This window comes from Urocitellus parryii, chromosome 4 (assembly GCF_045843805.1).
Source record: "Urocitellus parryii isolate mUroPar1 chromosome 4, mUroPar1.hap1, whole genome shotgun sequence".
Taxonomy (NCBI): Eukaryota; Metazoa; Chordata; class Mammalia; order Rodentia; family Sciuridae; genus Urocitellus; species Urocitellus parryii.
Window position 1 is genome coordinate 205,854,140 of NC_135534.1, and position 276,489 is coordinate 206,130,628.

The 276,489-nt window shown below is 59.3% G+C and overlaps 3 protein-coding genes across 3 annotated transcripts; all 3 read left to right on the plus strand.

Annotated features, from left to right (window-relative positions):
• The first annotated feature begins 838 nt into the window (after positions 1-838).
• On the plus strand, positions 839-41,739 carry Ncs1 (neuronal calcium sensor 1). Its single transcript, XM_026386457.2, has 8 exons — positions 839-925; positions 20,651-20,675; positions 29,594-29,732; positions 30,114-30,192; positions 31,169-31,257; positions 31,470-31,547; positions 33,248-33,367; positions 38,838-41,739. Exons 1-7 carry the CDS (start codon positions 862-864, stop codon positions 33,344-33,346), a joined length of 573 nt encoding a protein of 190 aa, XP_026242242.1. The 5' UTR covers positions 839-861; the 3' UTR covers positions 33,347-33,367; positions 38,838-41,739.
• Positions 41,740-60,134: 18,395 nt separating this feature from the next.
• Hmcn2 (hemicentin 2) lies at positions 60,135-183,791 on the plus strand. Its single transcript, XM_026386316.2, has 98 exons — positions 60,135-60,470; positions 71,448-71,518; positions 72,669-72,827; positions 73,166-73,288; positions 81,492-81,663; positions 81,907-82,013; positions 82,844-82,964; positions 84,683-84,946; positions 87,402-87,546; positions 88,038-88,159; positions 89,613-89,885; positions 90,856-90,997; positions 91,390-91,517; positions 91,874-91,987; positions 93,016-93,165; positions 100,081-100,269; positions 100,793-100,888; positions 101,179-101,306; positions 102,628-102,772; positions 104,896-105,008; positions 105,104-105,263; positions 106,221-106,386; positions 113,425-113,552; positions 114,915-115,169; positions 115,848-115,934; positions 118,780-118,974; positions 119,836-119,966; positions 120,182-120,329; positions 120,579-120,705; positions 121,469-121,623; positions 122,406-122,684; positions 123,925-124,206; positions 124,707-124,815; positions 124,929-125,098; positions 126,266-126,420; positions 126,802-126,898; positions 127,383-127,478; positions 128,103-128,279; positions 129,689-129,846; positions 130,191-130,314; positions 131,467-131,642; positions 132,163-132,259; positions 132,394-132,513; positions 134,041-134,202; positions 134,699-134,980; positions 135,881-136,048; positions 137,094-137,207; positions 137,922-138,008; positions 138,797-138,970; positions 139,958-140,131; positions 140,251-140,364; positions 140,817-140,959; positions 141,302-141,452; positions 142,613-142,831; positions 144,326-144,439; positions 144,674-144,861; positions 145,173-145,269; positions 146,098-146,259; positions 146,398-146,511; positions 147,370-147,572; positions 148,166-148,247; positions 149,630-149,761; positions 150,596-150,739; positions 150,824-150,983; positions 151,072-151,196; positions 151,584-151,767; positions 153,696-153,793; positions 154,243-154,509; positions 155,009-155,190; positions 155,629-155,710; positions 155,787-155,923; positions 156,402-156,543; positions 156,620-156,764; positions 157,062-157,189; positions 157,793-157,949; positions 158,668-158,789; positions 159,506-159,670; positions 160,700-160,807; positions 161,091-161,225; positions 161,595-161,729; positions 162,660-162,850; positions 163,677-163,890; positions 164,768-164,902; positions 165,762-165,952; positions 167,195-167,276; positions 171,110-171,379; positions 174,585-174,734; positions 176,036-176,173; positions 176,271-176,392; positions 176,670-176,907; positions 177,872-177,934; positions 178,059-178,175; positions 178,799-178,933; positions 179,859-179,987; positions 180,315-180,635; positions 181,294-181,413; positions 182,117-182,243; positions 183,095-183,791. Exons 1-98 carry the CDS (start codon positions 60,218-60,220, stop codon positions 183,438-183,440), a joined length of 15,192 nt encoding a protein of 5,063 aa, XP_026242101.2. The 5' UTR covers positions 60,135-60,217; the 3' UTR covers positions 183,441-183,791.
• Positions 183,792-194,763: 10,972 nt separating this feature from the next.
• Positions 194,764-239,754, plus strand: Ass1 (argininosuccinate synthase 1). The gene is made up of 16 exons (XM_026386399.2): positions 194,764-194,844; positions 199,406-199,464; positions 201,173-201,279; positions 202,676-202,744; positions 203,669-203,857; positions 208,864-208,920; positions 210,467-210,541; positions 213,552-213,622; positions 214,010-214,040; positions 218,538-218,628; positions 221,348-221,432; positions 222,008-222,072; positions 229,285-229,416; positions 234,376-234,532; positions 238,134-238,199; positions 239,486-239,754. The coding sequence occupies exons 3-16, from the start codon at positions 201,175-201,177 to the stop codon at positions 239,529-239,531; spliced, it is 1,239 nt and encodes a 412-aa protein (XP_026242184.1). The 5' UTR covers positions 194,764-194,844; positions 199,406-199,464; positions 201,173-201,174; the 3' UTR covers positions 239,532-239,754.
• Positions 239,755-276,489: the final 36,735 nt, after the last annotated feature.

A 276,489-nucleotide genomic window follows, 5' to 3' on the forward strand; every position in this document is an offset into this window, starting at 1 on the left:
AGCACAGGGAAGCGGCCCCTCCTCTGGGGTTCGGCCTCCCACCCACCTAGGTTGACTGAACCCCGACTTCCCCAGTCCCTCTCTCCCCGGGGGTTGGAGGTCACCTTCCCCGGGGCGCGGGTAGGTGTCCCCCACTCCTCGCGGACTGCCTGAACTGCAGGGCCGGGCCTGCGAGGGATGGAACCGCGCCTGTCCTGTTGGCCGCCGCGTCCCCAGCGCCTGACAAATCCGTGTCGAACGAATGATTCTCGCCGGGCAGGGACCTGGCCTCACTAGCGTCAGACCTTCCGGGCCCTCCCCGCCGCTCGGCCACGGAGGGGGCCCCTTGGCAGAGCGGGTGGCGGGGCGCCCGTCCGGGACGCGGGGAGCAGAGGGGGCCGCGCCGGGGCCGGGCGGCTGCGGGGGGAGGTGGCGCCGGCGCTGAGTGGCGGCTCCGGGCCCACCCCTGGCGCGCCGGTGCGGGCGGGAGGCGGGAGGCGGGAGGCGGGGAGCGCAGGGCGGCGGCGAGCGGCGGCGCAGCAGCGAGCATGTGCCGCGGAGCCCAGTAACCAGGGACGACCGCGGCTCCAGAGCGCCCGCCGCGGCGCCTAGCCCAGCGCAGCCCCGCGCCGCGGCGCCCGCACCGCCCGGGCCTGCCCAGCGGCCGCCCCGCGCCCCGGGCCCCGCGCCGCGCCGCGCAGCGCGCCCCAGCCCCGCGCCCGGGCCGCGCGGGCACGGCGCAGACAAAGGCGCGGCCCCGGCCCGACCCGGCCCGGCCCGCCGGCCCCCCGCGCGCCCCGCCCCGGCCCGCCCGGGCCCGGCCGCTCCAGCTGGGCGCCCCGACCCGTCCGGCCCGGGGGGCGGGGGCCGCGGCCGCCGAGGATGGGGAAATCCAACAGCAAGTTGAAGCCTGAAGTTGTGGAGGAGCTGACCAGGAAAACCTACTGTGAGTGCGCGCGCCCCTCCCCCGTGCCCCCGGCCTCCCGCGGCCCACCCCGCTCGCGCCCAGACCTCCGCGGGTAGCTCCCCGCCCCGCCTCCGCCCCGGGCCCCTCGGAAGCCCGGGCCGCGCCCCTGCCCCACACCTGGCCCCATTGTTCTGGCCCCCGCCCCCAGCCCTGGCAGTGTGCCGCCTGTCAGCGTGCGCGGGCTGCCGGCAGGCCGGGAGGGAACCCCGGCCCACCCGCGGCCCCCTCCCCGCAGAGCTGTCCGAAGAGGCAGGGGCAGTGCCAGGGCAGGGGGCGGTGGTCCCGGGAGGGGGCGCCCGGGTGCAGCGTGGCTCGGGCTGCGCGGTGCCGACTGGCAGGAGCGCGGCGGGTGGGTGATTCATGCATCACGATGCTGCTGCTGCTGCTGCTGCTGCGAGGTTGGCCTGTCGCCCCCTCCCTGGCCCTGATCGTGTGTGGGGGTGGCGAGACTTGGCAAGCGCTCCTGGCAGTGATGGGGGAGAGGGGCGGGGGAAGGGTCCCTGGCACCCTGTTGGTTGCCGCATTTAGTCTGAATTCTCGGGTCCCATCTTACCTCCCTCCTTGTCTCCTTCACACCGGAAATGAGTTTATACAACTGTAGCTGATTCGGAGGGTTTGATCCTTTAACCGTTTGGGCAGCCCCAAAAGGAAGGTATGTCCCCTGTGGACATCAGTGGATCAGTGCCCGTGTCTCTTTCCACCTGCCCAACTTCACACTCTCCCCTGCTCTCCAGTTTCTCCATACCAGGTTTCCCCTTCCTGCAGCCTCTCTGGAGGTAGCCCAGCTCGCCAGAGGTTAATTGCACCGGTTCCTGATCACCCTGTCTTTTCTGGGGATGAGGAGGGGGATCTTCCCTGGAAGGGCCTATGCCTGAATGTTGGGCTTGGAAGCGGGCAGTGGCCTGCGGATTGGGCTGTAACTCAGCAGATGTACCTGGGCAGCTCCACGGGCTGCACCACCCCTGGAGGCAGCAGATTGACTGCCAATCGCGTGTGTAGAGGAGGCTTCAAACTTGGGAGGAAGCTCTGGTGCATTGCACAGCCTCTCCCCCTCCCCCCACTCCGTCAGTCTTCAGGGCACGTTTGCAGGTTTGGCCAAGCCCCTGCTTCAGCCCCATGCCCCTCGCCCCCATTTGCTTGGAACAAAGGGGACTTTCCCGAAAGTGCTGGTACTGGCTCTTCTCCAGGGGAATTGTGGGCCGGGCGGTCATATCCAGTACCCGCTCCTCAGAGGGCTGAAGCTCCTGGCCCAGGGGCCACTCTCTCTCTTTCCAAGGCAGATGTTGTTTTGTGAAGTTGCTGTCCCCTCCTCGAAGCTCAGTCCTCGGCAGGCAGGCTGCAGGTAGGACCTCCTGTGCCCTGTCCCTGGAAGGCAGAGGGCACCATGGCTTCTCCAGGAATAGTGGTATCTTCTGCACCAGGCCGTCTACAACAGGGTGGGGCAGGGAGCTGAGTGAAGCTGGGGGTCCTACTGATTGAGCACACTATGCATGACATGTGGGTAGCACAGCGACTTGACAGTGGCCTATGTGTGGGTCCTATTGCTGTCACCACCTACAGATGAGGAAACCGAGGCTCAGAGAGGTGAAGGGGCATGCCCAAGGTGTCACAGCTATTTCCAGGCCCTTCTGGGACTTGCACTCAGTCTGCTGCTCCTGCGCTGTGCCCAGGGAGAGACCTTGGGGCCCACGCCAGGAGCTCCCCTGTGCTCCCTGTTAGGTTCTGCCCTGAGCCCGGGAGCGTAGATGCAGGGAGGGAGGGTCCAGCCCTCTCTCTCTGGGGCTGACCTGTCGTCTTTGGGAGAGGTTGGGTCGACAAAGCTTTGTTAGGAGCTGGCACGCTGGTGCTGGGCCGGGCTATTTTTAAAGGTCTTTGGAGACCTGAACAGTTTTGGTGAGGGAGAGAGCCTGGGTTCCTTCCCTCTGGGGGAGCCCTTATTAGGGGTGGGGAAGTGCTGGTGGGCTCACTGCCTCCTCCCTGACCCTTTGTTGATGCCAGGTCCCTCAGGGCAGGCCCCCAGCCATGTGGCTGACAGCTGTCTCCTCTGTGTTGCCACTTAGTAGGTCCACAGATAATTGTGGAATGGAAAGTCTTTGGGCAGGACAAGCAGAGGAAGCCTGCAGCCTGTCAGGCCCCCCCTTGGGCTTCCCCCTGATGCTGTGGAGCCGTCTGCTCTTTGTTCTAGGGGATTCTGGTGTGGGGTCAAGAGAAGAGCTAAGGGGGAAGAACTTGCAAATGTCCGCCAGGAGCGCTAGTGAAGCGCACCCTGGGCCGCCCTTCTAGGTTTCTGAGTCCTTAGTTCTGGCAGAGCGTGCGTGGCCCCCAGAGGGCCATGGGAGGGAGTTTGGACTTTTCCCAAGATGGGTGGGGAGCTCTGGGAGGGAGTGAAATGGGCCCAGGAATTTGCATCCTTGATGAGTGGATCCTTGGTGGGGGATCCCTGGCTGAAGAACCAGCGTTCTGACGTGTGCTGGGGTTCTCGGCTCCTGCGCACAGGTGGCTACAAGGCCAAGTGGGCCCGGGAGCTTCAGGTGTTCACATCTGTGCCAACGCTGGGTGCCCTCGCTGGTGGCCATTCTCCTTCCTGTGGCCTGTGGAAGAGCTCCAGCACGGTGCCTCTCTAGATAGGTCTGGATCCAGCCTGGCAAATCCCTCTGTCTTTCAGGCTTAGCATCTTAGAGCAGGTTTTTTTTTTTCTTCCTTTGCAGATAAGATTATTTAAATCAGTGCCTGGCAAACCACCCTCGACCTTCCTGGGATAGTTCCTGCCCAGGAGGGGGAGGTTAGAGGATGGGGAGGAGCCCCCTCAGCCCTTCTCACCCAGGACTTAGGGAGCAGTGGTCAGCATTGCCAGACTTCTTTGAGGTCTGGCCCACCCTCTTGCCGCCTGTTGTATCCCTGGGTACCCAGGCGGTGGACAGGCCAGCCCCCTTGCTTCAATGACCCTAATCTGCAAAATAGGTGCCTGACTCCCAGGCGAGGGGTGTGAGAAGTCGATGAGATGATAGATGGACAGCTTTGGCCTGCTGGAGGGCAGGTGGTAAGTGGTCAGCAACAGTGAGCCGTCATTATTGATTTTGTTGTTTTCATATACAGTTCAGCTTCATCTTGAACTGGTCTTTGATAAATGTCATTTCTGCACAGAAGAATCTTCCTATAGCCCAGGCCTTAGTGCCTGGCAGAGAAGGCCTAGGAAGGTGGGATTGGGGTCAGGGGCTAGATGCCTTGGGCATAGAGTCTCTCCTCTGGAAAAGGGCTTCTTGGAGGCCTTGGAGCTGGGTGGTGTCTGGGTACTGGAAGGATTTTGCATGGCACCTGGTTCTGAGGGGACCCTTCCAGGCTCCTCTGGCAGCCACTGGTCCCCTGAGGCACGGGTCTCCAGCAGGAGGGGCACAGAGGGTCAGGAGCCATCCTTCCTGTGCAGAGACTGGTGAGGCTGGCCAGGCGGGGGCTGGCAGGGCCACCAAGCCCGGCCTCCTTCTGGAGCCTGGTCCTGTTCTTTCTGCCACCGTAGGCCTCTCTTGTCACACCTGCCACCCGAGGGTCCTCCCCTCTGCTGTGTGAGGTGCCAGTTCTTGCCCTGGGCAAGGCTACGTTGGGTGGACCCAGCTTCCCCTGGGGTTGAGCCCTCCCGGAGTGAGGTGTGGGCCATGGGGATGCTGCTCGTGAGTGGCAGAGCGTGCGTGGCCCCCAGAGGGCCATGGGAGGGAGTTTGGACTCTTCCCAAGATGGGTGGGGAGCTCTGGGAGGGAGTGAAATGGGTTGGAAAAGATCAATCTTGGCCACAGTTCAAAGATTGGATGGGCAGATAGTAGCTGAGACCTGAGGGGGTCGCAGCAATGGACTGGGTGCCACAGGGGATGATACAAAGGACAGATTCCAGATGCACTTAGGAGGAAGGCTCAGGAGGACACGGTGCACGGTTTCCGTTGCTATCTAAATATGTCATTATCTACTTGGTTTCCAAGTTTTAAAATCGGTTGGGAATGTTTATCCACATCATTAACTGTTCTTGTAAAGCATGATTTTTAAAATGGTGCACCATGTGAATGCAACAGATTTTATTTAATCCCCTGTCATTGGACAGCTAGATTGCTTCCACCCCACCCCAAGTATCAATAGTGTTGTGATGGACATTCTGTACTGAATCTCTACATAGGTCTCTCCTTACAGATCAATAGCCAAGAATGGGATTGTAGAGTTAAAGACTAGGAATATTTTTAAAGGCTTTTGATAAAAAATTGCTAAGTTGCTCTCCAGAAAGGATGTTCTAATTGACATTTTCAGCAGAAGTGGATGGGAGAGTGCCCACTTTCCAACATTCTTGCCAGCACTGGGCATTATTGTTTTTCCTAATTATTGCCAATTTCATGGGGAAGACAAGAGGAAGCGCACTGTCCAGTTGATTTCCTGGACTGCAGACATAGAATCCTGGAGTCTTTGAGCTGGAAGAGACTTGAGGTCATTGTGGTCCAATGTCCTTGTTTTACAAATGGGCAAATAGAGGACCAAGAGGTGTATCATCTCCCCTGTGATCACAAACAAGCAGTGGCAGGAATCTAGGACCCTCAACCATCAGGGTACCTCCCACTGTGCCATGGCTGGGTCCAGATCTTGTCCTAAATATCTCTAGAGCTCGGGAAAGAAAACTCTGTGTCCGTTAAAAGGGGTGCCTCCTGAGTGCCGCCAGCAGTGGAAGCAGTCTGCACCCCCTGTGTGAGGTCTGTTTCCTGGGGCAGAGGACATTCTAAATGAGCATGCAGTTTGCAGTTGCTTGGAATTGGGGTCAGATCGTGGCTGAGGGCAGGACAGAAGAGGACTGAGGGCTTCAAGGTCGCCTCTGCCACTTTATGGCTGTGGGATCCGGAAGTCGCCGACTGCTCTGAGCTCCGGGGGCCTCAGGTGTGAGACGGGTGGAGGGCAGTGCCTTCCCACGGGAGCAGGGCCTGGCACGTAGCAGGAGCTCACTAAACGCTGTGCTGGCTGCACCAGGGGACAGGAGTCCTTGGCCACCTGCTGGGCAGTCACAGGGCCAGCTATCCCAGGCCCTCGGCTCAACCAGGATGAGTGTTCATGAATGGCCTCTGCATTTGGACCATCTGGGTTGACAGCTGGATCCTTGTGCCGTGGCCCCTGGCCTGAGGAGCTGCGGTGGGGTGTGGTGGAGAGCAGGCTCCCCAATGCTGGGCTTAGGACCCTTGAGCACATGGGCCGGAACAGGGCAGCCTGCCTGGGCTTCTTCGGTCCCAGAGCCACTGTGGCCAGGACAGTGACTCTGGAGTCACTCATCCCTTCTGGGACTTTCTGATTGCCAGATGGTGAGACTCCATGGGGAAGCTACCGCAGGGCCCTGGTGCCTGATGACCTGGGCCATCTCAGCCCGGGGCACGATTCATGGCTTCAGAGGCCTCAGGGTTCTCACCTGCAAGTGGGGGCCCAGAGTGTCCTTCCAGCACAAGGTGGTGATAGTAGACTTTGGACCTGGTGGCCCCCTTGGGCTCGCCCCTGGCGCATCACAGTGATGGAGACTCCGTAAGTGACACGTCATCAGGGGCCGTGCTGCCTCGGGGTTGGTGCTCAGCCCGGCCTGTGTGACCGACCCCCGTGTCCTGCTCATGGGCTTTTGTCCTTGAGTGTCCTCCGAAGCCCAGTGTGGTCCCTGATTTATAGATGAGCACAGGGAGGCTCAGGGAGGACAGGAATGGCCCGTGGCCACTCTGGTGAGTGGCGTGGCCAGGTTTGAGCCCTGCCTGGACCCCTGGGCCCTGGAGCCGGGCTGTGTTCCACTGGGAGGCGCCAAGAAGCCTCAGGAGGTGTGCGGGTGCGTATGAGCCGGGGTGGGTGCCCGTGTGGGTGTCGCAGGCAAGGTGGGCGCCGTGGGTCACGTGTGCAAGCTCTGACTCACGTGTGCACGCGCCGAGTGTGAGTGACGGGGTCGTGGCATGTGTCAGGAGTGGGTGAGCAGCACATCCGTGCACGCGCGTGCCAGTGTGTGGGGCGGCGCCACTTGGGTTGTAAGTGCAGGTGTGCCGGGGGCGGGGCGACACGGCTGCTCCTGCCCTGGCCACCGTGGCGCTGGGAGCCCAGCTGCCCGCGGGCGTGGCCATCACGGGAGGACCTACGGGAGTTCACCCAGGTGTACTTGTGCCGAGAGTGCCGAGGCGGGTGTCTCCCTGGGGCTGGGCGTAGGGACTCCTGTGCCTCTGTCCAGGGTCCAGGAGGAAACCCTCGTCGGCTCAGGCTGTGGCAAGGCCTTCCAGCGTCAGTAGCCATCTGGGGCTCAGGCTCAGACCTTGGCAGTGCCATGTGCCCACCTCCTGTGGCCTCTGTGGGCTTCCTGCTGAGGGCAGTGAGTGCCCCATCGCTGGAGGCATCCAGGGTCAGATGCTGGCGAGGGGCTTTGTGTCCCCAGGCTGGGTGTGAGGTTGCCCAGTGGATGAGGTCCTTTTTCTGGGGTGCTGGGGATGGAACCCAGGGTGCTCTACTGCCGGGCCACATCCCAGCCTTTTTGATGTTTGAGACGGAGACTCACTAAGTTGCTCAGGCTGGCCTGGAGCTGGGGGTCCTCCTGCTCTTCCTCTTGTACAGCTGGGGCCGCAGGTGTGCGCCACTGGACCTGTCCATGTGGGTAGTGAGCCCAGGGCCCTGCTGGTGCGAGATGTCCTGTCTCCTCTGGGGACGGTGGGGGTGGCTTCTTGGGCCCCTCTGGGAGGGAGCAGAGCTGAGGCTGGTGGAGGCCATCTAGGGGGCTTCGGGGGCTCCAGGGAGCACTGACGAGAGCATCCGGGGACACTTGTTCTCTGTCCCCTGCTCTCCCTGCCTCCCTCCTCCGCCCTCTCAGCTCAGGACTCACAGGGCCCCCTGTCTGAGCTCAGGAGCAGTGACCCCCCCACCCATGGTGTAGGTGCCATCCTGCTCCTTGCAGGGCACCTGCAGGCCTGGGCTGGGGTGGGATCTGGCACAGCCTCGGTGCCTCAAGAAGTGTCTGTCGGACTCAGGAAGAGACCGAGTCTTCACAGGCACAGTGTGGACTCAGATGACCAGGCCCCTGGAGGGCTGGGCCCTGTGGCGGCTTTGGGGGGCTGTGCGGGCCCAGCCTGGAGCTGTCCATGGGGCAGGTCTGTGAACATCGGCTCCATATGAAGAGCTTGCCTGTGTGTCACCTGGGTTGGCCACCTTCTCCCTGCCTGGGGGTACTCCCCAGTGCTGACCACTCCCCCCGAGTGGGTGGTCAGGGAGCTGTGCCTTCAGCTGCCCCACTCAGGACCTTGGGCTCTCCAGCTGTCCCTCTGTGGGAGGGGAGGGCACACTTCTCAGCGCCCCCGGGTGCTCCCTGTCGGGGACCCAGTGGGCCATCCGGGGCAGGCGCAGGGCAGCTGCTGGATCAGGCCCTTCTGAGCGCCAGGAGGCTGGTGGGGCATCCAGGCCCCGCGTTCTGGGCTTGCCGGAGGGGGAGGGGACAGCGGGAGGAATGTGGCTTTGAGGAATGTTTAACCCAAAGCAGAAATAGCTCACTGCTTTTTTTTTTTTTTTTTTCCTGGCTTGGGTTTTCAGCCACGGCTCAGGGTGCCATTCTCTCCCTGTAGCCTAGGGGCCATGTCCACCCTGCTCTCCACAGCTCTGGCCTTCTGGGGACAAAAAGTGGCTTCAACAAAGCAAAACAAAACTGGGAAACACTCTTGGGAACCAGAAAGAGCTCTGTGTTTGGAGCAGCCAGGTTCAAGGCCCTCCATCTCGCTTCCCAGGCCTGTGACCACTTCCCGGGCTGCACTCTGCTCTTTCTTTGTGCGTCTGGGTAGAGGGACGTCGGCCGACATGGCTGGCTGGCTGGTGTCAGAGCTCGGGGACCTGCGGGGCTGGGTTCAAATCCAGCTCTTCTGCTGATGAACGCGGCCCCTGACCAGGGCCCTCCCCAGGAAGCCTGGGCTCCATCTGTAAACCGGGCTGCTGGGGCTGCTCCTTGCAGGGCGGGCGGCGGGGGCGAGCGTGAGGATTCGGTGAAGAGACGGAGCCCGGGCCTTCGAGTCCCTCCGTCGGCCTCTCCTGGCTTCTCAGATCAAGTGGGAGACAGTGCCTCTGGGTGTCCTGCTGGCGGGTGAGCCCGGGCTGTGCTTTGGGGCAGCTGGGAGGCAGTGGACCGTCTGGGCCATCTGTGAGCCTCCTCCTGGGACCTGGTGGTGACAACCTGTTTAAGGCTTCCATTTAGCCAAAGCCCGTGAGCGCGGAGCCTGTGTCCTTGCGTGGTCCACTGCCGTGGTCCTGGCTCCTAGGAGAGCCCTGAGTCTATTTGTCAGAATGAGTCAAGCCACAGACACGTCACTGAGCGAGCTGTGGACGGACGCAGCTTCTCCCTACCCCCCAGCTCCCACTTTCTGCCCTGACGAGCCCCTCCCCCTCCCGGGCTGGCCGGGATCTTCCCTGTGTCTGGGGGCTCCAGGGCTTCGGCAGGCCAGGCCGCGGGTGGACCCCAGGCCCCTCCACCTCCTGGGGTCCCCGCCGCCAGCCAGGCCCCTCCTTCCGGCCTATCTCGCACCTGCCTCTTTGTAGGAACCAAAGATCCCTGTTCAAAGGCAGGAGAGGGGCTATTTTTGGCACCGTGGGGGGAACAGCAAACGCTTTCCTTCTGTTCAAAAATATATGGTGTGTGCTGGCGAGCGAGGCGCTCGGAGCAGAGCCTCAAAGCCCTGCTCGCCCGGCTCCTGTCCCCCGGACGTGGCCCAGCCTCCCTGTGGCTCTGCAGCCCACGGCCACCCGGCACCTATGGTCTCCACGCTGCCTGTGACGTGGCCTGTGCCGGCTGAGTGGACATGATCCTCATCAAGGCCAGCAGCAGCCGTCAGGACCAGCGAGGAGCCTGCTCAGGTGCTGCCCTGGCCCCTGTTTCCTGGTCTGGCTCAGCAGAGCTGGGGCGGCATGGGAAGCGTGCTCCACGCATCCCGGGGAAGGGCTGGGGGTCCTGGGTCCTGAGGGAGGTGAGTCTGGCCATGGGGTCCACAGGCGGCCTCAGCACCCATCTCTCCCTGACAGAAACTGGCTGTGAGCCGCTGCCTCTGGCCCTGCCTCTGTTGCTGGGGCACAGGGCAGGTGGACGGCTGGATTTCTGGGCCTCCTGGCACCCACAGTGGCTGGGGACGCAGACGTGAGGCAGAACCAACAAGGCTTCTCAGGATGTCACGAGCATCCGCCTGGTCTGAGGTGCACCTGGAGGACTTCCTGGAGGCAGTGGCAGTGTCTCGGCTGAGCAGGAGGTGGGGGTGCCGGAACTACCGAGTTCATTCCTGTTTGCCTGGAATTTAACAGGGCGCCCTGGATCTGTGTGGGTTTGCCTTGGCAGCCCTTCCTGAGGGTGGAGGCCTCCTGGAGGCACTCACAGGTTGGGGGTGGTTTGTGTGGGGACAGCAGGTACCGCATCCCCATGTCCTGAGGCATCAAGTATGGCACTCTGAGGACTGGACGGGTGGATACGGTGTGATGGCGGGGAGACAGGGGCTGGCCAGCAGCTGCCCAGTCGGAGGAGAGCTGCTGACCAGAAGCAGAGTGGCTGGCGCCTGGCCCCGTGGGCCCTGGGCCTGGGGGGCCTTGTGCGGGCTGCAGTTTCCTAGTCTGCACTGCAGGGGGCGTGGCTCCTGCTGCAGGAGGGGCCTGCTGAGCAGGGCTGAGGGGCAGGTGCACCTGGTACCGGAAGGACCAGCAGGTGTCAAGGTCACCGTGGTCAAGGTCACAGTCCTGCTTTGGTGACTCCAGCCAGGTGATGGGTGTATCCTGTCCTCTTGGGGCCCACCCTTCTATGGAGCCAGCTCCGGGTCCTCCTGCTCTGTGACAAGCACTGAGATGAGTCACTCCTGTTGTGCCTCCTCCGTGCGGGCAGGTCACAGGCACCTCCGCCCTGGGCTCGGCTGGCAGAGGCCTGAAGCTGCGCCCAGCACCACCTGCTGGTTGGGGCTGCCTGGATCCCAGCCTCTTGGCCAGACGCCCTGGAATTCCTGCCCTAGAACCTTCCGGGTCGCTCCTGGAGCTGATTGTCTAGTGCAGCTCAGGGACAGAATCTCGGTGCCTGCCGTCTCTGGAGCATCCTGGGCAGAGGGGACAGAGGGGGACGTTCTCCTCCAGGCCCCTCCCCCGCTGTCGGCGTCCCTGTCTGTCTAGCTGGCTCTCTCCCTGGGCGTCCCTGTCTGTCCAGCTGGCTCTCTCCCTGGGTGTCCCTGACCTGGCTCTCTCCCTGGGTGGGGGCTCTGCGCCCGTCCCCGGGGCTCTCTGCTCTCTTCTCTGCTCAGTCTGGGGACTCTCCCTGCCCTCTCCCTACTCCTGCTTGGAGGTTTCCTTACTCTCTTGTCGTGACATCACAGACTGCTCTGGCTTCTGCCCCAGCTGTGACGGAGACCAACCTAGCATCCCTGGCCTGCTCCCAGGACTGGACTGAAGGGGGAGGGTGGAGGCTGGAGGCTGGAGGCTGGAGGCTGGGCAGTGGAGGCTGGGCGGTGGGGGAGGCAGTGCCACAGGTGGGGTGGGCAGGAGGGCAGCAGCCTGGCCATGGCTTCCTGTGGTGCCCACCCATCCTGGGTACCCACCTGATTGGCCTGGGTCCTCCTGCCTGGCTGTTGGTGGCCATGACACCTTTATTAATGATAGCAGCAGTGGTTAACGTTTGGGGACACGTGCTGTGTTCTGCCTGGACGGCACCATGTCTCTGGATCAGCAAGATGGGGTGTCCCACGGTGCCTTGAGCCTCACTGTGTTCTGTGTGGTCTGAGTTGGGGACCCTGCGGTCCCTCTTAGAGACCTCTGCCTTCCTCTCTGGGGCGGCTCTCCCCCACTGCCGTCCCCAGGTCTCCAGGGCCTTAAGGAGGCAGATGGGTCCCCCTTCAGGACCACGCCCAGGACTCTCTTGGAAGACCCTGAGTGGTGATCCGAAGGCTCTACCCAGGGCAGTCCTGGGCTCCGTCTTGTTTGAGGAGAGGAGAGAGGAGGGCGGCAGGTGGGCGATGGGCAGGTCATTGACTAGCAGGGGCCACTTTGGGTTTTGGAAAATAAAAGTAGCCACGTCTGCTTTTCAACTCACCCAGCCAACTCGGCCTGAGCGTTCTACAGGAGCACACGCTGAGCGCCTACTGCATGCAGTCACTGCTCTGAAGAGCTGCCCCTCTGGGTGCACAAATCCCGCCCCTGGAAGCTGCGCTAGGACAGAGACACATAAAGGAACTTTGTGTTTAGACTTGGGTCCCCTCCCCAGGACATCTCACTATTTATATGCAAATATTCTAACATTAAAAAAAAATCAGAAGCCCAAACCCTTCTGATCTGAGAAGGTGAGGCTCGGCCTGTGCAGGACTCAGGCCGGAGGGGGAGGACTCAACTCCCAGGACGTGTTTGGGGGGTCTTATCCCCCCCGTCTCTAGTCACACGGACCTGCCTCTGGTCCCAGGGCCAATGCAGGTGCAGTTTGGCCCATGGGCAGGTGGCTTTCCCTCTGGGACCCTCAGTCTCCTTATCTGGGCAGTGGAGGTAATCAGGGTCCTGGTCACACACATCAGGTGGACATTGAGTGAGATCTGTGTCCAGGCTGGGCATGCAGTGAGCACCGCAGGGCAACCTCTTGTCATTATTCCTGGAGACCACAAGGCAAAGCACCTCTTCCTGCAATTTTACATGAAAAAAAATTGGGGGGGGGGTTAACTTACATAGAATTTAAAATCAATATGTACCATAACTTCATTCTTAGAGTAAAACACCCACAAATGTTGGGGGCAGATGCAAAATCTGCAGAAATAATTGAGCCAGAACACAAGATTTGAACTAAACCTTGCTTCCCATGGTTGCTTGAACTGGACTTGAGGACTCTGTGAGGGACATCTTTAGGACTCCCTGCATCACAAGGTCCTCCGCAGGGACAAAGCACATTCACCGACTTGTGAGCTCTTTGGAATGGAGACTTTGATCTTCATCCCCTTTGTCAGATGAGAACATTGAGGTTCAGTCCCCAGGATTCAAACCAGCATTCTCTCCCCCTCCCCCCCCACCTCTCTCTCTCAGTGCTGAGGTTTGAAGCCAGGGCCTCACACATCGGGCGGGTGCTCTACATTGAGCCACGTCCCCTTAAGCTTTGTTTTGGAGGCATCTCAGCAGGGAGCAGGCCGAGGTGCAGCCTGGCTGTCCGGGAAGGGGTGCTTGGATGGGCAGGTGCTGGGTGCTTCCTGCCGGACTGTGCACTCAGGGTGCTCAGCCAGTGCTTGCCAGGGTCTGGGGGGCTTGGCGTGTCCCTCCTTGGGCACAGTCAGCTCTGGGTCCGATGGAGCTGGCCCCATTTCTCTGCACCACTGCTGTTCACGTCGTCTGGGTTGAGCCAAAAGTGCCCTTGGGATCCAGGTGTCTCCGGGTAGCCTCTCACACCTGAGTTCTCTGAAGGACCCGCCTCCTCTCTCTGGGGGCAGCAGGAAGTGACCTATGGTGGCATGCGCTAGCCCTCGGTGGCGTCCCCCACGTGGAAGGCAGTGAGCCCCTGGCATCTTATACTACTGCCCTGCGCAGCCCCGTGCGGCTGCAGCCGCCTCTCTGTGCCCGGTGCTGGCCGTGTGCTGGTCACTCTTGCTACCTGCGTCCTGTGGCCCTTACTGCAGGAGAGGAGAGCACGGCTCAGAGGGCCAGAGCACCATCCTGCAGCCACCAGGTGGACAAGGCCCTTGGTGAGGGAGGGTGCATCCTCTGGGGACCTCAGGCATCCCCCAGCTCGGTGATGAGAACAGGTCCCAAGAGCCAGGGGGCAAAGCTGGCCCAGCCGTGGCCAGGGACCACCCCCACTCACCAGGTCTTATGGTCCAGAGGACCCTGTCCCCCAGATACTCTGATGAGTGTCCCCAGGAGGGCTCAGCCATGTACTGCAGACCCCGGCTGCAGCTCCCAGCATGGAGGCCAGGTGCCGGGAGGGAGGGGAGGAGGCCGGGCTGGGGGTGGGCAGGAGCAGGGCCAGGGCTGGTGGGAGCCGGCCACCTGGTGACCACAGGGGTGCAGCGGCAGCCCGAGCCTCCTGAACTTGCAAGGCGCTGACCAGATCCTGCAGCGGAGGCCAGTGCAGTGGCCCCTGGGTGTGGGCAGCAGGTGGCGTCCCTGGGTTCCCAGCAGGCGGGCGAGCAGCACCAAGGCTGGGTGTGAGGCCCCGCAGGCCGCCTGTCCTTCCTGTTGACTGCTGTGTGCCCAGCGCTGGGCATCTGGCTGGCGCAGCGACTGTGGGTGGAAACAGCTCACGACAAGGAGGCTGGGCCACTGCCACCCTGCAGGGAGCCGGGAGGCTGAGGGGAGCCCTCCTCCTGCATCAGGGCCCGGGCCTGTGGCTTGCCCAGGGCACCTGGGGCTCTCCACTGGGCATCTGTGGGGAGCAGGGGGAGGCTGGGTGGGATGTCTTCCTGGCAGGGCATCCAGCGACACCCGACCTCAGGACTGTGCTGCCTGCTGCCTGCCCAGCACCCCGCCCGTGTCCCCGTGTGCGTCACCTGGGATAGCACTCCTGAGGGCTCCACGTGGAGCTGAGGCTGCCCATGCCTGGGCCTCCTGGTGGCCCACCTTCCTCTCTTCCTGCCCCTCCTGCTGTTCCCAGGACACGGGGCTGTCAGGGCTTTGTCCCCACTGGCGGGAAGCAGCCTGGCCCGTTTCCGTCCTGCACAGGTCACCTTGTGGAGGGGACCAGATCTCTGCTGCGCCTTCCTGGGGCTGGAAGGGTCAGGTGGAGGGGACGGGGGATGGAGGTGGGGGGCTGGGCAGGGGCAGGGGTGGGCTGGGTGGGAGGGGAGGAGGCCAGCTGGCCAGGCCTTCTGGAGCAGGGGCGGAGGGCGTTTTGGTGGCTGGTGCAGGGCAGCTGGGTGGGGCAGGAGAGGGCCTTCTTGGGATGGGGCCTTGGAGGAGGAGGTGGGGGAGACCGCAGGCCAGTGGAGCCAGAGGCCCCTGGGCTGGACGAGGGGCCTGGCCAGAGAGGAGCCTGGAGCGACAGGGCAGGGTGCTGCTCTGTCCCCCGAGAGTGTGAGGAGAGGACCCAGTGGAACCCTGGGGTGTGTCCCCGAGGAAGCAGTCAGTAGGCAAAGGTGTCAGGGTGGAAGGCACCTCTGGGGTCAGTAAGAGGGTCGCTGGTGGCAGCCCAGAGTGTCCCTGCCTTCCCTCTTGGGTCACTCAGCCCCAGGATCCCTGGCTGAGGGGTTTTCCTTCGGCTCCTGGGGGGATGGGGTGGGCAGCTCTGTGTCTGGAGATTGCCCTCCGTCCCTCCTGCCGCAGCCGCGCCCCTGCGGGTCCCCAGCCCCTGCTCTCGGTCCCCCGGCTGTCTGTCCCACCGTGCTTGAGCTGAGCTTCATCCGGGATCGGGGGATTTTGCTTTAGGGAACTGAGACTCAGACTCGATGTTTGTCCTGGCTCCTGGGACGGGCAGACAGGAGCTGCGTGGAAGGGAGCAGAAGCCCAGGAGCTTCGGGAGCTGCCCGGGGGGAGGAGGCCCTGGGCACTGCAGCCTCGCCGCAGCCTGGCATCAGATAGCCTGCCCGCCAGGCTGGCGGACAGCAGGGGCTGGGCCTCCCCTCCCCCTCCCCCCCCCCCCCGCAGCCTTGTTCTCAGCGGGGTCAATGGAAGCGGGGGGAGTGGACACCTCGCCCCCCCGTTCTGGCTTGGGCTGCAGTCCCCTCCCACCTCTGAGAGCCCCTCCCCGTGGCTGTGCCCTTGGGAGTTCATGCCCCGTCCTCGAGGGGAGGACTCCGGCTCCCGAGGACTGTCTGCACCCAGCCTCCGTCCTGGCTTTGCAGGAGCCTGGGCTGCAGGCCTGGGGGCAGGAGCGTGCTGAGGAACACAGCCCCCGAGGCCAAAGCCAGATGCTGGTGCAGGTCCTCAGCGGGTGAGAGGCCAGCTCTGGCTGGGCGCAGGGCTGAGGGCAGCAGGCATCAGCAAGGCTCATGTGTGTCCCTGTGCAGTGTGCTGGGCCGGGCTGGGCAGAGCCAGGAGAAGCACCTTGACCTCTAGGGGCTTAGCGTCCAGCTGGGGAGAGACCAGGTGCTCTACAGGGTCCCCGCCAGGGCTGTACCTCAAGTGCACGCTCCCCCTGTCAGAGACAGCAGGTCGAGGCTGTGTGTCCCCTCTTACAGTGAGCAGACCAGGCTCAGAGGCCAAGGCCACAGGACCAGGAGGGCAGGAGCCCTGGCCAGGGCCATTCCATTCACGGTGGCCCTTTTTCCTCTTGGCCTAGTCCTGCCTTGGTCAGACCTCTGCCCCCTGTTGTGACACATAAGATCCCCTGTGGAGGGGCCCCAGGGAATGGCCGGTCAAGAGGCTTGCTAGGAAAGGCAAGGGGACATGAGAGGGGCTCCCTGGCATCAGAGGGGAGGAGGGAACAGGAGCCGGGCAGGGGCCCCTGGGTTGGGTGTGGGCAGGGGACCCAGGGGGCTGGCATTCCTGTCCAACCAACCCTGAGCCCTGAGCCTTGGGCTTGGACCCAAGGAGGGAGGGGGGTGAGGTCGAGGCTCTGGGAGAGGGGAGGGGCCCAGGCTTGGGGCTGCTGCCCGGAAGGTCACTGTGGTGCCTGGGCAGAGCCGGGAGGTCACTGTGGTGCCTGGACAGAGGGGGAGGTCACTGTGGTGCCTGGACAGAGGGGGGAGGTCACTGTGGTACCTGGACAGAGGGGGAGGTCACTGTGGTGCCTGGGCAGAGGGGGAGGTCACTGTGGTGCCTGGGCAGAGGGGGGAGGTCACTGTGGTACCTGGACAGAGGGGGAGGTCACTGTGGTGCCTGGGCAGAGGGGGAGGTCACTGTGGTGCCTGGGCAGAGGGGGGAGGTCACTGTGGTACCTGGACAGAGGGGGAGGTCACTGTGGTACCTGGACAGAGGGGGAGGTCACTGTGGTGCCTGGGCAGAGGGGGAGGTCACTGTGGTGCCTGGACAGAGGGGGAGGTCACTGTGGTGCCTGGGCAGAGGCCAAGGCCCAGGGAAGCTGGACCTCATGAGGCTTCCCTCCCCCTGTGCCTGTGGGGTCAGAGCTGCGAGGGCAGGACCAGCCCTCGTGGCGTTGTGTGGAGGCGCACGGGTTGACAAACATTTTCCCCCAACTTTTTATTTTGAAATATGATGCAGCAAATCCCTGTGCGTCGGATCCCAGGCTTTATGGCTCTCACCTCCTTGGTAAATTAGCAGAAGCTGCAGACACCCCGTCCTAAACACCAAGGGGCCCGGCAAGAGAAAGGACACTCCCCCATGTATCCTCCCTGCCCTGTCCACCCCTAAACGGTCAACAGGGCCCCGGCTGAGCCTCCTGCAGCCCGCCCGGCCTCCCCACCTCCACCAGCCTCCATTCCCTCCGGGTCCCAGGCCCCACCGGGCATCGGCAGGGCCCTCTGGTTGCCTCCTTGGCTTGGTCTTTTCTGGAACATTCCTCTGGCCCACGTGGCCTTTCATGGCACTGGCTGATTGAAGTGTCCTGGCCAGGTGCCCTGTTGAATGTCCCACATTCTGGCTTTGTCATCTGTCCTCAGGATTAGACTCAGGTAAACAGTTTTGGCAGGAGAACTCAGTGGAGGACACGTCCTTCCAGCGCATGGAGGACAGCCCAGGGTGGCCGGCCACTCTGCTCTTTTCAGCAGTGACATCTTCACTGTGTATTAGAGAATAAATGGCCCAAGTCGCTGGTGATTTTAGAGATATGATTGCTTAGGCAGGAGTGAGATGAAGCAATTGAGTAAAAACTAAGAGGGATGATTTCCAGAAAACTCTGGAGAGGATCCACACTTGGGGACAGGGAGGGATCTTTTTTTTTGGTGCCAGGGATGGAACTCAGGGGCACTCAACCACTGAGCCACATCCCCAGCCCCCTTGGTATTTTATTTAGAGACAGGGACTCACGAGTTGCTTAGGGCCTTGCTTAGTTGCTGAGGCTGCTTTGAACCCCCGATCCTCCTGCCTCAGCCTCCGTGGGATTACAGGCGAGCGCCCAGCCATTTAAGAGGAATCTCAAAGGGGGTGTCGGAATGGCGGGGACTGCGGACCACCTTTTGGCAGGGCCTTGGCCATGTTTCTTTTTTTTTTTTTTTTTTTAATATTTATTATTTTTTTAGTTCTTGGCGGACACAACATCTTTGTTGGTATGTGGTGTTGAGGATCGAACCCGGGCCGCACGCATGCCAGGCGAGCGCGCTACCGCTTGAGCCACATCCCCAGCCCCTTGGCCATGTTTCTCAGGTCCCCTTGGGGTGGGGTGGTGGCTGGTGGGCAGAGGCCTGGGTTGGATGCAGGCCTTCTTGGCCTCTGCAGGGGCTGGGGTGGGTGGCTACGCCCCAGAGAGGTTCCTATCTGTTGCCCTCCAAGGACCTCCAAGGCCCCAGGCGTGAAGCTGCTGGGATCGCTGGCTGTGGCATGGGGCCAGGGGACACTGGAAGCCTCAACTGTCTCCTGAAGGTTAATTAGTTGCTCAAAGTGTGCATAGGGTGCATCTCCCCGGCCAGCTCATGTCCCCGGGGCTTGGCCACCTGCTGATCACCCAGTGTTCTGTGTGGGGGACAGTCCAAGGGGGTGCAGCCAACCATGTCTCAGGGCTGCTGGTGGCTTGATGGGTGAGGAAGAGCAGGGGAGGCTGGAGGGACAGCGGCCCTGGGGGAAAGGCTGCCAGAGACTTCTGAGGTTGGTGGGACTTCTGAGCTGGGGGATCCCTGGGAGTAGCTCTCTGGCCCTATGAGGCCCACACGGGGTCCGGCAGCTCCTTGGCTGACTTGGGGTGGGGTTGGGGACTGTACTGGCCATTCGTTCTGGGCCTGGGAGCATCATCCTGGCCTGCCTCTCCTGGCAGGTGACTCAGGTGCCCTCCAACAGGCAGGCAGACCCCCAGAACTCTGTCTCCTCCCAGGGAGATGGGTCCCACCTCGCTGTGCGATTCTGGTGCTTTCTAACCTAACCTTCCCAACATGCCCACGTGCAGATGAGGAAACCGAGCTTCAGACGGGGAAGCAGTTTCCCCAGGGTCGCACAGCTGGTGAGCTCTGGGGCTGGGTTTGGACGTGGGTTCACTGGCCGGGTTCCAGAGCTGGTGGCCCTCAGCTCTTGGCTGTGCAGTAGTGGGCCACCTGAGTCCCCAGATTCCTGCAGGGGGTAGGTCTAGGGCAGCCTGTCCTGGGTAAGACCAGGGACACCTTCCCTGTGCATCCCAGGCCTTACCCCTCACCTTGTACCTCTGCCAAAATTTTCTCAGGGAAGTTGCATTCTTCCATGCCAGGTCTGGGCTTCCAGGAGAGCGGCATCTCCATCATGGCCTGGCGCGCGCTCGCTCTCTCTCTTTCTCTCTCTCTCTCTCTCTCTCTCTGGTACCAGGGATTGAACTCAGGGGCACTCCGCCACTGAGCCACGTCCCCAGCCCTATTTTGTATTTTATTAGAGACAGGGTCTCACTGAGGTGCTTAGTGTCTCGCCATTGCTGAGGCTGGCTTGGAACTCATGATCCTCCTGCCTCAGCCTCCCGAGCCACTGAGATGACAGGTGTGCACCACCGCGGTGGCCCCTGGGCAGTTCTCATCCCGGGGTCTGATCTGGGCTCAGGAGCGGATGGGAGGCTCTCAGTGCACGCTGGGGTCTGATGCGGGTTCTGAGCCCCACACCTGAGTTTGGATCCTCTTCCTGGCCTTGTGGGCCTCCGTGTCCCCACTTGGAGCTGGGGAAGGCCAATGCTATCTTCCCTCAGGCTGGGGCAGGGCCGCCCTGGGCGCAGGCCTGGTCACAGTGGGCGCTTGGTGTTTGGTGGCTGTCTGAGCAGTTTTCGTGAAGTGACCTCCCCCGGCCTGTGTGGGCAGGGACAGCTCCGGGCCGCCTGGCTCCACCTACCTGGGCGCCTTCTGTCTGCTCACCCCCCTGCTCACTCCTTCACTCCCCGCCCCCCCCCGCCCCCGTGAACTCATGGGAGCTCTCCGCCCCACGTCTGGGGACCCAGGCACTTCTGCCCCTGGTAGGATGGGGTCCTGGGCCAGCGCCGTGTGGCAGGTACCGCTGCCATCGTGCCTGCAAATGGGGAAACCGAGGCACAGGGTGCTCGGGAGCTCTCCCATGTCACATGGGCAAGGAGAGGGGCTTGAGGTCCTTGTTCAGTGACTTGAGAGAGAACCTGGGTTTGGTTCCAGCTTGACAGGTTCAGTACTTTTCAGAAAACCCCCTGTTTGGCTGTTTCATGGTCAGTAAAGTGACTATTCGGGTCAGTGGTTTCTGTGGTTCCTTCCGGCTTTGGGTTCACGCAATGACCACATCTTGCCAGTGGAAGAACCTGGACTGTCCACCAAGGGCCTAGGGGGGCAGGGAGGGAGCTGGCCCTCCTGCTGAGAGTGCCCCCCCCCCACCTGGCCAGGTCCCCAGAGGCAGGCGGGGCAGCCAGGTTGGACAGCCACCCTCCCTGATTGTCCCTGGGGACTGAGAGATGGGAAAGAATGTGCTTGAACGTTGGCTTCCTGGAGAAGTGACCGCGGCGTCCCCAGGTATTTCTGGGGCTCACAGCAGCAGCAGCAGCAGCACAGTGAGCATTGGGAGGAGGGGCCAGTGCTGTCCCCTGCCCAGTACTCGTCACCTAGCCCCGTCACCTCTTCTTGTCCAGAGCAGGTCGGTGCCCTGAGCGGACAGGGAGGCTGTAGGTGGGGTGGACAGGAGGGTGGCCCCAGTGAGCATCGGCGTGTGTGGGGTCACCTGAGCTAACGGCCACTTTTCTGTTTTCTCTTGCAGTCACCGAGAAGGAAGTGCAGCAGTGGTGAGTAGCCCTTTCCCCAAACTCAGGGGTGGGGACGGGGGCTTTGTGCCGATGGGGACAGAGTCCCGGTGCCCAGGACAGCACGCAGGGGCCTCGGAGCATGCCCATCCACGCACCAGCCCTGTCCCTGGCTCAGGTGCGTTCTCAGCTGGCAGTTAGGGCCTGGGGCACCCCCAGGCCCACTAGACCCTAGGGAGGGGTTAGGATGACAGGGCCAGGCCCAGCTTTGTCATTAAATGCTGTGTGGCCTTGACAGGTCTCTTTCCTCTCAGGGGCTCAGGTGAGTCTGCTCACAATGGCTGGGTGCGCTAGGTCGGCCGTGGCGGGTAGATTTCCTCTGGGGCCAGCTCTGGTCAGCCCGCGGTGGCTCGCCTGGAGTGTGTGTTAAGACGGATTCTGAGGTCGCTTGTCCTGGAGCCAATGGAAGGTATTGCAGGGAGGGGTCAGTGAGGTCTGTAATGGTGTAGGGAGCCTGGCCTGGGTGATGCTGTCGGTCACTGTGTGATATGGGGAGCACGGGGGCTCCCGCTGTAAGATGATGGGGGAACAGCTTGGAGGGAGGCCTCCCGGGCTCCTCCCGGGCCACCTCTGACACCCCCATGCCCGAGTTCACACTGTAGAAGGTGCAGAGCCATGTCCTGCGGGCTCTGCTGACCTCCGCAGGGGACCCTGGCCAGGTGGGCAGTGATGGGAGGCTGAGCTGGCCGAGCCAGCAGCGGGCAGGCGAGCGAGCAGCCACCGGGCTCTATCCCAGGACTGACCTCGTTTCCCACTTCCCGACTTCCCCAGGTGGGCGTTCCAGAACATTCCTGCTTCTAGGTCTCTATCCCTGGGCTCCCTTCCTGGGCTCTTCCTCCAAGGTGTAGCCTAGGACCCTCCTCCAGGAAGCCCCCCTGGACTTCGCTCTGGACATGCTCTTCCCTTCCCGCCGGCGGTCAGAGGGGCCGGGTGCAGCCAGACCCTAGGAGGTCAGCCTCCGCTCACTCCCTCGCTGGCCTCGGAGGAGCACTGACACTGAGCGTGGTTATGTGCCGAGTGGCCCCGTGGGGTCCAGCCTGCTGGCTGCCCAGGCGCGTGCCACCCTGCCCTCTGCCAGCCTGACCTGGTGACGTTCCTTGCAGTTAGGGCTCTGTCCTGGCCGCTCCCCCGAGTGGGCCCCCTCCTGGCTCCAGCTCCCCCTCAGCCTCCTTCCCGGGACCCTCCCTGGCCTCTAGCTGGGTTGGGGTCTCTCTGACCCCCACTGACCCGTGCTTCTCTGTGATGGCCTGTGACAGTGGTTAAATGTTTCTGCCCCTGTCTGCATCCCCCAGCTCAAGGCTGGTCACCTTCGCCTGTCCTTGGCTGTGTCCCCAGGGCCTGGCCACGGTGGATGCTCAGCCCCCGAAGGCACCCCTCTCGGTGCCTTGGGAGCACATTCCCGAGTGTGACGTGGCCTGTCACCTCCACGTGGCAGACAAGGAAACGGAGGCTCACAGGGAGTCCCTCGCCCGCACCTGGGGGTGGCAGGGCTGCCATGACAGTGGGCAGCAGGACCCCAGGACCTGGCTCTGGCCCCGCTGAGGGAAGGAGGCTGCACAGGTCTCCTGAACCCCGGGCGGCCCCTATCCTCTGGGGGCCCGGCGGGGGGCCGGGTTAGGGTCCTGGGTGGCCATTAGGAGACAGGCAGGAACACTGTGGCCCCAGCCGTGATGTGGCCCTCCAGTGGGAGAAGGCTTCCCAGACCTTCCTTCCAGGGCAGGAAGAGGGCAAGGCCCGTCCTTGAGAGACGGGGCACTTCCTCAGCACCCGTGGGTGACAGGGGACACTCAAGGCAGCCCCACTTGTTTCCCCTCGCAGTCCCCTGGAGGAGAAGGACCCATCTGCATCTCAGGGAGGAGGACACTGAGGGCCCCCTGAGCTCCCGGGTGCTCCCCTGGCCGCCCAGGAGAGGCAGGTGGCCAGGGTGGGGGCTCGGAGCCGGGCAGCTGGCCGCGCTCTGACTTGCCCACACCTGGGCGAAGCTTCCTGGGGCCTCAGTGTCCCCGTCGGAAGGCGGGTGTGGGAGTCGGGCTTGGCGGACGGCGTCGAGAGCAGATGCTCTACTTGGTGGGGGACGTTGGGAGGGCGCCTGGAGAGCGCGTCCCCGTGGTGTGCTGAGCGGAGCCTCCACTGCTGCCCCACCTTAGCAGCGCTGGGGGGACCCCTCCTCACCGTGTTGATGGGGAACCGAGGCCCGGGTGGGCCAGGGGCAGGTCGCGCCATTCACTCACCCAGCGTTGGTGGGGCAGGGCTGCCCAGGGCCTGTCCCAGACGCAGGGACCCCTGGCGACACAGACCCAGCCCCAGCCCTGGACAGACACATCAACACAAAGCAGCAGCATCTCCGGCTGAGCAGGGTGACAGGCCGGGGTGGGGGCTGGAGGGGCAGGGTCCAGGCAGGCTCTGCCTGCCGGCTGGGCCACTACCTGGAGGAGCACACGACCTCGAGGCAGTGTCAAGCCTGGGAGGGGACCAGCAGGGAGGCCAAGGAGGCTGGCCTGTGCCTGCACACCTGCTCCTCACTGTGTGACACCTTCCCCAGCAAGCTCTAAAGAAAGAAAGTTCCAGAAAGTTCTGTGGACGTCGAATAATTAGGCTTTAGTTCACTTTGGTGGAGCCTCCCAGGGTACAGATAGCTGAACCAGCCCTTTCCTGCCCTCCCAGGTCAGCCCTCCCTCTCCTGTTTCTAGAAAGGCCACCTCTAGAAGTAGAAAACCGGGAGACCAGGATGGTTAAACAGGGGCCCTCAGGCCTCACCCTCCCGTCCTGTGTCCGTGGCAGGCATTGATAATGGATCCCAGACCCCAGTGTTCTGGATCAGTCTCCTCGGTGCAGCTGGTGGATGGACTCCTGTGGCCCCTTCTCCACGCACACAGGGAGAGCTTTGGGTGGGTGGGTGGCTGGCTCTCTTGCTCGAAGCCCCTTTGGGACCTCCCACTGCACCTGGCACGGGCCTCGGCTCCCGGCAGGCCTCAGGGCTCCCATGTTCTCTGGCCTCGCCCTCTCCCGGCTCACCAGCATGGCCGCCCTGGCTGTCCCTCACCCCGGCCAAGCTCTTCCACCTCAGGACCTCCTTCCTTGCTCTTCCGGCCGCTGTTCCTTCCCTCTGCCTGGCTCATTCGTCACCTCCGCAGAGTTGGCCTGTCTTGTTCCCTGCTGACTTTAGGGTTGCTATTCAGGGCTGCGGTGTGATCTCGTCACCTGACCCTGTGTGCAGCCAGTGCAAACGCAGCCTAGATTTGAACTCAGGCCCCAGAAGAGCAATGCCAGGCCAGGCCAGGCGGGCATCCTCCCCTGGCTCCAGCCCCTGGGGACCCCATGGCCTCAGCCCTGCTGGCCCTGGGCACCAGTGTGGGGACATGGCCCCTGGGTGCCTGGACCCCTGCTTCCCGCCCTCTGGTCCCCACTCCCGAGAGCCCAGCTCTGCACCCTGAGAGATCAGGAGCCACAGTGGGCTGTGGAGTAAGAGGCAGCAGCAGGACCCAGGCCCTGGGAGGTGACATGGACATCACTGTCACCTGGGAAGCCACAAGAATGCCCTCATGACAGCAGGGCACACCCAGTTCCATGGAGGGAAACTGCAGGAGGCAAAGGGAGCGAGGAAGGCGGGGGCTGGGCCGTGTTGGTGGCCACGTTGGTGGCCGGATCACGGATGCTTTTTTCCTTCTCCTATTTTCCAAATTCTCTTGTTTTATTATTTTTACAAAAAACAAATATCCCAGCATGTTGTAACAAAAACAGAGGGTGAAGCAGGAGGGATCCTGCAGCCGCCCCGCAGAGCCAGCTGGACCGTCCCACGCACCCCGGGGAGGGCGCAGCTCCCCCAACGTCCCCGCGCTCCCCCGTGGGCAGCACCGTGCCGTGTTAGTGCCTGGTGGCGAGTCCCAGGAGTGGTGTGTCACAGAGCTGGGGCTCGGAGGGCGGAGACCCTGCCCCGTCACAGCTGTGTCCTTCCTCCTTGTGGCCTGGGCTGCAGGGCTCGGGGCTGCTGGCTTTGGCTCTGGGAAGCCCACAGACCTGAAGTCCTGGAGGGAGGGCCCAGAGGGGGGTCCTCCTCACCCGAGCGCCTGGGGCCCCTCCTGGAGCTCCGTCCCAGGGGAGTCTTTGGAAAAGATGACAGGGAAGGGTCTGGGAGGCGGCCCCCAGCTGCGCAGGGTTGTGCTTGGTTATTTATCTCTCTGGCCCCCCAGAGTCCAGCCCTGTCCTTGCACAAGGTGGGGTGAGAAGAGTGCCCAGAGGCGATCATGGGGTGGCCAGGGGCCGGCACCCAGCATCGGGGACACTGACCTGAACCAGGAGGTTGGGTGTTAGGAAGGGCCTCTGGCGTGTGCAGGGGCTCCGGCTGCCCTGGCCCCTCTGGTGCTGAGGAGAGGTCAGGCCCCCCTTTGTGGGGGCAGTTGGGCTCCCCACTGTCCAGGCTCCCGCAGCCCTCAAGGCAGGTACTGGCTTGGTCCCCACCTCACAGACAGGTCACTGAGGCTCAGAGAGGAAGTTGCCTGCCCAGGGTCGCACAAGGTCAAGGGTGAGCCAGGACGGAGCGGTCGGCTTCAGAGGTCAGAGCTGGTCTTCAGTTAAAAAAATATAAAGACACTCCTCTCTAACGCCTCGGAGTCCTTCAGGCTGATGCAGCCTGTGAAACGGGCAGCACAGGGATGAGCCGCTGTGACAGTGACAGTGACGATAGGAAGAGGCCCCTCGGCACTCCTGGCCCCGGGGCATGTCCGTCATCCCTGCCCCTCTGCTGGGTGACCTGCCCCAGTGACGTGAGGACTCCCGTCCCTCCCCCTGGGGTCCAGAGTCCAGCCCGAGGTGTGAGGAAGGCAGATCCCTGGGGCCTGGTCCCCACGGGGGACTCTGGCTGCAGAGGAGCCCACAGGCTGCGGCAGACCTGGCCCCTCTCTCCCATCCCCACTCCACCTGGAGGCTGGCCCCCTGCAGCCACCCCACTGGCCAGCCGAGGACCGGACTCCACACCGACCCAGAACCTGCGGCAGGCCAGCTCCCCGGAGGGTCGGGGGTGAACCGGAATGGCGCCTGCCTCGGGGTGCAGGCCGAGCGGAGGAAGGGGTGGGCCAGGCAGAAGTCCCGGGACCCTGAGCCCGGAGGGCACCCAGTCTGTCCCCTTCCCCTGGGGCTTGTTGGGATCCTGTGTGACCCGCGGGCACTTCTGCGGCAGATCCCCGCCAGCTGGGGTCCCCCAGTCCAGTGGCTGTAAACCCAGTGACGCTGCCCCAGGGTGTGTTTGGCCAGGTCTGGGGACAGGGTGGCAGTCACTGGAGGAGGTGGCGCCTGCCGTCTCCAGTGCCCAGAGCTGCCCAGCATCAGGCGCGGAGGGCGGGAACCCTGCCCGGGGCTGACCAGCCACCTCCCCACAGGGCCGCCGGGTTGTGGGGCAGGGGTTTGTGCAGGGTCCCTCCCAAGGCACGGCAGGTGAGGGCCAGGCCCAGCACAGGCCCGCGTGCCTGGGCACCGGCAGACGCTGGGCTCCACAGGAGAGGGAGGAGGCTGGGACCTGCCGGGACCTGACCCGGGGTGGGTGGGGCTGGTTCAGTCACGTCCCAGCCGTCCTGGGACAGGTTCCTGGGCTTGGTCCTCAGTCCCGGGTGCCCCCTGTGGGGAGGGGCTGGACCCCAGGTTAGGCCTGCAGGAAGTCTGGCTTCAGAGCCTGGCCATCTGAGGCGAATCCGAGGCCCAGGGCAACCAGGTGGCCGGAAAGCTCAGTCTCCCCGGCTCTGCCGCAGCCGAGGCAGATACCTCCTCCACCTTCGGAGGACGAACAATGGGTTACATAATATTTGGGTAGCAGCTGCTTTCCCCTTGCATTTCCCCGGGGGCGGTACAGCCTGGCTTGCAAGTGTGTGGGGGGGTGCCATGAGGTGGGGAGGCTGGGAGGCAGGAGCCCTGAGTCTGAGCCCTAGTTCTGCTGCTAACTTGCTGTGTGACCTTGGGCCAGTCTCTCCCCCTCTCTGGGCCCCCAGAGCCATATCAACACCCAGAAGTAGTCTTCTAACCATCCTCACAGGGCTCTTAGATGCTGACTGGGGTTTCTTGAGGATCCAGTTCCACTGGGCTCAGGACAGAGCGGCAGGACACCTAACTCTTGCCCTGTCTTCCCCTGCTGGGCAGTTTGTGTGTTCATCTGTTCAACTTACCAGACGACATTTGCTGGGCCCGTGTTATGCACCAGGCTGTGAGTGGAGCACCAGGGGTGCCCCCGTGTCAGGGACGGGGCATTGAACTGGAGGTCATCGCCTGGAGGCCGATGTGATGGAGTGTGGTCCAGCGGGCTGGTGCTGGACCAGGGGAGCAGGGGACCCTGCGGCCTCCGTGGGCCCACCTCCTGCAGGACACATCTCCTGGCACCTGGGGAGTGGCGGGTGCCCAGGGACCTCCTGGCAGGACCTGGGAAGTGTGGAGCCTGTCCCGGTCACTCAGAGCCCCCGAGAGGTTCATGGACGAGGGGTTACCAGGGGTGGGGGGCTGCCTCGTCCCCCGACAAGCAAGGGGGCAGCAAGGAGCTTGGTCAGCCGTCCGCTGGCCTGGCAGGAATCTCGCCCAGGACAGGGCCTGCTGAAGAGGACGCAGGTCAAGGCTGCGGGGGGGAGGGGCTCAGGGAGGCCAGCGGTCAGGGTGGCCAGGGCAAGCTGGAGCCGTGGGCTGGCCACCCTCTATGGCACTGCCTCTTGGGGGTGGGCTTTGGGGACCCCTGCTCATGGGGTGGGCCCTGTGGAGCCTCTGTAGGTGTGACAGACAGGCCTTGGAGGCTCCCACCAGGCTGGTGCCCACAGCCGGCCCCTGCAGCTGCCCCCGGCCCTGCCCACCCCGCTGAGCCGTGGCAGGGGGCCGCCTCTGGGCTCCTTTCAACTGCATCGTTGCTGTTTTGAATGACCTCTGGGCAGGAAGAACAGAGGGGTGCAGCCCTCACGGGAGAGGCCATTAGGTCCTGCACCAGGCACGTCCCTCCCCGGCCCAGGGACCCCTCCTGGCTTGGGGACCTGGGGTGGTGGCCTCTTGCTTGTAAACTGTCTGCCTCCTGTCCCCGGAAGGAAGCTGGGAGAGAGCACCAGGGAGGGAGCTGGGGGCCAGTCTGTCCCTCCTGTGACCGGAAGGGCTCAAAGCCACGCTTTGGTATCAGTGTCACGGACTCTGCCCTGCTGTGCTTCCTGGGGGGACGGCTGTGAGTGCCAGGCTCAGAGCAGCCCCGGGGGCTGGCGGGGGCGGGCAGACCCCAGGGCCCCGCAGGACGAGTCGCAGGGCTTCCAGGTGGGCCTGGACATCACATTGAATTGAGGCTGGGTCAGAGGCTGACGGGCAGCGGGGGACAGGAGAAGCAGAGCCGGGCTGACGGCTCGACATGGGCTGTGAGGCCGTGGTTGACCTCTCTGAGCTCAGTGGCTCATCTGTCCAGTGGGATCATTGGACCTACGGCTGTGAGCCGCGGGGTTACATGAGGAACCGTCTTCAGGGCTCAGCATGGAGCCCCTCGCTGGGCTGCTGTCACGGGCAGTGACAGAGGCCCATGGTGACCGCGCCCAGACCTGCCATCCTGAGGGCCCTGAGGGGGAGGGCAGGGAGAGGCCCAGAGGCTCAGCCCACGGGGAGCCTCACGGTGTGCGGCCACTGTGGGGACAGCCCCGGGCCTGCTCCAGTCCAGCTCCAAGGAGGAGGTGCTCCACGCCCTCCACCTGCCCTGGCCCCAGCAGGCGTGGCTGGAGCAAGGGTCCCGCCTCCCTGGACACCTGACGGCCATTCTCAGGCCTCAGAACCCCAGGCTCCCACCGCCAGGTGTCCGGCTATCCTCCCAGGCCCTGGGTGTCCAGCGTCGATCCTGGCCCCTTAAGGCTGGTCAGCAGGGAGGGGACCCTGGCTTCTCCCCACACAGCGCCACAGGAGGCTCACGCTGCTCCAAGGATCCTCTGCTTCGCGGGTGGCGGGCGAGTGGGAGCCTGACGCAGGTCTCGGTGGGACCGCCGGTCAACCATCGGGTTCCTCTGAGCACTGGCCCTTCTCAGAATTCACCGTCCATCCCCCTCAGCTCCAGTCTGGGCCGTGGGGACTCACAGATGGCAGACCGGGTGGAGGTCACAGCTGGTGCCGACCGCGTCCCTCTGACTTCCTGCGGTGGGAGGACTTGTCCCACCTGGGGGTGCTGAGCGACCCGGGAGCCAGTTCGTGAATCAGTTTAACACCTGACACATTTAAGTTCTTAGGCCGCAGGGTGCACTGGTGGGGATCAGGCAGGGATGTTTTTAAAGGTAGGCCCTGGGGGTCCAGGTACCTCTTCACCTGATTCCAACAGGATGGGCGTGAGCCTCAAAGAGGTCAGGCGTCTGTCCCTGGCTGCACAGCAGAGACCTACACTGGGGCTTGGACTGCCACCACATCCTAGTGGCCTGGGTGTCTGGGGGTCCCCTGCTGGGCACTGGGACAAGCCAGGGGCCCCTGGGGCTGCTCCTGGGAGAAGAGGCTGGGGAGGGCTGTGCATGGGGAGCCGGCTGCCCACCCCATATGGTGGCCGTGTGGTATAGGAGGGGAAGGGGGACAGGGGATGGCAGGAGGCCCTTTGTGCAGAAGTGCCATTCCTGGGGGCTTATGGGCGACTCTCCTCATAGCCCCGTGGGGGGGGGGCGTGGCCAGGGCTCTGCGTGCAGTTCTCTGTTGTTCCTGTGCTGATTCTTTTCTGCCTTGTGTGGATAAGGCTCAGAGAGGTGAGGTCGCCTGTCCAAGGCCACACAGCTTGTGGGAGGCAGAGGTGGGAGTGAGCTGAGGCGTCAGGTCTGTGCTCCTCTGACCGTGGGGCACTGTCTCAGGCACGGGCTTTCCTGTGTCCTGGGCAGGAGCTGGTGTGGGTGGGTGAAGCTGGTGTCCCTTTTGCCCTCTCCCGCCGCACTGCTGTCCAGGTACAAGGGCTTCATCAAGGACTGCCCCAGCGGGCAGCTGGACGCAGCAGGCTTCCAGAAGATCTACAAGCAGTTCTTCCCGTTCGGAGACCCCACCAAGTTCGCCACGTTTGTTTTCAACGTCTTTGATGAGAACAAGGTGAGCTGGGCATTGCTGGCGACCAGGTACCCCTCTCCCTGGGCAGCCGGCTCTGCTCCTCCCACACCAGACCCCCCCCCCCCACTGTCCCTGCAAAGGGTCCCTTTCCAAGAAGGGACACACACTCACTCATGCATGGACTCGCAAACACAGGCGAATATGAATACGTGCCCACATGCATGTGCACGCCCTCGTGCCCACACGCATGCACGGATGTGTATGCACACGTGTGTACACACGCAGATGCACATGAATGCAGGGTCTGTGCTCACAGGGGGGCGTCTGGGGCATCTTGTCTCCCGGATGCTCCCTGGTGACGCTGCTGCCGGTACCACCCTCCAAGGTCCGGGTGCTGACTGAGGCCACCCCTTCTCCCCTCAGGATGGGCGGATTGAGTTCTCCGAGTTCATCCAGGCACTGTCGGTGACCTCCAGGGGGACACTGGACGAGAAGCTGCGGTGTAAGTCCCACGCGTCCTGCCCCCAGGATAGAGGGAGGCAGCCCCCGGCCCTCGCCAAGGGGGGCGCCAGACACCGTGGTAGTGACCCAGATGGCGGCCACGCCTGAGCAGCCAGGGCAGCCAGCCCTGGGCAGGTGGGCCTCATATGGCCACTGAGCTGGGCCAGGCCGTCTGCGCTGGGCTGAGGGAGCGGCACTGACACCTGCCCTTCTGGGTCAGAGGAGGGTTCCTGGAGGGACCAGGCAGGAGGAATGGACTCGGGCCTGTGGGACGGGGCTGGCAAGAGCACAGGTGACATCCAGGAAAGCCTGGGCCTGGGTCAGCCGGCAGTGTGGGGCGGGGTCCAGGGACTCCCTGGGCCGCGGTTCTGCCTGCGGATTTCACTCATTCACTTATTCATCCGTCACTCAGCGAGTGAGTGCAGACCCAAGGCCACCCGTCAGGATCCACCAGGCCGGACAGACAGGTCCCGGCTCTCAGGGCCGTCAGTCTAGAGTCCAGGAACCCCTCCCACTGAGGCCCAGAGGGGGGACAGGCCGCACGCCCTTAGCTGGGCCACCATGCAGTGTGGCAAAGGGACTCAGGACTCGACTGGGTCCCGCGGTCCCCGTCAGCGCCGGGAGCACCCCTTTTTAGACATGGAAAAAGATTTCATCCACGCCAAAGCCCCCTTCCCTGCCTGCCTGTCCCCTAACCTGACCACGGGGGGCAGACACCCAGAGGAGGGGGATGGGACGGGGGGCAGCATGAGACACCCCGGGCCAGGTACAGGACTGCGCTCCCCACACACGGCTCCAGCCCCAGCGGCAGCCCGCGCTGGCCGTCCACCTGTTTTAACTCGTTTCACCCCGAGCTGCAGGGGTGCGTCCTGGCTCGGCAGTGGGTCCATGAGTGCCGGCCGTCCCCCCTGGGCTCCGTGTCGAGGAGGGCATGGAGCAGCGGCCTGGCCAGGGTCACAGTGGGCGGTTGGTTGCAGGGGCCTTCAAGCTCTACGACCTGGACAACGATGGCTACATCACCAGGAACGAGATGCTGGACATCGTGGACGCCATCTACCAGATGGTGGTGAGGGGCCGCTGGGGAGGGCGGCTGGAGGGGACTGAGGCTGGGCCTGGCCCCGGGGCAGCCCGCTGGCTGGGCTGCTGGGGACGTCTCTGCGGGGGTGGGGGAGGCGGCCAGGTGGCAGAAAGCGGGATGAGGAGGGAGGTGGAGGCAGAGGCAGACCTCAGCTGGATGCAGCCCAGAGCCCAGGCCCATCCTGCCGTGTCCTGTGGCAGGGGAACACGGTGGAGCTGCCCGAGGAGGAGAACACCCCCGAGAAGAGGGTGGACCGCATCTTCGCCATGATGGACAAGGTGAGGCTGGTCCTCCGCAGGGAGAGCGGGGTGGGCCTGTGGGCGGCATGGGGACCTTGGGCCTGGGCTGGCTCTGCCACTGAGCCCCTGGGGGCTGGTCAGACACGTGGTCAGCCTGGTGCCCTGCCCTCTGAGAGCAGCCACTATGTCCTGACTTTCAGGCAAGTGAGCTCATAGCCAGGTCCTTGACCTCTACTTATTTTTGCCCCGGGCCCCCTGGCATTCTGGAGAAATCCATGGACCCCTCAGCACAACAGCTTCAAGTGCATAAAGTCCACAGGACAGAAAGGGAGCTAGTAATGTGGGAATGCAGTGTCCCAGGAGGGCCTGTACTGGTGTTAAGGGAGCTCGCTATCAACACATCAAATGGTAAAGGGTGGCGCAGCCCTGGGCTGGGGTGCAGCTCGGGGCTAGGTGCAGCTCAGGCTGGGGTGCAGCTCAGGCCTGGGATGTAGCTCGGGCCGGGGTGCAGCTCGGGCCTGGGTGCAGCTCAGGGCTGGGGTGCAGCTTAGGCTGGGGTGCAGCTTGGACTGGGGTGCCGTGACATGTGGGGGGCAGGCTGCAGGCAGAGTCCCAGGCCCTGCTGGCTCTGGTGGAGGTGCTCCAGCTTTGTCACTCAGGGGCAGCGGCCTTTCCTCCAGAGGTCCGAGAAGGAGGACTGACCTTCCCGCCTGTCCACGGCCTGCCCAGTCCCCCAGCCCAGGGGAGGCGCCGTCCGTTCTGTCTGTCTGGAGACCCGAGCAGGCTGGTGTGTGCCATGCGTGCTTTCTACCTCCGAGCTGTTCCTTAGCCCTCCACACTGTTTTTTATTAACTAAAATAACTTTGATTTAAATGGAAATTTGAAATCATGATGGTGAGGAAGCCGTGTCGGGGCCTCCAGTAGAGGAACCCCAGGCGCCCGCCCCCGGAGCTCCCTGATGTCTCTTGCCAAGGCTCTAGTCCCCTGTCTCACCTCCCCTGTTTGGGGAAGCTGTGCAGGCCCTGGAGGCAGCCTGACGTCCCCAGCACCAGCTGTGGGACCCTGGGTAGACGACCCTAGGTCAGTGTTCTCATGGTCAAAGGATAGAATGGCACCGTCCCCTTAGGTAGGCCAGGCACAGTGTGAGCAGGTGTGTAGCTCCAGGGGAAGGGGCTCCAGCCCAAGGAGAATCCAGGTTCCTTTGTGTCTCACTGAGCTCCTGGGCCCTCCTGGCCTCCTGTGGGCCAGTGTCACTGTGTGATTAAGGTCACTTCCAAAAGTGGCCCCAGAGCAACGCCCTGCCCTCGGGACTGGCACATTTGTGTGTAAATGATACAAAGCACAGAGCCGAGGGGGCCTCCAGTTCACCAAGCACAGGAGCTGTCCCCACGTCTCCCCGCCCCCTCCCCAGAGGAGGAAACAGGCCCCGGGGGTGGGTCACAGCCCCAGGTCACGGACCAGTGAGGGCCGGGGTCTGTTGGAGGGTGACTCCCACCCTGGCCACCTGTGTCCCTCTCCACTTCCAAGGGTCTCCTTGGCTAGTTCCCCGGGCCGGTGGACGGGCCGGCGGGCGGGTCGGGGGCCGGTGGGCGGGACCGGGGCTGGTGGGCGGGGTCCTGGCTGGGCGGGACTGGGGCTGGTGGGCGGGGTCCTGGCTGGGCGGGTCCGGGGCCGGTGGGCGGGGCCGGTGGGCGGGGCCGGGCGGGCTGTGCCACCCTGGCCACTTGTGTCCCTCACAGAACGCGGACGGGAAGCTGACGCTGCAGGAGTTCCAGGAAGGGTCCAAGGCCGACCCGTCCATCGTGCAGGCGCTGTCCCTCTACGACGGGCTGGTATAGTGCTGCGGGGCCCGCGCTGGGGTGAGTGGGGCCTCGGGTCGGGCGGGGCAGGGGACAGCCCAGCCTGGCGTGGCCGGGGCTCAGTGTCCAGGCTCCCAGGTGCTTGGTGTCGGGCAGTGTGGGAAGTTCTGGAGGAGGGAGCTGGGGGGGCAGGGCCCCGAGAACCCCGGCCCCTCTGTTTTTGTTTTATTTTGTTTGTTTTTGCACCCTGGATTGAACGGAGGGGTGCTATACCCCCGAGCCCCAGCCCTTTTTATTTTTTATTTTGAGACAGGGTCTCCCCAAGTTTCCCAGGCTGGCCTTGAACTTGCGATCCTCCTGCCTCAGCCTCCCGAGTCATTTTTATATTGCCACTCTTAGTGGTTTGCCTGAAAATATGTGTTTCTGCTCACAGACACCTCGGGAGTCCAGGCCGGCCCAGGAGGCCCAGGAGGTCTCACGCCCTCCCTGAGCGGGCAGGGGCAGGCCTCAGCTCCTGGCTGTCCTGCCCAGTGGCTCGGTGGCTCAGATGTTCACCTTTAATTAATTAATTAATTAATTTTTATGCAGTGCTGAGGATCCAACCCAGTGCCTCACACGGGCCAGGCTCTGCCACTGAACCCCAGCCCCAGCCCTGCTTTGGGTCTTTTTTAGATAGACTTTAGTGGCAGATGCATGTGGGAGTCTCCTTCAGCCCTCTTTTGTATTTTATTAGAGACAGGGTCTCGCTAAGTTGCTGAGGCTGGCTTTGAACTCCTGCCTCCTGAGCCGCTGCGATTACAGGCAGGCACCCCGCGCCCGGCCCTTCTTTATGAGTTTGCAAGGAGGTATTTACTGGAAATAATCATCAATGCTAATGAATTTTATAATTTTTTTCCTACATCTCCTGTTAATGTGAAGAAATCACACAGATGGGTCTCTGGATGGGAGGCCACTTTGCCCTCTTAGAACAGGCTCCGCCGAGCTGGGGCTGCCCTTTTGTGCATTAACAGATCTGATCTGTTGGTGTTTGGGTCAGGAGGCCTCCTCCATTCTGAAGCTTCTGTTGTTATTGCTGTTCACAAAAAATCCTTTTTTAATTGAAGAGACACTGGAAAATGTGCTTAAAGAAAACCTCAATTAAAAATTTATTCTAAAGAGCCCTCCTGTGTGACGGAGACGTGATCATGGGGAACATTTTAGTGTCCACAGTCATTTAAACAGAATCAGCTACAAAACGGAATACTCCTAACTCACATAGGAAGATATAATTAAAATCAATTTGTACTGTGATTTCTTTTTTAGAAACGCTGAGCAAGGTGGCTCAGGCATACAACCCAGCTACTTGGGAAGCTGAGGCAGGAGGATAGCAAGTTTGAGACCCTGTCTCAAAATAAAAAATTAAAAAGGGCTTGGGATGCGGCTCAGTGGTGAGACACCCTGGGTTCAGGTCTTAGTGCCGTGGGTCCTGCAGCGAGCCCTGGCCCTGGTCTAGCTTTCCACAGCTGCTTCTGCAAATCGCCAGGTCATGCTGTTTTCATGACAAAGCCCTTCAGAGTGACAAGGTCCCACATGACACCATCCACCTGTTTCCAGCTCTGCCCAGTGTCCCCCCCTCCCCGCGGCTCTGCTGGCCGCCTGCTGTATACTACTTACATGCAGTCCGCATTGTGTGGTGTCCGTGACTTCTCTCTGTGCTCGGCTCCTGGTCTGTCACTGTTCCTAGGTAAATCAGCTTCATGGAAGTCGCTGGCCTATTCAGGAACAGAAACACGCTTATTTTCTGCATCATTAAATATTGTTGAGATCATTTTATTTTTTGTGCTTCTGGGGACGGAACCCAGGGCCTCACACCTGCGGGACACGTGCTATACCCTGGGCTGCGTCTCCAGCCCCAGAACGTCGGCTTTTAAACATGTTGTTTATTCTAACTGACGATATTGCGCATGCCTGTGGGTACGCCGTGACCTTTTCGTCTGTGTCCCAGCCTGCGGTGATCAGGTCAGGGCAAAATCGGCACATCGTCCCCTCGAGCCTCCGTCATTTCTTTGTGTTGGGGACAGTCACAGTCCCCCTGACCAGCTGCTTTTAGATATATAATGAGGTGGCGTTCACCGAGTTCTCCTGCTGTGCTCTGGAACCTTAGAAATGGTTCCTCCCACCCAGCTGCACCCCACCCCAGCCATCTCCTCTTCATCCCCCTCCTGACACCTTCCCAGCCTCTATGCTCCCTCTCTGCTTCTGTGAGATCGACTTTTAAAATCCTCTGTGGGGCTGGGGATGTGACCCCAGGGCCTTGCCCATGCCAGGCAAGCGCTCACCACTGAACCACACCCCCAGCTTAGGAGATCAACCCTTCAGCTTCCACACAGGGGTAAGAACAGGTGGGGTTTGTCTTCCTCTTCCTGACTTCCCTCCCTTACATAACATCCTGCCATGCATCCACGATGCTGCAAATGACAGAACCTCTTGGTTTGTGGCTGAACACAATTCCACTGTGTCCATGCACCTCACCTTGGTGGACTCCAGGTCCCGGCCACCATGCATGGTGTGCCCTAGTGAATGCAGGAGCACAGGGGTCTCTTCAGGATGCCAGTTTCCTTTTCTTTGGAGGCACACCCAGTCACGGTGGGATTGCAGGATCATGTGGCAATTCTGGTTCTGGGTTTTTGTTTTTTGTTTTTTTAGTTGTAGATAGATGCAATACCTGTAATTAATTAATTATTTTTATGTGGTGCTAAGGATTGAATCCCAGGCTTCACATGTGCTAGGGAGGTGCTTTACCACTGAGCCGTAACCCCAGCCCTCTGATTTTTTTGTTGTTGTTGATGTGTTTTTGTTTTTTTAAGGAGAGCCCACCATTGTCGCAGCTGTGTAGTATTCCATTTGATGACTGGGCCAGACTTTGGTTAGTTCTGTGGCACAGGACACTTGGGTTGTTGGAAATTCTGGGGAGGGCTTTTTTTAATTATTATTATGGGAATAGTCATACAAACTGGTAGAGAGAATAATATAATTCTATGTTCCCATCACCCAAATTGGAATCACAGTTCACAGTTGATCTTATACGGTATCTCCCTGCTCTCGCCGTCCACCTGCCCAACACTGGATTATTTTGGAGCAAATTCAAGACTTCATATGTAAATATTCTAAGTGTTCTAAAGTGTATTTGTGAAAGTCAAAGATTCTTTAAAAAAATCCATATTCTTTTTCTTTTTTGGTACCAGGGATTGAACCCAGGGGATCCTTAACCCCTGAGTCACAGCCCCAGCCCTTGTATTTCTTATTTTTAAAACAGGGTCTCTGTAAGTTGCTTAGGTCCTCGTTAAGTTGCGGAGGCTGACTTTCAGACTCGTGATCCTCCTGCCTCAGCCTCACGAGCGGCTGGGATGACAGGTGCACCCTGGAGGCCCACGTGTGGCCCATGTTCTTTCACATCTTCTAATCTCCAGTCGCTATTGTAGCTTCCGTTATTTCTCCGATGTTTTCCTCTGACTTTGTTTACTGAAATCAGAGTCTGGAGAGTGTGCACGTGACAGTTGGTGGAGCGGACTCTTGAGTTGACCCCACTGTGTTCTCGGTTCCCTGTTCCTTCTTGCTGCTGTAGGTAGACGCCTGGTGGATAACACCCTGTAGCCTTTCCCACCGTCCGGAGCGTGCTGCCGCCCCTCATGGTGCTGTTGTGGTGCCACTGCTCCTGCCCTTCCTCTGAGTGGGCAGACTGGCTTGGGAGCCAGAGTGGCCCATTGCTGGTGGGAGCTGTGTGGGACGGTGGTGTGCACGTCCCCAGGAGGTGGGCCAGGGAGGCCACGGTGCCTTGTTCTGTGCCCCAGTGGTGCAGAGGGCAGGCTCCCTGCTGGCTTCCTCCTTCCCTGCCAGCTGGGTTAATCCTACCCAGGGCGACCTCCCCTCACCACCCACCCGCTTGCCCAGGACTGGATTTTGATAGGAGAGATGGGGGTGCCTGCTTCTTTCTCTTTATTGGTCACTTTTCAGAACGAGCTCTTGTTCTCTGACATCCTCTGGAGGTGGCCGGTGAAGTCCTAGGAGAACACACGGCCATGAGCTTGTGGATTGGGTGCGTCGGATGAGCTTTGTGCTGTGGTTTATCCACCAGCTGACACAGTGGATCCACTGTTGGGCACGCTGGGACATGAGCCACCTCCCAGTCGAAGCCTCTTGAGCTGCCCTGAGCTGTGGCGGGAAGAGTAGGCAGGTCACAGAGCTGCAGGCCACGGAGGCCGAACCTCCAGGGCCTGCAGGCAGCCAGAGGCCAGTGAGCGGACACAGACTCTCCCCCTGGCCTCCTGCTCTGTCCCTTCCCCCTCCCTTGAGCTTCGGTGTACCCCCTTCCTTTATTCCTGGCCACAGTGGCTTCCCATCTCCCAGCCCCAGGGACCCCCTGCAACGAGTCAGGAAGTGGGCTCCCCGTGGGCCAGCCGCCCACAGCTGTCCATCAGGTGGAGCAGGGACGTGGGGTTCAGCACGTCTGCAGATCCGGCCCCAGAGAAGGTGGTGGATGACACAGACCGCCACAGACTTACCATACGCCATGCGACACCTACCATGAGAGTCACCAGGGATTGAACCCAGGGCGCTCCGCTACTGAGCGGAGCCCTTTTTTGTATTTTATTAGAGTCAGGGTCTCACTGAGTTGCTTAGGGCCTTGCTAAGTCTCTGAGGCTGGCTCTGGACTCTCGATCCTCCTGCCTCAGCCTCCCGAGCCCCGGGATGAAGGTGAGATCTGGGGGTGTTTAGCACATTCGCCACATTCTGCAGTCGCCTCCTCTAGCTGGGCCCAAAAGATTCCCATCACTGCATTCCCCATAGGCACCTTGTCCCTACCCCCCTCCCCTGCCCCCAAGTCCCCAGGACACACAGGCTGCTCTCTGTCCCTTTGGATTTACCTGTTCTGTATGTTTCATGTAAAAGGAGTCACGTGACACGTGGGTGTGGCCTGATCTCTTTTGCTCAGTGTGTTTTCAGGGTTTGTCCACACGGCAGCTGGCCCGTGCTTCCGTCCTCCTCGTGGCCGCACGGGGTCCCTTGTGTGGCTCCGCCCCGTGTCACTCATCCCACATCTGTTGGTGGACACAGCGCTGGCTTTCCGGGAAGCCCTGGCTCTCCGGGTAGCCCTGGCTCTCCGGGTGTCTGCTGGGTCGGCTGCTGGCCCTCACTCTTCCCACGGTGGCCTCCCCCAGCACTGTCCCCTCGCTCCCTGCTCCTGGTGGGTGTGGGTTTTGACTTGCATCTTCCTAGTGACGGTGCTGCTGAGTGGCGGTCCCTGCCTTGGCCACCAGGCTGCTCTGCCCGGGTGCTTCCTGATCGGCCACTGAGCTGAGCCCTAGGCTGCCCCTTCCTCCTTTTCTCTTTGCTCTGACAGACGGTCAGTGGTGAGCTTCTTGGGCTTCTCACTTATTTACAGGGACCCACCTGAAGAGCCCAGTGGGTGTGTCAGAGGGCACCAGAGTGCCACCTGCCCTCCGCTGAGCCTCTGCCACCGGTAACCCGCCTCTCCTCCTGTGTCTTCCAGATGCCTGGGGACCAGTCTCCTCCTTCAGGGCCGCGAGGCCGCCAGCCCGACTCCTCCCCGTGCCCCCCACCTTCCTCTGCGCCCGAGCAGCTGGCCACCCTTGAACTTGAGGCCCCGGCTCTCCTTGCCCCCTACCTGCGCCCACCTGCCGAAGCCACCGGCTCCAATCGCCAACCACCTCTGCTTGTCCAGAAAAACAAAAAATGACAAAACGGATCAGAAGCCTCTAGCCCTCTGCAAAACCAAGGACTCGCTGCGGGCGGCAGCCTCGGGCTCCCCCGGTCTCCTGCGCCTGAGCTTCGTTTTTTTATTTCAAACGGACATTTTAAAAGGAAAAAAGAAAAACCCACTACCTTCTGTTCTAGAAGATACTGACCGCTGGGGAGAAGGCCTGGGCTCAGAGAACTCTGCCCCCGCCTGGTCCCTCCGCGGCAGGTGGCCGGGGCTGGCGGCTGCCTGCTTCACGTCCTGTCCTTTAGCAGCAAGAGCCCGTGGGGCCAGGATGGGTCCACGGATGACGACTATTTTCTGTGATGACAGTATTGTGCTTTTCGTGGGGAAAGTGAGATTTTTTTTTTTAATATTCCTATATAACTGATATCCTTTATTTATTGGTCGTAACCGTTGCTGCTGCCTCGTGTCCCAAGTCCCAGGGACGTGGGGCCTCCGTTCACACGTGCCGCCCTCACCCGCCTGCCCGCTCGCCGGGAGCCTGGTGGCCTGCAGCGGCCCAGAAGCCAAAAAAAGTTTTGTTTTTTTTTTTAGATCCTGTGCTTGGTGTTGGGAGCAGGGGACGGTGGAAATTCATCAGCTGAGGCTCCTCCTGGTCCCCTCGCCCTGCGCCTCTCCACCCCTCCTCCGCCCTCTGGGTCCTTAGCGATTTTTTGAGGACAAACAGGGGACATTTTTTTTGGCTTTCCAGCCCTATTTGTGTGTGTGTGTGTGTGTGTGGGCAGCAGCAGGGAAATGGAGAGCCTCGTCCCGAGAGTGGGATCCCACCAGGAGAGGGGCCGAGAGCGGGAGGGGACCACCACCCCCATGCGGACCAGCAGGGTCTCCCCCATCCTGCTGTCCCGCTCCTTCTCCGGGAGACCCGTGGCATTCTTCCCTGCCCGGCTCTTTGCTCAGATGCTGGGTACGGGGGCCCAGGCTACTCCCGAGACAGCCCCGCTCCCCAGCACGTGTCCTCACCAAGGGGGGGCTCTGGTGAGAGCAGCCTCCAGGCTGGGGAGAGCGAGGCCGGGTGTGGGGGCGAGGTTCCCGCTTCTGCTTTGCCTCCTGGAGAGGGGCAGGGCTGGCCCCAGTCCTGCTCTGAACTGCCCTTGGTTTCCACCTGGCTCCCAGGAGGCTGGAGTCTCCCCGCTATGAACCTCAGCAGGCAGCCTCCAGCAGAGGACGATGCCCACTCCTCTGGGCGCACGTGCCCTTTCCTGCTGGCTCCATGCTCATCCACCTTCAGAGATCCCCTCTTGCATGGGAAGACCCTTGGGCTGCACTCTGGCCCACCCTCAGACCCTCAGACCCCCACAGGACAGGGCAGTGGTCAGCTTTCAGAGGCCACTTTGAAGGCTGGCCTCCTGGAGGCCTGTGGGTCAACTTCCTGTTTGGCCACTTGGCCACTGGGCCCAACCACCAATCTCGGCAGTGCCTGGCTCTGGCTGACCCTTGGGCAGGGGTGGGCTTGGGGACTTGGGAGGAGAGGATGGGCCTGAGGCCTTTCCTGGGTAGTTTCTTCTCCTGCCTCTGCCGGAGACTCGACTGGCCTTTGATGGGGGACTGATGGAGACACGGGGGCCCAGTGACTTGTGGCCGAGGACTGTCCAGGGCCAGCCCAGGGCGCCTCCCACTAGGCGTCTACTGAGCCTCTGGGTACCTGGCCTTGCTCCCATTATCTTGGCCTTCTGGTTGGGAGCCACGGGTGTGGCTTTTGGTCCTGGTGGGCAGTTTTCTTAGGGTCACAGCCCAGGGTTCCCATGGGCCCAGGCCTTGGCCACACCTTTGTCTCATGTCCTGAGAGCCCTCAGCTGACAGAGGAGCCACCCTCCTTCCTGGCAGGGTATTGGACGCTGGCCATTTTTGCTCTAGGTTGCCAACAGGAACTGACTTTTGTCCCTTCCGGTCCCCAGGTCTCTAGCTGTGGAGGTACCCTCTGAGTCCTAGGCCCAGCCCCCAGGGCCTCTCCCAGTGACGGTTCCCACCTGAGGCCCCTCCCCACCCGCTGCTGCTCTCTTTGGGTGCAGCCCAGAGGCCAGGCCCTGGTCCCTCCGTGAGCCTCCCTGCAGGGGCCAGAGGCCAGCACCAGCCTTTTTTTCCGTGTCTGCTCCCCACTTTGTGTTGACGGGGACTTAGAGAATGTCACGATTTCCCAATATTTAACCAGGTGACTTTTAAAATAACATCAAGGCAAACGTGTGTGTCCTCTGGTGTGGACCTTTCTTCCCTGAAAGGCTCTGCCGTGGGACAGCTGATTTCCTAGACAGGAGCACCTGGGCTTCAGGGGCACTGTCTCTTTTCTGGGGGAGGGGGTGCAGGATGCTTAGGGACCCCTGGTGTCTGCGTAGAGAAAGTCCTCCCAACCCCCTGCTGCAAAGTCCAAAGCCACCACCTTCCTCCAGTGTCAGCATTTACGGGCTCCAAGGACGAGTGGGAGCGCCCCCTCGTGGTGGTGGGCAGTCAAGGCGTCTGGGGGCTCCGACCTGCCCAACAGGTGTGGAGCAGAGGCTGGAGGCAGGGAGGCTAGGAGGGGGCTGTGACTGCAGAGGCCCTGGGTCCCCAGGCCCATGTTTTTGGCAGCATGCCCCCCAGATGCCCCTCTGCTAGGTCATCGCTGGGGCTAGCAAGTGAAGACACTGAGGAGAAGCTTTGCCCTCCTTCCTTTCTTTCTTTCTTTTTTTTTTTTAAATATCTGCAGAATAAACCCAATGGTTAATTTTTGAATGAATAAAAGGCTTTTGTTGAATAAACAGCGGGTCCATCTTCTGTCTTGGCATCTTGCCCCCAGCACTGGGACAGACCAGGGCCCCCCCTCCCAGCCGGAAGTCCCCATTTTCCCTTTGTCTTCGAAGTGGCCCTGGGAAGGGTCATCTTACTCCCAGCCTCGGTCACCAGCTTCCTCAGGGACTCTGGGCCAGTCCCCTCCGCTCACTGGGTCTCAGTTCCTCCTCCGCCGCTCAGGTGGGAGCTCGGCCGCCTCACAGGGACATTGCGAGGAGTGACCGTGGGCAGAGCCCCCTGCAGGAGCCCAGGCCAGTGCCCCAGGGCTGCGGGTTGTGTCCCACCTGAAGCCTGCGCCTCTGAAAGTGATGTGGGTGACTTGCAAAGACGAGAACAAGACGGGCGACGCGTCCTGGCCGTGGCTGTCTGTGCCCCCGCTTGCCTGCCCAGCTCCGCGGGGTCTCGTGGGGGTGCTGTCTGTCTGTCTCTGGGAGAGGGAAGGGAGGCCCCTGTCTGGTGTGCGGCCTGGGTGAGGCCAGGCAGCCTCCCGTGCTCCCCGCTGTATGTCGTCTGTGTCCTGCCAATTAAACACGCTTCCTGACCTGTCCTGGCCTCCTGTGGGCGCCTGGTGCTTTGTCTGTTTGTTTTCCGTTCCGCTTCCCCTGCCGTCCTCCTCCAGGGACACCCTTGCTCTTGCTTTGGGTGGCACCTTCCTTTCCTCAAGAGAAACCCCGTGCAAAGCGAGGGCCTTGGGCAGGTGACTAAACTGGCAGCTTCCGAGCTGCTGGAGGCCAGCGGGCAGTGGGCCCAGCCGGCCACCTACCACAGGCAGCGTCTCCTTCCTGCCCTTGAGAGGACCCTGCTGTTAAGTGTTCGCACACCGTTGGCCTAGAGCAGGGGCCCTCAGGGTCGTCGTGTCCGAACCCCCCAGGCTGGTGCAAGGCCGGGGTGCCGGCCCTCCCTCCCCCGGAGTCTCTGTGGAGCCCCTTCTGGGCGGGAGCCTGGGGGCTGCACTCCTAATACATTCCCAGGCTGGGCTGGCACTTGGTGTGGGGACTTGGCCAATGATGGCACTGTAGGACGTCCCGCTGGCCTGAGAGGAGTCGGCCTCCACTGGACTCAGCTACTCCTTCAGTCACTTGGGTGAGACTTGGGCACCTGAGCTAGGCCAGGTGCTGAGAGCCCGGGGGTGGACTGCTGACCGCACAGGGCCGCAGTGGTAGATGGTAGGTAGCCCTGCAGGACCCTAAGACATGCGGTCCTCAGCTGGACCCTGGGATCTTGGGGGGGCCTCCTCTTGGCCTCTGGTCAGATCACCTAGTGTCTGCTCAGGGCATGGGCCCTGCCAGGTGGGGAGAGAGGGCTCTGGATGCGACAGGTCTTGCTTTGAAACAGGACCCTGGGGAAGAAGAAAAGGCAACATGGAGTCGAGGGAGTCCTGTCGGGTAGAGGCTGCTGCTCTCCGCCAGAGGCTCTTGAGAGACCCGGGGACCAGAGCAAGAGGCCTGCATTGAGATGAGCCACTGCCTGGGAGCAGGCCACCTTCCAGCAGAGCCACAGAGGTGGGGGGACACACGGAGATGGGGTCTCCTGTGGCCACGCTGGGCCCCAGCACTGTGCCTCGCTGTGCTGAAGAGCCAGACTTCTCCAAGCAGACCCCGTGCCAGCCGGGTTCCTCTTCTTGGCGTCCGCCAGGCGTGTGTTCTCAGGGACAGGCTTTCTGTCCCCCACACCCTGCCACTTGGTTGGATGTTGCAAGGAAAGTCGGTTTAGATCACATTTTGCCAAATGTCCAAGTGTTCACCCACACACCTGTGCCTGCCCGTCAAGGAGGGGCCCTGCCCCACGCAGTGAGTTTCAGCGTTCAGGGACTGTCCCCAGGGGGAAGCCGGAGGTCATCTGCCAGCCCACACAACCCCACTGGTATTTTCTCTGGAAACACCAGGATGTGGCTCAAAGGGTGAAGTTTCCAGTGTATGGGGAACTCACAGGGGGGGCTGCCCGATGCTGGAGGTAGCTCGGGACCTACCTGTGCAGGCAGCCTTGGAAGGATCCAGGGTGACCACAGTTCAGATCTCCTGGATCTGAGGGCTCGTGGCAGGTCATGGCCCCTCGCTGTGCTCTGGGTCAGGCTTTAGCTAACTTGCTCCTGGCCCAGCCCACCCTGGGCAGCTTGCTGTGGGTCGAGGTCCAGCAGGGGCACAAACCCAGGCTCCTCGCCCCCCGGCCCCCTGCCTTCCAAGGATGGCTCAAGTGGCTGCCGTGCCCTGGGTGCAGTAGCAGCAGGGAGCCTTCCAGGATGGTCCCCTGTCTCTTTACCAGGGGTTGTCCATCTTGCCCCCAGGTGCAAACTCACTTCTGCCTGTTAGAAAGTATCCCTCCACTTCCTGCCCAGGAGATGCCCTCCAGCTTCCTGGTCTGGAGCACCTGGTCAGGAAAGTAGGCATGGGGAGGGCTTTGAAGGCTGCCTGACTGTAGGCAAAGTGAGCCCGCGTAGGTATGGCAGAGCCCCTACTTTTTCCCTGCCTCTCTTTTCAGGAGGACACAAACCTTGTGGAACAGAGGACTACATTTCCCAGCCTCCCTTTGGGGCTGGGCGTGGCCATGTGACACAGTTCTGACCAATGGGGTGAGAGCAATGAGTATAGCCCCCCTCCCTCATCCCCTTCCTACTGACTGGACTTGGGGACTCCAAAACAAGTCTTCCTAGACTGGGTCCCCAACTCCACAGAGCCACCACACCAGCCCTGGACCATTTACACTGGGACTATGACAAGGAAGAGAAACTCGCGTCTCTCTTGATTATGCGCCCCAGGTCTCTTTGTCAACAGCCCAATTTATACTCTGCCCGATAGACCGCGTGATCCTCTGGGTCACTTTCAGTGACTTGATGCCACCTGCAAATGTTTGCTCCTGAGGTCTCAGTGTTTGCTAAAGTGACTTAATAAAAACCGTGGTGCAATGTGCCCTGGCACTGCTCCCCACTCCCCCTTCCCCTGCCCGCCAAGCCTCCAGGGACAGAGGGTCCAGCCAGAGGATTCCTGGGGGCGACATTCCAGTTGGCAACATGCCAGCTGGAGACCCACTGTGAGACCAGTGGTCTTTTGCTGAAGGACTTGGGATCCAGAGGCTGTGGATGGCTGGGAGCCCAGGAGGCCTGGGCCAGCTGGGTGAAGCCACAGGGAGGGCGCTGGGCAGGCTGTCTTCACGTGGGGCTCAGGAAGGACTTTGCCAGGGCCCTCGAGACCTAGGGACCAGACCTCAAGTTCTGTTCAATTTCTTGCCTCAGAAACTGTGCTGTTTACCCAGAGACCCCAAATTAGCCACCCACGCAAGCAGATCTTAGAGGTTAAGACAACATGGAGGGGGTAAAACAGCTTTTTTTTCCCTTAGAGAATCAGGAAGAAAGTGGGGTACAGTTACTTTGGTACCATGGTCGTATGCCAGGAGCAGGTCCTAGCTTAACCCTGGGCGGCTGGTCGCCCAGAGGCCAGGGGAGGTCTTTGATATTGTCAAGGACCCACCTTAATCTCCAGGATTCTGAAGCCCTGGTTGGTGTGTGGGGCGTCAGGGGGCCTGTTGGCCTAGGCAGAGTGGGTGTGTGCATCATGGAGGGCCAGAGCTGGGACCTGGGTGAAGCACATGGGCCAGCTGGGAGGAGGGAGAGATGGAGGGAGGCCCCGTCACTGGAAGGGAATCATCGTCAGGGAAAATCTCAGGCCCACCCTCGGATTCCAATCCACCTCAAAGCCCCTGCACTCATCAATTAACACAAGACAGAGTCATCGAGAGATTTCCAGGCACAAGCCAAAGCTAACTAGAGTCCTGCTCTGGCTTCCCCAGGAGTGAATGAGAGCCTGGGAGGCAGGCGTGGGACAGGGGCGATGCCAGGCCCTGGCCATGGCCTTTTGTGCAGGGCAGCCTGGTTCAACAAGCAGGACACACAGAGAAAGGTCCTGAGCACCAGCCACACAAGGGCGATGCCAACTGGAGACCCACCGTAAGACCAGGGGCTGTTCAGGCCACCGCAGCATGAGGGCTTCCAGGGGGCTTCCTGCAGGAGGAGAAGCATCATCTGCTCTTGAGGGATTTCAGGATCCAGATGGGCGAAGAGGAGAAGGAAGGGCATCTCAGGCAGCCAACGGCGGGGGCCAAGGGGCAGAGGCAGGAAAAATGCAGGTGGGGGAAGAGAGGAATGCAGATGGAGCCAAGGGCAGGCACCCATGGCACTGAGACATCAGGTTTCCCTAGAGGGTGAATCCACACAGAAAGACATGAGGTCACTTCTGGGGATGGCTCTGGCTCTGGCACGCCGAGTACATGCCCTAAGTGCTTCTGTTCTGGGCTTCCTGGAAAGCCCAGCAGTGTGGCTCTTCTCTGTGACTCTGCCCATTTTAACAGTTAGCAAAGAGCAACGGCAATGTGCCTGACAATGACAATAGCTGACACCAGACACTCACTGCAGGTAAGATTCCCTTGCATTATCACAATTAAGGCTTACAGCAGCGCCCCCTGGAGACAAGTGTTAGTATTACGCCTCACACTTTGCAGATGAGGCTGCCTAGGTGGAGAGGGAGGGAGGGGCTTGTAGAGTCTCATGGCAGTCTGATCAGAGGCAGGGGTTCCCAGGAGGCTGCTTCTGCTAAGTCCAAGTCTGGGCAGCAGCAGGCTGCCCTGGTCTCTCCCGAAGTCTGTGTGGGGGGAGGCTAGGTCTTTGGGGGAGGTCCCTCCAGGGGGGGCCCTGTGTCTGGAGGGAGCACAGAGGTAGAGGTGGGGTGAGGTGGGGTGCTAGGGCAGGGGCAGGAAAAATGCAGGTGTGGGAAGAGAGGAATGCAGATGGAGGGAGGAGGGTCCTGCTTGCCACTGCTGGACACTGGGGGCACTGAATCCCAAAGATGCCTGAGACTTGGAGTCCCATTCCCAGCTGGGCAGCCACTCAGGTGTGGACAGTGGGTAAGGGGCCTGGGCAGGAATGGGGTGGCAACCCTGCACAGGTAAGGTCCCAGGGCCCCTCCTGGGCTCACCTAGAGCAGCAAATGGGATTGGCCTGAGGACTCGCCTTCCACTGGGAGCCACAGCCCTGGTGCGCAGACGCAGCTGTTGGGGTTGCTCCCGGCACTTACAGCTGGCTCTCAGCCCCTCCTCACCCACAGCCCTGCCACCACTGCACCTGAGTGCTGTCCTCGTATGCCCATGAGGGAGCTACTGTGACTACCCTAATTTTCAGATGAGAAAACAGTCCCAGAGAGGTTCAGTGACTTGTCTGGGGTCACACAGCTAACGAATGACAGAGGCAGGATTTGAGGCCAAGTCTGCTGGACACAAAGCCATGATGTCCACTGTGACTCATCACCTTTGGCCTGATGTCCTCCTTCTTGGGTCGCCCTAAAACCGGCACTTCCCAGACTCTGGAATTTTCCACAAGGCCATGGACTGCGCCTTCATGGGAGGAAATGCAGGACGGATACAGAGGCTCTCAGCTGGGCCCTCGGCTCCCTCAAACCTGTCACCCCTTGTGGCACCAGGGCAGCCGGTGTCCTTTGCTGACTTCCAGTCTCTCCCACCCCTGGCTTGTTTAAGAAGCACAGGAAGGAGAAGAACCAGCCCCTCTCCTGTGAGACTCATGATACCCATGAGGACTCGCCCATCCTCACCCTCCTGGCCAGCCCAGAGACAGGGCAGGGCAGGCAGGGCGGGGTTCCTCCCGCGAGGAGGAATCTGCTGGACTTCCAGGAGCCTGGGGGGCTGCCGTGGCAAGGCAGGCTGGGGCCTGGGAAAGCCCTGGGCGCTCCTGACCGCTTCCAGGCATCTCTGAGCTGCCACTCGGCTGGACCATTTGACTGCCAATTAAATTTGGGGACCCTACGGGGCCATTTGTCCCTTCTCCCAAAGGTTCTCATCTTCCAGCTTAACTGGTGGTTAAGGTTCCTTCTCTGGCTCCAGTCCTGGCTCCGTCCCCGACAGCTGTGGGCTCTGGGGCAATCCTGCGTATGAACCAGTCTGAGCCTGTCTCATCCGTGCTGTGGGGGTAATAGAGGGGCATTTCTCATGGGGCTGTTGGTGAGCCTCAGTGAAATAATGTCTGAGGCCTTTCAAACGCAAAGTAGTGAAAAGCCTCCTTGCCCAATTCTCTCCATCCCAGAGTCGCTGTCCCTTCATTTGGTCCTACTCTGGTCCATCACATGGCTCTTGGCTCTTTCCTGCCATTTGGCCGCTGGTGAGAAGGGCCACAGTCTGTGCTGAATGTCCTGGTCCAAGTCCACAACCATAGAGGAGAAAATCCCCTGAACCGGAAGCTCATCCTGCGCCAGCAGGGAGCAGAGGGAGGATCCCTGGGTTGCCCGGCTGCCCCTGCACCTGCCGAGGGCCTTCTCTGGAGCACCCTCAACACTTGAAGTCCTCAGGGTGCAAAAACGATACTTTGTGCAAATACCAGGGTGAAAGCTCTTGCCTCAGGCGGGCGCAGTCCAGGGAGTTAGGGGGCTCGGTCCTCACACAGGAAGCTACTGGGTGCCTCTTGAGGGAGTGTTTAGAACTGATCTTGCCTCTCCCTCCCTCCACCCTCCTTTCCTGCAGCCAAGAGGACACAGACAGCAAGATCAGCAGAGAAGCGACCCCCAGGGCCCTGCTGTGTGCTGTCTTGTTACCAAGGAGCCTGGAAATTCCCCGACCAGAATGGCAAAGCGTGGGCGGAGCTTTGTTCAGGGCCAGCAGAAATGGAAAAGTTAGGAGACTAGGAGACGCAGGGTGGTAAGATGATGTTCCGCGTGCAGGGAAATGGAATGACTTGTAACTCATTTCTTTACAAGTAAGAGCCGCTTACTTGGGAGGACACTCAATCCTTCCACAGCCCCTGTCCCTGATGTCCATCAGGCCAGCATGTCACCAGCACCTCGTGCTGGTCTCAGCATTAACAAGACCATCCCAGATGGTCCTCAAGCAGGTGACTCTGAACAGTGGAGTCTGGCCTTTAATCTTGTGTGTGCGTGTTGACAACTGAAAGAAAGAGAATGTATTTTACACTGTACTGCAACGAGTGTCATCAGATAGTAAAGACCAAACCATGTCATTTCCGATGGCACAGGCTCTAACCATTTAGCTCAGGAGGAAAGATGGAGTATTCCCAGGAAGCTTGAGTGCATGTCCCGGGCACCGCAATCAGGTGCTGTGCAAATCTGGTAAACTAAGCTGGCCTTGTGCAACATGCTTCCTCCTATTGCGAATCTCTATCTATCTATCTATCTATCTATCTATCTATCTATCTATCTCGTACAGGTAAAAGTCACATAACATAAAGTTAGCCATTGACCTAAAGCACACAAGCAGGGACATTCAGTACATCTACGTGATGCCGAGCCACTGTCTGAAGAGACACCCGTCTGCATTGGAGCACTCACTCCCACCCTCTGTTCTCTGGCAACACTAGGAAACTTGCTACCTGCTCTGATCATTTCCAAGCACGGAATCTGCAGCAGATGGCCATTTGTGCCTGATGTGTGGGCGATTCCTCCATGTTGCCCTGGCCAGGGCTTCCTCCTTCTTATATGTTTAAAATGGGGGTGACCCATGTAGATCTGTGGGAGGGAAGGACACTCCTCTCCATGGGAGTGTGGCTAAGGACAGATCTTCGAGTGGGTCCTGTCTGACCCTAGCAGCCTGGGGTGGGGTGGGGGCAGAGGGGAGGGAGGCCACCCTCCCTGCCTGTGTGCTGAGGAAGAACCCCCAGAAGACTTGCCCCTGCAGGGACAGCGCACTCTGCGAGGCGGGGCACACCATAGGACCTGCCTCCTGGCGGCAGCATGGAGCTCACCAGGAGGATGCATGGGAAGCCCTTGGCCCATGAAAACACTCAATGAAAGACGCCACACCCTTTCTGCCTTCCTGCCTGAGGTCGGCTTCAGGAAGCCCACTTAGTCCAGGGGGGCTCTTGGCAGACTCTTAGGGACTGTTGCCTGCAGGGCCCAGGGATACCCTTGGACTACAGGTTGACATTTCCTGTCCTGGGATTACGCTGGGTGGTCACTGCCCAGGTTTGCTCCAGTCCTGTCTTAATTTCAGATTCCCCCCAGAAGCAGGACCTGGGTCAAAGAGTGAAGGACAAGGGCCTATTTGGGAGGTTATCTTGGGGGACCGACAGCAACAACCTAGGAGATGGGTAGTGTCAATGGGCTTTCTGATGCTGTGACAGAATACCCAAGGTGACCACGGGCCATTGAATATTAACATAACACACACACTGCTATTTAAAGGAGAAAGATAAATACAGATTTGGAAGGGAGAGAAGAACTGAGTGAGGCAGAGGGGAGGAGGTGGGGCACAGCCTGTGACAGCAGAGACCTTGGGGAGCCTCGTTGAAAAGAGACTTCTGGGAAGCCGAGGGGCGTGGCGTGAGGTGCAATTCCTCCTTTGCTAATATTTCCAGAGTCTTCAGTAAAGACCGACCTGTCTCTCTGATCCTGTGGGTCAGACTTTGTTTCTTTTGGTGAGTATCCTCACTGAGCAAGGCCCACAGGTCAGGCAGGGGCCAGGCTGTCATGTCCAATGCATTCATGTGAGGGATGGCCCACAGGAGCCTGGGTGTGGTGGAGGCCTTCTCTCATTCCGGGCCAGGAAGGTGCTCCTCACGCCAGGAGGGGCTTGGCCAGAATACTACAAGTTGAAATTCAAGAAACTCCAATGATTAAAGTACTATATTTAAAGTGGACCACTTCCTCTAAGTGCAGGTCACCAACTCCCTCAGCAAGCAGAGTTTTCTGGCTACATAAAAAAAAATAATATTTTTTTTCCCCTTGAACAAGTTCAGAGAGCTGAGAGGAGCCACTTGGGGTGGAGCCTTACTCATAGCTCTTTGGAAAGAAAGGGGAAAATAACCCATCCCAAATCCTCAACTGCCCCTCTCCTTTGGCTGAGCTGTAAAAGGGAAGGAGCTCTTAGTAGGAGTGACCGTAGCTTTCTCACTCTGCAATTGTTGAGTGCTTGCTGGATGCCAGACCATTTCACTGATGGATGCCATCTGCCTCCTGGCTGAGGTGCTTCGGTGCTCAGCTCAGGGATTTTGTTCTGTTTCACCATCAGTCAGCTGCCATCTGAAGAGAAGGCAGGATCACGTGTCCATCCCTGAATAAAGCACATTTCCCCACTTCATGATATAGGACTTGTGTTACAAACTGCATGTCGCGAGGGGGCAAAATTGTGACATATGCAGCTGAGGGGAGAAATAAAGAATGTTCACACGCTTTTGTCCCTTTCAATGCTTTATTCACTCAAATCACTCAATACAGTTTCACTCCATAGGTTCTTTTTTTTTTTTTAAGGGCCTGAAAACAAAATTTTACCCAATATTTATTTCAACTCTCTGGAATGCCGTTCTTTTTTATGTTTTTTTTTATTAGTGCATTGTAATTATATATAATAATGGGCCCATTGTTCCTACGATATTGACTTCTTAAGGTCTCACTACCTTGGAATCTCTCTATTGATGCCAAACTTAGTGTGGACACCTGATCGGCATAGCGCACTACAGCCCAGAACTCCTGGACTCAAGCGATCCTCCCACTTCAGCCTCCCAAGTAGCTGGGACTACAGGCACACGCCACCGCGCCCAGCACTCCATAGGTTCTTAATCAAGAAAATGCCGATCCTTAATGCTGGGCACTGCAATAGACATGATCAATTCACAGCAAACAACTCTAGATTAATTAATTCACAGCATACAATTCTAGATTAATTCTAAGCACTGCAAACACACTTGATCATGACAGGCTAATGACAGACATTCCCTCTGCATGCTAAGTTCAAAAGTCTCAGGCCATAGGCTTTATGTCCAGCAGATGCACACTCACTCAAACCATGGTGCCCAGGTTCGGAACCAAGGCGGGCTTTTCCTGGTGCGGAGTGGATGACTGGGTGAGGAGAGGGTCATAGGGAGAAGTTGTGGCCTCACTAAAGTTCAGACAGGCGGTAGAGTGTGAGAGAGTGAGGATCACGCAGAGGATCAGGAAAGGATGACAATGATGGGATGTCAGGTCCTCATCAGGCTCTCCAGCTCCAGTGCATCTTTGTTTTGGCTGGCTGAATCCCTGTTCATCAGCTCTATTATTTATACAACTTGGGGGCTTTTTGACCCCCCTTACCATCCTTATCAGCTACCCCCGGATTTCTCCATGACATCATTTACCCTGGGGTCCAAACATCTGGTCTGGTGGTCTCCACCCTGATCTTCTCCCTTTCCCTCTCGTCAGGAGAGGACAGCCTGCCAGGAGCTTCACTGTTTATCAGGGTGAGGGGAAGTCACTTGTTTGAGGCCACACTGGAGGGCTCTGTGGGTGTGCCTGGGGAGACTGCAGGTTTCAAACTGGAGTCTTTATAATGGAGTTGCTTAGGCTCAGGCCTAAGGCCATCCTCACACTGCAGAAATCCAACCAGGACAAGCCACACAAGGAAAGGGAACTCAGCAAGTCACACGGTCACGGCACAAAGTATGGTGGGCACAGGGACTCCAAGGATATCACATTTCTCTCTTCCTCTTTCTGCTTCTCATCTCTTCAGGTTTCCCTCTCCCTGAATGCACATCAGCTCCTTCCTGGGGTGGGGACCGTGGCTGCTGACAGGGACCCTTCATAGCCTTTGAGTCCTATGCCCCCAGGGATAAGAGAGAGACTCTGCTCCTGAGAAATATCCCAGGGAAAGATGTTGATTGGCTGCGTGTGTGTCTCTCGTGACCACCTCTAGACCAATCGCGCTGCAGCTCGTGAGATGGCGCGACCTGATTGGTTCTCCTGGGTCACGTGCAGAGCGGGTTCCGGAATAGCTGTGGGAATCCATCCTTTAAAGTTTTGCTGATTTAAGCAGCACTAGCGGGCGCCTGCCCGGGAGCTGCAGAATCACACTCACGTGGTGCTACCCAGACCGAAGCAAGCCCAGAGGCCATCGCAGCCCTCGTCTGATGGCTAGAGGCGTTGGCTCATTCTATTGTCCCTGCCCTGCCAGGAACTGGACTTTCTGTCTAGCTTTTCTGTGTCTCTGGCCCCAGAACCAGAGGCGAGAATGCTGTATTTGATGGGTGCCCTTGAGTGTCAGTTGCAAAAGAGGATGGGGAGGCGGGTAACGGCATCCGAGCTCCAGAGGCAGGTTCTGCTTTCCACTGAGCCTCCCTCACAAGGAGCAGTCCCACTGATTTTCAGTTGAGCCACACTCACAGCCAGTGTACCCCACGAGGTCTATGATGTCCCTTGTGCAACAGCAAGGAACCGCTTGTTCTTGAGGATTTCATCCCTGCGGCGGAGGCTGGTTTCTACTAAATGTCAGTTGAGCAGTAATCAGATTTCCTTTGGTAACTGAGTCCATCCCATAAATCTTGGCCCTTGGCAAGCAGCTCCTCTTCAGGCATGGAAGGTCATGGCCTGATGTCTGGGCCGGGAAGTGCCATTTTTCTTCTTCAGATTTTCCAAATGCGGATTCTTGGGAAGCAGTCCCAGCATCATCAATCCAAACATCTTTAATCTGGTTCCTTTTGCAATTCTCTGCTTTAATCAAAGGACAGCCATCACGGCTCAGTGGTTAGGGGGGATCTGTTTCCTTGATTGACATCATCTTGGTGACACTGAATTCTCCGGTGAAGACTTCCTGAGGATGAATTGAATTGTCAGGTAATTAAAGCGACTAGCAGTGAGGGGTCTGGAGCAGTCAGAGTTCTGGCTGGGGTACAGAATCCAGCGCCCCACTGCAGGGGCTGGACTCCACATCAGTTGAAGGCAGAGGGAGCCCCAGCTGGCCTCTCCAAGTCTCTTGGTGGGTTGAAATCCCCCTCACTCTGGTTTTCCATCTGCCTTCCCCAAACAGCCACAACCTACCCTTTAAAAAAAAACATTGTGGTGAAATACACAAAACTCACAAAGTTCACTTTTTAAATTATTTTAAAGGGTACAATTTACAGTATTTAGTACATTTACGAGATTGTGCAACTGTCATCACCGAAACTATTAATCTATTTTCTGCCCCTCTGGATTTACCTATTTGGAGATGTTCAGATTCTATTTATATGATTCTGCGAACAGAATCAGACAACATGTGACCTCTGTCTGGCCTGCTTTCCCTCAGCATAATTTTTTGTTTCCTTCAGTACTGGGGATTGAACCTAGGGGCGCTCTATCCCTGAGCTACAGCCACAGCCCTTTTTATTTTTTATTTTGACACAGGCTGTTGCTAAGTTGCTGGGGCTGGCCATGAACTTTCCATCCTCCTGCCTCAGCCTTCTGAGTATCTGGTATCACAGGCATGTGTCACGTTCCACCGCTAAAACACTCAGGGTCACTCCAGGTGAGCTGGATGAATGAAATAATCACACAAGAGACAGAGATACCTTTTTCTTTGGGTCCTGTGATGGCTCCTCTGATATTAGGGGTCCGGGGAAAGAGAGAGAGCACGTGCTGAATCCTTTTACTGGGAAAAAGCCATTCAAATGAGGCAAGGGGTCAGATTTCAGGGGGCAGTCTAGCTTCATGATGTCCACTGTCAGCAGGCTGACTGACATCTAGGGAGGCCCACCCAAAGGCAGAGCAAGAGAAGGGGACACACAAAGGGCGTTTCATCCATTCCAAATAGGGCAAAGGGGTAGGATTACAAAAGAACAGGTGAGTGTAGCTCAACCTCAGGGTGTACCTACTCAGAAGACTGGCCTTGCTATCTGAACTATGGGTGGGTGGGTGGGGACTGAGTCCCAAGTATGGGCACTACCTCACCAGACTGCAGTGATCTTTCAGATCCCCATAGTGCGTCAGGACAGGAAGGCATGGTGACTTGATGTGGCTCCCCACAGGCATGCATCACTGCATCTGGCCGCATGATGTTATCAAGGTTCATCCTCATTGTAGCATGGATCAGTGCTTTGTTCCTGTTATCGCTGATTAATAATCAGTTGTATGGATAATGCCACCTTTTGTTTCTCCATTTGTTCCTTGATGGACATTTGGGTTGTTTCCACTTTTGGGCTATTGTGCGCAGTTCTGCTGTGAACATTGCAAACAAGTTTTTGTTTCAACACCTGTTTTTAATTCTTGGGGTGTCTATCTAGGAGTGGAATCTCTGGGTATTCAGTGATTCCATGTTTAACTTTCTGAATTTTCCCTGTGGCTGCCCCACAGCCCCACCCTTCTCGACCTGGGTCTTGGAGTGATTTTTCTTGGCTCTGGGCTTCCCTTCCATCCCTTGGAGACAGGCTCTCCTCATCTTCTGTTTGACCAGAGCTCATCTGCTGAATGGTCCAAGCTAATGTGCTAGGGCTATTTGGGCTGAGCCAAGTGCAGTGGCACAGGGGCTTCTCAAGTGGACCCCGGCTTTGCTGTTAACACAGAGGAAGTGGTGCTAATGGTGAGCATTTAGGTCAGGTGTGGACCCTGGCGGTGATGGGAGGAATTCTGACTTGGTGGCAGGCCAGGCCTTTTAGATTTGCTGGCTTTAATGACCTTGTCTCCAACCCGGGGATGGTCCAGTTCTGATCACATTCTTCATACACCTGGGAAACTTATTCAAATATTGGGAGAATATAAATTAAGGGAAATTATTAAAGGAATTAGGATACTGCTTATTGATTTGGCTCGTGAGTGTATAAAATAATGAATGAAAATGAAAGGGTTTGGGCTTTTCTGGTTGTATTCACCCATCTGTATGGCACTTATTTATTAAGCCACTTATTCTACTATGTGCCAGATGCTGGGCTTGGGGGTATGAGTGAAATGAGTCAGATGTGGCCTCTCCTTCGGGAACACGCTTGTGAGTCACTTTCTTGCAGTAGACAATCCCAGGATGTCTTAGAACCTGCCCCAGGGAGTTAAAGTACTAAAAAGTCTAGGTTTTGGAAATCTACTGAATTTCAGAAGAAGGTCAGTGTTGAAGGTTTGTTCTTATTTCCTGAATAGAAATTGTTAAGTAAAACTGGACCCCATACGAGGGAAAGTGAACAGGCGTATCTCAGAATGCTTTTGGCTGCAAGTAGCAGAGAACACGATGCAATGAGCTTAACTCTGAAGGAAAATCTATTAGCCACATAACAAGAAGCCACATGGAGGACAGCTCTGAGGCTTCTTCCTCTTTTCGGTGTCTCTGGGCCCTCAGCGTCTTCAGGGTTTCAAGATGGCAGCCCAATTCCTCGGGACCTTTGTAGACATCACGTCATCGTGTGGAAGAGCATGGGCTCCAATTTCTTTCTTCCTTGTGTCTTTTTCCTAGAAGCTTCCTAATTCAGTTTTATGTTTGAGCCTGTGGATCATCTGGTATTAATATTTGTGCATGGCGTGAGGCAGGGAATCAGGTTCACTGTTTTCCCGTATAGTTGCAGTTGTTGAAAAAGACCCCCCTTCCCTGCTGACCGTTGATCACACATGTGTGGACTCATTGCTACACTCTTGATTGCATCTTATTGACTCCTTGCCTGTACCACACCCTCTTAACCACTGTCGATTTAGGTGAAGACTTCAAATCAGGCAGAGGAAGCCTTCCAACCTTGTTCTGGAGATAAGCCAGCACTTGCTCTTTCAGTTCCTGTTGGCCAAAAAAAAAAAAAAAAAAAAAAAAAAGTCCATTCCCTGCCCCATGATGGGCAAGAGGGCCAGAACCACAGGGTGACCTTGGAGACAGGAAAGAGTTTTCAGGTCACATGAAGAAGTGTAGACACCTGAGAAGGCTGAGGGGGGTTGGTGAAGCCAAGCCTTCCACAAAGAAGCAGGAAAAGGGCAGGAGGCCACCAGTGGCCACAAAAATAGACCAGAGAGTTCAGTGGGACGTTCACCTATGAGCAAAGGGAAAGGAAGAAGACAGAAGAAAAGGGCAGCAGCGAGCTCAGCACACTGTGCATCTCTGTGCCAGCCACAGTGACACAGGTGACATCATGGCCACAGTCAGGCTGTCACCACATAGCCTGAACAGTGAGCCAGGATCCCTGCCAATGAGGTGGGCTCCTTCTCCCCTGATGACAGCCATGGGCTCAGCGGCACGCAAGCTCCATCCAGGGGACACAGGCCAGGCTGGCGGCCGGGAGCGAGTCGAGGGTTGGCTGTGGTTTAGCTTTTCGTGTTTGTTCTTGAAAACATGGGGATGAGCCATGGTTCCTGTCTCTTGAGCTGCTCAAGTATTTCTTGGGATGGCCTCAAACTGTTCCTTATGGTACATGTGACTTGGAGGCTGGTCCCATCGGGGGACTGCATTCCACAGTAAATCCTTCAAGTGCCTGGCTGCTGGGAGCCCTCTGCGGCCCTGAGGATCCCTACACCCGCTGCCCAGCCTGTCCTCAGTGGCTGGGTCGTTTGTCAGTTGCTCCCACCTCCTGCTGGTCCTGTCTCCACTGAGTTCCTCGGTTCCTCCTGGGGGGGGCAAGGCTTCCAGTTGGCTGACTTCTCAGTAAAGGGAGGGGTCGGAGGCCTCCCTGCCTCGTTCTCCACGCCTGTTTCTGACTCTCCTTTTTGTCCAGCCATTTTGGTGACATGGCGTGGTGTCTCCACGGCATTTTAAACGTGCAGAATGTTTGAAACTTGAGTCGGGCCAGCAGAGCTGCCGGAGAGGACAGTGCTGTCTGAGAAAGGCACTGCATTCCATGTCAGTCTGCACTCTGCTTGGGGGGGGGGTCCTGTATAAATCATGGCCCCACGTTTCTGTGGCTGTGTGGAATGGGGGGTGGCTCACAGGCTTTTCAGGAAGGCAGGTGTAGGTCCAGGTCAGCCTAGATGCAGAATCCACTTCTCTGAGCCTCAGTTTCCCCGTCCATTACAAGAAGAAAAAATGTTGGCGCACGGGTCTAGTGCTGGTGGGGAGGGCCTTGGTGCATGCTGTCCACTGTGGGGTTTTTACTCATTTAGCAGAAATAGAGCAGACACCTCAGGAGGAGGGCTGGCTGGGGCGAGGGTGGTGCAGACGTCAGACTCACTGGGCGGCTGACATGGCCTGGACCAAGATGGCTCCGGGATTAGGATGTGGCAAGCGTAAAGAAAGGCCCCTGGTAGGGAGCAGTGATTCCTCAACTGGCCCTGACCGTCCCAGGGTCTGATCCCGCCTCTTGCCTGGCCTTGGCTTTCCATGCAGATGCAGGGGACAGGGCCAGTTCCCCCAGGCAGGGAACACCAGTGGACAAGCAGCATGTCAGGGAACAGACAACTCCACTGGGACCGCTCCTTCTGGAAACAGAGGAAACGTGGATTATCTTGAGTTCAAAAATGCAGGCTCCCAGGGGCCTGGAGAGGTCAAGGTGAGGGCTGGAGTTTGGTGAGGGTGGGGTTTTCCCTGGCTGCCGGGCCCCTGTTGTGTACAGCTCTGGTCCCATGACCATAGATACATTCTTGGGAAGCCCTGAGCACCCAAACCCCCCCTGCCACCTGGGCAGGCAGTGGACCAGGACAGACAGCACTTTCCGATGGAGCCACAGCAGGGGGATGGCGGGTGCCTGCCCAAGGCCATGGGAAGATGTCCTCAGACCTTCTCTGGCAAACTTCCTGGGGCTCCAAGGGACCCTGGAGGTGGGGCCACGGTGGCAGGGCAGTGAGAACCCTTGAAGGCTCTACGGGGTGTACCCTGAACGTGTGCTGCTGCGCCCTGTCTCAATGTAACTGAGATGAGGACACTGATATCCTTCACGAGCTCTTCCGAGCCTTTAGGGAAACCCTGAGAGGGGCTGCGCCGAGGCACTGAAGGTCCTTTGTGACCTGCCTCTCACCTCTCCTCTGCTGTCCCCCTCCAGTTCCACTGGGCTACCTGCTGGCAGGTCCCTGGTGTCTCCCGCCCTGGCATATGCTGTTCCCACTCCTCCAATGCCCTCCCCTCTTGCTCTTGAAGACTGCTCAGGCTCACTCTGTGGCCTCCTCTGACCCCTAGGCTCAGGCCCTCCTTCCTGTGGGCTCCCAGGGCTCTGGGAGTCCCTCTATTAGCACTTACCTCATTGACTTAGAATTATTTGTTTACAGTTTTTCTCCCCAGGGTGGGAAGCCTGTCTCCTGCTCATCTTTACTGTCCTCCCTGCCCCATCCCGTCCCAACAGTGCCTTTCGGAGTGAGGGACACACACTTCAGGTGCAGCAAACGTTTGTGGCGTGAATAACCAAAGGACCACTTTGTCCCCAAAGGTCCCTTGCACTGGGTCTAAATGTTACCACTTGGTTCCTGGCTCCTGTCTTTTTTTTTCCTTCCCACAGCTGGGGCCTCTCTTCTCTCTCCAACAGCTGGCCCAGCCCTGCCCAGACTCTGGGGGCAATTGCAGCCTTAGCCCAGGGAGATTTAAAGAGCCAGTGTTCACAAGTGCAGGTGGCCCACTTCCCACTGAGCTGGGTTGTGAGTTTCACTCCCTTGCTGGATCTGGGGACCTGGCTTCTGCCATATCCCATCAGATACATAGCTCCACAGGAGACCCACCTGAGACACCCTCCCCAGGAACCTTGTCCTGGTCTAGAGCTGAGTCTCTGAGGATGTGTGGTGCCAGACCCCCCCACTCCCAACCCCAGCCTTGGTCAAGTCCCCGCTGCCCGGTTTCTGACACCTGCTCTCCCATGCAGGTGGCAAACCTTCATGGGCATGGGGTCTTCCCTGCCACAGAGCTCACTGGGGGTGGAAGGGGCAGACCTCCAGACAGGGCCCTGCTGCACAGCCTGGTGGCAGCTAGGAGGAAGGCTCAAAGAGCAGGCTGTGGGTTGCAGTCAACCTCAGAGGTGGGGCAAGCCTTGAGGAGGGGAAAGGGGGAGGAGGGGGCTTTCCTCCTGGCTGAGTGCTGCACCTACAGGGACCTGGAAAAAAACCCTCAGGGTGCAGTGAGCTTCAAGGAGACGACCTGAAAATGCATAGCGGGTGGGGTTCCGGGCTTAGGGCTGTTGGCTACAATAGTTATAACTGTAGTAAGGGGGGAGCTCTGTGCGCCCGCGGAGGAGGGAGAGGTGGGAGGAGAGAGAAATAGAGCGTGTTTTATGGGGGATGGGGAGGTTGCTGGGTGGAGAAAGTCGCAAAGGCGAGGACCAGCTTTGGCCACGTCTGGGGATGACAGCCGACCGCTTGCCCCCTCCCCTTTCCTCCCCCGCAGCGGGGCCCGCGTGGGCGTGCAGACGGCGGGAGGTGCAGGTGTCCGCAGCTTCCCGCGCACCCCAGTCCCTGGCTGCCTTGGCCTCGGCCCCACTTCCCTTCTGCTAAGCCCCGCGTCCTCCTCTAACCTCGGGTCTGGACTGGCGAGCAGCGGGGCTGGGAAAGTTTGAGTCACGGTGGGGGGAGCGGAGGAGGCGGGGCCGTGACCCTGAACGGGGTGGGCTCTAGGGCCCGCCTCCGGCTCCCAGCAGGGGGACCCCGCCGCGCGCCCCTGTCCCGCGAGCACCCAGAGCGAGGCGCTGCGCGGCAGCCGCGCTTTGGGCGGCCTCTGGTTCACCAGGGTGACCACGCTCGCTGCGACCTGTCACCGCAGTGGCGAACCAGTGGGTCGCGCCCAGCATGATGCCCCGGGCACCGCTCCTGCAGCTGTTGGTGGCAGTCTCCGCCGCCGCGGCGGTGACTGGAGCGCCCGGGACGGTGCTGCCCCCCACCACGGGGGACGCCACTCTGGCCTTCGTCTTCGATGTCACTGGCTCCATGTGGGACGACCTGATGCAGGTGATCGACGGCGCCTCCCGCATTTTGGAGCGGACCCTGAGCAGCCGCAGCCAGGCCATCGCCAACTACGTGCTGGTGCCCTTCCACGACCCAGGTAGCGCCCCGCGTCCCCCGACTGCGCCCAGAGGCGCGCACTCGCCTGCCCCCCCTCCAGCCTCTGCGCCCTGGGCGCAAGTGCCGGCCGAGCGAGGGCGCCGTTTGGGCACGTTCGCGCGCTTCGGGGACCCTGGGCACCAGGAGCAGGCCTCGAAGCGTCCCTCCCCTCCACCGGGAACCTTCTCTACCCGCTTCTCCCGCCCTCCTGGGTTAGGGCTGTCAGGGTAGCGGTAGAGAGCAGGGCCCAGTGCAAGACACCTCGCAAGCGACTTCACTTTCCTGAGCCTCACTTTCCCCAGTTACGAAAGAATCAGCGAAGACTTGCTGAGATGTTGGACTGGGTGCCACTTCTGTTATTTCTTAGAATTCGCTTCAGCTTGGGCTTTGGGGATCACAACAGTTCTCAGAGGCAGGCCTAGGGGCGAAATGGGGTGCAGAGGAACTCATGGTGCTGAGACATTGCCTTTCCTGCCCTTCCTTAGGAATATTCCTGAGGAATACCCAGCTCTGATGGACAACGGGGCGCCCACCTGCTGGTCCTCACTGCGGGGTTCCCGCACCATAGCTCCCCCAGCCCCGCAGGCCACCCCTGCTGACCACAGCCCCCTTCCTTTCAGCTCAGTGTTAGGGGCACCCCTTGAAAGGGCTCCTGAGAGGTCCCCAAGTTCCTTGAGCAGCTGGGTACTGCCGGCTCCCAGCCTTGCAAAGCCAGACACTTTTCCTCTCAACATTTTTGTTTTTTTAGTGGGGGAAAAATTTTTAAAAAGCCCTTCTGACAGAGTAGGGAGAAAACAGTACATTGACCCTGTCTGCCCACCATCTAGATCCTACTGTTTATATCTGCTCTGTTTGCTCTATTGCTTATCTTTCCATCCATCCACCTCTTACCCAGGAGGACAGCTTTAGAGAGAGAGGGAAAGGGGTGGGGAGTGCAGATTCCTGGCAGAATTCCCCCGAGGAGTGGACCAGGGCTGTACGAGTCTGCTGTCCAGGGGCTTGGAGGGCCGCTGCTCTCAGAGCTCTGGGCTTCATGGGGCTCTAGAAAGAAATTCTGGGAACCTGGAAAGGAGGCTTCCACCTGGGACCAGGGGCATGGAGGCCGGGGCTGGTGAGGAGATGGGGTGTGGATTGTCCTGGCTAAGGCTGGAGGCTGGGTCACCCTGTCTGTCCAGCTCTCTCACCTGCTTGGAAGACGGTGCTGGGGTTTCCAGAGACCTCACTCTACGGACCCTGGAGATCACCTGACCCACCCTTTACCTCCCAGTTGGAGAGCTTGAGGCCTGGACACCAAGGAGACTTCCCCAAGGCCACCTGCCAGGGTGACGCCCTCCTGATTCATAGCCCCTGTTTGTTATGCAGGGCAGGACCTCGGCCCTTGGGAGCTGTAGGAGGCTTGGGCCTGGGCTCCTGAGGGCTGTCCTCGCTGCTCCTCTCTGGCCATCAGCTTCAGGAGCCCCTTCCACCCTGAACCCGTGCTCTTCTCTGTGCTGAGCAGGTGTACGGCTCTCCAGCCTCCTCCAGGCTCAGCCTGTCACTGTGTCCTCAGTGAAGCAAAACACAGGTCCTCCTTCCAGTCCCCGATTAGGGTGTCCCTAGAGACACACACAGGTCCCCCTCACTGGAGTGTGGGTGGAGCCCTGTGAGGCTCCCCGTGGAAGTGGGCAGCCTGTGGGGACAGGCTAGGTAGAGTGGAAGGTGACAGGTTCTGGTTCAGGCACCAGCTCCTGGCCCAGGTGGGTCCTCAGGGGAGGGGACCAAGGAGAGGATTCCTGAGGAAGCCACCTGCAGGGTGGCTTGAGGAACAGGAATGAAGGCTAATGGTTTTTGACTGTAGATGCTGGGTGCTGGGGACACAGTTAGGGCAGAGGACGTCCTGGGGTGCTGGAGCTGCTGGGTAGGGGCAGGAAGTCTGAGTGGAGAGGCAGGTGTGCGTGGGAGGAGGAGGAGCCCAGGCCTGGATCAGCCTTGCCTGGCTGAGGGTTTGGAGACCTTGCATTTCCTTCTATGGGCTTGGAGCTTCGGCAGGGCTGGCGCTGGGGGTCAGGGCTGGCTGTGTCTTTGATTCAGCAGACAGAACTCCTTTCGGTGGGAGAAAGCTTGAGAAGTAGGGCTTTTAGCCAACTGGCCCCCAGATCTGCATGCTGGCAGCCCTGGAGGGGTGTCAGGGAGAAGAGCAGTGGTCTTAGACGGCACGGGCTTTGTGGAGAAGGACTGTGCTTTGGAAATGTTCTAAATAAGTTTTTAAATGCAAAAATGGCATGCTCCCTGAGTAGAAAAGGTGGAAACTTGTTCGTTGTTTCATTTGACTGGAAATTTAGATTGTTTTCAGGTTTTCTCTAGTTAAATGTGATAAAAAGCACTCCTGGGTCAAGATCTTGGCATCTTTGGTCTTTCTGTAGGATTAGGTGGAATTCCCAGGCCATTTTAACACAATGAGAGATGGGCGGCCAGTCCAGTTGTCTTCCAGAATGTTCACTAGAAGTGACCGAGGTGGCCTCTCCCAGTTCAGCTGCCGACACTGGGAGTTAGAATAAGACATTTGTTTTCCGAGATGGGCGCGGTGGTGCAGGCCTGTGGTCCCAGTGCCTCCGGAGCTTGAGGCAGGAGGATGGCAAGTTTGAGGGTCAGCAATTTAGCAAGACCCTGTCTCAAAATAAAAAGGGCTGGAGATGTGGCTCAGTGGTAAAGCACCCTGGGTTCAATCCCCAGAGAAAAACAAAACAAAAAACATGTTTTTCCTAATTCCAAAGATGGAGAATGTTCCAGTTTTAATTACTCACAAGGCTCAACAATTCATGAGGGTTTTGTGTGTGACTTTCTTCTCTTGTAAATCGCTGGTTTCTTCGCTGGTATCTCCACGGGGGACCTGGGTGGTTGTTTGGGCGACAGGAGGACCTGATGCTGATGTCGTTAAGTGTTTGGTTGTATGTTGGTGTTTCCCCGGCCTTTGTCTTCCAGTATTATTGATGTTCTGAGGCTTTAAATGTTATGAAATCTATTGATTTTTTTTCTTTTGTGATTTATTTACATGGATGCTTTAGCAAGGTTGGTTTTTATTTTTTGATGACAAAATCAGTTAGATGTTCTAGATTTTTGTGTTTTCTTTCTTGGCATTTAATCCTTTCACCGTGAATTAAAAAAAATATCTGGTGCAAGTTGCGACTAGGAAACGAATGTAGTTCTACGGCAGGATAATTGATTATTTGGGGGCATTTGCTCAAATAACTTTTTGCTCTATCATTTGAACCTTACCCAAGTAGCTTTATCTATTAGGAATCAATCTGGGCTATCTGGTCTGTTCTGTTTTATGGTCATTCTTCTGCCAGGAGCCCATTGTATTAATTTTTAGTCTTTATAATATGTATAAATAGAGTGAATTCTGCCTCATGTTATCTTTTCTTTAAAAAATTTAATAAGCTTTTTATTTTAGAAAAGTTTTAGATTTGTGGCATTATTGTGAGGATAACACAGGAATCACCCAAAACCCAGTTTCTCTGTTATGAACATCTTACATCACTGTAGTCCATCTACACAGTGAGTCAGCCACTATGGTTGTGTTTTCTTTTTTTTTTTTTAATTTTTTGTTTTTTTTCTTTTCACTTTTTGGTTCTTTTTGGTTATACATGGCAGTAGAGTGTATTTGACATATCAACATACATGGAGCCTAACTTGCCCTATTGTGGTTGTCCATGATGTGGAGTTACGGTGGTCATGTGTTCCTGTACGAACATGGGAAAGTGATGTCCTATGCATTCCACTGTCTCTCCTATTCCCATTCCTCCTCCCTACCCTCATTCCCTTTGGTCTAATCCAGTGACCTTCTGTTCTTCCCCTTGCCCCCCTTGTTGTGGGTTGGCATCCACACGTCAGAGAGAAGATTCAGCCTTTAGTTTTTTTGGAACTGGCTTATTTCACTTAGCATGAAAAGCTCCAATTCCATCCATTTACCAGCAAATGCCATGATTTCATTCTTCTTTATGGCTGAGTAATATTCCATTGTGTATATGTACCACATTTTCTTTATCCACTCATCTGTTGAAGGACACCTGGGTTGTTTCCAAAGCTTATCTGGTTGTGAATTGAGCTGCTATAAACATTGATGTGGCCATTGATACGCTTTTTTCTAACTAACATCCACACTTCACTCAGGGTTCTTGAGTTTCTCTTCGGGGCCCCTTCTGTGCCCCAGGACTTCACACTGTGGTTAGTTGTCCTATCTCCTTCTCTGGGATTTTGGTTTCCACTGATCCTGACTGTTTTGAGGAGGGTTGGGATTTGTCTTATGCTTTTTTCAAGTTGGATGTGTGTTCTGGGGTATAAGGCCCAAGAGACACAGTGCCACTGTCTCGATCTCTATCCAGAGCACCCTCTGCTTGCACGTGGTCACCTGCTGCAGGGGGCACTGTTAGCTTTCTCCGCTGTGATGTCCTCCTCTCTCTGGAGTAGAGACACTGCAGCCCACATGGGGGGGAGGGGGAGGTCTGCCCCGCCTCCTGGAGGCTACAGGGGCCGCATCAGTTGTCTGGACTTCTTCTGCCAGTGAGAGCCCTCTGTTCTGTGGGCGCAGTGGCGCAGCCTGGAATCCCAGTAACTCGGGAGGCTGAGGCAGGAGGAGTGCAAGTTCCAGGCCAGCCTCAGCAACTTAGTGAGAACTTGTCTCACAATAAAAAATAAGAAGGGCTGGGACGTGGCTCAGTGGTAAAGCACCAACGTTCCGTCCCCTCTACCACCTCCCCCGCAAAGACAGTTCTCTTTTCTTCCTTATTTACTTATTTAATCTCGTATTTACATCGACATGGAGTCAGAGACACTTCTTATTTTCCACTTCAGTTCATAATCCAGGACTGCTTTATTTTCTGGCTCAAACACTCCAAGCTTTGGAGCACATTCAGTGGCCTCCATGTCCCGTGGACATGGAGTTCCCGTTGGTGTCGCTGTGGCATTTAGAAGGACATAGGTATTTACATCTGAGTTCCGAGCACCTCCTGTGATTGCAGGGTGCAGGCTCATCTCCCCAGGGAGCCTGCCTCCTGCTGTGCGTGAGCAGCTGCACTCCAGGGCAGAGTGTGTTGCTGCCACTGGGGTGTCACTGCCTCTCCCTCAGCGGGCAGGGCAAGGTCTGGGTTGTGCCCAGAGCCTGTGCATTCAGCTATATCTCATCCGTGTTTGCAGGCGCAGCCACATGAACTATGTGACACTGACCCTGCCTTCCACCCTGTGGCCCACTCTAGCTCATCACCTCGTGGGCCGGTCTAGCCCCTTCCCACACATATATTGAGGTCCTCCTGCCTCAGCCACCAGTAGCTATGATTACCAGAGAGGGCGTGGGGTACAGGGAGGTACAGGTGAAGCAAGAATAGCAGGAATATATATATATATATATACCTTTATTTTATTTATTTATTTTTTACGTGGTACTGAGGATTGAACCCAGCACCTTGTGCGTGCTAGGTGAGCCACAAAATAGGACTTTTTTTTTTAAGATGTTGATAGACCTTTATTTTATTTATTTATAAGTGGTGAGCCAAGCATGTGTAGCTTCTCTGTGGCCTCCTATTCCAGTGGCCACAGCCGGCTTCCACCCCATCCCTGTGTCCACCCCTTGACCGCTCAGTGCTGGCTTGCCCAGATCTGGCTGCGGGATGGTCACTCCATGGCCCACGGGGAACAGCCTTCCTACGAGAGCCCAGTTCTTTTGTCCTTGGTCTCCAGACGCCGCTCATTTTCAAAGTCACGCGGACTTCCTGGTCTTCAGCCGGTTCCTTTTCTTGTGGCTCTGGGTGGGCGCTGGCCGGGCCCTGCCTCGCTGCTCCACACCGTGCTCCCCGCCCTCTTTTTGTTCACCTTCTTCATTCTCAGAATCTTCTAGAGCATCTGTTCTTTCAGATGAAACACAGAAAACCTCTGTCAATTTCCAAAAAAAAAAACTCCAGTTGTGATTTTGGTTGGGATCGTGTTCAATCTCGACTTTGGGAAGAAAAGTTCTGTCTTTTGTAAAAAACTCACCTGTTCCTCCGAAGGCTGCGTCTCCTCTGTTCCCATAGTCATTTCCTCTAGAAAAGATTCGTAGTTTTTTTTCCTTCTAAGTTCCACCCATTTCTTTTTCTTTTAAAGATCAGTTCTAAACATTTTGGCTTTTGTTACTATATTAAGGATATTTTTCCATTACTTTTTTTTTGCAAATGAGCATTGGTATCATGTTGGAGAGCAATTCCTTTTTGTATATTTTTTTCAATTTTTTACTAATCTTTTGGGTCATGAGTCGGATCGAGGCTGACAGCCACAGCCTGTCCAAATTATAATGTTGTCTCCTCCAATCAAATGTCCCCTTTATCTTAAATATCTGTATTACTCCCCAGCGAGAACTTCCAGAACAATGCCAATACTGTGGCAGCTGCAGGCAATCTTGTCCTGTTCCGGTTTCACACTGTGGTCTGATGTTGGCTCTTAGTGTGAGGCTTTGGCCATTGGTGAAGGATGATGCTTTCATTCTGTCACCAAAACACAAAATGCCACCAAAGTCAAAAAAAAAAGAAAGAAAGAAAGAAAAGAAAAGAAAAGCCAAACACCCACCTGGCCAAGGGCTGAGTTTCAGTGAGTGACTTTCTCCTGTTGACCTGTTACTGTGATTTCTTTTCTTTTTTTTTTAAGAGAGAGTGAGAGAGGAGAGAGAGAGAATTTTTAATATTTATTTTTTAGTTCTCGGCGGACACAACATCTTTGTTGGTATGTGGTGCTGAGGATCGAACCCGGGCCGCACGCATGCCAGGCGAGCGCGCTACCGCTTGAGCCATATCCCCAGCCCGTGTGATTTCTTAATGTGAAGCTGTTCTGCTCTCCTCGCCCAGCCCTGCCTGGTCACAGTGGACTTCTCTTTAATACGCAGCTGGCCTCCAGTGCCAGCTCTTTGCGTGGGACTTCTGCGTCTGATTTCAGTAGATAGGACTGGTCCGTGGTGCTCTTTGTGGTCTTTGTCAAGTATTGGCCTCAGGCTTAGCTCTCGTAGTTAATAATCTCTTTTTTGATACTCCAGAGTCGGGGCTAGGGCTGCAGCGCACTGAGAGAGCGTGTATTTAGCATGTTTGAGGCCCTGGGTTCCGAACGTCCCTAGTACCCCCAAACAAAAAGATTGCAAAATTATACTTGTTTAAAAAATATTCTGATAATACAACTCAGAAGAGATACTAACACATTTAAAAAAATATTTTGGTGTCCTTCTAGGCTGTGTGTGTGTGTGTGTGTGTGTGTATGTTCACTTGTATACATGCATATACTTAATTTTCAAAATTATAGTGCATAGAGCTGAGCATCCTGGTGAATGCCTGTAATATCAGCAGCTTGGGAGGCTGAGGCAGGAGGATCACAAGTTCAAAGCCAGCCTCAGCAATTTAGTAAGGCCCTAAGCAACTTAGGGATACCCTGTCTCTAAATAAAAATAAAAATAAAAAATGAAAAGGGCTGGGGAGGTGGCTCAGTGGTTAAGGGCCCCTGGGTTCAATCCCTGATACTAAAAATAAAAAAAATGATACTGCAGCAGCGCCCCTCCCACGTGCTGTGTTATGCCATGAAATGTGCCGGCACCCCGTCCTCCATAATGATGACATAACGTGCTTCAGGAGGAATTATCTTAGTTTATCCCATCAGCCTTCTCCAGCGTAAAATAGGCTGCTTTAGTTTCTTTACAGTGCACACACACATTTGCAAGCGGATCCACAGGATGGATCCCCCAAATGAGACAGCTCAGTGTGAGCGCGTGAGCTTTGATCATGAATGCCAGATTGGCCTCCAAAACCACTGTGTGGGTTTGCCCTCCTGTGGATGAGCCAGGGGCCAGGGTGCACCCGAGTCTCTGCCAGCATGGGGAGGTCACTCTCTTTCCAGAGTGCTAACAAGACTTCATGCTAATTTGATAGGTGAGGAATGGTGTTCTGTTTTAATTTGCATGTGTCTGTTGGCCAGTGTAGAACCTTCTAGAGCTTCTCCCTGCATACCTTTGGGTTTCCAGGTGCCGCCATCTTTCTAAAGGGAAGAGGTGGCTTTGGTTGACCAGGAATTAGGACTCAGGTGTTCAGTCCCCAGACCTGCCTGTGAGCTTGGGCCCTGCCTGCACCCCTGCTCCCTTACTGCTATTTTAAAAGGCAACATTGCAGATAGAAACAAAGTAAGCCGAAGAGTGTAGTGAATTGCCAGGCACTTAACATGAAGCATCTTCAAAAATATATCATGAGGGGCTGGGGATGTGGCTCATGTGGTAGCGCGCTCGCCTGGCATGCGTGTGGCCCGGGTTCGATCCTCAGCACCACATACAAACAAAGATGTTGTGTCCGCCGAAAACTGAAAAACAAATATTAAAAAAAAAAATATCATGCAAGTACATATTAAAAAGTCCTATTTTACTGGGCTGGGGCAGGGGATCAGCAGTAGCACACTTGCCTGGCATGTATGAGGCACTGGGTTCGATTCCCAGCACCACGTATAAATAAATAAAATAAAGGTCTATCAACAACTTAAAAAAAAAGTCCTATTTTGTGGCTCACCTAGCATGTGCAAGGTGCTGGGTTCAATCCTCAGTACCACACAAAAAATAGATAAATAAAAGGAAGTATATATGCATTCCTGCTGTTCTTGCTTCACCTGCACCTCCCTCTACCCCACGCCCCACTGGTAAGCATTCCTAGGTTTCGAGACCGGGTCTCGCGAAGGTGCTGAGGCTGGCCTCAGTATTGAGGTCCTCCTGCCTCAGCCACTCAGTAGCTAGGATCACAGGTGTGCAGCACTGTGCCTGGCTTATCATTTCTGTGTTTTATTTGTGAAATGCACAGATCTTCTCTGTATACTTGTGACAAATGACACCTCTTGGGAACCACACTCCCACCAGTACGTGGAGCATTTCCGTCCCCTAGCTGGTTCCTGTGCCCCTTGGCGCTCTCCAGCCTGCAGGCTGCCCCTGTCTTTGCTTTCCTCTCGCTGCCCCAGAGCTTCCTAGAACTGGCTCTGTGTCACAGCAGGTGCTGTCTGGCTTCTCTCACGCACACAGGATGGGGGTCCCTCCCACTGGGGCCTGTGTTGGTCATTTCTTCTGTCGCACTGCTGAGTGGAACCTGATCACAGTGGTCCCTCTTATCTGCAGCTCACTTTCCATAGTTTTAGATACCAATAGCTGGCCAAGATCCAAAAATGTCAAATGGAAAATTCCAGAAATAAACAATGCATAGGTTTTTGAATTTTTTTCTACAGTGGTGCTAGGAATCAAACCCAGGGCCTCACACACACTAGGCAAGTATTCTACCATTGAGCTATGCCCCAGCCCATAATTCATGCATTTTTAAAAATATATTCTTAGTTGCTGATAGAACTTTATTTTATTTATTCATATGTGGTGCTGAGAATCGAACCCAGTGCCTCACACATGCCAGGCAAGGGCGCATCGCTGAGCCCCAGCCCCATCCCAATTCATGCATTTTAAACTGCACATCCCAAGTTGTGTGATGAAATCTTATACTGTCCCAACCTGACCAAAGTGACTCATCTCTTTGTCCAATGTATCCAAGCAGTATAGGCTACCTCCCTGTCAGTCCCCCAGTAGCTGTCTCTGTTATCGATCCACCTGGTTTTTGCCCAAGGCCAACTGTTATGCTATCATAGAGCTTATGTTTAAATGAATCTTATTTTACTGGATAATGGCTGCAAAGCACAAGAGTAGCGATGCTGGCAATTTTATCATATTGTTACAGTTGTTCTATTTTATTATTAGTTATTGTTAATCTCTAATTATTGCACTTAATTTATATATTAAATTTTATCATAGGTATGTACATACAGGAAAAAGTCATATGAAGGGGTTGCTACTGTCTGGTTTCAGGGATCTGTGGGGTCCTGGAATGTATTTCCCATGAGTAAAGGGGAACACTGCACATGAATGCACCAGTTTGTCTATTCCCTGGTTGATGGACATTTGGCTTGCTTCTAGCTTGGCCCTGTTACAAACACAACCACCGTGAGCATTCGAGTACGATCCTTCCTGTGGATATGTGTTTTCATTTCTCTTGGGTAATACCTGGGGCTGGAATGGCCAGATCATGTGGTGGATGTGTGGATGACTTTTTAGAAGCTTCCGTTGTCTTCCAAAGGGGCTGAACTGTCTGGTGCTCCCAAGCACTGGATGAGTGTTCCTGTTGCCCCCGTCCTGCCAAATTCTCGGGTGGCCAACCTGTGTACTTTTCCTCACTGCTGCCCTTGAACACGTGTCGGGAGCTGCCACACGGAACCCAGCGCCCTCAGCCCTGAGCCACGAGTGTGGGGGTGTGGCGAGCCAGCCCGGCTGTGTGTGAACCAGGGCGCTGCGCGCACAGGGTGGGCTGGACCCACGCTGGCTCTCTGTTTGGGCGGGTGACGGAGGTGCCTTCTCGCTGGCTCTGCCAGTGAGATGGGCGTGGCCTCCCTAGATGTCCGTCACCCTGCTGACAGGGGACATCCTGAAGCTAGCCTCAACCCGCTGAAGCCTGACCCCTGGCCTCACTGAATGGCTTCTCCCCCGTAAGAGGGCTCAGGGCGCCCCTCGCTCTTTCTTGCCTGCCTTGCCCCCTGGGGGAGCTGCGGCTGAGGAGCCGTCGCTGACCCAAAGAAAAGGTACTTCCTGTGTCTGCGTCTTGGATGATGACGGGTTCAGTCGCGTGATGTGAACAAGCCACACACAGTTGGGGGTTTCTGGAAGACTCCATTCTCATTGATCGGCCCATGTTGGGTGCTTGCTTTGGGTCCCGGAAAGGGAAAGGGTGATTGTTTGCGTCTCCGTCTCTGTCTTCCCAGAATCCCTTTCCCACTGGGAGTGGGAGTGGGCTGGATGGCAGAGTGGGCATTCTTAGGGGAGTCTTGGTCACAAAGGCTGGGGACTGCTGTTGGGAGCAGGAACTGGGCTTGCCCTCTACCCTCCTCTGCGCCCCCCTGAGCTCCGGGTCCCCCTTTCTTCCCACAGATATTGGCCCAGTGACCCTCACAGCAGACCCAGTGGTGTTTCAGAAGGAGCTGAGAGAACTCTACGTGCAGGTGGGCTGCCCCTGCCCCTGCCCCTCCCCTGTCCCTGTCCCCTGCCCAGCCTGCTGACCTTTGTCACCTCAGTGTCCAGAGGCCCAGGTCTTAGCCCCTCCAAGCAGCCAAGAGAGCGGCTCTCCCCCTGCCCCGCTGCCGTGACCCCCCTCAGCTCTGCCGGAGGCTCGCAGCCCACCTTGGAGGCCCTGGGGAGCTGACTTTTGGGTTCTTCCCTCATTCAGTGAACCAAGTACCTCCCAGAGCCCCTGTGCCCAGCACATAGTAGGTGCTTATTCTTTAATGAGTGAATCTGCAGGATAGAAAGAGGCGGCTCATGGGGGTCCCCAGTTAAGGGCACGTGTGGTAGCTGAGGGCCAATGTGAGGCAGGTCAGTTCCAACCCCCAATCCGGCTGCAGCCTGGGTCATAGGCCCCGCGGCCACCTGGGCTCCTCTGCCACCCCAGACACGGTGGTTCAGCATCTGTTCTTGGTCCCACCTACTGAGACCAGCTGCCTGAGGGCAGGAGCCCCATTTTCCTCCCCTGCCAGGCCTCCTGCAGGGCCTCCCAGGGTCCAGAACAGGCCCCTCATACTGGGACTCAGTAACTCGCCAGGGGGTGAAAGGGCCAGTTGGAAAGAAGCATTTGCTGAGAAGTCACCAGGCAAAGTCCTGCAGCTGCAGGGGACTGTGGACTGGTGAGGGGGCAGCCGCACAGCAGAGAGCCACGGGCGCTGGGCGGGAGGCAGGAGGGTGCACCTCGGTGGGCTGAACCCGGGGACAAAACCAGCAGGTCGTAGGCCGATGGATGGGGAGGTGGTCCCTCTGTCCTCTTCCGCCCCTCCCGCCCTGGTCTGAGCAGCCGTCTGTGGTTCCCCTGGGCTGTCTGCTAGATGTCCCCTCCCTGTCCCCACTTGTAGCACTCATCACGTGGTAATGAGACACACGTGTGGGCTTGGTGGCCCACTGTCTGCCGCCCACACGTCCCCTGGGTGGCCGTCACCGTCGCAGGGTGGATGAGCCGAGCTGCTTCCCTAAGCTTGCCATCGGCTGGTGCCATGTGGTGTCTCTGGGGGGGCACCAGGGCACCTCCCCGTGGCTCTGGAGAGGTCTCGGGTGGGTCCTTCTGGAGGAGGTGGGCGGCAGCCGCTGACGAGCCCCCGCCTGCAGGGAGGTGGCGACTGCCCAGAGATGAGCGTGGGGGCCATCAAGGCCGCGGTGGAGGTCGCCAACCCCGGCTCCTTCATCTACGTCTTCTCGGATGCCCGCGCCAAGGACCACCACAAGAAGGAGGAGCTGCTGCAGCTCCTGCAGCTGAAGCAGTCACAGGTGACCCTCCTGCCTGGGACACCGCAGGGTCCCCCTGGCTGCAGCCTCCAGGGGCACTCCAACAAGGTCACCTCCGAGCCTCCCTTGACATGGGCTTCATCCCATGTATGAGGCGTCCACTGTGAGCACTGGCCCTGCGCCAGCTCCTGACCCCGTGAGAACCCGGGGACTGAGCCTGGCAGGTTGCGGGCCAGTGGCCCCGGGAGGTGGTCCCTCTGTCCTCGTCATGCTGAGATGGGCACACTCACGATCCCCCTCAGAGCCGGGAAGGGCCCTGCCACTTACCTGCAGCAGGTGGCCGGGGGTCCTGAGCCAGGCACGTGCCCGTCGCCTTCCAGGTGGTCTTCGTGCTCACGGGGGACTGTGGTGACCGCACGCATCCTGGCTACCTGGCCTACGAGGAGATCGCCTCCACCAGCTCTGGGCAGGTGTTCCACCTGGACAAGCAGCAAGTGGCAGAGGTGAGGCCTGCGGTCAGGGGCAGGAGGACACTGCCCATCCCTGCACCCTGCGTGCTCTGCCTGCTGGGGGACTGGCAGCTGTAGCCCAGCAGAGCCATCACCCGAGACGGGGCGGGAGGCTCTCATCAGGGCAGGTGACGTCATTTCAATGACACCCCCCCCCCCCCCCCCCCGGCCCAAGGCAGGTCCTTTGGGTTCACAGGCAAAAGCTTCGCAGGCAGAGAGACTGAGGCTTGCAGAAGCACAGGGGGTGGGTGCGACCGCGGGGCCACCAGCAGGTGGACCCGTGAAACTTGGCAGAAGTGCTGGCTGGGGCTCCTCCTGAGCTCCCCAGAGCCTGGAAAGCCAAGGTGGGTGGGGAGAACGGGAGCCACCAGGTCTAGGCTGTGTGGCTGGGAACATGCCCAGTCCTGTGGCCTGAGGGCCACCCTCTGGATTCCCTCGGAGCCCGGCACTCGGCAGGTCCTGCCCCTCCTCTCTGGCACCATCGCAGGCTGTTCAGGGGCTGCTGTCCCTCCAGCCCACTCCCATTGTCCAGCAGTGGAGGGCTCCCGCAGGGCTGAGCTGGTGAGCACTGGCTAACAGCCTTCTCTCTGCCAAGAACAGGCTGCCCATTTCCACTGTGTAAATCCTCCAGCTTTGGCTGCGTTGGAGCTGCTCTTACAAAGTCACCAAAACAGAGTTGGGTTTGCTGACCCTGACACTTGGCTTTCTTGGGCTTGTGTGAGCTGGCTCCTGTAAGCCCCTGGACCCCTCTAAAGTAGTCTATAGGTCCTATAGGTCCCTGCCTGTTGTCTGCCGGCATGTCTACCTTAGGGGACCCTCTGCCTTTCTCACCTCACTGCCTGTATTCTCCCCTTGCCCCCACTCAGCACCTTGCTGGCCTTGACTGGCTCTTCACTGTCCCTGGTCTTCCTACCCCAGGGCTTTTGCTCATGCTGTGTTCTTCCAGCTCCTCCTCAGTTATACCCTCTCATGGGGCTTTTCTGGATTTCCTGTCGAGATTCAGTCTCCTTTCTACACTGTTCCAGCTCCCTGTGCTTCTGTATGTGATTGTCATTTTATGCTCGTGTGATAATTTAATGTCACTAGTCTGTGAGCTCCTGAGGGCTGGCCACGTGCGTCCTGTTTGCTACAAAATCTCCAGTACTTTGCATGGCCACCAGTGCGGAGCAGGTGCTGGCGAAGTGGCTGTGGAATGGGCTCACGGGGTCCCTGTGGCCCTGGGAAAGAGAGGTGTGAGAGGCAGAGCCCCAGGCTGGGGTTGGATGGGCCAGCCCTGCCGTCCCTCAGGGAGAGGCTTCGGGAGTTGTGTATTTAGGAACTGCGGAGAGTGTCTCCAGGGCCGTGTTTAGGTTAGCGTGCCTGAGCTCCCTGCTGACAGATGGCGTTTATGGTTCTCGGTGACACATCAGCCTTCCCCGGCACGGAGCCCCAGACGCAGGCAGAGGCAGAATGGAGGGATCGCTCCATCCCTGCTTCTAAGGAGACCTTTCTGGGCCACCCCCTGGGACTGGGTTCCTGCTGGTGCAAACCAGATACAGGGAGCCTGGCAGGCCGCTGGAGGGCGGCTGGCCCAGGAGTCCTCTTGGGCAGGCAGGGGCCCAGGGAGTCACTGCTTCTGGGCTGTGGTACCTGGCCTTCTGCCCTGGGAGTCTGGCGGGCAGCAGGTGTCCGACTCAGTGGGACTGCTGATGGCCAGGGCTGGGCTACCGGACAGGGAGCTCTGTTCCTTAGCCTCATGCCTCGCACGTGGCTTCTTCCAGGTGTTCCCAGACATTGGGCAAGCTGGGAAAGCAGCTGGGGCAGCCAGGGCTGTGGTCACCCCCCAGGAGGGGCCAATGGTGCTTTCCCTGGGGACAGTGAGGCTCCAGATGGGAGGAGCCTCCCCAGAGGTTGCAGAAGTCCCGAACCCTGTGTGTGTCATTAGCCCTTCGACCTTTCCAAAGTGCGTCCTGTGTGGCGGGAGTGTCATGTTCTGCACACTCTTGCTCTCCTCTATTGAGTGCCTGCTGCATGCTGGTGCAGCTTCAGCAGATGCGCTGGGGGGGGAGGCAGAGAAGGCACTCGGCGCCTCCCAGTCGTGGAGCCGGCCAGGAGCCCCTGTGCAATTCTGGGGTGTCTAAAGGCAGCTGGAGGTCTCCCCTCTCCAGGGGTTTGGCCCTGTGACCACCCTTGCATGGACAGGGCACTGTGTTGGAGGCGGACAGCATGGCCCCTGGGCCTGTCTTGAAGGTGTGTATTTTCCATCAAGGTTTAGATACGACCAAGAACTCTCCTCCCCAGTGTGTCCTCCCGGGCTCTCTCGAGCACACAGCTCAGGGTGCTGTCTGTCACTGGCCTGTGTGACGTGGAGGGGCCAGGGGGAGGAGAAGGGGCAGAAGAGCTGCTTGCTCCCCACCCACCTGCGCCTGCCCTGGCCTGGGAATCCTCCTGTTTTCTCCCAGGAGGACACTGGGCCTCTCATCTCTCAGGGTGGGCCCTGGGGCTAGGCCCTTCCCTTGCCCAGTGGTAGCACATGCAAATCACAAATTGCCCAGGTTCTGGGGATCAGCTAGGGAGGAGGTGACCTGCCTTCTAAGACAGGAAGGGTGAGCGTGGGTGGGGAGATTCTGACCAGGTGGTTCTGATTATTGGATCTGGAGGGACCCAGAGAGCTGACCTCATCCTGGGGGAGGTGGGGCGGGGAATGGTTGAGGGCCTGGCCTGGCCAGGATGCCTGGCTTGGGGCTCTGCCACCTACCTACAGGAAGCTTGAGCAGGCGCCATGGCTGTGGCCTCCCTGGGTGCTCAGTGGGGCTGACAGGGTGGTGGAAGGGCAGAAGGGAACTGCTAGGGGCCCCCATCAGGAGGCCAGGCACCAGGAGGCCCGTGGGAAGCTTTAGCAATGGGCAAACTCCCCCGTGCCTCTAAGACGCCCCCAGTTTATCACGGTCTCTCTAGAAAAGGTTCCCAGGAAGACAGCACCCGTCTGGCAAAGGGCACAGCCCGTCAACCAGGGCTCCCCGCCCTTCTCCAGGCCCAGTCTCCTCACGCGGGCCCACGACCTCAGTCTTCTGCCTGCTCCCGGTTCCCTGTGCATTTCCTCCGCCGCCCTGGCTGTCAAGGTCCTGGGAGGGCCTCTGGGGATGATTTATCTGCCACGAAGTGCCGAGCGGCAGCCATCTGGCCGGAGCCGCAGAGCCAGATCTTTGTGTTCCTTCCCATTAGCAACTAGGAGACGAGCCGCAGGCAGCGCAGGCCCTCGGCCCCCAGCCCCACTAACATCTGGAAGCCATTGCTCTGCCAAGTAAACACTGTGTTGCTTAATGAAAGCTGCACTCCCCGACTCCTGCTCTGGATCCCCAGGGGCACGACGGGGTCCAGGAGGCCTCGCTCCCAGGCCGGGCCCTGCAGGGGATCTGGCCTTGCTGTGGGCAAGGGGGTCTGGGTCTGACTCCCCCAACTCCCAAGTGGCCGCTTGTGTGCAGGTGGGCTGCCCATGGTGGGGTCACTGGGTGGCAACCCTATGTCCCAGCCTTCTCTGTGGCTCAGTAGCCCAAACTGCATCTTCCCTCCACCAGCGCATCCTAGAAGGAGCTTGTAAGAGCCTTGCAACACGGTAGCCCTGGGCTGTCTGGGTAATTGCCGCCACCTCGTCCAGTAGCTCTGCTCAGGCAGGGTTCCCTCCTGAGGATGGACAGTGGTCACAGGAGTGCCTCCATGCTGTTGGGGAGTGGCTCTGCTCTCCTTCAGCTGGGAACCCTGCTGCTCCTCCTAACAGTCACTGCCTCATCCCCCTCCTCGGCCAAGACAGGTGGGACTCTTTCAAGAGACACATTACTTAGAAAGCTGGGCAGACATAGAAGAATGAAGTAGCTCTAAGTATAAAAACGGATGAGTTTTCAGAACACTGAATTCTTATGCTGTCATAACTGAAATCTTGCCACATATGTTTTAGCTCAGTCTGAACAGAACATACTCATTTTCTAAATCTCCGGCAATTCTTTCAATTCCTTTCTTTTCCCCTTCCCTTCCACGGAAGATCACGTGGTAGGTGGGGCTGAAGCCCTGATTCAGAGCCAGCCTGGCTGACAGGTCGCACGCACGAGACCGCTGTCTGATCCCGTACCTGGGGCAGACCTTGCTGATCTATAACAGAACTTTTCATGACTGAGACTGAATGTGGCTCCAGAACATTTTTTTGAACAGCATCCAGAAGCCACTCGAGTTGACTGGAATTGGTAGGTGACAGTGTACCTCTGTGCCTGCTCAGGTATTGGTTCAAGTCATGTGAACTATTAACTTAAAAATAATTTTTATTTTGAAAATCACTATGAAAAATTCATACCTATCACGAGATCCAACCTTCGTTAACATTCTTTCTCAACATGCTTTATCTCTATACTTTTTGTGCCCACAAATAATTTATCATGTATTGTTTTTCAGTTTTGGGGATCAAACTTAGGGCCTTGCACACAATCAGCAAATGCTCTACCACTGGGTCACCTCCCTACTCCTAGCATAGATTTTTTTTTTTTTTTGTACTGGGGATTGAACTCAGGAGCACTCCACCACTGAGCCCCATCCCCAGGCCCCTAGCATAGATTTCTAAAGAAAAAGAATTATCCACCATAGCCTACAGTATTATCAAATAAAATTAATACTACTTTCTGAGCATCATCAGGTCCCTGGACTGCACTGGAATTGATCTAATTTCTTCAGGATTTTTTTTTAATAGCAGTGCTATTAAATCAAGTGCTGTCCATTTCATTCCATTGTTATGTCTATGCAGCCCCCTTAAATCTGGAGCCATCGAATGAACCAAGTTGCTGAGGGGCGTTGGTTCTGGACTCATCTGACTGTGTCCTATGGTGTCACTGACCTTCCCTTTGTCCCTCCCTTATTTCCTGCCTCAGCTGGGCTGGTCTGAGGCCCTCGCTGGATGAAGGCTGACATTCTTGGCAGGAACACTTTGTGGTTGGTGCTGTGTGTACTTTGGTGACATCACATCAAGAGACAAATCGTGTCTGTCTTGCTCTTGCTGATGAGAAGCTTGATTATGGGTTAAGGTGTCGAAAGCCGGGGGCTGGGTATTGCAAAGCCCCGGTTTCCCCCTATGACTCCTGCGGCCTGGCTCCCAGCAGCCCTCGCCTGTGGATCCCTGCCCGGATGCTCTTACACAGGTTTCCAGAGCCACGGTTTCCTAATTGCATCGTCCCTTCCCCGTTATTAAGTGGACGTCCTCCCGAGAGGAGCCTGCGTTCCTCAGAAGGGGTGGTCTGGCTACTCTGAAGCACACATCCCCATTGAAAAGGCAGGAATCACTTGCAGTGGTTTTAGGAAGTCACTTGCTGTGGTGGCAAGGACAGTTTTACTGTTTCCATTTTGCTTTCCCTTTTCCCAGGTGGGGCACACGGATTATATAATTCAGTAGGTTTCAGTTATTCTTTTTTGGGCTCAAGTTGTCCCAAATTTAGCCAGTGGGCTGCCTGCAAGCTGGTTCCCGTGTCCTTTTCTGTGTCCCCATTTGTCTTTGAGAACTTCTTTGCCTTATGGAATGACCAATTCTTCCAGGCTTACCTTGCCAGTTACCTGCCCCAGACCTGGAAGTAGCCATTCTCCAAGGAACCCCAGTGGGCAGTGGCACCTAGATGCCCCAAACTGGCCCTTCTTGTAATCATTGAAATTGGGATCTGGGGACCACGCTGCCTGTCTGTCGTCTGTCTGAGGTTATACTATTTCTAATTCAAATTTCACACTGCAGAGTTTGTTAGCTTATTTGGTTATATGCTTGTAGCTGTCTTATATTTGGCTATAAAATAAATTCCGGATTGGAACATTTTAGCACCTTCACTTTGTTTGCTTTATCCTACCGGATATAGAGTTTCAAAATCACGATGCTGATAGTTCTGCCAACTTGAAACCACCAGATACACCTTTGCAGATCTTCTGTCCTCAGCCGGCTTTACTCTGCTGAGGAAGCTGGCTGAGGGCTGGGGTCGGGGTGGGGGCTTCTGAGACACCTGGGCTCTTCTCTCGTGGTGCTGGTTCCCGGTAGGGAGCTGTCCAGTGCACTTGGTGACTTTTCCTTCAGCTTCAGGGTGCCCACAGGAAACTTCTGGAGGTAATGGGCCTGGAAAGAGGTAATCGGCTCACTCTTGAGAGGTCTTTCTTCTTTCCTGATTTCCCTGCTGGACTCCGGGAAGCCTGACTATCGCAAAGGAGGAGGTGTGAGCTGGGGAGGGAAGAGGACTGGGCTGTCTGGAAGGTGAGCCTGAGTTGAACCTGATGGCCCCTTCAGGAGGCAGGAGTCCTACCAGACTCAGACACAGGCCACAGGTGCTTCCTGAGCACCCTCTGTGTCACCCTGTGGGCTGGAGGCTCAGACCCCCCGGGTACAGCAGAGGGCCTCTGCCCCTGTGGATCTCCCGGGTCAAGAGTGAAGAGAGCATTGGCTAAGAGTTTCCTGCTGCTGTAGCAAACACCCTGTGACCAGCCGGTTTATGAAGACTAGAAGTTGGTCTGGCTCCTGGTCCTGGAGGCTGGCATGTCTGAGAGCCTGGTGCCACGGCATCTGCTCGGCATCTGGCGAGGGCTTCCTGCTGCTTCGTGACATGGTGGAGGGCCACACAGCCTGCCAGCTGGAGTCTGCCTTCCTCTTCCTCTAAAGCCACCAAGCTGTCATGGGGCTCCGCCTTCGTGACCCCATCTGACCCAAGTTACCCACAGAGCCCCCTCCCAACACCATGAGCACACCAATCCGGGACCAAGTTTCCCGCTCATGAGCTTCTGGGGGACACGTGGAATGGCAGCCAGCACAGGGCCCACGAGTCTGAGTGACTGGGGTGCAGATGGATGCCAGGAGGACACCCAGGAGACGGACTCTGTTTGGAATTGGAGAGGCTGCCTCAAGCCAAGACAGGAAGCATCCCGGGCATGGGTCAGCAGGGAGAGCAGCAGCCAGGGGACTGGCACGAGTGAGGGGAGCTGCCTGTGGTCCAGCACAGCAGGCCTGGGGAGAGCCGGGTTCAGCCACCTGGCATCAGGTGGCTGGGCTGCAGGGCATGGGCCTTGGGGGCCATGTCAGGATTTATAGAGACTAAATGGTTGGGTGAAGTTCATCTTGGGCTATTTGAAGTGCTATTAATGTGGGTCTGTGCACACACAGCGGGGTGTTCCCCAAGAGTACCCATGTGGCTTGGGATCGTAGGCAGAGGGTCTTTACGGCTTATCTGATTTTCAATGCAACTGGCCCAGAACATGCAAGATTCTAGAATGAATAAGCAATTGCTGCACCCAGGTGTCTGTGTGACGTCCCCTGCTCATTCCTGTTTCCGTGGGTGTGGGAGAGACTGAGGCTTTCCAGCAGAGCCTCTGGGTCTTACCTGAGGACCCGGCTTACTGGGGGAGCACGGCCTGAGTTCCATCATGGACGACCTGGATCAGGCAGATTCCAGGTCTCCAGTGTTCATCCAGGTGCAGGAGGACTGGGAGAACTTTCTGGAGGAGGTATTGGGTGCCGAAGAAGCTGTCTTCCCTGCTGAGGGTCAGCTCCTGCGCCCCACCCCCGCTGAGCCCTCTGGATGGCCCCTCTCAGGTGTCCCATTCAGAGCCCACGGAAGCCAGGAGGGCATCGGGGCGGGAACCCCGTCTTCTAGAGGACAGTGGGGAGTGGGCGGCTTTACGGTTTGGATGTGAGGTGTCCCCCAAAAGCTCATGTGTGAGACAATGTAAGAAGGCCTGCGGGAGAAATGATTGGGCCATAGCCTTAACCTAATCAGGAATTAATCCTAACTGGAGGAACTGAGTGGTAGGTAACTGAAGGCAAGTGGGGTGTGGCTGGAGGACGGGGTTCATAGGGGGCATGTCTTTGGGGTATGTATTTTGTATCTGGAGAGTGGAGACTACCTCTCGGCTTCCTGGCCACCATGGGAGCTGCTTCCCTCTGCCACACTCTTCCGCCATGATGTTCAGCCTCACCTTGAGCCCGAGCAATGGAGCTGGCCTTCTATGGACTGAGACCTCTGAAACTCTGAGCCCTCAAATAAACGTTTCCTCCTCTGCAGCTGTCCTGGCTGGGTCCCTAGGCACAGCAGTGAGATCGCTGCCCAGCAGTGGACCGGAGCCCCTGGGCGGCTTGTACGGGGGGGTCAGATTCTGCCCACAGCTGCAGCCGGATTCAAGGGTGCCTGTGGCATCCGTTTCCACCTGTCCCTCCCAGGTGCTGAAGTGGGTAGAGTCGGCCATCCAGGCCTCCAAGGTGCACCTGCTGTCCACAGACCACGAGGAGGAGGGCGAGCACACGTGGAGGATCCCATTTGACCCCAGCCTGAAGGAGGTCACCGTCTCGCTGAGCGGGCCTGGGCCTGAGATCGAAGTCCGGGACCCGCTGGGTATGCTCTGCCTTTGGACCTCAGTCCGAACTGAGCTGGAAACCTAGGCTGTGACAGACTGGGGTGGGGGTGGGTGCCAAGTGGATCAGAGAGGGTGCCCCTGGTGCCTGGGAAGGAAGAGGCTGATGGCACCTGAAGGAGGGCATTGGGGTTTGTTCCTGGGAAGGCGGAGGCTGGTGTCTGGTGGACTGTGGGTTCCCGGAGACGGGTGGAGTGCGGACTGAGCACTGGGGGCTTCCACAGGGAGGATCCTGCAGAAGGATGAGGGCCTCCACGTCCTCCTCAGCATTCCCGACTCAGCCAAGGTCGTGGCCTTCAAGCCTGAGCACCCTGGGCTCTGGTCCATCAAGGTAGGGCTGAGGCTGCAGGCGGGTGGCGCCCAGCTTCCCTGAGCCCAACCACCTCCCTCCTGCCTCCCGGGGAGCTGGGGACGTGGGCAGGGACTTGGTCTATCAGGAGGAGGAGGTGCCGAGGACAGGAGGGGCATCCTGCTTTGCACTGATGACAGGAAGTGGAATGGTTTGGCAGGAATTTGAGAACACTCAAGAAGGGCTTGGGGAAACAACTTCAGAGTTGGGGGGGATGGGTGAGCTGGCTCTGGGCTCAGAACTTTGTCCTATGAAGAATGTGTGAAAGAGGCAGGGGGAGTTTTGGGGGAGGCAGGGGAGTTTTCGGGGAGGCTGGGGGACAGGGCTGCAGGGCACCTACTGTTATCTGCCAGGTGTTGTAAGCCAGGGTCTAGGGTGAGCTCCACAGAGCAGCCTGGGATGGAGCAGCCCCTGCCTTGGAAGGGTGTGAGCTCCTGCTGATTGAACAGGCATTTATTGAGCACCTACTTGGTGCCAGGCATTAGGGTAGGTGCTGGGTGAAGGGTGGCACTGACCGCCTGCCTTTCCACTCAGAGCACCTTTGAGCCCAGAGCTCTAATGCTGATGGGGAAGGGGGCAGACAGGGCTGGCCCATGTTGGAGAGAGCTGAAGGGTGGAGCCACTCTGGAAAGAGGTTGGGTGTGAGCTGGGGCTTCTTCTCCTTCCCCTGGGAGTGGAGAGTTGCCACGTGTGTGCAAAGGCGGGAGAGCCACAGCTGGCACAGGGCCCGGCCAGGTGAGGTTGGTGGCCTCCTGGCTGGCGCTGGGGTGCTGGGTCAGACACCTGCTGACATGGGCCGGGACCTGTGCTAGGTCTATAGCAGTGGCCGCCATTCTGTGAGAATCACGGGCATCAGCAACATCAACTTCCGAGCCGGCTTCTCCACCCAGCCCTCCCTGGATCTCAACCACACCATCGAGTGGCCCTTGCAAGGTACGGTGTCCCCCCTGCAGGCAGGCGCTCACGTGTGACCATAGAATGGGCCCTGCAGAGGGGGAAGCTGGGACCACAGGGAGAGACACTGGGCTCCGGGCCAGCTCCTCTCCACCGGCCCCAGCCCAGGTGACATAGTGACATTTTCCTTAAGAACATCCTCCCAGCCCCCAGAGGCTCCAGGAGACTCGTTTTTCCGTTTACTACTGAGTGTCCCTTTTACTCTTCTCCTTTCTTTCTGCCAAAACTTGTCTGTCTGTTGAGAGTCCCACGGCCTCAGTCCTCCGTGAGCGTCGGAGAACTGCTTCCGAGCTGAAGGAATGAAGGTCCTGGGGACCTGTGGATGCCTCTGAGGCTGGTGGAGGCTGCACTAGCTGGGAGTGGGGGACATTGAGATTGGGGGCTTGTTTTCCTGAATGGAAGCCACCCGCCAGGGTCTGAGGATGTGTGAGGCCTCCGCAGACAGGCAGGCGGGGCTTCTGGCCAGGCGGTCCTGAGCTCTGTGCCAGAAAGTACCATCTGGAGGCGGGGTCCCAACTTACAGTCTGGGAAGCATCGTCCCTTGCCGTGGGCCATTCAGAGGGTGCTGCTGGGATGAGCTCAGAAGGGAGACGGGGAGGGGCCTGGACCACGTCAGAGCACTTTGGACCAGCAAGGAGGGACCCAAGTGGCACGTGCCAGTCCTGCCAGCAGTCCCACCTTCGGAGAGAAAGGGAGCTGGGAGCTCTCTGTCTGCTCTGCCAGAACCGGAGCAGGGAGAGCAGGCACACTGCGGTCCTCCTCAAAAGCCAGAAGAGGAGAGGAACTCCCAGGGTGGGGCGTTAGTGGGGACTGACCTGTTTCTAGGGCCAGTTCCTGGTGGGAGGTGAAGGAAGCTGCACGGGGCCCTCTGGGATGCCAGACATGTTTGGGAAGATGAGAAACAGGGCAGGCGCAGGCCCAGCAGTCACCAGCACCTGGGCCCAGGGGGCAGGGTGACACCTGGATCTCGGGGAGCAGGCGCTGCACCCCGGTGGCCGGGGGTTGGGAGGGCAGTGAGGTCAGCACCGGCGCGCTTCACTTCCCAAAGCAGTCAGGGCCTCTGGGTTCTAAAACGCCCTTTCCAAAAAGGTGAGGCGTTCCAGGGACCACACCTCCAGGGCTGCCCTTGAGGATCTCTGAAGAGGAAATGTTGAGATCTGTGGGAAAGGGAGGCGTCTGACGGAAGCTCCCAGATCAGCCAAGGAAATTATGAAACCCAGATCCAGCTCTGTGACCTGGGCTGACGGTGGGGAAAGCACCTCATTTCCGTCCAGATAGAAAAGCCAAGCGGAGCTGAGCAGGGCAGAGGGAGGCAGAGCCCAGGCCCCCGCGCCCGAGCTGAGGCTACTTCCTGAAGCTTGACGGTCAGCACCAGAGGTCACAGGCTGGGCGAGAGGCACGTCCCTCCCCGGTCCTGCCCCACCAGGTCTGCGTCTGCAGGGGGCAGGGGGACAAGGGTTGGATGGACCGCAGTGTTTCAGGACCACGGACAGCACCAAGTCTCCTTTCTCCCTCACCCACCCCCGGCAGGAGCTGGCCAGGGGTAGATGGTGAAGTGAGGGAGCAGGCGCAGGGGGCCGAGCCGGCTGGGCTCCTGAGCTGAGGTCCAAAGGCCCCTGGATGGCGGACCCCAACCCAGGAGGACCGCGGAGACCGACCCAGACGCGGGCATCTTGTTCCTCGCCCTCCCCCTGCAGGGGTGCCCATCTCCCTGGTGATCAACTCTACGGGCCTGCAGGCGCCTGGCCACCTGGACTCCGTGGAGCTCACGCACCACTCAGGGCGGCCCCTCCTGACTCTGCCCGCACAGCCCCTCTCCAACGGCTCCGCCCAGCAGCTGTGGGGCGGGCCGCCCTTCCACGCGCCCCAGGAGCGCTTCTATCTCAAAGTGAAGGGCAAGGACCACGAAGGAAATGCCCTGCTCCGAGTCTCCGGCGTTTCTTACAGTGGGGTGGCCCCAGGTGAGTGGCTGGCTCTCTGGTTCCCCAGCTCCCTGGCTACTCAGAGCCCCATTTCTTCCTGGATGCCACCCTACCTGGGCCACATTAGGAAACGTTTGCTCAGTACACTACTGTGGACAGCTGTCCCCTGCAAGGCATTAGCTTAAATACTGAGATGCTCCTACGTGGCCCTCGGCTCAACGGTTTAAAACAAAGACATCTGTCCACCCATCCATTCATCCATTCATGCATATCCATCCACCCTTCCATCCACCCACCTACTCATCCATCCATCCCACCCACCCCTCCACAATCATCCACCCACCCCTCCACATCCATCCACCCACCCTTCCATACACCCGTCTACCCACCCAGCCACCCACCTACCCACCCACCTACCCATCCATTCACCTACCTGTCCACCAATCTGCCCACCCAGCCACCCACCCAGCTATTGACCTTCATTTGCAGTGTCCACTGTGCATCAGCCATGGTACTGGGCACCGTGGGCACCGCATGGCAGGGCAGTTGTGGGTGAGGGCTCTTCTATAATCACAGTCACTGACTGATCAGCAGCACAGGGACATTACTTCTCGTCACCATTTCCAGAACTTGCCACAGGCTTGTCCTGGGCCACACATGTGCCCTGTGCTGGCTCACTGCTCACAGAGGTTCTGAGACGTGCCCGAGACCCCCACAGAGGAGTGCTGGGGTGTGGATGGACCACCTCTGTGAGCTCTGAGGTGTCTCCGTCTACAGATGAGTAGGTGGACCAGGCTCCGCAGGCTCAGGCTCGCAAGGGCAGCTCTCAGGTGCTCAGGGCACCCTCGGGGCGTGGGCCTGTGCACGGCTCTCCTCATGTGGTAGCTGCTGTTCCCCTCCTGTCACTGCAGGAGTGGGGCGTCTGTCATCTGGGCTTTGGCCTGCTGGGTTGACCCCACAGAGGCTGTGGGGCGCTCCCTGTGTCTCTGAGGTCTCATCACCCAAGGGCAGCAAGGGCTTCAACTTCCTGAGCTGCCCCTGTCCTGGGGCGGGATGGGGATCACTGGCCACTGGGCCCTCTCTGGCCTCATTGTCTTCCTCCTGCCACTGTCCTACCCTGGAGGTGCCTGGGGGAGCTCATAGGACGGGCGGCACTGACATCCACACACTTCTTCATGGGGATCCCCTCAAGGAACAGTTCCTCTGTCCTCTCCAAAAGGGGTGTGGGCAGGGAGGACGTCCTCCCGAGCTGCCCACGGTGCCCTGGTGGAGAGGACTTGAGGACCTGGGAGGCACCTGGGGGCCTCCTCTTGTAGCCTCCACTGCTTGCTGTGCTTCCCGGGCCTCTTCCCTTGGTCTTTGGAGGCTTTAGGAGAATCTTCTGGAAGGACTTTCGGCAGGACTTTGCCCTGCTCCTTTAGCTGGACCAGGGTCTGGACTTAGCTCTGGGCTTTGGTCTCCATCTCAGCCTGGGTGGGAGGGGTGGGGGTGGATGGGGTTTTCTTCCTCCTGCTCCAGGTCTGGGGGGTCGGAAGTGCCCCTCGCATGGGCAGCTCTGGGTTGGGGAAGCGGGGTGGACCTGGAGTCCCTGGGCCCTGTGGGCTCCTGGAAGAGGGAGGGGGGCTGGCTGCAGAGCTCCGCAGGCGGGGAGCACGGCTGCTGCACACCCTGAGGCTGCAGCCCAACAGCCCTGTCCCCTGGGAGGTGGCAGGAAGCCTGGAGCATGATGTCACCAGCACCTCCTCACCCGCTCCTGCTCCGAGGAGGTCTGGTGCATTGTCTCACCCTCGGAGCATCCTGTGGCTCCTCTCCCTTCTGGTGGGGACGGGAGGGGCCGAGAGGCTGGAGCACCCTGGGCTGCTGAAGGAGTTCCAAGAGCTGAGGCAAGCGCATGTGTCACCACAAGACCAGGGTCAGGGAGGGGGGCAGTGGTGTCTGGTGGGGGCCCCGAGGGGCTCATTGCAAGCTGTGAGACTTATTGAAGTCTTGTTTTATCTAAAAAATGCGTGTGAATTTTGAATTCGCAGCCATGGTCCAACTGTACTTATTTTAAAATGAAAAAAGAAAAAGTTTCTCCAGCAAATACGGGCAGGCTGACCCTCCAGGCAGAGGCACGGTGGCAGGACCCCTCCCACGCCCCCGGGGAGCCCGATGCAGCCTGGCGGCCTCGTGCCAGAGTGCAGACTGGCCCTGTGCCCTGTCCTGTGCCCTGCGGCCTTGAGTCGGGGAGCCTTCTCAGATACCAGATGCCGCTCCGGCGGCCATCGGGGTGCTTGGGGGCCCCGTCAGTGCCACGGTGCCCCATCTTTGCAGAGGTGGAAACAGGCTGCAGGGGACGCGCTGCCCCTGGGGAGCACTGATTCTTGGAGCCCAGGGCTGAGCCCCTACTGGCCTTCACCTTCTGGGGCCTCCCTGTGGGGTCTCCGTGGCTGGGCTGCAGAGGACAGGCTTTCAGGGCTGCCAGAGATCTCTGAGCCCTGGTCCTCACCCGCAGGTGCCCCCCTGGTCAGCATGCCACCTCGGATCCATGGCTACCTGCACCAGCCCCTGCTGGTCTCCTGCTCTGTGTACAGCTCCCTGCCCTTCCGGCTTCAGCTGCAGCGTGATGGAGCCAGGCTGGGCGAGGAGAGGCACTTCCAGTGAGTGATGCCTGGCTGACTGTCCCCTGCCACAGGACTCCTGTGCAGCTCTAGAGAGATCTCAGGGGGGTGGGTGGCAGGAGAGGGACCTTGTTCTTGGTCATATTATCTTCCTGGGTAGCCCCCCTGAGAACTTCCAGCACCCCCTGGGGTGGAGGAGGGGTACACCTGAGGCTCCCCTACTTCTAAGCTGCCACCCCAACATTGGTGGCCTTCCTTAGCTCCTGGAAAACTTGACCCACGGGGGGCCCAGCTATGGGAGTCAGGTGTCCCCGACCCGCTCCTGGTGAATGGGAGCCTAGAATTCAGAGAGGGGCGGGCCTTTCTCAAAGTCACACAGCATATTGAGAAATTCGCGTGCTCTGGGTCGCCTGCCTCTTATTCTTTCTGAGGATTTGGGGTCTGTCCTCCAAGCAGGGTCAGGGGCCTCAGGCTGGGCAAGGTTGGGGCCTGGCTGAGGTCAGCGTGATGGTGAGGTCTGTTCTCGGCAGGGAGTCGGGAAACAGCAGCTGGGAGATCCCCCGGGCCTCCAAGGCGGAGGAAGGCAGCTACGAGTGCACGGCGGTCAGCAGGGCTGGCACCGGGCGGGCGAAGGCCCAGGTCGTTGTCACAGGTTTGTCCTCGCCCTACCCCACGCCCTCCCCTCTCTCCCGACCCTCCCTCTAAGATTCCTCCCGGCAGGTCTCTGTTCATGGGTGGCTCACTGACCGCCGGCGGACAGGGACTGTCCCTCCCCCGTGGTGTGGTGTCCGTGGGCCACCTGCCTGCCGCCTGCCCCAGGCCTCTCCCCGGGCCCTGGCGTGGGGTCTCAGTGGGAGGAAGCTCAGGCACTCCAGCTGGGTCACCGTCCTGCCCGCCCCCGTCCCACCCTGACCTCTTGGTTTGTCATTTGGGCTTGGCCAGCCCCAGGCCCTCTTTGGGGCTACAGTCCCTCTTGTAGTCCCCGTCCTCGAGTGCCCCAGGCCCTGCCAGAACAGCACCTTCGAGCTGCGGATGATCAGAAATGCCACAAACCCTCTCAGAATAAAATTGACTTTATTTTCAAAAATGGCCGTCTCGGCTCTGCAGGGAAGAAACCAGACTGCGGGGCTCTGCATCCGGGTCTTAAGGAGAGCTGGGTGTGTCCCGGTGGGGCTGGGGCGGGGCTGGGCTGGAGCCCCTGGAATCCCCAGGGCGCAGCATCCTCACCTGTTTACTTTCCAGCCTTGTTCTGTGTTTGCATCTTAACATAGATGCCTTCCAACCCAGGTCTTCTTCTGCTTTTGGTGGTGGAGATGAGACCCAGGGGTGCTCTACCCTGAGCTCCTTCCTCAGCCCTTATTTGGGGCAGGGTCATGCAAAGTTGCTTAGGGCCTCATTAGATTGCTGAGGCTGGCCTTGAACTTGGGATCCTCCTGCCTCAGCCTCCTGATTTGGTGGGATGACAGGCGTGGCCACGGTGCCCAGCAGTGATCCCATTGACCACTTCACGGTACAGCGGGGGTGTTTCAGTGCTTTAACGACGAGTACCGGAAAGTAGAACAGTGCAGCTGCTGTGCCGGTCACTCAGACTCAACCCTCGCTACTCGGGTTCTGCTGCATTTGCTTTTTCTCGGTTTTGTTGAAATATTTTAAACCGAATGATAAGCATCCGGACACTTCCATCCCCTAACAACAGTGGCTGGTCCTGTGTAGCAAAGTTTCCGGCTCACACCTGGCAGTAATGCCATTCAGCTGTTGTCCACAGTCAACTGTCCTCATTTGTTCCCAGAGTGCCATCGCCCATGGGTTTCTAGGACGTCATTTCTCATGGCCACAGAGCATGCGTGTGCTTGGCGTGTGGCTGTTGGGGTGCAGCCCTTGGCTGGTCGTCAGGCCCTGGTGCCTGTGCTGTGAAGTCTCTGGTCTTGGCCTGGTGCCCTTTGCTCCGGGTGGTCCATGTTTGTGGCAGGGGTCTCCCTCCTGGGAGAGCCCTGCTGTGGGGCGGGTGGTCCCAGGGGCTCTCTGTTGGCTGCTTCTCCAGGCCTTGTTCCCTGGGGGGAGTCCCCGCCTCAGCCTGTGTCCTTCCTGTGCTCCTGTTGCTGCAGATCCCCCACCGCAGCTGGTCCCTGGCCCCAACGTGACTGTGTCCCCCGGAGAGACCGCCGTCCTATCGTGCCAAGTCCTGGACCAAGCCCCCTACAATCTGACGTGGGTCCGGGACTGGCGGGTCCTGCCAGCCTCGAGGGACCGAGTCACCCAGCTGGCCGACCTGTCCCTGGAGGTCAGCAGCATCATCCCCAGTGACGCTGGACGGTACCAGTGTGTGGCCAGCAACGCCAATGGGGTCACCCGGGCATCCACCTGGCTCCTGGTGCGAGGTGAGGCTCCTCCTGCTGCTGTTCTCCCCAAGGTCGGCCCTCCATGCCTCCTGGCGTCCACCCTAACAGCCCATCCTCCCACCCCTCTGTCCACACAGTGTCTCTGGTGGGCAGCAGCAGCTTTTTCAATGTGTTCAGAACCTTTAGGGAAAGAAGATTCTGTAGCCGCCTAGCCAAAGCCTAGTGCTTCTTGCTGTTGGGAAGTTCATTCTAACCTCTAACCTAAACGTCTGCTGCTGTAGACCCAGCCAGTTTCACTGTGTCTTTTCCTTTTCCCACGGCCTCCCTCTGCCCCAATGTACTGGAACCTGTGGAAGTGCAGAGACCAGCTCTGAACAGCGCAGAGCGGGCAGCAGAAGGAGCACCCCTTGGGTTTTTACGGCCTGGGTGTGGCCCGTGTATCCCCAGGACTTAGCAGACCCTCTTCCTGGGTGCTGTTTCTCCAGGCATAAGAATGGACTATTTAACAAGCATTTCCTGTGCCCCTGACCCTGCACGGAGCCTGGGGCGTGGTGAGCAGGGTTCAGAGGCCCTGTCTGGGCCCTGCCGCGGGCGTGGGGGGCTGTGTGGCCTTTCCAGGGGAGCCTCTGGGGGCGCCTGCGCCTCACAGTCTGTCTGCTGAGACTCCTGAGCGCCAGGAGGAACCTGGGGCCACTCTAGGGCAGGCCTCGGGGTCCAGCTGGAGGTCACTGGAGCGAGACCGTCCCCAGCCCTAGCCGCTGCCTGACCTCTACCGAAGCCTTCCGGGGCACACAGATCGGGCACCCTCAGCAGGCAGGGGGTTTCCAGCCGGGCATCAGGGCCTGTGGCTGGACGGCCACCTGGCCTCCCCCATCCCCCGGCAGCCACCAGGGATCCGGGCCCTTGGCCTTTGCTCCCTCCGTCTCACCTCCGTCTGAGGCTGGGGAGGGTGGGGCTGGGCACGAGGACAGCCCTGTAGGCTAGCACCATCTGTCTCTCCGGGCCACAGAGGCCCCGCAGGTGAGCATCGACACCAGGTCCCAGCACTTCTCCCAGAGCCAGGAGGTGAGGATCAGCTGCTCGGCCTCGGGGTACCCCACGCCCCACATCTCCTGGAGCCGAGAGGGCCTGGCCCTGCAAGAGGACGGCAGGTGAGAGGCCCGGGACACAGAGCCTGGCAGCAGGGCACAAGGACCCCCCGGGCCTTGATCTGAAGGTGGGGAGTGGCGTTGCCCTCCTTCCTCCTGGGACCAGCTAAGACTTGGGAACATCACCGCTTTGTTGACGTCACAGTGCCACAGTGTGGGTAGGAGCTCAGGATCCAGAGGCCAGCTCTGCCCATCAGGCTGTGTGACCTTGACCAATTTGCTTTCCCTCTCTGAGCCTCATGAATTAAAAAAGAGAATGTATGTAAAGTGCTTAGCACCAGCTTGGCCCAGAGAAGGTCGCCAGTGCAGAATGGCAGTCACCAGCAGGGCTAATTTGTTATTAATGATGGAGTTACTCCTTATGTGACCAGCATGTTTTCATGGCTTGACTCCAGAATCCAAGTGGACACCCAGGGGACCCTGACCATTCGTGGGTTAGCCCCTGAGGATGCTGGGAATTACAGCTGCCAGGCTACCAACGAGGTTGGCAGAGACGAGGAGACGGTCACCCTCTACTATACAGGTACTTGGGCCACTGCTGTCTGCAGGAGGGACCTCCCTCCCTCCTGTCCCCATCTTTATTGAGCCTCTGTGATGTGGCAGGCCCTGGGGTCCAGCTGTGTGCCAAGCCCCCCATCCAGAGGAACCTACGTTCTGGCGGGAGGCTCAGGGGAAGTGCCACTGGGCAGATAGGGCGCTTCCGAGGACAGAGGTGCCCGGCACAGAGCAGGCGGGGCGTGGGGTGGGGCGGAGCGAGGCGGCTGCTCTGTGGCCGGGAGGGGAAGGCCTGGGGTGGGCTGGTGGGGGGGAGCCCCGGGTGGGGGAGGTCTTGCCCTGGGACCTGTGCGGTTGGTCCCACCCTGTCCTCTGCCCACGCAGAGCCACCGTCCATCTCCGCCGTCAACGCTGTGGTGCTCGCAGCCGTGGGGGACGAAGCTGTGCTGGTGTGCAAGGCGTCTGGGGTCCCCTCACCCCGAGTCATCTGGTATCGAGGTGTGTGGGGTGGGGAGTGGCCCTGGGGGTGGGGGTCCCAGCGGGGGTCCGGGAGAGCCAGCTGTCTCCAGCAGTCCCCACCGCTGTGTCCACGGGGCTGGCCCAGGACTGGGGAGCCCCAGGGTGGGACCCAGATTTGGATTCTGGCTCCCTGGATGACCCTGGGCAAGTGGCTGGGCCTCTCTGAGGCTGGGCTTCCTCATCTGGGAAGCGGGGAGCCACTGTGGTCAGCTGTGAGGGTCAGATGGGCCCCTAGGTCACAAGGTCAGGCAGCGGCTGTGCTGTGCCCCGAGCAGAGGTGACGGCCGTGTGATGGTCTAAGGAACAGGACAGAGAGTTGCTCTGGGCTCCAGGGGAGCCGGGGGTGGGGGACTTGCTGGACAGGTTACTGCACTGAGCTCCTTCTCCACGTCACCCAGGGTCCCCATCTGGCCTGGTGGGCAGGGAGGGGAGCTGGGGTCAACGGGCCGAGCTGCAGTTGGGGAAGAGGGACAGTTTCTGAAGTTGGGCAGAGTGAGGGCCACCCAGCAGCGTGGACGTGCACCATGCCACCGACCTGCACACCCATCAGGGCTAAGACGGCCCAGTTCAGGCCACGGGTGTCTGACCCACTGGGACACAGAGTTGAACAGAAGAGAGTGTCTGTATCAGGGAGACCATTGGGCCTCAGGCCCTGGGGGACACGGGTGGCTCAGGAGGCCTTCCTGGGGGGACCTCAGAGAAGCAGGCATGGGAGGACACGGTCACCTAAGGGCTCCCTGGGCCCCCCCAAGAGCAGGTCTCAACCTCAGTGGGGACCAGGCCCAGGGAAGGGAGGCCCCGCGTGGAGCCCTTGGGTGACAGCCTGCCTTGTCGGGGACTGGCTGAGCCCAGGCCTGGTCAACAGAGGGGTGCAGGGAAGGTCCGAGACCCCGCAGGCCTGGGCCCAGGGGCCTGAAGCCCCCTCCCGGCCTGTGGAGATGCCAGGGTCAGGGATCGGCCGCAGCCCCAGCCCCCGGCCCCAGCTGACGCCCTCCATCTTGGTCCAGGGGGTCTGGAGATGATTCTGGCCCCTGAGGCCTCCAGCTCCGGGAGGCTGCGGATCCCCGCTGCTCGGGAGAGGGACGCTGGCGTCTACACCTGCCGGGCCGTCAACGAGCTGGGCAGCGCCTCTGCGGAGATCCAGCTGGAGGTTGGACGTGAGTGCGCCTGCCCTCTGCCCCGCTCTGTCCTCCTCCAGATGCCTTCTCAGAAGGCGCCCTGTGACATGGCTCCGGGAGGGCCAGGGAGTCGGGGGAGAAGAGGGACATGGAGGGTCAGAGAAAGCCCAAGAGGAAGCCACAGTCCTTGTGGCCTGCCAGCCTTGAGCGTGCAAGCATCGTGTCCACAGTGTCCTGTGGTCACTCAGGCCAACCCTGGGCAAGAGACCCACGAGGGCGTGAGCAGCAGGAGGCTGGGGTCTCTGGGCAGTCCTGGAGGCTGCCCAGACCCCGGGGCCTTGGACTTCCTGTCTGCACCCTGGGCTGGTGGGCTGCCTCCAGCTGCGTTGGGTGGCCCCCCCGAACAGCACAGGGTGGGTGGGTGGGGGCCGCGAGCCCCCTGCGGACGGGGAGTCTGCATTCCTCCGTGGATGGTGGGTGGCCTTGGCTGTGGTCTCGTGGTGGCTGAGTTCCCAGCCTGGTTCTGGGCACTGGGACTTGACAGGCAGCCGTGGGCACAGCTCCTGGGCACACAGAGTGGTGACAGGTGGCCGCGAGGACCAGCCGCAGCCATGGCAGAAGAGACGGGTGGGAGTTATCGGGGCGCAGAGAGGGGCTGTGCTTGTCTGGGCGGGGCAGGCTGGGCCGGGCGGGTGGGGACCAAGGGTCCCAGGAGGGCGAGGCCCTGGCTGGAGGAGCCCGGTCTGGAGGTCTCCCCGGGAGGCAGGGCTGGGCATGTCCATGGCCTCCTACCTTTGTCATTCATTCCAACACGAGGTGGGCAGGTGCCTGTGTGCTGGGCCCTGTCGTGTTGGGGACACAGTGGCAGGTGAGACACAGCTCTGCCTTGATGTTGGTCAGGGGCCCAAGCAGGCAGTCAGGCTGGACGATGTAGGGGGCCATGGAAACCCTGAGACTGGAGCTGACCCCGCAGGGGGGCTGGGAGGGCTTCCTGGAGAAGGGGATGTCGGAGCTGAAATTGGAAGCCACCAGATAGGTGAGGAGAGGAGAATCGTCCCAGGCAAAGGGGACAGTGTGGGACAAACTACCTGCACAGAGAGCAGGCAGGGAGCGGTCCTCCAGGGAGCTTCCTCGGAGTCTGGGCATCGTCCTGGAGGGCAGTGGGAAGCTCAGGGTGGAGAGTGATGTGCCAGGCCTCCCTTGTGGTGTGGCTGGGCCCAGGGGCTGCCGTGGAGCCCTGGGAGCCACCACTGCCCGGTGTCTGCCAGCTCTGTGCCATTTCTGGTGCCCGCTTGGCTCATCCTCACCGCCCTTGGTGCTGGGCCCCCGTCTCCCCTTCACAGAGAGGGTGAGTGGGTTGGCCAGGTCACAGAGCTGGTAATGGCAGAGCTGAGATGCTGGGCCCTTGACCCCTGGTCTGGGTCCCATGCTGTCCTGCAGATGCCCCTAAGGTGTGCAAGTGAGAGATGCGGGGGGCCTGCGACATGGGGGGCTCTGAGCAAGCCACCGTCCCTGTATGGGCTGGAAGGTGCAGGTGACGGTGCCCAGGAGGCTGGGCGTGGTGCTACTGTGGGCAGCTGGCCCTGGCTCCACATCTGTTCTTCTCAGCAGAACCTTGTTTCCTTGGGCGCCAGGTCCGCGCCTGCCTGGTCCTGCCCTTTGCTGACTTCTGTTGGCCCTGGAGCCACTCCCTGGGTCGGAGGAAGGAGGCGCTGGCGCCCAGGGAGGGCTTCTGGGAGACGGAGTGGCCCTGCCGCTGTGCCCCGGGCTGGGCCAGCCTGGTGGCAGTGGTGGGAAGTCAGATCCCTCCTCTCCCGGGGCAGCTGGGGTCTGGCTTTCCTGCCAGGCAGGGCGCAGGGGGCCCTGGGCCCGCTTCCTGCTGTCCAGCTGGGAACAGGCTTCCTGATGGGGCTTGCGGTGCAGGAGGGAGGCAGCCCCTGTCCCTGAGAGCAGGTGCCTGCTGTGGGGCAGCCTGCAAGGACTCCTGGGGATCGAACTCGGGCACTCCACCACTGTGCCCCATCCCAGCCCTATTTTGTATTTTTAATTTGGAGACAGGGTGCTGAGCGCCTCGCTGTGAAGTTGGCCTTGAACTTTCCATCCTCCTGCCTCAGGCTCCCCAGCCACTGGGATTACAGGCGTGGGCCGCCTCGTCCAGCTGCAAAGAACCTTTTGTTTCTGCAACGCTGGGGACACAACTGGGGTCTCGTGCCTGCTGGGCCAGCACCCCCCACTGAGCCACGCCCCATCACCTTCTGGGCCTGGCATCTGCCAGTGGGGAGTCCTGGGTCCACATCCAGTAACTGACCCCCAGGGCCCTGCTTTCCTGATCTGTGCGTGGGGTCGTAGTGACCGCCTCGCTCACGGGGTCCTCGAGGGGCACCACGCCTGTCCCATGGTCAGCCTGGCCTCTAGTGCCAGGCCAGGGGGTCGGAGGGCCTCCCCATGGCACGGTGACCCCATCCTCAAGTCAGGTCCTGGACAAGTACCTTTCCCCTCAAGTCCCCGTCTTTTGTCTCCTTGTTCCGGTCTCTGCATCTTGCCCTGACCTGGAGCCTTCCTGTGGGCCATCAGGGCCAGGGGTACTTCCCCCAGCCCCAGGCCAGCCTGAGGACAGGGAGAAGAGAGCTGGGCCCCGTGGCGCTGTGGTCCCAGGCACCTCTCCAGCAGGCAGCAGGTGCAGAGTCCGAGTGCCCTTAAGTTTAAAGGCCCCGGACGACGTTCCAATGGTAACTTTTTTAAAAATCAGAATTTAAAATGAGGAATGGTGAATCAAGATGAGCCGGGAGTGGGTGTGGTTCTGTGCCAGTGCAGTTAGAACACAGTCCCCAATCCTCCTTTTGAAGGAAGACACCCTGAAAGTCACCCAGGCAGCCTCCAGGCCCCCTTGCAGGGCCTCCGGGGGATGAGTCCTAGGGGAGGGCGGGGGCGCGAGTCTCTGTGGGGCACCCTCCCCTCCTCAGGGCCAGGTGCCCTCGACCGCGCCCTCCGAGTGCCGGCCTGAGGCTGGGCCTCCCCAGGTCCACGTGTCCAGCTGCCGGGTCCTGGGGCCTGAGTGCCTCCCTCATCCTGGCCAATCCTCGTCAGGCTGGGCTCTCTGGAGCTGGCTCTGTTCCCAGGTCCTGCCCCAGGCTCCGAGCCAGGCCTGCAGGGGTGCTTGTCAGTGACCGAGCCCTGGGACCTCAGGCACGGGAGCCAGGGTGAAAATAGTCACCTCTTTCCAGAGGGGACACAGCCCAGAGTGGCCAAGGGCTCTGTCCAGGGTGCCCAGGGGCAGAGGCAGACGGGGGCTCTGACCAGGCCTCGGCCTTCAGGCCAGTGTCACTTGTTCCCAAAGGAGGGGATGAGGTGGCAGAGGGTTTCCATCTCTGCCACCTCAGTATGGTCCTTAGCATCATGGGGACTTTTCTCTCTGGAAAATCCCAGGGAAGGGAGCCTGAGGGGGACCGCTGGCCTGGTGTGTGCACTGCGGGGCTCTGCAGAGGCCTCCCTTCCCTCTGAGCCTCTACCGCAGCCAGGCACTCCTGGGGCAGCCTCCCCGCCTCCCTCCTCCCACCTTCCCTCCCTTCCCTCGGGCTCTGCCAGGCCCGAGGGAACAGTGCTGCCTGTTGCTGGTCAGGCCTCTGGGTCCCCAGGGCTGGCTGGTAGGAGTTGGGTGGGAGCCCGCTGCACTGACCCTCAGCCCCCAGAGCCTGTCCCGGGCCTGGCTTGCCCTGCCTCCCTAAGACCCTGGCTGCTGCAGCAGTGCCCCACAGATGGGAGCGTAACCAGGGACACTGTGTCTCCTGCTTCTGGAGGCTCCGAGTGGCTTCGGGCTGGTTCTTCGGGGCCTGTCCTGGAGGCAGCTGGCCGCCTGCTCGCCGTGTCCTCATGTGGCCTTTCCTTGCAGAGAGGAAAGGAGGTCTCTGGGGTGTCTTCTTTTAAGGGTGCTCACCTCATACGGGGTTCCCACCCTCATGGCCTCACCTAACCCTGATTCCTCCCAGGGGCCCACCTCCAGGGCCATCACCCTGGGGGAAGAGCTTCAAAAGGTGAGCTTTGGGCCAGGTGTGGTGGCTCCCACCTGTAATCCCAGGAACTCAGGAGGCTGAGGCAGGAGGATTGCAACTCTGAGGCCAGTCTCAGCAATTTACCAAGACCCTGTCTCCAAGTAAAAGACAAAAAAGATGCAGGGGTGTCGCTCCGTGGTGCAGGCTCTGGGCTCGATCCCCAGTGCCCCAAACAGCTTGGGGTTCAGCCCAGGGCAGATGAGGGTTAACTCACTCAGTCCCAGTTCTCAGTCCTGTGAGTGTTGCAGTGAATTTGCTGCAGGTGCGTTAGCATGGTGGGAGTCATAATCCAGAGCTCAGGTGTCCTTTGTGTAAGTTTCCGTCTATGTGGAAACAGAAGACACGACTCTTCTGCCCCGGTATCCACAGGGCACCGCTGTTGCTCAGGTGACGTTCCTGTAGCCCAGCCTCGTCTGGATGACAGGGCACAGTGGGCTAGCGGGTGGGCTCCCACTTGAGCCCGGGAAGTCCCTCCTGCTGCCGAGGTGGGAATGGGTGCGAGGGGGAGGGGGAGCAGCCAGGGGCTAAAGGGGAAGTGAACAGGACGAGGACGAGGACGAAGGCGTCACTGCTAATGTGTGGACAGGGAGCAGGACAGGGAGCAGGACTGGGACAGGCCGAGGACTGGGGAGCCTGGGTCTGTCCAGGGGCAGCTCGACTCTGCCTCAGGGTCTCAGCGAGAGGCCTGGCTTGGTGGTGTGGCCGGCGGGGCTGAGGTCGGGGCATGGACAGGGGCCAGGCTGCCCAGGGAGCCCAACAGGAGGACCTGGCCATCTGTCAAGGTGGCCAGACCCCCGTCCCCTCTCCCGCTCCCAGGCAGGTGGCAGGCTTCTTTAGCAGGCCATACCCGGGCTGCCCCATGCAGTCCTGTGGGCCAGAGCCTCTCCGGGGAGCCCTGGTGCGGCTGACTGCACCCTCCTGTCTCGGGGCTTCGCTGTTCCTGTCCCGGGACCTGCCCAGGGCCCAGAGGGAGGGCTGCTCCTGGGGATGAGACGGGTGGCGCCCACCCACGGTCCTCACCGGGCCTGTGGTGGGTCACTAGGAGTCTGCGTGGGGAGGGCCCATGCCCATCTGCACCTGGAGGGCTGGACTGAGGGCCTTCAGTGTGGTGTCTCCCAAGGGTTCTGGGGTCCTGCCCATCTGGAGATTCTGGGGGCGGTGGCTGTGCAGACCCCTAGGCACAGCTCTGGACAGGGTCAAGGGCAGGACAGCCAAATCTGGGGTTTGGCTTCTGTGGGATTGTCCCCTACAAGAAGCTGGGAGAGATGGGTGTGGCTCTGGTTGGGATGCCTGCTGTGCTGTCCCCAGCACCTCACGGGTCAGAGGGGTGGGGTGAGAACCAGGCTTTAGTATGGGTTACACCTGGCTCTGACCCCAGCTCTGCCATTGACTTGGAGCTGTGACCTTGGGCAGGTTCCTTCACCTCTCTGACCCTCAGTTTCCTCATCTATAAAATGGGGGTGGTGATACTGTTCACTGAGTTTACTGAGATGATTCGTTTAAAAGCACTTTCTCCCAGCCTGTCACTTGGGGAGGCTGCAGATGCCCCCCTTTGAGCTCACCATGGGTCTGAGAGCAAGTGGGGACAGAGAAGGCTTGAAAACATCCCTAGTCCAGGGAGTGTCCGTTTGGGGGCTGAGGAGGGCAGGGGGTGGAAAGCAGCCTGGGTAGACAGAGGCCTGCTGGGAGGCTCAGCTGGGCAGGAGGCTGGTTCTGGCCTGGGGCTGAGCCTCTCCTCTGCCCGTGTGGCGTGGCAAAGCTGCACCCAGGGCCAGGGCCCTGTAGAAAAGGTGACCCAGGAGACGGGGTGGGCCTGCGCAGGCCCCAGGGTGGGGTGGGTCTGGCTGCGCACCCTGGTGTTTGGAGCTCCTGGGCACCTGCCTCTTCCCCGAGGGCAGGAGGGGGATTCGATGGACAGGGAAGTGGAGACGTCCCTGGCGCTGGACTCAACGGCCAATGAAGGCAAGGACCTTCCTGGTGGGTGGGTCTAGGACCGCAGCAGGCAGCGCCCAGGCCGCTGGGGAGGGCTGGACCTTGGGCTGGGACCAGCTCCCCGCCTGGAAGGACAGAAGGGACTGCGTGTCTTTTGTCCCTTCCTGGTTGATGGAAGGTGATGCTGCAGTGTTTGGGCCTGTGACCTGTCCATCGGGGCCATTTGCGCGTTGGCCTGGGCAGTGCTGCTGAGGCCTGTTGTCTGGCGCCCAGGGGCCTCTCGCCTCCAGTGTCCCCCTTTGGACCCAGAGACGATGCCATGTTTTCTATAATGAACAGGTTTTGATTTTGTAGCATTTTACAAGTTCAGCAAATGGGGAGACACGTAGGGGAGGGTACAGAAGACCTCTGGTCCCCCGGAAGGCAGCTAGTTGGGGTGCCATAGAGCAGATGGGGCCATGAAAATGCCAGAGATGGACATGATTGCTGGCCTTGTCCTCCCCTGCACAGGACAGCCGGCTATGCACACCGGGGGGGCTTGCAGGAGCCCCCCAGGAGCCTCGTGGGCCCAGGCTGAGGCCGGGTAGAGAGGGGAGTCCGGGAGGCAGGAAGGCTCACACCAGCCCCTGCCTTGGCCACATCTCAGTCAGACTCGGCCACACACGTGTCCCTGTGGCTGGTGTGAGGCTTGGTGGTGTCCTTCCAGGGAGGAGCCCCAGTCAGGAGCAGGTATGTGGCTGTGGTAAAGCACGCCCGGTGGCCACCGTCCACAGGAGTCTGCCTCTGCCTTGTCCTGAGAGCTCTCTAGAGGTGGACCCACTAGGCTCAGGCTGGCCATGGAGCCCTGGACGGGAACCAGATTCCAGGCTCACAGGCAGCTAGAAGAGGGCGCACCAGCAAAGAGAGATGGTGGGTGACAATCCCTGGGGTCCCGGCCCACGGGACCCCCTGCAGACGCCCCACCTCCCTACAGATGCGCCTCGGGTGACAGAGCTACCTCAGGAAGTTACCGTGGAACTGGGCAGGAGCGCCTTCCTGACATGCCGGGCCACGGGCCGCCCACCCCCAACGGTCACCTGGCGTCGTGGAGATGGCCAGCCCCTGGGGCCCAGGAGGGGCAGCAAGAATGGCCAGTGGGATTCAGGAGTGCTGTTCTTTGAAAGTAAGAGATTAGGCTGGGTCAGGGTGGGCTGGGTGGCCGGGGACAGTACCTGACCCCATCGCTGAGCCCAGAGAGCAGGTGGAGTGGCCCCAGCTCCGTCATTCCACTGCCCTGATCCTGGGCATGACCTACAGACCAGGCCTGCCCACGGGGTTGCAGTGTGGGTAACCGCATGCAGGGCTGCCCTCAGGCCCTGTGCGTGCTGAGGGCCGTGCAGGCCTGAGCTGTCCCCTTGGCCCCTCACGCTGCGGCTGTGGCTGAGCGCCAGCACAGCCCCACTGGGCCTCCGTCTGCAGCGTCTCCCTGGCTGCTCCCCACCACGCCGGGCACAGGTGCCGAGTCACCCCGTTCCACAGACGAGCAGGCCAAGGCCCTCCCCAGGTCGAGCAAGGCCTGGTCCCTCTCCTCTCCGGCACACCAGCCCTCCCCTGGACCTCTGCAGGGCCAGCTTGGTCAGGGGCTCTCTGGGTCCAGGGCTGAGCCCTTGGGGGCCCTGGCAGTCAGGCCTCTCTCCTGACCTCAGGCGCGGCCCCTGAAGACCAGGCCCCCTATGTGTGTGAAGCTCGGAACGTCTTTGGGAAGGTCCAGGCCGAGACGCGGCTCTCCGTCACTGGGCATGGTTCGCCGGTGGACCTGAGGGCTGGGGGGGGTGGGGGGCAGGCACTCCCTGGGGGCCCAGCCAGTCCCGGCCACCACGCCCTCCAGGACAGCTGGGCTCACAGCCAGGCTTCCAAGAGCAGCGGCTGTGTCCCTGCTTCCTGGGCAGTGTCCTGGGGACCTTTGACCCTCCAGGAGCCCCATCCTGATGCTCTTACCAGTTCCCTGGGGAAGGGGCTGGGTCAGGGCCTCTGTCCCTGGTGACTGCTCTCAGGGGTCTGTCGTGGCCGACCCCGTCTCCTCTCCCCACAGCCCCCCCACAGATCGCCAGCAGCGCCTCCACCGTCCGGGTCCTGGAGGGGCAGCCTGTGTCCTTGCCCTGTATCACCCTGGCCGGGAGGCCCCTCCCTGAGAGGCGCTGGCTCAAGGCGGGCCTGCCTGTGAGTGCTGGGCCCTTCGGGGGCCCCGGGGCAGTGGCACCCAGAGACAGAGGGGACTGTCCCATCCGTGCTTCTGTCTCTGTCTTGCAAAGTCCTCTTCCCTTCTCCCTCTTTCCTGCCCCACTCCAGAGCCTCCCCGCCAGGTCCCCAGACTGGGATGTCCTTAGAAGCCCCTTGGGGAGTTTGTAAATGTCCTGGTGCTAGACCTCACTCTCAGCGATCACATCAGGACTCTGGGATAGGAACCCAACCGTGGAGAACCACAGTTGGTTTAGGAGAATAACTCCCCGGGTATTTCCGGTGTGCAGTGGGAGACCAGCGTGTGCAGGGATCGTCCTCTATTAACTGTGAGCTTCTTGAGGCCAAGAATACGGCTAATTTGTCACTCTGCCCCAGTGGCCATGGCCCCGTGGGCACTGTGTGGCATCCACCCATCCATCCATAGACACCTCTGAGTCCCTAGCAGGTGTGGCTCCTGTGCCGTGCAGTGGTGGTTGTCTTGGGTGGCCAGGGCGTGGCGTGGGGACCAGCCATGCATGGCTGAGGCCACAAGTAGCACCAGCAGGCACCCAGGAAGGCAGAGGCCTGGGGTCTCCCCAGGGGCAGGTCGGGGAAGGAGCCAGGAGCTGAGCCTCCGTTTGCTCCGAGGGACATAGAATGGAATTGCCTGCTCAGCTCAGGCAAGGGGCAGAAGGCCTTGAGTCACCCAGCCTGGAAGGGCCTGGCACCTGGGTGGCCTTGGGCGTCCTCTGGAACACAAGTGTAAAGTGGGCATCTGGGCTCAGGACAGGGACAGGGGCAGCCAGAGTGGGTGCAGGTCTGCTGGAAAGGTCTACCGGGCTGAGACTGGATGCCTTTCAGAGGTGGCCAGGCTGACACTAGACCAGCACCTCCACCTGCCCTGGTCAGATGGGTCAGCTGGGGGAACCGGGTTGCTCCCTCTGCATGTCTGCATGGCTCTGTCCTCTGCCCACCGTCGGCCATGCCCTTTTCTGTCGCCGTGGAAAGGCCGCCCCTGCATGGCAGCCTGGCATCCTTATCACTAAGGCTCTGCCCCACCCGCATTCCCCGCAGTGACCTCCACGGTCCCAGCTTGGTCCAGGTGCCCAGCTGGCCAAGTGGGGGGTGGACTCAGGCACCTAGGTCTGCAGAGTGCGGAGGTGGATGACTCCCTGGAGAGGTGGGGGCTGGGCATCATGGTGCCCCCTGCCAGCCTTCAACCTTCTCTGGACCCTGGCCTCTCGGCCCAGCCTGCGCCCTTCAGGCCTGAGGGTCTATGCAGAGGGGGCCCTGGCCAAGCTGGTGCTCCCTCACCCCCCAGCTCCCCCCGGGCAGCCGGCACTCTGTCCGAGCGGACGGCAGCCTCCACCTTGACCGGGCACTGAGAGAGGATGCGGGCAGGTACAGCTGTGTGCTCACCAACCTGGCCGGCTCCCAGCACCGCGACGTGGAGCTGCTCGTCCAGGGTGAGTCTGATATGTCTGTCTTATGTGTACCTCCCCCATCTTGTCAAATACAGCCTTTCAAACCCACACCGCCGTCACAGTCCTTCAGGGTCTGCCACCCACGTGTTTCCTTAGCAGTGTGGTGTCAATACATATTCAGAGGTGGCGATTCAAAGACCATGTGTCCCCAGTTGGACCCCCCACCCGTGTCCAGGTCTCACCTGTGTGAACACCTGAGATGTGACCAGTTCTTCCCTGAGGAGTGACTCACTGATGTGGGTTGGGCCTCGTGCTGCGGCGATGGCACCTTTTAGAGCTGAAGTGTTTCCACGGCGCCTGCTACTGTCCGTCGTCACCCAATCAGGCGCCACTGCTTTTGTTTGTTTGGTGCCAGGGATTGAACTCGGGGGCACTCGGCCACTGAGCCACATCCCAGCCCTATTTTATATTTTATTTAGGGACAGGGTCTCGCTGAGTTGCTTAGTGTCTTTTTTTTTCTTTTTAATTTTCACCTTTTAGTTATACGTGGACACGTCTTTGTTTTGTGTATTTGTATGTGGAGCTGAGGGTGGAACCCAGGGCCTCACACGGGCTAGGCAAACGCCCTGCCCCTGACCAAAGCCCAGCCCCTGCCTCCCTTCTTCTTGACGTAAGAGGGGGCTGGGTTGGCCACACTTTGTCATTTACCATGTGTGCCAACTCTTTCCATTTCATGTATTTCACTGAGCCCCGGAGGAACGAGAGGAAGGGGGTGCTGTCCCCAGGGAGAGGGGAGAGCCACAGTTTGGAAGGGGCTGGCTTTCCTGGGTGGTCCGTCCAGTTCACATCTCCCCCAGAGCTGGCCACATGGCACGAGCCAGGCCTGGGCTGGGTTCCACGCGTGTTTCCACCCACTCGGCACAGCACGCCGTGGGCTGGCGGGAAGGGGCTCCGTCTCTCCAGGAGACCTGCTTCCATTCCACAAGGCCTTATGGACTGGCGGGCTCTGGCACCTGGGGAATCTGGAAGGTCACGTCCCCTCAGAGGAGCTTCGAGCAAGCTTCAGACCTGGCTCCGGCTTTCCCTCCACACCTTCCACGTGGCCACCTCCCCTGCCCTCCCTAGAGACCATTAGGACTGTTGTCTCTCGAGCTTGTGGACCTTTCTGATGTCCAGAATGGATCTTGCTCCTGGGTTTAAACTCACTTTATTCTGGGGACATGGCTTTTCGCCACTTCCCAGCTGTCCATCCCCAAAAGAATGGACCGGGCATTGGGGTTAATTTAGTGTTTTGCTGACCAGGGACGATGGGCCTGAAGATCAATGGTTTATCCAAAGTCCTGGAGCAGGTCACAGCTGTCTGGGGGTGAATTTGACGAAGACGTCTGACTTTTTATTCTCCTGTTGAACTTTTAAGAAATTGTAAAATACGCATTGCACAAAACCTTTCATTTTAGCTGATTTTAGGTGTTCAATTCGGTGACATTAAGCACAGTGACATGTTCTGCAGCCTGCTGCACCCTCCTCTTAGGACCTTCTCATCTTCCTGAACTGACCCCCCCTGCACCCTGGCCGCCCCCCGCCCTTCTTCTCCGCCAGTCTGCGCAGCCTGGGCTCCAGCTGCATCGCAGGCGCGGGCCCTGGCACCCGGCTCTCTGCAGCACCATGTCCCAGCGCTGTTCTGTGGATCAGGAGTCCCGCGGGTTTAGAGCAGTTTGATAGAAAGATGGAGCCCAGGATGGAGCTTCCCCACTCCCCTGCCCCTCATGCAGGGCCGCCTGTCCTGATGTCCCCGGGGTGGCCCTCGTTACCACTGAAGAAGCCACACACGTACCCCCCCAGGGGCCCGCGCCACCAGAGCACAAGGACACGTTGCTCTCATGGGGTTGCACAGAGAAGTGTCAAGTCCCGTCCCCGGCCACCTTCGTCCCCCACTCCTGGCCACCACCCCTCTTTCTGCCGTCTGTGGAGCCCTGCCTGTTCCAGAACCCCAGGGCGGAGGCGGTCTCTGGCCCTGGTTGGGGCTGGAGGAGGTGTCCCTACGCCATGCGCCATGTCTTGCTTAACTGCTCGTCACTGACGACGTCCGGGCTGCTGCCACCTCTTGGCTCTTGGGCAGATGCTGCTGTGAGCGTGGGTTGGTGAAATTGGTTTGTTTGTTTAAGTGCCACCGAGGATCCGTCCCTCTGCCACCCACCATGTCACCAACGAAGGGGTCCCGGCTTCCCTCCCCTGCCTCGCCTCTGGAGTCCCCACCCCCACCGTCTCCTGGACCAAGGTAGGGGCCTCTCCCTGTGAGGGCGCTGGGGGCCGGCCACACCTGCTGGAGAGCGGGGTGTGGGCCCTGCTGACGTCCCTGTCGCTCCACACTAGGAAGCCCGGGCCCTGAGCTCCGGGGGTCCCCGCTACAACGTGAGCAAGGACGGCACCCTGGTCATCACCCAGCCGTCCCCTCAGGATGCAGGGGCCTACGTGTGCACTGCCACCAACGCCGTGGGCTTCTCCAGCCAGGAGATGTGGCTCTCTGTCAACAGTGAGGATGGCCGGCCCGGCGGGGGGGCTCAGCGGGCGTGGGCATCACGGGGGACAGTGGTTCACTCAGCCTGTTGTGACCAAGTGGGGAGCTGTCACCGTCATAGGCTCAGGAAAGACACAGGTCTCTGCCCTGACCTTGTGCTGGCAGCCCCCTGGCCCACCTCTCTCCTCTCCTCTCTGCCTCAGACCCTCCCATCCCTCTCCATTCTGTTGTGGTCCACCCTGCCCCTGGGTCTTTGCACGGGCAGCTCCTTCTGGTTGAATGCCCTTTCCCATCTTTGCTATCGCATCCTTTTAGAGACAACATTTTATCCTGGAAAAAAAAAAAAACTCTTTTAAATGGAGTGGGCAGTTTGCTCTCTAACAATGCAGGGGCCGACAGGAGGAGGCCAGGGCGTCTCCGCGTCCACCTGTCTGCTTGTTGCAGCACATCTGCCTACTTCAGTGTGAGCCTGGACTAGGAATGGGCACAGGGATGGAGGGGCACTGTGTGGTCTGCTGCCAAGGGATCGTCAGCAGAACCCCAGAGAGGCCACGTGTGGGGTCTCAGAGGTCCCCGACAGGGCTGCAGGACCCAGAGGGAGAGTCTGCGTCCCCGGGTCATCGATCCCCGGAATCATGGCATGACCAGCGGGGAGGTGGAGAGACGAGGGGAGGGACGCTGCAGGAATGTCCCAGGGAAGGGGTGGCAGGACGGAGAGAAGCCAGAGGAGGCCTGGACCTTGGGCAGGAGGGACCAGGCCAGGTTGCCAAAGAGGAGGAGCTTCCAGAGGGCGGGGGGGGGGGGCTGAGCAAGCCGAGACCCCAGACCTGACTCTAACAGGCCTCGCCCCCTTCTGTACCTCTGCCTCCTGGGGAGCCATCCCTCTCCTGGGGACACCCCTCTCCTGGGGACACCCCTCCCTGGGGGCCATCCTGCTGTCCTGCTCAAGGCTCTGCTGGTGTCCCCCAACAGCCAAGCCCAAGATCAAGGTGAATGGGTCCCATGATGCAGATGTGCCTCAGAGAGTCATAGCAAAGGCCGGCGAAGAGGTGACCCTGGACTGTGAGGCCCAGGGCTCCCCACCCCCACTGGTCACCTGGACAAAGGACTCGCGCCCTCTGCTGTCCATCTCTGACAGGTACCTGATCTACTGGTCTTGGGTCAGGAAGGGTGGAACTTGGGGTTGGAGGGAAACTGGCGTCAGGGTGGCCGGTGGCCCAGCAGGTGTGAGAGCCCTGTGGACGCTGCAGGTGTGCTCTGCAGAAGCACTTCAGACTGTGCCCGTGGTCCCCGAGCCTCTGAGGGGCCAGGCAACCATGGTGAGCCACCCTGAAAGAACATGCCCCCACGTGGTCACTGGCCCTGTGGACGGCACTTCCCGCCCTGCCCGGCAGCCCCGCAGCCCCAGCAGCTGAACTGTTCTGGACACTGAGGGCCACCAGGGTGGGGGAGCTGCTCAGGGTCGCCCAGCTGAGCAAGAGCAAGGCTGGTTCAGACACGTGTCCTGACCCCGGCTCATGCCGTCTCCGAGGTGTCCGGGGGTGGGCTGTGACTCCGGTGCTGCTTGGGGGTCCTGGAGGCGCAGTGAGGGAAGGGCCGGGCTTGGGGTCCAGCGCAGCCCAGCTGTGTGGAGTGTGGAGACTGTTGGCTCCCGCTACTAAGTGGCCCCCAGAGTCCTGGAGCCTTGGAGCTGGCAGCGGGAGAGGGGCTGTGGCGCAGGCAGGCGACGTCGGCCCTGGCCAGGTCTTTGAGCCGTCCCAGACCGAGGGCCCTGCGGTGGCCTCACGTCCCCCCTCCCACGTATGTCTGCATCTCGGGACACGTGTTGGGTGAGGGCTTCCAAACCTGCAGCGTGTCCCCCTCGGCACAGCCGGGGCCAGGGAAGGGACCTGGGCTGTGGCTGAGGTGGGCCGCTGCAGCTCCCCGGCCTGGGCTGCCCCGAGAGTGTCTGGCCCCTGCTCCTGGCTGGGCGCTGGCCAGTGGCCGGCAGTGTTTGTTGATTCGTGGCTTTTCTGTTTCCACGTGTCCGCTCCTCTCTGCCCGGTGCGGTGACAGAGCCGCCCGGAGCCCTGACCTTGGCTTCACAGCCGCGGCCCCGTCGGCCCCTCACCTCCTCTGTGGCTTGTGGCACCGTTGCTCTGAGGACTCTGGCCAGCGGGGAGCTTGTCTAAAAGGCAGGACACGCCCAGGGTGCAGAAGAGAGAGGCGCAGGCGCTGGCCTCCGGGACGCTGTGGCCCCTTGGGCTGCCTGGCCGCGCAGCCACAGGGACGGCAGAGGCTCCTGCGCTTCCTCCTCCTGCCCTGGGAGGTGACGATGGTGGTGCCCAGCGTGAGGCAGCTGGGCACTGTCCCTCCTGTGGCTGCCCCTGCTGCTGATGGCCATGAACCAAGGCTGTTCGTTGGTAGCTTTCAGGGAACCGTCATCTTACTGTCCCCTTTAATCCTCACCCACTGCGGGACAGGGCGGCTTCATCGGGAAATCAACCACACGGTACAGCCACCCACGGGTTTCACTCCCAACTGTGTGGCCGCCACCACCCGGAGGGCATTTCCACCACCCTCCAGAGCGGTCATGCCCACAGCCAGCCCCGCCCCCTGGCAACTGCCCACCTTGCTGATCTTCTGTCTTTGGATTGACATTCTGGACATTTCTCATCACTGGCTTCTTTTCCATCTTCCCGTCCTCTGGGTTCTTCCTGGCCTGACTCTGGAATTAGATGTGGTCTTCTCCTTTGCCCAGCACAATGCCCTCGAAGTTCACGGGCATAGCATGGGTCAGAGCACTGCCCGCTTTTGATGGCTGAATAGTATTCCACTGACCATCTTTTGTTCACTCACCATGTGATGGACCTGGGGGTTGTGTCCTACCTCTGGCGATGGTGAGCAGCCTCTGCCACCTCCTGGGCAGGCTGGGGTCCTTGTGGTTCTTTGGTCCCCTCACCCCGTCACCACCCAGCTGCCCCTAGCACCAGGGAGCTCCAGCCGTGGAGGGGACTGTGGGACCTCGTGGGCTCACCATGCTGTGGGGGGGGGGCCTTGCGGTCTGTGCGGCCCCCGTCCTCCCTTCTCTCCATGCACTCCCGACCTCCCCCTCCTCCTGGGAGCCCCAAGGCTGGGCCTCCAGGCCTCCAGGCCTCCATTTTAAAGGCTGAGGACTCATTTCCGGGAGCCCTAGGTGTCCATCTGCTTTAGGACCCGCCCTCCTCCCTCTAGAGGTGCCCTCTCCAGGCTCCCTGGGGACCCCGCCTGCCCCTCCGCTGGGCCTTGGTCTCCTTCCGCCTGGTGAGCTGCCTCAGGGCCACAGCTGCCCGTCCTCTGGCTCTCCTGGCCCGAGGCCCCAGCCCTGGTGCAGTGAGGAGCCCGGTGGCTCTAGGACTGACCACGCGGGCAGGGACAAGAGCCAACGTGTGGGCCCCCGAGGCCACCTCCATCCCTGTGGCCGGGGTCGTCCCCTTCTGCCAGCTGGCGTGGACGGGGTGGTGGCGGCCGGCCGGCCCCGGCTGGCTGGTTGCGAGGCCACTCTGTCGGGGCCTGCTGTCATGGCCAGCGCTCAGGGTTATGAACGGCTGCTGGAGCAGCTTCGCACAGAGGCTCCTCCTCGTCCCCTGGGCCGTCCTTGGACCATCCTGACAGCGCACGGCTGAGTCCAGGGGGGGATGGCCACTGGGCGCTTCTCGTCCCACGGGTCTAGGTCCACGGTGTCCACTGAGCAACGCCGTGTGCCCAGGACTGTGCTGAGACCAACAGAGCCCAGGGCCAGGGCCCCTCCGGGCATCCCGCAGCTCCCTCGAGGGCTGGGCCCGCCCTGGCCCCTCCCTGGGCCTCAGTCTTCCCGTCGGAGACCCGAGAGCTCTCTGGGTGGGCAGTGGTGGCCAGAGAGCATCCTTGGCCATCTCTGGGGTGCCGGGTGGGGCGTGTCGCTAGGCGACTGTGTTTGTTTGTGATTCTGATGTGGAGCCGGGACAGCTGTGAGGTCTCGGGGCAGCGGGCCAGGGTCCCACACATGGCCAGGCCCGAGTCCGGGAAGGGGAGGGCGTGGGTGGGCTGCCCCGGGCTCCTTGCTGCTGCGGCTTTCCCACGGCCGGACCCCACCGTCCTTGCTCACTCCTGAGGGGACCCAGGAAGCCTGCCCACCTGTCCTTCTCCTGGATGGCCACTGCCTGTTCACCAGGGACATGAAGTGAGGATGCAGCTGGGGTCCTGGTGGTCCAGGGGAAAACCTGCTTGCTCCCCAGCAGCCAACAGCCAGGCGAGGACCGCCCAGGGCCTGTGTGGGTCTGCCATGCTGGCGGCTGGCTGGTGGCTGGCTGGCGGCTGGCTGGCGGCTGGCAGGCGGCTGGCTGGTGGCTCTGAAGTCTTCTTAACCTACTGTGGCCCGTGGCTGTCTTTCTGGGGACATTTAAGTTATCGTAACACCAGGGCCAACCTTTGTGTTTTGGGGGGGGTAGGCACCAGAGGTTGAACCCAGGGACACTTGACCACTGAGCCCCATCCCCAGCCCTATTCTGTATTTTATCTAGGGACAGGGTCTCGCTGAGTTGTTTAGGGCCTCAGTTTGCTAAGGCTGGCAATGAACTCTCCATCCTCCTGCCTCAGCCTCCCGAGCCGCTGGACTGCAGGCGTGGCCACTGCGCCTGGCAGGGCCAACCATCTGATGGCTATGGTGGGTAGGCACACAGGGCAGGGCCGGGGGGGGGCGTGTCCGACCAGCCAAGTGTTGTGGACGCAGAGTGGCGTCCCCAGGCCTCAGCCTTCTCTTCAGAGGGGCGAGGGTGTGGACTCCCCGCCTTGCAGGTCTGGCTGCTGGGCGTTCCAAGTGAGAAGTGCTCAGGAGGCGCTTTGCCGCGCAGGGGTGACAGCCACGTCCCCGCAGCCCCTGCCCCGACGCCCCTCCTCCTTCCAACTCCACCCCCAACTTCCCTGCAGGGCGAGCTGTGGGGACCAGGCGAGCTGGGGGGACCAGGGAGAGCTGGGGTGCCCCAGGTCCCCAGCATCCCGTCCACCCAGTCCTGGACAGAGGCTTCGCTTTCTCTGAGTCTCAGAGCTTGGGCAGGGGTCCGGGCAGGGGTGAAAAGGCAGCAGGTGGTGGCCCCTGGAGCCCCCAGCAGCCAGGTTCCATGTTGTGGCAGATGGGTGCTGAGGGCTGAGACGTCTGGGAGCTCAGGCAGCCTGGGGGCCGGGGGACAGCCCTGGCCGCCTGGGGCATCACAGCGGCCTTCCTGGAGGAGGTGTCTAAGGGTGGGAAGATGGGCAGGGTCCAGGGGGGCCCCAGGCTGAAAGAACGGGGGCCAGGGGAGCACGGAGGCCTGCTGCGGGGAGGACAGCTGAGGCCCAGCGAGGGACGGGGTGCCGAGGAGGGGGATGCAGCTGTCCTGGGGCGGTCAGGGAGCCGCAGCAGGGTTTAAAGCAGGACAGTGACGTGGCAGCTGGGCATCCAGAGCGAACTCTTGCTGTGCCGGGCGGGCACCGGGCCCTGGGCCTCTCAGGCAGCCTACCATCTGTGAATGGACCCGTCTTCAGTTTCTCCTGGTGACAGAGCAGGCAGCATTTCTAGAAGATGACCCGGGCGGTGGTTGTGAACGGGGGAGGTGACCGCTTTCATTGCTGAGAATCTGTTCTCTTTCAGAAGTTTTCTCTAAAGCTTTTTCCCAGAAGGTCCTTCTTCCTGTCCTTCAGGGAGGGAGGGAGCCGGGAGTTCTGTGGCCCCTATTGCTGGCCGCCCCCGAAGGCAGCCTCTGAGATCATGGAACAGACTGGGTTCAGAGACACTGACTGTCCTGCCTGAGGCTGCACAGCACCATGGGACACCATGGGACCTTGGGTCCACTTGCAGCCCAGACCTCTTTCCCTGTCCCACGCTGTCCCTGTTGCCAGCCGCAGTGTTGTAGGGAGTCCGGGAACCTCAACCCTGCCCCAGTGTCATGGAGTGTGTGTGTTTCAGCCTGGAGCCGACCATCCCTTGCTTGGGGGGTGCTGATATGTCCATTGTCCACCTTAAGGAGCCTGGAGATGAGGAAGGCCAAGCTGGGGGTGGAGCCTCACAGGAAGTGCACCCCAGGCCTTGCTGGGGACAAGTGCCTTGTGCCTGGCCCCTCCTGCTCCCTGCTCAGTGCTGCCCAGCTGAGAGCAAGCTGGGTCAGGCTGGCAACAGGGCCCTCTGTGGCCACCATGTCACTCTGCGCCTGCCACCACCTGTAATCCAGGTGAAGGGTGGAGTCCTTGACCCAGGGTCCCCTGTGAGGCCAGCACGGGGGGTTCCCAAGGTGCCCACTGGCAGCTTGAGCCCCGCCCCTTCTGCTTGGCCACACCCTGAGGGAAGGAGTCACACTCTGAGGGGCGGGGTCACACTCTGAGGGGAGGAGTCACACTCTGAGGGGCGGGGCAGGGGCGGGGTCACACTCTGAGGGGCGGGGCAGGGCCGGGCACTTCTTCACTGTCCTCAGATGTGCTCGCAGGGGCAGCCAGGGCATTGCTGAAACTCCAGCCCCCCTGGACTCAGGCTTCCGAGTCTGCCCAGGAGTGTCTGGTGAGGACCCCCATCCTGCGAGGCATGAGTGACCGACTCCCCAGCTGGCTCCTGTGGGAGCTGAGGGGCGGGAGCCTGTGGCCAGGAGTCCTGCTCCCATACAGATGACACACACAGTATGCAGGCAGCCCTGTTGGTGAAAGGAAGGGCCAAGAATATGAGGGAGGGAGGGAGGAACTGGCTATCTAAAGGTCTACGCCAACCACAGCAAATTAATGCATTCTGGTATGAACAAGCAAGGGTATATTATACAGCAGTGGAAAGGGATGGATTTGATCTACACGCTGTAGATGGTGCCACTTATATAAGTTGTAAACATGCAGAACAGCAGTGTGTGTTATTTGCGGGTGAGTGGTCATCACCAGGACAGCAGCTGGCCTTTGCTGAGGGCCTCTGTTCCAGGTGCTGTGCTATGAATTGGGCCATTCAGTTCTTTCCACAGTCCTAGGATCACATGACTGTGGGCTCTGTTATCCAAAGTGGGGCAACTAAGGCCCAGGAAGGGAAAGTGACAGGCCCTGCCCTGCCTCATGCATGGCCAGCCCAGCTCCTGGGCCAGGAAGACTATTGCCCAGAGTCACCTGCAGTGTCCACGGTGCCTACTGGCTGCAGGGAGGGTGGATGCCTGCTTCGCAGCAGAGACAGGAGCAGAGCAGCAGCCTGGGCTGAGCAGGTGCATGTGGACATGGTAACCCAAGCCCTGGGCTTCGCTCACAGTGTCCTTAGTGATCCTGGGCTGCCTGGGCGGGAGATGGGACTCCAGGGACCCCCGGGGGTCTATGGGAACCTGGAAGGCCCATTTTGCAAAAGAGGAAACTTAGAACCCAGCAGAAAGGGCTGGAGCCCAGGCCTTCCGCCTCCAGAGCCCAGCTGGAGACCTCTGGTGAGCTCAGAGATGAAGGCTGGCCCTTGGAGTCCCCACCCCCATGTTGGCCACTAGCTTTGGGGGCTGGCCGGGGCCCCTGACTGCAGCTGCCCCCTCCGTTTTACGGGGGCAGGGTCTACCCAGAGCCAGCACATGTGGGCTGGTGACATCATGTCTGTAGGGGCCCCCTGGGGTCCAGCCCAGCTGCAGGAGCCTGGCTGGGGGTCCTGGATCCTGTGGGATGGAGGTCAGGTGCCTTAGCAAGATGGCGGGTGGACTGCACAGCGTCTGCCTGGGGCCCAGCACAGCTCTGGATCATGAGACGGCCAAAGGCACTGGATTCAAGGTCCAGCAGACCCTGGTGCCAGGACACAGGGGGTCTGAGAGCCGAGGGAGTGGCTGGCCCTGCTCGTAGGGAGGTGACCTAGGGCAGGTTAGCTCAGTGGAGAGGGGGCATTGCCGTGGGCCAGCAGGCGCGGGGGTGGACAGCACAGGCCCTGCTGTGCCCCAGCCTCACCCTTAGGCTCCGTTCCACAGACGCAGGCGTGGGGGCCACAGAGGTGGAGTGGCCCTCCTGAGGACCCAGCCAGGAAGGGTGCAGACTGGACTTCAGTCCAGTGCCAGCAGGGTCTATCCTGGGCTGGCAGCAGAGAGAGGAGGGTGGAGGGCAGGGCTGCCCCTCAGTCCTGGAGGGCCTCCTGGGGGAGGCGGCCTGTGGTCTGAGCTGGGTCTTGAAGCCTTCCCTGGGGGCCTGCCGGGGCTCACCAGCCCCCTCTCGGATGCAGGCACAGCCTCCTCCCATCCGGCTCCCTGCGCCTGGCCCAGGCCCAGGAGGGTGACAGTGGCCTCTACGAGTGCTCGGCCAGTAACCCTGCGGGGTCCGCCTCCCATCGCTACGTCCTCGGGGTACAAGGTAGGGCCCTGGGCGGCCTGGGTCTCCCTCCCACTGCCTTCTGACCCCAGGCCCCCTCCCACCCTGCCCCCACCCTGCCCCTCGGTGCCCCTCCCAGGCCCTGAGGACCCCGTCACCTCTTCTCACCCCTCTCTCCTCCTCCCTGGGGCCTGGAGGGGCTCTGCCGGCTCCCAAGGGCAGGGCAGGACCAGCGGGGGCTGGAGTGGGGGCCAGGGCCATGAAGGTGGACTGGGGGCACCTCTGGCCCTTCCTGCGGGGAGCGTCTCAGCCCCTGAGGCCCCCCCAGGGCCAGCCTCCTTCTGCAGGGTTCCTCCCACGTCTGTGACAAGCCCCTCGTGGTGCCCTGGTGGGACCCCGTCCGCCTCCCCCTCTGACGGGGGCTCCTCTGGCTTCCAGCCCAGCTGGGGGGCTAGGAGTGGCCGTGGGGTCCCAGCAGTGGCCATCTGAAAGAGGCCAGTTGGTGCCGTCACAGAGCAGAGAGGCGGGAGCCTGTCCTCTCCAAGAGCCCCAGGAGCCACCGAGGACGGGACCAACTGTGGCCTCCCACAGCCCAGGCTCAGGGGCCGTGGGCTCTACATGGCTCCACATTTTCAAAGGGTTAGGAAAAGACAAACAAGCAAAGAAAGGAGTATGTGGCCTTCGCACCTCAGCGTCCTGGAGGCCCACGCTGTCGGAACAGGCCGACCTTCCCGAGTAGTGGCCACTGGAGTGGTGGGGGCCGACCCTGTGGCCTGATCCCCCCGTAGACGCCAGCCTGCCCCTCTAACGGAACCCCGATTCACAGGCGGGAGTGCGAGGTGGGGGTGGGCGTGGGCCTCTGCTCTTCAGACCAGGCCCTCCTGGGCAGCGAGGCCCTGGGCAGCAAGGCCCATGGGTGGCCTGCCTCTGACCCCTTCTCAGAAACTGGGACAGGGATAGGTGCTCCCTTGCTCCCCGGGGGCCCAAGACGTTCATCCCGGACCTGGCGCAGGGGCTGGGCTCTGAGAGTTCTCCTGGGCCTGCTGTGTCTGAGGGCCCGAGAGGCCACCTGGACTCCTGTCACTCAGACCCGGGGGGGCGCCACCTCCGTCTCTTCAGCTGACCCTGACCAAGTTTCCACATGTGCAAAACGGGCATGGCCCTGCCCGCCCGGCAAGACAAGCCAGGGGCGCCACCTCCCGGGAGGGGTGGTGACATCTCGCCCGGCCACAGCACTCAGCCACTGCTGGCTCCCCCGCCCCACCCCCACCCCACCGGCTGCTGTCCCACCTCCTCCGCTGCAGCCTGGGTGGGTGGCAGGACAGGGAGCTGAGGCTCCTGCAGGTGTGGCCCCGGGACCCCTCACCTGGGTACCTCCACCTGGACACCCCTGTGGCCCTGCAGTCCCCCCTCAGGTGCAGCCCGGCCCTCGGGTCCTGAAGGTGCTGGCGGGAGAAGCCCTGGATCTGAACTGCGTGGCCGAGGGCGACCCGGAGCCCCGGCTGAGCTGGTCCAAGGACGGGGTGGCCCTGCAGGGTGGGGGGCCCGCGGGCTCCGTGCACTTCACGGCCGTTGAGCCCTCAGATGCCGGGAGGTACCGCTGCGAGGCCTCCAGCAGTGCTGGGGAGGACGTCTGGGAGCTGGAGCTCAAGGTGCTGGGTGAGCGTCCCCTGAACCCCAAAACGTCCCTCTTCCCATCTCCCCAGCGCAGCTAGACCCCAGTGCTCGCCTCTGCTCTGGGTTTGGGACCTGCCTGTCCCCTCCTCTGGGTCCCACAACTGGGGGCAGTCCATCTGTGTTGGGGAGCCTTGGGCACTGACTAGTAGGTCCTCGGAGTCACCCTGAGGCTCCCTGCACCCCCTGCTCCCTGGGATCCTGCACACCTGGGTGTGGAGGTGCTGTGGGGCAGCGGTCAGGGCTCTTGCCTACTGGACAGCATAGGCCAGACCTCTCACCTCAGAGTGGGCCCAGTGGTATACAGGGCCAGTGAGAGAAGGTGACAAAGCTCCCGGCCCGTGGAAAGTTCTAGACCTGTGGTGCTGGCAGCTTCACTGGAGGAATCTGCTCTACGCCTGGAGGGCCATTCCCAGGAGGGACCTGGAAGGGCAGACCCTGTTGGACCCCTAGTGTTGGAGGGCGCAGGCCCAGCCTCGCCAGCCTGTGGGGTAGTGACCTGATGCCAGCCCAGGGGTCACTCTGTGCGAGGCCCCCACTGGTCTTGCTGGGAGGTTGAGGGCTAGGCTGGAAGGGCTGCCTTCCCCTCTGGCCCTGGGTCTCTGAGGGTGGTGCCAAGCTTTGGACGCCGGGTATGAGTGCAGCCACGTCACCTCCCACCAGAGCCGCCACACTGGGTTGCTGATGAGACCAGTGGCCTGCTGGAGCGAGTGGCCGGAGAGAACGCCAGCCTGCCGTGCCCAGCCAGAGGTGAGGCCAGGCCTGGGTGGGCGGGGAGGCTGGGGTGGGCTGGCTGGGCGCCTGTGCCTGGGGCACCTGGCAGGTAGCACCTGTCAACTCTGCAGGCTGATGTTAGCATCTGCCCCTTGGTATTAGTTCATGGTCCTGGTCCAGAGAGGGTGAGCAAGTGTGGTCCTGAGGTCACACAGCCAGGACTCGACTCACGGTGTGGCCGCTGGACCCTGGCTCTGCCTGCTCCCTAAGCCCTGTCCCCTCTGTACCCAGGGATATGACAGTTGGGGCTGAGGGGAGCCCACAGGTCCTGTGGATTCGTCTTGGTGACTTGGGAACTCACGTCCCAGCTCTCTCACGAGGATGAATTCCCACGGCCTGGGGCCAGCAGCGTAGCGAGGCCCAGACAGCAGCCCCTGTGGCCAGCTGCCCAAGCCAAGCCTGCTCCGCCTGCTGGGCTCTCCCAGGGCAGCTCAGTCTCCTTTCTGAGCCTCAGTCCCTCATCTGCACAGTGGGGTATTTCAGTCCTTCTCATTTGGCCCTGGGAGGTCTCAGGGGGCCCCTGAGCTCTAGGTGTCTGCACTGGACCTGGCGTTTAGAAGGGGAATGTGCCGGGTGCTTATGTCCCCGCCAGGTGGCCGCTCTGCTCCCTGGGCCCCGCCTGCCCACGTTGCTCCTTTGTCTTTGAGAGAGGGTCCCTGGCCCTCCCCAGGGCCAGCTGTCCACTGTGGGGCCCCTGCTCTCTGGCTGTCGGCAGCCCGGGGCAGCTCAGAGCAGCCCGCAGGAGCCTGGGGAGCAGCCTGTTCTCAGCTGCTGCCTGGAGCAGGATGCGGCAGAGGCAGGCAGGAGGGCTTGGCTACCTGGGTGTGGCAGACACCTGGGCGAGGCAGACACCTGGGGGCTCCCTGGCACAGCCCTCCTGAGGGCCCTGCCAGCCTTGACCATGGCGCCACCTTGTGCTGGGCCTGGCAACAGCGCGCAGCCGGTCAGGAAAGGGGAGGGTGTTGGTACCCCCTGGGCGCCCCAGGTGGTGGGCTGCTGTCCTCCCCCACGTTTGTCTCTGGGTTGTGGGGGGTCCGTCTTCTGGGCCAGACTTCAGCTGGTCGGCCCCTCTCCAGCTGCCCCCGACTGCCGCCTCCAGAGGGCACCTGTGGGGGACAGTGCCCGGCTCTGGCTCAGCCACCCTGGGCCTTGAGGGCCAAGGGGAGAGCACTGTGCCCAGTGCCCAGCTCGTGTCAGCACTGCCTCCCCCAGGGGGGACGGGAGGGCTCCGACCCCGGCCCCCTTGTTGGCAACTGGGTTCTCCTCTGTGTGGGGAGCTGGTGTCCAGTGCTGGAATCTTCACTGGGCACAGGGCCGTCCTGCTCTGGTGCCCGTGAGCTCTGTGCGTTAAAAAGTCCAGGGCTTCAGGCCTGTGGCCCCCACGGGCCGAGCTCTGAGGGTCAGGTCCTCAGGGGCGGGACAGGGAGAGTCTCTGGGAGAAGCTGCAGGCACTGAGAGGGACGTGTGTGCACCCGGGGTACGTGGTGTCTGTGGTCTGTGGCGGTACTGCCTGTGTCCCCACACTGGCCCTGGGACGGACACCCCAGCCCGCGCCCTGGGTGGAGGGCTCCAGGAGAAAACTGGCACAGAGATCAGGTGGCTGGTCCAGGGACACGTGGAGGGATGCGCCTGGACACAGGTCCTGGCCCTTGTCCTGCACGTCCAGCAGGAAGTCCCCAGCATGTGTGGGCAGGGGGCAGTCAGTGTGGGCTGGAGGGGGCAGGGGACCTCCTGAAAGAAGGCGCTTAGGATACCTTCCGTGGCCCACGTCCCCTGACCCCATGCTCCCCCCTCCCTCCACGGCCCCTTTGTCCCTGGGGAAGGACGAGGGAGCGTCTACCCAGGGCACCCAGCTGCCAGGGAAGTGACCGACACAGGATGGGATGTCCTTAGTGGCCATGGGTATTGGCAGTTCTCATCCCCAGGACCAGCAGTGGTGGCAGAGTGCGTGGCCGTCGGGCTGTGGGTGCTGGCCTGCTGGGGAGGGCCCTCTGCCCGCCTCGGCACTGAGGGGGCCCAGGGTGTGCGCTGCTGGCCGGTGCTCAGCTCAGCACAGCGGTGCTCTGCTGGGCCCACTGGGCAGGGCCACCTTGGGTGTGTGCCCTGCTCATCAGCGCCCACTTGAGGACCTGCTCCGTGGCAGGCCCTGCCCCGTGCTAAGTGACAGTGACACTCACTGTGGCAAAGACAGTCATTAGCCCACATGCAAGTCTGAGACGGTGATGGTGGTGCTGGGCACGCTGCCAGCAAGTGCCTGGCCCCAGGCTCAGCCTTGGAGGGGAGAGCAGGAGGGACAGAGCTGTCCCCTCCCACTGCCCTGTTTCTCATGCCCTGACCAGATGGTTTGAGGCCTGCCAGCAAGCTGTGCATTGATTTGGCACTTACTGTGTGCCAGGCACTGTGCTAACGGCTGGGGGTGCAGCACAGAGATGCTGCCCTGTGTGGGGCAGGTCACAGGACGAGGACCTCAACAGCATGTGCCTCTGTAGCAAGTTAGCCCATGATGGGCTAAAGGGCTGGGCAGGGTGGTCGGAGGGTGTGGGTGACGTCCTCCACGAGGTGGCCAGGCATGGCCTCCCTGGGAAGGAAGCAGAGAACAGGTCCGTGTCCCACACCCGTGGGCCCTGGGAGCCTGGAGGCGGGCGGGCAGCCCTGGGCGGGTAGGGCTGTGGGCACCTGTGGCTCTGACCTGCCCCTCCCACCTGGGACCACTTGCCAGAAAGGGGAGGGCGTTGGCACCCCCTGGGCGCCCCACGTGGTGAGCGACATGAGCACCAGGGGCGGCGGGTACGTCCATGCTGACCACGGCACGCCCTGCCAGGGACGCCCCAGCCGCAGGTCACGTGGCGGAAGGGCCCATCCGCAGAGCCCCTGCCGGGCCGGCCAGGTGTGGCAGTGCTGGAGGAAGGGTCCCTGTTCCTGTCCTCGGTCTCGCCCTCGGACAGTGGGGAGTACGAGTGCCAAGCCACAAACGAGGCGGGCTCCGCGTCCAGGAGAGCCAGGCTGGTGGTCTACGGTAAGAGGGACGCCAGGGCGGGGCCAGGTGACATAGCAGTAGGGTCCCAGCAACAGGCTTGTACCCACCTGGAGGAGGCCACAGGTCCCTGGCACTGAGGGCCAGGACTAGAGGGCAGTGCACCCGCTTTCCCAGAGACACCCGAGACAGCGGAGGAGGGCACCCAGGATTCTCTGGGTGGCCCCACGGGCACGTCCATGTTGAAGTGAGTGTGATGGCCTGCAGCCCACAGCCCACCCTGCAGCCCACAGCCCACCCTGCAGCCCACAGCCCACCCTGCAGCACAGCTGTTAGAACTGCCCCCAGGCCCCTGTCCCTGTCACCAGCAGGGAGAGCCCCGACTCCTGCGCCTAGGGTGCTGGGTAGCAGGGCACCATGAGGCTGGGCTGGGGCTCCCCCTGCTCACCAGCCGAACGTGAGCCTCAGGTTAGTCTCACCGCGCCTGTGGCCACCTGTGCGTCCCCATGACCAGCCCTCCTCTCACCACGTGATGACTTGCTTAGGAAATGTGCTACAAAGACACTCCCAGGCCTCTCCTCGGAGATTCCGACTCGGGGAGGGAGGAGTGGGGACCAGGTCGGGGTCCATCAGATGCATGGGGCTCCCACACCTTGCAGCAGGCTGAGCGTCCCGGGGCCCAAACAGGACTATGCAGTCCCCGGGCAAGGCTGCAGCAGGCTTCTGCTGGGGCAGATGGTGACAGGCAGACCTCTGGGACCCCAGTGACAGCCTGAATGATAGGCCCCGGGGATCTTGGGGAGGGGAGGGAGTCTGGGCTTCCTGTCCAGGCCACAAGGATGGGCTGGGACATCCCCGTGGCTCGAGGAGCTGGGGACAGCCCTCTCCTTCTGGCTTCCCAAGTGCCCCCCAGCATCCGAGAGGATGGGCACAAGGCCAACGTGTCGGGCATGGCCGGGCAGGCTCTGACGCTGAAGTGTGACGCAAATGGCTTTCCAGCCCCTGAGATCACGTGGCTCAAGGATGGGCAGCTGGTGGGTGTCCCCTGGGATGGGTGAGTGGCAGAGGGATTGGTGTGGGGGAGAGGTGACAGGGGTCTTTGGGGATGCAGCAGGGTTTGGGGCAGTGGAGCACTGCGGTCCTGTGAAGAACCCTAGGGGAGCGCCTAGTGGGAGTGCCCAGCGCTGCCCAGCCCCAGGCCTCAGACTCAATGCTGCTGTCCACCCGCTGCCTCTGGTCTCTCCCCCAGGTCTCTGAGACAGCCAGCCACCACCTCCTGGACAGGGCCCGGTCCCTCCACTTCTCCAGGGTCCAGGAGGGTGATTCTGGGCTCTACACCTGCAGGGCAGAGAACCAGGCGGGGACCGCCCAGAGGGACTTCCGTCTCCTTGTGCTCGGTGAGTGAGGCCCGGGCCTGCGACCCCAGAGCCTGTGCCTGCGGCACGCAGGAGCACAAAGGGCCCACGGTGGACCCAGCCCTGTCCTCCTGGAGCCAGCAGCAAGGGACCCACTGGACAGTCACTTGAGAAACCGAATGAAGAGTTACAAAGAGCAGCGCCCAGGCCCACGGCAGGGCTCCCTCCTGGGAGAGGCCCCGGGTCTGCAGGGCTGCTGGGGTTTGAGCTGTCCCCACCTCTCGCCCCCAGTCCCTCCTTCTGTGCTGGGAGCTGGAGCTGCCCAGGAGGTGCTGGGCCTGGCTGGTGCAGACGTGGAGCTGGAGTGTCGGACCTCAGGGGTCCCCAGGCCCCAGATGGAGTGGACCAAGGACGGGCAGTGAGTGGCCCTTGACAGATACACGGGGGTGTCCAGGCTAGGGTTGGTGGAAGGGGGATCGGGGTAGGCTGGACTCCCAGGGGGAGCCTGACAGGACAGCTGTGCCCCCAGGCAGAGGGCAGCACAGGGACCACCTGCCTGGGGAGGTGCCCAGCAGACCCTGCGCTGGCCTCAGTGAGGGCTCTCACTCCATCAACACTTTTATATTTTTTAAAACCACTTTATTCATTTTAAGGTAAAATCCACATAGTGTACAGTTCAGTGGCATTTGGTGTGTCCACAGCATGGAGCAACATGGCCACCACCTACCCCCAGGCATTTCACCACCCCAGAGGGAAACCTGGTGCCCACAGGTGGCCACCTCCCTGTCCCTTCTCTCTGCTCGGCAGCCACAGTCTGCCTGGTCTACGCAGATCAGCCTGTTTCCACCGTTCCCACGAGTGGACGGGGCTCGTGGCCTTTTTCAGCTTCTTCCTCTCGGCACGTGTGTGTCTTCAGATGTTGGTGGGCTTCATTTTATTCATTTACTTACATGCTGTGCTGAGATTCGAACCCGGGGCCTCGCACATGCCAGGCACGCGCTCTGCCACACAGCCACGCCCCATGTTTTTGAGGTCCACCCTCGTTGCCACGAGCGTCAGAATCCCCTGTGCCCATGGAGCCGTGCTCTGTGTCCCGTGACGGGCGTTCTGCTGGCTTCTGCCCTCTGGTGGCCTCCAAGCAGCCTGCCCCTGACGGACGGCTTTCCCCGACACCTTTCCAGCCCTGTCCTTCCTGGGGACCCTCACACCCAGCTCCTGGAGGACGGCCAGGTCCTCAGGATCGCCAGCAGTCACCTGGGGGACGAGGGGCGGTACCAGTGCGTGGCCTTCAGCCCAGCAGGCCAGCAGGCCAAGGACTTCCAGCTCAGAGTCCACTGTGAGCCCAGCCCCTTCCGGGACCGGGAGGGAGGATGGGGCCGGAGTGGGCTGGAGGGCAAGTCCCCAGTGCGAGAAGCGCTTCCCCAAATCCTCCGCTTCACTTCTGCCACCTGGGAGGGTTCCAGGACCTGGGAATGGTTGCGTGACTTTTATTCAAATCCGTCATTTTACACCGGGACACACTTACTTAAAGGGTACTTACCAGCTCTAATGGAAGGAGGCAGAGACGAGTCCAGCCGAGGGCCAGAGCCCCCAGCCTGCTCTCCTCCCTCTGCTGAAAACAGGAGTAGAGTAGAAAGTGCTAGAAGGCTGGGGTCATGGCCCCAGGCAGAGCCTTTTCTTGCAGCTTGGTCTGGAATCTGGGTTGTCTCAGGCCACACCCCCGTTCCCCCACCATCCTGGGTCCAGGGTGGGGGACCTGCCCTGCAGAAGCCCTGATCTAGCCCAGCCCCTCATTTCCCCTCAGATGGGGAGACTGAGGCCCAGAGAGGGGACGGGACCTACCCCGGGTCATGCAGTGAGTTAGAGGCCAAGTGGGGTCCCAAGCCCAAACCTGAGACCCCCTTCTCCATCTGCATCTCCTGGGCTGGCTGGGCTTGTGTCCCACCAGGGCATGACCCTGAGTGTCCCCACACCCCACTCCCCGTCCCCCACAGTAGGAGCCTGTGACAGGTGCTTGTGGCCCACGGGCGTGCTCATGCTGCTCTGTGGCGGACACCAGCCCCCGGGGCAGGGGACACAGCTTGTGACCATCCCTCTCCCCGGGCCTGTCCTTCCCAGCACCCCCCACCATCTGGGGCTCTAACGAGACAGGCGAGGTGGCCGTCATGGAGGGCCACCCAGTGCGGTTCCTGTGTGAGGCCCGAGGAGTGCCCACGCCTGGTATCACCTGGTTCAAGGATGGGGCCCCGCTGGCCCCCAGCACTGAGGTGGTCTACAGCAGGGGCGGCCGGCAGCTGCAGCTGCAGAGGGCCCAGGACTCGGACGTTGGCGTCTATACCTGCAAGGCCAGCAACCCCGTGGGGGCTGCAGAGAAGGCCACCAGGCTGGAGGTCTATGGTGAGGGACGAGCGGGGCCCTCTGGGGCGGGTGGGGAGGACTCTGACCGAGCAGGCCTGCTGCCTCCAGAGGCCAGTGAGGGCACTGCTTGAGTGGTCAGAGGCTAACAGGGTAATGGGGCCAGAGAGTCACCCAGAGCGGGTTCAGCTCTGCACCCCCTTGTGCAGGGCAGGGACTGAGGCCAGTGGGCAGGGCCTGTCTGGAATCTGGGCCTCCCCCGAGGCTTAGAGCTTTTCTCTAAATTCCCCCGTGGCCAGGAACCACTGTGAGGCGACTGCTGTGCCCACGGCTTGCTGTGGGTGCACGCAGGGCTCTCCCCAGCCGAGCCCAACTTTTGGCTGACGAAGGCCTCGGGCATTGGCATCACCCTGTGGGGGCGAGCCCAGCGAGGTCTTGCCCTGGGTCCCTCCTTGGGAGGGTCTGACTGCAGTTGTCACGCTGGTGACCTCAGCAGGGGCCAACCCTGAGGGCTGGGCTCTGGGGACACGCAGAGCTGGGAGGGCTGGTGCCGAAGGGCCTCCCTGAGGGGTCAGGGCAGCGTGCCGTGACTGGGGTCCTCCTGGCCCCTCACAGGAGGCAGCCCAGACTCCGGCCTGGTGGGTGCCAGCCCCAGGGGCCCTGAGGGGAGGAGGGCTGAGTGGGCCCATGGGCAGCTCTGAGCAAGGCCCAGCTCTCAGCCCAGGGCTTGCTCTGAAGCAGGATGAACAGGTCGTGTGGGTGCTCACCACAGCACCTTGGGAACCACACGGGCCGAGACCTAGACTCCCAGTGCACCCCTGCCCAGGCCCTGGCATGGCCCGATCAACTCAGCAACTTGGAGCACACCCCAGAGGGCAGGGCCAGTGGGGGCCTCCGTCTTGGCCACTCAGGTTCTCAGCACGGCTCAAATCCCAGCCCCCAGGCCACTGCTGGCCGAGTCAAGAGCCGCTGCTCTCGGGTTTACCCACTCTGCCGCTCCTGCCAGGGACCCGTCACTGAGTGGCCAACTGCCACATGTGGCCCTTGGAGACCTGTAGGCCAGCCTGTGTCCACTCAGGACGAGCTCACAGGGTGGCTGGCAGTGGGACGGAGGGAAGACGGGAGCAGTGCCCTGGAGGACCCCGCAGGGCCGAGGGCACGAGACCTCCCCACGAGGGTCTCGGGAGGTTCCAGGAGGAGGGGAGTCTACTCAAGGCTCCAGTAGCGTAGCCGAGGAGGCCGGGAGCCGTCTCCGCAGCCCTGAGCAGCCCCTCTTCCCTAGTCCCACCCTCCATCGAGGGCGCTGGCGGAGGGCCCTATGCGGTGCAGACCGTGGCTGGGAGGCCGGTGGCCCTGGAGTGTGTGGCCAGAGGCCGGCCACCCCCCACACTGTCCTGGTACCACGAGGGGCTGCCTGTGGTGGAGAGCAACGGGACGTGGCTGCAGGCAGGTGGCAGTGCGCTGAGGCTGGAGAGCCTGGGGGAGGCGTCCGGAGGCCTGTACAGCTGCGTGGCCAGCAGCCCGGCTGGGGAGGCGGTGCTGCAGTACTCCGTGGAGGTGCAGGGTGAGCCCCGGCCATGGACCCCCTCCCACCACCGTGAGCTTGACCCAGCAGCCCCCAGGGTGGGGGGTCAGAGACGTCTCCAGTGCCTTGCACGACAGATGAGGACACTGAGACCGGGCTGGGGACAGCAGGGACAGCAGGGTTGAGCCCTGAGATCCACGGTCTCTGCCCTTGCCCAGAACCCCGGGGCCAGGTGACCCAGGGCAGATAACACCATAAATTAAAAACAGACAGAAATCTTCCTAAGACGGACGCGGGGCGTGGGCTCTGGTTCCGCTCAGCAGCTCTCGCCTCCCAGGCAGACCCTCCATGCTCTGCCTCTGTGCCCGCCTGCGTGGTGCCAGAGAGAAGGGAGGAGGCACGCAGGGCTCCTAGTGGGGAGGGGACACAGCCTTGGGGCCATTTACGGGGACATCAGGGTGAGGTGTGGCTGGGACCTTGGGAGGGATTGCGCCAGGGTCCGCTCAGCTCTGACCACCAATGGCCTGTCCTGCTCACAGTTCCCCCGCAGCTCCTGGTGGCCGAAGGCCTGGGCCAGGTGACCGCCCTGGTGGGACAGCCCTTGGACCTTCTCTGTCAGGCCTCAGGCTCCCCGATGCCTACCATCCAGTGCGTATGGTCATAAGGCCGGGCTGGGAGGGCAGAGAGCACGTTCCAGGCTTGGGGGGAAGGAGCTGCGTGCGTCCTGTTCCCAGGAGAATGTCCCCTCCCTGCCCACCTAGGTGGCTGCAGAATGGCCGCCCAGCTGAGGAGCTGCCTGGGGTTCAGGTGGCCCTGCAGGGGTCCACACTGCATGTCAGTCATGTGGAGCTGGGCCACGCGGGGCTCTTCGCCTGCCAGGCCACCAATGAGGCGGGCACCGCGGGTGCGGAGGTGGAGGTGTCTGTGCATGGTGAGCTGGTGCCCGGGGCTCTAGGGCAGTGGGAGCTGGGAAGGACATGGGGCTGGTTTCCTCTGGAGGGCATTTCTGGACTGGACTTCCCGTTCCCCAAAGAAGTGGGCATGAGAGGCTGGCCTCCACCACTCATCACTCTTGTCACCTCTCCAGTCCAGTCACTGCTTCCCTCCCAGCTCCCGTTTCTGTCCCTCCATCCACCCATCCATGGTCCATAGCCTGCCCATATTCAGTCCTCTACATAACGTGGCACCCTCTCACTCTGCCTGGCTCCTCCCTGTCTGTCAGAGCTGTCCTGAAACCCCCTCCTCTAGGAAGAATCTGGCACTGCCCAGCCTCTTTGGGCCACAGTCCACCACCCAATGGGATAGGATGGCTTGTGTGGGGGCTGAGGCCACCTTTCTCTGCTGCATCTGAAGGACAAGGACAGTTCTGGGCACAGAGTGGCTGCTCAATGTGCATATGGACATATGGACAGATGGATGAATGGGTGGATGGATGGATGGATGGATGGATGGATGGATGGGTGGGTGGATAGAGGAATGGGTGGATAGAATGGATGGTTGATGGGATGGATGGATGGATGGATGGATGGATGGATGGATGGGTGGGTGGATGGGTGGATGGATGGATGGATGGATGGATGGATGGATGGATGGGTGGGTGGATAGATGAATGGGTGGATAGAATGGATGGTTGATGGGATGGATGGATGGATGGATGGATGGATGGATGGATGGGTGGGTGGATGGGTGGATGGATGGATGGATGGGCAGGAAGGTAGGTGGGTAGGAAGATGGATGGATGGATGCATGGGTGGGTAGTGAGGTGATCAATGGATGGATGGATGGGAGGGTCAGTGGATGGATGGTTGATTGGACGGATGGAGTAGGGAGATGAGTGGTTGGATGGATGGATGGATGGAAGGTGGTTGGGTGATGGGGGTGAGTTGGTTGGTATATGGATGATGGGTAGATGGACAGGAGAACTTTTAAAGGGAAGGGAACTCCTTCTCCTAGCCAGGTGCTGTAGGTGGGAAGCTAGAGACCAGTCCTTGGCCCAGTCTAGCATGGCTCCCTCACTCCCAGGCATCGAGGGGATTTCTGGGTGCCCACTGCACCCTTCCTGAGCCTGACCCCGGCCCTCCTGTCTGCCCCTACCCAGAACTCCCGTCGGTCAGCATCCTGGGGGGTGAGAACGTCACGGCCCTTTTCCTGCAGCCCGTGGCCCTCCGGTGTGTCGGGGCTGGAGTGCCTCCCCCAAGCCTCCGCTGGTGGAAGGATGGGGTGGCCCTGGCCACCTCAGGGGGGAGCCTGCAGGTATGTGGACAGCTAGGCACAGGTGGACAGGCCACTCTTGGAGGCCTCAGAGACCTTAAGCAGGGTCTTGGCACCTGAGGGTGGGATGGGCACTGAACTCTCAGCCTGGGGACACTCCGTGGACCCTGGGGTGCTGGGGCTGGGTGCTGACCTACCCGGGAGCTTCAGTTGTCAGAGGGCCTGGGAAGGACACGGTGCTCAGAGACCAAGGAACCTGCAATCTGAGCTCTTGGCCGTAACTCCCTGCCAGAGCTTTCCTGCCCCGGGGTCACCAGCAGCCTGGCCTCTCACCATGCCCTGCCCTTGCTCTGACCACCCCCGTCCTGGACTCCACCTTCCCGCACACACAACCTCACCCCCCGCTCTGGCCCCTCCCCCCAGATCGAGAAGGTGGACCTGAGGGATGAAGGCGTGTACACCTGTACGGCCACCAACCTGGCTGGGGAGAGCCAGGGGCACGTGGCCCTAAAGGTTCTGGGTGAGGAAGTGGCCTGGGATGGCAGGTGATCCCTTGAGGGCCCCTGGGGCCAGCGTCTGGCTGGGAAGGGAGGAGTGACAGCATCGGCCACAGCTCCGCGGCCCTGCAGGGGTTCTGGGGGGTTTTCAGAGGCGGGCCCTGCCCCTGCGCAGTCCACTTGGCTTGTTGAATCATTTTGGGGTTCACTTGTGGTCTTGCAAGTGTGGGCAAACCCCTGCCTTGGCCACATGGATGCCTTCTCCTGGTGTGCTGGCCCCAGTCCTGCCTGGAGGTGCTGGGGCGTCCTGGGTAACTGCAGTGAAGACCGTGGCCACGGCTTTGTTCTTGGGCTTGGTTCCAGGAGTGGGGTCCCCTGTGCAGGGCACGAGCCTCTGAAGAGCCCTTGACCAGGACTCTTGGGGAAGACGGGAGTGGGATGGGGTTCCTGGGCCAGAGCTGCCCACTGCCCACACCACCAGGCTGGCTCTCCCGTCCCTCCCCCCAGTGCCCCCCAGCATTGAGCCAGGCCCAGTCAACAAGGCTGTGCTGGAAAACGCCTCGGTGACCTTGGAGTGCCTGGCTTCAGGAGTGCCCCCTCCCGGTAAGACCCCTCTCCCCTTGGCCAGAAGTCCCCTCCAGCAGGGTCCAGTTCCCACCTAATGAGGCCAGCAAACGCCCCGGCACTGCTGAGCTGTAGACTCTGTGGGGGAACAGCAGGTCCCTGCCCGCTCCCCTTGCCCTCCCCAACAGCTGCTCACCCATCGTGCCAGGGCGTCCCCAAGGCCTGGAGGGCTGAGCTGGGTCTGTAGCAACCTGCGAGCTTCTGCTCAGAGTTGGCGACCTCACGGGGCTGGCCCGGGGCGGGGCGAGGACCAGGGACTCTGGTTCCTTTCTGTCTGGGTCTCTGGACCAGTGGTTGTGGAAGGGGCTGGGTGCTGGGGGGAGCTGAGGGTGTTGGGCACTCAGACTGGGATAGGTGGTCAGGAGCCCAGGAGGGAGACCACCCTCCTGTCTCCATCTGACCTGGGTGCCCTGGCTTTTCCTGGGTCAGGTGACCTGGGAGGATTTGCCCCCTCCCATGGGTGAGTTCTGGGTGGACCCTGGCAGGAGGTACGGAAGCCGAAGAAGCATGTGGGGTAGCCCGACTACTAAGGTCACTGGGGCTGCCCATATTTTCCCCAAAGTTCTCCCTGGTGAGAGCTCGCATCTCTCATCTCTGTCCCAGAGGTCTCCTGGTTCAAGGGCCGCCAGCCCATCTCTTCTCGGACGGGGGTGACAGTGTCAGCTGATGGGAGGGCCCTCCTCATCGAGCAGGCTCGACTCTCTGATGCTGGGAGCTACCGCTGTGTGGCATCCAATGTGGCAGGCAGCACGGAGCTACAGCTTGGCCTGCGGGTCAATGGTGAGCCGCCTGGGGGCTGACTACAGGGGCCCTTCCCCCAAATAACCTGTTCCTTCCAGAGTAACAATGCTGCCTATTCCTCCACTTGTTCTTCTTCTCACTGACCCATCTACCCATCCATCTGCTCATCTACCTGTCAGTGCATCCATCAACCCATCCATCCACTATCCATCCACCATCTACCATCTATCCATCCACCACCCATCATCCATTCATCCACCATCCACCCATCCATCAATCCACCATGTACCCACCCACTCATCCATCCATCTACTAATTTATCCATCTATCCATTCATTCATCTGCTTATCCAATCATACATCATCCACCCATCCATCTACCCATTCCTTCATCCACCCTCCATTCCTCCATCCATCTACCATGCATCCATCCATCCACTATCCATCCATCCATCTACCATCTATCCATCTATCCACCATCCATCCACCATCCGTCTACCCATCTGTCCATCCACCAATCTACCATCCACCATCCAGCCATCTATTCATCCTCCCATCCATCCATCCATGTGTCTACCATCCATCCGCCCATCCACCATCCGTACACCTTTCCACAATCTACCCACACATCCATCCGTCTCTCCATCTATTCACCCATCCACTCATCCACCCACCCTCTGCCCATCAATCCAATCATTCATTCTTCTGTCTGTTCATCTTGTATCTAGCCACAGTCTTGAGAATGCTCTGAGAAAAACCTGTCCCTATAGCCCTGAATAAGGAGCCAGCAGCGTTCACTACCATAGCAAGCAGCGATTAGGTTGTTGCCCAGAGCATGACTCTGCGGGAACTGCTACAAGAGCTGATAGATGTGAAGTGCTCCTGAGGCCTTCCCTGGGGCACCGGGAAGTGTCATTGACAGCTGGAACCTACCCTGGTAGCTCTCCAAAGCTCAAGGCTGCAGACTGGGGGATCCGAGAGACTGAAAGGAGGGTGGGCGCCTGTAGCTCACAGAACCAGAGAGGGCCGGGGGCTATCTGGAGGTGGTGCTCCTGGGCTTCACAGGCTGTGGGGTAGGCTGGGCTTCATCCTGGAGCTGGGCAGGGCCCCGGGGCCCTGAGCGTCATGACTCATGGCTCAGATAGAATGGAAGCGCCTGGCCACCTTTTGTCCCCCACCCGTCCCCATGGTCAAAGACTTCCTGCTGACCTGAGGCCCAGGTTCACACACTGCCCCCTTGCTGGTCCACCTTGGGCCTCTTTGTCATGGCGGAAGCGTCTGGTGCTGCCAGGATGAGTGAGGCAACCTTGGGAGCTGTGCAGTGGCTGCCCTTGTCACCAGGCTGTCCCTGTGCTTGGGTTTGTGGCTGTGCACTCCTGAAGGGGCAGCCCAGTCTCTGCCACCTGCAGTGAGGCTAAGCCTGTGTCCCCTGCCACCCCTGTCCTGCAGTGCCTCCCCAGATCACTCTGCCGCCCAGTCTGCCAGGCCCAGTGCTGCTCGGTGCCCCCGTCCGCCTGACCTGTAATGCCACTGGTGCCCCCAGCCCCACGCTGATGTGGCTGAAGGATGGGAACCCTGTGTCCACAGCGGGGACCCCTGGTCTCCAGGTCAGTAGGGCCAGGTGGCCCCAGATCACTGTCCTGGTCCCTGGGAACTTAGGGTGAGGGAGAAGCAGAGATGCCCCAGGACCATGGGACTGGCCCCATACCCAGGGCTTGCTAGCCACGTGAGGCCACTGTCGTGGACAGCCTGGCCCTAAAGGGTTCTTCAGGACTGACAGAACTGTCCACCAGCCAGCACGGGCTCAAGGTTGGGGTGCAGCTCCCGGCTTCTCTCCCTCGTGGGGGCCTCGGGGGTCGGATGGGGCTGTCGGGGTGCTGCAGCAGGCCAGCTTGTGGAGGTGGGTAAGAGCAGCTCAGGTGCCGATGTGGCCTTCCCTCGGGGGACACAGGTCTTTCCCGGGGGCCGGGTCCTCACCGTGGCCAGTGCCCGGACCTCCGACTCTGGCAGCTACTCCTGTGTGGCTGTGAGCGCCGTGGGAGAAGACCGCAGGGACGTCGTCCTGCAAGTCCACAGTGAGTCTCAGGCGAGGAGGGTCACGTGGTCCAGGCCACGGTGGAGCGGGGGCGTCCAAAGCGGGGCATGGTGGCTGGAAGGGGGACACCGCCTAACACTGTGGCTGCCTTCAGGTGGCAGTCGGACCCAGGACCCGTCCTGAAGTGTAAGTGTCCCCATAGGTGGACAGGCCGGTGGACAGGCCAGTGGCTCTGCATAACCTGTTCATGTTCAGGAAAGTTGTGGGAGGAGCCTGAAACAGAGGAGGGCAGCACCGAGCTAGGGGCCTGGCCTTCCCACTGTCCGTGGTCCAGTGGAGGTGCTGCCCCTTCCAGAAGGGCAGTGCAGGGCGCTAGTTAGCACCTGGGGCTCAAGTCTGCCTCTGTGGCCTCGAGCTGGTCACTCTGCTTCTGGGAGCCTCCATCTCTTCATCTTCAACAGGGGAAGAAGAGCCCCGCCTGAGGTCCTTGTGAGACCCACTGAGCCCACAGTGACAGTGGCTGCTGCTCTTCAGTTTCCTCAGATGGGGTCTTAGGGGGACGGGGATGTGCAGGCCTGGGGCAGGGGAGCCCTTCCACCCTCGCACACTCTGTACTGGAGTCAAGGTCGCGGGTGCCTGGGGTCGTGCCCACGCCCCTCACCTGTGTCACTGTGTCCAACCCCCCTGTGGCCCGGTGACATGGGGACTTGTTTATCCCGGTCTTCCACTGAGTTGTGTGCAGGGCCTCCTGTGGCGGGCAAGTGGGAGACGCAGCGTTCTGGCTCTGGCTTCAGGCCCCAGCCCAGGGTCTCCCCGCTGAGCTCCACTGTTTACTTTGATCTGAGGAGGAAAGGGTGGTTCTGGGATTTGCTTTATAAATTTCCTGAAATACAGATATTGAATCTTGATGAACGTAGAGATCAGTCTAGATTCACGAGTAGTCGTAAGAAAGGAAGCCGAGGCCTGAGCTCCCGTCCCCCATCCCCCATGGCGGTGACGTCTCAATGCTCCAGGACGGTCAGTCCGGTCCAGGCCGGCGTGCGGCCTCCTCTTGAAGCAGGCCTGGGGGGCAGTGGAGGCTGGGGCAGCCCCATCCTGAGGGCTGTGGCTCCCAGCTGGGCCCATCCAGCTGGAGGTCTGTCCTGCTGGACCCTCACAGGCCTGAGAAAGCCCCTGTCCCCTCCTCCCGCAGTGCCCCCGAGCATCCTGGGGGAAGAGCTGAACGTGTCCGTCGTGGCCAACGAGTCGGTGGCCCTGGAGTGCCAGAGCCACGCCGTGCCCCCTCCTGTGCTGAGCTGGCGGAAGGACGGGAGGCCCCTGCACCTGCGGCCCGGGGTCCGCCTCTCCGCAGACCAGGCCTTGCTGCAGGTGTGCCGCTGTCCAGGGGACGGCCGGGCCTCTCCCTAGTGCGCAGCTGCTCCGGGCAGGGCTTCTGGTGCCCAGCTGGCCACGAGCATCCCTGCTGCTCACTGTGACCAGACCCCCGCCCCAGGGCCCTCCTGGCGCTCAGGGCCCCTGGCCCAGCTCAGCAGCACGGCGCCCACACTGGACACCTTGGGACGTGGGTCACTCCCAGCCCTGAGCTCTGCCTCCCTTTATTCTTCAAGGCCACGACCCCTTCACCCTGCGGGGACCCCTGAGGCAGCCCCCCTTCATCCTCCACCCTCTCTGAGTTGGATTCTCCAGAGCCTGAGCCCACCATGGCCCTGTCAGCCCATCCCACAGGCTCTGCCTTCCAGAAGCTTCCTCCTGTAGTGGGTGGGGAGGCGCCTGGTGGGAGTCGGGGCTCAGGGAGGTTATGTGGCGTGTGTCTGAGGCCACATGGGCTGTCTGGTGGCCACCCCGTCCCTGAGCTCCCCCTCTGACCCCCGTGTCCACGCTGGTCCAGGTGGACAGAGCCGAGCCGTGGGACGCGGGCCACTACACCTGTGAGGCTCTGAACCGGGCCGGCCGCTCGGAGAAGCACTTCAACCTGAACGTCTGGGGTGAGGGTCTGCAGGTGCCCCCCGCCCGCCAGGGCTGGCACCGGGGCCCAGGGAGGAGGGTCACCTGCTCTGCCCTCTGCGCCTCCCTGGCCGCCTCCGGTGCCGCCCAGCTCACCCCTCTGTGCTCTGCCCAGTGGCTCCAGAGTTCCCCTCGAGCAAGCCCCGCACCCTGACCGTCAACGAGGGCCACCCCGCCAGGCTGTCCTGCGAGTGCCAGGGCGTCCCCCACCCCAAGATCTCCTGGAAGAAGGACGGTAGGATGGCCGCCCTGCCCCCCCAGCCTGGCGGGGGGGTGTCACAGCCCTGGGAGGGGTCCTGGCCGTGGAGGTGCCGTTTCCCCAGCCGTCAGCTCCGTCCCCCAGAGTGACAGCTGCCTTCCGCTGGGAACCCTCCCTGCCACCCTCCTGGGGCAGGGCCTCCCTGAGTGGTCACGCCTGTCACCTGCCTTAGTCCTGTTCTGGTCCTCCGTGAGCCTGTGGGGTCTGTGGGGCTCTGTTTTGGCCGTTGCTGAATCCCACCTCGGTGCCTGGTGCAGTAAATCTTGGAGTTATTATATGTGCGGGCCCCTGTTGGAGGCCTGGGGGTGCGGCCGCCTCACAGTGAGGCAGCCAGAGGTCACACATAAAGTGAGTAAGTGACCCGCTGGCCTAGCTGGGGAGTAAGACAGGTACGGCCAGGTAGGGGAAGGTGTACAGGTGGGATCTGCAGCTTTTAGATGGCCAGAGACGTCTGACCAAGCAGACTTGAAGGCGAGGGAGGAACTGAGGATATGGCAGGGAGAGGTATTCCAGACAGAGGTAATGGTCAGGGCAAAGGTCCTGGGGCAGGAGTGAGCCACACATGCTTGCAGAGCAACGTAGGGGCCAGTGAGGCTGGAGCAGAGTCGGCAAGGGGGATAGTAGCAGGACATGGTCACTAAAGTGACAGGGACCGAGCTTGAGGGTTTCTTAGGATCCTGGGTTTTGCTTTTGAGACGGGCCACCGCACAGCTCCGAGCAGTCCCCGTTCTGACTGAAGCTCTGGCAGGGCCATCCTACCAGCCACGCTGGAAACAGGCCCTGGAGCCAGGCGGGCACTGCCAGTGGGGAGGCTGTGCCAGGCTCCAGGCTTGAGGTTCCGCCACCTGCACTCAGGGACCTGGGAGGTAGCTAGAGGAGACAGTCTGGGGTAGAGTGGTGCTGTGGACTTCCTGCCCTGCTGGACGGGCAGTGCAGAGGGGAGGAGTCGGGGATGACGCTCAGGTTTGGGCCTCGCAGGGGACAGAGGAGCTGCCTTCGCCATGGAGGCTCCCGGGCAGTTGGTGGGGAGCCCCTGGGACTGGGGGAGTGGATCCTGCAGCAGCTGCCAGGTGCCAGCAAGATGTCCAGTGTCTGGCGCTCGAGGGCAGGTTCTGGTGGGGGTCAGCCTGGGAGCCACTGAGGTCACCAACAGGGACGGAGCAGGTGGGAACGGTTCCCAGCCGGGACTGCGCCTCTGCTTGCTGCGGGGGGACCTGGCCCCCTCCCTCCTCGGGCAGGTCCCTCATCACAGTTAACCTGGACCCGCTGAGGGCCAGGCCCTGGGGCCCCTCAGTGACCCCAGCGGGGCGTGAGGCAGGGCCACCGTTCTGAGGGCCAGGCCAGGTGGGAGTCCCGTGGGATGTCGCAGGCTACGGAGAGGGGGAGGGGTGTCACCAGGTGGACGCTTGAGGGTGAGCCAGAGCTGGGACAGTGGTGGGAGGACACGCTCTGGGGACGGGGTCCCACAAGTGCCCTGGACCAGGCTCCTCTCCCTACCCGCAGGTCACCCCCTGCCCGGGGAGGGGCCTGGCCTGGGGCAGGCGTTGGCAGTGGGGAGGCTGCTGTACCTGGGGCCGGCCCTGCGGGCCCAGGCGGGGACCTACACCTGTGAGTGCCGCAACCCTGCAGGGAGCAGCAGCCAGGACCAGCAGCTGGAGGTGCTCGGTGAGCTGCGCCGGCCGGGGGCACCAGGTGGGAGGCCCTGGGGTGAGCACTGGGTGGGAGGCCCCGCGGCCCAGCACCTGCTCACTGCACAGCGTGCAGTGAGGGGCCCCAGGCCTGGAAAGTCACCCAAGGCTGCTCCACAGCTGGGGAGAAACCCGGCCCTGGAGTGGTCCCAGGCCTGGCCAGTCCAAGGCTGTCCAAGCCCTAGGAAGCCCCGGGCGTCTGAGGAATGAAGCCCACAGACCCTAAAGGGCTGTGCTGTGCCCTTGTTCCCGGGGGTAGACCTGCCAGGGTCCCCAGGGCGAGAGAGCTGGCAGCAGATATTTCCTCACCTTGTAGTAGAGATGGAAAGGGCCCAGAGAGGTGAGGTTAGCTGGCCAAGGCCTCACAGCCGGGAGTACAGGAGAGAACACAGGCCCTCGTGTCCCAGGTCAGGGCAGAAGCTGGGTGCCCCCGACCCAGCCGCTCTCCTCAATGTGCCTCCTCCCCACCCCAGTGCCCCCGCACATCGCTGGCCCCTGGGAGCCCCACACGCTGGTCTCCGTGGTCCAAGGAGGGGAGGCCAGCCTGGAGTGCAATGCCACGGGGAACCCCCCGCCCACGGTGACCTGGGAGAGGGACGGCCAGCCCCTGGGAGCTGAGCCTGGCCTACAGCTGCAGAACCAGGGCCACCGCCTGCACGTGGAGCAGGCCCGGGCTGCCCAGGCTGGACACTACAGCTGCGTGGCTGAGAACATGGCCGGGAGGACCGAGAGGAGGTTCACGCTCTCGGTGCTGGGTGAGGACCGGCAGCCGCGGAGGAGGGTGGGCGGGCGGTGGGCGGACAGCGGGGACAGTCCTCCTCCCCGCAGCCCGTGGCCCTGGGCTGGGGCGTCCCCTGTACCTCCTGGAGTCGGGTCTCTGATGAGGGTCGCTGTTGGGGTCACTCCAAGCTGGCTGGCCAATCAGGACTGGCTCCACGCAGCCCTGCGCCCCCGTCCTCCCTGCGTGCCCCCTTCCCTCCCTCCCCTGCTCCTTCCTGCGTCACTGTCCCCTGCTCTGCTCCTGGAGCTGGGAGCTGAGAGTCGGGACCTTCACATTGTGGTGGGGGCAGGGCTTGGGCTGAAGTGTGGGGTCAGGGCCAGGGTGTGCCAGGCCGGGGGCTGCTGCAGCGGCTCATTCACCCTGTCATTTTCTGAGCTCCTGCTGTATACACTCAGGGTGGAGGCCAGGAGGGGTGGCTTAGGGAGGACTCCCTCTGGCCATGCCCCCTGGCAGCCCCGGGATGCCAGGCGTCCCCAGTTCCCCGGTTCCCCAGGTTCCCCAGGTTCCCCTGGCCAGCAGAGGGGGCTTCCTTTGCCAACAGACTCTCCAGGCCGCAGTCTGCCGCCTCAGCCCAAGGGTGGGTTCGGGAAGCCGGGTCAGCTGTGCGAGGCCCCAGACCAGCAGCTCTGCGCCTTCCAGGCGCTGGACGGGGCTCTGTGCCAGTCCTTGGGCCCTTGGACGCCCTCTGCAGGGCCGGGGAAACTGCCCAGAGCCCAGCCAGGCCGCCACCAGCTCTCTTTGGTGGCAGTGGCTCAGATCCTGTCCCCTGCCCCTCCTCGCACCCTCAAGGGGGCTGTGGGCTGCAGAGGCTCAGAGAGGGTGGGGGGAGCGCATGGCCCTGCCTGTGTCCTGAACTTGGCCCCCCCTGGCCCAGTGCCCCCAGAGCTTGTGGGAGACCCGGACCTGCTGACCAACGTCACCACTGCCTTGCATGGCCCCTTGACGCTGCTCTGTGAAGCCACCGGGGTCCCGCCCCCAGCCGTCCGCTGGTTCCAAGAGGAGGAGCCCATCGACCCTGGGGAGGACACCTACCTTTTGGCAGGTGAGGCATCAGCCAGAATTGTGACCTGGTCACCCCCTGCCTTGGCCTCCACTCAGTGCATGCCCATGACCCCCAACCCTGAGGTCAGGTGTGGTGCTCCAGGGGAAAAGTTCCAACAGGTTTGGAAAAGGCTGGGGGCTGGCTGTGGCTCAGGGCAGAGCGCTCGCCTGGCACCCGTGAGGCCCTGGGTTCGATCCTCAGCCACATAAAATACAATAAAGATGGTGTGTCGGCCTAAAACGAAATACTAAAAAGAAAAGGGCCTCCTGTTCTGCTCCCCTCCCCTCCCAAAGACTCCAGGGTCACATTTGCATAGTAAAGGCTCTGATATGTCCTTCAGCGAGGAAGCATGTCATGTCTCATGATGACACAGAGCATCCTGCAGGCAGTGAGAAAGCTGTAGCCATGCTGACACTAACACTGTCTGAATACTCACAGATAGGCTCCTCACAGATAGGCTCTGGAGAGCTCTCACTGGCGGACAAATGGAGGTTCTGAGGCCCACGAGGAGGCAGGGTCCCACCCAGGTCTCTCAGGGACTTCAGGACCTGTCCATGTGGGATTGCAGTGCCTCCCCGGGGCGTGCTGCTGGCATTTGGTGGCGGATGCCAGATACACTGTGCAGATAGGAGCTGCACCTGGGCCCAGCAGGAAGGAGCGTGGCCATCCGTTAGTGATGTCTGCCCAGGTGCAGGAGCGGGGCGGGTGCCCAGGACACCAGGACACATGCCATCACTGTGGCTCCCTAGGAGAAGGTCTCTGTGCTGACAGAATAAAATGGGGTCTGAAGTTTCCGGCCCTTTGGCCCCAGCCAGAGCCAGTGTTGACCTGGCGAGGGAGCCCTCTTGCAGGACAGGGTGCTTGAGCCTGCTCTGGAGCATGTCTGATATCCAGGCGGCTCCATGCTGGCTTCCCTCCGTGGCTGGGGCACGGACTCCGAGCGAGTGAGGCAGAGGCGTGGACTCTCATCACAGTGCCTGCGTGGCCCCCTGGGGCGGGCAGGAGGCAGCCCAGAGCCGTGCCGAGCTGCAGCCTCCCTCCCCAGGTGGCTGGATGCTGAAGAGGACCCAGGCACAGGAACGGGACCGAGGCCTCTACTCCTGCCTGGCGAACAACGAGGCTGGGGAGGCGCGGAGGAACTTCAGCGTGGAGGTGCTGGGTACGCGGCTGCCCTACCCTCCTTCCTGGGGGCTCGCGGGGCAGGCAGGGGGAGGGAGAGGCCGTGCCTTGCTTTCCCGGTCTCTGTTCAGAGCTGGGGTGCAGCGCTTGGCAGAGCACCTGCCTTGCAGGCTGGAGGCCCTGGGCTCCCCCCAACCTGCAAAACAGGTAAAAGCCTCCTTCTGAGGCTGCCACGGCACATCCCAGCAACGAACCCCAAGTGGAAGGGGGCGTGTGTTCTCCACCCTGCCCTCACTGCCTTCTCTGGTCAGGGTCTGTGACAGAGGCTCTGGGACATCCTTCAGGCAGCAGCCATGTGCATTAGACTCCCTGCCCAGATGTGAGGGGACAGGGAAACTAGAGGAGAGCTGGGCTCTGCATAGTAAAGGTTCTGATAAGTCCTGCAGCGGGGAGCCTTCTCTGGGCAGTCACCGGTTTGGCAATGCTGACGTCAGCGCTTTCTCTGAATACTCGGCCTCCTCACAAACTGATCTGTGATGGTTCTCACTGGTGAACAAATGGAGATTCTGAGGCCCAAGAGGCCAGTCAGGACCCACTGGGGCCCAGACTCAGTGACCTGTCCATCATTCCATGCAGCCCGGGTGGGACTGCGAATTCCCAGCCATGGCCCCGGGGTCTCGGCCTCCACTTCTGAGCTCTGCAGCCGGAGTGGGCCAGCCCTGTCTGTAGCTCGCTGTCTCCCTGCTCCTGCCAGTTCCTCCCAGCATTGAGAATGAGGACCTGGAGGAGGTGGTCAGGGTCACCGAGGGACAGACAGCCCAGCTGACGTGCAATGCCACGGGTAAGGGCTGTGCCATGTGGTAGGCAGGAGGCGGGGTGGGCCTTGGAAGGGAAGGTCCTGGGGATGGAACCGCCACCCAGCCCTGCTGCCCTCACTTGGTCCCTCTGCACCTTGGCCCCTGTGCACGCCCCTGCCCCTCTGCACTCACTGACTCTGCCCTGTGTGCCCCCACCCCGTACCCGACTCCTGATCTCAGCCTCCAGGACCCTCCATGGGAGTCCACGGCTGGCCCTGCGCACCCGGAAGAATGCCTCCTTAGACCCCCACAGAGCCAGGGCCTCCCTGCCTCAGTAGCCACCACAGGAGACCATAGTGGCCTTGTGACATTTGAGCTCCTTAGGGACCCCACTCCTTGTCACCGTGGTTTCCCCAGTGCCTGGAAGAGTAGGCTCCCATTAGTACCTGTGGACTCAGGGACGGATGGGTGGGTGGGTGGGTGGGTGAATAGGCAGGTGGGTGGGTAGGAAGGCGGATGGTGGATGGGTGGGTGGGCAGGGAGCAGGTGAGTGGATGGAGGGGTGGATGGAGGGAGGAATGAAGGAATAACTTGCCCTTCCAACGTGCCCCACTGTACCAGGCCATCCCTCCCACTCCTGGGTAGGAAAAGGGAGCCAGACCCGGAGGAAGCGCTCCGGCCAGGCCTGGTGTCTGCTGGTGTCCTGCTGCTTCTTGGCCTGTAGACCTGGGCGAGAATTGTGTCCCTTGCCCTATCGGGAAGCATCCTCTGACCCCTGAGGCCACCCTAGTCAGATCTTGCTGAATGGTCCCCATCTCTGCCCTGCACGCAGGCCACCCCCCACCCCAGGTCACATGGTTCAAAGACGGCCGGTCCCTGGCTGGTGGAGACGATGGAGCCCTCCTGCAGATCCCTCAGGCCAGCTTGTCCAGTGCCGGCCACTACTCTTGCGTGGCAGCCAACAGCATTGGGGAGAAGACCAAGCACGTCCAGCTTAGTGTCCTGGGTGAGCTCGGAGGCCCCTGGCCAGGGGGTGGTGGAGGGAGCTACACAGTGACAGAGGTTTGATTAGACATTGGCCATGAGCCATGCGCTCGGCTAGGTCCTTACAGCCACGCTGGAGGGGAGAGGTGTCGTCCCACGTCCCAGATGAAGCTCTGGGTTCAGGCCAGGGTCCGGCCGGTGAGCTCACAGCCAGGCCATCCGTCCCCTGAGGGCAGTGAGCACCCGTTGCCTTGTTAGGCCGGAGGGGAGAATCAACCAAGAGTCGGGCCCTGGCTCCTTGAAAAATCTGCTTCCGGGTGGAAGGAAGAGCCCCTGGGGCTCAAGGAGGGAATTTCACAGCTGTGCACGGTCGCTCCCTCGCCCTCTCCCTGGCTCTGGGAGGGGCACAGACTGAGAAGGTGGGGTCACTTAGTAGGCACTCTAGGGGCGCGGTCAGTGCGCGGTGAGGGATGTGGTTACCGACCTGTCCTGCTTCCCGCCCTGAATGATCCGGCCACCAAGACTCCTGCCCTGCCCGCCCCTGCCCGCCAAGGGCCCGCCAAAGTCACTCCTCCCGTGGCCTGGCTCTGCCCAGGCTGCGTAGCAAGCCCAGAACCTCGGGGGGACAAGCAGCAGCCATTTTACCCCCAAAATGAGCCACCTCAGGTGTTGGCAGATGGGCTCGGCTGGGCAGGGCAGAGCTTGCTGACCGGGCTCTGCTCCCTGCCTCTATCATTTGTGCACCGTGTGCTTACGTGAAGCGTCCTGGGGACCCAGGCAGAAATGATCCCCTTCCCTGGTGGCCACTCACTGCTGGAGAGTCTGGTGCTGGACGCCAGGCCTGAACTGGACACCAGGCATTCCATATGTGGCTCCTCTGAGCCTCAGTGTCCCGTTGGTATAGTGCAAATGACAGTGTCACCAAAGCCGAGAACCAGGATTCGAGGCCGTTCCGGTCCTCGGGGCCATGGCTGGGGGTCTGTGCTCACGGGTCCCATCCCACCCCCAGTGGCTCCCAGCATCCTGGGAGTGACAGAGGACAGTGCAGACGAAGAGGTGACCGTGATCGTCAACAACCCCATCTCCTTGATCTGCGAGGCGCTGGCCTTCCCCTCCCCCAACATCACCTGGATGAAGGACGGGGTCCCTTTTGAGGCCTCCAAGAACATCCAGCTGCTCCCAGGTACCGCCCCTGGGAGCAGGGAGTGAGGGGACAGGTGATGGCTCACGAGGCTGGGTCAGAGGAAGGAGCCGTTATGAGGCGTGGCTGCAGGGTGACCCTGGCTGCTGTCCCCTGGGCAGGTACCCACGGGCTGCAGATCTTGGATGCCCAGAAGGAGGACGCCGGTCAGTACACCTGTGTGGTCACCAACGAACTCGGGGAGGCCATGAAGAACTACCACGTGGAGGTCCTCGGTGAGTCTGCGGGGGGACACTGACTGACACCCAGGGCCCTGCCTGACACCCAGGGCACAGTCCTCTGATGGTCACCAGGCTGCTGTGGGTCACCAGGCTCTGATGGTCACAGTGCTTCCCCACTGTGGCGCTGAGGGCCCAGGAGGAGTGGGTAGGACCTGGGCCATGGGCAGTCCTGGCCTCCCCCGGCCACTTCTGCTGTGAGTGTAACCAGAGGCCCTGCAGCTCCAGACCTTCCAGAAGGACATCCGAAGCTGCCCCAGGAGTCCCCTGCCTTAGACCTCCCTGTCCCGTAGCCATGGCAGGTGGCCCATGAGTGGGTCGACCTCAGGGTCCCTCTCCCTGCCCCTCCAGGAGCAGCACCCCAGGCCTGCTTCAGGGGCTGCCCCGGGACCAGGCTGAGCGGGGTGTCCCCCCCAGGGCCACTCACTCCCTGCACACTGGCTTTTCAGTTCCCCCTTCCATCTCCAAAGACGACCCCCTGGGGGCGGTCAGCGTGAAGGAGGTGAAGGCCAAGGTGAACAGCACGCTCACCCTGGAGTGCCAGTGCTGGGCCGCGCCCCCGCCCTCCATCAGCTGGTACAAGGACGGGCGGGTGAGTGGCCGGGCCGGGCGGGCCCTCACCCGGGGTCCCAGTGGCTCTGCTTGGAATCTTCCAGAAAAGAGCCCAGAAAACAGAGGGCCCCGGAGCTGGCCCGGGCACATGGACCCTGTCTATTTTGGAAAAGACCCAGTTCCCGGTGGCTGGGGGTGTCTCAGGAGCAGCGACCCTACTCCTCTTGCCCATTTCTTTCTTTTCCAATTTTTATTAATTTGGATCTGGTTTCACCAAGTTGCAGGGTGTCCCCATCCGTCTGTGTGGTGTTTTATTAAGAGGTAAGCGCCCTTGTCTGGGTGCTCTCTGCCCCCCATCTCTGTATCCCCTTTGTCCCCGCAGCCCGTGGCCCCCGGGCAGCGCCTCCGTGTCCTAGGGGAGGGGCGGCTGCTCCAGATCCAGCCCACTCAGGTCTCCGACTCCGGCCGATACCTGTGCGTGGCCACCAACGTGGCTGGGGAGGATGACCAGGACTTCAACGTGCTCATCCAGGGTGAGCGTGGCCCGCGGGGCGGGGGTGGGTGGTGGCCAGCAGGGTGAGGGACCTGTTGTTCCCCAGTGCGACCCCTGGGGCAGCTGTCAGCATGGAGCACCAGCCCTTGGCAAGGGAGCCCACAAGGCACCGCCCCCACCCCAGCAACCCCAGGCAGCAGCGCCACCCTGGCCCGCCACCACTGGGCACGAGGCCCTGAGCCCAGGGCTCCGGCCCCGCACAGAACTAAGGAGAGCTGGATTGGATCTGGTGAACCCAAACCTGGCCCAGCCCCGGCAGATGCCCCTCACTGTATTAGGAAGCCCGCGGATCTGGTTCCAGAGTCCAGGTTCAGAGTGAGCCTAGGGCCACGAGTCGGCAACGTGGGAGCTGCTCACGGGCACTCACGGCCCTCGTGTTTTTTCTGCTTTTGTGAATGATGTTTTCCTTTGGGAAAAAAGTAAAGAGGAAGGGATGTAGGGAAGGAGAGAAGCAGGCAGGGAGGAGGGATCTGGGGAGGCTGGGAGACAGGGAGGCTGAGAGGCCGGGAGACAGGGAGGTGGGGAGACTGGGAGGCAGGGAAACAGGGAGGCAGAGGAGCTAGGAGGCAGGGAGACTCAGAGGCAGGAAACTAGGGAGGCTGATAGGCCTGTGGGGCCGCTGATGGGCCAGGTTTTTCTGTGATGCTCGGGCAGTGGCCTGGCAGGAGGAACAACCCTGTTTCATTGCTGGCCCCCTGGCCCCCAGGCCCCACACCCTGGCTCCGTTGTCAACGGGCTGCATGACCTGGGCTGGCTGTGCCCTCCAAGCCTTAGTCTCATCCTTTGCCAAATGAAGGTGACCAAAACAGCTGACCTTGGGCCCCTTCTGGTCCTGAAATCTGATGGCCCAGGCCTCTGTGGTTGTTAAATGCTGGCTAAAGCTTAGCATTGGCTTCCTGCCCTAGACGGTACTTCTGCGTCCCCAGGAGTCTTCAAGCCCCTTAGACACGAGCTCCTTAGGCCCCAGCACCACCCAGTGCCCAGCACAGAGTAGCTGCCCAATAGCACCAGCCAAGGAGGGAGTGCATTTAAAAAGACCTTGACCCAAGGCGATTCTGTGTCTCTGCGGCTGGCACGACTCTCCGGGCAGAGGTGCAGTCCCCCTGCTGTGATTCCTAACAGCTTTGTCTCCCCACCCAGTGCCCCCCATGTTCCAGAAAGTAAGAGAGGCTGGTGCACCCTTCGAGATCCTGTCCCACGAGGAGGAGGCCCTGGGTGGGGTGACGGAATACCGGGAGGTTGTGGAGAGCAACCCAGCCTACCTGTACTGCGACACCAATGCCATCCCGCCCCCCGAGCTCACCTGGTACAGGGAGGACCAGCCCCTCTCGGCTTCGGATGGCGTCTCTGTGCTACAAGGTAGGCAGGCCTCTGAGAGAAGCTGGGTGCTTGGGGCTCTCCTGTGAGCCACCTGCTGTGTGACCTGGAACGAGGTGTGTGGCCACTCGGGACGCTGGCTGCAGTTTGTAGCGGGCTGGCAGGGTCAGCCCTGGTCACTGTGTGCCGCAGGTTTTAGCACAGAGCTTGCCACTCTGGGCCGTGCCCGCCTCTGGCCTCAGGATCCCGAATGACCTGGAGTGATCAGCAGAAGTGTCACCTCCCTCTTCTGTGGTCCTTTACCTAAGGTCTCAGCTGGGCTCAGCCCGCAACCTCGAGGAGGCTCTTGCTGGGTCACAGCTCAGGAGGATTACTTTTTCTTTTTATCACCTCAAATATACGTTTATTTAAGGTTATTTAATTTTCAAATGAGCTTTTTATTTTGTGATCACTTTTCTGGATGATTTTGAATTAAAAGTCCCAGGGGGTGGAACTGAGACCCATGGCTCCCTTGGACAGTCCCCTGGGTGGGCCAGGAGCCAGCTGGTACCCGAGGGGCAGGGCCCTGTGGTCCATGGCAGGGGACACTGGATGATTTCCCAGCTTAGCATGTGTGCTGTGTCCTGCTGGGTCTGGGCAGCAGTGGGCTGCTGGGCACATGGTCAGTCGCATGGCTGACCGTGAGCAAGTCACACGAGGTTTGTACTTTGGCCCTTCAAAAGGAAGGCGGACTCCCCAGGCTCTGGGAGAGGCCATGCTTAGTCAAAGTCCCTGGTTCCTATTTGAAATCTCTGTAGCAATCCCCTAACCTGCTACTGGCCTCTGACCTGGACACCAGCTCCAGATCCTAGTGCTCAGTGGGCTCAGTCACATTCTCGTCCCTAATGCAGATCCTGGCCACAGGTCAATCCCAATTGTCAACTGAACCCAGCCCAGCCACTGACCCTGCCTCTGGCCATTGACCTCCAACCCCAGCACTGACCTCTGACCCTGGCCACTGACCCTAATCCTCAGCATGTCATGGCGGTGGTCATAAGATAATGACCTGAATTCTGGTCCTGACCTCAAACTCAACTGACTTCAGCCCGGGAGCTGCCTATCATTCCGGGCTCTGTCCCCTGGCACTCTATGGAGAGTGCAGGCTCTTGGTCACTCCACCTGCTGCAGACCCAGCATCTGCCCGCCTTGCCTCCCGGGCATCTCCTGGGCCATTTACCTGCTGCCCATCCCCTGCCGTCCTCGGGAGTGGTCAGCTCCACACAGCCACAGACCTGAGCCTGGAGCGGCTGCCCTCCTGCTGGCCGCTGCTGGGAGCCTGTCTTCCTGTCTAAGGTGGACGACGGCAGCCCCACAGCGCCAGTGCCCTGGGGCCCTGCTCCCAGCAAGCCGTGAGCTGCCCTTGGACCTGATTCTCTCCATGGCACAGATGAGGCGGGAGTGGGAACTGTCCTCGGCCCCCTCCAGAGGAGAGAGCAGCTTCCTCGCTCTCGGGTGGGGCTCGTGGCAAGCCCAGGCCTCTGCCCTGTGTCCCTGCAGGAGGCCGGATCCTGCAGATCCCCCTGGTGAGGGCTGAGGATGCCGGGAGGTACTCGTGCAAGGCCTCCAATGAGGTGGGCGAGGACTGGCTGCACTACGAGCTGCTGGTGCTGAGTGAGTGCAGGGGTGCGGGTGGGGTGGGGGCTGCAGGCTGGGCCTCCCTCTGCAGGGCCAGGTCGCCCGAGCTTCCCAGTGGGGCCTGAGCCAGGCAGAACCGCTCACCCTCGGAGCTGTGGCCTCCTGGGAGGGCTTGGCGAGCAGGCACAGGAGCCCCAGGCGCTGCCCTCAGCCCCAGGCCCACCCCCGCCCAGGAGCCTGGCCGCTCCTCACCCTCTCTCCCCCACCCAGCCCCGCCTGTGATCTTGGGTGACACGGAGGAGCTGGTGGAGGAGGTGACCGTCAACGCCAGCAGCAGCGTCAGCCTCCAGTGCCCGGCCCTGGGCAACCCCCCGCCCACCCTCTCGTGGCTCCAGAACGGGCTGCCTTTCTCCCCAAGCCCACGGCTGCAGGTCCTAGAGGATGGACACGTGTTGCAGGTGGGCACAGGCCTCCCCGGGCTAAAGGTGTCACCTAGGATCCTAGGCTCCAGGGCGCACCCTCAGCCTCCAGGGTCCAGACAGGTGCAGCCCCCCGTAGCCGCCCACATCCAGTTTGCTACAGAGAAGGGCCCAACACCAACCTTATGCCCCAGATGGAGGGGCATCACGGGGGTCCTCCTGGTCTCCATGGGCCACCTGCTGCTGCTATGGGGCAGCAGGGACAGGGCCTCACAGCAGCTGGAGGGTGGGGCAGGGAGGCCAAGGGGCCTCCAGCTCCCACCAGAGCCACCTGCCTGTGGCACCTGCAGGTGTCCACGGCAGAGGTGGCCGACGCTGCCAGCTACATGTGTGTGGCCCAGAACCAGGCGGGCTCCGCGGAGAAGCTCTTCACCCTCAGGGTCCAAGGTGAGCGGCTGCACTGGTGACCCCTGCAGGGGCTTTGTCCCTCCCACTGGGCCTCTGGGACCTGCTCTCAGAGTTCAGGGATCCCAGCCTGACACCAGCTGTGTCCTGGAGCAGGGAGCGTTTGAGGACCCTGGTCCCTACTGGGCCATCCCCAGATGGCCCTGAGCAGCTGTCAGGCAGCCGGGGGGGCGGCTCTTCCCAGCCTGACAGCACCAGTTCTTGAGGTTTATTTTTAGTTACAGGTGGACACAAGATCTTTATTGTAGGATCCAACCCAGTGCCTCACACAGGGTAGGCGAGGTTCTACCTCAGCCACAACCCCAGCCCCCTTATAGCACTATTTTTGAGCACCTACTGTATACCTGGCCTGGAGCTGAGTGTTCTCCTGGGCCCAGGCCTTCAGCTAAGCTGGGCTGAGCCTGGCTTTCACCTGTGGAAACACCTGGAGAGGCAGGCGGTGAGGGCGTGGGGCTTCCTGCTGAGCCTGCATTCTTCAGTCTACATTCTCCTGAGCTCAGATGCAGGGACAGCTGTGGCCTCAGGAGTGAAGTGGGCAGTGCTGAGCACTCAAGGTCATGGACCCAAGGAACAGGAATTTTGTCTCTGCCACTGACAGCTGTGTGGGCTTGGAAGAGTGTCTGTCCCTCTCTGATCTCCAAGCCTCAGTGTGCTTGTGTGGACAGTAGCTAGGACCCACAGAGGTTCTGCACAGGGCTGCAGGAAACCCCAGGAGCTTTGTAGAGCCCTCGGTGTGTCACCTGCTGGCCCTCTGCCCCCGTCCCTGTGCATTCTGATGTCTGTCTTTTATCCTGGTGGCCATGGGGACAGTCCCACCAAGAATCACAAGCCAGCACTCGGAGCAGGTCACCACCATCCTCAACAGCAGCGTCTCTCTCCCCTGTGAAGTCCACGCACACCCGAGCCCCGAGGTCACGTGGTACAAGGACGGCCAGGCCCTCTCCCTGGGGGAGAATGCTTTCCTCCTGCCTGGTGGGTAAACTGAGGCTTTGGGCCCAGCTCTGGGCCGTGGCGGCTGCTGTTCCAATCCAGGGCAGGGCTGTGCGGCTGGGAGGGCTCGGGGTGGGGGACAGTCCCTGGGGGCTGGCGCCAGAACTGGCTCCTCTGCAGGCACCCACACACTGCGGCTGGCGCGGGTCCAGCAGTCGGACTCAGGGACGTACCTGTGTGAAGCCCTCAACGCCGCCGGCCGCGACCAGAGAGCAGTGCAGCTGAGCGTGCTGGGTAGGCACTGCCCCGCGCAGCCTCTCCTTGCTCCATCAGCCCCGGCAGCAGTGCAGCAGAGGGCAGCTGGCACTATCTGCAGCTGGGCCCCCGTCCTTCTGAAGGGAGAGAACCCAGGTGGCTCGGTCTAGCATGGAGCTTAAGACCAAAGCCTTGGGAGTTGGATGCACTGGGGTTTGACACTCAGCTGCGTGTTCACTTGCTCTGTGACCTTGGGCAAGTTGCTCCCCCTCTCTGAGCCCCAGAGTTCTCATGTGTAAAGTGACCGTTTTATGATGCACACGGCACTTAACCCAGCACGAGGCTCCTGGTGGGCTTCCGTGATGGTCAAAGTGGGAGGCCCTTCTCTGCTCTCAAGAGCTGCTTGGCATGGGGCTTGTTAGGCTCCTTATCTTTAGAATCCTCCTGGGGAAAGTTGGCCCAAGGTGTCACAAGCCAGGACTCACTGGAAGGTTCTCTGTAGCCCTGAGGTGGCTCCTTCATTTGCCTGTGCCCACCTGCTGTGTGCAGGGAGTGGGCTTCTGCATTCCTCAGCCAGAGAGACTGGGACCCCTTGGAGGTCTCTGCCCCGGCTGGGGGCTGCTGTTACAGGAAAGAGCCCGGGGGGCTGTCCCTGCCTTCTCCCATCCACCCCGGAGGCTGAGGCCCAGAGAGGGCAAGAGGCTCTCTCTGGCCATCCAGCAGGTCCGAGGGTGCTGGTCTGGGTTCTCTTCCCAGCTCCCCCTGGGTCTGCACCAGCCACCAGGGTGGAGTCACTGTGTGTCCCTCATGGGCCTCCATAGGCCATTCACCCATGGTAGGGCCAGGGAGGACCTGGGGAAGACCACAGAGCCTCACTGGGCTGTCTTCTATCCTCAGTTCCCCCAACCTTTAGGCGGGCTCCCAACAGCCCCCAGGAGACAGTCCTGGTGCAGGTGGGGGACAAGGCTGTCCTCAGCTGTGAGACAGACTCGCTTCCAGAACCGGCTGTGACCTGGTACAAGGACCGGCAGCCCCTGGCCCTGGCCCAGCGGACCCAGGTTCTGCAGAGTGGACAGAGGCTGGAGATCGTGGCCTCGCAGGTGAGAGCCATGAGCATGTCACCTCCAGCTCGGGAGGCCTGGGGGAGGGCGGTGGTGGCAGGGTGTGGGACTCCCGCCTCCTAGACCTGCACAGCCCACACTGAGTGACAGTCTCCAGGGGAGCCCTGGGAGGCGCCCGGGCCCCGAGGTCAGACCCCAGCCCTGGCTCTGCCCGGCTCCGGGATGCCCTTGAGCAGGTCCGTTCCCTGCCGCCTACCTCGGTTTCCCAGGACTGAGAGTTTTTCCAGGTCCTTGCTGGCCGTCTGAGGCTACAGGAGTCTGTCCCAGGGCCCTTCCCTTCTGGTGTGGTCAGACACCTTCGAGGGTCTGCTGTGGACTGTTGGCCCTTCCTCTGGAAACGCACCCTGGGCTCCTCCTGCCAGCTCCAGCTCCGCAGGGAGGTGGGCCTGGGCCCTGAGCCTCCCTTGGCCTCCTGGAGCTCTTGGGAAAGGCCAGAGGCCCCCATGTCCATGGCTGCCCAAGCAGGACTGGCTGATTGGGGTCCCTGCTCTGGAGGTCTCTGAGGCCTGGGTGTTGTGGGGGCGCCAGGCACCTCCCCTGCTACAGAGCCTCAGGTGCCTTTCCCGCCTCAGGTGTCGGACAAGGGCGTGTACAGCTGCCAAGTCAGGAATGCGGCGGGGGAGGCCACGCGGACCTTCATCCTCACCGTCCAGGGTAAGCTGCCGCCTGGCCAGCAGGGACAGGAGCCCCCGGAGCACCAGGCCGCCAAGGATGAGGTGGACGATGGCTGGAAGGAGGTGGCGTGGCCAGGTGCCAAAGACTAGGCCTCGCAGGATCCAAAGAGGACCCCAGTGACCTGCTCTGTGGGGCTTAATGGGGGGACCGTGTCCCTCAGGTTTACCTTTGGTGAAGCGTCTAAGAGCAGCGCCTGCTGCTGGGAGCTGGACGCACCTGACCTGCTATGAGAGCTGGCCACCTGGCACTGGGGTGGGAGGCCTGGGCATGGCGCCTCATGTCCCACCAGCCCTGGGGCAGAACATAGGGGGCATTTGACAGGACGTGTTCTCAAGCGGAGGTGAAGGGAGCTGTCCAAGCTGTCCGTGGAGCGGGGCCAGGTTCCTCGGGGTCAGCTATGTCAGGGTGTAGACAGACCTAGCTGTGGGACGGAAGAACCCGCACTACAGGGACTAAAGGAGAGCGAAGTCTGCCTCCCGTACGAACCCTGGGGGTGTCTGTGCGGGGGCCACCTGGGGGACGGTGTCTGTGCGGGGGCCACTCGGCTCCTCTGTCCTTTGGGCCTCCAGGTTCCTGCCCCCTTGTTAGTCCGGCCTCTTAGGGTACTGTCCCTGTTCACGTGGCTGATGTGGGGACACTGCGTCCCGTCCTGCCTGCAGGAGGCAGGGAAGAGGCCGGTGTGCGTGCTGGGCGGCTGTCCCCCACAGGCACAGGAGGCTGGGAGGGCAGCTGACCTCACTCACCAGCGCTCAGCTAGAGCTCTGCTGCAGCACGGGAGGCGCAGGCTGTGGGGTGGGGACACAGCTGTCTGCCTCAGATGGCAAACAGCAGCCTCAGCAGATGCATCCCACCCTGAGCCATACCGAATGTGACCCTCGACGATGGCTTACACCCGGGCGCTGCTGCAGGCCCACAGCCCCTCCTGATCTGCCTCAGTGGGCAGGGCAGCACGGGCTCCGTGTGGGAGGGCAGGTGACTGTGTTCCACTGGTGACACCTTCTTGGGTGCACAGCTTCATCCTGGCTGAGCAGGAGCTTGCTGGGATTGACCAGTGATGCCTGTCCTGGCACAGGTTCAGGGCTGTGGTGGTGAGCCGTGCATTCACCACCTGGGGCTGAGTGCACGCTGCCTGCGCTCGGCTTTCTCAGTGGTTTGAAATAACCAGCAGCTGCTTCTTGATCCATGTGTGACTAAAACCACCCCTCCCCACGCCGTGCAGAGTGAGCCTGTCTGGGGGGTCCCTGCTCTGGAGGTTTCTGAGCTCCTAACCGTAGGGGAGGGGGCTCCAGGCCTCCGATCTGCCCGGAGGAAGGACACGGGGAAGAGCCTCAGGGCTCTGTATTCTGGCTCCGTTCCTGCAGTGCCCCCAACGTTTGAGAACCCCAAGACGGAGACAGTGAGCCAGACAGCGGGGAGCCCGCTGGTCCTAGCCTGCGATGTGTCAGGGGTCCCCGCGCCCACTGTTACGTGGCTGAAAGACAGAATGGCCGTGGGTGAGTGGACTGCCCTCCTGAATTCCACTGCAAAGCAGGGACCACGAAGCCCCCGGGAAGTCGGTGGTCACTGATGTTCTCACTTGTCCAAGTCAAGGCTGGCAGTGTGCGGAGGCCCTCCCCTGGTGTCTTTCCTGTCACTGGTCCCAGCCCCAAACGCCCAGAACTCACCTGTTGGGGGCTTGGAGGGTCGCGGCATGGGGGCCTCAGTCAGCCCCCGCCAGACAGGGACGTGCTCTGCCTAGTGCTGAGGCCCAGGGGAGGCTGCCAGGGGCGCCCGGGCTCCAGGTCAGGCACAGGACGTTGGCGGGGCATTCAGTGCTAAAACCAGCTGGACGGACGAGAACAAGGTCCGGTGGACCATAGGGGGGGCCGCCAGAGAGGCTTCAGGGCAGGGGTGTAGAAGGGCATCTGGGGAGGAGGAAGGAGGATGCATGCGTTCCCAGCTAGCGAGCAGAGCCCCCGGGGGCCCAGTGACCCACGTGGGGTCAGTGAGTGGCTGCTTCACCTGCTCAGAAGCCTGGACAGGTGTGGGAGGGACCGTGTCCCTCAGGTTTACCTTTGGTGAAGGGTCTAAGAGCAGTGCCTGCTGCTGGGAAGTGGACACACCTGACCTGCTATGAGGGTGAGTGGGGTGAGAGCTGGCCCTGCAGCAGGTCCTGGACACTGGGTCCTGTGGAGAGAGATGTCCCTGTGCAAGGACACGGGGGCTGACAGGAACCGCGGTCAGGAGCTGAGGCAGGGGGAGACGTGTGAAGAGGAGCCCTGCCCGGGGCCTGCTTCCCCACGGGCTCACGAGCTCGCGGGGCACTCACGGCCCTCTCCGCCCTGCAGAGAGCAACGTGGAGCACGGTGTGGTCTCTCGGGGAGGCCGCCTCCAGCTGAGCGGCCTGCAGCCGGCCCAGGCTGGCACCTACACCTGTGTGGCGGAGAACGCCCTGGCCGAGGCTCGCAAGGACTTCGTGGTGGCCGTGCTGGGTAGGCTGCGCCCACCACCCCTCTCCAACACCCCCCACGGTAGCCCTGCTGCGGCCCCCGGGCCTCACGCTGCCCCTGTCACAGAGGCCCCCCGGATAAGGAGCTCGGGCACCGCGCAGGAGCACAGCGTGTTGGAGGAGCAGGAGGTGCGGCTGGACTGCGAGGCCGAGGGGCAGCCGCCTCCCGACGTGGCCTGGCTGAAGGACGGCAGCCCGCTGGGCCAGGGCGCAGGCCCCCACCTCCGGTAAGGCCCACGTGCCCTCCCCAGGAGGCAGGGCCTCCGGCCCACAGGCACCTGTCCTCGGCAATCCCTCCCCGCCTCCCTGCGGCAGGTTCTACCTGGACGGCGGCTCCTTGGTGCTGAAGGGCCTCAGGGCCTCGGACTCGGGCGCCTACACCTGCGTGGCCCACAACCCGGCTGGGGAGGACGCCAGGCTGCACACCGTGAACGTGCTGGGTAGGAGCAAGGCAGGAGCAGGCCCAGGGTCCCAGACCACAGCAGCCCGGCCAACATGGGGCCCCCTTGGGGGCAGCTGGAGGGCGACAGGAGGGCCCGGTAGGGAGACCTAGGTTCCAGTCTGGGTGACACCCACTCTGACCTTCCTGGGCCTCCCGGCCTCACCCTCCAGCCCAGGGTGCAGCCGAGTCTGGGGATAAAGGGAGACGAGAGAGGGCTGGGGCCAGGCCGGGCCCCACAGCGGCTCACTCCTCGTGGGGGTGCAAAAGGCTCTGGGAACCCCCAACACAGTGGTTGCTGGTGGCAGAAGGTCTGGGCAGGCCCCTGGGTGCCCTGGGAGCCCCTTTCCCCAGGCCCCCATCACCCTCTTTCCTCTGCCTCCCCCAGTTCCTCCCACCATTGATCAGGGAGCAGGCAGCGCAGGGACCCTGGTGAGCAGGCCGGGGGAGACGGTGACCATGGCGTGCCCTGTCCGGGGCTCTCCGCCCATCCACGTGAGCTGGCTCAAGGACGGCCTGCCCCTCCCACTCTCCCAGCGCACCCTCCTCCACAGCTCTGGCCGCACCCTCAGGTAGGGGACAGGCTTCAGCCACTGGCCACCAGCCGCAGGCCCCAGACGCACAGGCAGCTTGGTTTAAAATGCTTCTGCTCGGGTCTTAGAATAAAAATAGTAGCGACAGACAGAATTTGATAGTGAGGAGAGAGAGGGGATCCGCCCCCAGATGGAGCTCTGGAAAGGAAGGGTCCTCTGCCCTCAGTGCTCGGACAGCTTCCTGGGGGTGGCACAGAGTGGGCAGAAGCACTGTGTCTTGCCTGACTCAGCCTGGACAGATGGAGAAAATCAGGGAGGGCTTTCTGGAAGAAGGTGCCTGAGCCAATTCATGCATCCAACGACCCTGTGAAGTGCTTACTGTTCACGCAGAGTTCCAGGCCCTAGCAGAGCAGTGAGCACGACACAGCCCATGTCCCTGCATGTCACGTGCCAGGCAGGTACAGAACATCAGCATACAGAAGGACGTGTCACCAGCGGTGTGTGCTCTGGGGAGGCATAGGCAGGGCAAGCTCTGGGGGCGGGGGCAGGGGAAGGGGCCGAGGAGGGTGCTATTTTAGGGTGGTCAGGGATAGGTGCTTAGGATGGATGACGAGGTGCAGGCAGAGGGACAGCAGGTCCAAGAGCACCTGGGTGCTCAGGAGCACGGGGCACAGATACCTGTTCACATCAACCCTTGGGGCTGTCGCCTGGGTCTTTCGGGTCCTTCTCGCTGCAGCATGGACAGCAGGCTGGGGCCCCAGGGCAGAGCCGGGAAGGCAGGCGGTCACTGCAGCCCCCCAGGGTCAGAGCCGCGGCGTGGGCAGGTCGCGGGCGTGTTTGGAGAGCGGCTGGTGGAGTTCCGAGTTCCGGAAGAGACGAGGCGCGTGGCTGGACTCCACGCCGGGCTGGGTCTGACCTGGGGTGTTCAGTCCACCCTGGGAGGCCGAGTCCTGTTCTCTGAGCGGGCGCTGTGGGGAGCAGGCTGCAGCGCTCTCCCAGTGCCTGGGGGATGTCAGCCTAAGTGACAGCAGAGGAGATGCTCAGGAGGTGACGAGGCCTGTCTGTGAACAGCTGGAAGAGGCTGAGGCAGGGGACTTTCAAGGAGAGTGAGGGCTGCCTGCGAGGCTTCCAAACAGGATCCGTGGCCACAAGGGCACTCAGCTGCCCCAGTGCCCGCTGGCCTGCTGGACAGCTGGTCTTGCCCAAGTGTGTTCTGGGCACAGTGGTGCTCCTGGTGAAGCCTCTTGTGACAGTCACTGTCGGGCGGTGGCCAGTGAGAGCCCTCCTTCATGACCCACCTTCCTTGGCTTGTTTTTGTGGGTGGCCTTGACCAAAGTGACTCCACTTTGATCCTGATGACCAGGCAGCTGAGGGCTCCTCAGACGTCCAGGGTGATGCCGGCAGTGCTGGTCTCCCATCTGGAGTTCAGGGAGATAGACATTTGGGGACTGTCAGAGCAGGGTGACACTGGACGCCGGGACTGGCTCAACAGGCCCAGAGCGAGTGGGCTGCACCCACTGCTTGGGTTAGGACGACCCCAAGGACCCAGGGAAGGGGTGCGGCGGGGGAGAAGAACCAGGGGCGCAGGCGGGAAGACGGGTTCAGGAGGGACACCCACTGCACGACAGGAGCCAGGCCCGAGCTGGTGGTCGGCGTGGCCACCAGGGCCATCTGCACTGTGACAAGAGCGGCTTGGGAGGGGAGGTCGGGCGAAAGGGGCTCATGGGAGAGGAGGGGCAGAAGGTGGAGCGGTCGGGCCCACGGCGCCCTGGCCACAGGCAGGGTGGGCCAGAGGGGACGGGGCAGAGCAAGGGCATGGCACAGGTTTATCCAGGGGCCAGGAAAGGGGTCTTCACAGAGGCTGGGCACTGAGAGACAGGCTGGCACGGGGAGGGGCGTCTGGATTGAGCGCCCTCCCCGCCTCTCTCCCGCCTGCCCGCCGCCCCACCTGGGGAGCCTGGGGTCAGGATTTCTCAGGTGCACCTGGAAGATTCCGGCACCTTCACTTGCGTGGCCGTGAGCCCGGCAGGAGTGGCCGACAGGAACTTCACCCTGCAGGTGCTCGGTACGCACCGGGGTGGGCACACGGGTCCCTTGACCTTGGTGAGTGAGGATCAAGGCCCTCCAGTCCTGCCCAGGGTTGGCCTCAGGGCTTCGAGGCTGAGCAAGACTTGTCCACAGCCTTGGATTCTGCTCACCCGTCTGTCTCACGAGCAGTGGTCAGACATCCAGCTGTTCCAGGGCCCTGCCAGGCACTAGTGTCCGGCGGGGTGCAAAGGGGCCAGCCCAGCTCCACCAGGGGATGGGGAGGCTGCTGGGGGACCGCAGGGGAGGGCACCTTGCCCTGCCTCTGGGACTCAGGGTGCTCCCTGGTGTGGTGAAGCCGGGTATTGGAGGTGAGAGCCATGCCCAGGAGGCGGGCATGGGGTCATTAGGGAGGGTTTGTGTAAAGGTCCTGGGGCAAGGGCTGCCTATTGTGGAATAAAACGGTTCCTGCCCTTTCCCCCTCCACAGAGCCCCCCATCCTGGAGCCGGTGGAGTTCCAGAATGATGTCGTGGTGGCCCGGGGCTCCTCGGTGGTCCTCCCGTGTGAGGCCCGGGGCAGCCCCCAGCCCCTCGTGTCGTGGGTGAAGGATGGGCAGCCCTTCCTGCCGCAGAGCCTGGAGCAGGGGCCTGGCCTGCAGCTGTGGACGGTGGGGGTTGGCGACTCGGGGACCTACTCCTGCGTGGCTGTGAGCGAGGCCGGCGAGGCGCGGAGACGTTTCCAGCTGACCGTGATGGGTGGGTCATCGGTCCTCCAGGGCTCTCTGGCCAGAGGGAGAAGGGACTCTGGGGATGCGGGCACAGGCGGTGGGGAGCCCAGTGCTCCTGCAGGCTCAGAGGGCTTGGTTCTGCCTGGGCATCTTGCTGGCCCCACCGGCAGGGGCTCGGAGGCTGGATGTCTGGTTCTCCGGGCTGTGTCCCACTGTCTTGTCCACCAAACTTTGGCAGCAGAAGTGAGAACAGAAGCCACCAAAATCTGGGGGCTGAGCCCTCCCTAAATTTTGATGTTGGGCTATATTGGAAAAATGTGTGGCAACTGTGTCCCCCGCACTGTGTCCTCGCTGGTTCTAAAGTACAACTAGCTGCCCAGGAAGGTGGACCCATCGCTCCTGATGTTTCCAGGCCCCCCAGCCCCCCACTCACGTGCCTCTGGCCCCCTCTGCTCTCAGCACTGGATGGTGCAGGGGCAGAGGACCCCCAGCCTGCAGCACGGCTGACCCAGCCTGGGGTGTTGTAGATCCCCCCTACATTGAAGACTCCGGCCAGCCTGCAGAGCTGTCGCTAGCCCCGGGAGCCCCCCTGGAGCTCCTGTGTGACGCCCAAGGCATGCCCCCACCCAACGTCACCTGGCACAAGGACGAACAGGCCCTGGAGAACCACAGCTCGGCCGGGCAGGCGCTCCGGGTGGAGGCCGTGCAGGTGCCGGTCCCTGCCCGCTGTGGGATGAGGCTGGGAGCTGGGAGGAGGGGGTCTGCAGCTTCCCCAGTTCAGTGGACAGGTGCCAAGGGAAGGCTGACTGTCCTTTGTGTGGGGTTTGAGAGGGTGGAGACAGCCCACTGGGCCCTCGGTGCTCCCAGCCCTGCAGAACTCAGACTGAAGGAGATACCAGATAACTCCTCATCCAGGCCAGAGGGGGGCTGGTGCAGTCAGGGGGCTTCCTGGGAGAAGCAGCCTGTTCCATCCTCAGAGTGGGAGTGAGGTGGAGAAGAAATCCAGAGGGGAGCCGGAGGCTGGGAGGCGGGGCAGCAGCATCTGCAGACTGGAGCCCAGATCTGGCCCTTTGCTGAGTAGAAACAGGCCAGCTTGGCAGCGGGCAGTGGGGGCCAGCGGCAGCCGCTCATCCTGCTGTGTCCACAGGTCAGTGATGCTGGGCTGTACACCTGCCTGGCTGAGAACCCTGCAGGAAAAGTGGAGAAGAGTTTCCGAGTCAGGGTTCAAGGTAGGGGGCTTAGGGGTGGAGGCAGGATGGGGTCTACCGCAGAGGGCCCACCTCTCACTTCCTCTTGCACCCCCAGCCCCTCCAAATGTCATTGGGCCCCGCGGGCCCCGCTCTGTGATTGGCCTGGCCCCTGGCCAGCTGGTCCTGGAGTGCTCTGTGGAGGCAGAGCCCATGCCCAAGATCGAGTGGCACCGAGACGGCATCCTGCTGCAGGTGAGTGCCAGGCTGGGGACCCAGGCACTACCCTCTGCCCCCTCAGGCCTCAGCCCCCAAACCAATGGATTCCATTCCCACCACGGAGGCCCACTCTGCACATGACTCCAGTGCGGTTATTGTTGTCATCCCCCTTTTGTGGAAGGGGCTTCTGAGGCACACACCTTGCTCTTCCATGGTCCCTCCAGGTGTACCTAGTGGCTGTGTGACCTAAGGCCAGTAACTGAGGCTCTCTGTGCTCATCCCTCACATGGGGCCAGTTTGCAGTTGTGGACTAAGGTGGCGGGTCATCTAGTGGGAGCTCCGGGGACAGGTACTCCCCAGAGGTGCCCAGTGCCTCAGAGGACCTCAGCTGGGCAGTGAGTCAGAATGGGGCAGGGGCCACTGTCCAGCCTCGTGGGTCCTCCCTGGCTGGTGTCGAGCTGGCCTGGCCCCACCCGTGCTGACGAGGCCTCCCCATCTGGGTGGGGCTCTGCAGGCGGACGCCCACACGCAGTTCCCCGAGGAGGGCAGGTTCCTCCAGCTCCAGGCGCTGAGCACAGCGGACGGCGGGGACTACAGCTGCACTGCTCACAACGACGCGGGCAGCACCAGCGTGGCCTTCCGTGTGGAGATCCACAGTGAGTGTGCCCCGCCCCCCGCCCACCCCCTGGAGCCACCGCGGGTTCCCAGCCACTCCCTCTGTGCCCTCCCCAGCTGTGCCCACCATCCAGCCCGGACCATCTGTGGTGAACACCTCTGTGAACCAGACCGCCCTGCTGCCCTGTCAGGCCCGTGGCACGCCCCCGCCCGCCGTGAGCTGGCGGAAGGATGGGGCGCCACTGGATCCCGGGAACTCCAGGTGGGACATCGAAGGCCACTCATGGCCCCAGTTGTCCAGCTCTCAGGGCAGAGAAAGCCATTGGTCCAGCTGAGTGAGGTGTCTATCCCTGGTCCAATCACCTGTGGCGGGGGGCGGGATTATGCAGAACAGCCTTGGCCCTTAGGGAGGGTCACCCCGCAGTCCTGGTGCCCTGCCCAGAAAGAGTAGCAGAAAGCTGGGGCAGGGAGGGTCTCGTTGGAGATAATCAGGGATGTAGCCCCTCTCAACGCCACACTTGTTTGAGGGTCTCCATCGCAAACCCTCCCTGGGCTCCAGGTTGGAAGTTCTGCCCGAGGGTTCTCTGAGGATCCAGCCAGTCCTCACCCAGGATGCTGGCCACTACCTGTGCCTGGCCTCCAACTCCGCCGGCTCTGACCGGCAGGGCCGTGACCTCCAGGTCTTGGGTAGGTGCACTAGGGAGGGCCTGCCCCCTGCCTTCCGCATCCGGTCCTTGTGGGTTTCTGGTCCTGCGTTCCCCCGGCTGTCCTGCAGCCCCAGGCCCTTCCCCCTGTGTCCATCGGCAGGCTCCTGCCCTCCAACGCCTTGCTCCTCGCTGCCCCCAGCCCCCAAGTCTCCCAACATAGTCTCCCATGTTCTTGACCTGTAGTAAAAAGTTGTGAGCGTGCACCTGTGAGGGCTGCGTGTTTATATTGACACACACGTCACACACTGCTCTGGTGAGCCATGAAGCATGCACCAGAGGTGGAATCACTGAACTAGGTGTTGCAATTAAAGTTCTCTTCCTAACCCAACACATCACCTTGGTGACCACTCTAGATGGCCCTGGCCTGGGGCTGGGGCTGATGGGGAGTCGCTCAAGGAGAGCGGCCAGGCATGAGGAGAAGCCCATCCCCAGCTGGTGAAGTCTGGAGTGGGTCCCCCTGCCATCTCTCCTGCTGCCCCTGGGAGGCGGGATGAAGGTGGTAATGAGCACCCCAAACCCGGGCTTGGCCTCTGGCATGGCCTCAGGTAGCCCAGATCCCCATCCCACGCCTGCCTCTCCCCAGAGCCTCCAGTCATCGCCCCTGGCCCCTCCAATGTGACCCTGACTGCCCACAGCCCGGCCTCACTGCCCTGTGAGGCCAGCGGCTCCCCAAAGCCTCTGGTGGTCTGGTGGAAGGATGGACAGAAGCTGGACTTCCGCCTGCAGCAGGGTGCCTACCGGTAAGGACGCAGGTGGACCTGGGCCTTCCCGAGCCACAGGCAGTGGGGAGGGTGTGCCCATCTCACACAGCAGGGCCATTCAGCAGCCAGGCAGTGTGTGCTCGGGTCTTCCTGGGCCAGGACCAGACCCCAGAGGCCCAGGAGGGCCTTATACTCAGGCAGACAGAGTTGCCTGACATGGGGCAAGGGGTTTGGGACCTTCAGCCAAGGTGTATCAAAACCAAACATGAGGCAGCCGGGAGTGTGGCCCAGCATGCCTGAGGCCCGGGTCAATCCAGCACCGCCCAAGCAAGCACACCAAGAACAAGACTGCAGCTGGAGTGGGAGCTGGTCACTCAGTGACCATTGGAGTGTCAAAGGAGTCAGTTTGCCAGTTGATTCACCAACTCTGTCCTGTTAGACACGGGGACACTGTGGAGTTCATGCCTGAAATGAGCTCAACACACTTCAGCCTCCCGATGGGGACTTGGGCGTGTCATCACGAGGTCATTCAGATGTTCCCATAGCACATGCAGGGCTGCAGAGAAACACGGGGTAGGGTGAAATCTCCCCCAAGCCTGCAGCTGAAACCTCCTCTTCTAGAAGACGCTTCTGAGTCACGCTGGGGGCAGGTGCAGGAGGGGAACGGTCGTGAGGCTCCCACTTGCAGACTGCCAGGCAGGTCGGCCAGGCTGGCCCCTCTGCAGCCCCGGGCCCTTCCCCGTGTATCTCTCGGCAGGCTCCTGCCCTCCAACGCCCTGCTCCTCGCCGCCCCTGGCCCCCAAGACTCAGCCCAGTTTGAGTGTGTGGTGAGCAATGAGCTGGGCGAGGCCCGAAGGCTGTACCGGGTGACTGTGCAGGGTGAGTCAGGGTGCAGATGGGCGGGGACGCCTCGGGCACTGTCCCTGACACGGAGACTCCCAGCCCTTCTGGGTGCAGAGGGCCCTCTCCAGGAAGCTCTCCTGGGCCCTGCTCTCCACCCTGGCCCAACCCCGGCTTCGTACAGCTCCTGGCCAGGGGAGCTTGCAGGGCGGCCCTGCCCTACCCCGATGTTGTACCCCAGCGTGTCCTTGTCATCACCCTGGTTGGAGTTCCTCTTTCCACGGCTGCCCACTGCCCTCACCTGGGCCCACGCGTCCTGTGGTCCGGCCCAGCCGAGCCTCCAGGTTCAGCTCACCCACCACCCTCTCCCTCTGAGGTCCACTTGCGCTGCCCGGTTCTTTGTCCCTTTTCTGGGGACCTTTGCACACGTGGTATCCTCTACCCAGCCAGCACCTGCTCTTGCTTCAGCTCTCAGGTTTAACACCGTGTCCTGGGGGCCGTCTCTGGCCTCTTGCAGTCTGGCCCAGTGAGCCCTGCCAAGCCCCCTCTCCTACAGCCCCCGAGTTCCCGGCCAGCTCTCTGCAGAAGGCTCAAGACCCTCCCAAGCCCCGGGGTATTTCCCGAGTGAGCAGATGTGCCCACATCCAGTGCCTGGCCTTCATCAGCCATGTCACGTCTACAGTTATCATCCCCTGCCCTGGCGGCTGTGTGTCCCCACGCACTCGGCAGGGCCTCAAACCTCTCCTTGGTTCCAGTGCCACCCACCATCGCAGATGACCGGACGGACTTCACTGCAGCCAGGATGGCCCCTGTGATCCTCACGTGCCACAGTGCAGGCGTGCCGGCCCCCGTCGTGTCCTGGAGCAAGGCGGGCTCCCAGCTGGGGGCGAGGGGGAGCGGCTACCGCGTCCTGCCTTCAGGTGAGTGAGGGCCAGCAGGAGAAGGAGCCCAGGTGGTGGAACAGGGTGGAGAGCTCGTCCAGCTCCCCGTCCCCAGCCTCACCCCGCCAGCCTCAGTCCCTGCCCTGCGCTGGGGGAGCCCCTCTGCGGTGCCCCGAGGCTCCTGGGCAGGCCGGTGCTGCCCATGACAGTGGCCCAGAGCTCCTTACAGCCAGTTGTACCCCATGAGGGGCGTTGCCTTTCTTAGGAAGTTGTGCTCTTGATCTTGGGGTATTAAAAGTTCCTTTTGATGAAATCAAGCTAGTGGTAGGACAGTAGGTGGTGACGTCTTAGATGTCTCTGTCGACATAACAAGTTAGCCACTTTTTGGGGACCCCCCCATAACTTGATTTATTGTGGGTTAGTGAAATCCTACAGTCGGAGGCCTCTGCTAGAAGGGTGCTCTTCAAGCTGTTGGGAAACAACAGAACCCTCCCCTCCCACTAGTGGGTGCTCCAAGCCAGCAGTGAAAATCAAGCAGCTGGGGCGAGACCACGGGCTAGTCCAGAGGCCAGCGGGCCTTGCTCCCCTTGCCTGCCCAGCAGGCCCACAGGGGTCCCCAGTGGACACTTTAGAGACCTCTTTGCTCACCAGCTGGGGTGCAGCCTGCATTCCGAGAAGGTTAAAATGGTGCTTGCTGGGGACCCCGGGCTAAGGGGGGATGTGGGGAGGACAGGGGAGGCAGCAATCCTGGGAGGCCTCCTGGAGTAGGTGGGGTCTTAGCAGAGCAAGGTGAGAACAGCAGTGGAACCCTGGGCCAGAGACTCCGGGAGGGCAGTGAGTTTCCAGAGACCATCTTGTTGATTCTTCACTGTGTACATGGGGAAACAGGCCCAGAGGGTGGAGGGACTTGCTCGCAGTGGTGCCCCAGGCAGGGGCAGAGGCAGGCCTAGAACCCGGGTCCCATGCCTCTCATCCCCGTGCTGTTAACAAGGGGACAGGGGTTGCAGTGGGGCCGGGCACCTCTGTCCCCAATCCCTTCATCCCTCCGGGCACCGTTTCCACCCGCAGGTGCCCTGGAGATCGGGCAGGCCCTCCCCATCCATGCCGGCCGCTACACCTGTACTGCCCGCAACTCTGCCGGCGTGGCGCGCAAACACGTGGTCCTTGCTGTGCACGGTAAGGGTCCCGGGGCAGGGGGCGGGTGGACAGCTGGCGGCAGTGGGCGGGAGTGAAGGGGGGCCCTCGGTCCCGGACGCCTGGTCCTGCCCCTGATCTGAGTCCCCCGAGGGAGTCTTCAGGAAAGTGGAGCCAGCGCCCGGCGCCTACGCGCTCTTGCTGCTGAGATTTTGTGAAACCCACTCCCTTTATCAGCCTCTCTCCCTGGTCCTGAGAGGCTCCCTGCTGGTGGGGCTGGTGTTAGCAGTGTCCCCAGGAACCTCTGTCCCCTGTGCCTCCTCAGCGTCCCCTGTGGTGAAGCCGCTGCCCAGAGAGGTTCGGGTCCTGGCAGGGGAGGAGGCGCTGCTGCCCTGTGAGGCCTCAGGGGTCCCCCGGCCGAGCGTCACCTGGCAGAAGGAGGGGCTCAGCCTCCCCACAGGTGAGTCCCGCAGCAGCAAGGGCAGGAAGACGTCCTCTCCAGGACCCTGGGCCTCCTCCCCGGCCCCAGGACACCCCAGCCCTGCCAAGAGGTCCCACAAAGGCCCCCCGGGCCAGAGGCACGTCCCGACCCCCTGCTCTGGTGTCGCTCCTGCCCTCCTTTTTCCTGGCACCGCAGCCTGAGAGCCACCTGGGAGCTCAGTGCTGAGCTGGCTTCGGGAAAGGCGGGCTCAGCTGGCTCCGCGCCAGGCCTCCTTGCTCATCTGCCTCCCTGTGGCCCCCCATGGATACCTGTCAGCGACACTCAGCTGCCTCCTCAGGGCTCCCCCTGTTCCAGCCGCTGGCCCTGATTTCCTCCCGTCACATCCAGGTGTGAGGACCCGGGTCCTACCCAGGGGACAGCTGCAGATCATCCACGCCCGTCCCGAGGATGCTGGGAACTACTTCTGCCTCGCCCAGAACGGGGTGGGCAGCGCCATGGGGAAGACGCGGCTGGTGGTGCAAGGTGGGCCTGGGGTGTCCCCGGCAGCCAAAGGCCTGGGGGCTGCTGCGAGCTCCTGCCCCTGCCCGGCTCTGGGCCCAGACAGGGCACACCCACCCCAGCACGGCCTGTGGCTCTAGGGGGGCTCAGGGACCTATCTCCTCTGTTGTACCGCATGGCTTCAGGAGTAAACTCCTGCCCCTGGCCTCCGTGGCCCTGGGACGGTCTCGCCGTCCCTCTCTCATTTGGACTCTGGGTCCACAGCCACCGCTTCCTCTGCACAGACACACAGCTCACGTCCTTTCCCTCGTCCTGACCAGTCGCTTCGTGACCCTGGCAGAGACTGGCGCTGGGCCGAGGAGGCTCCGTGTGGGCGTCACGCTCCAGTCGCAGGCCTGCTCTCTGGGTGTCCTGGTGGCCGTCCCTTGGGCAGCCTAGCGGGTTAGGACCCAACTTTTCTGTGAGCGCAGAAGATGCCCTGGCTCCAGGCCCCTTTGTCTGGCCTGCTTCTCTCCCTGGTGACCTGCCGCGTGGCTGTTGGTTACCACATGAGCCTAAGGCCACGTGCCCCAGCCCCAGCCTGGCTCCCCTGCCCCAGCATGGCTCCCCTGCCCCAGCCTGGCTCCCCTGCCCCAGCATGGCTCCCCCTGCCCGGGCCTCACGTGGGCCTCACGATGACTGTTCTGCTTTTGATCCTGGAGCTGCCCTCCTCGGGGTCTGTGCCCAAGGGAAGCTGCTTCGCCTCTGGGCCGGAGCTCCGGGTCACTGCATGTGTGCAGCAGGCGCCCGGCATGGCTTCCCACACTCAGGGCCCCACTCATCCAGGCCACCGGCCATGACCTCTAAATGACCTCTAAATGGGAAATGGGTGGGGCAGCTGATAGGGAGTGCTGAGGGCCCTGCCCAAGGCCAAGGCTCCAACCCCATCCCGAGTGGAGCTCCCTCTCCCCACAGTGCCCCCCGTGATCGAGAACAGCCTCCCTGACCTGTCTGCCCCTGAGGGCTCCCATGCCCTCCTGCCCTGCGTGGCCAGGGGCAGCCCTGAGCCCGACATCACCTGGGAGAAGGACGGCCAGCCCGTGTCTGCAGCCGGGGGCAGGGTCAGCGTCCAGCCTTCTGGGGAGCTGCTGGTGAAGAACTCGGAGGTGAGGGCCGTGGCCCAGGAGCAGGAGGGGAATGGTGTCACCATCCAGGAGCGCAGGCTCCTGGTGAGCCCCCGTGTGCCACGCTCTCACAGCCCCGTGCAGCTCTGACCCAGGAAATGGAGGAGACCTGTGCTACCACCCACTGATGACAAAACTTAATCGTCCCAAGATACATCGTGGCTCAGAGGCACAATCAGCATTGGCCCTACCCTCTTCACCAGCTCCCGGGGCAGGGGGATGGGAGGGCCTTGGTGTAGACCATTCCCGTGGTCAGTGGGGGGCTGAACCAGGCTGTGGGTGGGACCCCCACGGCCTCCTCTTCAGCACTCAGCACATTCTGTAATTGCAAATGGGCTGGGGGGCTGATGGGGTGCCGGCTGCCAGGCCAAGGGAGCTAGGCATGCAGTGGAGGTGCCGCACCCTGTTCAGCGCTCCCCAGAACACCTCCCCTCAGAGCCTCTGGGCCCTCTCTGCAAAGGCACCAAAAGTAGGGCCTGCCCTGGGGTCTTTCAAGTATGGATGAGGTGCAGCAGGTCTGCCTCTGAACATCAAGCCCAGCAGTTAGTAGATGCTCAGTAAACGGGAACAGTCGGTTCCTGTCATTTGTGTCTTGCGGCAGGATTGGATGGCAAAGGAGCACAGCCCTATGAAAGCAGTAGTGGGTTCAGGGCACAGTGGTGGGGACCTCCGGTAGCTAGCTGTGTGATCGTGGGCAGGTCACGCCACTTCTCTGGGCTGGATGTTCCTTGGGAACGTGCAGAGGATGGGTCCACAGGGGCACGGTGCCAGGGGACAGTTTTCAGGCTGGCACCTCTCTTGCCCACAGGACCAGGACGCCGGCACTTACACTTGTACAGCAGAGAATGCTGTGGGCCGGGCCCGCCGCCGAGTGCACCTCACCATCCTGGCGCTGCCTGTCTTCACCACCCTGCCTGGGGACCGCAGCCTGCGCCTCGGGGACAGGCTGTGGCTTCGCTGTGCGGCCCGTGGCAGCCCAACCCCCCGCCTTGGCTGGACCATCAACGACCGGCCCGTCACAGGTCTGTGTGGGGTGGTAGGGCAGTGGCAGGGCGTGGGGATGGGCTGGAGACCTGCCTACTGGACAGGAAGTTGTCTGAGGGCCCAGGGCTTCCGGATCTGGTTTCCAGGGACACAGGGCAGACCTGCGTGTCTGCCTGGGACAGGCCATGTATCCGAGCTGGCAGGAAGCCCCTGGGAGACTCAAACCAGAGGGCTCGGGCCAGGAGGGGCCTGCGTCCAGCCAGGGCTGCCGCTCCCATGGCGGGACCTCAGGGTGTTGGGGATCTGTCCTCCCACCTGGGATCCAGGTGACCTTCAGGGAGGCGAATTGCTGAGTTGCTGAGCCCCCTCCAGCGCGATGCCCCCCCCAAGTCAGGTCTGTGTCACACCTTGGCACAGTGGTGGTTTGCCAGACCCTGCCCTTTCTGGGGGCAGAACTTGGTGGGCCGCCCTCCCAGCTGCTTCATCTGGGAAAGGGGAGGACCTGGAGCCCGGGGCCAGGCTGACAGGACACAGGAGCCGCGCTTGGTGCCGGCCTTGTCCAGAGGGAATGGCCCAGGGGTGGTGACATCTGTCCTGTCCCTGGTGTGCAGCCAGTGTGGGGCCACAGACGGGAAGACGGCACCCACTGGCACCCCTCTGTAGGGAAATGGCGGTGCTCTGTGGCCTCACGGTGATGGCCCCCGAGGCCTGGCCCTGGCTGCTCGGGTGCAGCTCTCTCTGGGGTGCACAGGCTCTTTCACCACGGCCTCCGGGCCCTGTGACTCCCGCGTCCAGGGTGGAGGGACACTTCCTTCCATGGTGGTGTCCTTATTAAGCGTCTGCTGGGTACCCAGGCCTGGGTGGGATCTCGGGGAGGAAGGCTCCCGCACTGGGCCACCTCTTTCTCTACCACAGACGGGGTGTCTGAGCAGGACGGGGGCAGCACCCTGCAGCGGGTGGCCGTCACCAAAGAGGACAGCGGGACCTACGTCTGCTGGGCTGAGAACAGAGTGGGCCGCGTGCAGGCGGTCAGCTTCGTCCACGTGAAGGGTAGGGCCAGCCCGCGGCTGTCTCGAGGCCTCTGTGCGCCCTGCCTGTGGCTTTCTCAAGAGGCCAGGCCCTGTCCTCCCAGTGGCTGTTTGTTCACACTCAGCCCTGGGCCTACCTGCCTGTGGACAGTCCAGGACGGAGGAGGGCACAGGGGCCAGGGCAGCCTGGCGGAGAAGTGCCCGAGGCACGCAGCCTGCCATCTGTCCCCTTGAGCCTTGCTCCACCAGGGGCAGCCCAGGGACCTGGTCACCTCTTTGCTCAACTTCAGGAGGCACCAGGGCACCTCTGCAGGTTTTAGAGTAGGTTCCGTGTCAGGGACCAGGATGGAAGGCCGCTGAGTGCCCAGCAGCATTCTGAGACTTGCTCGACTCTAGGAGTTGCTGTGCTCCCTCCCCCCCCTCCCCCCCACTCCCCACCGTGGTGCTGGGGATGGAACCTGGGGTCTGGTGCCCTCTGCCCACTGCCCACACCCGCTCTCTTGGCCTTGCTGTGCGCCTTCTTGTTTTCCTATAGCTCTGGTTTGCCAAAGTGCCTGGCAGGCCCTCCATGGCTGGCACCCTGGGCTTGTGCTGTGTCCCTGCCTGTGCCTGTCTCAGGCATCACTAGTCCACCACAGCACAATCCCCACTGAGCTTCAGATTCTTCTCAGCACAGTTCCTGGTGGCCCTGGCATGGCTATGTGATGTGACCCAGGACAGGGAAGCTTTTTGCCCTCCCAACCCGTTGACTCTACAGAGCCGGGGCCATCAGGAGCCCTGGAGCCCTGGAGGCGGGGCTGGCAGGCCTGTGGGTGGGTTTCTGGGAGGTTGACCCTCAGGGAGCCTCCCTCCTGACCACTCACTGGTGTCACCCCCTGCAGAGGCTCCGGTCCTACAAGGAGAGGCCTTCTCCTACCTGGTGGAGCCTGTAGGGGGCAGCATCCGGCTGGATTGTGTGGTCCATGGAGACCCAGCACCAGACATCCACTGGACCAAAGATGGCCTTCCGCTGCCCCGCAGCCGTGCCCGCCACTGGCTGCAGAATGGTTCGCTGACCATCCCAAGGACAGAGGCAAGGCGGGGCCGGCACTTGGCAAAGCCAGCAGGGACACCCTTGTGCTTGTACCGGAGGGTGCTGCAGGCTCGTGGCCCTCTGCACGCCTGTTCCCCAGGGGTCCTCCCTCAGCCCAGGGGGCTTCTCCCCATGGAAGTTCTGTGCTCCAGTCCCCCACCCTCTCCCGAGCCTGACCCCCCCCCCCAGTTAGTGGTGAGAACTCAGGCGGACACCCTGCCAGGTATGTGGGATGGGCTGCGGCGGGACTCTGCCCCGGTCCCCTGAGTCTTTGCCCAGTCTCCAAAGGCTTGAACACAGGGGCAGCCCCCGCTCGCCTTCCACCCTGTGCTCCAAGTCCAGGGATTTGCTAAAACCCACAAGTCTCAAGTTCTCGTTCGGGTCTTGGACCTGCCCACTGGGAGCTGTCTCTGTGTCCCCATTGTGATGGGCCAGGGACCCCAGCAGCAGTAGCAGTGGCCCCTGTGCCCAGGGAGCCCACCAGGACCCTTCCTTTCACCTCAGTGCCTGTAACAGCCCAAGGGGTCTCTCCCCGCTTTAGAGATGGGGAAACTGAGGCGCCAGGGACAGGGAATGTCCCAGGGATCGGGTGCCACAGGTGAGCAGCAAGGCCGGGGTTTGGTCACAGATCCGACTGGCCTTCAAACCTACACTCTTTGCTTTGTGCCACCCTGTCCCTGGGCGTCCTGGGTGTCGTCCTCTGGTGTGGACAGAGCCACAGGCTGCCCCCCTCTGGTGGCAAGGCCACGCTTCCTGCATCACAGGTGTGTGGTCAGGGTCTCCTGTGAGTCAGGTCTCCCCGGCCACCTAGGTGGGGGGCAGCTGCCAGCCCTCCGCCCTCTGGAAGACACGCAGTGCACACTGGCCAGGAATGCAGGGGGAATCCTGGGTCACAGACATCTAGCTGGGTGTTTCCCAATCACCTTCCCCCGGGAACCCTCTTCTTCAAAGGTCCCGACACGGCACAGTGGAGCATGGTGCTGCAGTGTAGACGGCCTGGAGAGGCAGGTCTAGGCGTGCTTTCTCCTGCAGATGGAGCCCCTGCCCTTGGTCACCGCCCCCCGTGGTGGACCCTCTGAACAACCCTCAACAAGTCCCTCAGGACCTTTTTCATGCCCTGGCGGCCCTGTCCGATTCCTCTAAGCACCTTTCTGGTCAGAGGGGTCGCGGCCCAGTTGTCCCTCTGTGCCCAGCTGCTCCTTGTCCCTCCTGAGCATGGCTGTCCCTCCTTGCCACCTGCAGCCAGACGACGCGGGACAGTACCAGTGCCTGGCCGAAAACGAGATGGGCACCGTGAAGAGAGTGGTGACCCTCGTGCTTCAGAGTGAGTCTCCAGGTCCCTCTCCCTGCCCCTGGCCCTTCTCCCAGCAGATGGGGACATGGGACGTGGGTGCTCAGGGGTAGCTGTGGCTGGGGAACACAGGTGAAGTCCTGGGAGTGTCTCCCCAGCACAGGGGGAGACGCCCTGTCCACTAGTGAGTCCCCAGGGACCCAACACCAGGCCTGGGGCAGCCCGTGTCCACACTGAGCTGGAACCACAGCCCCGACGTTTGCCAAGTGCCTAGAGCTACAGGGTGTGACGTAGCCTGAAAACGACCCCTGAAGGGGTGCCTCTGGGGTTTTGTGGAAATGTCTTACTGAAGACAGACACGTCTGCGGAGCCGAGTGCACCCTGGGTCCTCAGTGTCCCTTCAGTGAGTCTGTTGGTGAGCCCCCCGCAGTGTCAGCTTCCGGGCCTGGCACCACCCTGGAGTCACCGCCTCCACCTGCTCACCACTGTCCTGAGCTTTACCTGTTTTATTTTTAAGAGCTTTACCAAGGTACAATTGACATACAGAAAGTCCACCCATTCCTCCCCGGGAATAAAAAGCCTTAAAAAGGGAAATTGGACCCGCCGACCTATGAGGGTGAACCTCGGAGCCGGTCACAAAAGAAAACACTACAGGATTCTGCTCCCATGAGTCCCTAGAGCAGCCGGGTTCAGACAGAAGGTAGAAGGGTACTGGTGTCTGATGGGTACAGGATTGCCGTCTAAAAGATGGAAAATTCTTAGGTCAGTTTTGCAACAATGTAACGCATTTAACTACCCCCAACTGTACACTTTCCAAGGTTAAGATGGTGACTTTTATGGTTTTTTTGTTGATTTTTTAAATTTTGTGTTTGTTTGGTTTTGGTGCCAGGGATTGAACCCATGGGTGCACTATCACTGAGCCACATCCCCAGCCCTTTTTATTTTTTTTATTTTGAGATAGGGTCTTGCCAAGTTGCTGAGGCTGGCCTTGATCTCACGATCCTCCTGTCCCAACCTCCAGAGTGGCTGGGATTACAGGTGTGGCCAACGCCCTGGCTTGTCTTTGTCATTTCTTAATGGTGCTTTTGAAAAACAAAAGTGTTAAAATTTGATGAAGTTCAGATTAATTGATTTCACATTTTGGGGATCATATATTTTGCCTAACCTAAGGTTCTATTTTCTTCTATAATTTTCATAGTCTCTTCTCACACCTTAGCTCTGTGATCCATTTTATGTGTTTTTACGTCAGCTCAGGGTCTAAATTCCTTTCTTTTTTTCCTACATATGGAATCCAATTGATGCAGATCTTTAATTCCTCTGAGGGATACTTGATAGTTTTTGGTATATTTCTTTTGTTTAATTGATTACTAAGTGTTTTATCATTTTAGATTTTGGGGGGCAGGTACTGAGAACCCAGGGGGCTGCTCTACCACTGAATTACATCCCCAGCCCCCCCCCTTTTTTTTTTAAACTTTGAGACAGGGTCTCACTAAGTTGCTGAGGTCGGCCTTGGATTTGTAATTCTCCTGCCTCAGCCTCCGAGTGCTGGGACTCTAGGATGGATGGAGTTGTTTCTCAGTTTGACTTTTTAATTTTCCACTGCTAATATCTGGAAACACGATTGATTTCCTGTCTTGCTTTGGCACCTGCCACCTGGCTTGGTTCTTGGTTCTCGTCAAGTTTCGGTCTACTCCTGGGACTTTCTGCCTGTGTCCCCTGCGTGTCCTTCAGGGCTAGCGACATGGCCTTTGGTTCTCTGCACTGTCTCATCTCGTCGTTGCTCAGCCCCTTGGTACAGTTGAGCGAGGGGCAGAATGGACGTCCCCCCGCTCTCGTTCGGGGTGGAACGTGTGCAGCGGGGGGCCTCAGGGCTTCAGCAAGTGGGGGAGCCCCTTTTCTGTCCAGCATGGGGAGCGTCCCAGGGCAGAGTTCCTGGTTCCAGATGGGATGGACAGCCCGCATCCCCCCTGCTCAGGACGGCCCGAAGCCTTCACACAGAAGACGGCTCCAGGGGTGAGGCGAGGAAAGGAAGCAGGACCCCTGGTCTGGGACCTGAGGAGCTAGGTGGTGGCAGGTTCCCTCTGTCCCCTGGGCTGAGCTGAGGACACCACAGGCTCCCCTCAGAAGCCCGCCCTCTCCTGCCAGAGGACCAGGGAAAGAAGGGCACAGTGAGCAAGAAGCGGGGAAGCCCCCCCCCCCCCCCCCCGTCAGGGGAGGCAGGGGAGTGCTGAGAGGTGCCGCCCCCTCCCCAGGAGGCCTGGTGCTGAGCCCCAGCTGCCCAGCCAGCCACGGCCCTCCCAGTTCCCTGGAGGGTAGGCAGTGCGGGCGGAGGGGCCGGGCAGGATGGAGACAGCAGGCCAGGCCCCGCCAGCTCCTAGCTGGCCCTTGGAAATCCCTGGTCAAACCAGCACCAGGAAAACCTCAGCTGAATGAGAAAGACAGCCAGACTCCCAGTGAGCAGCCCAGGGCAGGACGTCAAAGTCGGGGTCATAGAACCCAGAGCCGCTGTGGAAACGCTGGAAACACCTGGAGGAGGGGTCCCGGGGTCCTGGGCCTCCTCAGCTCACATGTCCCGGGGGCCTGCGGAGCCCTGGCTGCCCCCGCCCGGCTCCAGCTCCTCCTGCCGTCTCTGGCAGCTTCTCTGGCCCCGCACCAGGGCTGGCGGAGGGCCGCCTGCCTGCTCCTCTCCTTCACGGTAGCTGCTTCCACCCTCGCCACGCTCCTCGCCCCTGGGGAGGCAAAAGCTCCTGCTTGTGCAGTGACGACCACTGGTGGGACACAGTCCCAGGCAGGAAGGCCGCAGCGCTTCCGCTGCTCTTAGCAAAGCCCTGGAAGCCCTGGATAGGAAAATGAGTCCCGACTGGGGTGACTGCTGAGTTCTGGAGCCCTGTGGTCCCTGGAGCAGTTCCGTCGAGGTTTACATGGCTTGGGGGGGGAGCAGGCTTGCCGAAGTTCACTCAGCCCTGGCTGGAGGCCCTGCTCTTGCTTGTGCTTGACATTTAACTTGAATGAAATCGGAGGCTGGGGAGTAGCTCAGTGGGAGGTCCAGGTCCAGGCAGGTGCCAGCACCCCAGAGCAGAGCAGAAGTGGGTGGGAATGAGCAGGAGCCGCATCTCAAGTGCCGAGTGACAGCCTTCTCCTGAGCGGAGCACCTGGGGCTCTTCCTGTGGTCCCCGTGGAGTGACTGTTCTCATCGCTGTGTCCTTCCCGCTGTGGGGCAGGCCACAGTTAAACATTCCCTTTCAGATGAGAGAACTGAGGGTCGGGCAGTGACCTGGGGAGAGAGGCAGAGCCCAGGTTCTGCCTCCCATGGGTCCTAAGCCAGGCAGTTCTGGAGAGTGTCATTTAACACTGGAACAATCTAAGGGTCCTGGGTGAGGGTCAGTTTAGCAAGTCACAGTAGGTCAAGACGGTGGACCACGTAGAGTAAAATGAACATTCAGTGGCATGGGGAGGTATGGGGTCCACGTGGAGTAAAACGTAGAAGCAGGCACGTTGTAATCACGTAGTTGTGCGTCACGTGGACACGTCCTAAGAAGTGGGTGGTCAGGAGTCCCGTTGTCATGGGAACGTTGCTGGCATACTTCCCCAGACAGAGGCAGCTCTGACACCCCAGGCAGTGTCATCTTATGGGACCAAATGGCACACGCAGCCCATCCTTGAGCAAAATGTCACTAGTGTCACTAGGCAGCATGTGACCGTATTTTCTATTAGGGAGCCGTACCTAGAAGGAAACACGCAGGCGTGGTACCTGAGTGTGACGGTTATTCCTTTCCTTCCTGCCTTTCCTGTGTCCTAATGTGTCTAAGTGAATATGTGTTTAAGAAACAATTAAAATTCCTAAAAGCCACCTGGACCTCCCACAGGTGCCCCAGTGTTCCAGGTGGAGCCCCAGGACGTGACAGTGAGATCCGGGGAGGATGTGGTGCTGCGGTGCCAGGCCACCGGGGAGCCCAGGCCCACCGTCAAGTGGCTGCAGGCAGGTCGACCTTTGCGGACCAGCCGGCGGCTGCGGACCCTGCCAGATGGGAGCCTGTGGGTGGAGCGTGCGGAGGCTGAGGACGCCGGAGCCTATGAGTGTGTCGCCCACAATCTCCTGGGCTCTGCCACAGCCCGGGCGTTCCTGGCAGTGAGAGGTATGGGGCGTCCCTGCCCAGGCCTCTGTGGACAGAGACGTGGTCCCTGCACAGCGGGGTTTGTGCCAGGGTGCCCTCTCCTCCCTGCCTAGTCACAGCCTCGGACTGAACCAGCAGGGAGCGCCTGGGGGTCTCCTGCCTTGTGGGGTCCCCTGCCCATTTCCATCCAGGGAAACCGAGTCACTCAGAGGAGCCGAGTGTTTGCCACTCGGTTTTAGTCAGCTTGTCCACTGCTGTGACTCAAAGACCCGACAGGAACAATTGTAGAGGGGGAAGGAATGGAGTCAGAGGTCTCAGTCCATAGACAGCCAGCTCCTTTCCTAAGGGCTGGAGTAGGGCAGAAGGTCACGGCAGAAGAGAGTGGCAGGAGGGGAGCAGCTCACATGACCAGGAATCAGAGACCAGGCTCAGCTCCCCAAATACATATACCCCAAGGCATGCCCCCAAGGACCAGCCCCTCCAGCCACACGTGCCCACCTCAGTCACCACTCGTTAATCCCATCGGGGCTCGCTCGCTGATGGGGTTAAGACTGTCACAACCTGATCATTGCTCCTCTGAACCTTCTGGCATTGTCTCGCATGAGCCTTGGGGGACACCTGGCATCCAACCATGACACCACTCAACTTGGACAGGGCACCTGGGCTGTTCCTCGTCATCTGGTGTGGACATGGGTCATCTGGGCAGAGTGAATCACCAGTGTCCATGTTGCCCTTGGGGCTGGCTGTGGGTGACTATTAGTGCTGGTCCCCAACTCCTGACACTGCCTGCCGTGGTAGGAGGTCAGAAAGGACGGAGCTTACCCGTGTCACTAAGTCCTGCCACCTTGGAGTCCCCAGCTCCCCTCTTCCTGGGGCCACACGGAGCCTTAAAACTGAGAAAAGAGCTGTCCTGAGAGACTGCAGAACAATGGGCAGACCTGCACCAGGTCACGGGCATTCTGAATGGTCTGTGCCTGGACCCCCAACACCGCAGAGGAGTGTTTCCGACTCTGTGTCTCCTCCTCCTCCCGCGGCAGGCGCCACGGATCTGTCGCCCACGCAGTATGGGAACCTGCCCACAGACCCCTTCTCCAGGCAGCACCTTCCACTCATCGACACTTTGCCACTTGGAAGCCACTGTCCTAGTTAGGACCCCTCTGGCCTCTGATGCCCTCACCACCTCTGAGCAGGGGCAGGGGGCCAACAGATGCAGCTCTGAATGGTCAAGGCTCTCTGGTGCCCAGTCAGGGGTGCTGTCTTGGGGGGGCTTTGGGTCTGCAGGAGCCTCCCTCTACCTCAGAGCTTGGTCCCAGCTCTCCCCCCACCCACCTGGCACCTGGCCCCTGCTGGCTCCCTAGAGCTGGCAAACCCAAGTACAAACTGGGAGTTACAGCCACAGGCACTTCCTGCCTGGCAGGTCTGGGGGCTCCAAGTCCAAGGTCAGTGTAGGCAGGGCCTACTCCTTCCAAGGGCTGGGAGCGAGAATCTGCCCTGGGCCGTGCCCCAGGGTTTAGGGGTCTGCTAGCCACTCTGCCTAGTAAAGGCCTCACCGGTGTCTGTTTTCATTGTCACCTGGCATGTCCCTGTGCGTCTGGCTCTAATCTCCCCTTTTTGTAAGGACACCATGGTATGGGATTAGGGCACACCCCATGACCTCTGTAAAGACCCAGGCTCTAGAGAAGGTCACATTCTGAGGTCCTGAGGGTCAGGGCTTCTACGTGAGGATGGGGGTGGCTGGGGGTGGCATCCAACCCATGACGGGCTCCTTATGTTTTCAATAGAAATAACTATTTTCCTTTATGTATGCTAATTGCAGAAAGGCCAGGTAATACAGAAACCTAAGAAGGGGTGAAAGTGATTATCTCATGATTCAATTTCCAAAAATAGCCTAGGGGATGGCCTGGGGTGTATTCATTCCCGTTTTTTTCTTTTGATGGAGGATGTTGGGTTCACGGTGGTCTCTACAACCTGCCCTTTTCTTACTCTGTCTTGGGTGACACCCCGTGGGTCACAGGCCACCTCTGGCCAGGCCCCCAGCACTGCCTGTGGGTGTTTTCATGATGACTTCAGGTGGTTTTGTAGATATGCACAGTGCCTTTCTCCAGTGTCCCCTCCTGGAACCGCTCCTTGGTGCGCTCCGTTTCTGCAGGACACGTTCCTTTGGGGGCTCTGCCTTCTGGGGAGTCTCAAGTTCTCAGGGCCCCTGACTGTCAGCCTGTCGCTGTCCCTGCCGGCTTCAATGCCCTTCCCTGTCAGCCAGAGGGTCCCAGCCCTGGCCTTGTGGGGGACGAGAGGCCACTGAGACCCCAGGTCTGAGAAAGTCAATAGTGGCTTGCCACTCCTGGGCTCTGAGCTCCTGTCCCTTTCAAGGCCACCGGGTCACACTCCAGCCTTCTCACAGCAGCTCCTGGTTCCTTCGATGTCCCCTTATTAAAAGGCCTCCACCGCAGACAGCAGATACTATGTTGGGGAGAAACCTCCCAGACGGGCGTTGAGCCGCCCCCAGCCCCACAGAGGCTGCAGGAAGCGGCGCTCTTTCCTGGAATCCAGCTCAGCCAGCCCTGAGTCACCCACTTAGGGTCCTGGCCAAGAGTGCTCTATGTTATTTTTTGACAGATCATGGGCAATGTGTTGTTCGAGTCCCCCTGGGAGCTGGTGAGCGCGGAGGCAGGCTGACTCCTGGCCGGAAGGCCACATGCCCAAGGAGACAGCTGGCCCCTGGTCGGAGGACACTCCCGGCACTGGCAGCTCTCATCTGTCTGATTAGTGCTGAGGGCCTCTGCTCATTAGGAAACCAGCCACCGCAGGCAGGCCAGCTGCAGGACCAGGGTCACGGATGGGAAGGGGGGTCTTCAGGTGGTGGCACTGAGCCCTGGCCTGCTGCCCTGCCCCCAGCTCCTGCCATCACGGGTCCTGGTGGTTTAGAGACCAGGGTCTCTTGCATGTCTATAGGCCAGCATCCTCATGTTCAGATAACTTGGTGTGGCTTGGGGGCCTCACTTGCCGGATTTCACCCCAGCTGAGAGACCCTCCTCACACTTCACTTCTCCTTTAGAGCCACGATCCCCTGTGTTGAGTCCATTACTCCTTAGCTCTGTGTCCTTGGGCAAGTTACTTCACCTCTCTGAGCCTCAATTTACTCCCTCATGAACTGGGTCTGAAGCAGTCCCTGTGTGTACAGGGGCAGGGGAGGGGAGGGTCTCACTCCTGCTCTTTTTCTTCACAGAGGACCCCCAGGGGAGCCGGGGCAGCATGGTTGGGGTGATCAACGGCCAGGAATTTGGCGTGGCTGCTCTCAACACCAGTGTGCAGCAGGAGGCGCGTTCCGGGGTCACCACCATCCAGAGCAGCATCAGCCACGTCCCGGCAAATGTGGGTGAGTAGAAGCCAGAGTGGCGCTGCCTCTAGGCCCACCGCTCCAGCCTGCCAGGGACCCTGTGGCTCCTGCAGGACCAGGAGGAAGGCGGGCCCCAGGCTCGCTCAGGCCCCGATTCCCAGAGGAGAGCTGGCTGCCCACCAGCAGAGCCAAGCCCCAGAGCAGGAGCATCCTCTCCGGCCCTCGGCCCCCACCACCCAGAACACCCGCCCTGACCCCAGAGACCTGAGGCCAGGGATGTGGCTGCAGAGCTCAGGGAGAGGCCCAAGCTGCCTGCTCTGCGGGGCCTCCACTGTCAAGTCCGAGGCTGACAGAAAAGTGAACGTGACAGAAATGACTTAGGGAGCAGGCTGGCAGGGACGAAGGCAGGGAATGTGAGAGTCACATCAGCTAGAAAACCCAGAGGACCCAGGGGTGTCCCCCGGCACCAAGATCCCTAAAACAGTGTGTCCCGAGCAGAGGAACAGACCTGGTCCCAAGGGACCTCGCCGTCTTGTCCCCCCACCACCTTGCCTCCGAGCCTCCTCTGGGGTCAAGGCAGGGAAAGGGCGGTGCTGATGGCACCTGTGCTAGCCGTGGGAGCAGCGTGGGCAGGGGGCTTGGGCCAGGGTCACTCAGATGTGTCCAGCTGTGGCTGCTTATTCCAGCTGCAGGAGCCCCGAGGAAACCTTGATCCCAGGCCTAGTGAGCCAGGCTCTGCCCAGGAGACAGGCACAGAGAGGTTGAAAGGTTCAGCTCACGCACAGGAACCCAACTTCCTCCTGTTGACCTCACAGAGCGCCACTGTCCCTGACCCCAAGCAAACTGGGTCCTGGTGGTGTCCCTGGCCCAGTGTGCGGCTTCACCCTGCCCCAAGAGGGCCAGGCATCACGTGAAGGTCTGAGACTCCAGGTCCAGGGCAATTTTTGCCTCTTTTTTCAAAGTCGGTGGTCTGGAACAATCCTTCCTCTCCTGGGCTCCTCTGGAAAGCGTCTGCAAGTTTGGAAACTTGGCTGATGTTTAACTCAGCCAGCAAACATGTCATGGCAGCCTGTCGAGCTCGGGTTCAGATGACCCTCATCTGTGTATGCTGGACTGAGTTGAACGTTTCTTTCTATAAACTTATTAGTTTTTAAAACGACTTCATGAAATATGTTTTCTCTTGCTGTTTCCCAGGTTCTGGTTAAATACCTGGAGAGGGACAGGGAGGGGAAGGACTGAGCTCTCCTGGGGACAGTGGGGAGCCAGGGGACGGGGTAGAACAGGAGATGGCCACCCTGAGGGCCCAGCCCTAACCTGGCTCTGCACCCTGCCCTGTCCAGGGCCTCTGATGCGGGTGCTGGTGGTCACCATTGCCCCCATCTACTGGGCCTTGGCTGGAGAGAGCGGCGAAGCCCTGAACGGCCACTCCCTGACCGGTGGCAGCTTCCGGCAAGAGTCTCATGTGGAGTTTGCTACAGGTGAGCGGGGCCTCCTCAGGTGGGCGGGGGGGGGTGGGCGGCTGAAGCCAACCCAGGACTCCTGAGGTGACTCTGGGTGGGGTGGGGTGCACTGCAGGGGAGCTGCTCACAATGACCCAGGTGGCTCGGGGCCTGGATCCGAACGGACTCCTGCTCCTCGATGTGGTGGTCCATGGCATGGTGCCCGACAGCCTGGCTGATGCAGATCTTCAGATGCAGGTGGGGCCGGGGCCTGGGATGGGGGAGAGAATGGCGTGTCGCGCTCCCCACCGTGGCCAGGCAGCCAGGCCCATTCCCCCTGACACCTCAGCAGCAAGGGCCGGAGGGGGCCTGCCTTGGGCTTGGGTAGGAGAGCAGGTCCTGCTCCCCATTCCATAAACAAGGCCACCAAAGGGCCCCCGGCTGCCTGGCTGTGGAGGGAGACCAGAGGCTGGCCAGGCTCTTGCCCCCACCCCAGCCCCTGAGTTTCAGCCCCAGGCCTCCTCTCCCCCTCCAGGACTTCCAGGAGCACTATGTGCAGACAGGGCCCGGGCAGCTCTTCGTGGGCTCCACACAGCGCTTCCTCCAGGACAGCCTCCCTGCGCTCCTGCGCTGCAACCACACCATCCAGTACGACGCAGCGCGGGGCCCCCAGCCCCAGCTGGTGCAGCACCTGCGGGCCTCCGCTATCAGCTCAGCCTTTGACCCCGAGGCAGAGGCCCTGCACTTCCAGCTGACCACAGCCCTGCAGACGGGTGAGGCCCCCCACCCCCATCCCCCAGCTAAGACCTGCCAGAGGCACCTGGCTACTGCACTCTGACCACTGCCAGAGATAAGGCTCCACCTGACCGTCCCTCCCCCGCCAACAGGGACAGGGCTCTTCAGGCCAGACCTCCAACACCCTTCTCTGTGCCCCAGAGTGGAGGCCCAGCCCCCCAGGCTGACATTCAAGCCACATTCTCCTCCCTCTTCTCCCAAGGGTGCCTGTCCCACAGGCCCCGCTAGTGAGCGGGGCTAGGAGCCACTGTGGGAACCCCGAGACCCGCAGGAGACCCCCTATAGTCTCAACCAGGGGATGCCAGAGATCCCTGTGCTGTCACTAGAGGCCCCAAAAGGGACTGTGGGAGGAGGGCATTGCTGGGGCTAGGCAGACCCGGCTCAGATCCGCTCTGCACCCTGCCTGGCTCTGGGTCTCCCCAGCCTGTTCCCATCTGCGCCGTGGGCCGTGGGCCTGGCTTGGCCCGCCTCCCAGCTGCAGCTCCAGGGGCTGGCTGCACCCCCTCCCCAGCCCCTTCTCACAGGCAGCCAGATCTCCACCCATCTCCAGGCCCAGCGGCCCCACCCTGCCTTCGTCCTGCCTCCCTGGGGAGCCCTGCGGACCCCCGCACCCCCCTGCACAGAGCTGCTGAGCGGCTTCGCCCTGAGCTCCTGCTTCCTACTTTTCTTTGATGGTTTCTCCTGGGTCTCCTGACTCACTGCCCGGCCCCCTAGGAAGCCCCTGGGCACACGTACAGGATAGGGCACGTCCCACAGCCACAGCCTGGGACAGGCCTGGACGTGAGGCAAGGAAGGAGCTGTCTGGCTCAGGACAGGGCTGGTCGCCAGCTAGGGGGCATGGCCTGGGCCAGCCCCAGGAGGGACCTGGGAGCCAGGGCCGTGGCCAAGGCAGCTGGGAATGGGCACCCTCATATCCTTAGGGTCATCCCCTTTGTCTTACAGAGGAGAATGAAGTTGGCTGCCCCGAGGGCTTTGAGCTGGACACCCAGGGAGAGTTTTGTGTGGGTGAGCAACCTGCCCCCCCCCCCCCCGCATGGCCAGAGCAGGCCTTTCTCCTGGGATGCACCGTCTCTCTGGGCCAGCTGGCCGGAGGGCCCGTGAGACAGACCACCAGCTCTCTCCCCACCAGACAGGGACGAGTGCCTGGGCGGCCCCTGCTCCCACTCCTGCCTCAACACACCTGGCCGCTTCTCCTGCGCCTGCCCGTCAGGCTTCACCCTGGCCTGGGATGACAGGACCTGCAGAGGTGAGTGGGCCCCGGTGTGCAGGAGGGCCCTGACCAGGGGCACCTACCCCAGGCATGGCCTGCTCCTGAGTGCCTGATGCCAGCCTGAGGTCTCCAGCGTCCTGCCCCACCAGGTCCCTCTGAGGACAACATGTGGTCTTGGGTGTCAGGGTGATGGGGACCCCCAGGGGCACACCGGCAGCCACCACGTGCTCATGGCCCAGACACAGGCTCGGCCACTGTCCCCACATCAGTTCTGATCCATTGGCGTGGCCAAGGGGGCTGACACCAGTGGCCCGTTTACCTGTCACCTGACAAAGCTGCAGAGCGACAGTCTGACCCCGAATGTCCTGATGCTGACCACAGTCTGTACCCTCCAGTCCCACCAGTGGGGCCCCATGCTGCCAGGTCTCAGCCAGGCTCCAACCAGGTGCCCCAGAGGGCCCTGTGCGCAGCCCTGGATCAGCTGCTGCCGGCCAGGGCCTTTAGGACTCTGTATCTGTGGGGATGACGGAAAGAGGTGGCAGGAGGGCTGGGGCTGTCCTGCCAGGGGCTCTTGGGTGGGCTAGGCCAGGGCCCTGTGGCGGGGAGGGCGGGGAGGGTGGGCATGTGCTCCTGCAGCTGTCTGCCTGGCCTGCCCCCAGACGTGGACGAGTGTGCGTGGGATGCCCACCTCTGCCCAGAGGGTCAGCGCTGCGTGAACCTGCTGGGGTCCTACCACTGCCTCCCCGACTGTGGGCCGGGCTTCCGGGTGGCTGCTGATGGAGCCAGCTGTGAAGGTGAGGGGGCCACTGGGTGGAGCCTGGTAATGTCCCCAAGAACCCAGAGACTGCCAGGGTACACTGATGGGGGGCTGCATGTCCCTGGAAGGCTGGGCTTCAGGGCGCCAGGAAGGAGCGCATGAGGCTGGGAGAAAGCGTGAGAGGTCCCGGGACTGAGTCCTGGCCCAGCCCTGCTCCTGGCAGCTCAGTGTCCTTTGTCAAGTGTCTCATCCGTTCTGGGCCTTGGGTCCCTCACCTGTTGGTCGAGGAAGTCCAGTAGGGAGGGCAAACACACCATCTCTGCTGCCCCTCCCTATCCCCCATGGACCATGTCCTGCTAGGGACAGCCTCTGAATCCCCAACACGGCTTCCCCAGCAGCCACTATGGATAAGTGGCCACTGACCTTAGGGTTCAAACCTAGGTGCTAGCCCTGAGGGGTGACCTCTAGGATCCTTCCTGCTCTAGCATTCTATGGTTTCATGATCGGGGTCCCCCTGGCTCGTGGGAGACCAGCCAGCCAGTGGAGGCAAACATGGCGGCTCTGCCCTGTGGCCTGGAGAGCTGGGCTGTTTGGGGCTCTTCTGCCTGCTGCTGCCCTCTTCTCCAGTCCTTTAGCTCTTCCACACAGCAGGCTGCTAAGCTCCTCACGTGCTTATCCAGCCATCTTTACACATGAGGAAACTGAGGCCCAGCAGGACTGGACAGGGCAGAGCTCACAGCGCCAGGGCTCCGCCTCCAAAGCCCACCGTTTAAGGCCCTTCCTTCCTCCAGACCCAGATCCCTGCTGACCTCCAACGTGGGACTCGTGGGGGGTGGGGCAGGTGCTGGCCTTCAGCTGTTGACACGGCTTTGGAGAAGGGAACTGGAGTGACCCAGGTGTGGGGGGATGTGATCCTAGGGGAGGGGCTCTGGGCTAAGCCCCTCCCGACCACACCTGCCCAGATGTGGACGAATGCATGGAGCAGCTGGACGGATGTCACCACAGCCAGCTCTGTGAGAACAGCCCAGGCGGGCACCGCTGCAGCTGCCCCCGGGGGTACCGCACCCAGGGCCCCGGCCTTCCCTGCCTAGGTATGAGGAAGCCCACCCACTCTGGGCCTTGCTGGGCACGGTGGGCATTGGTGGCGTGGTGCTGGGAGTTCTGGACTGTGCTTGGCCCCACCCAACCCTGCAGGCCAGCGTCCCTGGCAGAGGGGGAGCCTGAGAGGCCTAGCGGGTAGAATGGACCTGAGAGACACCAAGAGCTGTGGGCTGGGCAAGCTGGACCTAGGGTGGTGCTCAGAGCTGGGGAGGGGGAGGCTCCAGGCTGCGGACCCTGGAGTCAGGGTGATGCCTGAGCAGCTTGGAGGCAGGAGCCCTGAGCTGCCCTCTTGGCCTCTGCCTGACCTCCATCTGCAGATGTCAACGAGTGTCTGCAGCTGCCCAGGCCCTGTCCCTACCAGTGCCACAACCTCCAGGGCAGCTTTCGCTGCCTGTGCCCGCCGGGCCACACCCTCCTCCGCAATGGCAAGGGCTGCACCCTCCTGGAGCAGAGTGCACACAATGTGACCACCATCAGCCACCCGGGCCCCTCTGCGCCCTGGTTACAGCCCCGGGTGTCCGTCCCTGGCCGCCCCTTCCATACCTGGGCTTCCCTCCGCCTGGGGCCAGGAGCTCTGAGCAGCGTGGACCGGGCCTGGTGCCCGCCTGGCTTCATCAGGCAGAACGGCGTCTGCACAGGTGAGGCTGGGCCCCAAGTGCCCCACAAGGACACGCCCCTGTGCCCTGGGCTCCTGGGCTGGTCGTGGGGCACCACCCTGTGTGGAAACCCAGGACTCACTGCGAGCGGGCCGGCAGGCAGGCGGGGGACAGAGGGCTGCTTCCCGGGGCCAGGCACAGGTGTCTCAGGCAGGGCTGCTGGGCGAGGGGCCTCCTAGGCTGTGTCCTCGGGAGGCCAGCTAGAGAAACCTGCTGGTACCAGGGCAGAGCGGCCAGGGACGAGGGTCCCAGGAGTGAAGGGGAATGCTCCAGGCAGACGTGAAGGCCCGAAGGGGTCTGATGGGCACAGAGGTGGGCAAGGGCCACCCCTGGACCCTGGGGCTGGCACTGGGCAGCAGAGAGGGGCAAGGCAGAGGCAGCCTCCTGGGGCACCCAGCCTGGGCACAGGGTTGGTAGTGGGGGTGACCCCCCTGCCTTGGTGGGGACAGGGCGAGGTCCCCACTACCAACAATCAGAGATTTCTCCAGTCCCTAAAGCCGGCTGGGGCAGAGTGGGGAGTGGGCGCCTCGGGCAGGAACTCTCCTGACCTGCCCAGAGCCGGCAGGTAGGTGTGGTGACCTGGCCTCTGACTCAGCTCCCCCTGTCCCCATCCGCCCCATCCTGCCACCTGCCTGACCAGACCTGGACGAGTGTCGGGTGAGGACCCTGTGTCAGCACGCCTGCCGCAACACCCAGGGCAGTTACCGCTGCCTCTGCCCCGCGGGCTACCGCCTCCTCCCCAGCGGCAAGAACTGCCAGGGTGAGCAAGGCGTCCTCTCCAGCCCTGTGAGGTGGGGCGGGGAGGCAAGCTCCGGGGGTTCAGGGGAGCACGCCAGGCCCCCACAGCCAGGTGCAACCGCCACTTCACCCAAGAGCCTCAAGAGACCATGCGGGCAGGATCTGAAGGCAGCCTACAGGGCCAATCTCAGCTCTGCTGTGTGTCCCTGGGCAACTCTCTTTTCCTCTCTGAGCCTCTACCCCCTGGTGAACTGGGGCTCACAGAGCACCCCTTAGATAGCTGGGGTGAAACCTGAAGAGCAGAGACACAGCAGCCATGGGCGGCCCTCCTGTAACTCCCAAGTCACCCTGATGCACCCAAGCAGGAGTGGGTCCTGCTGTTTCCCCACCCTGGAGGGTGGGAAACCTGCCTGCCCTGTCCCCCTCCACACAAGGGCAGTGAATGTCCTCTGGAAGGGTGAGGCATCCACTGAGGGAGACAAGGGTTGGGGTGGTCTCCGGTGCCCTGGGTGGAGGGTGACGCCAGCACAGCCCCTCTCCCCCAGACTCTCCATGGCCCCATCATGCACTAGGAAGTCTGGTCCCCAGGCTCTGGGCTGGGCTGTCTATGGACAGGCAAGGGTTGCCCTCCCAGCAGGTCCCACTTCCCGCCTTCTCTGGTTCTGGCTTTCCGTGCCCTTCTGTTGCTCCATCTTTCCATCCCCCACTTCACTTCCCCCACCCAGACATCAACGAGTGTGAGGAAGGCGGCATCGAGTGTGGGCCTGGCCAGATGTGCTTCAACACCCGAGGCAGCTACCAGTGTGTGGACACACCCTGTCCTGCCACCTACCGGCAGGGCCCCAGCCCCGGGTAAGGGCTGGGTTGTCTGGGGTGGAAGGGACAGGGCACGTCATCTGCCAGGATTTGTGCAGCTTCCACATGGGCTCCTGTGTGGACCACGCCACCCAGGAAAGTCGCCCAGGGCCAGTGGAAGCTACCCCGTCAGAACCCTGGGCAGACGGTGCCCACGGGCACAGCCAGCCAGGGCGCAGCTCGCCTTGATGCTGCATTCCCTGCGCTCCTCGAGTGGTAGGCCCACTTGCAGGGAGCTCAGGGCAGAGAGGCCAAGATGGGAAGAGGAACTCGCCAAACACAAGCTCCAGGCCCCCAAATGCACAATGAGCCAGAGGCACACCCCAGACCCCGGGTGGCAGACACTGAACACACCACACTTCCTTCACCACTCTGGGGCCACAGACACTCATGAAGTGGCACAGAGACATGAGGACCTTGGGGTCAGGAGCTGCTGCAACCAGAAAGGTTCCCTGGGGTGGGTGACTTGCCCTGGGCCTTACAAATGTGGAAGTGGATGTCCAGCAAGGTGGGATCCGGTGTCTCTGAGCTGCAAACCCAGGTGTGACTCAGCTCAGGGCACTTCCGCTCCCACAGAGCACAGCAGAGTTTTGTCGCTGCCTCCTTCGGGCAGCGCTGCCTGGGACTTGGTCCCTGAAGGACTCCTCGGTGAGGCGAAAGGTCATGGTTCTGGCCCCTTTGGGCCTCCGTTTGATGGTCTCTAAAATGGGCTAACAGGGACACTTCTAGGGAAGGTATTTGAGGCGCGGGGAGACGGGCAGCTTGGGCAGAGCAACGGGGGCTGGGGGTGAAATTCGGCCGCTCGGAGGGCAGCCTGGAGTCAGTCTGTCTGTCTGTGCGGCCCGCAGGACTTGCTTCCGCCGCTGCTCGCTGGACTGCAGCGCCGGCGGCCCCTCCACGTTGCAGTACCGGCTGCTGCCGCTGCCCCTGGGCGTGCGCGCCCACCACGACGTGGCGCGCCTGGCCGCCTTCTCCGAGGCCGGCGTCCCCGCCAACCTCACGGAGCTCAGCGTGCTGGAGCCCGACCCCCGAAGCCCGTTTGCGCTGCGCGCGCTGCGCTCGGGACACGGCGCGGTCTACACCCGCCGCGCGCTCACCCGCGCGGGCCTCTACCGGCTCACCGTGCGCGCCGCAGCGCCGCGCCACCAGAGCGTGTTCGTCCTGCTCATCGCTGTGTCGCCCTACCCCTACTGAAGGGGAGAAGGTCATCAGTTCCAGCTCGGTGGCTGGTGTGACCCCCGGGGGGTGGGGAGGAGCCGGGCCACCCCGCCATCCGGGCCAAGCTGCGGGAGGAACAGGGTGGCCCTGGTCCGTGACACCTGCTGTGGCAAGTGGAACGTCCTCTTCTCCCGCCCCGTGCGTCAGAGGAACTTTCGGTAAACGCGGCCCTGCGAACAGCCTTGACCCCTGGACAGCGAGCTGCCCTTAGGTAGCACAGCCACAGGCTGGGGGCGGGGGAGGGGGCGTGAAGCCTCCTGGGACACCGGGAGGGGGCTGTCCCCATCCACACCCCACACTGTCATCCTGAACCCAGTGTGTGTAATATAAAAGCAAGTGTTGCTAACCCACCTGGTTTCTTTGTCCAGTTATTTTACTTTGATGGAGGGGCCCTGGTCCTTTCCGTTTTGGTGGAGCACTGGAGTAGGAGTCCCGGGGACCCAGTGCCTTACAGAAGCATGGCCTCTGCCCCCTCTCTGGCCTCATTTTTTAGGAGATATGAATATTGCAGTAAGACTCCCCTTTCCCTAGGGCTGGGAGAAGAATTAATGACAACACATAGTAGCAAAAGAAAATTATTTTAAAAATTATTTAAATAGCAAAATTGAATCTAAGGTGTGCAACGTGATTTTTTTTTTTTTTGCAACGTGATTTTTAAAAATATAATTTGTCTCCCAATATCCTCAGGGGGTTTGTTCCAAGACCCTGGTGAATTCCGAAATCCACCGCAAAATATTCACATATAATTATTCGCATCTTCCTATATGCTTTGGATCCTCTCTGGATCACCTGTACACCTAAGACAAGCCAATGATTTGCAAATAGCTGCTACACTGTATTGTTTAGGGAATAATGGGGGGGGGAGGGGGGGGAAGATAACCTGTACATCTTCAGTACAGACACAATTCCAGCCGGATTGTCACGCAGCCTTGTAAGATTTTAGCGGCCCCAGGCAGTTCAGGAGAACAAGGATGGTGGACCTGAGACAGATTGAAATAGTCAAGCAAATTAACACATTTATCTTACATGCTCTTTTTCCTTGGGTGGCTAAAAAAAGCTTTCCAGGTGCAGTGGCACACCCTATAATCCCAGTTTTGGAGGCTGAAGCAGGAGGATTGAAAGTTCAAAGCCAGCCTCAGCAAAAGCAAGGCCCTAAGCAACTAAGTGAGACCCTGTCTCTAAATAAAATACAAAAAATAGATCTGGGGATGGGGCTCAGTGGTTGAACCAAAAAAACAAACAAAAAAATTCCACAGATAAATGAGATCATTATTTAATTATTAAAATTATTATAATGAACTGATTAAATTCATTCACTCATTCACAAGATTCACTGGCTCCTGGCAGTGCCATCAGATCCTAGCACCCTGACTTCATGTTCTGGTGGCAAAGGAAGACATGAAGAGTGAGTGTACCCCTGACCTGGGGAGGGGTTCCCAGGGAGGAAAGTAAAGTTGGGAGGGTGGGTAGATGTTAGGGGGCAGCTCGATGGGCTGGTGGTGTCATGGGGAGCCGCCTCAGAAAACACTCCAAGTCCAAGTTCAAACAGAAGCAAGCTTTATTTACCTGGCCAGGGACTGTCCCCCACCCGTAGAGACTCTCTGTGGGAGAACAGCAGTTTCCTGGCCTGTGTCTTGGGAATTTAGGATGAAAACCATAACTCAGGGGCTTTCTCAGTGTCAGGCAAGCAAGCGAGTGACAGAGGCTAATAAAGCAGTTAGCTTACAACTTAGTTAACCGGGTCCCAGCAAGTGTTAGACACCCGTGAGTTGCAGCCTGACGGGCGACCATCTATTTCAAAGTCATGTAGACCCATAAATGTACTCAAACCCAGGGCATGGCGCACCACGACACCGCCATACCCTGAGTTGGGTACACTCTGGGGGTACAGAGTGCAGGAAAACAATTTTTATAAGAAGACAGCTTTTGTTTCTGTTTCTCAGAAACAGCTCCTGTGACAGTTTTTACAGAAGGCAGCAAAATGGAGTCCCCGGCCTGCCTGTGACAGTTCATGCTTTATTTATTTCACTTATCAAAACTTTACATCTCTGTTTTTTTTGACTGATCTATAACCTACAACTTACACGATGACTGCTTTTATTGATCAGTTTACACCCCGGCAGTGGGGCAGAGCAGGTGGCATTTGCACAGAGACCTGATGACGGTGAAGGAGGGAACCCTGCCCACAGGACGTTCTGGACAGAGGGTTAGCCGGTGGGTGCAGGGCCCTGAGTGAGAGGGGCAGCCGCGGAGCAAGGAGGGCCGGGCAGGGAGAGATGGGTCAGAAAGGCGGCTGGCAAGGCGGGAGCAAAGGGCCCTGCGGGTCTCCCACGTGCTGGGGCAGGGTCTGAGTCAGGGAAGACGCAGGGAGCAGAGCCCAGACCTAGGGCTGCTCCTCCCCCCACCCCCCCCACCCCCGTCCTTGCTCTTCCTCCTGGGCTGGCTGCAGCCCCTGCCTAGGTGACTTGTCTCTTGCCCAGGTTTTGGAGAGGTGTGTCTCCCCCCCACCTCAGCATGACACAGCCACCTCTAATTACCTCTCTGGCGACCGGAAAGCCGGCTATTTCTACTTTACAGCTGGAGAAGGTGCGGCTCCAGGAGGGGACAAGCCCCAGGTCACTCGAGGAAAGGTGACTGGTTAAGGGTCAGACTGGGACCCCAGACTCCCGCCTTGGAGCCCTTGCAGGGTCCTCCCCAGGGCGCTTCTACTTTCAAAGCTGGTTTCCCTCAGGCCAGGTGCCTGCGACTTCCTGGAGGCCAGGTGGTCAGCGTGTTTGGCCTTTCGGGATATCCATCTCTGGCCACGGCTTGCCTGTACTTTGGGGCACAAAAGCAGCCACACACACAGTGGGTGACGTCCGTCCATCCGTCCATCCGTAGGACTTTCTTGGAATGAATGCTCACAATTCAAGTATCTTCACTTGTCGTGGAGTTTTCTTTTTTCTTTTCTTTTTTCTTCTTATTCATTATTATTACTACTACTATTATTTTAATCTGATTTTGATTTTTTGCACTGACAACATGAAAGTTGTTCTTAGTTTGCCCCAAGCTGTACAAAGACCCTGCTGGGATTCCAGGCTGGGTGGAGCAGAGGCGGGGGAGGGGAGGGGGAGGGGTTCCCAGGCCCCCAACCCTGTTTGTCTGGAGCCTGCTGTGAAGACCTCCCTCGGCCCCTCTTTGCGCAGCCCTGGGGGCTGCTGGGCCTCCCCCCCCCCCCCCCCCCCGCCTGCTGCCTGCTGGGCTCTTATTTCATGGAGCCAGGAAGTTTGAGCCCAAGAGAAGGCAGGCCCACAACGCTCATGCTGGCGGATCCCCAGGGTCACCCGGGCCCTTCCTGATTGTGAACTAATGTTTGTTAAGTCCCTGCTCTGTGTCTTATGAGCTTGAGTTCATCTTACCCTTCCAAGACCCCCAAAGCAAGACACAGGGTCCCCATTTCACACATGAGGGAATGGGGACTCGGAGGAGGTGGCCACCTGTCTGAGCTCGCACAGCCTCAGCCAGGCCATCTGAGGGCAGGCTCTGACCTTTTGACTTCCCTGCCTCAAGTCTCCAGGGAAGGAGGGGAAGGAGGAGCGGGAGAGCCTGGGCAGGAGGAGAGGAAGCTCCTGCGGAGTCCAGCCAGGCCCTCCTTCACCCGTGTCCCCCCCTTCCCTCTGAGGCTGTGCCACAGGCTGGTGAAAGGGGGGACTTGCCCAGTACCACGCAGCAAGCCCGTGGCAGACCAGGCGGAACCCAGGCCCGACCCAGGCCTCATCCACCTCCCAGCCCCCCACCCACCCACGGGGAGGGTCACCTGGTGGGAGCGCCGCCCGCCTGGGGAGCTGCAGCCAGAGCCAGACGGGTGTTTTCCACATCTGTTTTTCCAGTGTGAACTGTCATTGGCCAAGGCCTCGTCCAGGCGCCCGGCCCCCTGGTGCCGCCTGATAGCAGAGGCACCATCAGGGATTTGGAAAACAACCACAGGTCACTCATTAAACTCCCGCTGCTGCTCTTCCAAGAATCCCACGACTGGACTCTGTGTTCCTCCTGGTGGGGACTGGAACCTGAGGTCCAGCCTGAAGGTCATTCTCTGTTTCTGGGGCCGTTGCCCAGGTGTGGGCATTCATGAAGCGACTTCTGGTCCAACCTAGAGATGACGGCAGGCAGGGTGACATCTTCAAGTCTCTACACAGTCAGGCCCCTCCGTGCAGAGCCCTGGGGTGGTGGGGGACAGAGGCAGAAGACAGGAAAGAGGCCTCACTGTGGTCACGTGCACAGGCTGCCAGCAGGTGTGCAGCTGGCTGGGGAATCGGTTCTCTGCCATCCATTCAGCTTGCCCTTGGCAGCTCAAACAAGTGGTCATAGGAGTCAGAGCCTGTTGCCAAAAGCTTGGTCCTTGTCCCCAATTCCAATCCAATGATAAGAACAGAACACAATTTTGAGAAAAGGGAAAAGGAAGGTTTATGGCTTCCCTAGCAAAGGAGAAGCACAGGCTGTCCCAGAGGCTGTGATTCTGCACTCAGCAGAACAGGGGGCTTGTCAAGAGGTGACTCAGAGGCACATTCTCTGTTGGAGTTGTAATTCATTGTGGATTTGGGAGATGGTCACTTCCGAGATCTTCTGCCACCCCCAAAGTCTGCATGACTTCATTCCTCTGGTGGGTGTGTGCTCAAGGATAGATAACTCTGCCTAGGATGGGAGGAAGAAAGGTCATCCTGTTTCCCCTGAGATTAGGAGAGATGGGGAGAGATTAGGGGGAGAAGGGGGAGAGGAAGAGACAGAAACATGTCCATTTAAAAAGTAAGTGCAGTGGCAGAGCAGCAAGGGCTGTATTCAAGGCATAAAGTGGACCACGGTTAGGAGTCCAGCCTGGGAAAAGCCACCCTGGGTGCAATGTGCAGCAGCCTTGGAGGGCGAGCCAGGCACAGGCAGAAGTCAGGTGAGGGGTGTCGGCAGGGCACAGGTGGAGTGATAGTGGTCTGGGCCAAGTCAGCAGAAGTGGGGGTGGGAGACAGGCCGGAGCCTCAGTTCCCCCTTGTTGCTGGAGATGTCAGGCCTCTGCCATGTGCCAGCAGGACAACAAATGACAAGGACTGGCCTGGCAAGGAGGGGGAAGGGATCAGAAAGGCATCTCTAAGGAACAGCACATGCCAAGACCATTCAGAAGGAAAGAGCCTGACATGGCAGCAGCCACAAGCAAGCCACTACGGCAGGTGAGGACCCAGGAGCGAAGGTTCAAGCCTCTGGTTTTGATCCTAAGAGTGATGGGGACCATCAAAGTCTTTTTTTTTTTTTCAAATAATCATTTCATTCATTAATATTTCAGTGCATGTCTCTAAAGCTTTACAATTGAACAAAACTACAATATCATTAGTATTACATCTAAAACAATAGTCTATGAGGTTCAGTCCTTCAAGAGATGAATGGATAAAGAACATGTGGTATATATATATATATATATATATTCAATGGACTATTACTCAGCTTTCAAGAAGAATGAAATTGGGCTGGGGATGTGGCTCAAGCGGTAGCGCGCTCGCCTGGCATGTGTGCGGCCCGGGTTCGATCCTCAGCACCACATACCAACAAAGATGTTGTGTCCGCCGAGAACTAAAAAATAAATATTAGAAAATTCTCTCTCTCATCTCATCTCTCTCTCTTTAAAAAAAAAGAAGAAGAAGAAGAATGAAATTATGGCATATGCCAGTAAATGGATGGAGTTGGAGAATATCATGCTAAGTGAAATGAGTCAGTCCAAAAAAACCAAAGGCTGAACGTTTTCTTTAATATGTGGGTGCCAATTCTCAATAAGGGGTGGGAGCACTAGGGAAGAATAGTTACCTTAGATTAGGTAGAGGGGAGTAAAGGGGGTGGGGAGGGGATATGGAGACAGGAAGGAGAGTAGAATGAGACAGACCATATTTCCTTATATACATATATGACTGCATGACCAATGTATTTCTAAACATGTACAATCAGAAAAATGAGAATTATACCCTATCTAGGTACGATATATCAAAGTGTATAAATACTGTCATGTATAACTAATTAAAACAAATTTTTAAAATTTTAATATTTTATTAGTTGCTGATGGACCTTTGTTGTATTTCTTTATATGTGGTGCTGAAAATTGAACCCAGTGCCTCACACATGTGAGGCAAGCTCTCTGTCATTGAGCCAAAACCCCAGTCCCAAAAATTAAATAAATAAATAAATAAATAAATAATTTAAATCCATAGTAATTCCTTGATGTCATCAAATATCCCATCAGTATTCAAACTTACAATTACTCAGAAAGATATTTCTTTTGCTCTTAAAAAATACAGGATCCAAATGAAATCTACCAAATTTCATTTGGATCCTATATTTTTTTTTAAAAAGAGAGAGTGAGAGAGGAGAGAGAAAGAGAGAGAATTTTTAATATTTATTTTTTAGTTCTCGGCGGACACAACATCTTTGTTGGTATGTGGTGCTGAGGATCGAACCCGGGCCACACGCATGCCAGGCGAGCGCGCTACCGCTTGAGCCACATCCCCAGCCCCTGGATCCTATATTTTTTAAGAGCAAAAAAATGGTGATTGTTTATATCTCTTTTAGCTGAAAGCCCCCCCCCCTCCTTATTTCCTTAAAATTTTTAAAATCCAGCTGGGCATGATGGCACACACCCATAATTTCAGCCCCAAGGGAGGCTGAGGCAGGAAAATCACAAGTTTGATGCCAATCTTGGAAAATTAGCAAGACTCTGATTCAAAATAAAAAATAAAAAGGGGCTGGGGCTGTGGCTCAGTGGTAGAGCGCTTACCTAGCATGTGTGAGGCACCAGGTTCAAGTCTCAGCACCACATATAAATAAATTAATAAATAAAATAAAGGTTCATTGACAATTTAAAAAATCTTTTTAAAAAAGGGCTAGAGAAGTACCTCAGTGGTAAGGCACCCATGAGTTCAATCCCTAGTAGCACAAAAATTAAAATAAAATCCACTTTATTGAGATAATTATTCTAGGTATGCAAGATTGGTTCAATACCTGAAAACCAATGTAATTCATCACACTTACAAAATAAAAAAGAAAATTGCAAAACCATTCAATAAATATAGAAAAAGTGACAAAATTCAGCACTACTCATGATAAAACTTCCCAAAAAATTGGAATAAAAAAATCTATGAAAGAACTACAACTAGCAACATACTCAACCACGAAAGACTGAATGAATGTTTTTCTCTAGATCATGAACAAGGATAGCTACTCTCATTCTATTCAACAATAAGGCAAGAAAAAAAGGCACAAAGCTAATAAAGGAAAAAGTTAAACCACATTATTATCTACATAGAAAATTCTAACTCATTTATAAAAATCTACAATCGATAAGTGAATTTAGCAAGGTTGCAAAATTCAAGGCCAATATACAAAAAAATAACTGTATATTCTAACAACAAACAATTAGAAAATTAAAACATTATTTGCAATATCATCAAAAAGTTAAAATACTCAGAAGTAAATTTGATGAAAGGTAAGTAAGACCTGTAACTGAAAACCATAAAACATGGTTCAGACAACTGAGCTGACATGGGTCTTTTAGAATCTCCATTTAAACTGAGGTCTTTTATACCACCCATCAAAGATGCCCCAACATGCCAGGCCCTTTTCTTCTTCTTTGAATGGAAGACTTGGACCTTTGCCTGAGAACGGGCCTCCACCTGGCAAGTTGTCCAACAAAATATTCATTCCAGAGTTGGGTGCTGGGTCAACCATACCTGCCACCCCAAAAACCCTCTCTCCTCTAACATGAGAGGTGGGATTGTTCACGCCACTATCAGAGACCCCAGGCCTTTCCCAGGAGAGTGACATGCTATTTCCCACGTGGAGGATACCCACTCCACCCTGATCTGTTTGGAACCTCGTCAACCTGAGGAGTTCTGCTAATTTGCATGTTCAAAAGAGTCTTACCTGGGATCTCACATCAAAGGACCAGGTTTCCACCACTCAAGTGTATAAACTTCATCACTGTATTAGAGAATTACCTCTAAAACTAAAACTAAACTCACTAAAAACTAAGTTAAACTAAACTGAACTCTCCACAAATAAAGGCTATCTCAAGATGCAGCCCTACAGATTGGACTAATTTTCATGAGCAACACAATTGTGCATGCATATAAAAATGCTTATTTTTAATAAACAGTTTTGGATTTTTTAATGCTGAAGAAATGTAATAAGTCATAAATAAATACAAATATACCATGTTCGTGGATTGAAGACTCAATGTTGTTAATATGCCTACTTTCTCCCAAGATGATATATAGATGTAATGTAATTTTCAAAGTCCTCACAGGTATTTATTTATTTATTTATTTATTTATTTATTTATTGTAGATGGACACAATACCTTTATTTATTTATTTTTATGTGGTGCTGAGACTTGAACCCAGTGCCTCACACATGCTAGGCAAGCGCTCTGCCACTGAGCTACAGCCCCAGCCCCCCACAGGCTTTTTATATAAGCTGACAAGCTGTTTCTACTATTAATATAGAAGTGCAAAGGACACAGAATGGTCAAAACAGGTAAACAATAGATCAAAATTGGAGGAGATGTCCTTCAAGACTTACTATAATCATACATTAAGCAAGATGACATGGCATTGACATAAAGGTAGATAAGTAAATCAATAGTACAGAATCAGGGAGTACAGATGCAGACCCAATTAATTTTCAACACAAGTAGCCACATAATTCAATGGGGAAAATCCTCAGTCAATGCCAGAACAACCCGAAATTGATATGGGGAAAAAAATGAATCATCAAAGAGTTTTAAGGATACATATAACCTGTTCTGATTTGAGTTTTGAAGAACTCTCTAGCTATTTGATGGAGTAAAGGTTGGGGGGCCTTGGGGTAAGCAGGGAAACCAGCCAGGAGATTTGAGTAAGACCTTCTAATGGTCTGAGTAATAGAAGATGGCAGACCAATGTGGAAGAGATGGAGGTGGAGAGAAAGAGGGCAGCCTGGATATACTTAGAAGATTTGGATATTCAGGTCTCAGTACCCCTGTTTCTCTACCCATCCATGCCTAGGTCCTGCTGTTTTTAGAGATATTACCCAAGATCGTTGGCTAGAAGGTATAACCTTGAGGAGCTCTGACCTAGGTGTGGGAAGGGGGTAAGATGAAAGTCAAAGGTTATGGTGGGGGGCTGGGCACGGTGGCACACACCTGTAATCCCAGTGGCTGGGGAGGCTGAGACAGGAGGATCACGGTTCAAAGCCAGCCTCAGCAATGGCAAAGCACTAAGCAACTCAGTGAGACCCTGTCTCTAAATAAAATACAAAATAGGGCTGGGATGTGGCTCAGTGGCCAAGTGCCCCTGAGTTCAATCCCTGGTACCAAAAAAAAAAAAAAAAAGCTATGGTGGCTGAGGTCCAGTGGGGATCCCCTTTGACCATACCCCACCCCAAACCCAGGAACTTCTCTGCAGGATGAGATCTGGGGCAGGGTTAAATGTCCACCTAGCCGATGGCGGGGTGCTCATCCAGGAGCTGGCCAGTCCATCTGAACTAGACCTTTGCCTCTGGGAAACTGTCTACTCTGTGCATAAGGCCTCTGGTGGCAGTTTGGGCTCCTGTGTTCTCAGAAGAGAATAATCCTACTGCCCCTCATGTCACCAGTGCCTGTGTATCAGGAAGGGACCATCCACTGGACCGGAGCCATTTCTGTACCAGAGAGTAAAAGGTCCCTGTGGCTATGGGGCTGGGACCTCAACTCCTCCAGCAGTTCAGCTCAAACCTGAGCTAAAGAGGAGGGTTTGGGCCAGGGCTTCTAGTTCTGCTATGCCACTGACTTGCTGTGTGGCCTCAGGAAAGACACATCCTCACTGTGTTTCGGGTTCCTGTCTGTATCATGGGGTAATAGATTTTGGGGGTATCCTTGAAGATGGGACCTCACCCTCCCCTGGCAGGCTGTGGGGAGGAACCGGGCTGCAGTTGGAAATGGCTGTCGTGAGGCCATGGGGCTGCGGCCACTGCTGGTGTGTTCTCTCCTCGCGTGCTTTCTGCTGGTGTGGAAGGCTTGGTGAGGTCCAGAGCTGATCCAGTGAGTGGGTCCAGGGGCAGCTGTCACACAACTTTCCTGACAGGTGGTTCTCAAGCCACCCCAGGGCGCCCAGTCTCACATGGCTCACTAGGCCCCCTAGTCATCAAGGGCCCCGACCTGAGTTTGGATACCCGAAGGCTAGGGCATTCACGAGGGTTCTGAAGCTGTGGTTTTGTTTGAGTTGATTGGAGACCCTTCCCTCCTAGAAGGACTCTCAGTTACTGCTCCTGACAGGGCTGGAGTGAGGCAGCAGTGGGCAGAGGGGACAGGCACTGACTGGCAGGACCAATAGCCCCACCAAGAGCCTGGTGGTGGCTCAGGGTGGTAGCCGGTGAGGTTCAGGGCTCCCCCTTGCCCAGGAGTCAGAGCTAGTTGAGGACAGGTACTTCTCCACTTGGGGCCAGTCCCAGCTGCAAGCAATGGCTTTGGCCAGGCCCCTGGGACCTGGTGTTTTCCTGGGGTGTGGCCCAGTGCTTGCGGCCTGGAGCTGCAGACCATGCCCATCACAACTCCAGGTCATTTCACAAGGCCAAGGATTCACTTCTGTGACCCCAACCTTCCCCGCTGTCCAATGGGTCAGTGGTCGGCCGGTCTTTTATTCACCATTTACTGGGTGCCCTGGGGAATTTGGCCAGGCGCCAGGCTGTGGGGAGACAGCCAGAAGCAGTCATCCTGGGCTGAGGGATGCAACCCAAGCCATCCAGGGCCAGTTCCACCCTGTTCTCTCCTCTGCACCAGGGGCCAGCGTGGGGGGAAGGGAGGTGCTTTCAGGGCCGCAGAAGGCGCCTGAGGCCCGGCGGCACCGGCGGCACGGGGTCAAGACAACTCCAAGCTCTGTGCTTAAGCAACCTTTACTCCCGCTCTCGCCTCCAGGCACTCTGAACGCTCCCCAAGTGCCAGGCGGCGAGTCTCCAGCAAGAAGGCCGCGATCACCCTGCCTGTTACGCAGGTTCCAGCCACCGCCGCCTTCGTAGGCGCCACCGGCTCGCAAACCCGCCGGAGACCCGCGCCGCGCGCGCCCACGCCCGTGCGCCCCCGGGAGGCTGCGCTGGCGCGGGGCCCGGGGCGGAGGGCGGGCGTGGGGGGGAGGAAAGGGGCGGGGCAAGCAGGAGGAAGAGGCCGGGACCCGCCCACCCGCCAGCGGCCTCAAATTCTTAGAGGCTCCCGGCGGGGGCCCGGCCTGGGGGCGGGGCCTGTCGCGCGCGTGCCCCCACGTGTCCCAGGTCCCCAGCCCTGCCCCCGGCCCCGGGCTTATAACCCGGGATGCGCGCCTCTCCCGGCCCTGCTCCGCCGCCTGCCACTGCCGCCTGGATCCCGGTGAGTAGCCCCCGGCCCCTCCGCTTCCCGCTCTCTGCTCTAGGTCACCCCCTCCCCATCCCAGTCCGAGCGCGCCGACTCCCGAAACGCCTCGCACCCGGGGCTTCGGCGGGGCACGAGGGAAGGAGGCCCACACCGGGGTTTCTGTTGATCACACGCTGGCGCCCAAATTCTGGTTCCTGGGATCTGGGGCGCCAGTTGGGGACACAAGACTCTGATCTGTGTAGGTCAGATGATGTGTCCTCTGTGCTAGCCGAGGTTCTTTCTGGATTTTTCCCTCTTGGATCTGGCTTCCTCTGTACCGTGAAGCCCCCAAATGGAGACTTTGGGAGTCCCGAGGTATGGGGCTCCCAATCCCGCTCCGACTCACCATCTGTCCCCACCTGTTTTTCTTGGCATAAAACTAGAGTTCCACCCCAGCGCACCAGCCCTGCCCTCTGGGTCTTGGGCGTCTCACTTTTCCCTGAGCCTCAGTTTACCCTGGGCAGATGGACACAGGACCCTGACTACCTGCTCAGGGACGTGGGTGTGACTAGGTTCCTTTACCTGCAGAGGGCACAGTCCCTGCTGTCCTTGGGGGAATCCTCCCAACCCCATTTCCTGCTGGCCCTGGGCTGGGCTCTATGGGAGGGGCCCCTCCACAGGAAATGTCCGCCCTCTGGGTTGTTGCCTTTGGCCCCTGGGCGGCTGGCTGCACCCTCCAGGGAAGCAGGGTTCCTTGTGAAATGAAGGAAAATCCTCTTCCATCCTGCCAGGGCTCATTCTGAGGGGGCGGGGGTTCCCCCCTGTGAAATGGAGCTGTCTGCTCCTGAGCAGCTGGACCTGGCTGCAGGTGTCAGGGCAAGAACAGACCTGTCCTTTCCCCAAGGACAGACCAAGAGGTCCTGGGCTTTGATCCCAGGCCAGTGACCCCAGGCACATCACCAGGCCAATGACCGGAGAGGGGAGACAGGCCTTGGGTCATCCCCCAGCTCCAGTGCTTGTTTGTCTGTGTGTTGGAGCTGCTCCGGCCAGGCTGGGACTGATTCACAGACAGCAGGAGGCTGGTAAGGGCTCTGGAGACTGCGGAGGACAGTATCTGGGTCCATGCATTGCTCACTGATTCAGGGAGTGCAGATGCAAAACTGGGAAGGAGACCCGTCCCTATGCCCCTGGTATGGGTGTGACAAGGGAAGAAGACAGTAAAGTTTGAAATGATCACAGAGGGACGAGGGACAGGAACTTTGGCTTTGGGTAGCAAATGGCATCCTCTTCATTCCAACCCCCCTTCAGTCTCCCTCCACATTCCATCCAGGGCAGGGAGCCTGGGGTGGGATGTGGCTTGTCCCTGTAGGAGCCACCTGCACAACACATGAGAAGTAATTCTTCTTCTGCTCTGACCCAGTGAGCAGGTGGTGGATCCTGTCCCCTGAGCTCCTGTACAGGGCCAGGCACAGGGTAAGGACAGAAGAGACTCCTACCCTCTGTAGTCTCAGCCCTACTAATGCACCCCCACCATCTGCATGTCTGTCCTGGGCTTGTGAAATCAGGTGCCCCAGGAGACTTGGGGTGGAGCCAGGTCCAGACCCACCTGCTGAGCCAGCACTTTCCCATGACCCATCTCGTCTTCACCCCGGGTCCTGGGAGACTGGCCAGGACAGCCAGATGCCTTCGTTGAGCACCAAATACAAGGGCCCTGAAATGAGCGGCTTGCCTGTGGTCACCCATGTGGAAAGAGGCACCTCACTGGAATTCAGGGTCTGTGCCTTTGGTTTCTGCTTGAGTGAAGTTGATCTTCCAGGCCCTGGCTCCCTCCCTCCTGCAGGGTAGGCCCTTCCCTAGACATGGAATAGGCCAGGCACCCACAGGCACTGGGCTATTCCTAAATAAATGAATGAATGAATGAATCAGTGTTCTTTTTCCTCCAAGTGTTGCCAGGAGAGGGTTCAAAGATCTCCTACCAGGCTCCAATGTACCTACTTAGTCCCCTAGCTGCTACTTCGGGGGATTTTCACCCAAAACTTTCCTGAAATAACCCAAGCCTGTCAAGTGAAAGTTTAGGTTGGACCTGTAGGAGGGCAGTGCGCCTCCTTCCTGTCAGTGTGCAGAGTTGCAGCCCAGCTCTATCTGACACAGATGATAACACCCTGCAGGAGCGGAAATCCTTGAACAAAGAAATCCCAAAGTAGGAGATAATCTGCTGGCCCAGGTGGAATCCAGGTTGTTTTTTTTTTTTTTAAACAATTGTAACAAACCAAATTCAGCTGAACTGGGATGTTAGCTGCAGCGGTAGTCCTGAGCTATAGGGTGCAGGGCGTACAGAAAAATAACAGGTAGAACAGGGGTGAGTCCTCAGAGCCTTTGCTGTGTGGAGTGGGGGAGGGACCTAAGGTCTCCTAGGGGACAGGGAGCAGCATCAGGCAGAGTGCAGTAGGAAGCCAGCAGTCTGCAGTCAGCCTGGGCTTGACGTCACTAGCCTATGACCGGGGCCTGTTGTTCCTTAGGCCTGGAAATGACGTGCATGTGACTGAACACTTGTCACTCCAGCTCTGACATTTTAGAGCCCCGGGAGTTTTCCTCTGTGCTGAGGAAGTGCCTAGGCTGGCCTGGCACGTGTTCCCTGGGCACTAGCCAGGTGGCTCTGGCTGGGGCCACAGAGAATGCCCTCTGCCTGGCCAGTGAGGCCAGGCTGGCAGGCAGCTTGACGCGAGCTCACCTCCTCCACCCAGGCATCTGCTGGCAAAGGCTGTCTGCACTGGCCTTGGAGCGGATGGCCTCGGGCAGGGCCTGGGATCTGGAAAAACCTGCCCTGGGCCCTTCACGAGCTGGGGGAGCCTGACTTCAGAGAGGATCTACCAGGTGCCTCCCCAGGAAGGAAGCAGTGTTCTGGGGCATCTGAACCCCAGGGGCTTTAGGTTGCTGTGCAGATGGGGAAACTGAGGCCTGGAGAGTGGGGGACTCGCCTGAGGTCAGCTGTGGCAGTGGTATGGAGTGCTCAGTGGACGCAGGCGTGGTGCCCAGCCCTGGGCTTCTCCCCAGCATCTCTAAATCCTTACCACTGCCCTGTTTTGCAGATGAGCAGCCACGCTGACAGGGCCTCAGTGGCTGGAACCAGTTGTGGAGGCCGGAGCCTCAGCTCTGCCTGCAGAGCCCGTGTGCTCTCTGGGCTCCATCTACCGTTCCTTTCTAACCTGTCTTCTCCGCCCCCAGACCCAGGCCTCAGCTTCTGCCTCAGGCTGCAGCCTCCTCACAGCCTGGGACCTTGGTGGCTGAGGGGGGAGGGTGTGTTACCAGGTGTCTTACTGCATGGCTTTCCCAGTCCGCCTGCCCAGCCAGTCTCTGAGCACATGCCGGCCTGAACATGGCATGCACAGACGTGCACGTGTGCACACAAGTAAACACATCCTTGCACAAACCCAAACACGTGCACACACACATGCACTCCCAGGTACCCACCTCCAGGTGCACAGAGGTATGCACGCACACATATCCCTTCTTAGGTATGCAATCCTGGGTGCTCACAGGTACCCACACATGTGCGTGGTCAGGAACATGCTCCCAGGCACACGCAGTCCCTCATGTGGCTCTACCCAGGCTGAGGCTTGTGCCCACATGGCCATCCTTGTCTCTGAGAGGATCCCAGCCTTCCTTTTTTGCAGGGAGGCTGAACTGCAGAGAGCGCAACCAGCAGGGCTTCTGACTCTGGCCACGGCACCTGAGGGGTGGCCCTGCCCTCACAGAATTCATGGTTGGGGGGCAATGGAACTCAGTACGTCACAGGCTCTGATGGCAGGAGAAGCACACCGGACCCACGAGGCAGAGCAGGGACAGGTGCCTGGGGGTGGTCTGTCTCTGCGGGCTGCCCTCTCCTGCTCCCAGGTCCTGGCTTGGCTCCAGGTACCTTTGGGAAGGGGCAGAGTAGAGATGTCTCCGAAAGCTGGGTGAATCTGGAGCCAGCCTCCGTTCTCCCTGGCTCTAGCCCACCCTGGCCTCCCAGATGTCAGCCCCGGGTTCCCAACCACACCTGGCCTGACGGTTCCCTCCCAGAGGGGGCAGCCTTGCCCGGAGCCCAGCTGACGTGTTTCCGCCCTGGCTCCGCCCTTGCCAGCCAGGCGAGCCCTGGGCAAGTTCCTGAACCCGAGTTCAGTTTCCTTGTCTCTAAAATGGGGATAGCCCTAAAAGGGAGGGCTCTGCGTGAGATGGCCGTTTATCACCTGGACTCTGGTGACAGTTTCACGAGAGTGTGCGCCTGCTGGGACTTGATGAGCCGAGGCTTTAAACGTGCAGTTGATTGTGTGCTCATCATAGAGCGCTTTTAAAATCGGTGCGGGACATTAACACCCATAATCCTCCCGCCACCCACACCCCGGCCCCAGAACAAGAGCTAGAGGGCGGGAGGGGGAAATGTCCCTGAAAGCCTCCTGGGGCAGGAGGCTGGAGCTGGACAGTGGCTCGGAGGCTCTGGCCTCCCCCACGTCTCCCTCTTGAGCCTCTCCCAGGGGCCCAGCCACTGTTGCAGGTCCGGGGCTTCACGTCACCCGGGCTGCCCTGCCAGGAAGCTGAGCAGCTTTTGCTTCCGCAGGGCGGTTCAGTCTGCGAAGACAGATTCCGGACACCAGGAACCCACACCTCCAGTCCCAGGTACCCCCACCTCGGTCCTTCCCGCCTCCCTCTCCCTCCTTCCCTCCATCTTGCACGGCCGGTTGCCTGGCTGTGGTTGCCATGGGCACCGGCTGCTGGCTCCAGGGTCCGGGCCTGCTGAGCTGCTCAGGTCTGGGGCAGTCTGGCCCAGCTGGCGGGGGACAGGGCCTAGCGGGTGGTCGAATGCCTAGTGGAGGTGAGAGTGGGGGCCAAGATCAGAGCCACCACCCTGTCCCCACACCCTGTTCCATGGGGTATCTCCCCTTCTAAGCCCAGGGGCAGTGGGCCTGCGAGACCTGGGCTGACTGGTGGTGGCCTGTGGGAGGTGTTGGGGACTGCTTGGTCGCATACTCAGGCTCTGTGCCCACCCTGCAGCTCAAGGCTGGGTGACCTGGGAGAGCTACTTCACCTCTGCACTTCCAGGCACCAGAGCCACTGGCACGGAAAGCAGCAGCATTCGGGGAGCCTCCGGGGCCCTGGGTGTCTGCAGGGGACGTCCGTGACCTTTTCCAGTAGTGTCTACTAAGGACCCCAGCTGGCTCTGCCCTTGGTTAAACTCCAGTGCAAACGCTCAGACCCAGGCAAATGCCCCGAAATGCAGGAGGCTGGGGCCTGGGTCTAATCTGGCCCTGCGGCCTGCCAGCCTAGCCACCTGGGGCAGTTGAGCTGCCTCTCTGACCCTCAGTTTTCTTTTCAACTACGTGGGTGAAACAGGCGCGGCTCCCTTCAGGGTCACATGACAAGTGCCAGGGCAGTCAGGGGTCGAGAGAGCCATCATGAAGCCTGGGGGCTCAGGGAGGGCCTGTGGCCAAGGACACAGGTGACCACGGTACCTCTGTGCAGCTGGGGAGTGTCCTAGCTGCAGATGGGCAGCTCTGTCATCTGTGGCTCCCGGGAACGACGCCGGGTTACAGAGGAGTCCTGCCTCTGCCCGTCTCCCCCTCTCCAGGCCTGTTTTCCCACCTGCATCCTGGGTGTGGGTCCCTGAGCCCCAGCTACTACTGAGCATGTGCAGAGTTGAGCTCATGGCAGTGGCTCAGGGTCGCTCAGGGGTACTCCCCCTCCGAGGAACTTGCATTTGAAACAAAAAAACCACAAAATGCCTAAAATCCCAAGGAATGAAGGGAAAGGCCCCCACAGCACCTCCCTGACAGCCCAGGTTCTGCAGCCAGACATTGCTCTGTGACCTTGAACTGTTAGTTCTGTGATCTTGACCCTGACCTCTCCGAGGCCTACTGTCTGTCTCCCCAGTAGGGACGATGACACCTACTTCACAGGTCACTGTGGGGGTCCAGGGCAATCCACAGGAGACCCCCAGGGCCCTCTTTGCTTTGGCAAGGGGCAGCTGTGCTTAGGCACCCGCCAGGCCCTGCTCCCACAACTGAATGACCCGGCATCCAGAGGGCACGGGGCATCCAGAGGGCACCGGGCATCCAGAGGGCTCAGCCTCGAGGCCTGCCAGCAGCTGGGGTTGGCGGGAAAGATGCCTCCCCAGGGTGGCTGTGCAGATGTGCCAGGGTCAGGGTCGCTGGGGCGGGGGTGCAGGCAGGAGGGTGAGCATTCTGTTCCCACCGTGGTGGCGGCATGTCCAGGGGATAAGGCTGCCCAAGGCCGAGGTCGGGCTGGGCCTGCAGCTCGCCAGGGCCAGGAGGGAGCTGTGGCGGGTGGCGGGCTCCCGAGTGCTCATGCTGCTCCTCCACTCCCCCAGACATGTCCGGGAAAGGCTCCGTGGTCCTGGCCTACAGTGGCGGCCTGGACACCTCTTGCATCCTCGTGTGGCTGAAGGAGCAAGGCTATGACGTCATCGCCTACCTGGTGAGGAGCGCCTGTCTGTCTTCCTGTGCCTGCGTCCCTGTCCCAGCCAAGCTGCCCTCTACCTCTCTGCCCAGGGAGGCTCCCTGTCTGCCGCCCTCCTGGTCCAAGCCTGCCTCCCCTGGCCCAGCCGGCCTCAGAACTGGGGAAACAGCCTCTCCACAGGCAGAGGGGCTGTGGGTTTGGATGTGGGACATGGTCCTCCCCTCCCCAGAGTCACCACCAGCCTCCAATAATCACATTGTAGAATCCAGAGTGGGAGGGGCCTGGGGGTTCCTGGTTGAGGATTCTAGTCCGAGGTAGTACAGCCTGAGAAACACCAAGGCAGAGCTTGTTCACATAACTGAGAAGTCCAGGGGATGGTGACTTCAGGTAAGGCTGGATCCAGGTGACTATCCAGATTTGTCTCCAACCTCACCTGTCTTCATTTCTGGCCTCTCCATGGGGAAAGCAAGTCTTCCCACAGGAACCATCACAGCCTGGCTTTCCCAGAGAGAGGAGGGCTGCCCAGAGAGTGACAGGCTCCAAGGGTCTTCTCATGGGTCCAGTTGTTGCCCACCACACATTAGTCACTATGGCTGGGGGACTAGGCCAGGGCCACAGGGAGTAGAAAATGGGATTGACTCCCCTCCATCCCTGTGGAAAGGGTCCCCCAGGAAAGAAGGTTCTGTTCCCAGAGAGTGGGGCTGGGCTGTGTGTGGCCAGGAGTGGCCTGTGCCCAGCTGTGAGCCCGATCTGTCCTTCCTGACTCAGGTGGGAGGAGGGAGGAGGGCAGCGCTGTGCTGGCAGCCAGCTGGTGAGTGTCAGCCAGTGCCGAGTGGAGCCAGGAGCCGGGAGCCGGGCGTGTTCCTCGCAGAGGCCGCCCTGGCCCAGACCCTGGGTACTGCAGGGGGATTTGAAAGCTGAGTGGCCCCAGGCAAGCACCTGCAGCTGGGCTCTGGGAAGATTCCAGAATGCAGAGAGCGGGGTTCAGGCAGGATCTGGGCAGCAGGCCCAAGGCCAGCCCGGGTCTAGCAGGGCAGCGGGAAGCAGGGGTCGGGCAGGAATGAGCTCAGGAGTCACAGCCTGGTGTGGGGGGGAACTGGACCTGCGGCTCCTGCCAGGCAGCTGGCACTGCCCCGGGGAGCAACGGCTGAGGGCCCAGGTGGGCTCAGGGGGAGCCCTAGACTCCCTGTGCCCAGGGCAGCTCGCCAGCCTGGGACCGGGGCAGTGACTGCTTGGCACACCCACCGCCCAGCTCCAAGCACCCAGCCGCCTGCCCCTCCTGTGTGACCTTGGCTGTCAGTGGAACCCCCCAGCTTGAGGGCCACTGGGTGTGGATAGTGCCTGTCCAGCTCAGCAGGGACTGGCCTCCCCTGGCTCTCCCTGGCTCACTGGGCCTCTCTGCCTCTGCTCCCAGGCCAACATCGGCCAGAAGGAAGACTTCGAGGAGGCCCGGAAGAAGGCGCTGAAGCTCGGGGCCAAGAAGGTACTGGGAGGCGGGGCGAGGCCGGCGGGGCATGATGGGAGGGCCAGCGCGGGTCGCCTGCCCAGGACTCCTGGCCCTGTGTCCCTCCAGTGTGCCCTCTGGTCTCCAGGAGTGTGAGGCCCAGCTCCGCTCAGGGGTCCCCAGCCGCTCTCACCCTCCTACCAACCTCCTGCCCGGCCATCTCTTCCCGTCCGGCCATCCATCTGCCATGTCTGCTTGGTTTCTCTGTCCACCCACCCACCCCCACCTGCCCACGCGTCCTGTCTCCGCCTCTTGCCCTTGGTGCCCGCTCCACTCTTACCCATTGGCAATGTTTTCTTCTCTTTTCTTGCATGGAGCATTGGGGTTCACCCACCTGGTTCTTGCACCATCCCTGTGAATGTCACCACAGAAAAAAGGCAAATGGCAGATGACTATCATCATAGGAAGCATGTCCACTCAGTCTCCCTGAAGGGGTCTTGGGGCCCCAGGTGTGCCTTCTCAGCCCGGCACTGTTCCCAGGGACCTGGCCATGCTGTGCATTGTGGGATGTTTAGTGACATCTCTGGTCTTTACATTCAGAAAACTCCCCTAACCTGGCAACTGTGATGACCAGAAATATCTCCAGATGTGGCCAAGTGTCCCTGGGGAACAGAGCCACCCCTTTGTTTACTGCTATAGATCTTAAGTGGCACTAAGTTCCACCTCAGGGAGGATTTAGGAGCCACGTCCAGTCTTAGCTAGGTGGTGTGGGATCGGCTCCAGTGTCTGCCTTGGGTGCAGGAGGGAGAGTTTGTTGGATCCATTGGTGATGTCTGCTGTGCTGTGGGGCTGGGGGAAGGGTCGGGGACAGCGTGTCCCAGCTATCAGCCGCTGGCCTGGCCCCTCTGTGCTCGGGGTGGGCCGGCCCTGGCCGAGGCCCCTCTCACGGCCCCTGCCCCTCAGGTGTTCATCGAGGACGTCAGCAGGGAGTTCGTGGAGGAGTTCATCTGGCCTGCCGTCCAGTCCAGCGCGCTCTACGAGGACCGCTACCTCCTGGGCACGTCGCTGGCCAGGCCCTGCATAGCCCGCAAGCAGGTGGAGATCGCCCAGCGGGAGGGAGCCAAGTACGTGTCCCACGGTGCCACAGGCAAGGTGAGGCCGGGACCCGGGAGGGCGGGGGCAGCGACGCGGGCAGCCAGGGTGACGCTTGTCCCGGGGGCTGTGCCCGGGTCAGCGTGGTGCGCGCGCAGTCCGGCTTTGTTAGGCCCCGTGAGGGCGGTTCTTGTGCAGAGGGAGGAGCCACGTCGCCCCCGCCCCACCCCACCCCCGGGTGGCGGACTTGACCAGGCCTGGCTGAGGTTGCCCTGTCGTCACCAGGGGGCATGGTGAAGGGACAGGGACCCCGAGTGGGCAGAGGGGGTCAAACTCTGCAGAAACAAGAGTTCCCCCAGCCGGTGGCCGAGACTCGGAAGCTGCTGCCTGGCAGCTCTGGAGGCTGAGGTCCAGGGTCCGGGGTCAGCAGGGCCTGCGCCTCTGCAGGTGCTGGGGAAGGGTCTGTCTGCCCGCCCAGCTCCTGGCCTCGCTCCTGGCTGGAGAAGTGTCATGGCCCCCCTCATTGTCACACTCATCACGGGGCCCCCCCTCAGCACATGCCTCATCCCTCCTTTAATCAGGACACCGACCTCATGGCATTAGGGCCACCCCAATGACCTCCTCATAGATTGGTCACGTGCTGAGGTCCTGGGGTCAGGACTGTCCTGGTCTCTAGGGAGGCCTGACTCACGCCCTCATGCACGCACCTCCTCTGCCCGCGAGGCCCCAGGCAGCCTGCGGAGGACCCTGCGGCTAAGGCTGTCCCCAGAGCCAGGATCCCCAGCAGTGTTGGCAAGGGTCAGGGGACAGACTCTTGAGACACAAGCTCTCTCAGGCAGTGGGCACCGAGGCCTGGCACGGGACTGGCTTTTTCACAGTCCACAGGTGCTGATTCTCCCAGGGACGGGGAAGCAGGCCCCGGCTCCCTGAGCTGCAGGGACACAGGCAGCTAAGGTCACAGGTCACGGTGGGGGAGACAGGACCTGAGCACGGCCTTGCAGAGAGCCGCCCACCAGGATGGCACTGGCCGTCTTTGAAAGCTCAGGTGCGCCTTCTTTCTCTGTTGTGCCGGGCGTCTGTAAAGGGCTGGGTGCCCTTGAGCTCGGGCGCAGGGAACCCCGTGGGCCTGTGGCCAGTCCTCGGGGACCCATGTCCTAGCAAGGGAGAGGAGAGTGGACACGTGGTGAGGCGGCTTGGGGGACCGGGCTACAAAGCTTGGCCCTGAAGATGCGTGCAAACCAGGGCATGGGAACAGTGTGCCAAGCAGAGGGACAGCCGAGCCGAGAGGCTCGGACCCGTGGTCTGCCTGGAATCAAGCAGCAGGGTCAGGGTTGAGCCGAGGCCATGCTAGGGGGTGGCTGTGTCCTGAGTGGACTGGGTTGTGTGGAATGTCACACAGGCTTCATGGGGGTGGCGGGCAGTTCCCCAGAGGGATGCTGGGACGTGCTGGGCTGCATGGTGGGCAGCAGAGACTGAGAAGCGTTCCTGGCACACGCACACGCAGCCCTGTACCCCAGTTGGGGTGATAAGATGCTGGAAAACCAGCTGAGGAGGGGTGGGCAGCCCTGGGCTGTCTGGGCATGGACGTGCGCCTCTGCTGTGAGGCTGTGTGGCAGAGGGTGCAGGGGAGACCCGGAGGTTGGACTGGGGCTCAGGGCCTGCACAGCCAGGTTCAACCGAGTCCAGGCCCCGCGGCTCCCACAGTGTCGACAGACCCCCCCCCCCGAGTTTCCTACAGTGTCGACAGACCCCTCCCCTGAGTTTCTGCTTCCTCGTCTGTCAAATAAGGATGAAAATAGAGCCCAGCCTGTGGGGTGCAGAGGAGCAGCGGTAGGGGGATCCCCAGGAGCCTGCAGGTGGGTCTGGGCGCCCAGAACACAGTGCAGGAGATGTCCTGATCCCAGGTAGCAGCCTGAGCTAGGCAAAGGAAGCCACTGAACCAGTGTCATTGCAGCATCTCACCTGCCCAGGTGAACCCATCAGGCAGTGGGTGCCCCATCCAGGGAGCATTCCAGCTGAGACCAGGGGATTAGGATTTTGGAAGGGGTCCTGCCCAGAGGAAGTCTCTCTGGTGGTACTGCCAGAATTCAGTTGAGCAACATCCATGTTAGCAAGTGGGTGAGTGCATGGGTTGGGGATGGGTCAGGCTCTGGTTTGAGCAGCTCCAGGGCCCAAGCCCAGATCCCCCACTCCAGAGGAGCCCACTAGCTGCTGGGAGCAGCTGCCCACATCTCTGTGTGCGGTGCCCCCATGTGACCACCAGAGGGCGCCAGAGCCCGGGGCTTGGGGACGTTGCTGGTGGCTGCAAAGGCCAGATCCGCCCAGTGTTCTGTGAACCCTTGGTTCTGAAGAACGCCCTCTGCCCATGTTCTGTGGCTGCTTGGGAATTGGGGGTGACCCTGCAGTTCACACTCAGGGACCACAGGAGGGACGGTCAAACCTGAAACGTCCCTGGGGGTTTCCAAGACTAGCTGTGGACAGGCCATCAGGACCACCCTCTCTTGGCTGGAGGGTGACAGCAAGGTGTCCTCCCCTGCTTCAGTGTCCCCTGGGAAGCCCCCGACAGCCCCTGAAGACGGTTTCTTGGAACCATGGTGCCCGTGGGGATCACTGGGAGGCTGAGGATGGGGCTCGTGCACGGGCGCGGCTCCTGCTTGGATGGTGGGCACCAGTGACCCCGCGTCAGGAGGCAGGTGTCCCAAAGGGGTGGTCACATGAAGTCAACCAGAGGCCATGTGCAGGGCCTTGCGTGGTAGCCTGCAGGGCAACCCCAAGGCCTGTCCCCGGGCCGGTGGCCAGCTCCACTCCTGCTCTGCTCCTCACCTGGGGGGAGCGGGGAACCAGGACCCTGGGGCAGGCCTCGAGGCGCTTATTCACCCCGCAGGGGATCCACCTCTGCTCCACACACTAGGGATGTCAGTCAGAGGCCCGGGGGGACCTAGGGACAGGCATGCTGGTCCTGGTGCCGGCAGCAGGGGTTGGGTGAAGTGACAGGAAAGGGCATTCCTGAGCCTGCAGGCCAGAGGCAGCTCCCTCCCAGGGCCAGGCCACACCCAGTGGAGAGTGGCGCCCTTTTCCTGCCCTTCTGTGCCCGGCACTGAGCCGGCCGATCCCCCTCCCAGAGAGCAGTGCCGAAGCCCGTGGACCTGACTCCCTGCAGGTTGGGAAGAGGGGCCTGGAAACGTGAGCCTAAGGCTCTGGTGGGGGGCAGCTTCCTATATGGCACCATCTGTGGGGCTGTCCCAGGGGCAGATGGGGACCCCGCACCCTCGGTCCCAGTGGGCACTGTGCTGTGGTACACGAGACCCGGACCCCCTTCGCCTGCTGCCAGGAGCTGCCCTGGGGCTGGGGGTCCTGGGGCTGGGGAGGGCGCTGAGTGGGGCCCCGGGCTCTCGCTGGGACAGGCTTTGAACAAGGGAGCCTGTTTGGATTCTTAGAGGTTCTCGGCTCCCCAACAGATGGGTGTCCCCTGGTGGCATCTGGGTCGGCAGACACCACTCAGCCGGGCCGGCTGGGGAGGTACAAGCCGTCTTTGTGTTGGGGAAACATGAAGCCGTGGAGAGAAAATAGCTGGTACCAGCAGCATCCGCTGTGTGCTTTACAAATTGAAAACGAATCTGCTTTGTACTGGAGCAGGGCTGGCCATAGGCCCTGGGCAAGTGTTCGCCCTCCCCAGTGTCCCTGCCTGGAACCGACTTCAAGGGCAGCTGGAAGGATTCAGTGGACTCACGTTCACATCTGTTGCTGAGTGTGAATTATGAGGGTGGGTGTTTGCTGTGTGGCTCTGGGTAGTCAGATTTACCTCTCTGAACTGCCCGCTCCTCGTCCATAAAATGGGGTTAAAATTCCCAATGGCCCCAAGTGGCTGCCTGTGTGGCAGGGCATAGTAGGTGCTCACTAGAGACGGGTGGAGGGTAGGGGGCCTGCTGGAGGCTCCAGCTTGGGTCCTGGGGACAGCAGAGGGGAGCAGACACAGCTCCACAGCCGAGAGGGGCTGGAACCTGGATTTCCTCGTCCCCTGATGAGGCTCTGGAAAATGACCTGTTATTCCCGCTGCTGCCTGGCTGCGCCGAGCGGTTTTCACAGTAGGCACAAGGTCCCTCTGTCATTTCCACAGTGGCAAGTCTCCTCGCCACTGAGCCCGCGCTGGAGCAGGCGGGCGGGCGGCGGCTTCCCTGGGCTCCCGTGCAGCGCGCCTGCACCCAGCCCTGCCCCCCTCCTCCTCGTCCTGGTCATGAGCCTGGTGGCCCAGGAGTGAGCAGAGTGACTCTGCACTGGGCAGCAGAAGGGCAGGCTGGCCACCTGCAAGCTGTGCTCCCTGGGCTCCTGTTCGTGCAGAGAGGCGCTAAGCAGGGAAGGCCCTCCCTGTCGCCTGGCCCCTCTCCTCGCTGACCAGCCACTGTTCAGTTGGAAACAGGCCCGGGGAGGTGACAGGATTTCCCCCTTTATGGGTGAGGAGGAACTAGCACCAGGACAGGGTCAGGCAGCTCCGGGGCTGCCTGGAGAGGACCCCGGCCCTCAGGGCTTCTCACACCTGGAATCTGGTCCAGGCCTCTGTCCCCAAGGGTCCAGATGTCCCTGTCCACTGCTGCATGCACACCCCTCCCCCCTCCGTGTCCCCAGAATCCCACACCCTGCACATACCCTCGTCTTGTGACCCCATACACGTGGCTACGTGTGCACATGTTCTACGCGCCAGACTGCAGCATGCAGCTCTGCACCCCGACAAGTGCACACCTGTGCCCCTCGCACGCTCACCCTGCACACAGGCCACGGCGCTCAGCCTGGCCCCAAGTTGCCTCCTGCGCCTCTGTGCTCCCTCCACGGCGCCCAGCTCCCACCCAGAAGCTGCTGGTGGAGTCCTGGTCCCACCCTGGGGCAGGGCTGCTTTGCAGCTGGTGTCTTTAAAGTGGGCCAGGGCGACCACCCTTGGGAGGCTGCAGGTGGGGAGGTGGGCGTGAGCTCAGGAACAGAGTTCTTTGCCAGCAAGGTCCCTGTCCCCACCCCTCCCCTGGCCCCAGACCTTGTCCTGTGTGTCCTGACCCAGCCTGTGTTCTGAACTGCAGGGCAACGACCAGGTCCGTTTTGAGCTCACCTGCTACTCACTGGCGCCCCAGATTAAGGTAAGCCCTTGCCGTCCTCCTGGGGCAGGTGTCGGGGCTCAGGGACGGAAGCTCCTGAGCCTTCTCCAGGGTGTCGGACCATAGCTCCCATCAAGAACATCCACTGGGAGGACAGTCCTCAGAGGCCACGCTCTCCCTTGTCTCATTCCTCCTGGAGGTGGTGCCCAGGTGGGCCCTGCAGCCAGTGTCCTTGGGTCCCCAGAGGCAGGCCAGAATGGCTGGGATGTGGCCCTCCCAGCCCTGAGAAGGGCCACCTGGCTACACCCCGTTCCTCCCTGGCTGCCGGGGCCGACCCTGGCATCTTGGACCTGTTCCTGGGATACAGAACCCCAGGATCTTGGGGAATGAACCCCCTCTGTCTGTGGACTGTCCCCTCCCCCTCCAGCCTGGGCTTCTGTCTGTCCTTCCATCCATCCATCCAGTCCTTCACTCACGCACATTCATTCCTTCAGGGAACCAGCTCAGCCAGGCTCCAGGTGAGCTGCGCAGGGGCAGGCTCCCGGGCCTGCAGCCAGAGCGGTGGTAGTGCTTGGATGTGGCCTTGCGGATCATTTCCAGGTCCCCTAGTGGCCACATTAAAACCCAGTAACATCATCTTATCTATCAAACCCCATGGACCAGCCAGGCGTTGATGCCCACAGAACTGTAGCACAGTTCTCCCTCCCTGCCCCCAGGGGCTCTAGGAGCTTCCCTTCCTCCTGTGGCACGTCTTCCTCTGTCCTTTTATCCTGCGGCAGTTGCCTGTCTGGGCCCAGGCGTGGCCTGGAGGTGAGCCGTGATGAGCCCTAGTGAGTGATTCTGACCCCACATGCCAGGCCACAGTCGCCCTGGGTCAGTGGTCACCTGTTGGCCTTCTGCAGCGAGGAGGCTGCCGAAGCCTAGGCCTCCGCTTCTCTGCTTCCCGCAGCAGCTTGGGGTCAGGGGCCAGGACGTCCAATTTCTGGGTCTTTGTCCTCAGAGGCCAAGCCCAGGGGCTGCGGTGGGGCTGGGGGAGCCCTGAGGGCCTGGGTGCATTCTCAGCAGGGAGCCTGGTCCAAGGACGGCTCACTCTGGGGCCAGGAGAGGAAAGCAGGTCCTGCTGCCACCCACCCAGAAGCCACGCCCAGCTCCCCCTCTACCTGAGGGCCCCACGTACACCTGAGTTCTCGCATTCAGAGAGAGGCTAGGGTCTGGTCAGTGGGCGCGGCCTCTCCTGGGGACCTGTCCCTGCCTCCCTCAGACCTGGGCTCCTTCCCCACTCAGCAGTGGGTGGCAGCACCGTATTTCACCTCTGGGACCCCCAGTCACCGAGGATCGTTGGACCTTGAAGCCCATCTGGTTTAGATCCTCAGGTCTCAGCTAGGGGGACTGAGCCCTGGGGGCCGAGAGCAGGCACCCCAGTGTGGGGGCAGCCTCTGTCCTCCCCCTGCCCATCCCCACAGAGACCCCCAGTGGCCACAGAGCCACGAGCCCTTCCCAGAAGTGCCAGCTCTTCTGCCAAGGACCAGGAGGAGTCAGCACCCTGGCCCTGCCCAGGCCTGACGGCTCGCCCCTGTCCCTTGTCTAGGTCATCGCTCCCTGGAGGATGCCCGAGTTCTACAATCGCTTCAAGGGCCGCAATGACCTGATGGACTACGCCAAGGTAAGAGCTGGGCCTCCACCGTCGCCCTGGCCACCGCCCGCTACCCTCCCCGTGCATCCAGCAGGGCTCCTGTGGGCCAGTGGCACAAAGCCAACACTGATCCCACCTGGCAGGAGATGGAACCCCTGTTCCTGTTGCACCCCCAGTGGCACTTGCCCCCTGGGTCAGACCAACAGAGGTGTGGTCATCTGCAGTACCCACTCCCTGGGCTGGGCATCTCTGAGGTGTGTGCCACCTGGCCAGAGGGTGCTGGCTGTCTCCTTCCCATTCCCAGGAGACCCGCATCCTGCTTGCCACCTCTGCGGTGTGTGTCTCTGTGGGGGTCCTTCTGGGGACAACTGGGAGGGGGTCTGAGCCAGAGGCTGCTCTGTGCACCTCAATTACCTGGCGGCTAATTGTCCCCAGTGCTTCCTGGGAACAGGTAGGCGCTCCGAGGAGAGTGGTAGACAAAGACCTGTGTGGCGCCGGCCCTTTTTGAAGTACAAGTTGCAATAAAACATATTAGAAGTTTTGCATCAAGATCCTTAGCCGCTCCCCGGGGTGGCTTTCTTTTTAGCGACTCAATGGCAGCACTTGACAAACAGCCTCAATCAATCAGACGGGGAAAGCAACTCGGTGCACACACCAGAAAATTGCTCAGGTTTTTAAATAGCAGTCGCCAGGGCTGGCTGTGCGCTCTCGCTGCCGCCGAGGTGCCTCGTGGCAGGGGACACGGCGGGAACGCAGCCCTGCCCCTGCCGCCAGCATCCCATTAAGACCTGGAGCGCTGGGAGGAAAGACCTCCTCCACCATCTGTTGTTTTATTATTAAGAGGGGAGTTTACAAGACCAAACCCATATGTTGCCAAACAAATCGTCAAATAGCAGCGCTATTAAGAGAGCGGAGGTTGGCGAGGCGTCCCCTCCCCCCCTCGTCTCCTTGATGATGTAGAATATGAAGCGTGTCTCGTCTTTAAGAATAATGAATTGCAGCCCCCACACTTCATGGTGGCCATGCTCAGACCTGGAGTCTCAGTGGAAGGGAGGGGCAGAGCTGACCCACACAGTGCCCTCTGTGCCCGCAAGTCCCCGCACAAAACTGGCTCCTGGGTTTTCCAGCAAAAATGGACTTCGGGAGCATCGCGGTCCCTCCTGCCCAGATTTTGGGAAGAAGGCCCTTGGTTTAGCTTCCCTCCCAGAAAACCTCGCGAACAGGAGAAGTGGGCCCGGGAAAGATCAGCTGCCCCCCCCCCTCAGCTGCCCACCCTCCTTCTGGGAGCCGGGTTTCAGAACAGAGCTGTGGGCAGTCTGAGCGCACTCTACAAGGGCCGCAGAGCCACCCAGGAAATGACCAGAATAACTGAGCAGCCACCGGGCTTTGTCCAAAATCCCGAGTCAGGCAGAATCCGAGACAGAGGAGACGAAAATCAATGGGGCTTTGGAGATCTTTGCTTTTGAGACCTGGAAGTAGCCAAGGCCAAAGGGCTCTCTGAGAAACACGATTTCTTTCACGTCCCGTCTTCCCCAGGCCCATCACCCAAGGGGGAGATGCTCAGAGTCGTAGCCAGACTCCAGGGAAAACCAGCCCATCCTGAAGACGGTTTGCTCTCCATTCTCTATCGCCACCAGAGATTTGGGGAGCCAGGGCCTCAGGACAGACAGGGGTTGGGAAGCCCGTCTCCCAGGTCTTGGGTCGTCACCCTGGTTGGCTCTCCCTCCTCCTTTGCTCCCCTCTTGCTCTCCTCTCCTCACCCTTGATGGAGGTTCAGTAGGGAGGAGAGGGCATGGGTTCCACAGCCTCCCCCAGACGAAGACCCCAGGAACCTGGGTGACCGATTTTCTGAGCCCCAGCCACCAGCCCTAAGTCTGGAAGACAAGGCCCACCAGGCCACCAGCATGTCCCTGTGGTGTAGTCACAGAGTCCTGGACCCTGCGCCTGGCAGCTGCACGGGGAAAAGGCCCAGGCGAGTGCCCCACTCTGACTCTGGACACAAGGAGACATGTGCCCCCCAACACGGAGCAGCCTGGAAACGCCGTGTTCTTGTGGCCCATGTGGCTTAAATCCAGAGGCACAAGCCCTAGGGGAGGCATGAGCTGTTTGTTCTTGTTTTTTAAGTGATTCTCTTGCTAAAGCTACAAAACTAAACCCTGTTGGTGTGTTCGATTTGGGTGCCTTGTTTGAAGTAGAGATGAAGGAACGCGGCAGCCACCTGGGGGAGGGTTCCAGAATCTGTTGTGGGCAGAGCCCCATCAGCAGAGAGGAGGCCCTGGCTGCTGCTGGTGGGGGCCAAGACCACTGGGGCCAGGTGCTCGGGGGCTGGGAGGCAGAGCGTCGGGTCTCACTGGCTTCAAGGGGCCCCTGGCCTGCCCTCTGCCCGGTAGGCCTTGGGAGGGGAGAACGCGCTGAGAGTCCTGTGCTGGGGGGACCTGAGTGCCCATGCAGGTTCCGGTCAGGTGTCAGCCGGGGGGCACGGTCAGTAAGGCACCAGCCCTGTCCTTTCCCCAAATGTTAAGTAAGGCCCAGGGAGAGGGGTTCCTTTACCCATGGAGGACCACTGGGAAGCAAAGTCTCATGGAAAAGCAAGGCCTCCAGCCCCGGCTGTCCCCTTGCAGGCTCCACGATGACATCCATGGCAATTGCCCTGGGCTTGGGGCGGGTGTGGTTCCCAGCAGGTCTTGTACTTCAGGGCCATGAGCTGACGCTGTCCTGGGTCCCTCCTGTGGAAGGGTCCCTACTGAGCAGTGTGGACTCTGGGACAGATGCCTCTGCAGGGGCTCTGTGGGGGTCAGTGAGCCAGGGCTGGGACCCTCAGCACAGTGCCTGGCACCAGGTTCTCCAGGGGCCCTTGGAGGATGGACTCAGGGTCTTCTGGAAGGAAGCTCCAAGATCAGCATCCCCAGCACTGGGTCTTTGGCAGGTCTAGCAGCGGGCCTCGCTCCTCCTGCAGGGCGGCCCCAGGTGGTCCAGAGCCTGACCCTCAGGTACCCTTCCAGCCATCTCACGTCTGTCCCATGTTGTCTCTAACCTGCAGCAACATGGAATTCCCATTCCGGTCACCCCCAAGAACCCCTGGAGCATGGACGAGAACCTCATGCACATCAGGTAAGACGTGCCTGCCCCACACCTGGGGTCCTGCCTCCCGGAGCAGACACCCAGTCACCCGCTCCCGCTGCTGCTTCTACTGTGGGATGAACGGGGCTCAGCTGGCACCGGGAACAGCACTGAAGGCAGAGGGATGGCATGGGAGGGTCCCCAGCCAGAGGCCCTGTGTGTGGAGCTTGGGCCTGCACCCCAGAATCTGAGGGCACTGTCTCGGCTCTTCCTTGTGGCCCTTGGCTCTCACAGCCAACGGGGGTGGGCGGGGTGTTCCAGGCAGGGTGGGCAGCCAGTGTTTTGGCAGACAGGAAATGGCACACAACGGGCGGTGGTGTGTGCCTGGAGTGGCCGTGTCCCTTCCCGACTCACCTGGTCTCCCTTCTGTCCCCACAGCTACGAGGCTGGAATCCTGGAGAACCCCAAGGTAATCTCCGTTCCTTTGCGCCGGCCACCTTTGGTGGTGGCTCCGTGCCTGTGCCCTCTGATGTATTTGTAGCCTAATTTGAAATTTCACGGGGGGCAGGCCTGGAGCAGAGCCTGTGTCCCTGACCCTCCCCCCCACCCCCACCCCGTACTCTTTCTAATTGCTGCGGGATGAATAGGGAAGGAAGTATTTCAGAGCCGCCAGGAGAGAGGGGACTGGGAGACAATAAAGGCGTCATTAGGCAGATGAGACGCTGGTGGGAGGACCCAGCCTGTGCCCACAGCCTCGCCCATGGCATGTGGGACGGGGTGGCAGGACCCATTTGTCTGTGTCTGTCCCCCGCTCGCCCTGGCCTCCCTGATCCTGTCCCCGACCTCCAGGCTGGCCAGGCTGGGCCCTCAGCCGGGTTTGAAGTTTAGGGTTTCTCTCCTCGGGGGTTTCTTTGTGTCTCCTCTGCCCACCATGGGAGGTGGGGGAGGCAGGACAAAGTCTATCATGGGAAGAGAAAAATCTCTTTGTCCCCAAGGGAATGTGTCCCTGGCCCAGCCCCACCCTGGGCGGCAGCTCTGGGGGTGGGTGGGCCGCCCGGCTGACATCAGGGAGGACAGGGAGGACGTGTGTTGGGGGCGGGGGTAGTGCTGGGGCAGCTGGGCCTCGGGGATCCAAAAAGGCCATCTGGAGGGAGAGGCCGGGGTGGCTTGGCTGAGAACCCCGAGGGCTGGAGCTCTGCCCGGGGTGCAGGCCGGCTCCCCAGGCCTGGCGTCTCTGACTGCCCCAACATGTGCCAACCCGACATCCCCCAGCCGTCAAGGGCTCCGTCACTGTCGGCCACCATGTGACGTGTGCCTCCACCCGCTGGCGCCTGGCCCGCTTGGGCGTTCATTTTCTCGCCTTGATTTCCTTGGCTGCAGGCTGGGAGCACCTCACCTCACAGGAGGGACACTGGGGGCCAGGGCGGTGATGGCACCCTGGGTGCCAGTCGCTCAGAAAAAGGGCAGGGCTGGTGCCTTGGGTCTTAGGTCCCCCTCCCCACCCGCTCTCCCCGCTTGGTCCACGCTGTCACTCAGGAGAGCCGGCACCCTGTCCCCTGAGGACTGATGGGCACTGCAGGGCTGCTGCCTGCTGGCCACAGGTTCTTCCAGTTCACGCTCTGTTGACCCCACGACACTCGGGCAGCCACCTCTAATTAGCCAGTCAGTCAGCACCAAGGGGGTGGGGGGGGGCTGGGCCCTGCAGAGCTGCTTCCAGGCAGGGTGTCCTGCCAGCCGCGGGCATGCTGGGAAGCCACTCCCACCCTCTCCAAGCAGCCTGTGGCCATCTCCCCAAGACCAGACCAACACAGGATTGGGGTACAGGGCTGAGGCAGGAGGGAATCACCCCTCAGGCATTTAGGGGACTGAGACTTGGTACAGATCGCCTTGTGACTATGGGCAGGCTCTGTCCCCTCTCAGGCCTTTTAACAATGGCATTGGGTGGATAAGTAAGTGTTCCCAAGTCTTTATCAAGGATGCTGCCACCCAATCAATTCTTGGGTCCCAGAGTTAGTAAAACTGAGCATGAACCCAGCTCTGCTTCTTAATTGCTGTGCAGTCTCAAGCAAGCTACCTGACTTCTCTGAGCCTGCCAATTCTTGTGCACAAAACGGGAAATCATAGCACCTCCACTGGCACAGGCAAGGCCTCAATCTTGGGGGTTGGAGGGTCCTACCTTCCCCCTTAGGCCACCAAGCTGCTCTCAGAAACTCTTCTCATCAAGGCCCACCCACCCTAGCAGGGGGTCAGCGCCATCCTGAGTTGACCTGGCCACAGGGGATCCCCAGAGTTCCATGCAGGTGCCTAACCTCCAGGACCCAGCCTTGCTCTGCGGCCCCCCAGTCCCCCAGGGAGGAGCTCTGGGAGAGAAGCTTAGGGGAACCAGTGCCCCTCCCCCTCTCCAAAAAAAGCCCCGAGACCTGCGGAAGGGAGGGTTTGAAGGCAGATGGCTGAGCCATTTTCTGCCTCCATGAGGGCTGATTGAAGGGCAATGAGGCAGCTAATGTGAAGAAAGATAGAAATTTACTTGCTTTAACTTCATACGGCCCACAGTGAAAGAGTTCATTCAGTCGCCGGCCCGCCATATCTGATGGATGAATAAACCATTTGCAGCATCGATCATGCCTCTACATCATGGCTTAGTTCATGGGCCATTTGCTTCCAATTTCTCCTTCCCGGGCTCTGCTTCATGCTTTCTTTCGCCCTCTCCCCCGCCCCCACCGACTCTCTCTCCCTCTCTTCTTCTTCACTCTCTTCCCTCCCCCTGCACCCCCTCCCCAAGATGACATTGGAAGTGAGCCCTCCCGCTGGGATGGATAAATAGATGGCATTGATACTCCGCAACAAACTATTTGTCATTTGAACTGGGCTTTTAGGAGGGGGAGTAAAAAAGAAGGCAGGCGCCCAAGCCACCTCGGAATGCAAAGCAAATGTCATTTTATTTCTATTTAGTTATTTTATTTAATCGGAGCTGTCAGGTGCCCGCCCAGCAGCTGCCTGCAACTTCCGCTGTAGAGGGACCATCCTCCTCCTCCTAATCCAGGCCTCGAGGTCTTCCTGTCTTCCCGTGGCTCCTTCCAAATACAAACACTGTTGTCCTCCACTTCTAAGGAGTGGCTGGAGAAGGTGACAAGGGCCCAGCTGAAAACGTGGTCACAGTCGGGCACCTGGGTGGGAGTCCTAGGCAGGTGGGGAAGGGGCTGTGGGCCAGGGAGCCTGGCCAGTCTCTGACACCAGGCTCAGGTGCTGGCTGTCTCCCTGTGGTCCTCACACTGCTTCTCGGCCCAGGCCACCTCGGCAGCTGAGACAGAGCACGGGATGCTGGGAAGAGCCCTGGGCTGGCTTGAGAGGCGTGATTTGGATCTGCCTCTTCTCTGGGCCCTAGTTTTCCTTCTGGTCTAGGGAGGTAAGGAGGGGGGTCCTTACCCCCCTGACTCCCTGAGTCTGTCTTTAAGGTGGGTTCTGGGTTCTTGTTTTCTAATGCACAGATGAAAACAGATGAAGGGGCACAGGCCCAAGGTCAGGCAGTGGTGAGTGGGGCAGGGTTCCTCATGTCTGAGCTCAGAAACAGCTGGAAGGACCACATCTGCCCGGCACTAGAGGCCTCCTGGACAGACACTGTATGTCCACTGCTGAAACAGGAAGCAAGGGAAACTGGGATGGGTGGACCCAGCATAGAGCCAGTGGGAAGGGGAGCACAGGTGCTTGGGCCGCGGCACCCCGTGGGCTGGGGCCTGTCCTAAAAGGACTCTTACAGGCAGGAGGCTCAGTGCCTGTCACCCGCTGTCCCTTCCCTGGCAGACCCATTACCATCTGCACTGGGCCTTGCATATTGTTCTCTGGTATGTTTTCTAGTCCAGTAAGAATCGGTCTATGCACTTAAATTATGGGAGTGTCATCCCCCCATTTTACAGATGAGGGAACTGAGGCAGAAGGAAGTAAGGCAGCTTGCTCAAGGCCCCGCAGCCTGAGGTCTTGCCTCTAGCCTGGAGTATGTTCCCAGCCTCCAGCTGGACACGGTCCATCCATCCCTCCAGAGCTCACTGCTGCAACTCCGCGCTGGCCCACAGGCTCTGTGGCTTCGCCTGTCGATGAGGCCGTGGGGTCTGGCCTTCTTACCAGACAGGGCTGCTGAGAAGCAAAGGCCACGCGTGAATGGGCACCCGGTTTGGAAAGGCACAGATGTAAGGGACCCTGTTGGCGGGACATCAGCAGGTGCGCAGAGCAGCTGGGCACAGGAGGAACTTGAGCAGGCAGGTCCCCTGGGTCCCTGTCCCCAGCACTGCAAGTGTCCAAACTGCGGCCGGTCGAGCTGGGGCCCCCAGAGGCTGCCGGGAATCTAGAGTCCCGGGCAGCAAGAATCCCTGCTCCTCTGCCGCAAGACGAGGCCCATTTTCCAACGCGCCCGAGAACAAATATACATAAAGGTTGATGTGTTTTCAAATGGTTTTTGCTTTGCTCTTCTCTTTTCTCCCTGTGAGTATTAACCTCGGGGACCCCGGGGACGGCTCGGCCCGCCGGAGCACCTGCTGGGGTCACGCGCAGTCATTAGCTTTGCGGTCATCGCGGAATAAACCCCAATTCCCGGCGCCTGCGAGAGCGTGCGTGCGGCTCCCGGGAAGCCCGCGGAAGGCGGCCGCTCCTGCGAAGTCGCACTTTTTCCTGCCTGACTTGTTTCTCTCCTGCTATTCTACCTCCAGCTGTGGGGGCGTCGAAGAAAAAGATGAGATCAAGTTGAGGGGAAAAATTGTCTGATTTCTTGAGCCCTTTGTTTCCCAGGCCCCTGGCAGCGGGGCCAGCTCTGGGCTGGGGGCTGGGAAGCCTGCAGGACCCGCCGGGATGGCGGGGAAGTCCCTGCCAGAGGCCTCCTGTCCTGGGGAGGGGCGTGGGTGCAGGAGGTAGGGTGCAGCTTTCCTGCCCGGGGGCTGGGCACTCTCCACCCTCCAACCTCTTTCTCTTTTGTCAGAACCCAGCGCCTCCAGGACTCTACACAAAGACCCAGGACCCAGCCAAAACCCCCAATACCCCTGACGTCCTGGAGATAGAATTCAAGAAAGGTAGGTTGCCCACCGTGCGGCACCCCTGGAACCTGAAGGGGGCTGAGGCTCAGGGCTCTGGCTCCCTCTGCTCCCTGCTTGGGTCCTAAGTCCTCTCACCTCTCCTGAGTTCCTGGAAGCCAGAATTCAGGCAGGGGCTTCGAGGTCCCAACAGTTTCCATCCCCAGACAGTGTGATCCATGCACACCTCTAGGCTTGGGAGGGGAAATCCAAACTTCCAGCCTCTGAGCAGCCACCTGCCAGATACTCTGGGACTTTGGGAAAGTCACTTGACTTTCCTGGGTCTCAGTTTCCCCACCTTGACCTGGGGATACAAGGTGCCTGCTGTTTTCCTGGTGTGGAAGGAGGTCCATATGGGAAATGACCCGCAGCAGAGCTGGCTGGCAAGGGCAGGTGCTCAATGAATGGCAGATCCGATACAGCTGGACGCAAGGGCCCCTCTGCTCCACTTCTTAAGCCTTGGCCAGTCCTAAATTAGCTGCCCAGCTCTGGCCACCCCCCAGCCCCAGGCACAGATGGAGCTGGGGTGGGGGGATCCTGGTCTCCCCTCACCCCGCTGCTGTCAGAGAAATAGTTGCCGGCCTGGTTTGCATGCCCAGCCTTGAGCTGACACAGTGTTCATCGCTTGCTGTGAAGGAGGGAGGGGAAGGCAAGGCACGCCTGGTGACAGGAGGAGCAGGACCCAGTTCAGAGCGAGGGTGCCAGGGTCTGAGGAGAGGACCTTTCCAGTAGGCTGTAGAGATCAGGAAAGCTTCCTGGAGGAGGTGGTGCTGAGCAGGAGCTAGAGGAACCAAGAGGAGTTTAAGGCCATCCCAAGCCCAAGGGGCTAGCCCATCCATCCACTCACATCTGCCAGGAGGGGACAGAGACCAGAGAGAGGGGCTCCAAAGCTCAGCCTTTCCCCAGAGCACCTCAGAGATAGGACAGGGCGAGAGAAGCAGTCACTTAGTAGTCACACCGGCACCCCCCGGGCCTCAGGTGCAATCCCCTGTAACACGAGCCATAGAGGAGATGCTCACAGGTGCTGAGCGGATGCTGTAAGGTCTCCATACTGTTAGTACTCAGTGAGTCTCTTCTGGGCCTTTCCCAAGAGCCCGGCCAAGTCAGTGGGCAACTCCATCACTGTTCAAACCCTTGAATTCCATGCCCCAAAGACGGGGCTGCTGAGACCTAGGTGGACCCCTGGGCAGCTGGAGTCCTGGGTCCTTTTGTGCCTGCTCCCCAGCCCAGGCCTGGCCCACAGGCACAGGGTCATCCCTGAGAAGATGGTGGGGCACCAGGCAGCACATCCTGCCCTCCTGTGTGGGAACCCCAAGAGCCCAGGAAAGCAATGGGGACAGGTGAACAGAAGGTGGCTGATGGTCCCTGGCACCAGGCTCTGGCAGTCCTACCTGAAGGAACAGGGCAGCCCTATGGGCTGAGCTGGGGAAGAAACATGATCCATTATGAGGATTTGGGGACAGTCTGGAAGGGGAAAAAAAAAGAGAGAGGGAGGAACCCTCTCCTGCCTGGTCCCCATTCACTCTCTAGTTAATTTATTTGAAGTTTTAATCTAATTATTAACTATTTTAAACGCTAAGAGGCTTTCTGCAGCAGCCGCACCAACAATGTCCCCTCTTCTCCCGGGCAGGCCCCATCCACGGCCCCAGTGAAGGCCCATAATAGGACCCGGGAGGGAGAGAAAGGCAGCGGGGAGAGGCGGGGGGTGGCGAGAGGGGCTTAAGGTTCATTATTGGGCAGACTTACATTTAATAGCAATTTACAACCAAGTTATAAAACCCCTGGAAATGGGGGTTAAGAATGGCGAGGCTGACAGCGGCTTGAGCGAAGCCCCTCCAAGCCGCGGCTGGCTAATAAAGACTCCAAAGCCGCTATTGAGCCCTGATTGGCACCCGATGGCTCGCTACATGGTAATGAGCCGGGCAGATGGGTGGGGGATTAGCGCCAACTTTGAACAGCTTTCCTTTGTCACTGTTACAGCTCTCTTGTTAGCCCTCTAATACATTTATTGCTCATTTCACACCGCTCGGGAAGGTGCCCCTTGCTATTCAAAGTCAACCCCGAACCCACCCACCGCCCCCACCTCGCCACCCCCCTTGACACGGCCCTTCCTGGCCGAGCCACGACCGCCTCCCTCCAGCCCTCCTGCCACACTGGACCCCACTTCTCAGAATTCATGGGCGTCCCCGACACCCCGCCTGCCAGAACGGGCACCGGCTCGCCCCCATCAATCAGACGGCTGTGTGTGGGTCTGGGGTGTCGGGCTGGGGCGCAGGGGTCCGCCTGACAGCCGTGGCAGGGGCTGAGTGTGTGCGCGTGGGCGCGCCCAGCCGCACCTCGGCCAGGCAGCCCCGGGCAACTGGTGGGACAGAAGGTGCTCCCTGTGTAAGACAATGGTGGAGCGTGAAATTCAATTAGTTCAGGGCCTGGTTCCAATTTCACAGTCCCTAAATGCAAAAGGGGCACAGAGAATGGGAGGGGGCCTGCGAGCGTTTTTATTGCATTTTCCCTTTCATTCTGGGGGGCTCTCTCGCCCCTTCTCTCCCCCCAGCGGGCCTCAACCTGCACAGGGCTTTGAAGGAGTCATTTGGACTCTATATCTGTCACATGCATTTAAGGCGTTGCAAGGACAGGGAGAGGGCGGGGTGGCGGGCGCAGGCTCCTCTACAGAGCCCAGCTCCAGTCCCAGAGGCCCACTGCCCTCTCCTCCTGCCCCCAGGGGTCCCTGTGAAGGTGACCAATGCCAAGGATGGCACCACTCACCAGACCTCCTTGGAGCTCTTCATGTACCTGAATGAAGTCGCGTGAGTGCCCACAGCCTGCCTAGCCACCCGGGAACCATCCTCTTGGGCAGGCACTAACCATCACAGCTGGGGTTCAGGGGCTGAGGAGGACAGGCCGTGTCCTGGCCCCATAGGCATAGAGTCTCCTGGACCACGGTGATGGGTTTGCCAGGAGAGCCCTTGCAGTCCCTGTTTAAACCCTTTAGCCTACAAAGATGGCAACCAAGGGGTCTGTGGCCTCCTGGGGTTGGTCGGGCACAGGGGCTTCCAGCCCTCCGCTGGATCAGGGAAGATGAGTGTGGGGAGGCGTGGGGCCAGGAAAGACAGCCGCAGAAGCGATTGAACCCAGTCACCCAGGCAGTCTCTTCTCCCCTGGGCCTCAGTTTACTCAACCAGTGGGCACTTGGACCAGGTTCCTGGCTCGGATGTCCTCCGAGTCCTGGAGCCTGAGATGGAGGCTAATGTGCCATACAGGCTCTGGGGTGGGTGCAACCAACCTTGTGCCCTCTGTGTCAACCCCAGCCCAGCCCTGTGGGTGGCATCTGACCCAAGCCTTGCATCAGTGTCTGAATCCAAGTGACCTCTCCTCCCCACAGGGGCAAGCACGGCGTGGGCCGCATCGACATTGTGGAGAACCGCTTCATTGGAATGAAGTCCCGAGGTGAGTGGGCCCAGCTCTCCTGCAGTGTGCCACTGCAGCCAGCCCCCAGAGACCCCAGGACGCCCAGAAGATTTCTCTCCAGCAAAGTAGGATGATGGCCTCTGCCGCTGGCTTCCCAGAGTGTTATGAGAGGACCTGCCCAAGATTGGGGAGGGCCCTGAGGGCCTGGGAGAAGCTCCGAGGGGCCGGGGCCAGGCCCTGAGGTCACCCTCTCTTGTGTCAGGGGCGGGTCTGCCCGGTTTGGAGGCAGACCGTGCAGGGCCGATTTTGTGGTCATTAAAGCTGTGTCGTGTGGCTCTCCAGGCAGGCAGGGCAGGAATCCTGCCAGGGGTGGGCGCTGTGAGCCAGCCCAAGCCTGAGGGCCTGTCCCCGCCTCACCCCTGGTGTGGGGAGAAGCCCAGGGATGGCAGGCATCTACTCGGACTGGAGTGGCTGCCACTTTGGCTGCACCTGGCAGGGCCCCGGGAGGAGGGCCAGTGCCCAGCAGGTGCCGCTGCCTTGTCTGAGGAACCACAGTCTGATTCCTTTTGTCACTTGCCATTTCACTGACCTCACCCTCCTCTCCAGGACTCAGTCCCAGGCAGAGCCCAAGGGGCAGCCAGGTGTGGAGCAGCAGTGCTGCTTTCCTTCTGAGGGGCCGTTGGGGGAGAGGGTGGGGTCTCAGCAAGCGAGAACCCCAGAACTGGGCGCTGGGACCTGTAGCAGCCGGTGGTGTTGGGTGGGTGTTCACGTCACCTTGCGCAGCGTCGACTTGCAAAGCTCCTGCAGCTGAGCAAGGCCAGGCCAAGGCAGCCAGGGCCCTTTCTCCTGCAGGACGTTTTCACCAACTTCCTAAAATCCCAAGGGCCCAGGCCAGATTTCAGCCGTTAGCCAGGGTGCTGGTCTGGGAGGCCAGGTGTCCGGGGCTCTGGACCCAGGTTTGCCCAGCCTGACTCAGTGACCTTGGACTTCCCTCTGGGCCTCAGTTTCCCCAGGTGTAATGTAGTCATCCTGAGGCTGGGACCGGAGACGTCCTGGCTCCAGCCTGTTTCAGTTGGAGCCTCGGTGCCTCTCCCTCCTCCTCCCTCAGCTGTTGTCCATGAGAAACCACTCAGTGGAAGTGCTCGGGAAGGCCTTGTGGAGAACAATGTCACTAATTAGCTGCTCCCTTTTATCCTGCTCACCTTTGTCTCTTCACCTATTTAACATCTGATTAAATGTCCCTTTGTCTCCACCTGCCCTTGGGAGCAGGCACAATGGGCGTCCTCCAGAGGCAGCTGGCAGGACCTTGGGGACCAGAGGCCAACACCTCACTTTCCAGATGGGGAAACCCAGGGCCAGCAGGGGAGAGGGCTTGCTCCCAGCCCAGGGCAGCAGGACCAGGCAGGCGTGGGGAGGAAGGCCAGGAGAAACAGGATAGGGGAACAGGCTCAAGGGAGGGGCTCCGCAGGTGAGGCCAGTCCTCAGGGATGCCGGGTGGGCACAAAGGCAGCCTAGGCCCTCTGGGTGTGGTCAGTGGGCTCTGGCGTGTCCACTACTCTGCCCATTGCCTTGCCTGTGGTAGGCATCACTAATCGATCGTGGCATGCTCCTGCTGACTCCAGATGTGGCTTAGTGGTGTTGGCAGGCACCATGAATTGATCAGGATTGTTACAATTGAGAAATGGCATCCTGCTGGGTGGGGGGGCAGAACTGTACAGAAGGCCTGGAGGACCTCCCGGAGGGGGTGGTAGTAGAACAGACTTCAGTGGGTCAAATGAGGGGGTGGAGCAGGAGTACTCCAGGTGGTGGGTGGGGGCTAATGGGGGCTGAGCCCCTGCAGAGCTGGGGAGGCACATGGAAGATCCAGTGTTGAGAGTCAAGGTTTGTTTTTTGTTTCCTCTTCTTGTTTTGGTACCTGGTATTGAACCCAGGGGTGCTTAAGGCTGAGCCACATCCCCAGCTCTTTTTTTTTTTTTTTTTTTTTTTTTTGAGACAGGGTCTTGTTAAGTTACCTAGGTCCTTGCTAAATTGCTGAGGCTGGTCTGAAATTAGAGATCCTCCTGCCTCAGCCTCCCCAGCAGCTGGGATTATTGGCATGCGTCACTGCACACATCAGGTCAAGCTGTGCCCCAGATTTGAGTCCTGATCTTGGCCCCATTACCATTGGGAAGCAATGGAGCGCCCGAAGCCTTGACTCCTCCACCTGTGAAGTGGATTGGGGTTGGGTCTGGGTGTAGACTGGAGCATCATCCCCCAGAAAGGCAGAGTTGTGACATCAACAGCTTGTACCAGCCCCCTTAGTTCTTCACCACTTGTGGAGGAGAACGTCTTGGGCTATCCTCACTCGGCACAGGTACTGTGTGCACCTGTGGGGGACTGTCCCTAAAAGAACAGAATTTAGTCTGACAAGCACACCATCCTGGGGAAGGAAATTAGGATTCCAATTCCAAGACGCTGCTGGATGACCTGAGGCAAGTTGCTGTCTCTCTCTGAGACTTCCACCTAGAGGAGGATCTGTCATTCCCTCAGAAGTTCTAACCTGATGGTTTTCCTCTCACTTGATGATTTCGGGGAGGGGCCTGTTTTTATTTCTCCACTCCAAATATTTCTCTGTGAGAAAGCAGGGACAGAGACAATGAGTGAGGGGTCGTGGATCCCCGTGATGAGGTGTTTATTAAGTGGACAGAAACGGGAGATGCTGATAATCACCAATTATATTGAGGGCATGGCTGGACGATGCCATTGTCCGTATCTCAGTGTACAAGGGGGAATGTCATCTGTATTGATTTTACAAAGCTCGTAATTGAAATTCGTTAAGGGCTTGTTTTTTCAGGGAGGAGGGGGAGCTAGGGAGTTGGTCAGTGCCAGGACCTGGGGTGGTGTGGTCAGGAGGTGCTAGGGGCCATGGGGTCAGGGACAGAGGGCTGGGAGTCTGCAGATGGAGTGGCTCCCCTGTATTGTGGCTGTTCACATCGCCATTATCACATTATCTTTTTAACTCTGGAGGGGGGCTAATTAAGTGAAGTAAATGAAATCAGTGGGGAGGAGAGGGGGAGGCGGGCAGGGGGAAGCCGGGAAGGAGCCGGCATGTCCTTCGGCTCACCTTCCCCCTCCTGTCTGGCCCAGACCCCTCCAGCCAGCTCTGGGCTGCCCACCCGCCTCCCTCCCTCTTCTCTCCCCGCTGTGTGGGCCCCACTTCTCTTGGTCTCCCCTCTCCCTGTGGTCCCTCTCGTCTGCTTCCTGTGCTCATCCCCTGGGACCCTTCCCTCTTCCTTCCCCCATCTCACTTCCTCCTCGCCCCTCCACTTTCTGGTCAGGAAGGAAGCAGGGCTGCCCCCCTGTCCAGCCCTCCCAGAAGCTCTGCTCAGCTGGAACATTCCAGACGCAGAGTGTAGGTGACCTGTGAAACAGAGGGGTTCTCGTCCCAGAGGCCTGCGGTGGCCATCCTCAGAGATCCACCCTGTTTCCAGGACAGGCGCCAGGAGCACAGAGGGTGGCTGGGCACCACCCCGACTGGCCTCCCATCACCATGGCAACCGCCTCCAGCCTCGGCCCTGGTACCAAGAGGGGAGCCCTTGGGCTCCGGCCAACCTCCTTCCCCTGGCCCTTCCAAATCCCTTCCTCTGGAGCCTCTGGCCCAGGTGCCTAACACCCACCCACCCCCCGCCGGCTTGGCAGATCCACTCAATTCTTCCCAGTCCTCAGTGCGGGCTAACCTGGCAGCCTGGGGCTGATGAGAAGGATTTAAGCCGCAGCAGCTGTGTGGTCCCACCTTCCTCCTTGTCCACTCTCCCCGCCTGCCACCCCCGGCTCCTCATCCTCCTTCCTCGCCTCCCCCACCTTCTTGGCAGTAATTACGGTGTGATTGAAGCTGCTCCGCAGAGCGGTGCTGACACCTCTGTCTTCCCTGTAAACACGGGGAGATGAAAATAGACACTTGGAGCCGCTGTGCGTGTCACTCCGAAGATGTCTGTTGTCTGCTCCGCGGCGACGCGAGGCTCAGCTGTCACGTCCTCCTTCCTTTTGCACAGTGGTTTGTATGCCGACTGTCAAAAGCCAGAATCCATAGTCTTTTAGCATCAGGTTTCTGTCACCAATTTTTTTTAAGTCATTTTTTTTCCCCAGTAGAAACCCACAGAAATCATCTGTGCCCCCCACCCCTGCGGAGAGGGGAGAGAGCTTTAAAATGCACACACGCGCGCGCACACGTGCATACACCAGCAGCAGCCTAAAAACCAGTTTTTTGATCAGCCACGTTTAACTTTAACACCGAGTATGGAAAGGAGCAGGAACCTAATCAGGCCGGTGGGTCACGGCTGTGACCCTTCCTGGAGCTGGGGGAGCAGGAGGAGGTGGCTCTGCGGGCCCCTCTGCCCCCTGGGCACTGTTTGTTCCTGGGGCTGCTGGCTTTGTTTTCCTGGGGACACCTGTTGTGGGCCAGTGGCTAGGGGACCTTAGGCAAGTCAAAGTTCTCTCATCGGTGTGCATGGCCTGCAGGGACAGCTGTCTCCGCTTACCTTCAGGCAGGTCTCAGAGGAAGAGCTGCAGAAACTTGGCAACCTGTGTTCTCCAGGCAGGTTGCCCACCTGGGGCTCAGAGAGCTCACTAAGAGGGGCCAAGTTCCCCAGCAAAGCCAAGCGGGCCCTCTGTAAAGGAGGAGGTTGTAAGATGCGGTTCCAGCCCCAGCTCTGGCCTTACAGTTGTCCCAGTCAGGAGAGAGGCCCAGGGCGGCTGCCTGGTCCCTGGGAGCTGCAACTGCAGAGGCTCCTGCTACCGGCCTGCCCAGGACAGCGCTGCCACCACTACCTGTCTACCTGTGACTGGTGCAAGGGCGGGTTTGCAAGTTTCTAGTTTCTTTCAAAATGTACCAAAAAAAAAAAAAAAAAAAAAAAAAGAAAAGAAAAGAAAAAGGAAATCATTAGGAGACCTGACTCAGACCCAGGAAGTACTGAGATGCTGCACTGCCAGGATGAGAGGTGCCGGCTTCGTACGCATCTTGGTGGCTCCTGGGAAATGACTCTGTTCTTGGTGGTGAAGGTTTAGGGTAATTGAAAAGTTGGCCTTGAGCCTCGTCAGCATTTCTGCTGTGTTTGGGGACACATGTTCCCAACCTCCTGCGCTCAGCTCCTCCTAAACACACTGCTGGACTATTAGGTGGTGGATTTGGTGGCTTGTCTGGAACCAGCCTGTCCCCCAAGGAGTGACCCCGGCTTCTGTGCTGAGTTCCGGCGTCTCCTGTTCTCAGGCCGCTGCAGTGGCCCTTCTGTACCACTCCTTCTGTCTCTCCGTCCATCAGGCTTCCTGCCCCTCTCTAATTTGCAGAAGCCGACACTGGAACCTGTTTGAACGTATTTACAAGAGTGACAATGTGTCCTGAGGGAGTTGAGGGCTTGAGCCTCCTGTATAAAGGGGGGTATTAGCAGGGCCATTTCCCATCCACAGGTCACAAGCAGAAGGACAGTGGAGATTGCACCAGAGCTGCAGCCTCCACAGTGAGTGGGGGGAGGGCACGTGATGACCAGATCCGAGCCCCGTGTCTGTGTGGGGTTTGACCCCCGCTCACCCAAGACCTCGGACCTGGGTGTTTCCTTCATGCTCGGGACTAGATCACTTGCTGAGGGCCATGAGAGGCAACCTGGAACCAAGACGGGAGGCTAGGACGCCATTCCTGTCCCCCTCTGGTTGGCTTGGATGAGTCACTGCCCTCTTGGGGCAATTCTCCGAGGAGGAAACCTCTAGTTTGTGACATGAGAAGCTCATTGATAGCCTTCCCCATGCCCATGTGGATTTCAAAGTCAAAAACATTCTCCCTGCTGGTTTAGTTTGGTTTTGTAAAAAGGGGGGGGCTTAACTATAATCGAATATGCATAACAAAACATACCAGTTAACTATTCCTGAGCATAGGGTACAATTCAGTGGCATACGGTACATTCAGATGGTCAAGCAGCCGCCACCACCGTCACTGGCAGGACCTGTCACCTTGCAAAGCTGAAACTCTGTCCCCATTAGACACTAAGTCCCCTGCTTGTCCTGCTGCTCGGCAGCTGCTTTCTGTCTATGTGTGGCTGCTCTGGGGTCCTGTGGAGTCCAGTGGGGTCTGTCCTTGGCGTGTAACTGGCTGTCTGCACTCAGTGCCAGTCCTGGGTCATCCCTTGGGAAGGTGGAGCCGAGTTCCATGGTGTGGCTGGACTCCCGTGTTGTCCTCTGGCCAAGGGCGTGGGGCAGCCTCCTGTCTGGGGCCCTGTGCATGTGCCCCTGTGGGTGTGCGAATCCTAGTGTGCAGAGGTGACAGGTACATTTTCAGGGTGACTGACATCCTGCCTCTAGTGTTGTTATGTGGTCAGAGGAAGGAAACTTTCAGGGTGGAATTGTGGGGAGGGGGCTACTGTCCCTCCCATCAGAACAGGGGACACAGGACAGAGGCCACACTGCCTGTCCAAGAAAGGGCCTGGGCCAGCCAAGCATGGATGACGATCCTGCCTCTCACAGTCTCTGTCCTCAAGCGTAGCAGGACGGACCTAGTCCAGCCCAGGGGCAGGCACTTCTGCATCACTTTGGAGACCATCTGGCCCAAGCAGGTTGACAGGGGGAGACTTGAGCAAGGGTCATGCCCTTGACCCTCTGGGTTTGGGCCTCCAGGGTCATCTGGCCCACAGGGCAGCAGACAGCACTGGGCCAGGGACTCAGGGGCTCCTAGCTCTACCTTGGGCAAATCCCTTCTCCTCGAGGGCTCAGTTTCCCCATCTGTACAGTGGGGCCAGCCCAGGTGCTCACTTGGGCCCCGGACCACTGATGGAGGACGCATGCATGTCCACACGGGTGCATGTATGTGCGTGCACGCACCGCCGTCCCCCTCCCTGGCTCCCTGGTGGAAGGAAGGAAGGGATATTTGGGGCCCTGGGCTCCTCCGTAGTTGGTTTAATTACAGGTTTTCAGCGCAGGCCGGTGGGCATGCATTGGGAAGGGGGGGAACTGCTCCGAAACCCTGTCATTTTCCAACGTCTGCGGGCCTCTTCAAAGGGGGGCATCTAGACATTTTCTCCACAAGCCGCAGAGTGGACTGTCGTGGCCCCAGCATGAGCATAATGACAGGCGCATTTTGCAGCAAGCTGGGAGTGAATGGGTCCGACCGGCTTGTCTCCTGTCAGATGAGTCATTATTATTTTTTTTTTTTTGTCATTTGCTGACAGTTTGGGTTTCATGTGTTTCTCTCTTTTTTCTCCTTTTCCCCCTGCCTGGAAAAATGGCTAGGTATCTACGAGACCCCAGCAGGGACCATCCTTTACCACGCTCATTTAGATATCGAGGCCTTCACCATGGATCGCGAGGTGCGCAAAATCAAACAGGGCCTGGGCCTGAAATTCGCGGAGCTGGTATACACTGGTGCGTGACTCTCCCTCCGTCCCCCACCCCGACCCCAGGCGCTCGGGCCCCGCCCCCCTCCAGGCCCACGCGCCCACTGCCTGCCGGAGAAAGGTGCAGGCTGAGGCGGTCTGGGAGGCCAGGGAGAAGGGAGGCCAGTATCTCCCCCTGGGATTGGTAAGAGCCATGTCAGGGAAGTGTCCCGTCTCCTTCCCAAGGAGCCAGCCTGCAGCAAGATGTGCCAGGTGCTGGGTGCCGTGGGGGACACAGGCCATCCCAAGGGTCCTCATGTTGCCCAGGAAACCTGTAGCTCATTTTATTATAGATAAGAAAACAGAAGCCCAGAGAAGGAGTTTGTTCCAAATGACCTAGCCAGAAGTGGCCCAGCAGGTGACCCTGAGTCAGACTGTCCCCAGGCAGAACCTGGAGCCACTCTGGTCTCTGCCTGAGGGAGCCACTGGACCAGGAATCCAGTCTGGACTCAGCATGGAACCCAGGGCCTCCCCGTGCTGAGCGGGCACTCCACCCTGAGCCACGTGGCGGCCCTTTCTGTTTTATTTTGAGGTAGGGCCTCCCTAAGTCGCCAGGTAGGCCTCGAGTCTGTGGTCCTTCTGCCTCATTTCCCAAGTTTCTGGGATTTGTAGGTGTGCGCCACTGCCCCCAGCAGGAGCCAGATCTTGACCATGAAACCACTGCGGTGGCCACAGGCCCAGGCATAGTCCCTGAGTGGAAGAGTCAGCGGGTGACATTGGCACCCACCTTCCAGGCCAGCAGACCCAGCCCCACGCCTTGCCCATCGGCATGAGCTGGAATCAGGCCTGCTGACGCCCATGTTGTACATCAGGGATTCCCCCGAGTCCAGCCATCACCTGTTCTTGTTCAGCCCGTGAGCTAAGAATAGTTTTTATGTTTTTTTTAATATTTATTTTTAGGTGTAGATGGACACAACACAATGCCTTTATTTTTATGTGGTGCTGAGGATCGAACCGGGTCCCACCCATGCTAGGCGAGCGCTCTACCGCTGAGCCACCACCCCGCCCCTGATTTTTATGTTTTTATTTTATTTATTTATTTATTTTTGGTCCTAGGGATAGGGATTGAACCCATGGGTTCAATCCACTGACCTACATCCCCAAGCCCTTTTTAAATGCATTTTTATTTTGAGATAGGGTCACACTCGGTTGTTTAGGGCCTCTGTAGGTTGCTGAGGCTGGCCTCAAACTTGTGATCCTCCTGCTTCAGGCCCCTGAGCTGCTGCGATTAGAGGTGTGTGCCCCAAAACCTGGCTTACATTTTTAAATAGTTGGGAAGCTATTTTATGACTTGTGAAAATTCGACAAAATTCATATTTCAGTGTCCATAAATAATTCTAATGAGACAGCCATACTCTTGGTGTCCATGTGGCCTGTGCCTGCTGTCTAGTGTTTTGATGCTTAACCACTGAGCCACATCCCCAGCCCTATTTTGCATTTTTTTTAGAGACAGGGTCTCACTGAGTTGCTTAGCACTTTGCTGTTGCTGAGGCTGGCTTTGAGCTTGCCATCCTCCCACCTCGGCCTCCCAAGCTGCTGGCGTTATAGGCAAGCATCACCGTGCCCAGCTGTCCAGTAGTTTTGAGAAACCAAAGGACCCACAGAGCCTAAAGCATTGGCCTTCTGGCCACACACAGAAGATGTTTTCTGACCCCCAGTTTGGAATAGTCACTTCTCTGATTTGGGGAATTGTTTCTAACAGCCCTGTGAGCTGTTGAGAGACAGGCTGCTGCCTGAGGGCGACCTTGACATCTTGATGATCATCATCGCTCCCTGAGCTAAGCACTGCTCCCCTCTCCTCCTGCCCTTCCAAGATCCACCATAGCTCCTCCCAGAGTCTCAGGGGCGGGGACCATGGGCTGGAGTTACTTCTCACTGCATTGTCGCAGACAGCTTTGAAGCTGAAACCCCCTTGCCAGGTACAGGTGTTTAAATGCCATTGTTTCCTGCGTCGGGAGCACCACAGGATTTCAGCGCTGCAAGGTAGATTTTGGTTACAAAATGGGAGCATCATTAAGACGTGGCGGGGTGCAGCAGAGGAGAGGGCACCTGGCCCTGCTGTTCGGGGGGTGTCCGTAGAGGCCAGGTGGCCCCTTGCCCAGTGCGGCTCTGGCGTTGCTTCCCCTGCTCCCCCGCTGCCAGGCCCGGGACTGGGAACCAAGGGCCACTGTCTGACCATAGCTGAGGCTCAGGCAAAGACAGTCGTCGAAGGTCATGACGCTCTGTGTGGTGGCCTTGAACTCAGCACAGGCTGGCCTCAGATACCGAGTTCTTGGTCACTCCAGTGGATCCCAGGGGAACCCTTATCAAGCAGTGGTCAGGGTGCCACAGCAAGGACAGGGGAGCCCTGGGTGTCTGGGGCACAGGTCGGCCCCGGGCTGCGGGCACCATGCCTCTGCGCCACACTGCCTGGGTCAGGAGCCCTCTAAATCCCAAAATGAGCTACAGCCATTAGGAGATTTAAAAGCAAACAAAACCACAGTGTGGAGGAGAGGGAGGATGGGGAGTCGGGCTCACCCCAGGTGGTTCTGGCTGGCTTTGACTTTGCCCAGGTCCTGCGATGTCCCAGCCCCACGGGCCTCCCAGCCAGCCTCCAGCAGCCACCATCCCCTCACAGCCCCATGGGGGCCATTTATGTAATTTCTCCCAAGGGGCACATAGAGCTGTAGACCCGGGCTTGGCCCCAGCATCCCACTTCCCTCCCTGTGCTAGACCTGGGCTTGGCCCCAGCACCCCACTTTCCCTCCCTGTGCCTTGGCTTCTCATCACCCCGTCTCTCTCGCTCCTGGGGAGGGCTGAGCACATGGACCCTGTCCAGCCTCTGATCTGGGCAGAAGTGGAGAAGCCAAATGAACGCCTGGCCTGGATTCTGAGCGTGGAGGCCGGAGACGGGGTCAGGCCTCTGGCTGGTTTACGGCCTTCCTCCCTGAGCCTCCGTTTCTCCTCCTGCAAACTGCAGGGCGCCAGGCGGGGGGCAGCCGGCTCTCTTCCGAGTCCTGTATGGCTCCTCTGCGGAGCCACCACTCTGCCGCAGCACCTAGCTTCCCTGGTGCCTGGTGGCCTCAGGGCACGGGATGGGGGGAAACTGAGGCACAGGAGCAGGGGGAGGCCCTTCATGTGCCCGGCTCCTCCCCTCCATGCCCTGACTTCTGTGACCACCGCCTGGGCTGGGCCTCGAGGGCACCAGGAGGGGAGCCTCTGCAGCTTGTCCCCAGGCCCCACCCACAGCACAGGCGGGTCTCCCCCAGGCAGCTTGGGCCAGTGTCACCGTCCTCATCCCAGGCCAGGTCCACTGGGAAAAGAAACCTGAGCCAAAGACCCCCCCCACCCCCAGGTGGAGGCAGGAGATAAAATGCAGGCCAGTGGCTCCCACCCATCTCTACTGCACTATCTCTAGCTCCATCTCCACCTGCCTTCCAGCCTGGGAACTTCATGGGCTAATTATCCCAAATAAAATAGACAGAGGGAAAAGACACTGTCCCCTCCCATGGGGGTCCAGTGGTATGCTGGGAAAGCCCCGGGCTAGACTTAAGAATGCTCCATCAGACCTGGGTTCCTCCGTGGTCTTGCTGTGTGGCCTTGGACAGGCCCTTTCCATCTCTGGTCCTCTGCCTCACTGTGCACAGGAAGTGCTGGCAGAGGCGGTGATGCCAAACCGCAGATCAAAGCTCCCAGTGCCCTGGGCACGCTCTCACTGAGTCTGCAGCCTGGAGAGCAGTTAGCCTCTCACTGTGTCAACGAGGAAACCAAGTCACGGGGGCCCTGAGTCACCTGTCGAGGCTGGGATGGGACCTCCACTGCCAGGACGCTGCAGAGTGAGGACCCCACCTCTTCCCCCACACCTCTGCAAGTCACAGGACCCCACCCAGAGGCCTGCCCCTTTCCCACGGAGAGCTGAGCCGCTGCAGGTGCCCCCAGGCCCTGCTCCAACAATAGCCAAGGTCCCTGGGCTGACCCAGCCCCTTATCAGGGCAGAGATCTGGCACCATCTGGCCTGCAGCTGCCCCCAGGTGGGCTCACCTTCCCAGCTCTGTTTCACAGAAACCCTACTCCCGGGGCTGTCCCTCCCCCAGCCTGGCCCTGGCCACCTGCACCCTCTTGGTCCTCGCCTTCCTCAGCAGAGACGGGAGGTGGTTTGTGGTGCTGGAGGTCTGAGCTGGCCACTGGGGCCAGGACACATGAGACTGAGCACCTGGAGCACATGGGGGCATTTCTCAGGCCTCCTGACTCTCCAGCCGTGGAGCAAAGCTGCTGGCTCAGGGCAGGAGGCAGAGCCCAGGCCCCACTGGCACCATGCATGCCTGTGGCCCCTCCCCGAACCCCGCTGGCTCGGCCGCAGTGCAGGCTGCTCTCGAGGAGGCCCAGAGCTGGTCCAGGTGAAGGACTCGGCGTGGGCCTCTGTTTTCCTAGTGAAAATGCTAGATGCTAATACCAGCGGCTATAGAGGGTGGTTCAGTGACACCAGGGACCCGCCCGGCCAGGCCCAGCTCTTCCCAGAAGCAGCCCTGTCCCCCCACTCACAGGTGGGGAAATGGGGCAAGGAGACGAAGGCCATGCACATCCTGAACACCACCCAGCTGCCTGTCCTGGGCACCTGTGCTGCTTTGCCTCAGGGGCATGGGCCTCCATCCGTCCCAGGTCTCCTGCCCTCCCCAGCAAGATTGGAACCCCTAATGGGCCGAGCCAAGTGTCCCTTGCCTGGCCATGACACTGCCTAAGTGTCTGTGGCCACTGTCCTCTTACCCTGAGGAAGGGACTGCATTTCAGGGATAAGAAATTCCCCTCCTCACCCATACGCCCTTTGCAAGGTCATAGGACAGGGGTGGGGAGCATGTTCCTCTCCGGCCATTTACAAATCACGTCCTTCCCATAGCGCCGTCCTCCCGGGCCCTGGCCGAGGCAGGCAGCAGGGACCTTCCCTAATGTCCTCGTGTTTTCCTCCCTGCAGGTTTCTGGCACAGCCCTGAGTGTGAATTTGTGCGCCACTGCATCGCCAAGTCCCAGGAGCGGGTGGAAGGGAAGGTGCAGCTGTCCATCTTCAAGGGCCAGGTGTACATCCTCGGCCGGGAGTCCCCACTGTCTCTCTACAACGAGGAGCTGGTGAGGTAGGTGCGCCCTCTCCGCCTCCTGTCCAGTGTCACATCTAACTGGCTTCCTCAGTAAATGTGTGCCAGAGCACTTGTCACATGCGTGCCCAGAGCAGGTGAGGTGTCGTGGAGGACCACTACCTGGGCACCCACCTAACCATCCCCGGAATGTGGAACGAGAAAGATGGCAAAGGATTGGGAGGCAGGACGGGGTGCCATGGCTGGTCTAAAACTGGGGTTGTGGAGATGCTGCCTGGATTGGAACCGCAGGAGTGAACCTGAGGGGGCAGTCCAGGGAGAGAGCTATGCAGACGTCCTGAGCCTGGCCGGGCACCATGGCGCTCGCCTGCCATCCCAGCAGCTCTGGAGGCTGAGGTAGGAGGATCACGAGTTCAAAGCCAGCCTCAGCAACTTAGTGAGGCCCTGAGCAACTCAGTGAGACCCTGTCTCTAGTATAAAAAGGGCTTGCATATGGTTGAGTGCCCCTGGGTTCAATCCCTGATGCACAAAAAAAAAACTCAAGACAGATTTGACAAGGTTAGGAGGTGGCTCTGAAAGTCCTTGGAAGTGGAGGGAGGTGGGAGACCCAGGTGTCCTGGTTTGGGGGGCCAGGAGCAGCATGGGGGTAACAATCGCCGAGTCCAGGGGATGTCCAAGAAGGCTCATGCATGTCGGCTTAGATGCCTTGAGCGCAGGTCTTCTGAGGCAGCCCACAGAACCAGCTGGTCGGCCAAGGACACGTGGGTCTCACAAGGAGGGAAACTGGGCTGAAGCCTGGGAGCGCGGCAGGCATGCTGGGCCATGAGGCGGCCGCCCAGAGGAGGGAGCCAACCACAGAGCCTCAAGGAGCTTCCCCCAAAGACCAGGCGGTGCAGGGAGCTGGGGGGCCAGGGAGAGCCGAGTCTTATCCACTCCTGGGTTTGCAACAGCCTGGGGGCTCTGCCTTCCCTGGGGAGCCAGGTCTCCTTCGGAGGTCACCTGGCCAAACCAGGGTGGGGAGCTACCCCTGAGGGACAGGCAGCCCCACCTGGCATGGGCCCCCACCCCGGCCCAGCTCAGGCCCAGGGCAGCTCTTCCCTCCCGGAGGCCGGTTGGGAATTAAGGTACGAGTTTTGTTTAGCAGTCAATATTATTTTTTTCTTTCCCTTCTCCTTGCCATGTTGAGTTGCCCCCCCTTCAATCTTTCTAAACACTTTATAAGCCATAAATATAACCGAATCAGTTTAGATCAGTCGGGGTAAATGTCAAATTATCTTCTCTCTTTCTCTCTCTGGCTCTTTCTTCCCTCCCCCTCCCAATCAGCAGCCTCTAATAATCTGTCCAACCCTTCATTAAGCCTTACAGTCTCACTGAGGGAGATTAAATGAATAAAGTAAAAAGGGAAAGGGGGAAAAAAAGAGAAAAAAGCAGAAGCATTTATTCTCACTGTGTCTCCGACCATTTCCCTTTTCTTTTTGATTTCTACATCGTTGCCTTGAAAGCCCCTGAGTGACAGCCTCACGGGGACCAGCGAGGAAGCCGCGAGAGGTAGCAGAACTGGAAATGCCGCGGCACAGTGGGTAGAAAGTAACGTAATTATAGAGCAGGTCAGAGCCACTCGAATGAGCAAAAATAAAAGCACAGAGGTTTTCTGCAGACCGTCAGGGGAGGCGAAAAAAATCATTGTAAACTCTTTTTCCACCTCCCCCCACAACATACCCCAAACCACAATTTTAAAAAGAGGTTTTTCTTTCCCCAGAAACACCTCTTGAAACTCTTGTGGCCTCGTGGGACAAGTCTGTTCCCAGTGGGCTCCTCTTTGCAGGGGTTGTTAGAGCCATCTAGAAGGGCCCCACCTTGGATGGGGTTGGGAGAATTTGGAGATTTTGTGGTTGTTTGGTGCCAGGGATTGAACCCAGGGGTGCCTTGCCACTGAGCCACATCCCCAGACCTTTTGATTTTTTTGTTTTGAGACAGGGTCTTGCTAAGTTGCTGAGGTTGGCCTCAAACTTGCCATCCTCCTGCCTCAGCCTCCCAAACTGGTGGGATGACAGGTGTGCACCACTGCACCTGGCAAGAATTTGTATGGACTTGGGAGGGGTGGTAGTCAAGGACAGTGCGCCTTGTGGACAGGGAGAGGAAGGACTCTGTAACCCATCTTTCCCAGGCTGAGTCCTGGGTCCTTGCAAAGTGGGGGATATGAGGATGGGGGTGAGGCTGGCTATCCAAAGCCTCTTCTGTGGTTTGGTGGTGGTGGTGGTGGTGGGGGTATTTAGACATTCATGTCCCCTCACACCACCCCAAGCAAGGTCTGCTGAAGCAATTTGAGGAGGCTGGTGGTCTGGTTTGGCCCAGCCTTTCCTTAGTGAGGGGTGTATGGAAGCCCAGCAGCTGCTCCCCTGCAGGAAGGGGTGGCTTCTGGAGCATTCCATGTCCCTGCTGCAGGGCCTGGGAGGCAGGGCCCAAGCCCTGCACAAGATGCAGGGTCTGGCAAGGCAGGGCAGAGTTTGCTCCAGTGGAAAGTCCACAGTCCACCAAGAGCCAGCCAGAGCCACAGCTTCAGAACTGCAGAAAGTGACAGATTCCCTCCCTCTCCCCAAAGAGGGCTCCTGAGGGCACAGGCCACCTCCTTGTCATCAAGAACCTTGAGACTGAGGTCATCCTGAGGTTGGAGTTCTGCAAACATGAAGACAAGTGACTGATTCCGAGTGGGACGTGTCGGGGACCCCTTGCTCTCAGAAGCTCGGGGTGGCCTGGTAGAGTTGGCCTGAGACCGTGGTGCCCCGAGGGCAGTTACTAACCAGGCGCTGGGCGATGGGTCGCTTGGACCTGTGTCCGTGGTGGACACCCAGCCTGGGCAAGGCAGTGTGCTTGACAAGTCCCAGCCATGGTGCCCTGTAGAGCTGGCTGTGTCGCTGTGAACGGCCACCACTGACTGCAGCCCCAGGAGCCCGTGTGAGGCTCCCCCATGGTGGCAGCAGAGCCAGCCTGAAGGACTGCCGTGGGGGTGGGGTCGGGGGAGAAAGCTGGAAGAGGAAGGCTGTCGGGTCTGGAGGGTGGCGCCTGCAGAGGGCGTCCTGCAGCCTGTGACCGGCACTGTTCAGGTGGTGGACGCCCAGGTTCCAGGGTGGATTAGGGGGACTGGCTTGGGGACAAGCAGGGAAACGTGGCTTTACTGAGATGCTGGTGCTGTAGCTGTTGGCATCCTTGCAGCTTGAGAGGGACCATCGGGCTGCTCCAGTCTGTGCCCCTTGGGGCCACTGAATGTCCTCAACTTTTCCTGGACCCTCTCTGAGCCGCCCACCGCCCTGGGGGCAGAGCTGGCTCGGAGGCCTCCTTGGTTTGCAGATGGTGCGCTCTGGCTTAGAGGAGGATTCCATGGGGTGGGTTCTGACTGAGTCCCCTCCTGAGACCTGGCAGCCCCCTGCCTGTCACTGTGCACCGGGAAGAGGTGGGAGCCCTGTGGGACCTTGTGGCCCGTGGCAGCCCAGAATAGGGCTCCTGGAATCCCGTGAAAAGCCACGTGCGGGAGCCAGGGGGACCCACAGAGGCCTGGGTGTTGACAGGGTGGAGCTCCCCGGGCCATCCTCTGATTGGGGACAAGGCCCCGTGGGCTGACAGGCGTCCACCTTCCTTGCAGCATGAACGTGCAGGGTGATTATGAGCCCCTGGATGCCACCGGCTTCATCAACATCAACTCCCTCAGGTGAGAAGCTCTGGGCCCTGCTGGGTCCTCAGAGTCCCCAGATGCCGGGGGAGGGGGGGACAGGCTCTGATGGGACCTGGACAAACCTACCTTCTTGTCCATGTGCCCACGGTAGCCCCCACGCCTGCTCCGCACCCAGCTACTCCCATCCTCAGTGGGGCCGAAGGCATCTGTGACAGCCAACAGCTGCAGCAGAGCCTGGCATCCCGGTTCCTGGCTCCTCTCCTGTGCCTCTGACACTCACCCTAGCCCCTCCAACCCCAGGACTCCACTCCTGGGCAGGGTGGACAAGGAAATGGCTTAGCAGTACAAAGTAGCAATTATGTCACTGCCCTGGGCTGAAGGTCTAGTGGGAGACCCCGCTAGCCACATGGCTCTCCACCATTCGGGAAATATATGTGGTCTGAAGTCCCTCAGACCCAGGTTCAAGTCCTGGCTTTGCAGTAGGGTCTCAGACCCCTTCCCAACCTGTGAGTCACAGTGAGGGTGTTAAACGCACCTGCTGACAGGTGCAGGGAAGGCTCCATATGCGCTCAGGGGAATCAAGCACATGGCCCACCCTGGCACACAGGAAGAGCCCAGTGCCCACCAGCAGGTGCCCCCAGCCCAAGGCCAATGTCCTCCAGGGCACATAGGGTCATTCATTATCAGCAGCTACTGCAGACTGAGCCCCCACCCCAGGCTCAGTCCTGGGTACCTCACTTAATCCTTACCCAAATTTGTAATTCCCTGGAAACAGTCTCAGAGTGGTTAAGTAACTTGTCCTGGGTCACCCAGCTGGGAAGTAGAAGGCCTGCCCGTCCAGCTTTGAGGTCAGGAAGAAGGTTAGAGCAATGTGCCAGGGACAGAGCCACCCTTCTCCCCCAGAGTCAGTCTCTCTTCCCTGGAGCCACCTCAGACACTGACTCCAGCAGGACCTCCCTGCAGTCACCTCCCCCTCCCCCACCCTCTAGGCCCTCCTGTGTAGTGGATGACTCTGTGAACCCTTTTAAATGGCCCAGCACACACCGGGATTTCATAATGGCCTCTTCCTTTCTCCCATTGCCAGTTAAACGCTTTGTCTTCAACAATGACAAACATGTTTTCCCCCTAAGATAAATTAATTACCTTACCCTGATTGGAGGGCAGGAGGGGCCAGGATGGGAGAGTGGAGAGAAGAAAAAGACAACTTCTCAAACATCTTAACACACAGCTGCCCCCACGGGGTCCTGCCTGGACTAATTGAGCTGAGTGCCCTGTTGTTACTGTTGATTTACATTTTTCTTTGTTTTGAATCTGGTTTCCAGGCTGAAGGAATATCACCGGCTCCAGAGCAAGGTCACCGCCAAATAGAGCCAAATAGGCCTGCTGACAGGAGGAGCAGGGCCTCCTCACTCTGCCCTTGCCCAAGTACAGGCGCTAATTGTTGTGATCATTTGTAATTGTGACTTGTTCTCCCGGCCTGGCAGCCTCGAAGGGTTGCCCTGGGCCCCAGCTTTGTTCCCTGGTCCCTTGTAGCCTGAAAAAGTGGTCATTGAAGAGAAGGGTGGGGGTGGCTGCAGGGGGGAGCTGTGAAATGACAATTTTATAAAAGATATATTAGTCTTTTGTTTCTTTATTTCTACCGAGGTGTGTGTGTGTGTGTGTGTGTGTGTGTGTGTGTGTGTGTGTGTAAAATCGTGCTTTCCTTACCCAACCTGTGTTTTCTGATTCAAGTGCTGCGTGGGGCCTCCATGTGCCAGAGAGACCCCTCTCTCCTCCACCAAAAAACTCCAGAAGTCCCAGTGCGGGGCAGACCCCAACCCAACAGCCTGGGGACTTGTCTCCAACAGTGACCCTGTGGCATGTGCCAGGGAAGCCATGGAGAGGTTCAATGACCTGCTTGGGAGCATGATGGACACATAGCCATTTCCTAGGGTGCGCCTTTGCCCGAGACCCACGGGGAACCCCTGATATGACATCCCCGACTGACCATATCCCACCTTCACCCCTCAGCAAAGTGGCTTATGATTGGCCTAGAGCAGCCTAAAATATGCACTGAGAAGCTGGGCAGAGAGAAGGAAGGAGCTGGCGAAGAATGTAGTGGGCGCGCTGCAGACGGTCCGCACGGTTCCCTGTGCAGCCAGTCCTGGGGCCTGTGCCATGACCCCGCCCCCTTGGCCGCATCTGATTGGGCTGTGGCTGGACACCTGACCTGGGCTGGGCCATTCAGAACCTCACTTCAAGATCCGGCCTCAGTGTCAATGGACAGCTGGAGAGCCTGGGGAGCAGATAAGCACCTGGAAGAAGGGGGCTTGGTATGTCAACCTCCCCAGCCATGGTCTCCTCCCCTTAAGTAAAACTCTTGTTTTAAGATCAGGTCATGCCCTACCAGGTGGCCTGGACCCTCCCGAAACTATGCAAGACTCCATCCCAACCCCTGTCCCCTGACATCCAAATTATCACAAAAAGCTCGGTGGGGACTGTCCAAAGGGTAATGAACCAATTAAGGGGAAATTGTGACTAAAACAGGGGAGACCATAGCAGACCCACACAGGGGCTAGGAGATTGACACAAACACAGGGGACTTGATTTCCTTGAAGTCAACTCTGAGCACCATGCCTCCCTCTCCTGGAGCTCCGTGCAGCTCCTATGCTGCAGTCAAAAGACAGGTTTGAGAGGGAGACTCCCAATAAAACTGGAGGGCAGGAGGGGCCTGCCGTCCCCCTCCTCTCTGGGAGGACCACTGTCTCCCTTGAGAGTGTCCCCTCTTCCCCTTTCCTATCCCTTCTGATGAACTCACGCCTGTTACTCTGGTCTGACCACAGAATCAAAGTTTGAAGGGGGCATTGTCACTGCTTTGGCCTCACAGAAGGCCTCTGCTTTGGCCTCACAGAAGGCCTCTGCTTTGTCACAGCCCACGGCCAGCAACCTAGTCCTGTGGATCCAGGTTCCTGGAAAAGCAGAGGGAGGAGGAGAGGAGAGGGAAGGCAGGGGAGAGGGGCAGGGGTTCGGGTGTCAGAGGAGAGCGAGGAGCCAGGAGAGGGAGCGAGGAGTGAAGGACGAGCTGGGCAGAGAGCCGACCAAGGCCATCTCTCCATAGATGTGGGTTCGGGACTTTTATGGGGCAGGCTCAGGAGTCAGAGCCAGGCGGGTCCTAATGCAGGCGGTTAAGGGTGGGGTTGGTGTGAGGGAGTGGTGAGGCCTTCTCAGAAATGCGGCTGTCCCTTAAGATGGCCATCCAGATGCTCAGCAAGGAGCTTACAAGGTCCATCCTGGAACTTCATGGAACCTGGTGACTGATGGACCCAGCCTAATTCCCTCTGAAGAGTGGGAGCCCTCTCCTCACAAAGTCATGAAAAGTTGATTTCTGTTTTACTATAAATGACCACGACTCCTAAACTTGCTTGGAATGCCTGGCTTTCCCTGGCCAGAGAGCAACCCTCTCTGAAACCTCAGCGGCGCCTCATAGATTCTGGTGTGGGATCTCAATGTACTCCCTACCTGGAAGTGTTGAACCATTTAGATCATTACCTACTCTCTGCCTTTGTATTATGCTTGTCAAATCCTGTTATCTGTCAGGGCTCAAGACACACACACACACACACACACACACACACGCAATTTGCAGCTTTTTGTGCAATAAAACTGTGCTCCTAGAGAGCTGGGGACTGTCCCCTAACCCAAGGATTTCAGGAGAGACAGTCCTGGCCAGAATTACGGGCTTGCTTTAATTTGATTTAAAATTGGAGTTGGTGATCTTTGCGTCATGGTTTCACGGTGACATTTCTTGACCTAGGTTCTCTGAGGCTTAGTGGAAGAGTTCTTGCCTCTTGCAACCAAACACCAAGGGGACACTCTCAAGGGAGAAGGTGGGTCCTGTCAGAAAGGAGAGGGATGGCGTGCCCTTTCTGCCCTCCAGCTCTACTGGGGGTCCCAGGGAAGTTTCTGTCCAAATCCACCTTTTGACCTTTGCCTGTCGTTCTTACTGGGGAGACTTGAGCACTGCCTGTTCTGGGCCTCGCCTGGTCCTGGACTTGGAACCTGACCCCTGGGACCTCCACGTCATTCATTCAGAAGAAGTTCTGCTGGATTTTTGTTGTTGTTGTTTGTTTCGTTTTGCCCCCTTCTTTTCTTTGTGGTACTGAGGCATGGAACCCAGGGGTGCTCTACCACTGAGCCACATCCACAGCTCTTCACTTGATTTTGAGACAGGGTCTCACTGAGCTTCCACCATGGTGGGAGCAGATTTCGGCCTCAGCTTCTTGTCTGGGATGAGGAGGAGTAGGGTATATTCAGGTGAGAAGAGACAGAGCTCCCACAGGGTGGTCGAGGACAGATAGGCATTACCACTTAAGCCTACATGGCTATCGGCTTATTGAGCCACTGGGAAGGGGCAGTTGTCAACATCTGTGCTGATCAAGTCTTGAAAAGTACCAACCCCGTTGTTCAAAATCTACACTAATGGGCACTGGGAAAGTGTTGAAGCTGGCGGTCAGTCCTTCAGTCTGTGGCCTTCAGCAAGGTCTGTCACCCCTCTTCATTCCCATCACCTGGGACACAGGACTTGGCTGGAATGTTTGGAATGTCCCCCCAGAAACCTCTTGGAGTGGCCTTTATATTTAAAAAGCCTTAATTGGGGTCCATTACTTATCCTATCTTATTTACTGGCCCTAAATTTGGTAATCCTCCTGCCTCAGCCTTCTGAGTCCCTGAGATTACCGGTATGCACCGCTTAGTCCAGCCGAGGTTTGCTTTTTAAAACTTATTTTCTATGATTGTAAATGCCCATGGTAATAACGAATGACTCCAGGAATATTAAAAAAAATTCATGCTGATACTTTGCTATACACTTTATTCCCATATTGTCAATGAATTTCAAACCAACATATGGGGTTGACACCTTTGTCTTGGTTTTGCAGAGAAAGCACTGCTATGCAGAGAAATTGATTTGCCCAAGGCCACTCAGCTAACAGGTGACAGAACCAAGTACCAAACTCAGACCTCCAACCATGATGAAAAGCTGAATCTTAAAAAAAAAAGAAAAGAAAGAAAGAAAGAAAGAAAAAGGAAAGAAAACTCATAGAAAAACTTACCCATTGTCTCACTACCCAGTTAGAGACACCAAACCCTGGGCTGGGGTTGTGGCTCAGCGGTGGAGCGCTTGCCTAGCACGTGCAAGGCCCTGGGTTCCATCCTCAGCACCACATAAAAATAAATAAATAAAACCAAGGTATTGCATCCAACTACAACTAAAAAAAAAAAAAAAAAGTAAAAAGAAACACCAAACTGCTTATATTTGGTATATTTCTTTTTGTCACGTTTCTATGCTCATAATACTTTTGCAGCATTATTTAGATAAAGAGTAAATAAATAAATAAATACACACACACACACACACACATATAGTGTGTGTGTGTGTGTGTGTGCCGGAGACTGAGCCCAGTGTCTCATGCATGGCAAACACACAGTCTACCACTGAGCTCCACCCTCAGTGCAGGAGATGGTCCATGCAGTTCCAATATTTTACATTTTATACTATATAAATGTATACTTTATATTTATACTTTAAATTGTGTGTACTTCATATGTTTATACTTTAATATATACACTTTGCATCCTACTTTTAAATTTTTGACATTTATCATAAACACTTTTCTACACCATTATGAGACTGACATGCTACCTACTGTGCTGAGACACCTTTTTCTACACCATGAATAACTCTCCGTAGGGCTGAAGTTGTAGCTCAGTGGTACAGCGCTTGCCTAGCATGTGAGAAGCAATGGGTTTGATTCTCAGCAGCATATACAAATAGATAAAATAAAGGTCCATCAACATCAACAACTACAAACAAAATTTTAAAACTCTCCATAAACATATTAAACATCTATATAATATTCCATCACATGGACATTCTCTGACTACTTAACCTTTCTGCAATTATACATTTAGTTTTCTCCATATTCTAAATTACTTTTTTTCTGTGTTTTTTTTTAAATATTTATTTATTTATTTATTTTTTAGTTTTCGGCGGACACAACATCTTTGTTTGTATGTGGTGCTGAGGATCAAACCCGGGCCGCACGCATGCCAGGCGAGCGCGCTACCGCTTGAGCCACATCCCCAGCCCTTTTTTCTGTGTTTTGTTGGATTTAATTGAAAAAATTTTTAGAACTTGGCTTTTTAGGTATACTTCTTATTACTTTCTTAGTGGCTTCTCTTGAATTTACCATATAAAACCTTAATATACCTCAGGCTACCTTCAATTAATATTATGCCACTGAAACTGTAATCTAAGACCCTGCAACAGTGCAACCTCAGAACATTTCACTTTGTGCTTTTGGCTGTCATACATATTACTTCTGCAAAACTCTGTGGGCTGGGTGTACCCAGTTAATAGTATATTAACTAACAAACCTATAATACATTGCTATTATTTTTTGCTTTAGACAGCCAAATCGTTTTAAAAAGTTGAAACAAGAACAGAATGCTTTATATCTATTCATGTCTTTCTGTTTCTGGTGCTCTGCATTCCATTGTGTAAATCAGTTTCCAACTATATCATTTTCCTTCCACTGAAGAACTTTTAAAAATACTTCTTCTAATGTATGTCTTTTGTAGAATTAAAGCCTTGATACATTTAGAGTTCATTTTGTGTTGGTTGTGTTTAAGGGTCAAGCTTTATTTTTAATACATTGATGTTTAGCTCTTCCAGTACAATTTGCTTAAAAGTCTATCTTTTCCCTATCAAATTACCTTTGCATCTTTGTCAGTGGGTCAGTCATGGTAGCACACATCTGAAATTCCAGTGACTCAGGAGGCTGAGGATCATAAGTTTTAGGCCAGCCTCAGCAACAAAGGCATTGAGCAACTTAGTGAGATCCTACCTCAAATAAAAAGAATGAGGGATGTATACAGCTCAATGACAAAGCATCCCTAGATTAAATCCCCAGTCCCCCATGAAAAAATTGATCATTTGAGTTACAGATGTTTCATTGATCTATTTATTCATGTCTATCTTTACACCCCAAACAGTAACTTGATTACTGTAGCTTTATTGTAAGTTTTGAAATTAGGTACCATAAGTCTTCCAAACTTATTCCTCTTTTTCAAGATTTTTAAAAATTATTATTCTGGGTCCTTTGCCTTTCTATATAATTATATTAAGAATGGATTATTGTTTACTTTTAAACCTTGCTAGAATTTTTATTTGAATTGCATTAAAACTACAGATCAGGGGCTGGGGATGTGGCTCAAGCGGTAGCGCGCTCGCCTGGCATGCGTGCGGCCCGGGTTCGATCCTCAGCACCACATACAAACAAAGATGTTGTGTCCGCCGAGAACTAAAAAATAAATATTAAAAAATTCTCTCTCTCTCTCTCTCTCTCTCTCTCTCTCTCCCCTCTCTCACTCTCTCTTATAAAAAAAAAAAACCTACAGATCAATTCCAGAAGAGTTGCTATTTTAATATCAAAATTTCCAATCCATGAACATGGTACAGTTCATCATTTATTTAGGTTTTATTTAATTTCCCTTTGCAATATTTTATAATTTTCAAAGTACAAGTCACATGTTTTTTGTTAAATTTGTTGACTAATTATTTTACTTTTATGCTAGCTAGCTAAATGGAGTTTAAAATGTTTTTCTAGTTGTTTATTGATGGTGCATAGAAATTCAGTTGATTTTTGTATAAATGACCTCCTTGTTTGCTGCAATAATTCTGAATTTGCTCAACATTTCTAGTATCTACTTTGTAGAATCCTTTAGGTTTTATAAATATTTGACCATGGGGCTGGGGATGTGGCTCAAGTGGTAGCGTGCTCGCCTGGCATGCATGAGGCCCAGGTTCGATCCTCAGCACCACATACCAACAAAGATGTTGTGTCCACCAAGAACTAAAAAATAAATATTAAAAATTCTCTCTCTCTCTCTCTCTGTCTCTCTCACTCTCTCTCCTCTCTCTCTCTCTCTTTAAAAAAAAAATAAATAAATATTTGACCATGTGATCTGCAAATAAGAGCAATTTTGCTTCTTTTTGGATCTTTAGTCCTTCTATTTCTTTTTCTTTTTTTTTAAATTTCCTCTCTCACTCTCTCTTTATTTATTTTTAGAGAGAGAGAGAGAGAGAGAATTTTTTAAATATTTATTTTATTGTTTTTAGTTATTGGCGGTCGCAACATCTTTGTTGGTATGTGGTGCTGAGGATCGAACCCGGGCCGCACGCATGCCAGGCAAGCGCGCTACCGCTTGAGCCACATCCCCAGCCCCTATTTCTTTTTCTTGCCTTATGTACTATCTTGGACTACCAGTAATATGTTCTAAAGAGGTAATGAGAATGAGTATTTTAGTTTATTTCTGATCTTAGGTAGAAAATATTGAGCCTTTCACCATTGAGTTTGATGCTAGCATAAGGCTGGTCAAAGAAATTCCCATCTATTTCTGGTTTGTTGAGAGTTTGTTGTTAATGATATTGTTGTAGCCACTCTTACCATAATACAGAAACCAAATACATCACAAGAGAATGGAAGATTCATATCCCACATGAACATAGACACAAAATTCTTGAACAAAATTTTAGTTTGTGGTACTGAGAACCAAATTCAAGGTCTCATACATGTTAGGCATGTACTCTACCACTGAGCTACACCCCTAGGTCTTTATTATTGTTGTTGTTACTATAACTATTACCATTATGATTTTGAGATAGTGCCTCACTACTTTGCCAAGGTTGTCCTCAAGTTTGTAATCCTCCTGACTCAGCCTCCCAGGTACCTGGGATAATAGACATACACCATCACACCTGGCTTGATGCTATTGAGTTTTTTTGTTTGTTTTTTGGGGTTTTTTTGTAATATTTATTCTTAAATTTAGGTGGACACAATACCTTTATTTTACATTTGTGTGGTGCTGAGGATCGAACTCGATGCCTCATGCATGCTAGGTGAGCGCTATACCACTGAGCCACAACCCCAGCCCGATGCTATTGTTTTAATATCACAATTCAGTGTTGAATTTTGTCAGATGCTGTTTCAACATTCTTTGAAACAATCACGTGGGTTTTCTCCTGTTTTCTGTTAATGTGATAAATTACATTTATTGCATCTTGAATATGAAACCAAATTTGCATTCCCAGGATAAACACCATTCAGTTATGATATATTATCTTTTTGCAGGTATTGCTGGACTTAATTTGCTAAAATTTTGTTAAATAATTTTCCATCTATGTTCATGTGGGATATGGATCTTCAATCCTCTTGTGATTTGTCTAGTTTTTGTGTTATGGTAAAAGTGGCCTCAAATAAATGCATCTAGAAGCATCTTCCCATCTCCTCTGTTTTCTGAAAGAGCTTGGGTAGGGTTGGAATTATCTTTCATAAATACTTGATATAGTTCATTAGCGAAGTCTTCAGAGCCTGAAGTTTTCTTTGTGGGATGCTTTTATTTTATTTATTTTTATTTTTATTTTTTTATTCGTTGTTCAAAACATTACAAAGCTCTTGACATATCATATTTCATACATTAGATTCAAGTGGGTTATGAACTCCCATTTTTACCCCAAATACAGATTGCAGAATCACATTGGTTACACATCCACATTTTGTGGGATGCTTTTAAAACATAAAATCAGGCTGGGGTTGTTGCTTAGTGGCAGAGCAACTGCCTACCATGTGTAAGGCACTTGGTTCGATCCTCAGCACCACATATAAATAAATTAATTAAATAAAGGTCCATCGACAATTTTTAAAATATTTTTTAAAGAATATAAAATCAGTTTCTTTCATTTACATAATGTATTTCAAGTTGTCTACTTCCTCTTGTCAACTTTGAGCAATCTATTTCTTTTGAGGAATTTACCCATTTCATCTAAGTTGTAAATTTTATTGGAGTTCTTCATAATTTCCCTTATTAACCTTTTTATGTCTGCAGGATTGATTGTGATATCTCTCTTCATTACTCACTGTGGTAACTTGTGTCCTCTCTTTCATACTTGATCAGTGTAGTTAAAACTTACCTTTCACCAGGCACAATGGTGCATGCTTGTAATCCCAGTTGCTTGGGAGGCTGAGGCAGAGGATCACAAGTCCAAAGCCAGCCTCAGCAAAACCTCAGCAAAACAGTGAGACCCTGTCTCTGAATAAAATACAGAATAGGGCTGGGGATGGGGCTCAGTGGTCAAGACTCCCTGAGTTCAATCCCCAGTACCCAGAATTTAAAAAAAAAAAGAAAAAGAAAAGGGGCCGGGGATGTGGCTCAGCGGTAGCGCGCTCGCCTGGCATGCGTGCGGCCCGGGTTCGATCCTCAGCACCACATACCAACAAAGATGTTGTGTCCGTTGAGAACTAAAAAAAAATAAATATTAAAAAATTCTCTCTCTCTCTCTCTCTCTCTCTCAATCTCTCTCTTTAAAAAAAAAAAAGAAAAGAAAAACTTACCTTTCCATTTTTTCTTTATATGTAATGTCTCTTCTCTCTCTCTCTCTCTCTCTCTCTCTCTCTCTCTCTGAATTGAAGCTAGGGCACCCTACTGCTAAGCCCTTTTAAAATTTTACTTGAGACAGGGTCTCACTAAATAGCCCAGGGTGGCCTTGAACTTGCAATCCTCCTCCTCCTCAGCCTTCCAAGTGTCTGGGATTACAGGCATGCACCACTGGCCACCTGGCATAGTTGGTGTATGTTTATTCTACTTGTGGTTCATTGACCTTTGACCCATGGAATTTAAAAAAAAAATCCAATTGAAACACTTTTTGCAGTGTTTTTCTTCAGACTCCTTTGCCTCCCCCTTTCTGGAGACCTAATTATAAGCACCCTAGACCACTTGAATTGCCTTGTAGGTCCCTGAATCGAAATTCTTCAGGCTTCCCAGTCCTCCTCTTCCTCCATCTGCATTAAGTCTACTTCCTCTCTGAGCTTCATTCTGTACGATATCTGCTGATATGTCTTCAAGTTTACTGATTTTTTCTTTGACTGTTTTTTCTCCTGGCAATGCTTCACATTTTCTACTTTATATATTTTGTGATTTCTTTTTTTTTTTTTTTTGGTACTGGGGATTGAACCCAGGGGCACTCAACCACTGAGCCACATCCCCAAACCTTTTTTTGTATTTTATTTAGAGACAGAGTCTCACTGAGTTGCTTATAGGCTGGCTTTGAACTTGTAGTCCTCCTGCCTCAGCCTCCAAAGCCACTGAAATTATGGGCATGCGCCACCACACCCAGTTATTTTGTGATTTTTTTAAACTGGATGCTCGGCATTGTAAATTTTGCATTACTGAGTACTAAATTTTCTCATATCCCCTTAACAGATATTAGACTTCTTTTGGAAACCTGTTCAACTATTTGGAGATTAGTTTCATCTTTTCAAGATTTCCTCTGAACCTGTTCAGGGCAGGTCTGGTCTTTATTCTAAATCAACTTCTCAGGTGTGTTCTTTCTGGGGTTCCCACCAATGACTCTTGCATTCAGTGAGGTCGCTCCACTCTAGCTTGAGGGAATTCAAAAGTTCTTAGTCCTGTATGAGATTTCCAGTGATTTTTTCTCCCTTTGTGTCTTGGTGTGTTTTCTGTTGCTATAACAGAATACCCGAGACTGGGTGATTTATAAAAGAAAGGCATTTATTTGGGCTCCAGGTTCTGGAGGTTGAGAAGTCCAAGGACATGGTGCTAGTCTGGTGAGGGTTGCATGCTGCTTTAACTCACGGCAAAACAACCGTGAGAGAGGGACAGCTGTACTTTGTAACAACCTCCTCTTGCAGAAGCAAATCCAGTCTGGAGAGAGCACGCTCTCACTCCCTCAGGAAAGGTGTATTAAGGACCTGATCACCTCTTGAAGTCCCACCATGACCACACCACTACGGCAATCACATTTCCACATGGGCTTTAGAAGGACAAATATATTCAAACCCTAGCTCCTTGCCGGACTCACGGCCAGCAGCCTTCTCACCAGAGACCAACTGCAGACACCTGGGCTCCTGGGTCCCCGAGCCCCGCCCCGAGCCCCGCCCCTCTAGCCCCGCCCCGAGCCCCGCCCACAGCCGCCCCTCTGCAGGATCACTGTGCTCTGCCCGCCCTTCCCTTTCTTAGTTTGGAAATGTCCTCTGGGCAGAACGCAGGTGATGGCAGGGCTCCCTTTGTCCTTTCCCTTCTCTCAGGACTCACAATCCTGTACTTGCCATTGTTGAGTGTCTAAAAATAGCCATTCCCTGGGTTTCGGCCAATTTTCTCTTGTTTTCAGGGGGAGTGTATTTCTGGGCCATCTCACTCCCTCGTGGGCAGAAGTAGAAGGTGATATTTTTCACTATAACAATAATCGAATCCGATACCTTTGGCCATCCTGGCTGAGGTCACTCAGTCTCTCATTAACATAGTCGCATACTTCCTCGCCCTGGCTGAGCAGACCCCCCACCACCACCACAATTAGCTCCCGTCTCAGCATAAAGCCCAAAGTTCTTACTGCAGCCAGACCCAACACCAGACTGCACGTGTGACCACCCGGGACCCCCAGACCCAGTCCAGCCGTGGTGGCAGCAGCTGTACAAACGTCCCTGTACGGGGCCAGCAGAAGGACCTCCCAGACTGCTCTCCTACAAACTCAAGAGAAAGAATGAATGCACCAAGCTCTGGGCCGCTCCTGGTGCCACAACAGACAGCTGAACTCTTACTCGGCCTACAAGCCCCACATGGTCTGGCTCCAGGCTTCCCCCTTCTCCCCTCCCTTCACTTCCCTCTCTCGGCTGCAGCCTTGTCCCACTTGCTGTTTCTCAAATCAGCCAAGTCCTGCCTGGTATATCTTCCCCAGATGCCACAAGACTCATTCTGACTAATGACCCTGCTCTTCTCTCCTCCACAGCACCTATCACCATTGATTTGCTCTGTGTACCTAGTAATTTGAAGCGGGTGCTAGGCACTGTCGAGTGTCTCTTCCATCAGACAGGATGCTCCATGTAAGCAGAGACTACGTCTGTCTTGTTCACGCTGTGTCCCAGGAGCTGAGATCCTAACAGGTGCTCGGGAAATATCTGTTGAAGGAGTGAATCTCTCTGCAGCCACCACTGGCTCAGAGGGTATTTCCCAATCCTAACCGTAACTCCCGTCAGGTTCTCGCCTTGGGGAGAACCAAGACAAGACCATCCTTTACCCAAGAGCCAGGCTGATCAAGAGGCTGTTAAAGGAGGATTCCAAAGATAAGGCTGCTTCCTGCGAGAATAGCAATGCGGGTGTCATTGAAGCCGAAGCCGAAGGGCAGGCAGCACCGGGAGTTCACGGAGGCCAGGAAGAGACCCCGTACCTTGAGAGCAGACCAAGAGAGAGTGTCCAGGACAGAAGGGCGACGAGCGAGCCATGGCCCTGGGGAAGGAAGGCAGCGGCTTCTCTGAGGAATGGAGACAAAGACCAACAGGGCTGTGTCCAGAGGGGCAGAGGGCACTGAGCGTCTGGGCTTCCGGTCAGGCTGGGGGCTTTATTCTAGGAGTTTTAGGAAAGTTGCAAGAAAGGAAGAGACAACATTTGGTTTATGTTTTGAAAAGACCCCTGTGGCACTAGGCCGTGGGGCTGGGCGGACAGCGAGAGGACATGGAAGGTCGGGGCTGTGGGCAGACAGTGGCCGGAACCCGAGTGGCAGCAGAAGGTCACCTTAGGGCACATGGGGGAACCAGGACACCCAGGCCACTGTTGGACCAGGACAGGGTGACGGTCAGCATACGCTGAATCTCAAGGGAAGAAACTTGAGCAGGGCAGCTGCTCCCTGTGGAGCCAGGGCCACCTCAGCCACCGGTGACACTTGCATCTGCCCCATCTGTGTCCTCCTGTCCCTGCTCTGGAAGCCTCCAAGGGCACTTGACCATCCGTCTTCAGCAGCTACCCAAAGTGTCGAAACCCAGCCTCTTCCCCGAGGGGGGAGAATGAGAAGGTACCGACCCTCCAGGCCGAAAAGGCCGGCGCTGTCCCCATTAGGTCCCAAGAAGAGACACATTTACGATACACTTTTACTTTGTGTTTCATGATCCTTTATCCAGGTTTGTGACACATGTTGGAATCATTACGCACTGATCGTCTTTATTAGGAAGAATTCTGTTTCACTGAAAATGTGACAATATTCAGTGGAATTAGGAGCACCTGGGTTTGCAAGGACCTGACCTGGTGGTGGGTGACGTTCAACCAGATATGGTAGGTTCAGGTGACAATATGAGTGAAGGGACATCAAAACTTCAATTGTCAAGTGTAAAGACAGTGACTTGGGGGCTGGGAGTGTAACTCATGGTAGCGCTGGCCTCGAATTCTCAGGGCCCTGGGCTCCATCCCCAGCACTGCCCAAAATGAAACTAGTGATGATGGCTGGGGCTGACTCCTGAGGGTTGAGGGTTGAGGGCTGATCTGGTCTTGGCTGGAAGGATGTGGAACTGCAACAGGGGGTGGGCACCCTTGAGAAGAACAGCCCCCATGCGCTCACCAGGGCTCCTAGAACACAGGAATGCAGAAGTCATGAGGTTCCCCCGCCCCTGTGAAGGGAGTTGGAGCCACAGAGCTCTTGGGGACCGGCAGGACTTTACCTCCCGTCTCAGTCCATTCCATGTGGCTATAACAGAAAACCTGAGACCGACTTCTAAAGCAAAGAGGTATCATTAGCACACTATTATGGTGACTGGAAACCAATAGGATGGCACCAGCTCCAATGAGGGCCTCCTGGCTATGTCACCACATGGGGGATAGCATTATCTGGTGGCAGAGAGAGGGTCACCTGGTGAGCAAGAAAGCAAGAGAATGTGTTTTTTGTTTGTTTGTGGTGGTGAGGATTGAACCCAGGGCCTTATGCACAAGGCAAGCACTCTACCAACTGAGCTATGTCCCCAGCCCAAGAAAGCAAGAGAATGGGGAGGAGCCGACTGGCTTTCTTGTGCCCAGCCCGTCTCCTTGACCAGGGTGCTCACCACCACCACCACCGGCCTCCCACGAGGCCCCACCTCTTCAAGGACCTGCCCCTGTCAAGGGGTCCCACTGGGACCAAGCTCGCACATTCCACCATAAGCAGACCATAGCGCCTCCTCTGATTCCCATGTGAGCCTCCAGGACAGGGCAGGGTGGGCAGGGTGGGCAGGGCTGGAGTGCTGGGCTTGGGAGCCTGACCTGGGTCTGCAGGCTGACTGGCTGGGCAGGGGAGCCTGGGCTCAGCCACTGACCACCTGTTTCCTCAGAATCGGGCCGTCCATACAGGCTGAGCTGGACTGGAAGGCAGTGCCATAAACACCAGGCCCCCGGGGCACGGTCAGCAGGCAGCCCAAGTTGCTGCTGAAACCAAGAAGCAGAGATCCCTGAACTCCATGAGGACGCAGCCACCAAGTCCAGATTGTGGGAACTCTCCAGAGCAAACACCTGGTGCCTTAACAAATGAAGAGGGGCTGGGGCCGGGGCTCAGGGGCAGAGTGCTCGCCTGGCACGCGGGAGGCACTGGGTTCGATCCTCAGCACCACCCCATAAAAACGAAATAAAGATATTGTGTCCACCTAAAGCTAAAAAATAAACATATTAAAAAAAAAGATGAAGAGCAGGGAAGAGGAGCAGGTGGGAGCCTGTCCACTACAGGGAACCACAGAGACAGGTCAGCCAAGCAGCATGCGGGCTTCCTGGGACCCTGACCCAGATAAACGGCAAAAACAAAGAACCAAAGTGGCTTCTGCAAGATTCTAGAAACCTGAGCACAGCCTGTGAAGGGATTCAAGGGGTGTCCCCACTTGAGTCTTTAAGGAAAGTTCCTACCCTTCCGAGCTCCGTGCTGAGAGATGCCATCATAGGTCGTGCCTGGGGACCACCTTGGAGGGGAAGCAGGTGGCGCTGGCGGAGTGTGAGTGTTCGCTGGGATCGCCTGTTTGGGGTGTTTTCAGAATTCTCTTTTCAATGAAAGGGCTTCGTGTCGTTTGTTCTGGTTTTTGGATGGACGTCCCGTTATGCTGTCCCAGGCTCAAGGGACCTTCCTACCTAAGCCACCCAAGTACCGGGGACCACAGGGGCCCCCCTGCACCCAGCTCAAGAAAAGAGTTTTTTGGTTTTGTTTTTTAAGAACAGTGAGGTGCAGAGAAGTAAAGCAACAGCTGGAGTCACACGGGAAGGCGGGCTGCGCCCTCCCCCGGGACCCAGGGCACGAAGACGTATCCCCGTCACCGGCCAGACCCCTCCTTCCAGCCCTCCTGCCTCCTTGAAAAGCCAAGACCTTCCTGGGCACAGATGGGACAGGGCAATTGGTGACACGGCACGACCTATGTAGATGCCCGCACACACGCTCGTACAGTAGAGAGCATAACTCTGGGCAGACTGCCCGACGGGTCTGTACCTGTCACTCACCGGGTAACCTCCACCCTGTGCCCCTGGTGCCCTGGGACACTGTGCTTGAGACCCCTGAGCAAGAGAGGCCCGGGGCTTATCTGATGAGCGCTCTGGGCGCAGGCTCCTCCCTGCCCTGTGAGGTTCTGTGTGGTGAGAGGGCAGGTGGACTGGCAGGGGCCAGGTGCTACCCTCCCTGTGAACCAGCCAGCCGCCAGGGCCCAGGACAGCCCCTTTCCAGGTTCAGAGCTCCACTGAAGTTAGGAGCTGCCAGCCGCCCAGGGTGCCTGGGGAAGAGGCCCAAGACCCCAGGGGACGTGGGCGCTGTTGAGATGGTGTCACCTCTGGGCCACACAGCTTCCACTGACTGCCCAGTGCTGGTGTAACCCTGCTTTAATCTGTGGAGGCCAGCCCACAGTGGCCCACCTGGTGGGGCCGCTGGGCACTCCGCCTGGCTCCTGAAGCTCTCGTGAGTGGCTGTGACAAGGCCAGAGGGCCTTGACCGCTGGAACCCTGAGCCGCAGGCCGCCAGCTGGGCCCAGAGCTGATCTGCACGCCTCTCAGGCTGGGGAAAGGGCTCTCCTGGGGTCAGCGCAATCAATATCTCATCTGCAGCTCTCCTAGCGGAAGTGATGGCTATTGGAACATGGTAATGGGTGTTGTCTAGTGGAAGAGACTAATCTTCCCAGCTGTGGAGGGCTCCGCAGGTGGCCACAGTCAGCAGGCTCGGCTCAGTGGCTCACTGCTGTCACTGCTGCCACCAGGGCGTTCCAGGCACTTTTAAAGCCACAGCGGCCTCTCCACATGCTGGGGTCCAATACCGCTCTCCTGGTACCAAGCCTCAGGTGATCCTGACCCAGTCCCTCCCAGCACGGATGGGGAGACTGAGGCCAGTGATTGGCCCAAGGCCTCACGGTCAGTTAGGTGAGGCCCAGGAAGCTCTGCACACTCCCCAGCCAGGCACACAGACTGTGACCTGCAAACCCACGGCCTTGGGCCGAACTCACCCCTCAGGTATGTTGGGGTTGGTACGAGCTGGGTCCATGCTGTTAAGAAGGGTACAGTTGGGGGCCATCAGGGTTGGCCACAGGCGCCCCACTTTCCGACGTCGCGCACCGGCCAGCTTCACTCGGTCCACCCCCGTCCACCCCACTGACACCAGCCCCCCATTTCAAGGGCTTTGTGAGCTCCTCTTCCTCAGAGCCCTGCGGAAACCCAGCGGTGAGGACCAACCCCGTGGTGGTGGGATCCCAAGACACCTGATACCCAAGCAGCCTGGCCCCTGGGAAGCTGCTGAACTGGCTCCTACAAACTGGCCGTGGGACTGTGGCAGGTCCCTTGCCCTTTCTAGGCCTTGGTTTGCCCAAATGTAAAGCCAAGGGCTTGAGTGCAAAGACCCCTTAAGTAGACAGGGGTCCTCTCCGTCATAGGTCCTTCACGCCCTTGAAGGCAAAGCCCCCTCCTGATTTCTCCTCCAGGGGGTCCCGGGGGCTCCTGCCGATGAGACCCAGAGGGCTCTGCTGGGACAGGCCCCAGGATTCCAGACACGGTTTCAGGATACTAGCTGGGGTTCTGGGCCAGCTCGGACCGGCCAAGAGGCAAGGACTCGGGCTGATGTCCTCTGTGGCTTGTGAATGGCAGGCGGCCTTGGCGTGGGAGGTGTGGTGCTGCCTGCTAAACGGGCAGATTCCTGAGTCTGGGGCCCGGAAACCCACCTGTCTAACCAGCTGCCCGGTGATTCTGATGTCTGTGGTGATTCAGAACCGCAGGCCCAGGGAAGGGGAGGCTGACGTCACTGGCAGGAGCCTGAGAGCAGGGCTTCGAGGTGCTCCTAGGACGGGGGGTGCCTGTAACGGGGACCCACCAGGCAGACGGGGCCACACCACCCCCTCTCACCTGGAAGCCCCCTGGGGCGGATGGCCAGAGCTGCCGCACCCTTGAGGGCTCCTGCAGTGTGGGGACCATCAGCGATGAGCAGAGCTGGGAGGAGCCGCCAACGGCTTCCTCTCAGGGGACTCAGTCTCCTGGTCTTTAAAACAGGCCCAAATGTAGTGCTGATCTTAGAGGGTTGTCGTGAGGAATGGATGGTGTCCACGAAGAGCTTGAGTCAGGATGGACACCCGGCAACTGTCCCACCAGCCTCTCCCCATCCTGACCCTGGGTGGGAAAGGCACCAATTGTGACGGATCATGACATTAGTGCCCCCACCCAGGGACCTAGCCGGCCACTCAGTCAAGATGCCATGAAGCTGCTGGGAATCGGGGCTTCTCCATCCGGACAAGGCTGACCAGACTGCCGAGGGGGGAGAAGCTGCCACGCGGACTCTCCCAGTGTGGCTGTGTGTCCCCGGTGCCTCGTTTAATTATGTCCATGTCACCTACTGGCAGGCCCTGCTCTGCCAGCGCTAGTGTTCACGCTCCTCCCTGGGCCTCGCCACCCTGCCCAGCCCTTCATGAGGACAGAGGCCCGTCCTCAGCAGCCCAGGGCAGCCCCAGGGGGACTGTGGTGTGTGTGTGTGCCGAGGCAGAAGGAAGGGCTGGGGTGTCCTTACTCGGGGTTCAAGTGGCCCAAGGGCGACACACTCCAGCCGGAGGCTGGGGTTGATCAGTCCCTGGGGAGGTTTGGGACTCACGCTCAGCGCCCAGGGCTCCTTCCACTGGCCTGTGACTCAGGAAGGGACTCGTGCCACCAGCTGGGGCAGAGAGTCATGGGCATTCAAGACTCACCTGTGCCCGCATCCTATGTACTCTGCCCTGTCCGTGGAGCTGGGGGACGGGGGTGGAGGAGCAAGCTTAGGTGTTGGGATGACGGGGGCTCCTGGCATTTGGAGAGATATGGGAGGCTCCAAGGGGGGGTGCAGGGACAGCCTGTGGAAAGTTGAGGGACAGGTGTTCCGGGCAGCGGGAACGGCACCATCAGAGGCTGGAGGCCCAGGAGACAGTGAGGCCCAGGAGACAAGCAGGACACGGCCAGTGGGTTACTGTAAGGGTGTCAGGAGGCCGAGGTGCCGCTCAGGGTTCAGAAAAGCCAGGTCAGGCAGTGGCCAGTCTCTCCCACCCTCAAAACCCAGGAGTCCCGCTCGGTGCGATCCCAGGCCCCCAGCCCCACCCTCCTGCCCTCGTGTGCCCGGGCCTCGCTGAGGCTCACGGCCTCACTCCTGGAGCAGCTGGCCCCGTGCACCCTGGTGAGCCCCTGAGGGGAAGGTTCTCCCCCAGGACTGGTGTCCCTGCTCCCACGGAGCCCTCCCAACAAGACGGCTTTGTCTGGTATCCGCGAGGACCCCGGCGCTCCCCCCAGGCTCCTGGCAGCCTGTGTGCAGCTCTGAAAGGAGGCTTTATCTGCGTCCCGGGCCAGATTGCTGGGAAGCCGATGGCCAATGGTCGGCTCCTGGGGCCAGGCAGAGCCCAGCCCTGGCTTCTGGGCTGCAGACACAGACAGGCCAGGACAAAGGGGCGCCCTCGGGGAGCAGCCAGACCAGGACCCACCGAGGAAGACAAGAGGACCACACAGCCCCCCACCCCCCCTCCCCACCCCCACAGTCTTGTCACTCAATCGCAGGGGTCAGTGACAGAGCCCTTTGTGCAGCCCTGCCCCGTGGGAGAGAGGAGGCAGGTAAGGCCCGGCTGCCTGTAAGAGGATCTCCTGGGCGGCTCCTGGTCTCTGGCCCTGGGAAGCACTGGGCAGGGACGGTCGGTCAGGAGGGAGCCTTCCCAGTGAAAGGGAGCCTTGGGGAAGAGTTCCGCCCTGGCCTGTGTTGGGGACACTAGAGAGAAAGAGAAGCAGAGGAGGGAAGGGCCCAGGGGCCGACGTTGGGCAGCTCCTCTTTCCTGGGTGCGTGGGAAGCGGCACCTCCCGGCCAGCCCTGCTTGGCCCTGGCTAAGGTGGATAGTGGCAAGAGTGACCTCCTCAAAGCACCCTGTGGTCATCTCTGAAGTCCAGGCCAACCTTCTGCAGCAGAGAGTGGCAGCCCCCTTTCCCAGGCCCAGGGAGGTAAAACCACCTGCCCAAAGCCACCCAGCTGGTGAAAGTCAGAGCCTGGGGTCAAGCCCAGGACACCTGAGGCCACAGCTCGGGCCCTGAGTGCCGGGCCTCCTGCTCAGAACCACTGTCCAAAAGCCCTTACCAGCTTTATCCTGGCTTTGGACATCCAGGATGTAAGAATTCAGAGGGAACAGAAGTTATTATCTGTCACCTGCAAGGGACCTGCTCACCACCGGTACCAACTTACTATTTTTCCTTTAAGGGACTCTGCTTTCTTTGTTGAAAATGAGTTGGTCACCATTGCTGCACTGTGCAGTTTAAAAGAGCTGAAACAGAAATCCTGTGTTCTTGAGCTGTGTATCTCCAGTGCTATCATCTAGTCACATTAAAAATGTTCTGAAAGTATGTCGAATGACCATAAATGTCATTGCCTATAATCTAACTTTTTTAAAAGTATGAGCTCTAAATTGGATCAGTTCTGTTAGGAGTAATTTAAATTTTAAAAAAATAATAAAATGATGTTAAACAGAAAAAGAAAAGAGCTGAAAGGGTAGATTTTATGTTTATTTCACCACAATTTAAGAATGGTCTTCCATTCACACTTTAAAGAAGAAAGTGAATCTATTAGCATTAAAGACACGCTGAACAAATTGACCCCAGCCCAAGTCCCTGACTCAATGAGAAGAGGCAGGAGAGAGTGAAAAAGCTAGCTTTGTCATAACAGGGTCCAAGGTAAATCCCACCACACTGGCTCCAAGGTTAATCCTGTCATCTTTCAGGGGCCCTCTGCACCCCCAGCCCTGTTTATTTTTACTTTCGAGATCGCCTCCCTCTTGCTAAGTTGCTTAGGGCCTCACTAAATTGCTGAGACTGTCCTCAAGCTAGCGATCCTCTTGCCTCAGCATCCAGAATTGCTGGAATTACAGGTGTGCACCACCACGCTGGGCTCCAGGGTTAATCCTGTCATCTTTCAGGCTCCCAACTGTGCCTGTTGCATTTAGGAAACACCAATCACTGTGCAAATGGAGAGACTGAGGCCCAGAGAGAGGAGAGGGCACAGCCCTTGCCCAGGGAGCCATGGCAAAGCCCCGCTGGAACCTGGGCCACCAGCTTCTGGATGTCTCTCCCCTGAGGGCCTATGCTGGTTCCAGCAGGAGAGTGAACAGAGGGCTCCCTCACCACCTGCCATAACCCAGGAAGGGGGCAAAAGCCAAGGAAAACGTGACCAGAGCTCCCACACGCCCACTGGCTGGGTGGGCACCTGTGCCCTGACAGAAGCCTGGGACCAGGACAGCCCAGGCCTCGGGAAGGAGGAGGGTTCTGCAGCCTGGTCAGGAGGACACAGGGTGAAGGATGTCTGGGCTCACGCCTCCCAGGGTGCCTGTCCGCCAGACCTCAAGTGCTTGAGGGGCGCCCAGGGAGGCGGGAGTGAGGGAAGATGCGGGGCCACGTCCATGCTGCAAGTTGGAGGCAGTCGGCCTGGAACCCAGGTCTGTCAACGCCAGGGCCTGTGGATAATGGCCTGGGAGCCACGTTGGGACGCAAGCTCAAGTCCTGTCCAAGTCCCCCCCACACACCCCAGTCCAAAGGCGACAAGAGCTTTCCAGAACCCAAACATTCAAACTATGCCACCCCTCCTCCCACTGACCGGAGCTGACCTCCAGTGGCTCCTTAAAGTGTGACACTGGTCTCTGGCCACTTCTGGGGCCTCGTCCCCACCTGTCTGGACCCCCATTGGATTTTGCCACCCAGCTAGACTAACCCATTTAAAGTCTCTCCAAGCTCCGCCACCTGCAAGCTGGGACACCTAGGCCAAGTCTGCGTGCGCCCAGGCTCCTGAGTCCACCTCAGCAAGGAAGGCACGTGGGGAGGGGCTGGTGCAAACTGTAAAGTGCAGTGCCGCGTCACAGACCCACCCACTGGAGGATGCCAGGCACCCAGCCACCTGGCCCTGGTCTCTCGCTTCCCTGGCATTGCCTTCGTTGCCTCTCCAGCCCCTATCCTTACTGTCCCCACCATCCCCAGGGAAGGAAGACCCACCCCCAGATTTACTAGGGCATGTTAAGGACGGTTGAAGCCATCTCCGAGGTCAGAAGGTCACGGCAGTTTCCCATCGATCTATTTGTCCCTCCCTGGGCTGGAGCCCTTTGCCCCCGCCAGCCCCCAGAGCCATATCAAACTTCAGCCGCTCCTCCCCAGCCCCGGGGAGCCAAAACACAGGGCAGGGCTTTAAAGCCCAGCCACCGGAGGTTGCCAGCTGGGCTGCGGACCCCTGACCTCCAGAGGGGAGGTAATGCATCTCCCTGGTTTAGCTGGGTCCATGGTGCGGTGGAAAACCTTCCCCTGTGGGCCAGTCAGGGCGGCAGAACAGACACCCCTCCACCAAAGTCCCACCCGACAGCCATGAGCTGGGGTCTGAGCACACGTGGCCTCTGGACGTCACCAGGCTCATCCACTATTTCACCAAAATGTCTTGAAAGCGGGGAAACAGAGGCTGGTGGGTTCCTCCAGGTCCCAGAGCCAGTTCACGGAGTCTGGCTTCACCACAGGGCGCCCCCTGCCTCCCACCCCCGGCTCAGTACTTCTGCCCTCTGTGGGCCAAGTGGGCAGCATTGTGGTGGCAGGGTATGGCTGGCACCTCGGGAAGCCAGCCCGTCCCTCCAAGGCCTGTCACCATGGGCCAACGTGCCACCAGCAGAGCTTTTGAGTCCGAATGCAGCAGCAAACAGTTCTTCAAGGCTGCCTCCTGGCTCAGTAACGTCACCCCACTGGGCAGGGACAGGGGCACCATGCTGCCCTCCCTCCCCAGAAGGAGCAGCGTCCACCTGGGATGACGGTTGTCTGGAGCAAATGGCCATGAGTCTACATCTTCTTTGGCCCTCTTGAGACTGCCTCCCCAGCCTGGGCCGGCAGTGGCAGCAGGTGGCTGGACAGCCTCCTGGCCCCAAGCAGGTCCACAAACCATTGGCCACCAGGAAACTTCCTAGAGAGAAGTATCTGGGTTCCTTTGCCAGACCCACTGATCACAGACTGCTCTTTTTTTTTTTTTTTGGTTTAGTTTTTTTGTTTTTTTCCAATACTAGGGGTTTGAACCCAGGGATGTTCTTTCTGTTTTGAGACAAGGTCTGCCTAAATTGCCCAGACTGGCCTTGAACTTGTAATGCTCCTGCCTGAGCCTCAGGAGTAGCTGGCATGACATGCACACACCACAGCACCCAGCACAGTCTGGTTTTTAAAAGAACAAAGCACATTAAGGTTTGAGAAGTGCTGGTATACCCGAACTCCCAGACTTAGAAGAGGAGGGCCAGGCATGTGTGCGCATCTCCCCTCAAAGAAAGAGTCAAAAATGAACAAAGAAAAAAGGGAGGGTGACGATACCCTGCCTGTGTCCAAATAACCTCAGATTAGGACATGGCAGCCCATTAAAGAAAACAAATAGCTGGGCACAGCGGCCATGCCTGTCATCCCAGCAACTCGGGAGGCAGAGGCAGGAGGATCACAAGTTCAAAGCCAACCTCAGCAAATTAGCAAGACCCTAAGTAAGTTAGTGAGGCCCTGTCTCAAAATAAAAAATAAAAAGGGCTGGGGATGTGACGCAGTGCTTAAGTGCCCCTGGGTTCAATCCCCAGTGCCAAAAAAGAAAAGAAAACAAAATCGATCCCACATGAAAGAAGCAGAATAAGAAGGTCCAGGCTCCGGAGGGAGGCTGTCCCCTGCAGAGGCCAGGGTACCTGCTCACAGGGTACCTGCTGGGACTGGATACCCACAGCTCACCTGGACCACCTGGAAGGGCCTGGGGCTCTGAGCTCTGCCTCCTCTGTGGGGGGGTCGGGGAGGAGGTGGCTGCCATCCCCCCAGCTCACTGAGCAGCTCCAGCCTGGGCTCAAACTCTGGTCTGTGTCTGTCTTGGAACTAACTCCAGGCAAATCCCTTAATTCTGCAGAACCTCAGTTCCCTCTACTGTGGATCAGGAGCACATTCGTCCCCCCTCGTGGAGTGGCCGAGGCCTGGAAAGGCCTTGAGAAGGGCCTTCTGTTTCTGTGAGTCAGGGAGAGCCCGGCTCCCCAGCCTCAGGGCCCTGCTCTGGACTCTGTGACCCTGCAGGGTACACGTCCCTTCTTTGACTTGCACCCGAAACCACCTGGTGGCTTTAGGCTCTGATGTGGGCACGAGAACCCACAAGGCTTGGGAAGCAGCCGTGCCACCCAGGGAACTTAGGCTGGGTGACATCGTCACAGGCCTGCGGGTTTGCTGGCACCGCGCCAGGCAGCCTGGAGGACCGAACCCTCCCTTCCTCTCCCCTCGGCTGGCTCCACCCCTGCTGCCTGCGTAGGCAGCCTGGACAAGTTTCACCCCTCTCCCAAGGGCTCTGGGGTGGCTGCTCTCAGGTCACCTCCCTCACCCTCATTCTTGCCCACCAGAGCCCGGCACACGATACCCCCTCTTCCTCACTGCCCACGCTGCACTGAGCAGAGACGTGCCAGGCCGAGAGCCCAGGGCGAGGGGTGAGCAGAACAGACAGCTCTTGGGCCCTGGGATGCATGGCCTGCAGACCTGCTGTCCCCCAGCCCCATGGGGACCTTGAGCACCTGATTCACGGCCAATCCCAGTGGAGACGGGCTGTAAGTGCTTAACAGTCACTGGCTTCAAAGACTTGGTGTAAACAGAAGGACATGAGAAAGGTGGGCCTCTAGAAGCAGATCACGTGTTGCAACAACATGGGGCAGATGTGTTGCACCAAACAAGACATGGAAATGCCATCCGTTCACCTATTTTATTTTTTAATGTGAGTACTAGAAATGTTGTGATTATAAACTGGGCCCACCTTATATTTCTATTGCACAACCTGCTCTAGAGGATGAGATGGAAAACAAACTAAGGCACAAAATCAACAGCCAAGAGCAAACAAAATGATCAGGAGATGACACCTCATGAGAAGCCCTGAGAGCAGGAGTGGGGGGCAGTACTGGCAGGGAGGGGAGAGGGCTCCTCACACCATATAGACATAGGGGTTGAGCTTCAACTTAGGAGACACCAGCTAGAAAGTGGTGAGGAATGAGCTTCCAGACAGGGAAATGGCCAGTGCAAAGGCCCTGCGGTGGAACCTGTCTTGGCCAGTTGAGGGAGCTACAAGGCTGGTCAGGACAGGAAAAATAACAAGGCAAGGCTAAGAGCAGACAAGGGAAAGGAGCAAGAATAAGAGACTAATCTTGTGTGGCAGACAGTAGTCTGTTTATTTTGCAACTTTTCTGTGGATCAAGTTATTCCAACGTTTAAAAATCTATTAAAAACAAAAATACAGCTGCCAGCAAGTATCTGCTGCTGTCTGTAGCACACAACCAGTCCTCCTGCTCAGGCTCCATGAAACTGAACAAAATCCGTCAGGCAGGGGTTTGGCGGCACCGACAGAGGAAACGGGCCCTGGAGCCCCAAGATTACCAGCTCGCTGCTTGGGGCCCCTTCCCAGCTACAGATCAGGGCCGGTGGTCCAAGCCGCACGCACGCAACCCTCCCAGGGAGGGAGGCTGGGAGGCAACAGAGGCCAAGAAGGGCTGGAGGAGGGGAGGCTGCACAGGGCTGGGATCCCAAGCCAGCGGGTCTCTGAGCGCGACTGGGCTACGTGCCCAGGACAAGACTCCGAGGGGCCCGAGAGCAGCCCTGCGGGCGGACGTGGAGAGGGGCAGGGGGAGAAGGGACAGCAGGAGGAGGAGCGGGGCAGACCCCGCAGGGCCTGCGAGGAGGGGCTCTGGAGGGGGCAGGTGTGTCCTGTCCCCAGGTGATAAAGGACCCCGCTGCTGCTGCCGCGGGACCGAGGAGCCCAGCAGCCCAGGAGGTCGCGACGAGCCTGGCCTGGCGGAGGGCGCAGGACCCAGGCGCCGCGTCGCGGTGGGCGCGCTGGGTGGCAGGAGGCGGGCAGGACGGAGCGCGCCCCGGGGCTCAGGGCCGGCGGCTCTGCCAACGCGACTTTTCCTTCCAGCGAACACACGGTGTCCGGCCCGAGCGGAGAGGGACAGGCTCTTGCGCTCAGCCGGCGGGCGGGCGCTGTCCGCCGCGAACCCTGCGCGGGAAGCGGGAAGCGCGGCTCCCTGGCCCCGCCCGGCCAGCCCCGCCCCGCGGCCCTTGCTGGACTGGTCCGCACGTTCCACCTGGAGCCGGCCCAGCCTCACGTGGCCTCCCTGGGTGTCTTGCCCTAGCTTCTGCCCGTCGGGGCTCCTGGTCTCTCTTGTGACCCAGACTCCCCTCCCCTGCAGCCTGGCCCAGGGTTCGCGTCCTGGCGGGCCCGGCTCAGGCTCTAGTCCTGTCAGGGCATGCCCACCGTTCTCATTGTTGATCATTTCTGGAACCTTTTTATTCACTGCCTGCTCCCCGCTGGCCTGTGAGCCTCCCGTTCATCTCCGTGTCCCCAGCAGCACTCCTGGCCACAAAACTCGTGCTCAAAGATCCTTATTAAATCAAGTGATATATAAATCATATAGAGGTGAGTGAAATTTTAAAAGTGTCACATTTGGAGTGAACATACAAAATAGGCTTTAAAAGGTGGGTAAAACTTCGGGATCCTCCTGAGGCAGGAAGATTGCAAGTTCAAGGCAGCCTGGGCAAGGTAACCAACCGAGCCCTAAGCAACTTAGTGAGACCCAGTCCCTAAATAAAATACTTTCAAAAAAGGATTGGGGATGTGGCTTAGTGGTACAGCACCCCTGGGTTTAATCCTCAGCAAAGCAAAGACGGAATAACGGAGGTATCCAGGGAGACAGTGCACCAAGAACCGAGGACAGTACATGTCAGCTTCAGGACCTTAGAACAGGAACACAACAAAATAATATATTTTTTACTATATAAAAATAGCTTTAAAAATAAAATAAAAGTTTATTTGGATGGGTGGATGGGTGATGGGTGGATGGATGGACAGATAGATGGATGGATGGATGAGTGATGGGTGGATGGATGGACAGATGGATGGATGGATGGATGGGTGATGGGTGGATGGATGGATGAGTGATGGGTGGATGGATGCGTGGATGGATAGGTGGATAGGTGAGTGTTTGGAAAGGTGGAGGGATGAATGGATGGACAGGTGGATGAGGGGGGTGGAGGGACAGACAGATGGGCAGATGAGCAACAGTTTAAATAAAACCTCCTCCTCTTAAAGAAGCAGAAACAGCCCTGGAGAGAAAAGGGACAAAAAAAGATTTGAGGATTTGAGGTGAAAGGAGAGCTGCTCATGCCCCTCGCTCCCATGCCCCTCTGTCCCCGCCTGTCTGCCACACTCCTCCCAGGACAACTGCCTGGGGGTCCCTCCCAGGTAGCTTCTCTCCTGCCCACTACTTTGTGCCAAACCTACAGCAGGAGCCCTGCACATGGACGGTGAGAGACCGCCCTTTGTCCAAGCCTCTGCCCAGGTGTGGCCCCCCGCCCCTCTCCTCGGCCAGTCTCTCTGACTTTTGTCCTTGGATCATCTGCGTGAGCAGAAGGGGTTTCTTTCTCTGGTTACCGGGCAGCCATTAGCAGGAGGCGGCTCTGCCCTCTCAGCGCACAATCGCTGGCTATCCCGTCATTCTGCTTCACCTGGGGACTGGCTGCCGCAGGCCTCTCCTGGGGAGCAGGGCAGGCCCCATCTGTCGGACCGTTTGCTCCAGCGTCTCTGGCCATTGTGCCTCCACTCATAGGACAGGCCACTCATAGGACAGGATGGCGGTACAGCCAGGGCGCAGAGGGAGAACGCGTGTCCTCCTGCCTACGCTCTGCCTCTTGTCTCTTTATCCTCCTCCAGGGCTGAGCGGAAGTTGCCTGAAAGAGCGATGGCAGATGTGAGCAGAGCAGGCCGGTAAAACCTAATGCACTCGGCCCCCTTTGTCTGCCGCCTCTCCACCCCACACTTCCCACTCAGAAAGCCACTTAAAACACATCAGCAGCAACTCCACAAAACAGCCACTTGTTGGCTAATTGTGCTAAGCAGCTGCTGCAGGGTGGGGGCGGGGTGGGGAGGGTACCTCCAGCTCAGCCCTGTCACAGTTCTGGAAGAAGCTGCTCTGCTCACCCCACCAGAGCCAGCTCCCGGGAAGGGTGCCCAACCCCAGCCGGGCATCACCTCTCTCTGCCCTCACTGGGAGAAAGAGGCAGCTGCGCTCCCTGGGTGAGGGACAGAGACAAACCAGGCCTGGAGCCAGGAGGACAGGAACCCCCCCCACACACACACACACATGGACCCCGTGCAAGGCTCGCTGGCCAATCTCCAGGTGCCTCAGTTTCCCTGTGTGTCCCATGAACAACTGAACTGCGGCTTCTAAGGTCTCTTCCGGTTCCCAAAGCTGCCTGGTATTGAGCCTTCGGAGCTTATGACCAACCTGGGTTCAAATCCTAGCCCTGCTGCCGACTGGCCATGTGACTTGAAGCCTCAACCTCTGAGCATTAGTCTCCTCTTCAGGGAAAACGGGGTAAGAGCAGCCCCTGCCCTGTCGTAGCTGAGGGAATTCACTGAGAGGGTGTCCCTGGGAATCTTGGAGCAGCTGGGCACAGACCTTCCCTGCTCTGGAGAGCTCACAGGCTGCTGGGGCCCTCGAGCAGGACTCCTTGGCCCAGTCTTGGGACGAGTGTGGGGTTAGCTGAGGCCTCAAAGATAAGAACCTAAGCCTGATCACGGGGTGGGGGTGCAAGAGTGGAATAGGCCACGCCCCACGGAAGGGCTGGAGGACCTGAAAGCAGAGCCCAGAGGGAGGCAGGAGCAGGGCCAGGTGGGAAAGCCCTGCAGGCCTGGTGAGAAGCTCAGCTTTGTCCTGCGGGCAGTAGGGAGCCGGGGAGGGCAGCAGAGCACCTTGCTAGGTTTCTAGGTGTCAGAGACCCCTCCTGGCTTCCCAGGGGAGAAGGAGTTGAGGGCAGAGTTCAAGAGCAGAAGCGGGCGTTCTCCCTCCCCCGGTCCCACAGCGAGGCCGAGAGGGTACAGTCCACATTCCCCGCTGCTCCTCGCTGGCCTCCCTGGCCCCACAGCCCCACTGGTATAACTGCTGCCCGGCCTGGAGAGGTAGGGGTTAAACTCCACAGCCTCAAAGAAATCAGAGGATTACAGGTTTGCCTTGGCTGGTTCCTTCTGTCACACAGGCACGACGACGCACCCTGCTATCTCTGGGCTCAACTGTCACCCGCCACACACTGTATCAGGACTCCATTAGACAGACCCTGGTGGCAGCTCACAGCTGTCAGGCTGTCGGTCCTGAGGGCGGCAAGTCCTCACCCCCCTGCAATTGCACCTGAGGATGGCTCTGTCCTCTGGTCAGTGTCGCAGAGGGCAGAGCTGCCCTTCCATCAGAGTCACCAGCAGAGTGGCCCGTGTGGGCTCAGGGGTCTGCAGCCCCCCATGTATCTTCCTGCTCATGGACTTCAGAGGCGAGGCAGAACCCGAGACCCTCGCTGTCTCGTCTACACCAAGGACATGCGGAGGCTTCAGCAGGGCGCCAGGCTCATGAGGGCTCAGCTGCTGGAGTTTCAAGCGGCTCCCCTCACCCCTCCTTTCCACCCAGTGTGTGTGGTTTTTACGGCCCTGTGTTCCGGGTTTCCTCGGGGCCTGGTCTTTGGAAGTTCAAAGTCAAGGTGAATGGCTCATTGAGAAAAGCGCTCTCCCTGGGTTCCTGGTATAATCACGGCCCACTTTATTTTTGCTTCTGATGCCTCTTCTGTTTTTTTCTCTGTAAACTTTAACTGTCCTTTGTGTGTGTGATTGTTTTTTTAAAAAGATCTTGCAAATGAAAATAACTTAATTGCCTTTTCTGGTTTTCAGAGTAACACATGATTATCATGAAAAACATTCCGACAAGAAAATAAAGGTAGGAAAAAAGAGAGTTTTTAGTAGCCTCAAGCAGTTTTCAGCAGAGTTGGAAGAAGGAGGTCCCTTCTTCATAAAACAGGGGTGCTCTCCGGCTGCCGCCCGCCCAGGGGTTCCCTTCCTTACCCCACCCTACATTCCAGCTCAGGTCCCTGGTCCCCACGGAGTTCCCTACACTCCTGCAGTCCTGAGCAATCTTCCTTTCTGCGGATTTCAATTCTTTTCATTTCAACAAACATTTATTGAGCATCTACTTAGGGCCAAGACAGAGAACTCAGTCATGTGGACACATTCCCCCTGCTGGTATTTCATTATTTTCTTGTTTAACTGTGTCTTGCCTAGACTTCTCCCCAGCCTGAAATGTGGGGTCCTTCAGGGCAGGTGCCCAGCTTCAATCTCTGGGAGCCCCATCCCCTGCACCTGTGTTCCCCAGAGGCACCTCCTGAGCCCCTGCAGGAAGAGTAGCTGTCCCAGGTGTGTGTGATGGACACCATGCCAAGCCCTTTGCACGCTTGACCTCCTTTGATCCTCCGTCACCCCTGGGAGGTGGGTGTTGCTCTTGGCCCCAACTTGCAGTTGAGGACGCTGAGCGCAGACTAGCTTTCCGGAGACGCCTCGGCCAGCGAGCCACCCAAGAGCCAGGTTTATACCCAAACCTGGGCTTCTCCATGGTCTCGCCCCTTTACACAAATTAGTGAAAGGACAGGGCAGAGATAAATACTCTCGGGAAGGTGTGCCCGGGAAAGAAAGGACAGTGCCACCATCTGGGGACCTGGGAAGGTTCCCTGAGAAGATGAAGCTTGATCAAGTTTTGAAAGATGCCTAGGAGCTATTCCAGTGGAAGGAAGGACAGATTGCGGTGAGGACAGATTACGGTGCAGGCACCCTAGGCCATTCAGAGTGGCCGGCACAGAGGGGCGGGAGGAGCAGGTGGTCAGCTGGGCACACCACTGGGCATCTCATACACTCTGCCCAGGTATTTGGACGTGAGCTTCAGGTTCCTGGGAGGCGCCTGGCCACCTGGAGGAAGGTGGACTGGGGGAGGAGGCGGCTCAGGCCGTGAGCCAGCCCCACCTGGGCTCGGCCAGGGCTGCACTTGCATTGGCTCTTCCTACAGTTTTGGAGGTTTCACCTCAGCTTCTGCAGCAAACATGTTTGGAGCTGCCCCAGCAGGTGGGGAAGTTGGGAAGCAGGAGAGGCAGGATGGAGTTTTATGATTCATTTGTTCTTCAAAAGCTTCAGCTCAGCCCCACCCTCCAGCCTCCCCACTCTGGGCCCCGGGGCGGGTGTGTTCAGCTGCGCCTGCTGGGGATCTGGGTCAGGGTCCCCAAGTCCTAGTCCCAGCTCCCCAAGACTTGCAGGGTGGCATTGCTCGAGCCTCCCTGTCTCTGGGTCTTAGGATTCTGGCTCTCGGCCTTAGACTTGGTCTGCACCTGTGGCCACAGACCAGACATGATCTTGCCCCCAGCCAGTTTTCTCAGGGTGACCCTAGCAGCCCACACCACACCAGCCACCTCCCTCCATTGAATCTCCATGCACCTGAGGCCCCTGTAGGTGGTCAGCTGTGGGCACCCACATCTCCAGGGTGGCCAGGAAGCACTTCTAAGGAGGGGAAGGAAGGGGCAGAGCAGGTGTTGGCCTGCATGTGCACGGCACCAGGTCGGGTCTGTTTCTGCCTGGTTCCCACTTTGAACTCTCTCCTGACTCCTAGGGAAGGGCTGCAGGGACCCCTGAAGTGAGAACCCCCAATGGACGGAGCTTCTGCTCCAATCCAGCCCATTGCGGCCTCCAGGGGGGTGTCCCTCAGCATCTGGGCCTCCATGTGGAGACACCTTTGCTGTCCCTCTATCCACTGTGGGGCCCCATCTCTGAGGTGACCTGATGGTGGCTTCAGGAGCCCCCAGGCCTCCCTGCCCTGGGGTGCGGGCAGTCCTTCCCCATCCTGGATGTGGCACAGCACACCTGTGCTGGGGACTCGGGGACTTCCCCTTCCAGCCTCCTGCCCTGACTCCACCTGCTTCTCACCAGCAGTCCCCCGGGAGCCCCTTTCCTGGCCTCTGCGTCTGTCACCCGCCAGGACTGTGGGTCTTGTGGCATTTCCTAGAGCTGGTTGGGTGGGGGTCCCAGAGAGGCCACCAGGCCCCTCCCTCATCTGTTCCTCTCCAGTCCAAGGGCCTCCGCCCCTCCCTCTGTTCCACAGGCACCTCCTGCTGCCCCAACTGACCGACTTGACTGCCATCCCGGCACTGCATGCTGGGCTCTGCCTTCTGGCCCTCAGAGTGTCGCTGCTGTGACCTCAGCCAGCCTCAGCACAGAGAGAACGCGCAGTGTGGCAGGCGTGAGCCTTCGCCGGGCCACGAGGAGGCTGCTGTGTTATCTCCCAACCCTGGCGCTGGGCTGAGCTGAGCAGTAACCACCCGGGGTAGCAGATTGGGGAGCGTGCCCCTCGCCCAAGGGGCGGCTCTGCTCCTCAGCCTGCGTTCTTTCTGGAATATTCTCTCTGCACAGGGAGGTCATTGATCTTGCCTGGGTTATTTCATTATGTTAAGAGAAAAGAATTCTTCAAACACTTTTTCATTTGGGGAGAGGACCCCAGGTGTGGCGAGTTCCTATAACATCAGGACTTCCAGTTAGGCAGGGCCCGCGTGCACCTGTCGCGAGAAGCCGGCCCCTTGTCAAGTGCGCCCTTCGCTTCTGGTTGAGAAGAGGGGGCCGGGAGAGAAGCTGCTGTGATTTTTCTTTAATTTGCTCATTTAGCAAATTGAGCACCAGCTTGGAGCATAGTTTTGAAAAGGAGAGAGGAGAAGCCAGACACTGTGTGAAATGCCTGTCATCCTAGATAGAGTCTCTGGAGGCCGAGGCAGGAAGATCACAAGTTCAAGGCCAACCTAAGCAACTTAGAGAGACCCTTTCTCAAAATAAAAACAAAGGGCTGGGGACATGCCCCAGTGGTATAGTGCCCCTGGGCTCAAAGCTGGGTACCCAAAAAAAAGAAGGAGAAGGAGGAGGAGGAGGAGAAAGAAGAGGAGGAGGAGGAGGAGGAAGAGGAGGAAGAGGAGGAGGAGGAGGAGGAAGAGGAGAAGGAGGAGGAGGAGGAAGAGGAGAAGGAGGAGAAGAAGGAAGAGGAGAAGGAGGAAGAGGAGGAGGAGAAGGAGGAAGAGGAAGAGGAGGAGGAGGAGGAAGAGGAGAAGGAGGAGGAGGAGGAAGAGGAGAAGGAGGAGGAGGAAGAGGAGAAGGAGGAGAAGAAGGAAGAGGAGAAGGAGGAAGAGGAGGAGGAGGAAGAGGAGAAGGAGGAGGAGGAGGAAGAGGAGAAGGAGGAGAAGAAGGAAGAGGAGAAGGAGGAAGAGGAGGAGGAGAAGGAGGAAGAGGAGGAGGAGGAAGAGGAGAAGGAGGAGGAGGAGGAAGAGGAGGAGGAGGAGGAGGAGGAGGAGGAGGAGGAGGAGGAGGAGGAGGAGGAGGAAGAGGAGAAGGAGGAGGAGGAGGAGGAGCAGCGGTCCCCAGCAGCCCAAGAGAAAGGGCGTTCCTGGAGGGGGGAACAGCATGGCGTGGGCTGGGAGGCGAGAGCTGGACCTGGGCCGGAAAGAGTCAGTGTGGCTGAAGGGAGGCGCCCAGTGGGGAGGGAGGGACTTGAGGGAGACAGGAGAGAAAGGAGGCAGACGCTGAAGGTGAGGGTCAGGTTTTGCAAGACCCTTGGGGCAAGTTCCGGAGGTTGGAGGCCTCGGAGGAGGGTTAGGAAAGGAAGTGGCCAGGCCCACACCCACTTAGAGAAACTCTGGGAGAAGCATTACTATCATTTTATTTGTTTATTTGTACTGGAGATTGGGCCTGGGGGCCCTCCAGCCCTGACCCACATCCCAGCCCTTTATGTATTTTATTCAGAGGCAGGATCTCACTTAGTCACCTTGGGCCTAGCTAAATTGCTGAGGCTGGCCTTGAACTTGGGATCCTTCTGCCTCCCCCTCCTGAGCTGCTGAGATTACAGGGGTGCATCCCTGCACCCGGCCTGGAGAAGCACTATTGATTCTCAGTTGGAGTTTGGGAACTGGCATCTGAAGGGCCTGAGTCCCCGTTCTGCTGGTAACTGAGTGACCTTCAGCGAGTGGCCCAAACTCTCTGAGCCTCAGACTCTCCAGCTGTAAGATGGGACAATCCCAGTCTCTACTGCTGAGAGATGCAGAAGGAATTAAGAACTTCCGGGCATTCATCCTGCTCTCAGGTGAAGGCACTGAGACTCAGGGGCCGTCAATTGCCCAAGGTCACCCAGCAGGAGAGCCCTGAAACTGGGATCCACACCCAGGCCCTTTGACTCTGAAACCTTGGAACCACCATAGCTCATACCGTGTGCCCCGCCCACGTCACACTCCCTTGATGTCCTTACACTGCCTGTGGCAAAGGCGGTAGCAGGGGCAGATGCAGCCGGGATGGCGAGGGAGGTCGTAGCAGGTGACGGTTTCTGGAAAGGGCTGGGCCCAGGGCCTTTGGGACCATCTAGAGCCACCCACAGGGCACCTCAGACCTGCCCTGCAGATCCCATGGAGAGGCGGGTGGGGGCCCAGGAGAGGCAGAGTCACCAGTGACTGGATCCAGCCGGGCAGGCTGACGTCCTGGGCAGTCACGGTGGATTAAGTTCAAGGACACTTCTGCCTCTCCTCGTCACCTGGCACCTGCCTCTCCACGGCCTCCAGTCCCCTGCAGCAGGTGCAGCCAGTGCCACCATGGTCACCCTTCCCTGCTGCGGTTGGGGAGTTTGGATCACACCCGGACTCTGTGCGGGGCTGGGAGCCTGGCCTGGTGGAGCGGGGACTGGGACGGCCCCTCAAGGAGGTGACAGAGAGAGAGGAGAGGGAGCAGGCCAGGGCACCCACTGCAGCAAGCCCCAAGGCAGGAGGAGCTGGGCAGGGAGAGGGAATCCAGTGAAGCCCACAGGAGAGCAGACCTGCAGGGCCTCTGGACTGGGGCGGAGGACCAGAGGCCTGGAGGGGGGGGTGTTGTCCAAGGTCAACGAGCCCAGAGTGTTCTAAGCAAGGAGGCCAAGGCAGGGGAGTGTGGGGAGGGCGCGGCGGCACCACCAGGGGCAGAGGGGTGAGCACACCCCTGCTGAGGCCAGGATGTGGCCTGAGGAGGCCAAGCCCCTTCCCCACGGGGCCCACGCAGCCAAGGTCCCAGGGCCCCACCCAGACAACATTCCTTGGGGTCCCAGAGCCCTTCTGGAGTCTGTGGCAGGCTGCAGCTGGCCCTGTCCCCTGGCAGAGCGGGCAAGTGAGAGAGCAGCCGCCGCCAGCCCAGGCTCCCTGGAGTGCCAATTCTGAAAATGACAAACAGCCCCGATAGGAAGGTTGGAAAATGGGCACCTCCGCGCCTCCCCGAGTCTATTGCAGGGTTTGGAAATAGCCGAGATGAGTGGAGAGCGCGGGAGGGGGTGCCCGCCGGGCAGAGGGAGCCCCGAGGCTGCTGGTGCAGAAGCCGGAGTACAGGGACGGGGGCGAGGAGGGCAGGGGAGAGGCCCCAGGGGAAGAGAGGAGAGAGCCAGGGCAGGGCCATGTGTGGAGGACGGGAAGGACAAATGCCAAAGTGGACACACACACAAAGAGCGATCATGGTGAGTGACCCGAGAGTGAGGGGGGCGAGAGAGGGACGTGGGCCGAAGGGGCCATTCCCAGCACACACCTGGCCCTCACCCCATCCAAACACCCCCTTCTCAGTTCACCCCATCACCACCGAGAGAGAGGGGGAGAGAGAGAGAGAGAGGAAAACAAAATATCTACGGTTGTCGAGACAAGAGGAGAAAAATAGAGGCAAACATCCGTAATTTTCTCTGTGGGGCTTTGCGGTAATTGAGCCATTTGGATAAAAATAAAGGCGGCGGGCCCCTTAGGTAAGAAGAGCTTTTGCAATCTAAGAAGCTTGAATTATGCGTCTTGTGTCACTTGAAATCCCCCGGCCTCCCCCTTCCGCTGGAGACCCAAACCACTTTCCCTTTTCTTATTATTTTTTTAAGTACCCTGTCAAATGTCGTCTGTAGAGCAGAGAATTTCAGCTGTCACAACTAATTTCAATTTTTCCGTGTGCTTTTCCCCCCTTGGCGTTCCAGGGGAGGGACCTGGCTGAGCCCCTTCCCCTCCCGCTCAGCCCGCCCGCTCTTTTTATTTCTCATTATTGTTATTATTTCAAAACCAGATTTACATCATAAATTTGTTTGGGGGAGTGTTTAAGGACTGCAGTTCGCTCCTGGGGAAGGCGGGGTCTGGCCTGGTGGCTTCCTGTTCCCTCCCCGCTGCACCCCACCAGCATGTCCTGACCCCCCAAGGCCCTCGGACCCCACCTCTCTCTTCCTGGCCCTGAGCTGCCAGCTCTGCAGACCCTCCACCAGGAAGATCCAGACAGAACCCCAGGTTCTATCAGAGCCCTGGGCACCCAGCCGTCCCCCTGGTGAGACAAGTCTCCTGGCGGTGGGGGCCCGAGGGACAAGTGTCCAGGTGTGCCTACTCCCTCCTCCCCCCATCTTTCCCTCCTGCTGTTGTCTCCCAGAGTTCTAAGTTGAGAACTTAACCCCAACTTAACCAGGGTTTTGAAGGCAGGGCCTCTGGGAGGTTGTGAGGGTGGGCCCACGTGGCCTCGGTGGCCGCCTGCTTGCTCTCCCACTGTGGGACGCCCCGCCATGTTGGGAGGCAGCGAGAGGCCAGGCCCAGGGCTGCACATGCTCATGCACTTCCGGCCTGCAGACGGCCAGCCAACCCAACTCTTCCTCACAGATTGCCGGTCTGGGGTGCTTCACCAGAGCAGCAGACGGAGACTGAGAGCCCTGGGCTCCTCTTCCCTCCTCAGTCCTCGCCTTCACCCAGGGTGCGCTGAGGCAGGGTGGCCTCCCAGGTGCTGGCCCGCCCCAGTGCTGACGCGCAGGTGATCGGGTGCAGGCCTGGCCCCCCAGGGACGAGGACCTGTGCACCCGGGAACAAAGCCCAGGTGAGTGGGTGCAAAGGGTGCGGTGCGCAGGGACTGTGGGGCGCGGGGCGCGGAGGAGGGAACACACCAACAGCCCAGCTGCCGGAGGCCTGAATGTGTCCCCTTCAAAACCCAGGAGACCCAGAGTGACAGTAGGCGCAAATGGGGCCTGTAAGAGATGGCTGGGCCAGGAGGGCTGCCCCTCAGGATGAGACCAGGGGCCTCTATAAAGGGGCTCAAGGCAGGGAGTGGGACTCATTTCTGTCCTCTGCCCTCTGCCACATAGGATCCGTGAAGAAGATGCTCAACAGATGACAGTGGCTTGATCTTGGATCTCTCAGTCTCCAGAACTAGGAGAAGGAAGTTTCTACTGCTTATCAGTCCCCGTTCTGGGATATTTTGTTATAGCAGCACAAATGTACCAAGGCAAGCCCTTCCCCAAGAAGTGGTGCCTGACCTGATCTTTGGATACCAAGGCATGACAGCCTATTAGACAACTCAGGGACGGGATTCCAGGCAGAGCTTAGTGATGTGGGCTGAGTTGTACCCCCCAAATTCATATGTCAAAGTTCTAAGCCCCAGTGCCTCGGATTGTGACTGTCATAGTCCAATTTCTGTTGCAATAACTGAATACTATAGACTGGGTAATTTATAAAGACAAGAGGTTTATTTGGGCTCAAAGTTGTGGAGGCCCAAGAGCATGGCACCAGCATCCACTGGGCTTCTGGGTAGGACCTTGTTGGGTCTCAAATCATGGCAGGAAGTGGAAGAGCAAGTGGGCAAGTGCAGAAGAGAGGACGAGTGCTTAGGGGTGGGGGGAGGTGTCCTACTGGTTTTATGCTGACCCACTTTCCTGACCATTAACCCACTTTCCGGATCTACAGGGACCTCTTTGTGGGGGCAGCTGTGACTTTTTTCGGGGGGAGTCCTGGGGATGCCTAATCATGTCTCAAATGCCCCACCAACTCCCAACACCACTGTCTCAGGATCAAATTCCAACGTGAGCTTTGGTGGGGACAGACCATATCCAAACCAGAGTGGTGGCCTTCTTTGGAAATGGGGTCATTACAGACACAATGATGAGGTCCTTTTGGAGTAGGAAGGGACCCTCATCAGATATGTCCTTACAAAAAGAGGAAAGTTGGACTCAGATATAGAGGCAGAAGGCCATTAGCAGGGGATGGAGGGGTGTTTCCAAGAGTCCAGGGAGGCCAAGGGTGGCCCGAGGCACCAGAAGGTAGGGGCAGGCGGGGTGGATTCCCCCTGGTGGCCCTCCGAGGA

Coding starts and splice junctions, on each gene's coding strand:
- Ncs1 (XM_026386457.2), top strand. CDS start 862: ATGGGGAAATCCAACAGCAAGTTGAAGCCTGAAGTTGTGGAGGAGCTG. Junction 29,733..30,113: donor ACGTCTTTGATGAGAACAAG/GTGAGCTGGGCA, acceptor TTCTCCCCTCAG/GATGGGCGGATTGAGTTCTC. Junction 31,548..33,247: donor TCTTCGCCATGATGGACAAG/GTGAGGCTGGTC, acceptor TGTCCCTCACAG/AACGCGGACGGGAAGCTGAC.
- Hmcn2 (XM_026386316.2), top strand. CDS start 60,218: ATGATGCCCCGGGCACCGCTCCTGCAGCTGTTGGTGGCAGTCTCCGCC. Junction 60,471..71,447: donor GGTGCCCTTCCACGACCCAG/GTAGCGCCCCGC, acceptor TTCTTCCCACAG/ATATTGGCCCAGTGACCCTC. Junction 150,740..150,823: donor CTTCGTGGTGGCCGTGCTGG/GTAGGCTGCGCC, acceptor CCCCTGTCACAG/AGGCCCCCCGGATAAGGAGC.
- Ass1 (XM_026386399.2), top strand. CDS start 201,175: ATGTCCGGGAAAGGCTCCGTGGTCCTGGCCTACAGTGGCGGCCTGGAC. Junction 210,542..213,551: donor ACCTGATGGACTACGCCAAG/GTAAGAGCTGGG, acceptor TCTAACCTGCAG/CAACATGGAATTCCCATTCC. Junction 238,200..239,485: donor ATCAACATCAACTCCCTCAG/GTGAGAAGCTCT, acceptor TCTGGTTTCCAG/GCTGAAGGAATATCACCGGC.